The 275288-nt window shown below is 42.9% G+C and overlaps 33 protein-coding genes and 3 long non-coding RNA genes across 58 annotated transcripts; 19 read left to right on the forward strand and 17 right to left on the reverse strand.

Annotated features, from left to right (window-relative positions):
* The first annotated feature begins 4686 nt into the window (after positions 1-4686).
* On the forward strand, positions 4687-7624 carry LOC4324708 (uncharacterized). The gene is made up of 4 exons (XM_015794040.3): positions 4687-5322; positions 5429-5624; positions 7023-7154; positions 7242-7624. Exons 1-4 carry the CDS (start codon positions 5000-5002, stop codon positions 7362-7364), a joined length of 774 nt encoding a protein of 257 aa, XP_015649526.1. The 5' UTR covers positions 4687-4999; the 3' UTR covers positions 7365-7624.
* Positions 7393-9601, reverse strand: LOC4324709 (beta-glucuronosyltransferase GlcAT14A). The gene is made up of 3 exons (XM_015793933.3): positions 8882-9601; positions 8607-8783; positions 7393-8531 (listed from the first exon to the last, which is right to left on the reverse strand). The coding sequence occupies exons 1-3, from the start codon at positions 9459-9461 to the stop codon at positions 8029-8031; spliced, it is 1260 nt and encodes a 419-aa protein (XP_015649419.1). The 5' UTR covers positions 9462-9601; the 3' UTR covers positions 7393-8028.
* Positions 9602-12012: 2411 nt separating this feature from the next.
* On the forward strand, positions 12013-19041 carry LOC4324710 (casein kinase 1-like protein HD16). Of its 2 annotated transcripts, none has more exons than XM_015765632.3 (17): positions 12013-12171; positions 12771-13239; positions 14323-14448; positions 14538-14611; positions 15005-15074; positions 15149-15204; positions 15297-15368; positions 15445-15539; positions 15721-15787; positions 15870-15999; positions 16196-16411; positions 16522-16652; positions 17105-17279; positions 17353-17443; positions 17714-17871; positions 18120-18308; positions 18449-19041. In XM_015765632.3, the coding sequence occupies exons 2-17, from the start codon at positions 12853-12855 to the stop codon at positions 18506-18508; spliced, it is 2097 nt and encodes a 698-aa protein (XP_015621118.1). In that variant the 5' UTR covers positions 12013-12171; positions 12771-12852; the 3' UTR covers positions 18509-19041. The 2 variants fall into 2 exon arrangements, with proteins under 2 accessions (XP_015621118.1, XP_015621116.1); XM_015765630.3 differs by having other exon boundaries at positions 12818-13239.
* A 1207-nt stretch (positions 19042-20248) lies between these two features.
* On the forward strand, positions 20249-43372 carry LOC4324711 (uncharacterized). Of its 2 annotated transcripts, XM_015765311.3 has the most exons (44): positions 20249-20593; positions 22256-22441; positions 22748-22837; positions 23450-23523; positions 23603-23758; positions 24210-24321; positions 24474-24529; positions 24887-24941; positions 25026-25082; positions 25757-25858; positions 26528-26608; positions 26817-26869; positions 28306-28375; positions 29601-29664; positions 30400-30548; positions 30625-30749; positions 30835-30892; positions 31072-31169; positions 31824-31908; positions 31993-32058; positions 32127-32186; positions 32469-32555; positions 32665-32839; positions 33378-33421; positions 33506-33637; positions 33712-33840; positions 33920-33972; positions 34045-34093; positions 35301-35359; positions 36172-36320; positions 36399-36553; positions 36780-36908; positions 36993-37078; positions 37281-37396; positions 37490-37602; positions 38396-38519; positions 38601-38719; positions 39350-39551; positions 39647-39818; positions 40913-41237; positions 41408-41547; positions 41999-42120; positions 42230-42431; positions 42957-43372. In XM_015765311.3, exons 1-44 carry the CDS (start codon positions 20489-20491, stop codon positions 43033-43035), a joined length of 4863 nt encoding a protein of 1620 aa, XP_015620797.1. In that variant the 5' UTR covers positions 20249-20488; the 3' UTR covers positions 43036-43372. The 2 variants fall into 2 exon arrangements, with proteins under 2 accessions (XP_015620797.1, XP_015620807.3); XM_015765321.3 differs by lacking the exons at positions 20249-20593; positions 22256-22441; positions 22748-22837; positions 23450-23523; positions 23603-23758 and adding an exon at positions 23853-23882.
* A 5514-nt stretch (positions 43373-48886) lies between these two features.
* Positions 48887-52928, forward strand: LOC4324712 (signal recognition particle subunit SRP54 2). Its single transcript, XM_015766016.2, has 9 exons — positions 48887-49330; positions 49412-49511; positions 50517-50670; positions 50750-50900; positions 50986-51134; positions 51618-51718; positions 51791-51948; positions 52089-52203; positions 52273-52928. Exons 1-9 carry the CDS (start codon positions 49100-49102, stop codon positions 52602-52604), a joined length of 1491 nt encoding a protein of 496 aa, XP_015621502.1. The 5' UTR covers positions 48887-49099; the 3' UTR covers positions 52605-52928.
* Positions 52929-52988: 60 nt separating this feature from the next.
* LOC4324713 (homocysteine S-methyltransferase 4) lies at positions 52989-54800 on the reverse strand. Its single transcript, XM_015766017.2, has 5 exons — positions 54394-54800; positions 54248-54304; positions 53933-54153; positions 53525-53849; positions 52989-53411 (listed from the first exon to the last, which is right to left on the reverse strand). Exons 1-5 carry the CDS (start codon positions 54574-54576, stop codon positions 53211-53213), a joined length of 987 nt encoding a protein of 328 aa, XP_015621503.1. The 5' UTR covers positions 54577-54800; the 3' UTR covers positions 52989-53210.
* A 1993-nt stretch (positions 54801-56793) lies between these two features.
* On the reverse strand, positions 56794-63691 carry LOC4324714 (uncharacterized). 3 transcript variants are annotated; one of them, XR_010738868.1, is made up of 20 exons: positions 63211-63691; positions 62907-63086; positions 62585-62823; positions 62393-62465; positions 62229-62285; positions 61861-61940; positions 61708-61770; positions 61219-61306; positions 60778-60881; positions 60589-60691; positions 59944-60017; positions 59748-59812; positions 58790-58950; positions 58611-58678; positions 58479-58539; positions 58299-58336; positions 57894-57962; positions 57418-57733; positions 57191-57299; positions 56794-57048 (listed from the first exon to the last, which is right to left on the reverse strand). XR_010738868.1 is itself a non-coding variant. In XM_066306859.1 (19 exons), exons 1-19 carry the CDS (start codon positions 63499-63501, stop codon positions 57270-57272), a joined length of 2160 nt encoding a protein of 719 aa, XP_066162956.1. In that variant the 5' UTR covers positions 63502-63691; the 3' UTR covers positions 56794-57269. The 3 variants fall into 3 exon arrangements, 2 of the variants coding, with proteins under 2 accessions (XP_066162956.1, XP_015636622.1); XM_066306859.1 differs by having other exon boundaries at positions 56794-57299; XM_015781136.3 differs by lacking the exons at positions 60589-60691; positions 60778-60881 and having other exon boundaries at positions 56794-57299.
* A 2133-nt stretch (positions 63692-65824) lies between these two features.
* Positions 65825-72001, forward strand: LOC4324715 (uncharacterized). Its single transcript, XM_015762670.3, has 18 exons — positions 65825-66240; positions 66779-67012; positions 67141-67204; positions 67311-67440; positions 67544-67685; positions 67867-68124; positions 68229-68313; positions 68670-68772; positions 69342-69467; positions 69537-69650; positions 69830-69948; positions 70054-70141; positions 70215-70307; positions 70386-70475; positions 70583-70702; positions 70843-70934; positions 71370-71424; positions 71719-72001. Exons 1-18 carry the CDS (start codon positions 66039-66041, stop codon positions 71746-71748), a joined length of 2145 nt encoding a protein of 714 aa, XP_015618156.1. The 5' UTR covers positions 65825-66038; the 3' UTR covers positions 71749-72001.
* A 364-nt stretch (positions 72002-72365) lies between these two features.
* On the reverse strand, positions 72366-77726 carry LOC4324716 (lysine-specific demethylase JMJ31). 4 transcript variants are annotated; one of them, XM_015762690.3, is made up of 16 exons: positions 77554-77726; positions 77342-77419; positions 77133-77219; positions 76872-77039; positions 76720-76788; positions 76477-76603; positions 76043-76115; positions 75815-75931; positions 75306-75425; positions 74789-74807; positions 74423-74486; positions 73847-74157; positions 73445-73560; positions 73267-73360; positions 72855-72907; positions 72366-72746 (listed from the first exon to the last, which is right to left on the reverse strand). In XM_015762690.3, exons 1-16 carry the CDS (start codon positions 77692-77694, stop codon positions 72551-72553), a joined length of 1833 nt encoding a protein of 610 aa, XP_015618176.1. In that variant the 5' UTR covers positions 77695-77726; the 3' UTR covers positions 72366-72550. The 4 variants fall into 4 exon arrangements, with proteins under 4 accessions (XP_015618176.1, XP_015618169.1, XP_025877206.1 ...); XM_015762683.3 differs by having other exon boundaries at positions 74423-74501; XM_026021421.2 differs by lacking the exon at positions 77133-77219 and having other exon boundaries at positions 74423-74501.
* A 1740-nt stretch (positions 77727-79466) lies between these two features.
* On the reverse strand, positions 79467-82605 carry LOC136351928 (uncharacterized). Its single transcript, XR_010735221.1, has 2 exons — positions 82225-82605; positions 79467-79797 (listed from the first exon to the last, which is right to left on the reverse strand). It is a non-coding gene; the product is annotated as an uncharacterized lncRNA (long non-coding RNA).
* A 2083-nt stretch (positions 82606-84688) lies between these two features.
* LOC136355004 (uncharacterized) lies at positions 84689-85620 on the reverse strand. The gene is made up of 3 exons (XR_010738982.1): positions 85446-85620; positions 85260-85319; positions 84689-85010 (listed from the first exon to the last, which is right to left on the reverse strand). It is a non-coding gene; the product is annotated as an uncharacterized lncRNA (long non-coding RNA).
* Positions 85621-88661: 3041 nt separating this feature from the next.
* LOC4327148 (uncharacterized) lies at positions 88662-94697 on the reverse strand. Its single transcript, XR_001544542.3, has 4 exons — positions 94157-94697; positions 93241-93390; positions 89489-89571; positions 88662-89250 (listed from the first exon to the last, which is right to left on the reverse strand). It is a non-coding gene; the product is annotated as an uncharacterized lncRNA (long non-coding RNA).
* On the forward strand, positions 89877-93088 carry LOC107276664 (uncharacterized). Of its 2 annotated transcripts, XM_015775169.3 has the most exons (5): positions 89877-90007; positions 90110-90179; positions 90261-90338; positions 90442-90651; positions 90987-93088. In XM_015775169.3, the coding sequence occupies exons 2-5, from the start codon at positions 90137-90139 to the stop codon at positions 92861-92863; spliced, it is 2208 nt and encodes a 735-aa protein (XP_015630655.1). In that variant the 5' UTR covers positions 89877-90007; positions 90110-90136; the 3' UTR covers positions 92864-93088. The 2 variants fall into 2 exon arrangements, with proteins under 2 accessions (XP_015630655.1, XP_066160487.1); XM_066304390.1 differs by lacking the exon at positions 89877-90007 and having other exon boundaries at positions 90086-90179.
* A 710-nt stretch (positions 94698-95407) lies between the features above and the next one.
* On the forward strand, positions 95408-104956 carry LOC4327149 (alpha-mannosidase I MNS4). Of its 2 annotated transcripts, none has more exons than XM_015763855.3 (17): positions 95408-95616; positions 96286-96405; positions 96501-96593; positions 97316-97402; positions 97947-98037; positions 99183-99238; positions 99672-99744; positions 100192-100301; positions 100727-100777; positions 101318-101361; positions 101637-101718; positions 101799-101912; positions 102134-102213; positions 102868-103003; positions 103329-103399; positions 103482-103716; positions 104128-104956. In XM_015763855.3, exons 1-17 carry the CDS (start codon positions 95440-95442, stop codon positions 104515-104517), a joined length of 2010 nt encoding a protein of 669 aa, XP_015619341.1. In that variant the 5' UTR covers positions 95408-95439; the 3' UTR covers positions 104518-104956. The 2 variants fall into 2 exon arrangements, with proteins under 2 accessions (XP_015619341.1, NP_001393231.1); NM_001406302.1 differs by having other exon boundaries at positions 95411-95616; positions 101273-101361; positions 104128-104918.
* Positions 104891-105669, reverse strand: LOC4327150 (photosystem II reaction center W protein, chloroplastic-like). The gene is made up of 2 exons (NM_001406303.1): positions 105523-105669; positions 104891-105413 (listed from the first exon to the last, which is right to left on the reverse strand). Exons 1-2 carry the CDS (start codon positions 105587-105589, stop codon positions 105106-105108), a joined length of 375 nt encoding a protein of 124 aa, NP_001393232.1. The 5' UTR covers positions 105590-105669; the 3' UTR covers positions 104891-105105.
* Positions 105670-111130: 5461 nt separating this feature from the next.
* On the forward strand, positions 111131-113114 carry LOC9269465 (transcription factor BHLH148-like). Its single transcript, XM_015779571.3, has 3 exons — positions 111131-111641; positions 111746-112030; positions 112874-113114. The coding sequence occupies exons 1-3, from the start codon at positions 111156-111158 to the stop codon at positions 113024-113026; spliced, it is 924 nt and encodes a 307-aa protein (XP_015635057.1). The 5' UTR covers positions 111131-111155; the 3' UTR covers positions 113027-113114.
* Positions 113115-119081: 5967 nt separating this feature from the next.
* LOC112938323 (uncharacterized) lies at positions 119082-120903 on the forward strand. Its single transcript, XM_026024429.2, has 2 exons — positions 119082-119403; positions 119956-120903. The coding sequence occupies exons 1-2, from the start codon at positions 119082-119084 to the stop codon at positions 120684-120686; spliced, it is 1053 nt and encodes a 350-aa protein (XP_025880214.2). The 3' UTR covers positions 120687-120903.
* A 7661-nt stretch (positions 120904-128564) lies between these two features.
* On the forward strand, positions 128565-129993 carry LOC112936915 (uncharacterized). Its single transcript, XM_066306969.1, is given in 3 exon segments — positions 128565-128914; positions 128917-128943; positions 129094-129993. Coding segments are annotated over 3 exon segments (1020 nt in total). The 5' UTR covers positions 128565-128622; the 3' UTR covers positions 129795-129993.
* Positions 129994-131736: 1743 nt separating this feature from the next.
* Positions 131737-136206, forward strand: LOC4327151 (F-box/FBD/LRR-repeat protein At1g13570). Of its 4 annotated transcripts, XM_015768802.3 has the most exons (7): positions 131737-132070; positions 132596-132820; positions 134546-134661; positions 134742-134851; positions 135125-135355; positions 135451-135603; positions 135686-136206. In XM_015768802.3, exons 3-7 carry the CDS (start codon positions 134586-134588, stop codon positions 135953-135955), a joined length of 840 nt encoding a protein of 279 aa, XP_015624288.1. In that variant the 5' UTR covers positions 131737-132070; positions 132596-132820; positions 134546-134585; the 3' UTR covers positions 135956-136206. The 4 variants fall into 4 exon arrangements, with proteins under 4 accessions (XP_015624288.1, XP_066160495.1, XP_066160493.1 ...); XM_066304398.1 differs by having other exon boundaries at positions 132596-134661; XM_066304396.1 differs by having other exon boundaries at positions 132596-132654; positions 134546-134851.
* A 97-nt stretch (positions 136207-136303) lies between these two features.
* On the forward strand, positions 136304-137975 carry LOC136351936 (uncharacterized). The gene has a single exon (XM_066304401.1). The coding sequence runs from the start codon at positions 136419-136421 to the stop codon at positions 137682-137684; it is 1266 nt and encodes a 421-aa protein (XP_066160498.1). The 5' UTR covers positions 136304-136418; the 3' UTR covers positions 137685-137975.
* A 3355-nt stretch (positions 137976-141330) lies between these two features.
* On the forward strand, positions 141331-142960 carry LOC107278757 (uncharacterized). The gene has a single exon (XM_066306945.1). It carries the CDS (start codon positions 141394-141396, stop codon positions 142684-142686), a length of 1293 nt encoding a protein of 430 aa, XP_066163042.1. The 5' UTR covers positions 141331-141393; the 3' UTR covers positions 142687-142960.
* Positions 142961-143910: 950 nt separating this feature from the next.
* Positions 143911-154383, reverse strand: LOC4327153 (calmodulin calcium-dependent NAD kinase). Its single transcript, XM_015788095.3, has 8 exons — positions 153919-154383; positions 146196-146419; positions 146037-146095; positions 145662-145892; positions 145436-145565; positions 145027-145337; positions 144790-144931; positions 143911-144690 (listed from the first exon to the last, which is right to left on the reverse strand). Exons 1-8 carry the CDS (start codon positions 154103-154105, stop codon positions 144445-144447), a joined length of 1530 nt encoding a protein of 509 aa, XP_015643581.1. The 5' UTR covers positions 154106-154383; the 3' UTR covers positions 143911-144444.
* Positions 154384-155502: 1119 nt separating this feature from the next.
* LOC4327159 (uncharacterized) lies at positions 155503-161060 on the reverse strand. 4 transcript variants are annotated; one of them, XM_066304410.1, is made up of 7 exons: positions 160787-161060; positions 159668-160015; positions 159156-159290; positions 157174-159088; positions 156412-156527; positions 156204-156295; positions 155503-156051 (listed from the first exon to the last, which is right to left on the reverse strand). In XM_066304410.1, the coding sequence occupies exons 2-7, from the start codon at positions 159987-159989 to the stop codon at positions 155944-155946; spliced, it is 2688 nt and encodes an 895-aa protein (XP_066160507.1). In that variant the 5' UTR covers positions 159990-160015; positions 160787-161060; the 3' UTR covers positions 155503-155943. The 4 variants fall into 4 exon arrangements, with proteins under 4 accessions (XP_066160507.1, XP_015620358.1, XP_066160504.1 ...); XM_015764872.3 differs by having other exon boundaries at positions 159668-160021; XM_066304407.1 differs by having other exon boundaries at positions 159668-160049.
* A 3926-nt stretch (positions 161061-164986) lies between these two features.
* On the forward strand, positions 164987-169649 carry LOC4327160 (myosin-binding protein 1). Its single transcript, XM_015794804.2, has 6 exons — positions 164987-165349; positions 166228-167268; positions 167354-167521; positions 167608-167694; positions 167784-167948; positions 168023-169649. The coding sequence occupies exons 2-6, from the start codon at positions 166314-166316 to the stop codon at positions 169336-169338; spliced, it is 2691 nt and encodes an 896-aa protein (XP_015650290.1). The 5' UTR covers positions 164987-165349; positions 166228-166313; the 3' UTR covers positions 169339-169649.
* A 289-nt stretch (positions 169650-169938) lies between these two features.
* Positions 169939-180706, reverse strand: LOC4327886 (TNF receptor-associated factor homolog 1b). Of its 4 annotated transcripts, none has more exons than XM_026021459.2 (15): positions 180656-180706; positions 180455-180565; positions 178997-179227; positions 177438-177549; positions 177185-177273; positions 177040-177108; positions 176838-176967; positions 176150-176308; positions 175653-176022; positions 174543-174652; positions 173492-173642; positions 173199-173402; positions 172979-173106; positions 172715-172901; positions 169939-171960 (listed from the first exon to the last, which is right to left on the reverse strand). In XM_026021459.2, the coding sequence occupies exons 2-15, from the start codon at positions 180498-180500 to the stop codon at positions 170113-170115; spliced, it is 3834 nt and encodes a 1277-aa protein (XP_025877244.1). In that variant the 5' UTR covers positions 180501-180565; positions 180656-180706; the 3' UTR covers positions 169939-170112. The 4 variants fall into 4 exon arrangements, with proteins under 4 accessions (XP_025877244.1, XP_025877240.1, XP_015650277.1 ...); XM_026021455.2 differs by having other exon boundaries at positions 177438-177558; XM_015794791.3 differs by lacking the exons at positions 180455-180565; positions 180656-180706 and adding an exon at positions 179832-180094.
* Positions 180707-184964: 4258 nt separating this feature from the next.
* LOC4327887 (cytokinin dehydrogenase 5-like) lies at positions 184965-189146 on the reverse strand. 2 transcript variants are annotated; one of them, NM_001401734.1, is made up of 5 exons: positions 188403-189124; positions 188126-188253; positions 186890-187159; positions 186138-186403; positions 184965-185406 (listed from the first exon to the last, which is right to left on the reverse strand). In NM_001401734.1, the coding sequence occupies exons 1-5, from the start codon at positions 189010-189012 to the stop codon at positions 185076-185078; spliced, it is 1605 nt and encodes a 534-aa protein (NP_001388663.1). In that variant the 5' UTR covers positions 189013-189124; the 3' UTR covers positions 184965-185075. The 2 variants fall into 2 exon arrangements, with proteins under 2 accessions (NP_001388663.1, XP_015625931.1); XM_015770445.3 differs by lacking the exon at positions 184965-185406 and adding an exon at positions 185504-186062 and having other exon boundaries at positions 188403-189146.
* An 18306-nt stretch (positions 189147-207452) lies between these two features.
* Positions 207453-211199, reverse strand: LOC4327888 (jacalin-related lectin 3). The gene is made up of 7 exons (XM_015766163.3): positions 210929-211199; positions 210187-210402; positions 209419-209871; positions 209067-209309; positions 208590-208931; positions 208237-208452; positions 207453-208033 (listed from the first exon to the last, which is right to left on the reverse strand). Exons 1-7 carry the CDS (start codon positions 210929-210931, stop codon positions 207722-207724), a joined length of 1785 nt encoding a protein of 594 aa, XP_015621649.1. The 5' UTR covers positions 210932-211199; the 3' UTR covers positions 207453-207721.
* Positions 211200-211699: 500 nt separating this feature from the next.
* LOC4327889 (uncharacterized) lies at positions 211700-215980 on the reverse strand. Of its 4 annotated transcripts, none has more exons than XM_015766165.3 (8): positions 215804-215980; positions 215409-215549; positions 214484-214625; positions 213443-213590; positions 213292-213367; positions 212511-212622; positions 212316-212407; positions 211700-212052 (listed from the first exon to the last, which is right to left on the reverse strand). In XM_015766165.3, the coding sequence occupies exons 2-8, from the start codon at positions 215490-215492 to the stop codon at positions 212035-212037; spliced, it is 672 nt and encodes a 223-aa protein (XP_015621651.1). In that variant the 5' UTR covers positions 215493-215549; positions 215804-215980; the 3' UTR covers positions 211700-212034. The 4 variants fall into 4 exon arrangements, with proteins under 4 accessions (XP_015621651.1, XP_015621650.1, XP_066160514.1 ...); XM_015766164.3 differs by having other exon boundaries at positions 211700-212079; XM_066304417.1 differs by lacking the exon at positions 215409-215549.
* Positions 215981-226790: 10810 nt separating this feature from the next.
* Positions 226791-228498, forward strand: LOC107281096 (cysteine-rich repeat secretory protein 38). Its single transcript, XM_015783934.3, has one exon. The coding sequence runs from the start codon at positions 227394-227396 to the stop codon at positions 228363-228365; it is 972 nt and encodes a 323-aa protein (XP_015639420.1). The 5' UTR covers positions 226791-227393; the 3' UTR covers positions 228366-228498.
* Positions 228499-231143: 2645 nt separating this feature from the next.
* LOC4327891 (uncharacterized) lies at positions 231144-234670 on the forward strand. Its single transcript, XM_015765982.3, has 2 exons — positions 231144-233001; positions 233132-234670. The coding sequence occupies exon 2, from the start codon at positions 233566-233568 to the stop codon at positions 234463-234465; it is 900 nt and encodes a 299-aa protein (XP_015621468.1). The 5' UTR covers positions 231144-233001; positions 233132-233565; the 3' UTR covers positions 234466-234670.
* A 358-nt stretch (positions 234671-235028) lies between these two features.
* On the reverse strand, positions 235029-239051 carry LOC4327892 (uncharacterized). The gene is made up of 12 exons (XM_015765981.3): positions 238733-239051; positions 238515-238618; positions 238225-238291; positions 237949-238093; positions 237691-237828; positions 237099-237238; positions 236889-236936; positions 236507-236617; positions 236246-236424; positions 236050-236171; positions 235556-235632; positions 235029-235469 (listed from the first exon to the last, which is right to left on the reverse strand). Exons 1-12 carry the CDS (start codon positions 238934-238936, stop codon positions 235368-235370), a joined length of 1437 nt encoding a protein of 478 aa, XP_015621467.1. The 5' UTR covers positions 238937-239051; the 3' UTR covers positions 235029-235367.
* A 115-nt stretch (positions 239052-239166) lies between these two features.
* LOC4327893 (uncharacterized) lies at positions 239167-244401 on the forward strand. The gene is made up of 14 exons (XM_015765979.3): positions 239167-239421; positions 239669-239763; positions 239861-239923; positions 240016-240143; positions 240232-240504; positions 240655-240836; positions 242345-242391; positions 242715-242777; positions 242884-243015; positions 243089-243213; positions 243294-243566; positions 243675-243808; positions 243929-244015; positions 244123-244401. The coding sequence occupies exons 1-14, from the start codon at positions 239375-239377 to the stop codon at positions 244235-244237; spliced, it is 1764 nt and encodes a 587-aa protein (XP_015621465.1). The 5' UTR covers positions 239167-239374; the 3' UTR covers positions 244238-244401.
* A 448-nt stretch (positions 244402-244849) lies between these two features.
* LOC4327894 (purple acid phosphatase 2) lies at positions 244850-248940 on the reverse strand. The gene is made up of 8 exons (XM_015765420.3): positions 248638-248940; positions 247152-247352; positions 246966-247077; positions 246639-246865; positions 246375-246513; positions 245910-246130; positions 245468-245589; positions 244850-245367 (listed from the first exon to the last, which is right to left on the reverse strand). The coding sequence occupies exons 1-8, from the start codon at positions 248812-248814 to the stop codon at positions 245169-245171; spliced, it is 1398 nt and encodes a 465-aa protein (XP_015620906.1). The 5' UTR covers positions 248815-248940; the 3' UTR covers positions 244850-245168.
* Positions 248941-251935: 2995 nt separating this feature from the next.
* Positions 251936-254644, reverse strand: LOC4327895 (uncharacterized). The gene is made up of 4 exons (XM_015765421.3): positions 254291-254644; positions 254106-254216; positions 253077-253145; positions 251936-252329 (listed from the first exon to the last, which is right to left on the reverse strand). Exons 1-4 carry the CDS (start codon positions 254546-254548, stop codon positions 252279-252281), a joined length of 489 nt encoding a protein of 162 aa, XP_015620907.1. The 5' UTR covers positions 254549-254644; the 3' UTR covers positions 251936-252278.
* Positions 254645-257500: 2856 nt separating this feature from the next.
* On the forward strand, positions 257501-260046 carry LOC4327896 (uncharacterized). The gene is made up of 2 exons (XM_015761747.2): positions 257501-258905; positions 259664-260046. Exons 1-2 carry the CDS (start codon positions 257531-257533, stop codon positions 259702-259704), a joined length of 1416 nt encoding a protein of 471 aa, XP_015617233.1. The 5' UTR covers positions 257501-257530; the 3' UTR covers positions 259705-260046.
* Positions 260047-265750: 5704 nt separating this feature from the next.
* On the forward strand, positions 265751-274741 carry LOC4327897 (conserved oligomeric Golgi complex subunit 1). Its single transcript, XM_015764444.3, has 6 exons — positions 265751-268039; positions 268628-268822; positions 269506-269810; positions 269951-270136; positions 270424-270601; positions 273992-274741. The coding sequence occupies exons 1-6, from the start codon at positions 265838-265840 to the stop codon at positions 274133-274135; spliced, it is 3210 nt and encodes a 1069-aa protein (XP_015619930.2). The 5' UTR covers positions 265751-265837; the 3' UTR covers positions 274136-274741.
* Positions 274742-275288: the final 547 nt, after the last annotated feature.

The following is a 275288-nucleotide window of genomic DNA, read 5'->3' on the forward strand; positions in this document are numbered from 1 at the left end:
GCGACGCAGGGTGATGGCGCGCGGACGGGGCTTGAGGCGCCGCCGCTGGGGAGGAGGGCGGGCGCGCGCGTCCAGCCGTGGAGCGCGAGGAAGGCGAGGAGCACGGCGGAGACGTTGAGTGTGGGGATGATCCCCGTGGTGAGCAGCACCGCCACCATGCCCCGCGCCGCCACCTGCTCGTGCCACGGCGGCGGTGGCGGCACCTGTGCCTGCACGCGCTCGGCTCCGACAGAGGAGGCAAGCACGGCGGCAGATGAGGCGAGAGTGGTGGCAGAGGAGGCGAGGCGGCGCGGGGTGACGGCGCGCGGATGGGGCTCGAGGTGACGACGGCGACGGGCGACGGACCGTCGCGCTCGCCTCGCCTTCCCGCGCTCGCTTCCTCCGCCATTGCCGAGAGGAGAGAGAGTGAGAGAGAGAGATAGGAGAGAGAGTGTGTGTGACATGTGGGTCCCACTTTTTTTTATAAATAAAATGCTGACCGGACTGCCATGTGTACGCCACATAGTCTAAAACCACCGTGGATTGGGTCGAGGGGGGTAATTTGTCCGGTTTGCATAGTTGGGGGTGAAGAATGTCTGGTTTTGTGGTTCAGGGGGTAATTCGGACGACCGCGATAGTTCGGGGGGAGGTAATTCGTACTTTTTCCTTTCGGAAATGCTGGCTACCGGGCGACCGGCGGGGGTGGAGCAGATCGGGCACTCCCCTGCGCGCCCCGCCCCCCACGCGCGTGATGCAGGCACCTGGCCCCACCACATTCTCTGCCCCCCATACCATGTGTCTCCACCAAGGTAATAAATAGCGTTCGTAGCGCCCGCTATAGCAGTAGCGGAGCTCTACCGCTACCGCTACAAGGTAGCGGACTGCATAGAGCGTATTGGAACTTAGCGGCCGCTATAGCGCTCCACGACCGCTATAGCAGCTTGCTATAGCGCTTCGCGACCGCTATAACAACCCGCTATTGACTTTGTTAGATCGCTATAATGCTCAAACGGAGCGTTTCACGCATGGATAGAATAATTTAGCATTGTTTGTCTTCTTTATCTAATATATCTATATGTTATTTCATAAATTTTATGTTATGAAATGTAGCAGTAATTAAACAGTCTAATTTTAAATTTTAAGTGAAACTTTATGTTAATATTGATATACAATCTAAATTTATGGTTATTTTTCTTAATTTCGCTATTGGAACTTAGCGTCCGCAATAGCGCCCGCTATCCGCAATCTGCTGCCAGACACTAATCCGCTATAAACACACTATATGCTATTTATTACCTTGGTCCGCACCATATACTCCATTGCAACAAATCACCCACATATTTTAGAAACCCTCTATTAAGGGTCGTTTCATTTTTTATCCACCAAAAATATTTCACCTAGTGTACTCACAATGTTTCACTATGTATAGATCTAATGTTGTAGTGAACGAAACATTCTTTTGCAATAAATCACCCACATATTTTGGAAACCCTGTATTAAGGGAATTCGTTTCATTTTTTGTTACACCTAATGTACTCACAGTGTTTCACTATGTATAGATCTAATGTTGCAGTGAACTGAAACATTCTTTCGCTTTTTGCTGAAACATTGTTTTTATATAAGATGAAACAATACCCGATTTAAACGATTGAAACATTTTCAATCTACTTAGTGAAACAATTCCGATATACTTGGTGGAACATTGTGCAACATTTTAAAAAAAAATCAATAATAAGCTAAAAAAATTTCGTCGGAATATATCCATGTGTGGTCTTGTTTTAAAGATTTAATTGCAACGAATTTAATGGTGCAATCGAATTATGATTTGGATAAATAATTTAAGAGAAAAATTAATTTAAAGTAGTTTTGCACGTATGAGTGGCGCTGACGTCATGCTGACGTCAGCGCCCGATTTTTGCAGATTTGGATCGGGTGACCGATCCCTAGTCACATCTTCTGTATTATTTTCCAATGTAGGAAAGATATATAGAACGTCGTACCATTTGAGGAACGAGATAGTTCATGACATCGATATGGAACCTAAATATCATACTTAGTACTTATAGATACCAATACCAGAGGTCATCTGATACTAACCGGGTACCAAACCAATACTTATATGTATGAGGTCTCGCACCATAGGTATCAAGTTGACACACCGTGTCAAGTATGATGCATGTGGTTACTAGCTTTGATACATTAAGATCCACATGTAAGTGACGGGTCACGACCCAATCCCAGCATCCACGAGCAAAAATCTCTACTATCGCACTATAGATTGAAAATGTAGAGCAACGGAAACTCATTAAACTCTATCGAGGGATGACGGAAGGGTGAGTTGTTCAAGTGCTCCCCTCAAGGATGTTTGACCAAATCCACCAAATCGATAGCTAAGAGTGGTGGTGGTGGTGGTGATATAAGGGAGGCAGGGAGTGGCGATGTGGCCAGTTGGAATTATAGGACAAAATGGTCAAACACATGTAACAACAACATAGAAGGAGGGAGGAGCTGAAAAGAGGAAGCGACGGCGACGATGCGTGGTTGTGCATGCCCTCCCTAGCCGTGCATGTGAGCAGGTGGCTAGAGTGTCCGCTGCTTTGCTCCTTTGTACGTGGGAGCTTGGATGTGTGGAGATGGGGGATATGATTCATTTAAGTAAGCCATTCGGAGAGCATTGCGTGAGCTAGTTGCTATCTTCTCCGGAATATGTTTATATATATTTCACAAAACAACAACATAATGTGTAATAAATTGAAATAAACCATCGCACTTAAATTTCAACCAAACCCGAAGTCGGATCGAGCTCTTCCTTTAACTGTAGTATCACCTTCCTGCTTTCTTATTTCTTCCGTTGTGGAGGAGGATTTTGATGTTTTATCCATGTTATCCAGAGTTTTATCAAACCACTTTTACGTCATTCAAAGTTGATCTGTTGATGATGGATAGTAACAGAGAGTATGATCAAAGAAAAAAAAATCTGAAGCTTAATTTACTAGTAGCTTTCTTTCTTGGTTTTTTAGCTTTATTCTTTTTCAATATTCGGTTATAAGGCTGCCTTAAAGTACATCCATTTATATATCCATGTGTGGATTTGGGAAATTTAACTATTTGCCACTTTTATGAAAGATAACTCTCCAAATACCATTTTTATGATTGCCTTTATACATTTGCCATAGGAGAGAGACAAGTCCATAATTCTTTGCCACTTTGGATGACGTGGAGCACCAGCTCGCATGCCAGCATGGAAGGCAGTGGTGAATTGTTTGTTTTGCCTCTGTGGGCTCCACATGTCAGCCCATTCTCTCTCCTCACTCCATCTCTCTATTTTCAAGTTTCATCCATCGTACTAAGGGCCATTTATACCCATCATCTTAAAAAAATTATATACAAACCAAACAAAAGTCACTTAAACTTTTGCTGTAGGGCCGTTTTATTCCATGACATTTCATAGTATCCAAACAAGTTCCAACTATTGTTATGCAACTTTTCATTGGAAAAAAATCACAAGGAGATGTCATACTATCCTTGCATGAATATTCACCTGTTTTTCTTTTATGACTACATTAAGCCACTTGAGTTACAAACTTTCGATACTTGTTTGACAGTACGATACAATTTTATTTTAGCTAATTGCGTCGGAAAATATGGATACGTTGTAAGTTGTAACATGGTGTGGTGTGTCAGTATAATTGGGGTTGGAGTACAGGTGGGATGAGGAGGGGGAAAGGGGGGTTTCCCATGGCTTAGAGGGATGGCAGTAGGCGAAAGGCTAGTGGTGGATGGTGGGCACGGGCGGACGATGAGGGGATTCATCGGTGCCGTTGACACCTTCTAGCCAGCCGGCGAGGCCGGACGGTGGCGTGGTGGGGAGGCAGTTGAGGCTTTGTGTTTACATAAAATCGGTGTGCGAGTGGGACAAAAAAAGGGACATAGAAAACATGGATTTAAATATGTTGCATGTATCTCAAAGCAATTCAATAGTCCAAGATTTTTAAGATGTATGGAGTGTTTTTGTTCAAAAGCCATATAGGCAGTTCCATTTCGTTTCAGTAGTCAACTGTATAAAAAGGATTTATTTACTGTAACACGGTGTAGTCTGCTACTAGTGTGTTTAGGAGGTTTGCATCAAACGATTCCATGAGTTCTCAGGTTAGGCTGTCTTCGGAACTCCAAGTTCTCAATCCCTCTCCCTCGTTTTCTGCACGCACGCTTTTCAAACTGCTAAACGGTGCCTTTTTTCAAAAGTTACTATACGAAAGTTGCTTAAAAAATTCAAATTAATTTATTTCTAAAAAATAATAGCTAATACTTAATTAATCACGCGCTAATGAATCGCTATGTTTTTCATGTAGAGAGATGTGTTTCTAACCCCAGTAACCGAACACAGCCTTAGTTTTTATTGGTTAACGGCCACCTCTAAAAAACAAAAACTTTGTCGATCACTACGAAAACTAATCTGATCTGTATAGAAACCCATACAAAATCTCAGTAAAATTCATGCTGCCTTCTGGAGTCGATTCACTAATCCGTCCCTTTTGAATAGTAGCAAAAGGGAAGTCAAAACTCAGGAACAAGACGTGTCAGATTAGTCGAGGCTGTTCCTTCCTGTTGAGCAGTTGAGCCCACGCCCACGCCCACGCCCACGCCCACGCCACGCGTCCCAGTCTCCCTGCATGTGATACTCGTGACGCGGTCGCCAATCGCATTGAGAGTCCGAGTCGTCCTCTTCCTGGTCGCGCTAGATCGTAGGCGGCATCCCGCCCCGCCAGCGCACCACGCACCCCGCGGCCCGCGCTCGTCGCGCCCCTGCCCCCATACCGTCCGCTCCCTTCCGCGACCGAAGCTTCATTCCCCCACGCCTCTTCCCTCCCCGGCACCGACCGATCCCCCAAGAACCTTGTCCCCCCCGCGCGGACGACGCCGCCGCCGGCCCGAATCTAGGGTTTTCACCGGCGGCGGGGCGGAGAGAAGAAGGGGAACGGCGGGGGGGGGGGGGGGGGGGGGGCGGGCGGCCGACGCGATGCTGCCGGGCGCGAGGTCGCTGGTGGTGCTGCGGAGGAGGGCGGGGCTGGCCCTCCTGCGGCGCGGCTGCGGGGAGGGCGGCACGTGCGGGAAGGGGGAGGCGCCCGCCAATGCCAGGCGCGCGGCGGCCACGCTGGCCGGGCTCGGCGGCCGCGGGCCGCTCGGGCGGTGGGCCGATCCGACGGGTCCCCCGCGCGGGGAGGCGGAGAGGGCGGGCGGGGTGTGGCGCGCGGGCACGCAGACGAGGTCCTTCCTTGGATGCGGCGACGGGGATGAGGGGAGCGTGCTCTCCAAGGTCTACGAGGAGAGGCGCGTCATGGGGTACGGTGGATTGGACCGATTGTTTTGCAGCTCATAATTTTACCTTCTCTGATTGTTTGGAAACGGAAATTATTGGTGCTGATTGTTGGTGCGTTGGTGGGTGCAGGTACTCGCCGGAGCAGATGTTCGCTGTTGTCGCGGCAGTAGACCTCTATGAGGATTTTGTGCCGTGGTGTCAGAGGTCTAGGATTATCAGGCGACACGAGAATGGCTCGTTTGATGCTGAACTCGAAATTGGATTCAAGTTCCTTGTCGAGAGTTATGTTTCTCATGTGGAGATGGAGAAGCCAAAATATATCAAGGTGAGAACTTCATCATGGTACTATCACCATACTTTATTGGTTAGTACATAACATACCATGGAACACAAGCATATCTAGAATAACTAAATGGTTCTGAAAGCGACAAATTAATTGTTGAAGCCGCATTAGTTAAGTTTTGTCACATGGGTCACCTTAGTCATGCGTTTTTCTTTTGTGTTGTAATTCCTTAGCACATTGCTTCACAACTATCTGCTAAAGGTTTACTTCTTCTAGGATTACTTGTAGTCTATCCAAACATGTAAAAATTCTGTCGTCGAGGACGTGCCTTTCATTTTTCTTTCTTCAATGCGGCTATGTGGGCCAAATTTCTTGAAACAGTCAGATATGATGTTACTTGTGCCGACTAGTAGTGAACACATTGAATTGCTTGCAATGTTGGCTATAACTTAGAATATCTGAAATACGAAGTAACAGTTGCATTAGTTAATTCGAGAAGATATAGTACATCATTTGGCTGTATCAACCCGGACAAAAGTAATGTTTCTATTTATTTTGCCTGCTTTCTGAATGAATATTGGTTTTGGTTTTAGCGCTAACATGAACTGCAGTTGTCAATGGCAAATTGGCAAAGTAGTTTTTTTCTGAGATCATCCTTAAACCATACATCAAATTATATATACTGTAAAACCGTCATCATGCTGCTGACTGATGGAGTAGCTTCACCTATCCCTTTTTAATAAGGCATGCAACAAAATTTTCTTGTGATGTAGGAAGGCTGATGCGATTATTGCTGCATGAAACCTGGAAACTTTCTAACACTTTGACTTGGGAGTAGTCAAGTTAGATTTGTTACGATAACTTTTTCTTGAATAGAAGATTTGATGCATAGGTGGGAGTTTGTGTGTGTGTGTGTGTGTGTGTATGCACAGATGATTTCTGTTAACCAGTTCTCAATCTCAGTTCTTTGGAGCAACTTGGATTTGCTGCTCATGATAAAATGCACCCTGTTTTGGCTAAGATAACTGTTGAACAGATGCTGTGCTAACTCATGCTCCAGGTTCTAATGATTGAATATCACTGCAGATCTTGATATAAACTTCTTCTATTTAACTGGGATGCTCTATTTTATTTAACTAAGATAGTTGTTGAACAGACGCCGTGCTAACTTTAGTATTTAGATGATTGCTTGAAGATTGTGTTCATTATTTCGTGAGAAATGTACTTATGTTGCAACTATTTATAAGTGCCATAAATCTTTAAAATCTGTTGCCCCTTCTGAGTAAAACTTCTGTTGCATATTTTTGTTTTATTTGTACCGAACAAGTGGGGAAATGGCGTATAATTCACTGTGACCATTCACTTCCTACTTTTACCCTTTTTTTCCATGTTAGAACAGATGCGTTGTTTTACTTCTGACTGGTATTTACTCGATTGCAGACGACAGCATCTGAAAGTGGACTTTTTGATCATTTGATAAATGTTTGGGAGTTCAAGCCTGGTCCTGTTCCTGGAACATGTGACCTTTACTTCTTGGTTGATTTTAAGTTTCAGTCGCCACTATATCGTCAGGTAAAATCATCCGTTACGATCGTGCACATGAAGCGCATTCATTTAACTGTGATTTATCAGTCCTTAGTCTGAAGCTTTTCATTTCAGGTTGCTTCCATGTTCTTCAAGGAAGTTGTTTCCCGGTTAGTGAGCTCACTTAGTGATCGTTGTTATAGAATTTATGGGCCTCCCATTCCTGTGCTGGAAAATACTTATGGGCAAGGAAGATAGACAAAAGATAATCCAATTTTGAAGTATGTTCGCTCCATGAATATCTGAGTGAGGAAATCTTAATATACATTGCCTTTGCCTTCGATTCTGATGTCATTATACCCATAGGGTACCATTAGGCAAGAGGATTTTGAACTAAATCAGCCAGAATTTTCACTTCTTGGCTATTTCTCAGGTGTTTTTTTTTTCCATGTACCACTAAACGATTCCCATGTGTAACAACAAATGGCTCCCTAATACACGATTGTTTACCTAGCCAATGAAGTGTCTTTGTTTTAAATGTATGGCATTATAAATTTCTACATGGTTTTCGTCTCCATTCTAACTTCTGCTGACAGACACACTACGGCCATCGAGTGTTGCAATCTCTCCAAATGGCGGCCTGCCAAGTTGAGCACAGCCGCGATTTGTATTCTTGTATAAGTCTCGAACACTTTGCCACACATTTTTTGTCCAATGCAATATGCGTTGGATCCATGGTACATTCGTACATGTGAATAATAAAGTATGACGCAACCACCGGGCTGCTGGCCTGAAGAGGCATTTTAGGGGCACTTGGCCTGCACTAGTTGTTCTTTGAGCAGTGAAACATCAAACTGTTCCTCTGCCGCTCATCTGTCATCTCATTGCTCGTTTTCTCTGAACTGTTGGACCCGTCACACGGTCAGGCCCCAACGAGGTCAACCACCAAGGTCGCCAGCTTCCGTCCCTTGGCGCCGTGCCTGACCACGTCAATGTCGCCTCCGACCGAGCACTCGTTGTCTGTGCCCTCCTCACCGTCGGCCACGCACCACTCGCCCGGCGTGACGCCATCGAGCGGACGCCGCAGCACCTCCTCGTCTATCCTCTGCAGCAGCGCGTCGTCGTCGTCGCCGAACGCCCCGGCGAAGGCCGCCCCGCTGCCGACCATCGCGTCGTACCGCGACGCCTGCTGCCCATCCGCGCCCTGCGACGTCGGCGCGCCGCCGTCCTGCGCCACCGTGTGCCGGAGGTTGTGGTTGACGGTGCTGTTCCGGAACTGGGCGGAGTTGGCCATGACCGTCTGGAAGTAGAACTCCATGGGGCTCAGGGAGTTGCTGAAGTACAGGAGCAGCGTCCTTGGGAGGTTGTCCGGCGCCACCACGCAGTACTCGACGAAGTCCCGGCTCAAGATCGGCCTTGGCGAGCCTGTGCATGTTTCGCATCAATTTGTTAGTGAATGACCCGTGCGAGAAATGACGTGGACTCCTACCGGAAGCCTACCTCTGAAGAGCTCGAACGCGTCAGGCTTTGCTCGTTGCCCCGACGAGAACGATATCTCGGCGTTGGTGCTCTGCAGGAGGTTCTGGTCGACGACGACCGCCTCGGCGCCGCCGGAATCCATCCTGTGGTCGATGAAGCTGAGCCCCCTCCGCACGGAGGAGAAGGCGTAGAGAAGGTCTGCACAAACACGATCGCCAGTTCGCCACATCAGCATTTCATCGCTTGTCATCGGTGGCATCGAAGGCAAACAACCAACGGGACGACGTCGAGCTTACCGTCCGGCGTGACGAGTGGGTAGTCCGACGCGCCAAGCGTGACGAGCCAGTCCCACTCGGCGCCGACCCTCAGCAGGACAGCGGCGCCGCGGAGCACGGCGGCGACGGCGGACGGACCGCGGCCGTCGACGGGGTCGCCCTTGCCGACGACGTGCACGTTCCCGTACTCGAGGAACGCCCGCTCCGACCGGGCATACCCCGCCAGCCTCGCCCGCTCGTACGCGCCCGCGCCGGCGTCCAGGTGCAGCAGGTACCGGTTCCTCGGGTGGTACACGGCCTTGAGCAGCCGCGTCATCCGCACGCTGTCCCCGTGCCCGCCGGAGATGTAGTACGCCAGCACCGGCGGGTACCCGGGCCCCCGCCTCGGCACGGCCGCCGCCGCCTCGACAACATCGTCGTACTCGTACGCCGGCGCGCCGAGGAAGAAGGAGCTCGACGCGTAGCCGATGATCAGCAGGCTAGTCGTGACGACGGCCAGCGACGCGAGCGCGGCCGACGGCGAGCACGTCTGCAGGAGCCAAGAACCGTGCGGCATTGTGCACCACGTCGGGATCCTCAGCCGCGCGCCGGAGAGATGCATGAGCCGGCGCGTACACTACAAGTTATAGTCAACTCCTCAAGAGATCGATCACACAAGCTGCCTGGCAGATGGAACTAACCGGGAATCACATTAGTTCGTGGGGGAGCAGACATAAGCCCTGACGCAATGATGAACGGGATCGGAGTACCAAACATCGATTTACACCAATATAAAACGTGTAGGACAGAATTAGTAGGATACCAACCAGCGGAGATTTTTTGTTTTGTTTTTGTTGTCGGGATGCTACGGCCTACGCGCGAGACGTGCATATGGAGGCCGTGGATCGGTGGATGGAACTGTGCGGCAGACGTGGTTCCAAGGAGGGGAATCCAGCAAATCGGGTGAGGAAATGATAGAAAAAAAAGGAGCAGAGTATATGGAAGCAACCGGCGTGCTGCGAAGCTGACGAACATTGGAATCGTTGTGCACTTGTGCTTGTGCAGATGGATCGACGCTGACGCTGCTAATTTCTGTCGCCCACCGGCCGGCTGCCGCGCGCATACGCGATGAACTGTCCAAATCAGAGTTCGCTGCGTAGTCGCATCGCATCTCGCATCAGTCAAACTAGTTAGTTTCCAGGCTTCTGCTAGTAGAGCTAGCACACATCTCCTGAGATCTCCCCGCTGAGGCGGCAGTGTGTGTACTACCCTTTATCAAAACTACAATTTTGAACTAAACTGAAACAAAGTGAGGTATCTAATCTTGGACGCGCATGAAACTTGGCTAGTTTTACCTTTCCCTCTATCGAACACAATCCAGGGCATTTGGTATTGGACGAGAAAAGGCTAGACAAAGGCTAAGCATTAGACCGAAACCATGCATTGCATTGCACAGGCATCATCATCCTGTTCATTCGTGCCGACCAAAAGATCCATCTCATCCTTCGGAAAATGGAAAAGGATCCTTGGGGCTTGGGCTTCGGCCACTGGGCCGACCACGCAAACCCAACACATACTTGCTCACTGGCCAGGCTTGTGTTGGACCACAGCTGCGTAAGCCCAATTCGTCGTGACTTGCTGCTGCCATCTGGCTGGGCCGCTTGCAGTGCTAGCGCGCCGCGTGTTTGCAGTTGGGCTAGAGTTTGGATTCGAAACGTCTTTTGCGTTTTGCCGTTTGCCCCTCTACTCTCCCCTTCTCTCAAGAGCCACAGCGTAATGACACATTTCCCTTTTCTTTTTTTTTCTTTTCTTCTTGTTCTATATTTTTTCCTCATTTTCCTTTTCTTTTCGTGCGATACACCTGGCTCTGTACCTGACCCGCACCAAACGACGAAATACAGTAGCTTGGAGGAAAAAAAATGCAGCCCTTGCGTATTCCTTTTCTGTCATATATGGACTTCATGAACATGGTGTGATGCCACCGGATGAGTAATCTCAACTGAACATACGTGGAGTTCTTGTACGCTCGTTTATTTATTCTGTATTTTTGCGAGAAATTTATTGTATATTTCTTAATTTATTTACTGAATGAAGCAAACCATGCGTATGATACTACGCTGCACATGCTCCACGATGAAAACAACCGAACTGAAAAGATAAGCATACGTGATGTGTCAGGATTAAAAAAAAAACTTGAGCATGCGTGTGCGATTAGTTTGGGGGCAAATAGATGTTAAGCATTGCCGTATTTTTCCTCGCGCTTTTACAGGGGGAAGTTTAGACCTAAATAACAGTCTCGTATTAACTTCACAAGTCATGATCCCGCCGTAGATTTCTTGCTCATATACAAGCCGAAAATCATTAATACATTGACTAATATAGCACTATAGCATCCCCATAACAACGGTAATATTTTCGATCTGAGGAGTAAATAACTTTATCTGTACTCCATCTCGGTAAAAACACACAAGAAGAAGAACACTTGAGTTCAAGAGAAAAATACTACTGCTCCCTCCGTCCCACAATATAAGACGTCCCACAATATAAGGGATTTTGAGGTTTTACTTACAACTTTTGACCACTCGTCTTATTCAATTTTTTTTTCAAATATAAAAAACGAAAAGTTATGTTTAAAATACTGTAGATAATAAAGTAAGTTACAAATAAAATAAATAATAATTTTAAATTTTTTTAAATAAGACGAGTGGTCAAACGTTAAAAGCAAAAACTCAAAATTTCTTATATTATACGACGGAGGGAGTATAAAAGAACAATACTTCTATAAATTTTGTATTTGGATCCCAGATAGAGAAAAAAAAGCAGCAGCAAATACGTCGAGTCACGACGCCCCCAGTACAGAGAGACACACCTCTCCAAAAACGAAAAAAAGAAATAGAGACACTCCCGGAAGGAAAAATCTTACTACTGATGAGTAGACGGCGGGCCCACCGAGCAATCCCACGTTATCCATCACCCCACCGGGGAAGCCCAAGCGCATCGTGACCCTTGAATCCAGCGAGCCGAGCCCCGGTTGCGGGCAGCGAGCTCCCCTCCTCCCCACTCCGTCTCCGTGGCTCCGTGCCTTCCAAAGCGTGGGAGGAGGAGAAAGGAAACGGAAAATTATTCACAACGGGAAGCCTTCAAAAAGCCAAGCCCTTCCTCGCCCATTTTCCAGACAGCGTCTCTCGGTTCGGGCCTCAGCGGGCGGTGTGTGTGTGTGCGCCTCCGCGAGACCAGACACCAACCTCTCTCTCTCTCTCTCTCCCATCCTTCCCCTCCTCCTCCTCCGCCTCGCCGCCGCCGCCACACGCCGCACGGTCTCTCTCCCCGAGGTAACTAGCCTTGCACGCCTGGACTTCTTCCCCTCTCCTCCTTCCCGTCGTCGTCCTCCCTCTATCCGGAGGGTCTCTCGGGGGACGCCGCGTTCGTGGGCTGGGCTGTCTCCATGTCGGTGGCGGCGGCGGCGTGGGGGGACGCGGGCGATCGTCGGCGCGGGGCCCGATCTTAGAGTCCGTCGCGTCCGATCGCGCGGCGATCGTTCCGGCGCGCGCCGATCTCCCCGTTTCGGCGGCGGAAATTCGGGGTTGCTGCTCGTGTTTCATCGGTTGGTGTTGGTTCGGGCTACGGTTTTCCTGGGACGATCGGGGGGGCGCCGATGATTTGGCGAGATGTATGCGTTCGTTAAGCCCGATTTTTGATCGGTTTTGGTTGGGAAAATCAGTGTCGGGGAGATCGGGATAGGATTTGGGGCGGACGGGTTGTGGAAACCACTGTTGGCAAATCTGATGGCACAGTCTGCCGTGATTTTTTTTTTGGCTGGAGATGTGATATGGTTAGGAGTTGATGGGTCTGCTATTAGATGTGAAATCATCAGTTGGTTTACTCAACCTTATCAGTGTTAGTTTATTCTAATCCACATGTTTTTGAGCAGTATAAATGCAGGATTAATCCGTGGTGTTGTGACTTTTTGGGTGGTAGATTCGTGGGCGGCAGGAAGTGCATGGGGAGAAAGGATGCCAGAGTTGCGTAGTGGAGTCCGGCAAGCTCGGTTGAAGGCAAAGAAGGTTGAGGACCTTGCAGCACAGGACCCAGCTGAGAACTTGGTAGTGGTGGCACCGACGGTGGCAGGAAGACGTGGTAGAGGAAGGGGTGGGAGGGGTGGAGGTAGAGCAACAGGAAGAGGAAGGGCAGGAGGAAGAGGGCGAGGTGTTCCGGTGATTGATTTGGACCCGGACCAACCTTGTGAGGTTCTTCCAGGAGCTGCTATTGGCGGAGTCGCTGCTGGAGGCCCCCATCATATCGAGGAACTTGCTAATAAGGTTGTGAAGATGGATGGTGGGAGTGCTGAGAAGATTGGTGGAGGCGAAGATGATGGGAATGCATCTCCAGTTCCGGATAAGGTATATTCTTCATATTGAGCTCTTACTAATTTATTATGCATGTTATCACTTGCATGCATTTCTCCTGTTATTCTGATTGCAGACATGCACTGTTAGGGTTTCGGAGATGACGACAAATTAGTAGATTTTGGCCTGGTACCACAAGTGTACCGTTATATCATATTACGATATTATGTCGTTATGTGCATGGTTCAGGTGGACCAAGCTTTTTTCTTTACGTAGATATTGGTAACGCCTTTTGGAACTTATTAAATGCATAAAATAATTGACCTGATAACAAGCATAACAGCACCTTCCTTACTCTACCATTTTTGTTTTTGGCATTGTTTGTAGGGCAAGGCAGGTGCCCCTATTTATGTTCTATTCAGAAATGTTTCCACTTTTTTCTATGGATGCTTCCTTGTCAATGATGCTAGCTTGAAGTTTTTGATAGTACATAGCCGTAGAATGGGATGGTTGACCTCACCGAATTCATGAGGGCATCTCCTTATCTGTTACCGTGCGAATGCCAGTGCACATGGCTGCTCTGCATCCCTCAACTTAGGCTTACTGTTTGCTTATATCATGGAAGCTGTTCTTTTACAACATAGTTGATCTAAGACCTAATATAGTTGTCCCCAAATCTAGTTTGGATGCCACTGTGGAGTTTGTGCAATAGCTTGGCGTCATTAGGTTCTTCAAACTTATAGACATGGATCTGTGCATGGCAAATAACTTTGACCTTTTGATACAAAATCAACTTTAGGTTCCATGAACATCATCTAGTCTTCGAGTGCTCTAAATCTGGAGTCTTAGGAGGTCACTTTCTTGCCTAGCAATAAACCACTCCATAAATTGCATCGGTTATAACTAATCCTTTTTCATTGCAAATATTCATCTCTATCTCAAATGGCAGGCATTTCTGAGAGTCACGCTCTGCTTGAAAGGAGTGCAAAAAAAATGTTAGTGCATGATAGGATACTTGAATCTGTCATGACTTTTACTAGAATACGGTTTGTTTGAGTGTCATCTGGCACAATATTGTTTTACACTATGATGAGTTGGAGATTTGGTTACCTAGTAAAGTCGATGAATCATTTGCAGGTTCAAGTAGGCCATTCTCCGCAATACAAGGTAGAGCGGAAGTTGGGGAAAGGTGGTTTTGGACAGGTTTATGTTGGCAGAAGGGTTTCTGGTGGAACTGATCGCACTGGAGCTGATGCTATCGAGGTCTAACCCCATCCTTTTTCCTTTTCTTTTAAAAAGTTTCTGCTATAATATCACATGGTGGTGATAATAGATGGATTCTCATATTGCAGGTAGCTTTGAAATTCGAGCACCGCAACAGTAAGGGTTGCAATTATGGCCCTCCATATGAGTGGCAAGTTTATAGGTAATTGCACTATAATAAGTTGAGTATTACAATCTTAGAGATAGGATCTCAGAGACTCGGACATAATAAAAGTTATTGTGCAATATCTTGATTCTTGCCTGAAAATGTTGTTTCTATTTTGCATATTACAAGGACTATTTATCTCTTGGATCCAAGAATTTGTTATTAGTTGCATGAAGTTTTGCACATTAACCTGAACTAGCAAACATTTAATGCTTAGTATGTTACAGCAATGTTTTCTGCTGATTATAATTGTAGACTAGCTTATTTCCTCTATCTTTGAACATTTAGTTATTTGGAGTTATCTGTTGAAGGGTACCGTAGTACTGTAGTGCCACTACTTACTACTTCGAGAACCAACCTTACTATTTGTGCGTTTTGCATGTGTTTCAGTGCTCTGAATGGATGTTATGGTATACCCTGGGTTCACTACAAAGGCCGGCAGGGGGACTATTATGTTCTGGTCAGTCGTATAAGCATTTTCTAATTGTTTGAGATTCTTTTCTTAACAACTGCTAAAATTTGTAACCTTTTCAGGTAATGGACATACTAGGACCTAGTCTTTGGGATGTTTGGAATTCTGTTGGGCAGACGTAAGATTGTTGTGGCCTGATTGCTTTTTTGTCCCCTCAGTAATATTTGTTGTTAAAGACAGCAACTAAGTGATAACCAATGTTTCATGCAGGATGACCCCAAGTATGGTTGCTTGCATCGCTGTAGAGGCAATTTCTATCCTTGAGAAACTTCATGCAAAGGGGTAAGCAGGCCTTTTGAATTTTCTATTAGCCTCTGGATTTCACTGTTCATGTTTTATTTTTGGAACATTTTACCAGGTTCGTTCATGGAGATGTTAAACCAGAAAATTTTCTACTTGGCCAACCTGGATCACCTGATGAGAAGAAACTTTTTTTGATTGATCTTGGCTTAGGTATGCAATGGAAACCTTATGTGATTGATACTGGTTGCAAAAATTGAGCACATAACCCATCTCAATAAGATTTAACATTCCCTAATCAGAATTGCGGATGTTCTTTTGTAATGCTGTTTGTACCTAATATCATTGTAAAATGTGAGTTCACAAGTGCTCATGCTACCATTTACAATTTCAGCATCTAAATGGAAGGAAACGCCAAATGGACAGCATGTTGATTATGATCAAAGGCCAGACATATTTAGGTTAATTTTTATCTGATGACTTTTTTTGGTTATATTTTTTGCAACTTTCCTCCATATTTATCATCTGCCTTCTTTTGGACAGGGGTACAATAAGATATGCTAGTGTCCATGCCCATTTAGGCCGTACTGGTAGCAGAAGGGATGATCTGGAATCATTAGCATATACATTAATATTTCTTCTCAGAGGAAGGTTACCTTGGCAAGGCTACCAGGTTTCCATTCTTTCTCTGGACATTTGGTTATACCTGATGTACTATGTGTTATGTTCATTTGCATATTGAGTGAAGGTTTTTGGTTCTTCCTTTTGTTTGTTTCCAATAGATTCAGTGATAACGATAGTTTATCTGTGATATGTTCTTTCTTGCTCACTGATTTTGTATATAACTTGATCTGTCATGTTTATTGCAGGGTGAGAACAAGAGTTTTCTTGTTTGCAAGAAGAAAATGGCTACCTCTCCAGACCTTTTGTGCTGTTTCTGTCCCCCTCCTTTTAAACTTTTCCTGGAGAGCGTGACAAACATGAGATTTGATGAAGAACCAAACTACGCAAAGCTTATTTCCCTTTTTGATGAATTGATTGAGCCCCAGCATTTGAGGCCTATTAGAATCGATGGTGCTCTAAAGGTTATTTTACATCAGAAATTTTTTTTCTTCATATTACAGTATCAGCTAGTCAATCCACCCAATTTTAATATAATTCACATGATTTGACATTGAATGGTTTCTATATGCAGGCTGGACAAAAACGTGGAAGGTTGCTTGTAAATCTTGAAGAAGATGAACAACCAAAGAAGAAAGTTCGACTTGGAAGCCCAGCAAATCAGTGGATATCAGTCTATAATGCTAGGAGACCCATGAAACAAAGGTAACAAACTTTGACCTTTGCATGCTTGTTGTAATCTTCATTTTCACAGTGAGCTCAACTATATGACCGTATTTTGTGATGTATGACGTGAAGTTTGATCCACAAATAGTCTGAAGTCACGTGCGATTCATAGTTGTACTCAACTCCTTGGTGCGGTGCTTATGCCGTGATAATTTTTTGTCGTCCATGTCAAGGTTTAGTATATGCCAGTCAGCCAGTCTACAACTTGACCTCATTTAATTTATTCAAAGCAATGCTTTATGTATCTAATTTGCCAACAGACCATTACTGCTTTGGTATTTTGAACTGGGAACTGCAGCTAAGCATGCTATATTGTTATTAACAGTTTCTTAGTCAAAAATCAAAAGAATATACAACTTGGGTCACTGTGTGGCTTGAGCTTCAAAATACCTTTTCAATAACGTCCTTGTTTCCCTTTTTTTTATCAACAGATACCATTACAATGTAGCAGATGCCAGACTTCATCAACACATAGAGAAGGGAAATGATGATGGATTGTTCATTAGCTCAGTGGCATCTTCAGCCAATCTTTGGGCCCTTATTATGGACGCGGGAACTGGGTTCACATCCCAAGTTTATGAACTCTCACCAATATTTCTTCATAAGGTACTCTTACTCTTGAGCAAAGATTCCCTCTTTTCTCTGGAGCGTTCTGAGTTGCCTATTCTTGTACTTTTAGGATTGGATTATGGAGCAATGGGAGAATAATTACTACATCAGTGCCATAGCGGGTGCAACAAATGGAAGTTCCTTGGTGGTCATGTCAAAAGGTTTGTCTCAGCTGTTCTTTTGTTGGAGGTCTCTCATGTTACTACCATTGTTATTCTTCATAAAGGACCATCTATGTTTAGAAACTTGGCCTGTTTCTCTTTCCATTCACTTCGCAGGTGTCTCAATTTTTTTTTGGGAAGATGGTTGATATGTCCTGATGTAGTGATGTGTATATATTGACTTGCATGTTCCACACACTTAGTGTTTCTTTTGTTTATGTATTATGACATGAATGGGGTTAGTCTGACATGGTGATTTACTCTTTCCAGGAACTCCTTACACTCAACAGTCTTACAAAGTTAGTGAATCGTTTCCCTTCAAATGGATCAACAAGAAATGGAAAGAAGGATTTCATGTTACATCAATGACCACTGCAGGAAGCCGCTGGGGTGTAGTTATGTCAAGGAATTCTGGATTTTCTGAACAGGTATTTGTGGTTATTGGTGTAATATTTTTTTTTCCTGGTGTGCAAATCAGTTGCAATCTAAGCGATGGTATTTCAATTTTTTTTTTGGCATGTGAAAAAGGGTACAAAACTCTTTAGTTGTCAGAAAATAACTTGTTTTCAGATGAAATGAGTTGTCGTATTGATGGAAACCAGTCTTTTTGAACCTGACAGGGATTCTTACATCATATATCAAGTTGATTATACTTCATCTCTCTCATGTACTGCAGGTAGTAGAATTGGATTTTTTATATCCTAGTGAAGGTATCCACCGGCGTTGGGAGAATGGCTATAGAATAACTTCTACAGCAGCCACTGGTGACCAAGCTGCTTTTATATTGAGTATACCCAAGAGAAAATTGATGGACGAGACACAAGAAACTCTTAGAACATCTGCTTTTCCAAGCAACCATGTGAAGGTACGAATACATGACTAATTCCTGTGTACATTGTTTTTCTTCACAGTTCTCTCTAACCAGACCATTCAACTTACATTTCTTGTTCAAGCGTCAACTCGATCACTACTCTAACCTTGTCCCATACTGTTGTCTTTTTGTAGGAGAAATGGGCCAAGAATCTTTACATTGCTTCGATATGCTATGGCCGGACAGTATCTTGAGGCATACCCTGCACACCAACTCGGGCTTAGCATATTCGCAACTGAGTTGATGTCGGGAAAACCAGCAATCTAGTTGCTGCTCTCTGTTACTCTGTATGTGTAGGTAACATTGGCTAGGTAAACCTTACATCATGGCCAGAGTTAGGGGCGCGAGAGGAAGCAGGGAGGAAGGTGGATGGACAGCTAATAAGCTGATGAGGATGTCATCCGGCTGGTGGTCTGGTGGAGGTGGCAGAAGCGGATGCCGTCAACATATTTTGCATCAAGATGTGCTTTGCTGCAGTCCTTGCTGCGGTGCACAGCACGGATGACCCTTATAGCCTCTTTGGAGGCCTATAATCTGAGAGCCCGTTGTGTATAGCTCTTATCGTGTCCTGCGTTTTGTCTGGTGGAAGCGAAATTACCATGTTTCCAGAACTCCGGAATTGTCTCTAAATTATTGTGTGAGAATGGGTGTACTGATAAATCGGTGTATCGATTCCATTATTCGATGGTCTCATTGCATTAATGCAATAATGTTGCATTACTGATCATCTTTTTACATCTTGTGCACAGCGATATTCATGAAGTACCACTTGAGAGAGCGGCATCCATGAAAAGTCACTCCCAGAGGGTGATTATCACGATACTCCCTATTGTCACGATGCTCCTCAGAGGGCCGTTGGTCCTACAATTTGATGTCAAGTTTGACATTCCTTTTGCACATTCGAGTTTATCACCTGCCTTGCCTCGCTCAATATTCATTATCGTCTGCTTTGCGTCGCTAGCACTTAGAAATTGACCAAAATGCCCTCGTTGCTTTGTCCCTTTTTTCTATTTCTTAGGACGGAGGAAATAGGTGAATAAATGAAGGGTATCATCTTTTCGCTTATGCTTATCAGCTAGAATTTGAATTTTCAATTTTAAATTTGGAGTTGGTTTTGGGTTTTTTCATTAAAGTTTATTTTTCAGTCTTTACTTTTAGATCGCTAAGAACACGTATATAAAAGTTTTATTCACAAATTATATCCCGTGTGTAAATATGATGTTTGGCTTATTCTACGAATAAGCGAAGCAATGAAGCTGGAACTAGACTATATTCTGACTATCTAAGCGGTTCAAAAGCTATCTGAGCGGTCCGAAAGCAAAGGTTAAAAGAAACATAAAGCAATAAAAATACCCCTGAAATTAACAGAAAGCAATAAAAAATACCTCTGAAATTAACTACAAAATTAAGTAAATGGTACGTAGTCGAAGCGGTATATTTTGGGATAGAAAATGGTGTTTTTTTTTAAAAAAAAACTTATTATTACTCCCTTGACTATTAAATTGAAACATATGAGATCACTTGAAAGCTAATGAGTCATGGTGAATATACAACTGCCTCGATCTACAAGACACAATTTATAGGACACACAAAAAAAACTACAACATGCTGACTTAGAAGCCTTGGGCCTCATATAAGGTGCAAATCCTTCGCTTGGCTAGTACACAAAACTCAACATGTAAGCATATAATAATAATTTATTTCATTCTAAAACTAAACATATAAATACTAAATTATCATTCACAAATCATTTTCATAATATTTCAATCCAAATTATTTTATCATTTCTATAATATTTAACATATATCCCGTAACAAAGCGCATGGCATCATCTAGTACTTTAGGAAAAAAAAAAACTCCTTTCATCTGGAATTCTTTTTGCAGAAAAACGCGTGAACGTAGGATTAAGATCGGACGGTTCCGCATCTCGTCCCGGCAGAACAGAACACACTAACGCCGGCGGCAACTAACATCCCCACTGCGCGCATCGGAGGAACTCGTCGTCGTCGTCTCCATCTCTCCCTCCTCAGATCTCACCACTCCCTACCGATCCCCTCTCCCCCCCGGTTCTCCTCCCCTCCGCGATCCCCGCGGTCGAGATAGGCCCAAAACCCTAACCCCCCGCCCTCCTGGGTCGGCGCCCCCCGCCGCGCCTGAGGAGTGAGGACGCGGAGATGGCCTTCATGGCGGCGCTGGAGGCCGATCTGCGCGCGCTCTCCGCCGAGGCTCGCCGCCGCCACCCCTCCGTCAAGGACGCCGCCGAGCACGCCATACTCAAGGTATTGCTCCCATCGCCCGTGCCTCGTGGGTACTGGAGATCTCACTGCCGCCTCCCATTTAGTTGTTTTTTTGCTCGCTCGTTCGTCTCGGATCCAATTTAGCCAGGGGAGTTCTCTCCAATGGTTTCCGAAGTGTGGGCTCCAGCTCCAGCTCCGGTTTGGTTATTCAGTTCAAATACGCAGTGAGGTAGTGGCGTAGGAGTATGATTCCCACCTGATATTTTTGGTGATCGTAAGCAGGATAACTAAGTTTTAGCCATTTCTAATTGAACTAATTCTAAGAAATTTCAACTGTAACTGTGGTCTGCCAACTAACTTAGCTTAATCACTAGGGTTAGTGAAAATGTAGCCAATGGTTCGAGTGCAGGATTTCCATATGCTACTAGTAGTGGTTAATGATTATACAGACTAACCTAACCGGTCTGAATGCCAACCAATGCTTATATGGTTGCTGGTAGGGACTAGGGGAAACCCATTCCTTACCTGTAAAACCTAGTAAATCCTCTTTTATAATGCTAAATTTAGACTGCAGAGAATGCTTTTAATGGAGTTTAAGGAATTATTGGGTTGCCATGTTGATTTCAATCAGAGATTTTTCATTTATTTTTTTTATTTGTTCGTTTCTTATTTGAGGAACTCATGGGCTCATGCTCGAGCCAGGTGCAATGCACTTGCTTAGAATGCTTCTGTAAGAAGCCTAAGGTATCACCAGTTGTAGTATGAACTTTAAAGAGCTGGAGGAACTTAATGGGTTTTGTTCATCCATTATAGGAGATCTGGAGAAACTTTATAACTTTTTATTCTCCATGTAAGAGTTTGTACAAACTTTTGTTTTTTTAATTCAATAAGGGCTGGGCTTTGAATACAACATTGCCATTATAGAACTCTTGACAGGTTCTTTCAGTGGAGACCTCTCTTGTATTCAAGTTTCAACGCAAGGGACATACTAGAAGTAGCTTATTTGTGAAAGGAGCCATAAATCCACAGTAGACCAGAACCAGAATCTGAGCAAGAGAATGGGGTCTATCGAAATTAGTAGTGGAACACAAATATACGATGATACAATCTAACCTGATTCTGCTCAGAAGATAAGCTTTGAAGTTTGAAATACCAAGTTGGAAAATTGAAAACCTATTCTTAATATTTGATGGAATAACATCTGATAAACCAATCAAAATGACCTTTGACCTAACTACACAAGCAAGATTGTTTTCATGTATTTTCTAGAAATTGAGGTGTGAACTTGAGTGGTATGCGCTGATGTGTTTATTGCCTCTCTTCCACTTTGTTTTTCTTTTCTCAAACGTTTGAGATACTTTAAATGCTAATATGATTGACCTGACCAGATGACTGATTGTATTCTGAGATCATTTATCTTCTTTACCAACTGTATACCTGTTATTTGCAAGATAATGATTAAGCATGTCCTTCCGCCTATCTGAAGCTAATCTGTTGACGTTCTTAAATCTTTGGTATCAACAAATCTCCTCCATAACTCAAGTGAAGCCAATAATTTTGTGTTGCAATTTAGATGATGCATAGTGAACAAAAGTTCTGTAATTTCTTATGTTAGACCACAAAGTACCTTTTAACTTGTTTCCTTCTTTTAACCGTCATGCTACTTGTTTCCTAACTTGTATTTGAATTCTTTTTGGCATGCAGCTCCGTTCTCTATCTAGTCCGATGGAAATAGCTCAAAATGAGGATATATTGCGGATGTTTCTGGTGGCATGCAGTGTTAAATCAGTGAAGCTGAGTGTAATAGGACTATCCTGTTTGCAAAAGCTTATATCTCATGATGCTGTAGCTTCTTCTGCATTGAAGGATATACTGACTACTTTGAAGGATGTGAGTTTTGATCGCTTCTGTATCCATATACCTCTCACTATTTTCATTTGTTCTTTATTTGGTCTTAATAGATGTATAAACTGAATCACATATTTTGTGTCATCTAGTTATCCTGATGACCTGATGAGTCTGATAGTGTTTTTCTTTTTGAAAAAAAAAACAAACGTATGTTTAGAAAACATGATTAATTACTAAGTCCTTTTGTTTTTGCATTAGGATATTTTGTTGTTTTATTCTTGAAACAAATTCTGTACAATATTAGCTGATGATTTCTCAATCCTGTTTTTTGTTTCATTTTCCTTGCAGCATGCAGAGATGACAGATGAGATTGTTCAACTTAAGACTTTGCAAACAATTTTGATTATTTTTCAGTCGCACCTACAACCTGAAAGCGAGGTAGCAATGCCAATGGTTGCCATCAGTTTAATTGGTTGATTTGTATAATAGATGCAAATGTTTTGTTATTTTCTGGTGTAGTTGCCTTTAGATCAGTCTGAAGCTTCCCCTGTTATAAAGAAAGCACCAAGATTACTGGCCATTATCAAACAACTTGTTACCGCTGTTAGCATTTTCAAAAATCATTTTCATGTCTTTCTAATTTGGCTTATGTGTATGAATATCTTCTTTCCACGCAATAAGGAAATCACTTCCCTTATTTTATTTTGGAGCAGTCTGTTTGGATTTGGGGGTTATGACATGTTAATGTGTGAAACATAATGCATTCTTGTTCAACATATTCTGGTTGACTCTAGAATGTGTTTCTATAATGATAAAAAGAGTAACTCAAGTTGCAGTATTAATTTTTGAAGTCTTCTGAGGAAGTTAACATGACTAAAATTTTCTATTCCTTGGGACTGTTTAGAACCTTCCCTCTTGTTTTGCATAGTTCATGCAAAACCTAAATAATATGTGCAGTATCATTTTATCTCTAATGCCTTTCCAGGATCATAGGAATGTAACCATGAATAGGTAGGCCTATTTATCAATATATTGTTTATATCTCTTCAGGTGAACATGTCTCAAGCATTTGACATATGCCTTCACCTACTTGAAAGCAACCGTTCTTCTGACAGTGTCCGCAAGTAAGTTCCTTCGCTTACCATTAACTCAGCTATTCTGACTTCTTTTATTGTGCTCTCCTAACACACATATTGTCCTTAGCACGGCAGCAGCTACATTTAGACAAGCAGTGGCATTAGTCTTTGATAATGTTGTTCATGCCGAATCACTTCCCTCCAGTAAAGCTTCTTCAGCAAGACTCAGTTCACGCGCTAGCTCTGTTGCTGATAATGTCACTCGTAGCTTCAGCCACACACTGTAAGACTGTCTATTTTATCTTACATTATACTTAACGCCATGCAGGAATGCTATTTGGACATTTGAAATCTGTTGTTCATGATATGCCCTTTTTTCCTTGGGAGGCTTTGACAACAATGGCACCGTATGTATTATAGTATAATATAATCAGCTTCACAATAAAGCTCGATTCTTTTTTTGCCATCGTGCCTATTAATGAGCACACACTTGCATTGCTGAATCAACAGTTCTCTTATTTGTACTGTGTTTAGTATATCACTCATGTTCATGTGCTTTATTTGGATGATATGGCAACCACACAATGCTTGTATTTCCATTCCACAAGCATAGACACATGACAACTAAATGTATCACTGATGCAACACATATATGCCATTTTTCACTCTGTGGATTTTTTCATTTCTTTTGCTTGTTAAATTTGTATTTAGCTTACACTAGCACTGCATGACAGGTCATTAGGGAGGAACTCTGTGGAGCCTACCGTGAGGGAAAAACTGAGCAATGTTGGCAAGCTTGGTCTCCGTTTACTTGAAGACCTGACAGCTCTTGCTGCAGGTGGATCTGTATGTGCGAACAATTCCTGATTGCACTTATTTATTCTTGCCACATGATTTTTTGAGACTTGCCGCATAATTTTTTGGAGTATCTGCCAATTTTTATTACGGAATTTCTACACCTTATTTTCTGATTAAGCTATTGTTGTTATTTTCTGTAGGCTACGTGGCTTCGTGTTTATTCATTGCATAGGACATTTGCCCTTGACATTCTTGAGTAAGTTTTCTCCACAGTTAAATGTCTGAATGTTTTTTTGTATTTTTTCAAGGCAATTATAATTTTGTAGTTATCTTGACCCAATCTTACCTTTTTTATTTCAAATTAAGTTCTATGTTAACAAGATGTTTCAATTGAACCATTGTTATCGGATGTTAGTGAAGCTCATGATCTGATAACACTGATTTGGAGTGTTGGGTTCTGTCAGGAGTTTTAGAAAATAATGTGAAGGACATTATACAACTGAAATTGAAAAAAACTAATTTCAACATTTGTGTATTCACCTAGAAACTAAACTTTATAGTGCAACTTGTATATAGAGCAAGCTAGAACTCATCTAGACATATTTTGTGCCAGGTTTGTGCTATCAACATATGTTTCTGTATTCCGGGCATTGTTACCTTACCAGCAGGTTAGTTCCTATGTTTCTTTTATTATGTCTAATATTTGTGCAAATGTTGATTTGTAACTTACGATGCCATTAAAAACCTGCCAGGTCTTGCGGCATCAGATATGCTCGCTTCTTATGACTTCACTCCGTACAAATGTGGAAGTAAGTACATCAAAATCAGGAGTTAGTTTTTAAAATTGTGTAACGTGCTCAAGTACATTTGCAAAATTGTTGCGTTACCACAGTGGCAAACGTCATTGGCAGCAGAACAAACTTCTGACTTACAACATTACTAGTATAGAAGTTTAACACCAGTTCAGATGCCACACCACTTATATGAGGGAGGCAAATTGGATTCCATCTAAAGGAACAAGTCAGTCAACATTTCCCTGGCCTATTGAAGTGTTTGCACTTTGCACAGCCTATATAGTTGTACTTTCCTGAACAAGCAACCCTCTTTGCCAGCTTGGATTTTTGAAATTCCTTCCTAATTGGGTAAAGGCCTAAGAGATGCAAAATGTGCCTACCCTTCCATTTCTGTTGAATTTCTCAGCATGAATGCGAGGATCTCCAAACTGGCAGTTTTAATGCCAGTTCTTGAGGTTGTTAATGCATTTCACACCATTAACAGCATGGATCTTTTGGTCTCATCAATCCTTATATTCCCTCAGATAGTTAGAATCCTAAGCAATGCGACAAACTTCTTTCGATGTGCCTGTTCCTAATCCATTTGCTGGGAACGGGAAAACTCTTGGCTATCTGACCTTCTTGATTACATGCCCTCTTCTTGTTATTAACATCGTGAATGTGTTTTTTTTTTCCTGGTTTATCTTCAGCTTGAAGGTGAAGCAGGGGAACCTGCCTTCCGTCGTTTAGTCCTACGTTTGGTAGCTCATGTCATCAGACTGTACAGCTCTTCACTTGTTACTGAAAGCGAGGTACCACTCTGACCATACTCACATCCATGCAAGCACTTCTGATGGACTTGTTATCCACTAAATAGCTCCAGGGTGTGATTTATTGAAGAATTATGCACTTTTTTAGAATTTTTTTAAGCTCCAATTACTGCCGTTCCTGTGCTTTTTATATATGAAGCAAAAAGTTCCTCTTCTTTCTCCAAAGAAATGTAGGTTTTTAGTAGAAGTTGACTGTGTTCATTGTAGCTAGAAGTTATGGAAGCATAGGACTAGCTACCTTTGTTTCAATATGCTTGGGAATGTATCATGCAAGAATGTACTAACTAGGAGAAGGAGAACTAACAATCTTGATATTGAAGTGCATCAAGTTGAGTTGGATTTAAACAGATTTAAACACCAAAAGACAAACATCTTTTGGGATTATCCACTTGTACTCAAAACTCCACTAGTCAATCCACTTTATGCTACTGCCAGAAATCAACCTGAATTTGCACAATAGATATTGATGTGATGTCTATGTCAGAGCTCTCATTCTGCTAGGATAGTTCCTGCCAAATATGTTCCACAATATGCTTAAACTTGAAATCACGTGTTGAAAGATTAGTTGAACTTTTATGTTCCCCCCCTTTATTCTAAACCATTCTCAAGTTATGCCATCCTACCTGACTACCAAGCTGCCTCTCTTGACAGGTTTTCCTTAATATGCTCGTAAAGGTTACTCGTCTGGACTTACCATTATGGCATCAGATACTCGTTCTTGAAATTCTAAGGGTAGGTATTCCTTGTCTACAAAAGACATTAATGCCCATGGGTTTTATGCTTTCTTGGCTTCTGAAGTCAGCTGGATTCATAAGAAAATCCCTCATTTTCCCTTATTTTTTCTGATTTGAAATATATTCTTTTGAAACACTGTATCATTTAAATATGATGCTTGTGGGGTGATCTTTTCTCATATGCCCTCCTGGTGTTTTCTTATCAGGGTTTTTGTATAGAAGCCCACACACTGCGATTGCTATTTCAAACATTTGACATGTACGTATTAAATCCTCTTGAAATTCTATTGAGATTAAGTTTATGCTTTCTCTGTTGTGGGTAATTTTTTGATTCATTTGTTTATCTTAAGGTTTGTGCTTGTGGGTCACTGTGTCCTCTGGCCTTGTTAAATAGAAATTTGTACGTTTACTTCTTTTCAAAATCAATATGCACAGTTTTACGATCTGATTCATTGTTTATACTCCCTCCGTTCCAAAATATAAGGCACAACCACCCTTAACCCAAAGACCAAGAAATAATTAATATCTCATAGTTGTCATGAATCACCTCAATTAATACAATACATGCAACCAATAAAATTAAAGATCTTGTGAGAATAGGATTTAAAATAAAAATAATTTAGGGGAGAGAATGTGCTAATTAATTACATGCATGCATGCATGCCTTATATTATGAAACCACTTTAAAAAGTAGTTGTGCCCTATATTTTGGAATGGAGGGAGTATTTTGCAATAATCTGTCCGTCTTAAATTGTAATGATTTCATAGCTGAACTAATTTTCCCATGTAGGTTCCTCATATTGTTATGATCCAGTTGTTTAATTCTAGTACAGAAATGTTTAGTGTTACTTGTTAGGGTTTTGTTGGAGCAGCTCCTCAGTGATGAATGATGCCATTTCTAGCATGTAACCAGCATGTTGCCCCGTGTACCATCTGTAAACTCTGACATAGTTTGTTCTATCATTGTACTATTTTTTTTGTCAACCTCTGTTAACTAGTGATTTAGTTGCATCACCATTATGGCTTTTGCAAATAAACTATTTATGGACTTAATGTGTAGGAACTTAACCTGTTAGATCCTTTAGCATCTTTTTTAGTTACAGATGGACCTCATGGAATTTTTCAATCAAGTTATAGGGTTATATGGTTCCGATGATGTCAAGAGTACATCTAGAGGCAAAATAAGTAGATGTAATTAATCCTGTAAAAGATATCATGAACAGTAAATTGAATTACATGTATGTTATAAATAATCAACAGAGAACATGATCAGTCAACTCTCATATTAGAAATGTACCTTTTGAAGATTAGATAAGGTTATTATGACTCATGATTGATATGAGTGGTATTTAGCTGCACGCTTTCTTGGGGTCATCATTTACCTAGCAGGGTATTTTGGTTTTCAAAATTATGATATAGGAGTTGTTTATATGTTATATAAATATATTTGAGAGCAAGAAACCTATCAGTAGGATTAACATTTTCATTTTCACATTATATGGAATAGGCATTGCTTTTAACACCGAAAATGAATTTTGTTACTAGGCCAGACATATCCCTTTTTAGCTCTTTGCTGTACAAGTTACTGCAAGTGTGCTTTGCATTTCTGGGCATACAAGTTACTGCAATGCTTCGTGGGAAATACTCAGCTGATGTTTTTTTTTTTTCATTTTTCATTTTCTGCTAATCCTACAGGAATCCTACAAATACTAATGTGGTGGAGAATATAGTCAGAGCACTTGCTTTGGTGGTAGCCACTATTCAGGTAATACTGGTTTGCTTGCTAGAAGACAATCTCGCCGTGGTTCATTAGCGTTGTGCATTTACTATAATTCTCAACCTTTTCCTTTCCGTGTTGTTGTTTTACCATTTATATTTGACACTATTTTCCATTTTCCTTTTGGTTTTTAGTTCATTTCATTATTTGTTTGATTTATTGGCTCTTTATTTGTTTTTACGCAAAGTGAATATCATATCTGTTTTTTAAGGTCCTAGACTTATTCAATGGTTAGGTGTGGTAATTTAGAAATTCTATCTCCAGAGCATAACCCTTTCCGAATTTGTGCTTTGTGTATAATTACTGATTTTGGATTATCTTGGCTTGTTTTTGCACTTAAATCAAATATTTGATAATGGACTCAGCTCCTGCTATTTATTATCTGCACATAGTTGCATAGCCAGGCCGAGGATTGTTCAAAATGGTGTTGTAACTACTGTTCTATCATTTGCATAAGTCATTATTCTTTCAGTGAATTGCAATTCTCTGCAGTTCATCAGCCTAGTCCTAACCATCCACCATATATTTGAGCCAGCTCTGTCAAGCAATATCTAGTTGGGAACTCCCTATCTATCCCATTAAAAAAAATACAGACAATCACCAATCCTGCATAGCTGTATGCAATACCGAGCCATCTGAGGTAGATTAATGCATCCATTAGATCCATAAGTGGCCTTTTCAAAGTTCACTTGGTACCTCATTTATATTCCTTCGTTGGAATTACACTTAAATAAGTAGTGTACTTCACTTTGATTTCAGCAATAACGCTCACTCTTTTCATGCATATATACCTCTGGACTCTTAATTAAGATTTCCTTGTCTTGTTTCAATTGGGCTCTTTTTTGTTCGGTAGCATGGGATTTACCCTTTTAATTCCTTGGAATTCTGGCCTATAGATCTCCTTGTTTGGGAAAAAAAAAGCAATTGTTAGCTCTATGTTCACTCTCCATAGCACCTTATGCAAAATTTGTTCTGTCATTTACAACATCTTTTTCCAAAGTCATACTTGTAAGTGTTCTCATGCTTTGGCTGATGTAGCTTCATCTTCATTTTTCTTTCTAATGCCATAGTAATTAATATTTAAAAATGCTAAGGTTCTGTCAAGCGATGAAAATGTTTTTTTATGTTGATGGATACCATCTTCTAAACCATATTTATCTCTACATTGAGCATATGGCCTATCCTTTTAACTTAGCACATTTTTGTATTACAGGCTTCAGACTTAAGTGAGGAGACTCTAGCAGCTGTTGCTGGAATGTTCAGCAGTAAAGCTAAAGGTACCATCTACAGTTCCTAAAGTCATTCCAGAATTTTCTTCTTCTGATGTTTTTATTTATTTGTCCCAAATACTAAATAAATACAGATAAAGCAAATGAAGTAAATGGATGAGTGCCAACCTCAGCCAAATTTGCCCCAATAGTACAAACACAGCACTAAGGCCTCTAGTACTAGTCGCTAAGCGTAGTTATTGACTTATCGTGACCACTTTCAGTTTAATCAGGAAAAAAAGCTTACCAGATCCTGGGCAGATTTCGTGTCCACATATTCAAGACACTTTGTACTGGCATAAAACCAGTCAGATTGTCCAGTTCTGAGCCGAACCAAGATTTAAAACTAGGTTTATTGAGCCTATAAAATACATTAGTTGTTGCAAGATCCAGAGTTCCAACCAATGAACCAACAGATTCATAGGACAGATCGCACACCCTGCTTTCACAGCCAGGAAAGAGTTCATATGATATGTTGCTACTACGATTTGTTGTTAGTAAAGGTTGGATGAATCAATATCAGTCTGACCCTCCTGATTCCAAACTTCCAATAATTCTTATGGATAGTTGTACTTCATGACCATCCATGATATGGAAAATGTTTCTAATAATTTGCATGTCAAGAAAGTTTCATGACTATCATCGGTTAATAATTCTATTGTGTTTTCCCAAATTGGTGTCTCTGTAATATCATCAATAATCAGTTGAGGTTTCTTATGGCATATGTTAGCATTGTACATGCAGGGATTGAGTGGAGCATGGATAACGATGCATCAAACGCTGCTGTTCTGGTGGCTAGTGAAGCACATACCATAACTCTGGCTCTTGAAGGCCTCTTAGGTGTAGTTTTCACTATTGCCACTTTGACTGATGAGGCTTTAGATGTCGGCGAGGTAAAAAGATAATTCTGAAGAGTATATGAACTCACAACTGTAATAATGCTAATAATTTGTTTATTTTTCCTTTTAGCTTGAATCGCCAAAATGTGAATTGGGTAGTACAGAATGCTGTGGACAATTGGCTCTACTTTGTGCGGCTATGGTCAACTCATCATGGCTAACCATCCTTGACTCTCTTTCACTTATTTTGATGAGGTCAATCTTCAAAACTACCTTTCCTATTATTGTAAGTTATGTGCCTTTTCCTTATGCTTTTACTCATGGAGAATCCAATTGACAGGTCGCAGGGAGAGGCTATAATATTAGAAATACTTAAAGGGTACCAGGCATTCACTCAGGTTGTTATATGATTACATAGGATGCACCACTATGCTTAAATAGAGAATATCCCGTGATATGGATTTCATGGGCTGCTATTTTTTTTGTTGCATTTCTGTTTTTACCCCTTTTCTTATTCTCTAAAGTGTTTCTTTCTAGATAATTATGTTGATTAACTTCTCTTGATAAATTCTTTCAGGCCTGTGGAGTTCTCCGTGCTATAGAACCCTTAAACTCTTTTCTAGCATCACTTTGCAAGTTTACCATCAATAACCCAAATGAAGGGGAGAAGAGAAGGTATGCCACTAGGCACTAGCATCATGTTTATTAGCATATTGCTGAGCACACAATTTGTTAGAAAGCAGCGTTTCCCTTGACGATTCTCCCCTAAGTTCCTCTTGGATTCTCACGAAACGATATGCATCTCTTTGTAATATGATTCATCAGAAATACTTACATAAGCTAACCTTGTGATTTTGGCCATGATATATGTTCATTTTATGGATTCCATCCTAAATAAATTGCCTATGTTTATTCTGGCGTCCATTACTCATCCTTAAGTTGTTAGGAGAGCATTAAAATGGTTCGGCAACTGTAGCTTTATTAAAGACAGCCTTTTTCCTCTTCTTTTTTCCCCAGTTTAGAAATCAAGAATTTGTTAAGAGGATATAAGTGGCAGAAGTAATTTTTTTTTATTAGCTTTGGCACATAACAATAACATGAATGGATACTACAACTAGCTTCTCAGTTTACATTTTTCTTTAAAATGAATTTTGGAATGCAAGGATTACGATTTATTATTAGCTCAATTTCTCACGTGACATTCTTTACAGTTACTGCTTCAGCTGTCCACCAAACTGAAAAAAAGACGTTCTTATTCCTTTCCATTCACAGGATTTGAGTATATTTTCCCTGCCTTATCTCTTATTATCCTTTTATACTTATTCTTAGCATTGTACTCTCTCCTGGATCAAAGAAGGTAGAGATGTTAGTGGATCAGCGTGATAGTATCATTCTAACACCGAAAAATGTGCAGGTAACAAGTGTGTAACATTTACAGTCATGTGATGCTCTGTGGTTCTTTAATGTGTATTTATAGTTTGGTTAAATTTGAACCCAGGCCCTGAGGACACTTTTCAATGTGGCACATCGGTTACACAATGTGCTTGGTCCTTCCTGGGTTTTGGTAAGTGGAGAGATTTATTAAATTCATCACTTTAAATGCTATTGTCTCTGACTCTTCTAATTTTATAGGTCTTGGAGACTCTTGCAGCACTTGATAGAGCTATCCATTCACCACATGCTTCAACCCAGGTTCACTGATTATAGTCTTTGTCCTCAATACTATATCTGTGAAAGTGTGAAAGACGTTGTGTTATAAAATAAATTGTCAAACACTTATGTGAACGTTGTATAATTCATCAGTAGTATAACAAAAGCCATCATAGTTCTCCCTCTCAATCTAGTTACTCTGTTGAATTGACATGTGGAATATTTTGTGGTGAAAGTTCTCGAGGAGTAGGCCCCCTTTGTCAAGTTGACCTATCATTAGCACTCTTAACATTTTTTAGTTGATGAATCCAATTTCTCTTGCAGGAAGTGTCTGCTTCTGTTTCAAGACTCTCAAGAGATACATCTGGACAGTACAGTGACTTCCATATTCTCTCATCTTTAAATTCTCAGGTCAGGAGGCAAACACGATCCTTTTTTTTATGTGTGATTTTTTGGGTTTATGTTTTCTATTCTCCAACTCTATATGCTAAATGGTATCATCGTTCTTTGCTGGAGGAAGTTATTTGAAAGTTCAGCCTTGATGAACATAGCTGCAGTGAAGTCACTTTTGTCTGCGTTGCATCAACTGTCAAGTCAGCACATATCAGGAAATTCTCAATTATCGGGACAACAAATTGGGAGTGTTACATTTTCAGTGGAGCGCATGACGTCAATACTTGTCAATAATCTGCACCGTGCGTGTTATCTTTGCTTGGACACCATATTTTTTTTTTCCGATAAGCAATATATTTCAATGATGTATTGAAATTTGTTCAAGTATAAGTATCAGGAAAAATATTTTTATGCTAATAACTATACTCTGGAATATATGTGCTAAATGTTTGTTGATTTAGTTTGCCATAATTCCACATTTCCAATGACAAATGGACTTTGTGATTAGTGCCATTACTTTGAGCCATGTACTTGCAGGATTCAAACCAGCTCAGTTTTGTGCCGATATATCACATGAACATGTTAATCCTATATCAGATGATGAGTGCACATTACATGAAAGGATGAATTATTGCACAACCATTTATAGTGCATGTCATAATTCATGTGCAAAAATGAACGATGGATTCTGGGAGGATTAGGGCTAAACAATGTAGTCAGCTTTATCTAAGTCCTAAGTGTGTATAATTCAATTTCTTAGCAGATAAATGTTTTTATGCAATAGTATCTTTTCTTTTGAGGCTTTGTTGCCTGGTATTAATACATTTCAGCCTTTTACAGGAGTTGAACCAATTTGGGACCAAATTGCTGCTCATCATCTTGAGGTAAAGTTGCATCTTTCTAGATTAACTGTTAGTGCTGATGTCTTATTTAATGCCTTGACGATCTTAGTGATGTCAATACCACAGCTTGCCAATTGCTCCAACGCACAACTACGGAATATGGCGCTGGAATCTTTAGATCATTCAATCTGTTCTGTAGTGGGTTCTGAAAAATTTCAGGGCATCAGTTCAGCTCCTCATCATTTTCAAGAGGAAAAAGTAAGGGCTTAATAAACAGGCCTTATTCTCTTTATTTGATTTCTCACTGACCTCTTTGTTTCTGTGCTTACTAGTTGCTCAAAGAAAGCGAAACTGTATCATTTGAGTATGCTGTTTTATCTCCATTGGTGATCCTCTATTCCTCCAACAAGAATATTGATGTTCAAATGGGTGCACTTAAAATACTACTGCATGTTCTTGAGGTACCTTTTCTGCTTTGAAATTATCTTCCTGGGTATATCAGATAATAAAGTTCTTAATATTATGGTTTAACTGTTTCAGAGACATGGAGAAAAACTGTCCTATAGCTGGCCTAGCATTCTTCATATGTTGAGGTGTTCATGCATGATACAGTTTTTTTTTAATTCTTTTTGTCTATTTACTTACTTAAATCAATCTTTTGCCAGGGCTGTTACTGACGCATCAGAAAAAGATCTTATCTCCTTGGGTTTTCAGGTAAAACTATAAACTTCATAGTGCTATGTTCAGCGTGATATGAGCCCTGCATATTTACCTTTAGAGTAAATTTCACAAAACTGTAACTTTTAGAGCATATTGCCCATGCGCTACAACGGGATTTTAATTAAAAAGACAATTATTATTAACCTGTTATTACCATCATTTTTCTGCATATATAATCTCTTAATTTCTACATATATTTGTTGCTGACATGTGCACCCTCTGGCCCCACACTATTATTTTTCCTTCCAACAAAAAGTAGAGAGTTGGTGTTGGGGGTGGTTGACATGTGGGCCCTCTTTCTTTCAAAAAATTGTGGGGTTGCTGGTGGGGGTTGTGGCAGATTCACCACTCACCACCACCACTACTCCCTTTTAAAGGAGTATAGATTTCACAAAACTGTAACTATGTTGTCGAAACTATTACTTTGCTACAACGTTAGTTAGACATTTCGTAAACCACAATAATAGCTAACTATTTTATCAACAAACTAACTTTATCTACTAGATGAGTTTGACATGCGGGTCCAATTGCAACAATGCGTGTATTACATGTGTCTGACAGGTAGGCCCAAGATATCAGGTTATAAGACGTTTTGACTTTGGTCAAAGTCAAACTACTTTAAGTTTGACTAAGTTTGTAGAAAAAAGTAGTAACATTTTTAACCCAAGACAAATTTATTATGAAAATATATTCAATTATTGATTTGATGAAACTAATTTAGTATTACAAATATTACTATATTTGTCTATAAACTTAGTCAAACTTGAATCAATTTGACTTTGACCAAAGTCAAAACTCTTATAACCTGAAACGGAGGGAGTGCTAGATTGCCGTGTGGACTGTGGAGTAACTTTTTTTTAATGGAAAAAAATCATTAGCTAATGTCGCAGTTTTTTAAATACCAGCTAAAGTTGTAGGAAACTGATAGTTTAAGATAATAATTGTAGTTTTGCGAAATTTACTCCTACTTAAGCGTGGAAGCATGACCTACATTTCGCCTCGAAAACATAGAAGGAATAAAGAAGCGTGTTCTGTGGGATGACAATAAATAATGCGGGCTAACTGTTTTATAATGCCAACTGAAATGCTGTAGGAAATACCCCACACCCTAAGTACATACAAGTCATTTTCTCTTGACATTTTCAAAAGTTTTGCACTTGATGTTCACATGTCATTTTCTCATTACATTTTGATTTTGCAGAGTATACGTGTGATAATGAATGAAGGATTGGCAACCATTCCTGTGCAATGCCTTGATGAGTAAGGCTCTGAATTCACTATTTCTGTTATTTTTTTCTATCAGTAAAAACCGTGTCGAATGGGAGAGGCTCTTTTCCTCCTATTTTCAACGTGGAAAAGAACTGTGAATAGAATGGTCATGGTTGTCGGCAAATTCTGTGGTAACATGACAGTACGTACAGACAGCAGCAATTCAAAAGTTTCGTGTATTTCATTACAGAGAAACGATCTTTTTGCAAAAAAAAAGAGACAATGGTGCGTATTTTGTCAAGAAATTTTAGTACTTTTGAGGGATTCGATCACCATGGCTCTTGCATTTTTTTTCTTGCCTTAATGATGCGTGACTTGTCACCATGCATGAAGATGGCATGTCTGGTTTTCAAAGCAAAGTTCCTACAAATGTAAAACGCATTAAAATAAAAGGAACTACAACTGCGTAGCTTTAGTGTTTGCCTCCTTTCAATATTATTAAAAAGGGCTTAGATATAAGTGTGGTTAATTCGAAACTGAAATCTCATGGTAGCTGACTGGGCACCAAAGGGCTTAAGGCAATCTCAGTGACATACGGCCCAGACCCATCTTGCATTGAGACAATGAAGATTTCACAAATATTCAGTAACATGTAAGGAATCATTCATATATACAAACTACAAATACAGTAATCCTCAATTGTTATCTGGTGTATTGAGTACTTGCAAAGTAGATGATAGTTGATTTATGAAGAAGGAAACTGATTTTGCCCATGGAGCTGAACATGCATGGCTACAGTTCATGAATTATTTGCTTATTATGTTGCAGTCTTCTCTTATGCTTTCTCTTGTAAATGCGTGCAGATGCATTTTGGTAACCGGAGCTTATGGCACCCAGAAAACTGACATAAACATAAGTTTAACAGCAGTTGGCCTTTTGTGGACTGCTACTGACTTTGTTGTGAAGGGATTAATAAGCAAATCTGCTGAGAAAGCAAATGGCATGGATGAAGGTGCATGATTGATTTCAACAATACTACTATCCTCTTGTTTAATGGATAGTTAATCTGTTGTTCTGTTTTGCCTTGCAGAAGCTGAGTCTGGTGGAACAGTGAAAGAGGAAGCGCTATCTTCCAGTGAGAAAGACATCAAACAAAGTCCTCTAAAAAGTGTGGTTGATTATAATAAACTTTTCTTCTCAGTGTTTTCTGTGCTTCAAAAACTGGGCGCGGATGATCGTCCTGAGGTACTCTTTTTGAGCACGCTATTTGTTCTGTGCATAAACACCTATGATTTGTGGAATATATTCTGAGTAGCAGTTTTGTGCTTCCCATTATTACTGTCGTGCTGCATTATTTGTAGTTTGCTATTCATCATGTGTATTTGAATATCATCAATTTTGCAAAAGTTTGCAATATTGCTCATGAGTGGATAATAGTGTGCATTCACAAGTTTGTGTTGTACGTTTCAAGGTTCGGAACTCTGCAGTCCGGACTCTCTTTCAGACACTCAGCACCCATGGGCAAAAACTTTCGAAAACCATGTGGGAGGATTGTCTCTGGATATATGTTTTCCCTATGTTAGAGCGTGTTTCTCACTTGGTAAGTAGTTTAGCAATTGGTTAACACATTTTATGTTCAACCTAAATTTTATGTGATTATAGTGTGGTTAAATCTTTGTTTTAGGCATCTACTTCGTCTAGAGATGAGTGGCAAGGAAAGGAACTTGGAACTCGAGCAGGGAAAGCTGTTCATATGCTTATCCACCACAGGTATTCAAATTTGTACTTTATTTATTAATGAAAAAAAGACCTACTGCTGTTAGGCTTCATAATCTGCTTTTGGAGAAGCTTAATTTAATTATTTCTGGGTCTCACACTACTCTCACTAGATAGTAGAGCTTTTGATTACACTATATTACTTCATCAGGGAATACACTTTGTTCTGATGGACCCCCCCCTTTCTTATTTCCAGTCGAAATACAGCACAAAAACAATGGGATGAAACTATCGTTCTTGTACTAGGTGGCATAGCACGACTTTTGCGTTCCTTTTTCCCTTTCCTCCAGCAATTGAGCAAATTTTCTTCTGGTAAGTGTTCATTGTACTGTCCATTATCCATTTTTCTCGGATTGGATATAAATTATATAAATTACCAGTTGGATTGTATCTTAAAATTTTCAGGTTGGGTGCTTTTGCTTGATTTTGTCAAAAATGGTATCCTAAATGGTAGCAAGGAGGTCGCTCTTGCAGCTATAAATTGTTTGCAGACGTTTGTTGGCTCAAACTGTTCAAAGGTTCTCTCTCTCTCACCCCACCCCCCAATGCACACACAGCCACAGTATATTATGAATAATTACCGGTTTCACAAGCTAAGAATGTTACTGACTGTTATAGTTAATTTTAAGTGAAACTGTCAAAAAAAATTTGAAAAGCCACTCAAGCTTGGCTCGCTTTAGGTTTATCTGGAACTCAAAACTACCCGAACTTGAGCCCGTGTGAACGTCTAGCTCTTTAACGAACCAAGGTCAAGCTATTCGGTGAAATATTGAGTGTGTCTTTGGTAGTTTAATGGATGAGCTTGGAACTTCCCTTGAAAACCAAATAGCCAAAGCCCATGTGCACACTCTAAGGCCCAAGTAGGCCAACGCCATGCACTCACAATGTTTTTGTCGAGTTCTCACTTGGCTGTTGGTTGTGTGGGGTTCTTTTGTTTTGCTGTTTTTGCCTTCTCCTTTATAAATATTTTTTTCTTCCTTAATGAAATGAAATGCAGCTCTCCTGCGTTTTCGAGAAAAAAAAATTCATCTGTTGACTGTTTGGACTAATGATGGCATTTTTGTGCTTTCTGCTATAACCCTGAGAGAGTGGGGGTGGGGGACTGAAGAGTATACTTTATCTTTGAAAAACCTCCTTCCTGTCAAAACTAAAAACTTCATTAGTGCCACTGGCTGAAATAGCATGTGTTGGACCTGTCACTTATTCCTGGCATTATTTTCACAAATTAGAGAAAAGAACCGTGAGTTCTTATTTCAGTTATTATTTTCACAGAACTGGCCATGAATATATGTTCCATGTATACTTTTTCAGGGCAATCTAGAATCCTCCTATGTCAAATCTGTTCTTGATATTTATGAACTTGTTCTTCAAACTTCGCCAAATTATAAGAATGACTCTGCTGATAAAGTGAAGCAAGAGGTTCTTCGTGGTCTTGGTAATATATGCTAGTTTTTAGAACTTTCAATGTACTGGCAAACTGAAACTACTAATCATGTTAGTGATCTTCTCCATGCAGGAGATCTCTATGTTCAAGCACAATCTCTGTTTAATGATGAAATGTATCTAAGGCTCATGGCCGTTATGCATCTGATGATTAAGAGTTCCATGAATCCTACAGATTACGATAATGAATTGGTATGCCTGTGAAGGGACATTCTCATCAATTGCATTTTGCTACACCATGGAGTATAAGCAACACTTTTTCTTTTTGCTATGCAAAGTATTTGGCTATTTTACATTAGCCAGACATCCTAGTAAATGCACCTTGTGCCATGGTTGTTCTTACATGAGGGTAGAATATGAGAATTAGCTGCCTGGTTGGCACCTACTGGTCTATGGTCCTGGGATTGACACCTAAGATTGTTTTTGAGTAATCCTGAATATTTTTGGTTCTATTGGCTACTTTACAAAAAAACAAACCAGGGTCAACAATGGCTTAGTGAAGAATACTAATCCCAATTTTAATATTGCATATATAGTTTACATCAGATCAACCAACCATCCACATGAACTTATTTGTAGCATATGTAATTCTGTACAAAAAAAAATATTGTACAATTTAAACATACATGTTTATGTAGATCCATCCACAAAAGTCCTTCTGAAGTAAAGGGGATGGATTTAGATACACTATCAGAACCACCGAATCCTTTTGAAGAAGTCATGGGATTTCTCAACAACCTTGGGGATTTATTATAATAAAACTGTTTTGTGCTATTTGTCATGTCTTAGCCAGTTCTTTTATTCATCTTTTTAAATTTTCAGGGTAGTATCCCTGCTCTGCAACGAGGTATCTTGGAAATTATTCCTATGCTACGTCCAACAACTATGTTATCTTCAATGTGGTCACCTCTCCTCCTCGAACTACTGTGCTACCTTAATAGCCATGATACTCCCCTGCAGAAACAGGGTAAAGAGATGCATGAACAGAAATCTGATGCAGCAAATGGTGCAACACATGGTTTTCGTAAGACTGCATCATACCTGATATCCAACTTTTCATAATATAATGAAATACAATATCTTCTTGATTTACTCTCTGTGATTTTATTATGGTTACAGTTGAACGGAGTCATCTCAATAACAGCAGCACAAAAATGGATAATGCAGTGGGCTGTGGCTGGGGTATTATGTTCATAGAAAAGCTTGTGCCGATTGTTGTCAACCTATTTCTGGAGGCTCCACAGAATGAAAGGTTTAATTCCTCTCCGGAAGTTATTCGATGTCTTGGAAGGTATTTTCTTTGCATAATTCAGTTTGCTGTTACTAACAAAGCTTTGACTAAAAAAGTTCTGCTGCCCTTATTTGTGAACCATTGCAGTTACATTGCCCCAATTTTGCAAACGGAAGCATTTTTGTAGTTCTATAATTTTGTAGTAACAAAACATGATAGTTGAGGAAGGCTCAGGCATCTTCCTTTAATTTCGAGCCTCATTCTTAATAATATCTGATATGAGAGCCCCTCCTCTCATATCCAGCGTTTTAATTTTTTAGTTTTAGGACCAGTGAGCAAGAATGTATAATTATTCATACATGGAAGGAGTGTAGCTGTATTGGTATTGATAGTGATAGGAAATTGATAGCTGGATGTTAGAAGAGAATATTAGTGCGAACTCATGTTTGGGTGTAAACATGCAAACCCCCCAGATGAATCGCAAAGGTGGTCTTGAGAAGGTAGGATCCCTCAAAATGTATTTCACAACATCTCAGGGGGGTTAGTTCTAATCATCCAACTTGACTCTCAATGGTTTATTGAATCTAAACATAGGCTTGCACTTGCTACATAATCTTTTTATTTCCGTTCTGTGTCTGACGAATTCAGTTGTGACACCTGCTTTGATGTATTTGAACCTGTGCATATAAGGTCCCAATTATGTATTGCCTCCGTAGATTTTTATTGGGCATGCTTATTTGGAAAAAGTCTTCAAGGTCACACTTCGCCATGTATAAAACCAATACCTTAAGATACTAAAGACGAATCTATTAGTAATAATTTTTATACACAATGTATCTGAAATTTGGCTAACTGTTGGTCAATTTCTACAAGGTTTGACTTTTAAAAAAATCGAAATGCACTTTATAAAAATCTACAGAGGGAGTATCTAATACTAGCAAGAAACATTTACTGGTAAACAGATATGATGCAAACGCAAGGATATCTTTTCTTGCAAAGAATATTCTATGCTAATATGCATGCTGCAGAATTCAATAAGTTTTTCATTCTGATTATAATTTTCTGAAAGCTTGGTTGATATCTTATTGTTAAAAGGCAAATATAAATTTTTTTATGGTCTTTTTGAATACTTACCCTCAAAGCTGGTAATACAGGTGCATGAACACAAGGAGAGACAATCCAAAGGGTACACTTTGGAGAGTTTCTGCTGAATGCTTCAATCGTGTTTTGGTAGATGAAGTGACACATGACAGCGCTGATTGTAAAAGCGGCATGAGTTCATATAAATTTTCTAGAGCTCGTTTCTGGAAGGAGGTTGCAGATGTGTATGAAACCTTTCTTGTTGGATCTTGTGGACGTGTGCTGTCGTCAGATGTTCCTTCGGTTGACTCTGTTACTGCTGATGAGACTCTTGAGATGGCTGTACTCACTGTTTTTGGAGACAACGTTCTGAAATTGCAGAAGGATGCTCCTGTTGAGGTTAGTTCTCAAACCATACATACTCCTCCTTTATAACATTTGCTTACTTCTCTCCTGCATAAGAATTGCTAGTTGGTTGAGTTGTAATAATCGTTATTTTCCTAACCTTGTTAATGCTCAATTGTGTCCATCTATCTAGAGGCCAAATCTTTACTTTGATCACTTTTCAGGTATTACAAAGACTTGTGAACTGCCTTGATCACTGTGCATCACGAACAGGATCCTTGCCTCTTCAAACCGTTGGCCTTGTACCTTTGCACTGCAGCAGATTTTCACTGAGCTGCTTGCAGATGATGTTTTCTTTATGCTGGTACTACCACACTGCAGTTTCTCTGATTCGTTTTCTCCACAAGGTGTCAAACTTGGTTTGGGTGGAATTTTGGGCCAATTAACTGTTAAACTATGGGCAAATTTGTTTTTTACTCATATTTTGTTTGAATATTTATTGCAACTTTTTCAGCAAATAGTATTTAATACTTACCAAATCTGACAAAAATAGCCCCAAAAGACAAACGTGATAACCAGTGCTGCATTGCACCTGCTCCTCACTGTGAAAACCAGATCCGTCAGTGTTCAAAAGCATTTGCAGATTATCTTAAAAATAATTGGAAACATTGCCCATGTTTGAGAATTCACACATTACATGATAACATAGGATAGTCCATAGACCCACAAGACTAGCAACTCATCAGAACGTTAACCTCCGCTACACTCTGCATACATTTAGAACTGAATAGTATAGCTTGTTTCAATGATTGCAGTTGTACATCGGGGACAAGCTTATGTGCTACAGTATCAGAAACCAGCAAAGTATCGATCTCAGTTCTTACGAAGCGGTGTGAGATTATACTGGGTCAGTTTTTAGCTGATGAAAATGATCTAGGTAAATGGATAATGATATAATTTTGAACTTCCTTATATATAATATGTAAACCTGCTTCATTTTCTGGTTTCCTTTCAACATGGTAATTGATATTTCAAATATGCTGCAGGAGAAGGACCATTGCCTAGTGTAAGGATTGATGAGACAATTTGTGTTCTACAAGAACTCGCTAGACTAATAATAAACATGGAAACAGCTAATGCCCTCAGCATGCCATTATATCTAAAAGAAGCTTTAGAGAAGAATGAGTCCCATGGACGGGCTCATTTATTGGCTTTGCTACCAACCTTTTCTGAGCTTGTTGTCTCAAGGTAAGAAAAAGGTTTTGTATCCCCACAGTTCTTAAGTGCGCATGCAATTTTACAGTACAACTCTGTGTCATAGCCGACAGCTTTATGTGCTGGCAATGCATGTTTATGTTTGCTGAGTAAGCCATTTGTGTTTTTCTTTTCCATTCAACATTAGGATGGTGTTAACATGGAAGCCAAAAATTGGATTGTCCTTTTCAGTTTACACTTTGCATTGAAATTTGAACAAGACAAGAATAACCTATGGAAATGGCTTCAGGTTTATTCTGTCTGTTATAGTATACACGACACAGCAAAATATAAATATTAACAGATGGACATGCCCTGAAGCTCTATAGAGAAAAATAAGTATCGGTGTTAGGGATTTGACAATCTGGGTATAGTTCCCAACTTTTTTTTTTTTGCTGCACGGCTAAAGCAGTTGGTGGTGTTTTTTTTTTTCTTAAAAATTGGCTTCAGTTTATTATAGTACCAACTTTTTATTGCTAATGAAGTTATACTGAAGTTCTATATATCCCAATGCATCAGAGAAGCTAGGGTACGGGAGCTTGTACAGGTTCTGCTCAGACTCATTGCCTCGGAACTAGGACTGCAACGTCTAACGTAACGATGAGTGGTGTAATCCTCCCTTATATTATTTTTATTGCATAGAATTATAGAGTTTTGCTGGTAAATTTTCCCTTTTTGCTTCTACATTGCGACGGGCAATTTTGTGCTTACGAGAAAGGTTGTATATGTAACATTTTGTTGGGAAATATGGTGGTTCGTTTTAGTCAGCAGGTAGATAGCTTCTTTTTTGTTATATTTTGACGTAGATCACTCCTGTAAATTATGCCAATTCCTTGTACTCTGTATCTGAATTGAGTTTGTAATTTTAACACACATGGTGCGCATGAGGTGCAAGCATGCGGGCAGCTGGAAATTCGATGTATATTTTGTTCGTATGTGTCATCTACGTTCCCATAATCTCAAAAATACATTATTAGCTCCTTACTCTTGATTTGTCGTTCATTACTGGTCCCTACTTAAATCTGTCATTTGTGTGCTTAGACGCTCGGATTTTCCGTTGTTAAATCTGTCTCTAATCTCTACTAAATTGTTTTGACGTGATTCTTCTTCTCTTAACGATGACTACCTTGAGCACTGATCTTCCTCGTCCTTCAATCGTTTGAGCACTTCAACTGTAAATCAAAGAGGGTCTCTTGTGAGCTGAGCTGAGTTGGGTTCTTTTTTAAACACAGTATAAACGGAGACGATTATAAGGTGCTCGCACTTACCTCTATGTGAGAACCCGTGTCTAAGTCTAGAACTTGAACATATGTGTGTTGGATCTATCATAAGAAATTTAATCAAGAGTTACACTCACTTTGCTAAGTTAATTCATTTGAATTTGAGCTGAGCGAATATATCGTCTATTTGGAGCATATAGGGATCGATTTATGAGAAGGAAGAAATAAAGGGATTCGTTTTCTTATGCTAATGTATGATGAAACGAAAATTATTTTATATAATATGATAGAATGGTATGGGAATTATGTTTGGATAATTGGATCTATCGTCGTAAATGAAAATTTTAGAGTAAAAAGACCACCTAAACCGTACTCCTAGCTAGCTTCTTACGAATACGTCCAAATGATAATCAGCCTAACCGAGCTGACCCTTGACGATCCATCGCTATCCACTTAATGGATGATTGCGGCCACCTTCAGAAGTCCATCACTGCCTTCACGCCCTACTCCTTTTCCCCTCTGGAACCTCTCTGGTAGTCCTAAATTGAACCAATAGATAGGGTGCCCTATTGTAATTTACTAATTTGGTTTGGTTGGACAAACCGTTTGTGTGAATAAAGAAAGAAAAAGGAGTGCCCAGCTTTTACTATGTGACTGGAATTTTCGAGTACTTCAGTCATTTTTTTCCTCCTGAATGACAATCTAATACTCACTCCCTCCCATTTTAAATACAACCATAAGTTTACGTGCTTAACTTTAATCGTCCATCTAATTTAATTTTTTTTATAATTAGTATTTTTGTTGTTATGAGATGATAAAACATGAATAATACTTTGCTTGTGACTTACTCCTTCCGTTTCACATCTATATGAATGTGGGCAATGCTAGAAAGTCTTATAATGTGAAACAGAGGAAGTATGTTTTTATTTTTTTTCAAATAAGACAAATAATCAAAATTAGGCGCGGAAAACTATGGCTGCACTTATAATAGAGCAGAGGGAGTAGTTCTTATCACTCCCTTTATTACTTATTTAAACAAAGTCTCTCTTTTTTAAAATTGTTGATGTCGAGGGAAGTCCCTCGATAGCGGGAGGTCGTGAGACCCCCCCCCCCTTTCGTGAGTTCGACCGGAGGAAGGAGCTCGCCTCTTAGAGATCACGTATCCGCCCCTAGGGCTACTAGTTAGCTTGCACACAATCGAATTATACATGTTCGGGCCGCTGAGAAGCGTAATACCCTACTCCTGTGTTTGGGATTATGGTTGAGTGTTACAAGGGTTCCTCAACTCCGGAGAGCACTCTCGCTCTTCTTCTCCTAGAGTTCAAGCCTACTGAGAGTCGTCCCCTCTTTTGGTGGACAAGGTCCTCCTTTTATATCTCAAGGGGATACCACATGCACCGTCTCTACCTACTTTTCTTTCGGATGGGGACCCACCCTATCCTGACCGGGCTCGACCCGTGCCTTCGCCCGGAAGCTAAGCCATAGCTTGCCCTTGAGTGGGGCCAGCGCCGTCCCTCGCCTGACACGGGGGACAGCCCTGTCATTCCCCCATTAATGGGTGAAGACTTGTGGCGGCCGCCGTCCGAATGACCCTCCGATGGGACGGGTCATACCTACCTCCACTCCGCCGGAAGCAGACGCGACGTGGGAGCACGGTTGTCGGTCTAGTCAGACGTGACCGGTGTCAGGTCGGTCACAGACCGGTCATTCTTGACTATGGCGCGTCAGATTAGCACGCCGCACGTCTGCCTCACTGCATTAAATACGACAGGGGGCAGTTGGGGCGTTGCGCGCATTAATGGAAGCTCAGCCTGGGCCCCCTCCTCGCTCGCTCCTCCCGCCAAATGGCGGCTGGGCGAGGGCCTCGGGGCGAAGCGGTGCAAGGGCCCGAGGGGCATGACGTGGCACCACAAGGCCCCGACCCCCCCTCCCGGCCGCTCCAGCGGTTCGCGGGCTGCGGGGGCAGGACTAGGCTGTAGGGACACGCGGCAAGATAGGAAGGTAGATTCCCCACACTTCGCATACCCTCGGACCCATATCTCCGACAGTTGAATAATAATTATTTTCTAACACAAACATGAAATGAACATGCAATTCATGAAATTACATGATTCAAACTTAGATAAATTCAGCGCAAAACTATATATAATAACAAAACTACAGTTAATTGCATAGCATCGCATATTTGGGTTGGCAATGTGCAAATTTAGGTAACTAAAGAGTTACAAACTTTTAGTCGTATGAAATCTAGCAAAACCAAAGGAAAAAGGATCTATACATTCGTAGAACATGATGACTGCCAAACTGGTTCCTGATTGAAGGTGGGCATTTTCTGGGACCACCTATACAACGCGTGATAGAAAATCTCATCCCATAGCTTGTATTTTTTATTCTAAGATTCATGCATTCTCTAAACTTGAACTCTATTTCACCTCCTCATGTTCCCACGACTACGCCACCAGTCCCTATCAATTGATTGAGTTCGCTTCCTCCGCCCAATCCCCCGCGGTCAAGCCTCGCCAATGTCGAAAAGGAGCCAACCGTGCCGGGAAGGCCCGCATACCTTCCCCTCCCCCCTTCCTCCTCATCCCTTCTCAACTCTCCTCCTCCTCCTCCTCCTCCTCCTCCTCCTCCTGAAGCTAGTGGTGGCGCCCCCGTGCTACCTTCTTCCTTGTCTTCGGAGGCTCCCCGCCGCCGGAGGCGCCACGGTCTCCCTCGCTTGTTAACCAATCACTTTGCTTTGCCTCCATCGCCTGCTGTCGACCCCGCGGCTTCGGTGTCGTCGCCGCATCGTTCCCCGTCCGTTCTACTGCCCTTCACTGCATTGTCGCCTCCCATAACCATCCTTCTAAGGTGGCAAACTCCTCCTCCACCCTTCCACCTTGACCCCAACTTGAGACATAATTCGTCAGGTTGCTGCCATCTTGCCTGAGTTGGTGGAGAAGAAGTGTAGCGCGAAACGCAGCACGGATCTAAAGGTGGTGGATTTGATTGAAATCCACCCGAAATTTCTGCCTTTTTTCGGACGGTGTGAACCTTTTTGGTTCGAACGATGTAGCCTTTTTTCAACTATGCAATATTTCGTACAAATATGAGGATTGTATTTTTGGCAAAATAGCGTAACATGTGCCAAAACACACTAAAAAACAGAGAAAACCATAATCCGACAAAATGTACTCCATCTGGGTTGATAATACTTGTTATTTTGGACAAGAGCATGGTCTCCAAAAAAATAACTTTGATTATTATTTTCCATTATAATATGTGTAAAAGTGTTAACAAATATATGATTTTATTAAAGTACGTTTTAGAACTAATCTATACATGTAGTGACCATATTTGAAAGACAAATATTTTAAAAATGATTCATAATCAAAGATTCTAAAGTTTGACCTAACCCTTGTCTAAAACGACAAGTATTATCAGCAAAGGGAGTAGTATGCTTATGATGTAATGGCTTGTCTCGGTTCAATTATGCATTACAATTAGATTTGGTCTTTATATCAGAGTCAATAGGTGATATTTTGATACTCCTTTCATATTAGTCCGGCCAATCTAAGTTTGAGACATTTATCTCACGAGCTAATGGTCCAATCTGTACAAAACCACATGAATTTTGAGATATGGTACATAAACCAAAGTATTATGATCATAAAGTTTCACAAGACCACACTATTAATCATTTTAACTGTGATGTTGTCGGAGGGTGAACTCCACTAGCGGGGGACAGTGAGGCCCCCCTTTGTTGGTTCGGCCGGGGGCAGCGGGTGAGATTCGAGGACTCGGTGAGAAAGGCAGTCTAGAGGGGGTCGAACCCCCCGAGAACGATGAGACAAAAGGAGTTTATATAGGTTCGAGCCGCTGAAAAGCGTAATACCCTACTCCTGTGCTTAGCTGATTGTGTGAGAAATTACAATATCTCCTTATTGGAGTAGAAGGTGTTGATGATGATGGGCAGAGGACTGCTCTAAAAAAAAGGGCTCATCCTCTCCCTAGGTAGGCTTGGACCTCCTTTTATATCTTAAGGGGTTACCACATGGGTCTACCTAGCCTATCTATGGAGGATAATCTCATTAAATGCATGTCTCATTGCTTGCCTTGGAAGTCTCTTGCACGCCTTGCCATGGCGTGGGGCCCGTCAAATTTATCTGGCTGACACGGGGGACACGCATGTCATTCGATATTTAATGAGTGAAGACTTTTGGATCCTCACTTGCGTCGGGAAACGTAAACCCTATCCTAACCGGGTTAGGCAAACCGTCTTCGGCTGTGATGAGAGGCTAAGCAACCTCTCATCATCGTGACGTGACAGGGGATGTCAGATGGCACACCGCCTGACATGCAACCAGTGCGCAGGCGCACTACCTTGGCTACATCGGTCATTCGACCGGTCACAATCCGGCTAGGCGCACCACGTGCCGCATTTAATGCAGCGTGGAGCGCTCGGTCACACTGCCTTAAATGCGGTTAGGTGGGCGCTGCCCTACACACGCGGCACTATGTGAAGGGGGTCGGAGGAGCCCGACCCCCAGACTTGGAGGGGGCGGCCGTCGCCCTGCCTCGGGCCCGACCCCCCTCGAGGAGAGGGCCACGTGGCTACCGGGGGCAGCCTCCTCCCTATGGTTCTGATACCCCCGGAACCATATCACTAACAGATGTACCACTGTTTTATAAATTCTAAAATGAGTAAAGTCCATCACCGGTCCCTAAACTTGTACCGCTATGTCATCCCGGTCCCTAAACTCGCAAATCGACCGTTCAGGTCCTCAAACTTGTTCGACTGTGTCATCCCGGTCCCTAAACTTGCAGATCACTCGTTTAGGTCCTCCAACTTGTTCGGTTGTGTCACCCCGGTCTCTAAACTTGTTTAGTTGGATGATCTAAACGAGTGATCTGCAAGTTTAGGGACCGGTGATGGATTTTACTCTTCTAAAATCATTGCTTAAATTTATGAATTTGTTATCAATCACATAAATATTACATCTGTTTTTAAATTTTTTATCTATAAGTATATCAGAATGGTTAACGGTGTGGTTTTGTAAAACTTTAGGATGATAATACCTGAGATTATGCGTCGCGTGCTAAAATTAATGTGGTTTTGCGTAATTTGCATTATATATAATATGTAGTGTTTTATGAAAATTATTATTATTCTTTTGAAAAAAAGAATAGTGTTACACACACGCGTACTCCGTGCCTTCCCGTCGGAGGAATCCCCGGTATTCAACCGAGTCGCCCCCCATCTGAGGATTACCACCACCTCCACGGCTCCACCTCCGCGGCGGCGTAATCCATCCAACTCGCAATAGATATACAGTCCCCCCAATCGACGGAACCCTAATTCTCTCCCGCACGCGCGTCGGCGATCCGAGGGGAAGTAGGGTTTGGAGGAGGAGGAGGGGAGACCACCGGAGGTAGGCGAATCCCCCAAGGCCGGGCAAGATGGTGCTCGCGCAGCTCGGCGGGAGCATCTCCCGCGCGCTGGCGCAGATGAGCAACGCCACCGTGATCGACGAGAAGGTGCTCAGCGACTGCCTCAACGAGATCTCGCGCGCGCTCCTGCAGTCCGACGTCCAGTTCAAGATGGTCCGCGATATGCAGTCCAACATCAAGCGCATCGTCAACCTCGAGACGCTCGCCGCCGGGACCAACAAGCGGCGCATCATCCAGCAGGTGAGCCCCCCTGCCCCCTTCGCATCGGTGTAATTTGCGGGTAATTTGCAGCATCTTGTTGACTGATGGTTTGATGGTTAGGCCGTCTTCACGGAGCTCTGCAACATGTTGGATCCCGGGAAGCCTTCCTTCACTCCCAAGAAGGGGAAACCTTGCGTGGTCATGTTCGTTGGTTTGCAAGGTCAGTCTAGCTGCTGCTGAGTTATGCCCCAATTAATTACTTCTGCTGCTTTCTCTTTTATGATAATTTCGGTTTATTACATCTGTACAAGGTAAGAATGTAGAAAGTAGAATTGTCCTATCTATCACGACTTTTTATTAGACACTTTCTGAATCACCATGATCTTAGCTGAATTTGAGAACTTTGCCTCAGCGAATGATTCTGAAAGGGAACTTGATAAATTAGTTCAAACAGAAGGATGTGATAGTATTAACTATTAAGTGGTTTCTCTTCTGATTTTATTGCCAGGCAGAATAAATAAAAATGAATTGGTCACACAAGTATGGTTATCCTAACCATTCATGTGCATGGTCCAGTTAATGGCTAGTGTTAGCATGACTGTTGCAAGGATGCTGCAAGTTTTGTTTTTCTTATTTTAGTTTCATGTTCTTCTGTTTAGTCAAAAAGCAGAGCAGCTGAATAAATCATGCACGTATCGAGTAGTTTGTCCAACAGCTTTATTTATTGGAGTACTTTAGTTTTCCTTTTTAAGAACCGTGGGTTCCTATTGTGGTCTTGTAGTTAGGCTTATCATGTGTGACATGGTTTATCTGTTGGATCATCCCATTCAGAAGCAATGAATCATCTAAGTATTTTATATTATTAAGTAATCCTAAATTGGGTCTTGCACGAAGACATTCATCTAGTTTTTTTCCTTATCTGGGCTTGTGTATGATGCATCATGAACAGATATACTCTATCACTTTTTTACTCTTTTTTTTTTGCAATTGGACACTATAACCAGAATTTTTTATGGCTTCCCGATGGATGGATCTGTTGCAAATATGTGCAAAATTGCAAGTTTTGTCATTCTTGTCAAACTACCTGGCTTAGCAATGAACCCTGTTGTTTGCTTTAGCCACAAAGACCAATGTTCTGTTCTGTTTGGCTTTTATCTTCTGCTTTTTAGATTCATTAATAGAATTGCAATATTCCATTCCCATGACAAGCACCGTGTCCATGCAGGTTCTGGTAAAACTACTACTTGTACCAAATATGCATATTATCATCAGCGCAAGGGATTTAAGCCAGCACTTGTTTGTGCTGATACATTTAGGGCTGGTGCTTTTGATCAGTTAAAACAGAATGCAACAAAGGCCAAGATTCCTTTTTACGGAAGGTGCTATATTTTGTCTACCTTTAACTTTTGTTTAACCTTATGTATTCTTTTTTCCCCCCTAATGGGTGTCTTGTTGCAGCTACATGGAGTCTGATCCAGTGAAAATTGCTGTTGAGGGTGTGGAGAGGTTCAAGAAAGAAAACTGTGATCTCATCATTGTAGATACGAGTGGAAGGCACAAACAAGAAGCAGCCCTTTTTGAAGAAATGCGCCAAGTTTCAGAAGCGACGGTAATATAGTCAAAATTTTGAAGTACTTCGAGAAACACCCTGATTATAGTGAAAAACTAAAACACATTTTTGTGCTTCTCTGCAGAAACCAGATCTGGTAATATTTGTGATGGACAGTAGTATCGGTCAGGCTGCATTTGATCAGGCACAAGCATTTAAGCAAAGTGTTTCTGTTGGTGCTGTGATTGTCACTAAAATGGATGGCCATGCGAAAGGAGGTGGCGCACTTAGCGCGTTAGTATTCTCTTCTTTCCCTTGCGATAGCATATTTGTTCTATTCTCTTTCCCACTTCATGAGTACTGTTTCCATATAATCTGAAAGAGATCTTGTGTGAACTTTGGGTCATATTTAAAACAAGAACTCTTATAGAGCCCTGTTTTATTCTAGATAACCATATAGTGTCAAGTCAACCATGAAGTTTAGTTCAGTTAATGCAAATTTTATTTTAAGTACCTGAGCTTGGTGAAATCATGATATTGTGGCATTTAGATGTGGTATCCGCAAAACAGTTTCATCATATTGTATGTGCTTCAGGATAGCATACTTTAAAAGTTCAAAGTGCAGAGATCCTGTGTGCACGACACTTTCTCTGTTCATGTAGTCATTTCCTTTTGTGAAAAATGCCTTATTTAGGGTTGATACTGTGAATGAATACCTATTAACATTTCAGAATCTGTTAATGACTTATCATATCTGACACCCTTGTTTCTTTACAGGGTTGCAGCAACAAAAAGTCCAGTGATATTTATTGGAACAGGAGAACACATCGATGAGTTTGAAGTTTTTGATGTGAAACCATTTGTCAGTCGTCTTTTAGGTCAGTGAAAATACTACGTGTCCCATGTTGCTGAGTGTTTCTTATGGTTAACCTTTGTAGTGTAATTGACAGGCATGGGAGACTGGTCGGGGTTTATGGACAAGATTCATGAAGTAGTACCCACTGATCAACAACCTGAGCTTTTGCAGAAGCTGTCTGAAGGAACCTTCACTCTGAGACTTATGTATGAGCAGTTCCAGAACATCTTGAAAATGGGTCCTATTGGCCAGGTTAGCAACATCTTTTACTTGCGGTGAAATGAAACGTACAGCTCATGATGTCTGTTTACTTGTTTAATTGACATGCCCAGGGTTCATTTCTTTTAAGATTATCACAGCACGCTTTTAAATCTGGATTGGTGTGTTTGCAGGTTTTCTCAATGTTGCCTGGATTTAGTTCTGAATTGATGCCAAAGGGACATGAGAAGGAAAGCCAAGCTAAGATTAAACGGTACATGACGATGATGGATTCCATGACAGATGGAGGTGAGTGTGTGGTTGATGATTTCCCCCTGTATACTTATTTATTATGCTGATGTCAAAATTTTATCTCAGAGCTTGACAGCACAAATCCTAAATTGATGACTGAATCGCGTATTCTTCGGATTGCTCGGGGATCTGGCCGACCTGTCAGAGATGTTGTCGACATGCTCGAAGAGTACAAGCGGCTTGCTAAAATCTGGAGCAAGATGAAAGGGCTCAAGATACCAAAGAAAGGAGAAATGAGTGCACTGTCCCGCAACATGAACGTTCAGCACATGAGCAAAGTTCTCCCGCCGCAGATGCTGAAGCAGATAGGCGGCATGGGTGGCCTGCAATCTTTGATGAAACAAATGGGCTCAAAAGAAATGGGTGGCATGTTTGGAGGCATGGGTGGTGATAAGTAAACAGATCCTGATTGCATTTGACAAATCGTCAGAGATATGGCTGTAGACAGATTGTTCACCAGGGTGCTAAATGAGAGTTTTGAAGATGATACTGACTGCTGCAATTATGTTACCAGATGAGGATACACATGCACCCCGATGTAAAATTTGTTTATCATAGGCAAATCGTAGCTCCCCAAAGTTCTTACCGAGATTTTATTTATAGAATCTGTTTGGGAAGAATTACCGAATCCGCGTTTTGTTTTGTTTCCTGCGTGCTACTCAGACGTGTAAGCACCCTAAATAAAATCAACGAAGTTTTGGGCCTCTTTTTAGCTGATTCAATGATTCGTGATTCAAGTCCAAGCCAATAGGATCAGTAGCCATAGACAAGCCCATTAGAGATGAAACATTGAGGCGGATCAATTTATTTTTCGTTACAAGATGTGAAAGATTGTGTTCCTCCTGGACCGAGAAGGCGAGAAGGTGTTGAAAATCGAATAAACTGCACGAACCGAACCATTTTATTTCCATTTTCCATTGATTGGAAGCATGGATACACACACAAAACTGCGCGCTCAACCAGACAACCACGAGACTCGATGATCGACGACAAGGCAGGAACAACTAGAGCACGGCCACTGCAGGGAAATCGTCGCGATCGCCGTCACCACCCACGGCGTCATCCGATTCACGCAGCGCCCACGAGATGGCCCTCACCGTGGCCGGGCTCGTCCTGCAGCAACCCCCGACGAGGGCGGCGCCCGCCTGCCTCCACTTGCCGACGCACGACACGAAGTCCGTCTCCGACGCGCCGCCCTCCGACTCCTGCACCATTGCATTTGCATCACGTAACGCGTGTATCGTACGACCAATCGATCGAAAGAACACGTACAGTACAAACCAAAACAAGAAGTACAAAATCAACGGTGTGCACTGACCACCCATTCTTTGGTCTCGGCCACGTAGGTCTCCCCGCTGTTGGGGTACACGACGACCGGCTTGCTCGTCACCTTCCTGATGGAGAGGATCAGGCCGTGCACCAGCCTGGGGGCGGTGCAGTTCACCCCGACGGCGCCGACCCTCGCGCAGGCGTCGGCCACGGCGGCGCACTCCGTGATGGGGTCGCCGCTCGCCTGCGCCTCCAGCTTGTTCGGGATCGTCTCGAACGCGATGAGATCGGGCCCCGCGTCGGCGAGCACCTGCAGCCTCCTCCGGTGGAAGCTCTTGAGCGTCTCCTTGGTCACCGATATGCCGTAGTCGCCGCTGCACACAGCACACGTAATCGAACTAAACAACTATATGTATATAGCCAGGGATCAACGACTGATCGATCGGGGCGTGCGTACGTGTACTCGGAGCCGTCGGCGAGATAGGCGCCGTAGCTGCCGATGGAGGCGGCCACGAGCACGGGCCGGCGCGGCGAGGAGCGGTGGTTGGCGTACGGGCCCTTGGACCAGCCCTCGGCGAAGATGGCGCGCGCCTCCTGCGCGATGTGGACGCTCCGACGAAGCAGCGCCTCGCTCCGCTCACGCGACAGGCCTCTCGCCTGGAACCCCTGTATCGTCGCCTGCATGCGAAAATGAGACCGTATATACGACACCGAGATTATAGCCGACGTTAGACGCCATATACTATTACTATATCAACAGCTTGTCAAACACCTGGTAAGACGCCGAGGTTATGATGTTGGCGCCGGCGTCGAGGTAGTCCAAATGCACCTGCAGCGCTTAATTGCACGAAGCCGTCAGAACAACTCGGAGTTATGTTATGGAGAAAGTGAAGGACCACGCATCGTGTGTTGGGTGACCTTGCGGATGAGGTGAGGGGCGGAGACGAGGCAGCTGGCGCTCCAGAGCTCGTCATGCAGGTCCGCGCCGTGCGCCTCCAGCTCCGTGGCCAGCCCGCCGTCCACCACCGCGCACCCTCCCGCTTCCCGCACGAACCGCCGCAGCGCGCCCGCCGCGCCGTCCACGTCGCCCCCGCGACCCATTTCGCGGTTCCTCGATCACAACAGCAATCGCACCGCACGTACGTGGACCAGTCGGCCTACATACACCGTCACGGCGTCACCGATCGATCGACCGCCAAACCGACTGACGGAGCAGAGAGGGGGGATAATTAATGGAGGGATCTCTGGGCGCGTTCTTGTTCATATATACACAACACTAGCAAAATGCCCAACCTTTATTATGGGCAGAAGAAAAAGAAATCATCATATGTTGCACTCGCTCGACTCCACCAGTAGCGGCCCTACACCTCGATCGCCCGCGCCTTGGTAATCCCGACGCCGCCGGAAACGCGCGGCGGGCATGCGTGAAGCGTGAAGCGTGATGCGTGGTGGCACCGCAGCACGGCACGTACGCGGGCACGGCAGCAGCACGCGACGTCGTCGCGACCCCCGTAGCCCGTAGCGTCAGGTGCTCGAAGTTGAACGGGAGTAGACTCGGGGGCTGTATGGGAGAGAGGGACTGGCTTAAAAAAAAAAATCCCAGTCCCTCTCTCCCAAACACCCTATCAGTAGAGAGGCACCAGCTTCCAGAGCACGCGTGACGCGCCGCATCAACGAGGCGCGAGGGCCTCCGACCCTCCGTGATAGGCCAAACAAAAACTTTCTTATAAAAAAAAAGCAACCTAAGGCCTGTTCGTTTAATAAAAAAAATGAAAAGATTTGAGGAAGAATAATTTTATATCATAATACATGTGGAATATATCCTCTCTAAATTTCTCCTAATCATTTTATCGAAGGAATTAATCGAACAAGGTCTAAAAGGTTCCAATATTAAACTAGCCCTTCAACCTTGATTATTTTTTCTTTTTAAGGTATAGGGGACATGATCATTCGTTGTTATCTGAACCCGCTTTCCACAAGATGACAAGATACATTCAGACTTAAGCGGAGAGCTTGCACGATATTATAGTATTTGATTCAGAGAAACATTTTAAGCAAAATCATCATCACGGTTTCAATTTCGTAAAATTTTAATCACATCTATGAATACACGAATTATAATGATATTTATCTAAATAACTATGGATCAAACTAACCCATTTTTCCCCCTCCGGGTTGAATCGCTTTGAGGCAAGGAACAGGTAATAGCTAGAAAAGCGGAGAGGACGGGTCGATACGTTTAGCGTTGTGGCACAGTTAGTACGTGCTGGCTCGCGGTTCGAAACAAAAATGCAGGAGCTCGATTCTAATCAGAGCAAGTATAATAGTGAACTATAAGCCTACTGTAAACTTACGTGGAGGAGAGGTAACAAAAAAATCAAAAGGTTGGCTCTTATACAAGAGCTAACTTAGCACAATATCCAAGATAAATACATTAAATGTGTAAGTGATAGATAGAGAGAGGAGAAGAAAATTGTAGCCAATCTTATAGCTAATCTATTATATATATTGGTTTTAAGATGAGCTAATAGTAGGAAATGAACTATACTATTATCCTTGCTCTCTGGTATTGGAATCCCGGTGATAACCGCTCTAGAGCAATCAGCCTGTATAAGGTGTAACGAGCATGAATAGTTCAAATCTAAATTTAAAGCCGCAGCTGTATATTTTCTGTAAAATCATGATTTGTACTTGAGAAGAGAGAAAAAATAGGGGAAAGTGGCAATATTCAATGGACAAGAGAGAAAATCGAACAAAATGAACAACCCGCTCATCACCACACCTCTAGGCCGCTTCGTTCTCTCCGTTCTAGAGTTAGAGTTAGATACAACAGATATCTTGCCTACATAAATTTCGAAAAAAAAAAGAACATAAAAGGTTAGATTAGATTTAGGTTGTGTTTGATTTCTAGTTATACTTTATCATCATTTGCCAACAAATATTGCACATAAGTTGAGACGAACGAATTCTTGGTCACATCTTAGCAAGCTTAAGGCTGTGTTAGGGAGGCACCTGACACGGAAAACAAAGCACGCGATTATAGTTTAGATTAATTAAGTATTAGCTAAAAAACTTGAAATGGATTAATATGGTTTTTTTAAAGCAACTTTCATATAAAAAACTTTTGTAAAAAATGCACTGTTTAGCAGTTTGAAAAACGTGCGTGCGGAAAACGAGAGAAGTGAGTTGGAAAATGGGAGAAAAAAACGCAGCCTAAGGAAATCTTATTACACTTTTTTTAATCAATGGTGTGTGGAACCTAGTTTATTAGAAGAGAATCTTGTTAAAATTGTGGCTACAGCTAAACAGCTGCCAGTATAATTGAAGTTGACAAACCTTATGCATGTCAAACTGCGATAAAGCGGAGTAGTTGATAACCAAACATTAGTACATATCACTAGTTCACTACAGGCAATTCCCAGTACGTGACTGTAGTAATATGCACGAGCGGTTACATGGACAAATCGGTAATATGTAATTCTGGTGTTACACACCAGATGAGCTAAGCATGTTTACGAGTCACGACGCTTCAGTGGCCTTTCCTTCTCTCTCTTTCTTTTTTGAAGGATCAGACTTAGATTTTTCTCCCATTGCAGTACAAGAGTGACATTGCAAGCACAAAGAAACAGCGGATTACTAACTCCCCCCAAAAAATAGCATTACGATTAAGGACTAGACAAAAACTAATCAGTAAAATGAGAGAATATTTACTCACGTAACATAACATGCATGCTAAACATCCATGTCCTTTAGATCAGAGATTAGTTTCATAAATAATGCAAATGGCCGAAGGTTCAGATGTTTAATGTTTTCTGATGAGCAACCTGTGTGCAGCCAAAAAGATAAAAATATATTAACGACACAGAAAACAGATGAAATTTGCTCATAACTAAGTTTTAGTTTGGAAAAATCAAAGAAATGATCAGAGAATTGGAGAAATACCGAAGTTGAAGTCTTCATCAACTCCCTAATAGCCATTGTAGCATAAGATGATGCTGGTAGAGTAAATGCTAATTTTATGGCCAGTTTCTCCAACATATCCGAGCTGCCAATAGATTTGGCTTCTGCTACTACTAGGCTAGCTCCATTTATTGATTCAGAGGCATCCAATGAAGCTTCCAGCCCAGAATCATGTGATGTACAGCTGGAAATCCCATCTGATAGTAGTTCATTTACTTCTAATGGCTTCGTTTTAGACAAAACATCTAAATCCGTTTCTACTAAAGGTATTTTCTCATCTGTATAAGTGATGAGATCCCTACATAAAACAACAAATTAAATGAATATCAGCAGATATCCAACAACCGTACACAGAGGTGCATGGAATTTATTTGTCTAAAATTTACTTTACTGTACAACAAATAAATTGGAACCTAAAAAGGTGAACAGCATGGCATGAAACACTTGGTTGCACTTACCATTCAAAATCAATAGGTCGCTGGATCACCCGACGATAACCTCCTTTCATCCTTGTAATAGAGAAGTCCCTTAGAAACACAATAGTCAGTAACTTGGTATGCATGATTTCAAATTAAAAGAAGCTATCAGTATATAAGTCTTAAGACCCTATGTATGATCCATGATTCACAAGAACTTGTCTAGAGGTGTACAAACATAACAGTGTGCGATGGAGGAAAAAAAAGAGAAGTTATAAGACTAGTGAATAAGGCCCAAGACATGTTTGCATGGGCAAATGCTGTATTTAAATCTTCGTTTTTCTTGGGATGCACGTGAATTAGCTGCTATATACAAGAACCATGCATGACTTTAAAGTACGCTCCGGAAAGCAACATACATATAAGCAGAGTAGCAGATTAACTTACTCGACACCATGGACACTCTCTCTTAGATTAATGCCATCCTGAGTAGTGAAAACAGATCGGACATTAACATCATTACTCATTACAGAAGAAGCCATTGCATGATTCAATAAAATATCCCTTCATTTTTCATGCCACAGTAAACCTGAGTTAACCATAGAATTCATGTTAAAATATATTTACCTTCATAGCTATTTCATGATAAATTCCAGCAACTTCGTTCCCAGGAAACAATGTTTCTGAACTGCAAATGCAAAATGGTAAGCATAACACTTGAATTAGACAAGCATAAAACATAAAATAAGCGCTCATCACCCAGGCAAAGGGAGGACTACATCCTCAAATGTGTACAGGGACTTTGATAAATCTTCAGAATCCGCTATCTACAAGACAAATGAACGATAGTAATTCCATAAAAAGCAGTAGTGCAGACGTCTCACAGTTTTTATATGTAAGTATGCTTTAAGCCTTTAAGTTAATTTTCTATAGCAAACCTTGACAGACTGGATCATTTCTTCTGGAAGCGTTTCACAACATGCGTTCATTTCAGATGACATAGTTTGACCGTCATCTTCTGAAGTAGCCTTTAAAGCTCCTTGTTCAAAAGGGGCTTCCTTTTTGTAAACCAAGTCACCTTCTACAACTCGTGAAATACCTGCGACGTTTACCATTGGAACACAGAGGCAAAAGAAGAGCAAATACTAGTCCTTTAAAAGCCAAAACTTAGTTCCAAACAAGTATAGCATAACAAAATGCATATAATTGATCAACGGAATGCACTAGCAGCAAGTTTTAGTGCAAAAATGCACAAAGCTCATAAATAGATGGTTCATTTCTCTTAAAACAGAACATTTCAAGAAACACGTTCAGTCATTGCAAAACTACATGTGTAAGATAATGAATTAAAAGAGATGATACGCCAAAATTATGCAAGATGGTATAACAAGTGCAAAATTTGAAGACAACAAGTAGTGGTCAAAAAGTGGATACCAATCAAATATTTAGTCCAATCAACTTTCCGAACAGAGCTAGTGACAGTATGAACATAAAATTTACCCTCATAGAGTTCAAAACCAAGGCAGGGGAGACCCAGAAGGCTTGAAAACCAAGACCAACCTGGTCTGGCTACCATGGACCCAAGGCTGCCCTTGACAAATTGGTTAACTAGTAGTCACATGACCAACCAGAAGTCATGTCTCTCTGTCCCACAAGTTTAGTCAATGCTAATGTGTAGCGATGTATAGTACCGGATAAATGCATTAATTGGAAGAAACCCCATACGGATGCAATGATTAGAGTCTAAGGAATATACTGCGCTGTCTTATCTGATGAGCATATCCATTGCAGGTACCATCGATAAAGCAAATAATAAAAAATTATTTAGAAAAGAACAATCACTCCTAGTCTGAAACTGCCATCCCTAATTCCCTATTGAGCAAAAGGTATACTGACCATACTTTTGAACTCTCATACTTGCAGCATGGTTCCATAAGTAACTCTGGTAACTATGCACATACCTGAATAGAATAATCAGAACAACTTAATATGTAGAATTGTATAGCCTAAATTTGTCGTAAATAAGGAAAATTACATTAATTTCAGGTGTTGGAATCTCTAGACAAAATTTCAGATATTGAACATAACATACATCAGTCTCAGTGTTCTAGGTATAGCCATTAGTGCTTGTAGATAGTTGCCAGGGTACTTCTTCAAGCGCTGAAGCTAAAAATAAAACAAAACATAAGTTTAAGGGTTATGCATCAATGTACTTTAAATCTGATTGACAATAAGAAATGTTAAATGAGATGATAAAAGGGAGGATAGCTACCTTCATGATAAATTAGTTAATATATTTGGAGCGAGAAAAGTGAAAGCTCAAAATCAACATACAAATTCATTACTGTAGCGATGCCTTCTTTATAATATCTTTCAGCATAAGCTGGTAACTTTTTTCTATTATGTAGGTAATTATCATGCATCATCTACTAAAATTCACATTCTGGAGCATATAATAAATATGATTAAACTGTGATGCCACATAACTTGTATGTTCCTCAAAACATCATAAGTACATCTTGTATCTAATGTATAACACATCCAGACTCCAAGAGCACTGGCACCAATCAGATCCTCCCAGGCACCTCAACTCGATTTCTGGTTTCACCAAAAACTTGATGGAAGATTGGAAAGGTGTGGCACAGATATCTAGTAAATACGCTAGGGGGGGAAATGGCAGTGACAATGTTAAAAAATTACATCGACAGCAAAAAGTAAAAGAAAAAAATATACTTACGATAGCCCTCTCTGTTATGAGATATCGAGGGAAGTTCCTAAGTGCCGTGCCAATGTCACCATATTCCTTAAAATGCTCCCTCACTTTATTTATGTTATCACATTGTTTTCCGCAAAGTTAAGTCGAACAAATTCACACATTTAAACATATATTATCTGGTAAACATATTAGAAAAAGAAAACAAGGATATCTCCTTCCCTTGGACCAAGAATCAATTGAACAGCATTTCTCCACTCTCCTCTAAGCAAAGCAACACCAACTTGGTGATTCGGCACTGAACCACTACCAAAGCGCTAAGCACACAAACGAAGATTTTTTTACTAGCCATAACACAACAAAAAATAGTTTGAACCACAGGAAAGTGAACAGGGCAATGTTGACCTTTTCACACCACACTTGGTTTGCATTTGCTGAGATAACACTGTATGTTCCAAAAGAGCAGGGGCTTTTGACACCCTCTTTTTTCTTTTAGAGCAATAGTTGCAACAGGTTCGGTGCGTTCCAGCAAATGACCACGATTTCATATAGCCTATCAGCATGGTATTTATTTATTGTGTCTCAGCAAATGCAAAACAAGTGCAGTATCCAGGAGCCTGCTTTAGAAAAGAGAGAAGAGTTGAATTATTGTACTTGTAGACCATAATAATTGATAAATCCATTTGTTATTAATCCATCAAGAGCAGCCTTAATCACATCTTCAGACTCTGTAACAACACTCCTGGCAGATAATAAAAATGGAAAAAGTATGAATTATCAATTTCCTCTGTAGTTGAAGAATAAAGAAAGAAGAACAAAAGCATGCCAGGTCATTCCTATAATTTGTATAATCGTCAAATAGTAGAAACATTGCATTATGTCAGAGGCGGAGCTAGGATTTTGCCATGACCCAGCCATAATAGAAGGGTTAGTACTTAGTACTAAGTAAGGCTGCGGCGCTATCACTACATGGGCTATGAACTGGCAAAATTCCCATTCTCTGGGTTTGATTCCACCCTTGCGTCTGTGTGTCACAGCCCTTTTTCAGCATACATTTTTCAGAATGCAAAAAAGTTCACCAAAAATATTTCTGCTATACTACCATTATAATAGAATGCCACCAGTAACAGGGAGAACATGCACCTCAAGGTAATTGTAAATCGGTTCCCCATCAGTTGACCAAGAGCAAGACCTTCCTTCACATAACTAGAACAGGTTAAATAAATTACTGAGGCAGTCAATTGCTTTTAGTCAATGACATTACATTGATGCTGAAAGAGGGATGCACTTTCTTACCTGAAGTCTCCAACTTTAATGCCAATGAGCTTACTGTTAAGAGCAACCAACCTACTAGCTTGCACCTTGAAAACCGTGACCTGATCAGAAGTTAGAGAACCAGAAAAATCATGACTGCAAGAAATGTTGAAAACATAGCCCTTTCTGTTTATTTTCAAACCATAGCACCCATTCTTCCTTGAGATGACAACAGCCAATACCAACAACCTCTCTTAATTTCTTTCCATATAAATCATTACCTCATGTTCTTTATATAACAAGTTTGTTATTTTAAATATCACCCAGATTGCCCATCAAACCCATGAAAAGAAAGTCAGAAAGTCATTATATGCATGAGCTTCACAGCATAAATTACTACACAAGGATACCTGTTGAGTTGTAACAGCGCGTTTATCCTTTGTTCCTGCAAACCCGAATGATCGAGGCTGTGGGAAGTTTAGTCACCAATCAATTAGCAAACAGCTGAATGAATTTATAAACTAAAAACAGGACACCCTGCAAATACTTCAATGAAACAGCAAACAACATGCACCTGAAGCCCTAGCATCTTGCCTATCTTTCCTAGTGCCTCTTGGGTGTCCTTGTTCTCCTTGTAAAGATGAAACCTGGTATGTGAATTACATACTGTAAGTCAACGGTGCAGTGCTTTGCATTCTTACACGAACAGAATAAAGATGATCGGGCACAATAGTAGTTAGGCATGAAACTGAACAGATGACATAACCTTATGAACTTCCCTAGATGGTCAGGCCAGATTATAGATCCTCTACTATCAAATGGCTTGTCATCTCTCCAGCCCGAACTTCCCGTGCCTTTCCTATTCCTCCCCCTCCCATCAACATCCCTCCGTTCGCGTCGCCCCGGCTTCAACCTCACCCTGATGCACCTCTGGATTCCATCGCTGTGCTCAACTGTATCTGTAAGCAAGGCCTCGAAGTTCCTCTTGAAGAAATCATGAACTTCCTAACAAAAAGTAGGACCAATGACTACAAGCTTCCAGCTTCTCATTCATTACAAAACAACAACAGTTAGAGAAGATAGCACACCGAGCGATGAGTCTTGTCGGCATCAGCAGAGAGAATGATCGGTGAGACATCGCTGTCGCCTCCCTCTGAAACCCTCTCCAGAAACCCCCTCAATGCCTCACAGTCCGCGTCGCCGCAGAGCAGCCGGAACGATTCCAGCGCCTGTGCTTCGTCCATGCCGCCTTCCTTCGCATCTACACACTGCAAATCCACAAACAGCGCTAGGCTAAATTAACCGGTGTCACGAGCTTCACAGCTCCCAAATCCAGAGCAGGAGAGCTGTAATGGCAAAGCAGAGCAGAAACAGGAGCCCGAGAGGAGGGACCTCGCCGTCGGGGAGGTCGAAGGAGGTGAGGCGGACGAGGGAGCCGTCGAGGGCGACCTCGTGGACGACGAAGTCGGAGTAGCGCTGCTTGAGGGCGCCGCGGAAGCCCGGGAGGGCGGAGGCGAAGAGGGAGATGCCGACGTCGGGCTCGGACAGTGGGGCGCGGCGCGCGGCGGGCGGCGGGGCTACGGTGCGGTGGCTGGCGACGCGGCGGGGAGCGAGGCGAGAGGAGGGGGGTTTTGGGTAGGCGAGAGGGGATAAGAGAGGGCTTAGGAGATGGCGGCCTCGCATTCGGGCGGCGCACGGTGAGACAATGGCCGACGGCCGCCGGGTGGATGGTAGGGGCCCGGACGCGCGGCGGCGACGGTGGCGGTGGCGGCGGCGGCGTCGTTCGCCGGGGAGGGGAAGGCGCCGGTGGCGGCAAAATCTTCTCCGGCGCGCGCCGTTCGACGGTGGTGTGTGAAGGTGCGTGCGTGAGGACGGTGGCTCGGAGGCGGAGGTGGGTCGGTTTGAGATTGACGGCCTCGATTGAATTCACCGGCAGCCTCTGCCTCCTGGGCCTGGATAGGCTAAACTACTGGGCCGCAATATCACTTTACTTTAGATTAACGTCCCGTTCGTTTCTTATGAAACACAAGTGGGAAAAAATTTAGGTAGTCGTGGCACGCTTTTTAAAATGCTAAACGATATGTTTCATGGAAAAATTTTCTATATAAAAGTTATTCTAAAATATCAGATTAATTTATTTTTTAAGTTTGTAATAATTAAAACCCAATTAGTCACACGTTATTATTACCTCGTTTTACGTAAATCACTTAATCTTAATCTTCATCTTCATTTTTATCTTTATCTCTTGTAGATTCCAATACCACCTAAAGAACGATGCCACGGTTGCACTATTGCAATGTTTGGACAGGTCAATAGGTGATACTCCGTAGATACTTCAACCATGCTACATATATTGGAAACAACTCGTAAGACACAAAATGGACAAATAAGTCATTTAGGAAAACATGTACTAGGAAAGTTTGTTTGCAAACAATATAGAAAATCGTGCATGAACTGATGTGATTTTTCCATGAATTTGCATATGCGACAGTTAAATCACATATGCAAATAGAGTACTTTCCTAACAACTTTACAAAATAAGGGCGGATATAGAATATATATACCTTTAAAAAAAAGCCAATTTGTCAACAGATGACTGCATAGAGCCAAAAAAGGACAAAACATATTTCATGCCACCATCAACATGAAAGATCGAATATGAAAATGATATAGATGTCACATAGGACGGATGGTGAACAAAAGTTCATAGTTGTTGAAGTGGACTATTCATACAACAAATAAATTTTGTTTATAGGTTTATTTTTTAAAATGTACCATAGGCCCTTCCAAATGATATTCATGTAATGGAACTGTGCGAAACTCGTTGCAAAATAAAAATTTTTTGTTTGCATTTATATTATATTGTATTATTGTAAAGTAATTAACAACGCAATGTCTTCATTTTAGACAAATTTTACTACATGACATCATTACTTTGTGAAATTAGCTATATAACATCATAGAAGTCAGATTTCGAGGTAGACACTCTTAAAAGTTTGATATTTATAGTGCTATATATTTTCACCGATATTAACTTTATTCAATTTTACCCATTTAATTTTAGTTTATTTTTCCAAAATCAACGAAAGAGTATAAAACTGACACCGCTACAAAGATAGAAAAATGCTCGAGAGATAATGGTTTTATTTTTTTTCACCAATGCCAACTTTATTCAGTTTTTACTTTTTGTTTCCTGCAAAAATCACATTTTTTTCCATTTCGATACACTTACTCAATTAAAATGAAAGAAAACAAAAGCGCCTAACAACGCCGAGGAAGTCAAACCCAAATGCTGATACACGGCCAAAAAAAACCGGTGGGGAGCTCCCAAGCAGAGACAATCAAGTGCGACACGGCCGAAACGACACCCATCATCAGCCTCGCCCCCTGACTTGGCCCTGTTTAGATGGGACTAAAACTTTTAAGTCCCTATCACATCGGATGTTTGAAAATTAATTATAAATATTAAACGTAGACTATTAATAAAACCCATCCATAATCTTGGACTAATTTGCGAGACGAATCTAATGAGCCTAATTAATCCATGATTAGCCTATGTGATGCTACAGTAAACATTCTCTAATTATAGATTAATTAGGCTTAAAAAATTTGTCTCGTGAATTAGCTTTTATTTATGTAATTAGTTTTGTAAGTAGTCTATATTTAATACTCTAAATTAGTGTCTAAAGACACGGACTAAAGTTAAGTCTCTGGATCTAAACACCACCAATCGCGAGTCGCCCACCCCACCCCGTCTCCCCCCTCCCCGAATGCTCCTCCACCAAACCACCACCTCCTCCACCGACGGCACGGCAGGCGACCCAGCAACAACAACGACACCACCGCATTCCCCCAGCGAAAAGACCACACCACCCCTCCTCCCCAGCCCGCGCCCAGGAAGAACCTCGGGGGTAGATTCGTCATTGCACGAAAACCCCACAATCCAAACCCACAGCGCCAAGTCCCCCAACCGGTTAGTCGCGCTCGCACCCGCTCCCCCGAACTCATCCATCCTCTTCCTCCTTCCGCCCGAAGTCTCCACGCTCCCGTGTCCCATTTAAAACCTTCTTCTTCTTCTTCGCTTCCTTCGTCTCGACTCCAGTTGGGGAGGCATTCTTTTCTTTTTCTTTTTTTTTCACTCTCGCGTCCAATCCCTGAATCCGCTGGCCCGCGTCGAAACCTAGGGGCGCGGTGGCGGTATAGCCGACGTTCAGATCCAAATGGGGGCGGCGCCGTCGACGCCGAGGCTGGGCGCGGTGGCGGGGGCCGCGGCGTCGCCTGGGGCGGCGGAGCAGATGTTCGCGGCGCTGGTCGGCGGGAAGGCGTACCCGATCTCCTCCGAGTTCTGGAGGCAGCTGCTCGAGCTGCCCCTCACGCAGCAGTGGCCGCGGGACCGCGTCCTGCAGGCGTGTCACGCGTTCGGTGAGTTGTTGCCCCCCTCCGCCCCGGCTCGAGATCCGCGCTGCCCTAAGCGGTTGCTCTGATCGCGCGTCGGTTTCTTCTTCTCTTTCTTTTTTTTCTTTTCTTTTTTTTTGGCTCTTGGTTAGTGGCGGTTTTTTTTTTTGCCCCCTCTCTGCGGGCTTTGATCCGAGGGGCAATGTGAATCACGTGGTTTCTGTGCGCGCGCGGGTGTGGGTTTAAGACTTTAATGCGGTGCTTCGAGGCGATATGGCTAGATTCACATGGTTTTCACGGCATTTTTCCTGTGTTGGTGTAGTCGGGAGGATTTGGATAATTGATTTATGTGGATTGCGAGCTGCATTTGTGGTTGCTCACCTGTGATATATGACTTTGCTGACATGGCTGTAGTCAACAATATGAACTGTCGTGTTAGTAAAATTCTTTTTTAAGTTCAGCTTACTGTAATATCAAGACATAGGTGGTAAATTGTTACTTGTAGTATCATGTTTTGATTTGTAATCGTCTCGTGCTTACTAGCCTGTGCTATGTGTTTATGCAGCCCAGAACAACTACCACACAAAGCATCTCGCAAAGATTTTGATCCATTTGGTTTGGTGCTTGCAAGAGTGCATGGCAGAGTCTTCTCACGCGGCGTATAGGAAGGCTATCAATGCTGCATATATATCATCCATATTTCTCAAATTCATTATTGAAAATGCAAAGACTGATAATTGGCAAGAGCTAAGTCTTGAAATTGACAAGGATGAGAAGGGGCTGGAAAATTTTCCTTCTGGTAATTGATTATCTAAACGCACTAGTTCTTGCATGCCTGATATATTCCAAAACACTGTGAATACCCTAAATCAGTTTTTAATTACTGTGATATATCGATTGATTTGTCATGGTTTCCTGATCTCTCAGAACAAAGCGTGGAATATTTTCTGATGAGAGGTGTTCTGAACTACATTGGTAGTGTAGATGTAAGGTAGATCAATCGATGACTTCCATATTTCTTTTTTGTGTATGTGTTTTGCAATGATATATTAATATTTTGCCATTTGCATCTCACTGTTTTTATCCTTTATATGAAGTCTGGAGTCATGCTACCTGCACCATGAACTTCTAAACTTGATGCTAGTACTTATGTCAACTCAATTGTGTTCTGGACCATCTCCTGAACCAAAAGATGTGCATCCTTTCATTGATGCGGCTATGCTTCAGGTAAAACTGATAGCTGCTTGTGCATTATGTTTGCTGGTCTTTTTGCGGACCCTTTTTATGTCTAAATTTGGAATGCGCATCCTTGCCACATATTCTTCTGCAGGACAGTTCCATAGTGTCCTCGGTAGTTCAAAAGTTGCTGCTAAATTTTGTAAAACGACCACGGATTCCTTTAAACAGTTCACACCCTGCTTTCTCTGATGATGGTGGACCTGGTGTTTTGCAGCGAGTTGGTTCAGTTGCTGGTAATGTGGATACTCTCTCCCATCATTTTCCTTCTAACAATTGGTCCATGCCTATTTTTTTCATACCTAACCTTACACAAGTGTGGCAAAGTTAGGCAAATATTGTATGACACATGGACCATAGAACTAGAGGATGTTTGAATTATGGAAAATCTTTAACTTTACTTATTTGTTACTGCAGCAAACTTTGTACTACTGCCATATTATACTTTCAACTACCTTGTGAGCTCAAACGCTGAAGGCGCATCAAGTCAATTGGCAGACAACAGTTTACTTGTTCTGCTTATTCTGATCCACTACCGGAAGTGCATTACGATGAGCGAATCCTTTCCAAGCAGTAATGTCTACACAAGCGATTTAAATACCAATGTCAAGGATGCACCGGCTTTTCATGATAATCCATATTACAAGGCCTTAAGCAATGCCAAAGACAGTCAATGTAAGATGCTCCTGTCATTTGCAAGGAATTAACTGCACCTGTCGTACAAAGAAACTGCAGTACTCGTATAGATCACTAACAAACATAAATGAACTATGCTGCAGATGATCGTGCTGATGTTGAAGGAAATGCTCAAAATGGGCTAGTTGTCAGGTTGTCTTTTGCATCGCTATTTGACGCTCTTGGCACGTAAGTAACACACTTCATCATGCTGAGCGGTATGATCATACTGTTACTTGTTAGATGTATAGAAGTTTGCCAAGTGTGATTCTAATTAAAACAATGAAATTCTCTCTCTCTTTCTCTCCTTGCAAACAAAAATGTACTGATGATTTGTGTATTATGAAAAGAGTTTAACAGTTCTCTCCAGATGGAATTATGTTTGAGGGCTTGATGTTTAAGAAATAAGAATGCACTTCTGTTGATGGAAACCAACATTCTGCTCTTAACTTTTCACATATTTGTGGGGGGTCATTATTTAGAATAGGATATTTCATTATTAACGAAGATCAATCATAATGTCCATCTATTCGCTATCCATGCAGATGCTTAAAAGATGAGAGCTCGGTTCTACTGCTCTATTCTTTGGTCCATGGGAACTGTGACTTTCAGGAATATGTTCTGGTTCGAACAGACCTGGATACTTTGGTATGTTAGCTTAATAACAATATTTCTGAACCATATTTATTGGAGCACGAGGGCATTCAATACATATCTGGACATATTTGTTTTGGGTTCATAAAACTGCTCCAATTTTAAGTTCTGTTTCTTTCCAATGTGATGAATAGATGGTATTGGTATTTAATGTCTGAAACATTGCAATTTGGGGACTAGATTCCATATTGAAATACACAACAGAACATGAAATTGCTGGAAAAAATAATAGTCACTTGGGAACTTCCATTGTGTTATATAGCTTCGAACTATGAATGGCTTACATTTGCTAAAAGTTATTACGTATATTGACTTGCTGAAATTGCTGTCTTGCTAAATATTAGAACGTTTTTCGCTAAGCTGTTGAAATCCTTATACAACCAGGCAGCTTATAATTGTCTTGTTCAAAATTCCACAATTTCATCATCAAGCTGCAACTCACGAAATTTGAATTCATCCCCAAATGTACTAATATGTAAAAATGTTTTTTATGGACTTGAGCATACCCAAATCCACATTTAACTCAGCCTCTTACTAATTTATTTTGTAAATTTTGTGAACAGCTGATGCCTATCTTGGAAATGCTCTACAATGCATCAAGAAAGACCTCCAATCAGATATACATGCTATTGATAGTTCTTCTTATACTCAGTCAAGATTCAACCTTCAATGCTAGTGTACACAAATTGGTAAGCAAGTTGATTTACTATATATTTATATTATTCAAAAAGTGTTAATGCTTTTATGTATTATTCTAGGTGCTTCCGAGCGTCCCTTGGTACCATGAGCGCCTTATGCATCAAACTTCTTTGGGATCTTTGATGGTTGTTATACTAATCCGAACCATCAAATACAACCTCTCCAAACTGCGAGTACGTATCAGATTTTTTTGTTGTTTTGTACAGGAAAGTCGAAGCACTTTGTACTTGATCTTACCTTTTGTGAAGTTCTTTTTTTCATCTTCTTGCTATCCAATGGTACAGCCTATACAGTGTACCATGTGCTAACACTAGACATGGTTCTTGTTTACTGACAAGCTTATCTACTATAGGATGTCTACCTTCATACAAACTGCCTTGCAATTCTAGCAAATATGGCCCCTCATGTGCATAGGCTGAGTGCATATGCATCTCAAAGGCTGGTTAGCCTCTTTGACATGCTCTCTCGCAAGTATGCTCGCTCAATCTTTCTCCCAGTTTATTTACCTTGAATCTTTTGTTACATAAGTGACACCTAAAGTTACCTTATCTTCTGCTTTTATGCAACATTCTTCAGGTATACCAAATTAGCCGAGTTAAAAAATGACAAAGCTATCAAAGTTATATCTGATCAGATTGAAGCAGACAACATCTCAGATGATACGGTACTCAACAGTTTGTGCACAATGGCCTTTTTTTAACCCCTTTTTTTCACTAAACAGCGGTTTACTTTTGCAGTCCACAGAACTTCACATCTATACCGACTTCTTAAGAATTGTTCTAGAAATCATCAATGCAATTCTTACATATGCATTGCCTAGAAATCCTGAGGTATGTGCTGACTAGCAATTATATTTACTCTGTACCTCATAGGGAGAATACTACTGCTTCTAATATGTGTATCAACAGGTCGTGTATGCTATCTTGCATCGACAAGAGGTATTTCAGCCATTCAAAAACCATCCCCGCTTCAATGAATTGCTTGAGAATATTTACACAGTATGTGTTATTGCTTTTCTTACATGAACTTGCCAAAGTACAAATACAGAATAATCAACTAAGGTTTCCTTTCCACAATCTCACCATGTTATGAATTTGTCTGGAAGGTGTTGGATTTCTTCAATAGTCGAATGGACATGCAGCAGTTAGATGGAGAATGGTCTGTAGATAAGGTTCTTGAGGTTATTAACAAAAACTGCCGTTCATGGCGTGGAGAAGGAATGAAGGTGATGCTTATAATACTTAGAAACTGCTGCTTTAAATGGCAGTTCTTTGATGATTGCACATTTTCTTGTTCTTTGAGCACTTGAAAATATTCTGGTGTCCGGATTGATTGGCTTGACAATATATAATGATCTGTTTTCAGATGTTTACCCAGTTACGGTTTACATATGAGCAAGAAAGTCATCCTGAGGAGTTTTTTATCCCATATGCATGGCGCGTTGTCCTATCACGAGGGTAATGTTTTCCTGTTCTCTCTTAGGCTTGTCATGTATAAAAGAAAATGAGAATAATAAAACAGTTTGGTCTTAGGTATGCAGCGAGCGATGACTAAAAAATGCCTAAACTGTTCTTGATCCAATGTCTTGGTTTTGATTATGGCATCTTACCTTGCAAGGTTGTCAACTTGTCATAAGTTTTCACATGTTCTATGAAATTTCCTTATTTAGGCCAAAATTAACCCAACAGTCAGACAGGGTGGTTGAAATTTCTCCAGCTCTTTATGGCCAGCTAGATTTGTTTTATCTTTATCACTTGTTTTTTTTTTCTCATTTCTAGAAATGTATGTCTTAGTTCGTGGCAGGGTTCTATGTACCATGCAATCCTTTTATTTTGATGTCGTAAACTCCAAATCCCCACTGATTTGTCCTAACCCTGTCGCTGCATTACCAGATTCTCTTTCAATCCTGGTGCAATAAATCTGTTCCCTGTGGAGATTCATGTTGATGTAAGTTACTCTCTGGCCTCACTTTTTATAAGACTCTCACTTGCTTTCCTCACTTCCTTTTTTTTAAAAAAAGAATCAGATCAGGTTGGTATGTATATGCTTAAACCTGGAATAAAGCATGCACACCGTAGCATTGCATGAGTTAATAGAATAGATTTCGCACCTGAAATGATACAAATCCTTTGGATTCAGTTTCTCCTTAGGAATTGCCAGTGGTATCATCATTTTACTTACATTCATTTATTGTTGCATTTGTAATGACATTTTCTTCTTCCAAAATGAATTCCCCTCCAGGATGAACCATCCGGTGAACAAAAGGTCTAAGAATAATCTTGAATGTTGAGTTCTGACTACAGCAGGATGACATGTTCCATCCACCGAGGCAAATAGATATTGTACATAGGAGGCATATACCAGACGATCGACATGTATTCTTATTCATTTGTGTATATTTCCGTTTCCTCATAATGTAATACCAGAGGTCAGCGGGAGGAGAGAGCGGTATTTAGGTGGCAGAGAACTATGTAGGGTACAACGAACAATTCTTTCATAAGTTAATCTTTGTATTTTTTTTTCATCTCTTATCACCTCTGACGCGGGAAGGCCACTCTGGTGTTTTAACATGTCTACCGTACCGTCGGTCGGTTTTCCTGTGAGAGGCCTGAACCGTTCTCTTGAATGTTGCCTCAGTTCGAAGATAACCTGCTACTCCGTCGGTGTTTCAACAAGCATGCTGGAAGGGCAGAAAAAGGAAAGCGTGCGAGAAGAGTTTATAGACCAAGGAACCGACGGTTTCATTAATCGGAAGCTATTCCATTTTATTCACTTTCTGGCTTCCAGAAACAAGTACTGGTAAAAGAAAAAAATGTTTCATGTGTCTGAAAAGTAGTCAGGTACCTTCATTTTGATGAAATATCAAAAGTTGAAATGTACTACGGTGATTGGAAGGCATTACAACTTTACAAGTGCACTGTTACTAATCGTTGGTATTTGTTTGATTGGAAGGTATTACAAGTACGCTGTTAAATCGTTTGTATTTGTTTGAATGGAAGGTGGAGTACCTCTTACCTTCCAAACGGTGAAACATTTCCAAAAAGAAAAGGTGAACCCGCCACCCGAGCGAAGATCACTGCTTTTTAGTACTACTGTAAGTACCTCCATTTTGGAACGGAGAGACCAACTCCGTCCCAAAATATAGCTTTTGGCTGGGTAGTACCGTTATAAGTTCAAAGAACCAAGGAATTGCCTGAAAAATAACATCATTCCGAGGGGAAGTTTGCTCACTGACCCTTTGTAAGCACCACGAGGCCCGCCAATGTAACCTTGAACCAAAACCACGGCACAAAATTTTCTGGTTAAGACAAACCCTAGGATTTACATGCTTCCCACATGCTACATGATCCATGAATTGGCATGTACAAGTGCATTACTTTGGTCGGTCAGCATGCACCCCAATATATTGGCGCAGCACACTCTGGAATACCTGCATATAAAGCATGATAAGTTGGTGCTAACAAAAAAGAAAACTGAAAATTTTTATCTACAGCTTGCTAATATCAAATTAGAAGATATTTCTGTATCAGGTATTTAGCAGAACTTTGATTTAGAGATGATATTTTTTATCTAAAGCTAGCAAATATCAAATTAGAAGATACTATTTCTGTATCAGGTATTTAGCAGAACACCGGTGAGTTCCTGGTAGGCTAAAAATGTGGGTGAATGATATTTTTTACAAGTTGGCTCCCTGTTAAAATATCATCGGTTATTTTCACCATTCTATTTTGGTTCAAGAGCACTGCATTGATGATAATCTATTGAAATGATTCTAGGAAACAGAAGCACCTGAAAGGAAAACATTTCTTTTCCATTAAGAAGTGCATCCATCGCAGCATACTGGTCATCAAACACGCTGTAGAATGTCTTGTAAAACTCACTCCTGTATCATTCATGCCATTCAACAGTTTAGAAGCACCAACATGTGTGCATTAAGAAATTACTGGAGAGTGTACAAAATACTAACTGTTGCTCTTTTGTCGCTTGTTGGTCCATCTCGTCAAACTTCCTTGTCAGTATCTCTGCTCCTATTGGTCCAAGCATGTTGAGGACAAGAGCTTCTAGAGTCCTTGGGAAAGTACGCTGAAAAGCAAGGATGTTTAAGAGAACAAAGTTTGATAACAACAAAATTCATGTTTATTTGTTTGAATAGTTCAGATGCTGAACAAACTATAAACCATTATTGTATGAATGATGATGTTCCATGCACGTTGACAAGGTTTGCATAAAACATAGGAAACGATAACTTCTTTGCTCATATAATTCTAATGTCAAAGAGGAGGGCTAGAATGTACAAAGATAGATGAAAGAAAAGAAAATGATATGGTATCAGTATCAGCAGATAAAATTTTTAGCTCACAATACATACCGCCATGGCAAGCAGCATACTCTGCAATTCAAGCGGTTTGAGTGGTAAAATTATTTTTGCAATAGGATCTTTCTCCAAGAGAGATGAATCATCTGCAGCAATCTTCTTACTTCCATTGCTTTGCTTGCAATATGCATCCTGAGATGTAGGTTCTGTTATTTCGTTTTGGCTAACCATTTCAGCACTGTTGTGAACCAGTGAGATGAGTTCATAAAGTGCTTGGAGGGTGGACGGTTCCAGAGTTTGCAGTGGTGAATCTTTTTTGTCAGATGAATCAGAATTAACCTGCTTCTGCTTCAATTGCTCAGGACCTGTTAAATGATCAACAGAAGTTTATATCTGTGTGAAAATCACAACAGAATTGTAAAAAAATATAAAGGTAAATTGAAGGATGTAAATCATTGTTTTCTTCCTAAATAACAACAGAGAGGAATATATCACTTTACATTATACTTAACATTGTAGCAGTATAGCACTCAGCTGCTTTTAGAACTTTGGGAAGCACTACGACAGCAAGTGTGCTGAACTTAATTGAAATAAATATAGGAGGAAAGCTCGAGTTGAAAAAATATTGACCTCCTGATTCTTCATCTGTAGGCTGACAAACAGTTGTACCTTTTGAACAAGAAACAGAATTCTCCTGCACCATTTTGTTCTGCCTCATGAGAGGAACAAAGTTACCACCCAAAATATCCATCCAATGAAATGTGAAAGATGTTTAAAAGTAGAAATAAAGAATCAAGAATACAAGAAATATTGGAAAGTGCAAGCATCTAATACTGCACGCAAAAGATGACAATCATCTCTAGTCAAAACAGTCAGATGCTGCCAAGGATAGAAATTGATCAGATGGCTATTTGAAACCAGTGGCATAAACAAAATTTAAAATAAAGAAAAAAAGATCTTGTACCAATGCACAAATAGAGGGGCAATGGGGCGTACCATCTCCTTATCCACCAATCTTTACTACGAATCATGTTTAGATGCAGACACCCGCAAGATGCCAAAACAACAGGAAACCAGTTAGAGTAGGATTAAAAACAGGTCAAGTGAAAAAACATCCACACTAAAGGCTAGACATTTGGAAATGAATGAATCTCTATATCCTTCAGTTGAACAACCACATATCCTGTTATTATTTTAAAAGGTGGCAGCTGGCACAGAGTAAGGGATAGCAGTTGTCTAGACTATGGTAACATCAGCCAAATATTCTTTTTGTCAAAGAGCAATTTAGTTAAATCCTTCTAATGTAGAGTCGTATTAATTGTAATGTCAAATATGCTTGTGTCACATTGTGACTACCTATTTAGTACATACGCGTTACATGCCAATGACTAGGATTGGTAAAATGAAAGGCTTATACAGTATATTTCTACACCAAATCATATATAGACGTTTCACTGATGGAAGTGCAGTGCATATTGAAGAAAACAAATATAACTGAAGAAAATACTAACACCTGCTCAGGATTCGTCGCAGATAGTAGGCATCCATATGTTCTAACATTTCATTCATTATTCTTGACTTCCACCAAAAGTTAATTGCTATTGTCAAATCATCACTGTCAACTTGATGATACCTGTTAAATAAACCCTTAAAGTGTTAGCCATATTAATTTTCCTACTGTTTGGTTTTCGAGATGACAGTTGATAGAAGAAAAAAATTTAAGAAACAAAGCAAGCCACGTGACCATATATCATCTATTACATTATTCAGAATTTTAGGAGAGAAGGTACATTGAACTGGAACACAGCTTTCCATATTTATGGCAATTCAGATTGGTGATATGAAAGCCTAGCAAATTTTAGTTCATAAAGAAAAAATAGAGACAGCTTGCTATATTTTGTAGCATCAATAAATGTATTTCAATATAAGATGCTGAGAATCCATGATGAACTGTTACCAAATGATAATTGGAAAAGAAAAAGTTCAGCAACAAAATAGCCCAAGAATAAAACAAAGACGTACCATCCTTCTGGTATGAAAAGAGCATCACCACAATTTAGAATGACTCTCTCAGAGTATTCCTTCATGTATCTTGCTCTTGTGTACCTTGAATAATCTGGTTCCTCGATGCTGACAGAACTGCCAAATATTTTGAGATCAGAGTAAGGCATCTCAGAACTGATAAATTTCAATTAGTCCAAGACAACTGGATAAATTGAAACAGTTCCTGTGTGGAAAGGCTTTTTTTACCTATGGTTGGAGGCCTCCCCATACACAGGCATCGGGTACAGATATGGGGATGATGAGGGAGGCCACAAAGTTACTGTATGAAATGTTCAAGAGAATGAAGCAATTACTGCATGTATTCCACTAGAAATTTGTCATGGGTTTTACACACAATTTACATTTCAAATAGCTAGAAGGATAGAAACCCTTTATGAGAAGAGAAGATTTTGGAATAAAATTTGAAAAGAAGCAACAGCAATCTGAAAACAGAAGTGCATTTGCAATTGCAGTAGAAGGACATTTAAGTTCCTATGTTCTACTAAATACACCGGCCAACAAATAATTTGGAAGATTTGAGAAAACAAAGAATTTGGAAGAATCATACGTGTCACCACTAATAGCCAAAAAGAACATAAAACTGCAGCAAACCTAAAACACTAACACAAACACAAACACACCTTTTTTGCAACCAGCCACCACACAAAGGAGATTATGATGGGGATCATAATGGGTACTTGATCTCAAGTGAGCTCTATTCATCCAAATGTTTATTGATGAAAATGGTTTTCCTCTCAAAAATGTTGGCTGTAAAATAAAAGATGAACAAACAAACAAACAAAAGTAAAGAACAACTCCTTTATAGAACTTCATATAGTCATGAATGGAGAAATTTTGGCTAAGATAACACAGTTATGTCAGACCTCCTGAATGTCCTCTTTCAAAACTTCCAGTGAACATCTCTCTTTGTTCTCAGTGTTCAGAATTGATACCTGCTTACAACAGAACTCATTCCCGGGTAAACAAAAAGTGTGCACTATTAAATTGTAACTGTTGTGAAGAAAGGTGATCTCACTTGTGCTAAATAGACTTGGTCACAACTCTCTAAGCTGCTCGAGCACCCCTCCTCTGAAGAAGCGGGCTCCTTGAGGATTTCTTGAGCTTTGGGTGAGTCACTGGAGGCATTCGGACACCTCAGGTAAGATTTGCACGAGTTCATGAATTTGGAGAATGGAACAAGCACCTGGAATCGAGGAGCAAGATAAGCAGCGTTAGCGCCTCGCGCAAAATGGTGAAAGTTACAACTCCCAAGCAGATTCAGAGTAAAAAAACCCGCCCTCTCATGGCTTCTAAGATCCCCATAGAACACATGCCCTGTGCTCGACATCATAGCTTCCACATCAACATCAGGTCCAACCTTTTCCTGAAGTAAATACTGTATCGGAGATTGCACAACGCAAAGTAGAATGGTACGGAAACAAGATATCTTTCCCACTGTCTCCTCATGTGAGCTAGATAGAGATAGAAGGAGGGATCGATCCAAACCCGCAAATAGTCAAGGCCGCCACGGCGAGGATCCCACCGAGAGGAGGCCGTCCAATCCTTCACCACGCCACGAAACACCTGACGGGGAGAACATAGCACGGGGTTGTATCAACAACTGATGGAAGCAGAAAGGGGAGGAGCGGTAAAAGGGAAGGGAAGGGAAGTGGGGAGCTTCGAGAGGATTCGGGGCGTGGAGAGGCTAGGCTCTCTACCGCGGGGGCGTTCCTGGGCTCGACGGCGGCCGCGAACTCGTCGGCAGAAGGCGGCGACGCGAACCGCGCGGCGCGGAGGCCGGCGTCCAGCCGCGCGCCCACGAACTCGCCGCCGCCGGCGTCGTCGTCCTCCGCTCGCATCGCTTCGCCGTCTCCCAGCACGAAGCAGCACTAGGCTTGCCTTGCAGTAGTCTAGTGGACTACTAGTCTTCCACTGGGCCTATTTGGGCCTGGAACTGAATATCAGAGCCCATCGTCTGAGCTCTGGTTCAAACGAGGACATTTTAAAAAAAAAAACTTTTGAGTAAGAGTGAGACTACATATTGATTCGATGTACTCTCTCCGTTAAAAAAAAGAAAAAGCCAACTTAATAATATTAGAACGCTACATAGCACAACGAATCTGGATATGCTCGAAAATATTGTATTGGTGATGTTTTTCTTTTCTGTTATGTACTCCCTCCGTGTTTCATATTATATAAGACTTTCTAGCGCAGCTATATTAATATAGATGTTAATGAATCTAAACATATATATATATATATGTCTAAATTCATTAACATCTATATTAATGTGGGCAATGCTAGAAAGTCTTATAATATGAAAGGAGGTGACTAGGGATCGGTCGCCCGATCGGAAACTTCAAAAATCGGGCGCTGACGTTACGTGTAAAACAACTTTAAACTGATTTTTCTCTTAATTTACTTATCCAAATCATGATCCGATTGCACCATTAAATTCGTTACAATTAAATCTTCAAAACAAGACCACACATGGATATATTCCGACAAAAAAAATTTAGCTTATTATTGTATTATTTTTAAATTGTTGCATGATGTTCCATCAGATATATCGGAATTATTTCACTAAGTAGATCGAAAATGTTTCACTCGTTTAAATCGGGTGTTGTTTCATCTTATATAAAAACAACGGTTCAGCAAATAGTGAAAGAATGTTTCAATTCATTGCAACATTAGATCTATACATAGTGAAACATTGTGAGTACACTAGGTGAAATATTTTTCGGTGGAACAAAAAATAAACCAAATTCCCTTAATAGGGGGTTTCTAAAATATGTGGGTTTTTTTGTTGCAATGGAATGTTTCGTTCACTGCAACATTAGATCTATACATATTTTTTTTATTAGAGAAGGGTATTTTTTTGGTATTTTTTTACCCGGCCTCTACATCCGGTTTAGATCTATACATAGTTTTTTTTATTAGAGAAGGGTATTTTTTACCCGGCCTGGCCTCTACATCCAACCGGATATATACGGCCATATCGAAATAGGGAACTTAGCCCCGCAAACAACCCAATCTGAAATTCGCTTCTATGGAGATTTGAACTCAGGAGCTTGGGGTACTACTCAGGTCACTGTAACCATTAGGCTGCATGCCCTTTCGTGAAACATTGTGAGTACAGTAGGTGAAACATTTTTTGTGAAAAAAATAAACCAAATTCTCTTAATAGAGAGTTTCCAAAATATATGGTTTTTGGTTGCAATAGAGTTGTTTGTGTGTGGACACGTGGTGGGCTAGGGGGAGTGCAGGCATACACGCGCGGGGGAGGGGGGGTAGTGTCCGATTTTTCCTCCCCCGCCCGGTCGCCCGAGGATAATCATTATCCGATATGAAACGGAGGAAGTGCTTTTAATTTCCGCAAAAATTTAGAAGAAACGTAGAGGGTGTTTTACTCACTACTAAACGCTTTCATCAAGAAATCAGAGACGGCACATACTGGCCGGCCGGCATGGACACCAAAGGAGGTGTGAGCCATGAGATGGCGCGTGCAACTGTGCAAGCACACAGCTTTTCTGAGAGAAAAAAGGGGTCTCGACGAAAGCATACATGCGCGGCGGCGCGCGTGCCGTACGTTTTCAGCGGCAGCGCAGGAAAAGCTCGAGCAAAAGCCAGCTGCCGAATGCCAATCAAATTGAATCAGGCCAGTGTCAGGACAAGCATGCATATCGATCTACCAGCCCCAAGAGGCCAAGACACCAGGAAGGACACAAGGTCCACACTGCACGCCTTCGACCAACCCGGCAATGATGCACGACGCGACGAGAGGCTCCGCACTGCACGCGACGAGGCTCCGACCTACGCAGCACGACGTCGCGTCTCTCTCCCCAGGCCGCCCGCCCTCGATCAGCCATAGTACGAGTATCCAGTTTGGGCTTCAAGTTTTTTCTGAGGAACCGTGCGAGAGTACAGACGTTGGCTTAGAATCTTCGACACATGCGTGTGTACTGTGAGAGCAGCAAACAACCGTGAAAACTCGATGATAATATATATATGCACATTACGTACATCTTCTCGTATATATGATAAAAGTTATAGTGGGCACCACACATATACTATATGAGCAAGCTTGCTAGTCCACATGTTCTTCAAAAATAAAGCTAACATGTTAGATTATTTTCCTTTCCTTATACATACAACTATACAAGTGTGTCCACAACCACAAGAAATTTATAGCTGTACTTATACATGCCTTATAATATAATATATATTATTTTATATTTTTCACTCTCCAATCTAAAAATTGAACACATATAAGGCTATAACAAAGTGTCGTATAGCTTTTTCATATAAAATAAGGACGTGTTTGGTAAGACTCCAGTTACATAATAGAGCTTAGTATATGTAAATATATATAATATCTAGTTTGTAGCTGTGATGTTGACTCCTAGTGACGAAGCCAGCCAGTAGTTGGACAAGGGGAGACTACTCCAGACAAAGCTTATCCAGCAATATCGATAACAATCAATGAAAAAGAGATTAATAATTATACATCTAACTTTTCAATGCTTTGGTTTGGATTTAATTGTAATGTAGAGACGTGCAATGAAACTCCCTTTCTTACAGTATTGCCTCATGTCTATGTTTATATGTTATTCTCTTCAAAGATGCTGACGAATATCAATATTTTTTTTCCTAGCTTGTTTGCAAAACTACAATGGTTTCTCGCACAATTTATTTTGTGAAGGATAGGCTAACTAACTAATTTGTACCATACTAGTTTTCATGATACGTACTTATTATGGTAGCTAGATGATCTCCATACAACCAAATTAAACATTAACTGTACACTTACAGTACTACTGCATATTATTGCATATAATTAATTAAATGCCAATATATAAGTGCGTATGTAGCCATCATCATATAACTAGTGGTGGTTTGATTGGCAACTTTATATACCGTAAGAATGATTTCTTCAGGATATTTAGGATGGCTGGTTAAATATGTGTAATCAAGCTTACATAAATTGGAGAAATTTGAAGGTAGTTAAACACAGGCGCCGTATTAGTTCATCATTGCATCACTTTCTAATTGTCATCGTATGTTTTGTATCATAATTCCTCAAGCTCATGAACATGCATGCATGTATAGATGATCTATATAGAAGCTATGCATGTATGGGAAGCTAGCTATATAGCTAGCATCGATCTATATATACAACTTAAGGCCAGGCCAAACAAAAGTTAGTTCAAATTACTGGGCAAATATTACGAATAATGCAAGGGAGACCAATGATGTTTAGAAGTATTTCGATCTTAGATAATATAAAATTTTCCACAGCATCTTCTGTAACATATTTCTTTCTTAGAAAACGATTTGCACACAGCTAGCATATATATATATATGCATTTTCGTTCAAGTACTACCTTAGAAAAAAATAATAGAGTTTCCTTTTAAAGCTTTACATTTTAACTTACTAGAAAAAATGCATGTGCGTTGTAACGGGTGAAGACTATTATAGTTTTATTATTATTATTGTTATACGGTTTAGTTAGGGTGAAAATCATTATGGGAATTTGTTTGGATATTTATTTTAGAAAATCATAAGTTGTTATTAGGAGTCCGACTCTTATCTCAAGTAAGCATGCGAGTTTTTTTTAAAAAAATAATTTCTTATATGACTCCTTTTAAATTTTTAAAAGCGTCCTAAGTTAGCATGTAAGTTTTCTTTTAAAAATATTTCTTATAGGATATATTTTGTATTTCCAAAAACGAACGAACTTAAACACAGATCTGTATTTCCAAAAGCGAATGAACTTAAAAACCGACTCAAATACGAATAACCTACCAAAGTACCGGCAAAAAATCTTCAATTTTCATAATAGTAGAGATCTATCCGGACGTTGAACGAAAACCGCAATCTTATATATATATATATATATATATATATATATATATATATATATATATATATATATATATATATATATATATATATATATATATATATATATATATATATATATATATATATATATATATATATATATATCGATCTGCTAGCTCTAACTAGTAAAAATCTCAAAATTAAAACTAACTAGTAAAAAATTGAGCATGTTAATTAGACTGCATATTGAGAATCTGTATATGTAGTTTCAGAACCGGCCAATCGATCGATTATGTCTGGAAACAAAATAAGGAAAAAAAACAGAGAAGAGACATATATCTATATATCGACTCATCGTTTGAACAAAAGAAATACGCGTACTCAGAAGAAATTACGGAAAATCAAGAAGAAATGTAGATTCCCCCCCTATCCTAGCTGCAGCAATTAAGAAAAATACACGCACGTGCACTAATTAAATCGAGTTTGAGGCGGTGATAGCAAATTACAGACCGGCCAGAGATAAACCATATATATGCATGCATACCTCGGTTGATCGATCAATATGCATATGACTCCTGTGCAGATTACAACAGTCAATATATATGCATAAGTACGATCTGTCTAGATCTCAATCTCCACGGGTTTTTGCATGCAAGATCGATCAGACAGCTGATCTGTCTGGATCTACTCTATATATTGCGTTTTTTCTGTCTAATCTTCAGATAAGGTCTAGAAATGAATATCTAGTAATATATGATAGAAAGAAATTCACAGTGTAGTGCATCGATTAGCAGATGAAACTGCGCAGCACGATCTGAATCTTAGGAACCCAATATTTCCATCAACTTATTCAGATAAAAAAAGAGATCGCAAAAGATCAGATCATGCTGGCAGCTTCAGCTGCTTAAGGTGCACACATCACAAAGCTAAATGGAGAGGTGAAGAGTGAAGAGAGGGGCTAGGGCATGTAAGCTTATTTATAGAGCAGAAGCTATAGCAAGAAAGCATATAGCTAGCGAGAGAAATTATATTACAGTTCGTTTGAAACGGGAGGAGCTAAAATTTTGCAGGATTTAAAATGTGCTAAAGCGAGAGCTAAGGTGTGGTCCTATATGAGCTGAGCATGCAGAGGAATATCATTGAAAAAACCGGTGCTTGTCTTTGCATGCGTTTGCTTATGCTAATATGCTACCAAAGCTAGCTAGATTGTGCAATAGTATATATATCTGCACCAGGACACCTTTTGTGCTAGGATTAGCCGGGGTGTGCAAATGCAGGGCACAAGGCCGGGGCGAGCAAGTTGGGCTAGCTAGCTGATGACCTATATATGCGCGGCTAAGTAAAGGGACCATATATATGCATGCGATGCAATATATTGCAATGCACCCATGTGAGTCAGTTACTCGATCTTGTAGTCTTGTGAGCACGATGCGCTGCTTATGATGGATGACACATCAGGAAGATCATGACTAACAACTGGCACATATCTTCTTTTTTGTTGACATTCAGAGTCGTTGTAGAGAGAGGTAGGACCGAAATTCTGTTGATTCAGTGAAAGTTCTGCCATGTTGGTCCATCAGAGAAAATTCAACCTGGACGGTCTAGCTTGCTGGACGTACAAACTGAGATCATCAGAATGTCAGTTTTTTTAGATTTGGTTGGTTTTTTTAACTGCATGCACGACAGAATTCTCTACCGCCTCTTGTTTGATTAATTAGGGCCAGACTTGAGCACATGTTTTAACTGCACATATAGGTTCAGATACTGCAAAGGAGTACAATCGGAATTTTGAGATTTTTCCTCCCTGACAATAATTGACCACATATAAGTAGCTCTTCCGTACGTAAGTCCTATACGTCGTCGTCTTCGTCAGTTCGTCCTAGCTAGCAGAAATAGTTAGCTTCAAGGATGCATGCGCCGGCGCGGCAGTACGCCGATCAACCGTGATCCCGGCCGGCGGGGCTTGCACCCGGTGTATCGGTGTATCGATCGCGATCGATCGATCGATCAACCGCGAGCTCTCTCGTCCGGTTGATTACAGCTAGCGAGCGCGTGGAGCCATCTGTCAGCTCATGATCACGTGGCAACATGTACAAATCGAGAGACCGTAACGAGATAGTACTACTCTAACTAGCTAGCTTATTACTCTCTCACTTTAAATAACTGACATACAAATCTCACCGCTTGTAAACCCACACCTTAGAGAGCTAAGTACATGAGAGGTTGGCCGCATATAGTTAGAGCAGCTGGTAACAATACTGTACAGTTTAATTTTTCTCGGATCGAGAAAGAGAGAGTTTTGCTCTTGCCTGTCTCACGAACTATATATTGTCAGATTATTGACTTTTTTTTTCTCGAGAGGAAAGTAAGTTCCACATTAGTACTAGCCAAGCCAAGGGGTACGTACAGATCGAACGGCTGGGTAGCCGGGACCAGAAATTAACAAACCAAACCCCAATGGGGGTGGCAAACTGGTCTGGTCCATGGATCGACGCGATCGATGTGGTCCGATCAGCTTCGCATGCGCGCCGTTTGGCCCGGTTTTTCCTTCCTTCGGAAATTGGCCGTGCTCCTGGACCACCACGTGTGACGCCGCCGGTGCATGCCACGATATTGCATAATCGTATAGCGGGGCTAGCGGCACGCACGCCGGTACGGTGAATTGGGGCACTGGAAAGCAACGTGGTTATACGCTTTTGTCATCCGTATCCCCAAAGCTTGGTATGGCGTGAGGTCAAACAAACGACGAGGGACCAAGCTAGTAGCAAAGCGTGCGTTAGCAGATCGGCACATGCGTATCGTTGTGCTCCGTATATCATCGATCAGGATGCACTTGGGCTGCTAAAATTAATGGCAAAAGAAAACTAGGGACCAACAGATAATACAGTATGTGTAGGGAGGGCTGGTTGAATAAATTATCCGCAGTGTGATTGAATCGTAACAATGCTGAGCTAAAATGTGAGCGTCGTGATATTGAGGCTAAAATGTGAGCACCGGTAGAGTTATGGTAAAACAAAGCTTGTGTATACTACCTCTGTCCACAAAAAAACTAACCTACTACGGGATTTGATATATCTTACTACAAATAAGTTATATCCAAATTCGTAGTATTAGAATGTGTCACATATTATTTGTTTTTTATGGGATAGACTGAGTAGATGGAAAGAGTGACTGTTGTGCTACCTGAGACAACACTCATGAGAGCCTGTTTGGTTGGTGCCCTCACCTTCGTGCCTGAGAAATTTGTAAGCCTGAGTGTCATTCAAGTTTGTAATGTAGGTTGCCTGGTCAGGCAGCCTGAGCTTGTGCTTGTTTGGTTATCACTTGTGCCTGAGAAAAAAATTCAATTAGATGTTTGATTATTATGCCGCTAAGTCAAGTATTAATATCCGACACAAATTTTTGCATTTAATTGCATCTGACCTACAACCAAATTCATCTAGCGCAACAGATCCCTACACAAATCAATCATAAAGCAAAGAAAGGAAAAAATAATCTAAAAACAAGGGGAACAAACAAGGGAAAAAGGAAAAAAAGAAAGCAAAGATTGCACCCAGATTGCAAAGTCGATCTGCTTACTCAACCACGGGCGGAAGAAATCCTTGCCTGGCGACACGATGCCTCCGCACGGCGGCGGTGCTGCTTTGCGTAGACACCAGGATCAACAAGGAAATCATCAAGAAGAGAAAAAAGAGAGAAGAACATGAGCAAAGAGATCCCTAGATCCATGTCGCATCCATCAGAATAGAATTGCAAAATCCATACATCTATCATAGAAGAGCATCTGCATGTGAAGCATGACGCAACACTCCGGAGGGGTCTTCGTGTGGTTGCGATGGCTTCGCGCGACGGCAACGGAGGCGGCCTCGGCGGCTTCATGTGGAGTTATCACGGCGGGGATGAGGGGATTATGGTGCTAATGTGCAGCGCGCTGCTGCGCCTGGAGCCCAGGCGACCGATTTTGGTCGCCTGGCTCAGGCTAATTATGCGCCTGAGTTACATCAGGCCAGGTGAGGTGGAAGGAGCCTCAGGGTAGCAACCAAACACTCACAAATTAGTCTTAGGCATGTCTCCGGCCATGCAACTTGCTGTCAGTTCTTCCTGATGCACTACCGTTCTTCTTAAATCATTGGCACTTATTGGGATGGTAACTTCGTTCACAAAATAAGATAGACAAAGAAAATGAATGAGTTTCCCTCCCTAGCCCTTAACTGAAAATATATTCGAAAATAGATGGATAACATGATAAGAAATCACACTGCTAATTTTGGTTTAGAAAGTTTTTTTAGGCTGTGTTCGAAGTTACAAGTCGAGAACTCATCCTCTTAGCATGAAAAACAGAACGGCTCATTGTCATATGATTAATTAAGTTTTAGCTAATAAAAACTTAAAAAATGGATTAATATGATTTTTTAAAGTAATTTTTTATAGATTTTTTTTAAAAAACACCGTTTAATAGTTCGGGAAACGTGCGTGCGGAAAACAAGATAGTACAACTATATAAGTTGGGAAAAGGTAGGGAAGAACACATCCTTAGGGTGTGTTATTTTCTCCCTTTTTCCAACTTCTACTCACTCGTTTTTTACTCGTTTTTTACAGACATGCTTTCCGAACGGCTAAACGGTATGTTTTTTTTAAAAAAAATATTGCAAAGTTGATTTAAAATTCATATTATTATTTTTTTATTTTTAGCTAATAATTAATTAATCATGCGTTAACCTGTCGCTTTATTTTACGTGTCCAGAGAGAAGAGTGCCCAACCCCACAAAAGAACATAGCCTTACCCTCTTTATTTGGAGCCGCCCTTATATAGGTTGAATGGCATATATGTAAGGAAGTAACAATGACACCCTTATAAAGATGACTAACGTCCAGGGACAAATTAGTACAAAACTACTCCCTCTTTCCTATAAAGGGTAGTCATGAGTTTTCGTGTCCAACTTTGATCGTTCGTCTTATTTTAATATTTTTTCATGATTAGTATTTTTATTGCTCTTAGATGATAAAAACATGAATATTGCTTTATGCGTGATTTATATTTTTAATTTTTTTTATAGGATGGATGGAGTGTTCTATTTAGGGACCATAAAACTTAGCTGTTATTTCTCACAAGGTCACAGTGATAAGCTGTAATATGGTATATTCTCTCATATATTCCTTTGGTGACATCAATTTCTCTTACTCTTCAATTGTCTTTCTAGCCTTCAACTCCTCGGCGCCTGATTCGAATTCTCTTGTGGAGTGATGGGATATTTTCAAGCCTTCTAGTGTTCGAATGGGCTTTGAATCGGACAGTGGGTGTCGCAATTGCTTGCACTCCTGTATTCATTCGAATTGTACAAAAGGTTGCTAGTAGACTCAAGGTCTCGATAGATTTGGAGGTGCTGGGTCCTTGCTCTGGCAACATGAAGATTGAAGAGGGTGTTTGGTGGAGCTCTAAATCTCAATTTCTCGTATAGAGAAGATGAAGCTGAAAAAAACATCAATAAGTACTTCAAGAAAAAAAAATAAAGAGTGAGCAATCGGCCTAGAGTGAAACGGAACCAAACATCAAATTATTCTAAAAAATAAGAAGTAGAGCAGGAAGGGGCGGATCCAGAACAAAATAATAATAGGGGCTAAATAAACTAGGAGAGCCTTCAGCCCCCATATCTTATGGATCTATGCAAATAATTTTTAGTGGGGGCTTTGGGGGGGGGGGGGTCTCCATGGTCCCAGTGGCAGTAGTGTGGTCTCAACATAAAAACAACTTTACATACGAATTACCCGTAACCCTGCTCTACTCTCACTCTCTTCGTGTTATTTTTTAAGCTAAACTCTAGTCAAACACTCTCCTAGATAGATTCAAATCCATGGTATGGAGAGGATACTCCAAAACTGCAAGTCTAGAGTAGCAAATTATGGATTTCAAACCCTGCCAAATACCCCCTTAATGTCCTATGTTTTGCATGACAAAAGATTTTGATAAAGTTGCTTACGCTTTTGGAATAATTAACTATTTGCCACTCTTACAAGTGGTAATTAAGGATTTGTGTGATATCGTGGCCCAATTAGGATGAGACTTGTGTGGCTCGTGAGAGCTGTGTGCGCATGTTTTGTATCACGTTGCTAGTTTAGCAAGAAGGGAACCAACTTATAAAGCCTCTTCCCTCCAATCATGCCACTTCTGGGTTAACCCTTTTACATGAAGCGAGGATGAAACTGTGAGTGAGGTGGTATGTGTAAGTGGGTCCGCCCGTCGGATGGGCTAGCTACGTGCTTCTGGAGGAAGGGCTATTACAAATGGTATCAGAGGACTCTCGTGGTTGCGCATATGGGTCAGTGTGAGGGCATATGGCGCATGACGCATGTGTGCTCTATGTGAGGCACATGGCATGGCATATGACGCCGACACTGGACGTACAGATGTGCGCTAAGAGGGGGTGTGTTCTTGGACATTTGCTATATGCCTGTGTGGCTATGTGGGTGAGTTAGACCGACGGAGACGTCGGGTTCTTTAGGGGGGGGGGGAGGGGGGTATGTGACATCCTGGCTCAGGATGATGCTTAGTTTAGCAAGGAGGGAATCAACTTATAAAATCTCTTCCCTTCAAACATGCCACTTCTGGGTTAACCCTTTTACACGAAGTGAAGATGAAACTATAAGAGGGGTGGTATGTGTAAGTGGGCCCACCCGTTGGATAGGCTGGCTACGTGGTTCTGGAGGGAGGGCTGTTACAGTTCGCCACTAGGCCCATATGTTATAGACACCGAGTGGCAAATCCTTAATTGTCACATCTTAAAAGTTAAAAGTGGCAAAAGATTAAATGCCCCATCTATCGGCATTGCCAATTTTATGGTGCGGTTAATTTGCACAGTAAAACAAACAGGACCATAGTATAATGGCGGTGCCAATTTATTCCGCAAATATTGGTCGATTAGCAGACCATATATAGCCCTGCTGTTGGGACTGACTGCAAAACAGGTGTCCCAGAGCTGCAACTAACTCAAAGCAGTAGATGAGATGACCACCTCACCAGCTAATCAATTCATAAGAAAATTTTAAAATCCTAGTCATACCATACCAAGCTATTTTTACTTGGAGCTGGATGAGCAAAGGTTACAGCAAGGAGCACTAAGGTCAGAATTTACAACCAGTCAACAACTGCATGAAAGAATTAGAGCTGTTCATAGCAATCATACACAGATTTTCTAAGGAAAAAAGTGTTAGGTGGAGAACCACTTCCACCCTGTGCTAAGGGAGCAGCACAAGAAGGCCCCTGTGGAAGTCAGGGTGGCAGCAGAAAGAGGAGGACGTGTAGGCCATGATTACACCAAAAACTTAACAGCACCAAAGCTTCATGTCCCCCTCCAACTCAACTGGATCCAATCTTTTAGAGCCAAAGAAACCTTGAGATGGTGCTTTAGAAAGAAGACCCTGAGACAGGGAGCATGACTCAGGACGAATCAGATGGGTCTGTTGGCATACTTAAACCATGGAACTTGCGCCGAAAGCTTGATTGGTTGAAAGAAATGCAGCTCTGGGTCATCACATCTTTTTTGAGTGAAAACAGGAGGCCCCTGATGTGGCACTGTACAAAGTAGACAAATAAGAGAAACGATGTGCAACAAATACTCTACATATCTAGCCATGACAGATAAGCATTAACACCACTATGATTCCTATGGAAGTTCAGGGAAAAAGTTTAATTGAACTTCATCTTCTAGCAAAGAAAGGACATGAGGGCTGCACGATCACATTTTGAAAGAAGGTATAGGATTTCTATTATCCAATTTGGTGAAATTATTATGAGAACTCATCGACATTACCTACAGAAAGCAAGTGAACTCATGTTTCCGCATAATGGTCCATGTTCATGTCTCTAGCTGATTAAATCCAGTGCTTCCATTTCCTATGAATGTCACAAGAACAGATTGGCGTAACTGTGAGATCATACAATAGATCACTGCAAGCGATTAGATAAATTTTATCCCTGTGTCAGTTAAAAAGCATAAAGCCACCATGCTAAATCATGCACCCAATATGAACAAGCCTTTATGTTTTTGAACAAAAAAAGGTTCAGCTTTCCTACTATAATGCACTAAACTGTACTCTGAACAAATTTAGTCATTGATGAAAGATATAATTCAAAGATTGTTGGGCCATCTAATCAGATCTCTGACTTTAGTTTCCTCAACTTTTCTTATGATAGAGAGGAAATGGTGACCCACAAAACTTGTTTTCCCTAATGTGCTCCCTGCAGTACAAATACTAGGAGGCTCACAGGGGAATTGTGCTGTCCTATTGCACTCTCTTTAGCTAAACTTGAAGTGTCTGCCACCATCATGGTATGTAGTGCTCACTTGTGCTTCCCTTATGTTTTAATAGCCTCTGTTCCAGAATGAGCTTGGTCTGTCTAACGGACTGTTTTGATTGCTCTTACATCTTAGTACTTCAGAGCTTGAGCTGAAAGTGTGATGGGTAATGAGATGGGCAACAACAATGTCACCGGTCAACAAGGTATGCACTATGTTAAATTTTATCTTCTATCTAGACATGACTTGAAATATAGGACTAATTAGCTTCTTTTGCTATGATCAGTATCAGAAGAGACAGCTCAGGGTTTCGACAGAACCATTGAGCATTTGGATGGCCCACCTAGCCTAAACAGCACAAATGGTGAGAAGCGTATTAATCTAATAAGACTCATAAAAATATTTTGGAGATGATGAATCACCACTGGGAATCTTTTATCACTAATCTTAATCTGTATTTATTTTAGACAAGGGAAAGGATGGCACCAAGGATCTAGACAAGTCAAAGCTCTTAAAGGACCCTGTCATAACAAATGGTGGAAATGAGCAGATGGTCTCAATTAAAGGGGATTCATTCAATAAGAACAAAGATTTAGATGATAAGAACAGGGGTTCACTTCAGGATCACTCATTAACACAAGATAATGATCAGAGTTGCCATTTACCATCAACTCAAGGTTAGTTCAGTCATCAGAATCGGTTTTTTAGCTAGCTTGTTTTATTATTTTTGTGTCATCCTATACTCAATTAGCATAGCTGTTTATAAGCATGATTTATTTTGAGAACATCAGAAATACTGTTTGTAGTATGAGATAGAAAGAAGGGCATGTAGTTGCTTTCAGTAAGAGTGTGGTATATATGGGAACATAGTTGCTACCCCTTACCAAAACAATGTCGCATTTTACAATCTATTTTACTAAAATAGATTAGTAGAGACATGTAAGCTGTGCTCTGTATTTTTGGCTGTTTTTTTATAGCATTATTGTAACAAAATAAAAAAAATATGGCACAGATGATGAACCATTGAGCAACAAGGAAATTGAAAGAGTCACAAATTTGCCAGAAACAACTGCCTCTGTCAGCATCACAATTGAAGATACGACAAGCAACAAGGACAGTTCAACATTAGTTGAAAAAATCAAACTTGTACACAAGACAACTGAGAGATCTGAAGAAATTAACATAGGTAATTCCCAATCATTGTTAAAGGAAAATATGGAAGGGCCACTAGAAGATGAGGAATCAGGGATGCGTGATGATCTAATTGGAGAAGATAAAGCTGAAAAACTAGATCAAGGACAGACTGCGGTGTCAATAATAGAGAATCTATTGATGCCAATGCAAGGAGGATCTACATCATCAACAGAAACAATTACCACTGATTATCTTGATGCTGATGATTCTGATATAAAGGAGGTTGTCATAGAAAATGAGCCTACAGGTAAAAGAAATTCATTGTATGTTCGACCCGCAGATGATACCAACCTGAAGACATTTAAGAATGACAGAGCCCGTATACCAGATGAGAAGGAAGATATTAGTGAAATAAGCCAAAGAGCAACAGTAGAAACTGGGATTGGAAGCTGCGAAGTAATAGATGAAGGCAAGAAGACCCATGGATTGAAAGACCAGAACAAAGATACATGTGGTGCTCTTGATATTGGTGAAGTTGTTTCAAAGTTCCAGTCATCTCTAACAGATACAAGTGCAACAGATGCCATAGAACTGGAGAAACATGAACTAAATAAGAGGGGGGATGATGTAGCAGGAGAGATATCTGATTCTCTAACTAGAACAGAGGAGCATAATGCTATTGAAAGAACACACACAGATCAAGAACGAGATGCCAAAGATGCTGCAGTGAAGGATCCAGCAGATAATTCTGATGAAGAGAAGAAGTCTGACTGCACCCATGATATAGTCAGTCTTGTTGAAGTCAACGGAAAAAAATTTACAGGCTTAGATTCATTTCTGTCCTATCAGCTTTCTACTGTGAATGAAGAAAAGGTGCAGACAGAAGTAAGAGAAGGATTATTTAGACCATCATCTCCTCTTCAATTGATAGAAGATTTTCACAAGAGAGATCTAAAAGTTGATAGTCCGCATAATAATGAAGAGACCATCATCTCCACATATGAAGTAGAGACTACAGATATACACGATACTCTGGCTGTCTCACAATTTGACAGGCCTCAACAGATGCTGCTTGAAGAACCTGAGGTTGTGAAATTTGAGAATGGCAGCATTCTTAGTTGCATGCAGTTAGTGGAAAAAAGTTCAAAGACAGACACATTCTTTCCTCATGGCTCAAAACAGGAGAAAGATAGCGCATCCACTACAGCAATAGGTTTAACTTCTGAATCCAATCTGGAGAAAGTCATGGTGAAGGTAGACTTTCCTGCTGAATCCAACCAAAAGAAAATCATTGCGGATACTGATAAGGCTAGTCAGGAAGGATATCTGCTACAGATACCAGCTTCAAGGAGAGATGCCAGTGAAGAGACTCCCTTGCTTAAGATGGTGGAAAATACGAGTTCTTTCAGCTTCTCTAATGAACAGCATAGCAAAGTAGTTGAGTGCATCCCCATGACTAGCATCTCCATGATGCAAGTTAAAGATGATGGTGACGAAGAATATGAAAAGAGTCCACTGCTGAGCCCCAGGGAACAGGAAGGAGAGAACTTCATGGTACCTAACCATTCTGTAAGAAACAAGAAACCACTTCAAAGCTTAACGACAGGGGAAAGTGTTTGTATGCAGTCTTCATTGAAGGAACAGGAAGTTCCAAACAACAGTACCATGGTTAGTTCCCCTAGAAGCACAAGAAAGCAGAAGCCAAGATCTTCCATTTTTGCCAGTTGCATGTGTTGTGCCACAGCTACAAACTGAGATATGCCTCAATATGTTTTCCTGTTATTGTCAGTTATTTATCTCATTGATTATTTTGTCATAAATATTCAATGTTTGAGTGGTTTACTGAAGAGTGATTTGCAGTTGTTGGGAATTTTTCAGAGATTCCACAACTAGTATCTGCTTGGAAGTTTGTACAATTATATTTGATACAAAGTGTATCCAATATCAATTAGAAGAATGAATGCCTTGTATTCTGTATCAGCTTTCATGAGACCAGTGCTCCAAAGGGTTGTCAAGTTACATACATAGAATTTTTATAGTGCAATAATTTTGACATTTCATGTTTCCTCAATAGTTGTTCTATAACCATAGCAAGGATGCATATTAACAGATGAGGAGACAATGATATTTACCCTCGCCTAGGAGCACCCCTAGCCCCTCTTGGGGACCTTGAGTCATATTTGGTGTTTCTAAGCTAGTTTGCTTCAGATACATTCTTTCTCTCCTATTGTTCCTTCTGCATTTTCCCTGGCTTGGTAAAACTCCTTTTGTTATTCTTCAATCTACAAAGAAAAGCAGAGCTCCTGTTATTTTCTCAAAATATAAAACTTTTACAATAAATTGATTCTTCAGCAATAAGTAAAAGAAGTACTCCACCTAAGATAACAGAGGTATTCATTTGATCATATTTCATAGAAAATCTGGAAGGTATAAAATAAATTAGCAAGAGTATATGTAAGTATTGTTTTGTCACCACCTATAAATATTTTAACACCTTGTAGGTCACACCAAAAAAACATTCTCTATACAACTGGAAATGGCTGGAATTTCTTTCCCCCCGTCATTGCAAAAGATGAAGTTAAATATCAATGCATCAAATGATCCAATTATTAGGCAAAAACAGCCATGTATATGTAACATCATGAACTGATAAAACATAAGGCAGATGCGCACAGATCAAGCAAGAATACTGCACACAATTTCAGCTGGAACACTAGTTGCTCTGCTCCTGGAACTACTGGTCTCTTGCAAGAAGTTAAACTGAACCACAATATTGGTGCAGCCGCCAGATACGAAATCACAATGTCAATAATTATAATTTCTTGGAAATTAAGGCATTATTAAACTGAATCATCAACTGAGCCACTTGACAGTATTTTTCAATATTGCGACATTAAGCATCTCGAATCTTCATTGGAGTTACTGAAGTTATTGTGCTCATAGAGAATTTCAACTCAGATCCAAATTGAAGAATTTCAGGTGCTCAACGCCAAGAAAACAACAAAGTGAATACCAAAAAAATAAAACCAACAGCCCAAATCCACACACCTTGCCTACTCCAGATCGTGGTCGTACGAGGCAATTAGCCGTTCTAGCCGCAAAAATTCCCGATGAATTGAAGATTTCATTGCTGCCTAGGCCGCAGGAGCTTGTTGCCGTAATTAATTCACTCGTCGTGCTGGTGCGGATAGAGACCAGGGATGACGACGGTTGCAATTCCGGCAACGACGGCGGTGGTGCCACCTATGCACATAATCCCTAGGAAGAGAGCGGAGGCTGTGCGGATTGAGGCCGGATTGGCGGCGGCAGCGCGCAGCAGGAGCAAGGCCGGCCCGGCGGTGGCGGATCGAGGCCGCCCCCGAGGTGCCGGTAGCGAAGCAGAGAGAGATACGTGGCGCGGGGGAGGGAGACAGTCGCAGAGGCGCAGCTGCTCCATGGCAATGCAGATCAGAGCGAGGCCGCTGCGGTGGTGACGACGGCGGCCGCGGTGAGCGGAGCAAGGTCGTGGCAGCGGCGGTGGTGCCGCGGCGGCCGGAGCGCCGAGCGGAGACGACGGCGAGGCAGAGCAGGCCGAGACCGGCTTATTCCTGGTCATTTGGGCCGGAAACGGGAGTAAATTTTAATGTGGGCAAAATAAGTCTAATATGCATCCCTCATATCTTGTTCATTATCGAATCACATTCTCACTGCAAAACCGGGTATAATGCCTCCCCATCTTAAAAAATGGTGCAAATTAACTCCTTTCAGTGGTGTGGGAAGCAGTCATATTTTAAAACAGGTGCAAATCGACTCCTTTGATAGTTTGAGAAGCAGCCATCTTTAAAAAGGGGTGCAAATCGACTCCTTCTATGATTTGGGAAGCGGGCTAGTGGTTTTAGAGTATGGGGGAGCCAGTGAGGCATTATACCCAGGTTCACGGTTGAGCAATGCAATTCAATATGGGAGAGCCAGTGAAGCATTATACCCAGGTTCACGGTTGAGCAATGCAATTCAATATGAGGAAGCCGGTGAGGCATTATACCTAGGTTCACGGTTGAGCAATGCAATTCAATAATTACATTGTGAAACGGAGGAAGTAGGAGGTGAAGGCAAAATAGACTTACTGCTTTCAAAGTGCTACGCCCTACAAAAACAATGTTTCAAGCCCAGTCCGTACAAAAAGGTCATGGGCCTACCTTATTCCGGTATTAGGCCGTCGGCCCATTCTCCACGAATCGTGTCTGCATCTTGGAAGTCCAAAAATTACCCAATATCCGCAGTACGATTCTACCAATCTACCGAAGGCGTACAGCGTTGCGTGCTGCGTGCTCTGTATCATTATTACCATCCCGATGCCCACCTCGGGCCCGGACGCGATGCAGCCGGCGCTGCGACGGCGGCGGCGGCGCCAAGGCTTCCTCCTCCCCTTCGCCTGCCTCTCCGCCGCCCTCATCGCCGCTGCCCTGCTCCCCGGCGCCGCTTTCGCCGATGGCGTCACGCCCTCCGAGGCCCGCCGGCTCCGCGACGAGGTAGTGCCCGCGCTCCTCAGATCCGCCCGCTCCTAGCTCCAGTTTGTTGTAAGCTAGTTTCGTGATCCTGAGCTGCGGCGGAGGCGTTGTCTAGTTCGGATGTTGCGTGTTGGTGCTAATTTGCTGGTGCATAACTCTTCACGAACCGATTTGGGCTGGTTTTGCAATCGGGCGGCGGCGGACTCGGCGATTCGACCGGTTTAGTTAGTATGCTTAGTTAATTATCACATTTCCGGTTTTGATCATACTCAATTATTCATCGTTACACGGTTACTCCAGGAACGATTAGCTATATACGCCAGGCATTCCGACTGTTAGTAGTTCCCACTGGTGACTTTGCTGAAAGCTTTTGACTAAAGTTCAGTGCTAGGTTGATTTTGAATGTGTGTCACAACGAGATATGCTGTATTATAGGATTTTTTTAGCACAAAACTTACCACACTTGAATTTTTGGATTTTGTACAACCGAGCCAAATTGACTGGTATAGTAGTTATATTAGGTTGCTGTAACAGAGGTAATGCTTGTGGTTCTAAGTTTTTTTTTTCCTCTAATTGATGGTGAGATGCCAAACCTCATTAAGAGATATCTTCCACTTCAACAAGACGCCATCTTGTTTACAATTAACATGTGCAGAATCTAGTATTCATATGGAAATGTCTTTTATGTAGGTCAAAGATATGTTCTATCATGCATTTGATGGGTACATGCAACATGCTTTTCCACTTGATGAATTGCGGCCTTTAAGTTGCCAAGGAGAAGATTCACTTGGTGGCTATGCACTTACTCTTGTAAGCAATTAAAAAACTGCTTCCTCATGCACATTTCCTATCAGTTTTTGCCTTCATGTATTATCATGATTTGTGAATGCTTATTCATTAAACAGATAGACTCTTTGGATACCTTGGCTTTACTAGGGGATAAGGAGAGATTTGATGCTGCCGTGGAGTGGGTTGGTAAGAATGTCCGCTTTGATATTGTAAGTAAACAATTTACAATTTTTTTCACTAATTGCATAGATTAATTAATACACACCATGGTGACACCATAACTAATTAACCATTCAACCATTATTGACATATGATAAATATACAGTACTTTTTTGCTTGTATTTCAGTCTGTCCTATAGATTGAAGCACTTTATAATTTAGGATTAGCGTATTACGTGAATATTGAAGCAGATAATATGCCATGTTGGGTGGTTTCAACTGACGTGCCATATTCATTGATTCAGAATGAAGAAACATTATGCTTGACAGTTTAGAGAGATTCTTATTTGTACCATAGTCCAATAGATCAGTCTTGAAGATTGGTTATGTTGCAAGGCTTTCAATATTGCCTTTCTCAGATTAATTTATTATATGGTGCTTCTTACAGTATGACTCACAATCTATTATGGTTGGTGATAGGGATCTCAATGCATTAAGGAATAAATGTTAGTCCTGTTGCTTTTTTTTGGTCTAATAACTTTTCACTGTATGTTTTTTTAACATTCCTTTCGAAATACCAGTTTTGCATTTGAAATGAACATAATCTTCTAGCACCAAGTATGTTATATGTGTTCTGTAGATACATCTATATATTTGATCTTTCTATTTCTTCTTAGCCTACTTATTTTACTTGTGCGAAGATTGACGTGTTCGCTTACAACTTACATTCATGATTCTGTTTCTTAATCATGTTTCCTCGCTGTATATGCAGAATAAAACTGTCTCTGTTTTTGAAACCAACATACGCATTCTTGGGGGTCTGCTATCAGCTCACCTGATTGCCAGTGATTATGCAACTGTATGTTTGTCTGGTCCTTTTTTTTGCCAGTGTTTACCACTTCTCTTGTTGATTTTCCTGATGATCTTTGCTAAATTTCTGTTAATCTTAAACACAAACTTTTTAAGTAGAACTTGAAAAATTGTATGCAAACCAAATATACTAAAGTGGGACATGAAAATCTGATTGGAGCAAAGGAATACCTGTGCTGTAACACGAAACCACTTCTGAAAGACCATATTGATAACGTGCAAGCTTATTGACACCATGACTGTTGTGATGTTAATGGAGGTGTGGCATGGTAGAAAGGTGCCTTTCTGCCTGTTCAACATATTGACCATAATAGGTTCTTTTCAGAATACGGCTGGTTAGAATAATTCTTTAATATGGCACATACGATTAGTTATATCTTAAATATGATCATGCTGATGTATTCAGTTATAACCTACATTCATAAGAAAGTGCACAATAAGAAGATGTCTCAATCTTCCTAACCTTCTATGTTACTTTCTCAAGATTTACTCAATGAAGTGTTCCGATATTTATTTTAGCTTCTTGTTGACAGGGAATGAGAATTCAATCTTATGATGATCAGTTGCTTCATTTAGCGGCTGACTTAGCTCAAAGATTGCTACCTGCATTTGACACTCCAACAGGTTTACTACGTTGTCTATTAGTTACTTTGTGGACTCACACATGTTTCTTTGAAACAATGGAATATCTTAATATGTTATGTATCATATCAGAAATTTGATCCCCCAATCACCACCGTTCTCAACCCCCAGCCCACCAAAACACACATCGAACCAAACTCTTCTTTTTCAGCCAAAGCTGTTTGTGTAACAAACTTTTCCATGGTTTGGGATTATAACTGGACTACTGAACATAATGACAAAAATATCATGTTCCATCGCAGTAAATACACCCTCACATACAAGCTAAAACAGATATCCATTAATCATATCTTACTATATAGTTGCAACCCACTAAATCCTAAAGCTCAACATACAAAGATGCCACATCATTCTCAACTAACAATTATTACATCTTAAACATCATGCAAGCATGCTATATTATCTATAATTCTATATTTATTAAATTTTAGAGCTTTAAAATGCAAGAATGTTAAATCATCCCATATAATTCACATAATATTTAAATATATCTCTCCATCATTTTTTATAATATCTACTATATACATATGTAGTTCATCCTCACTTAGTTAATGCTATTTCGCTCTTCTCTCATTAAGCCATATCACATCAATTGTTTTTAGCCCTTAGATGATTAATCTATGGTCCAAATTATCTTTATCTTTTTTTTTTCTCTTTAAGTCATATCACCTCAATTATTTTTAGCCATTAGATGATTAATCTATGGTCCAAATTAACTCCCTCCTTTTCTTCTCTCATAAAGTCACATCACCTTATCATCATTCTATATACTATTTAAATTACTATAAACCATATCAACTTATGTAAGCTTATGTCGTCTAGCTATCTTACACATTATCTCTACTTATTTGATGTAAACATTATTTCTACTTATTGCTATCATATTAAACTCCTGCAGCAACACGCGGGGTTTTACCTAGTATATGCACATATGCATGTACACTAGAGCGCATGCACGTTGCACGCTTAATAAAATATGCCGACATTTGAGCATTTCTTTTCGATGGAAAGTATCCCATGAGTTATTCAAATGGCAAAGGAGTAATAGAAGAGTTTTTTCATCCTTTTAGCATCATGATATGTTCTTTCCTTCCTGTTCTGCTTAACATGTGCAGTTCTCGTTGCAGGTATTCCATTTGGATCAGTAAATTTATTGTATGGAGTCGATGAAAATGAAAGCAAGGCAAGCTTATTTTGTCCTACGTTTTGTTGTTTATAGAGCTTGCAATCAGGAACAGGCCCAGAGTTTGGACTCATGTTAATTATGGTCGATATGGAGATTAGCATAATTCCAAATTCCAAGTGTTTACGCTGTTGCTTAAGTAACTTTGGAATGATTTAACTTGAAATATTCTACTGCTTTTGTAACCACATAAATAATATACGAGAGGCACACGCGCGTGCGCACACACACACACATTTATCAGACTTCTCAATTTTCTTCTGTTCATTTAGAACTTAAATACCAAGTACTATCCCATCAACCATGTCTAATTTCCCATGTTTATGCTTGGTTCATCAGTACAAGCGTTGAAAGTAGAAAATTGTACCTGGCTATTAGATGGACATAAACATTCCTGAGATTAATTACTGACACAGCATTTTAGTAATAACAGATAACTTCAACAGCTGGTGGTGGCACTTTGACACTGGAATTTGGTGTCCTGAGTCGTTTGACTAATGATAGCGGTTAGTATTGACAATATATTATATTGTTGAAGATCTCTATATCATGTATTCTACATTATTACACAACTACAATAGCTACCATGTGCTAGAAAGGTGCCCCTACTTTTTTTGGTAGTTTATGTTTTAAAATCTCATATATTTTTTATGGAATTGAAATATTATAGTTGAATAGTCTGAAAGTATCCTTACTGGTACTTAACAAGTCCTTTAAGGTGCTGAGTCGTGATGTCAACATCTGTGTCCATTCGTTGTGTGTTAGATGTTCAGAACAAATTTATGCATATCTTTGACCATGAACTTCCCTAGTCCCCATAGAGATCATGTTTATTATTATTGTTCTATTGTCTCATGCTTCATTAGTTTTGGTTGTTTATCCTCTGAACACTAATTTAGTTCTTATCGCCAGTCTGTTATTCTTTGTTAAACTCACTGATTGTCACGATGCAGTTTATGAACGAGTTACAAAAAACTCTGTGCGTGGAATATGGGCACGCAGGTCGAAACTTGACCTTGTTGGTGCCCATATAAATGTATTTACTGGTGAATGGACACAGAAGGTATTAACTTTCATTATCTCAGTGATAGTTTTGAAACTAGATGTTATATCGCTTGCGTTGTGTTGCTGATATGCAAACGTCTTGTTGTAGAATGAACTACCTCGTGTCATATGTGTAGGCATGCAACATACTGTTAGGGATATTTTTTTCTTCTCGGCAGAGCGACCTAATAGTTTTGTTTATTAATTGATATATGACTGATAGGTTCAGTTGACTGGATACATAGTCATTTTGCCATGTACCAAAGAAGCTCCCTTTTGCTTCTTGAGTGACTATGCTTACAATTTACTAATATAATTGTCACTATATGGTTGGTACATAAACAAGCAAAATGTGCTTTCAAATTTTATGCGATGTTTAGTTTATGAGATTATTGATCAATTATCATCATGAAGTATTTTCAGTGGAATTATCCCTAATTGCAGGATGCAGGAATTGGCACAAGCATTGACTCATTCTATGAGTATCTTCTAAAGGTAAGGAATCCACTGTATTATAGCATTGCATATTTCAGACCTTGTATATTTCAGAACTGTTACATACATGTACTATAATAAACAGGTTTTTTTTTGTCTATATACCCATATCTTTTAAAGGTCATGAAAAAAATGAACTGTTTAGCTGTCTCCTCACCTTCGTTTCACCAATCCAGTATCATCATCGACCAAATAAGAGAGTTCATCTCCCTACCCCCTCTCAATATAGTGCATGCGCTATAGCAGTGTTGTATTCCATTGCATAATGTGTATAACTAGCTAGTCAGGGATTGTATTGAAAGCTATTAGCTATTGTTAGTTGTTTACTGTTAATATAATAAAATGAGCATCCACAATTGACTTTTCAAATTATGCTTCTATTTTCCTATAGCATGCACAAAACTTGGGTCATCAACTACCTGGTTATCTCATCATTTCCCTTTTTTTGTGTGTTTTAAATGTATTTTAACAGTTTTGTGTGTCAACACTCAACAGGCGTATTTATTATTTGGAGATGAAGAATATTTGTATATATTTCAGGAGGCTTACAAGGCTGCCATGCATTATCTCCATCATGATCCCTGGTAAAAATATCCTGTTAATGCAGTGTTGAATGAATTACAGGTGACCTGTGATTGTTTGAGGATATTTAGCTAGTACTCAGTGAATAAACTAATGGATTAAATCTGTCTGTATTTATGCCTTCGATATGAAACCTTAAGAGGCATAAGTACATATTTTCAATCATGTTTTTAGCTGTGGGTGATGATTGCATAGTTTAATTGTACATGTTACACTAGAGGTTCTTCAGCTGCTTTCTTGTCAAGTTTCAAATAAAAACCTACAATTTTAATTCCAGGTATGTGGAGGTAAATATGAATTCTGGTGCTACTGTTTGGCCACTATTCAACAGTCTCCAGGCATTCTGGCCAGGACTTCAGGTTTGGATTACTCGTATATCAGAGATAAAAAAAAATGATGCACACATTCTAGATGATTTCTTATTCTGCTTAGATTTAAGGTGTTAGCTGGAGATGTTGATCCTGCCATTCGAACTCATGCTGCCTTCTTCAGTGTATGGAAAAAATATGGCTTCACCCCAGAAGGGTTTAATCTTGCTACATCCACTGTTCAGGTAGTTAACTTTTTACTAAAAAAACTTTGGGTAGGATCATTATAAGCAGTGAGCCTCATATGGAATCATTCTTTTTCAAGAGATTTGAAACAGAACGATGAACCGTTGAGCTTTTGGTTGAAGAGTTGATTATAAAGTTTGGGGCACCAAAATGTTGAAGCACAAAGTACGTGCCACTTATTTATACTATCATTAACCCCACCATTTGGTATATTTCACAGAATGGACAAAGGAGCTACCCGCTGCGGCCTGAATTGATTGAAAGCACATATTGGCTGTTCAAGGCTACTAGAGATTATAGGTGTGTCTTTATCTACAAGGTGAAAATAGAAGTTATTCTTTTTTAATAATGCTCTTAGGTTTTTAAATGCAATTTCCCCAATGGTGAAAAGAAACGAGATTTGAGCGAGGTTCAATATGTGGCCATGCAGGGGACGTTTGGATCTCGAGCAATGCTGAATTTAGCCTAGCCCGGCAAGGTTTAGTGTTTGGTAGAAGATAAAAAAAAACCTAGCTTTTGATGGCAATCAAGCCCATAACTACCTGAAAAAACTTGCCTGATGAGGAGAGCCGAATCGGCTCCCCCCCCCCTCCCTGCCCGACGAACGCAGTGCGCGTAGTAGATCTCGTGTAACTACCCATTTGACTCAGTAAAAGCTAGCTAACCAAATGAGAGGTCTTGCTTATATCGGTTATAGCCCAAAGGAGCTAGATAAATCTAGCCTGGCTAGGTAAAGTAAGCGAAGGATCCAAACGCACCCGTATTGTTTCCTTATGGCATGCTGATATGGACAAAAGTATCAATGGTTTGACCGGATTATTAGTTACAAACACAAACAGTAACTTAAAGTTGTCATGAATAAATGTATATGCTTTTTAACTGACTCTACTAAGCTTTTGTGCCCTCTTTAATACTTTTGTGCCCTGGATTTAATGTTTTAGCTTTAATATGCAGGTACCTTGATGTTGGAAGGGATATATTAGCAAGCCTTCAATATGGTGCTAAATGTCCATGTGGTTACTGCCATATTTCAGATGTAGAAACCCACCAGCAGGATGACCACATGGAGAGTTTTTTCCTTGCAGAAACAGTGAGTTTATTTTCTAATATAATGTGGTTACATCCATGATTTCTCTCATGAACCAGCTTTACAGATATAGCCAGAAACTTAGGAGTAACTTTGTAACATGCGACATTAACTAGCATTCCTTGGCATAATTACTAGTATACTAGCATTAAATATTTACGCACTTATTTTGGAAGGTATTTAGCATCAGCAAACACAAGGGAACTGAAACTTGCAAATATATTTAGATCTTTGCCTAAATAACCAGCAATGCAACAATTTACTGCATATTTTCGTTGAGCTATTCTCTATTGTTGGTTAAATCTAATTAATTATTAGCGCATTCCAGGTCAAATATCTCTGGCTTCTTTTTGATTTAGCTGCAGGCCCTGATAATATTGTTGAAAATGGGCCATATAAGTAAGTACGACGCCGTAGATTCAATAAGTTCAATTGTTTATTCAGACGCATCCTTCCTGCTTACTGTAAATCAACTTTGCAGATACATATTTAGTACAGAAGGTCATCTGTTGCCTGCTACTCCTCAGATAACCTTGTTAGATGAGCATTGCTTGTATGCTGGAGCATTCTGCAATGGTACTGCAGGCCATGGATATGGTACCGGTGATAGTTCTAATAAGCATCAAAATGCAAACTCTGTTCCGTTCGATGATAGTCGAACACCTTCCGATCAATCTTTATCCAATATTTTGTCTACGACAAGAGGGTACATCAAGGTATTGTCTGTTGCATATCTGATTTGCGGTTTTTTTTACACTGCATTTATAGGCATTATTGAAAGAAAAATGGAATCATATGGATTGCATTGTCCAAGTGATGCATCAGATGAAACATATAGGTTGGAGATGTTAACATCAAATTGTCAACAAACCTTTCGTTGCTGCACAGAATTGATAAGATTTGCAATGCAACATGAACTATAAGTAGTTGGAGTACCGCGCTAGCTAGCTGATATACTTGGAAGGCCTAATTTTTCGGGCATTATTTGAAATGCTTGGCTTGCTAAGAGGATCTTCTATGAATGTTACCACATTGATCATCGTGTAATACATAGGCAAAAGTTAGATGATGTATCCATTTTTAGTAGCTTAGTCTTTTTTTCTAACCACAATGTTTTTTTGGGTTAGGGAGTTTGTCCAGGATTAACTCATGCCCAGAAACTTGGCATATCATACTCTGCCGAGGAGGATAACTCAATACAGCAGAATTCTGGAAGTAGTGAGAATCTTGATGAATCACACGTGATCAAATCCAGTGTCCAAGCTCAATCAAGTTCTGTTATATTGATATCGCATCCAGTCGCAAGCCAAACTGAGGAGCCTACGTCGGGCAGAAGTCAGTACAATGCAAACATTGTGGCAACTGCTGAGTCTGTAGGGACTGATACTGCCGGCGCCTCATCCCACCCCGAGGATCTTGTTAAGGAAACTGAGAGCGTCTCTGAACAGAAAGAAATCAATGACAAAGAGATCGCTTCTCAGGGTAGTCAACCGACCGAAGGAAGATACCTGACCTAATGTAGGAACGAAAACTTTCACTTAAACTGGATACCATCATTTCAGGGCTTACCATATTACAAGTCTGCACGTCAGGTTACAAAACAACAAGTGTTGATACAAGGCCCATAGATCAGTACCTCCTGACCACAGTTGAATTATAGTGAAAATGAAAAATCTCGCAATGGGACTACCCTTGAGTGGATCTGTGGTCTCGATACACAACATTTGGATTTACCACAAGGCATCAGCTGTGTTCTTTCTGACAAATTTAGAACGAGCATTCCTTGATTCATTCTGTTTGTAACTTTGTACTGGTCCGATAGATTCTTCTGATCAAATAGCGGCTGTATAGTATTGTACACTAGAGCAATCAACAAACTGAATGTCCAAATGACTCATACATGGGCCAGATTCCATCCAAAACTGAGTTCTGCAAATTTATCTTGTTAAGTTGCCAGATGCGTGCACAATCCCCCATGGAGAAAGTACTTTATCTGATGCTAAAACATCTCTCAGAATAGGAACAGTTTAGATACAACACAGCCATGTACGTTCTCCTCAAATTACACCGTTCACAACCACCATGTTTACATGTATAGAGGCTCTCTAGAGCGAGAGGCCGCCGGACTCCTCGTCCTCCTCGAGGTCGGAGGTGTAGATGGTGTAGAGCGACCAGATGAGGCCGAACACCCCGAGCAGGATCCACCCCAGCAGGTTGTTGCTCAGCCCGAGGCTGAGCCCGGTGCCCTCCGTCGACATCCTCTCGTCGACGAGCGCCATCGCGGGCGCCGCCGTCGCCGCCATCGCCAGTAGCGACGCGCCGGCTCCCTTGACGGCCGCCGCCGGTGTCGCCGCCTCCTTGGAGTAGTTGCACCTCACCCTCTCGCTCCTCCTCGCCCTCATCTGCGGCAGCCCTGCACACATACAGAACACGCTCATCACCATGCTCAGACACAACGACGTACGACGACGACCAGTGCAAAATGGATCATGCATGGCATGGAATTACTGAAGTTGCCATACCAAGTGGCCCGGCGAGGACGGCGCGGGCAACGACGGAGGTCGCCGCGGCGGCGCTGACGGTGGCCATGGCGGTTGCCTTGCCTCGATCTCTCGCTGGCTGCTTTGCCGCTGCTGGGGAGTGGTGTGTAACGCGCGTGTGTGTGGCTCGCGTCGGTGGCGTTTCCCTTTTAAGGCGATATATGTCAAAATTATCCGCGAGATCGATCTGGCGTGGCCACGAATCGCCTGGCGCCACCGGGATTGGGTGAGGCGCGGGAGTGGCTATCCTTGCGAGCATGGCCTATCCGGTCGTGGCCAACCCGCAGTCGCCACATGGACATGCTGATGCCACGCCGGAAACGAATGAGTGGACGTCTGCGCAGCGGATTCAGTTGGGCCAAGTAGTGTAGCGGGCTAAACCAGAATTTTTTTTCTCTAGCGCAGATATACTACGAATTAAGGCCAATTATTCACTCTTGCTCTTTCTTTTCTCTGCCGTCCAGTTGTTTGCATGAGCTAAATGTCCGTGCTTTAAAGTATAAGTTACTCCATATGCTACTCCCTCCATCTCAAAATATAACAACTTTTAGCTCTTAGGATTCGTCTCAAAATATAACAACTTCTCCACCAACATTCTCTTCATAACCAATCACAACCCTCCACTGTTCACTTTTACCACCTACTTCTACTACTCATTCAACCACAACCCTCCACTACTAACTTCTACCTACTTTTTTAATAATCGTGTCCAACTCTAAAACTTCTTATATTTTGAGACGGAGGGAGTAATATTGTTTAAAATAAATTTATGAGAAAATCAAAGAAATGTCATTAACAAACGTCTAATTCCAAGAAATGTCATCGACAAGTACAAGTTCTATAAAATGCCATCGTACAGACGATTTTGTCCCAGAAATATCATTGTCGCTAGGGTTACATCCATCCCGCACCGCCAAATACACTATCCATCCTATAGCACTTAACTGGGAATCGCTAACGGAACTCTAACAGCGATGACATTTTTGGGACAAAGTCGCTTGTACGATGGCATCTCATGGAACTCACACTTGTTGATAACATTTCTTGGAATTGAATGCTTATCAATGGCATTTCATAGATTTTTCTCTAAATTTATTGTGATGTTTTTTAGAACAAATTGTCCCTATATATGTATTGGATAATAAACTTGTATTTTAAACATGAAATAAGATATAACCAACATATAGAATATAAATATTTTTAATATTAATTGAAGTACATGAAGTAGTACTTGGTAAAGAGTCGGTGAGGGTGTGCCAGATACAATACCACCATATTATTTTTCTAGCAGAGTATAATTAATAGGAGTAGCATCTATGTAACGTGTAGTTGTGCACTGCTCTTTTTTTTTCGAACGTGTAGTTGTGCACTGTGATTCCACCGGTTCGAATCTTATTCTTTGCTAGTATGTATTGTAGTATATGAGAACTACCTTTTTTTTTTTTGGAAACAGAACTGTTAACAATAAAAATTAGTAAAATACGAAAGGGTAAATATAGATCCAAAGCGTATTTGGAAGAGCTAAAATGGTTTCAAAACGGTGCAGTGCATCGACTGGGAACCGTATCGGCCGATACAGAATCAAGCGTCGATACATACTGGTTTTGAGTTCATGTCAAGCTCGGGTTAAGAATTCAAAATTATTGCCATACAAGGATGGAGTCCAAAATACAGCAATTGTATCTATTAATTGGGGTAAGAGTTGGTTTTCCTTTTTATATTTTAGAAATCTATGTTAGAGTCCACAATGGGCTAGTGTGTTTATTTCTATAAAGTTTGAGTCGTGTCCGATATGGACAAGTTTTATACTACGGGTATAAATATATGCCCAAGATATTGTAAGAAAAACAACAACAGTTCAATAATAATCTCGGTGCACCGCCACACTTTTTAAATTTTCAACTTTCTCGACAAGTTCTTGCTTCGAGTTAGGGCATCGGTTTCAATCTTCTAGCAAGAGGTATGGCTTGTTAAGTTTTAGATGTTCTAATCTATCCTATAAAACTGCTGACTATCAAATATCATGGCTAATCTAACTCAATGGTTCAACTTACCTATATCAGCCGAGCCCTTTTATAGGGTTTTGTTAGCATCGGCTAAATTGTTTTTGTCGGTTTAGATTAGCTGAGGTATCACCACCATGAAAATCAGTTAAAATCTTAGTTGTTTAGACTTTATGCTTCTCTTTTATACTTAGTGTTGCATCAGTTAAATTTGATCTACTAAGTCGTGCTTAGAATCATAAAAACTAACTTGTTTCTTGATTGCCAATAGATGTATAATCGAAGTTTCAGCCGATCTTACATGATATGACTGTTTTGCTATGTTTAATTACTTTAATCATGCTTTTCATATCGTATCTGCTCTTTATATGAGTATATCACTTTATTTAAATATAACAAGCTTTCTCTGGATATATTTACCTAGATTGATGTACTTTTGTAAGGATTTATTGGAGTAATAGCTAATACGGTATCTTTTTAACCTAAGTATTGTGTGCAGCTATGATATAAACACATGTAATCTCCAATCTATTAAATCCAATTTATGAGCAATCCATACTGCTCGATTAGGTTCGATCTATACCGTTTGCTCACAATTCAGAGAAAGATCAGATTAGGGATTATTTGTTTGATTGCATCTACAGCCGATGGAGCATGTTTAGGGTTTGTTTTTTCTTGATTATCTCATACCTAATAGCCGATTTGGTCAGATCGCATCAGCTAGGTCGGTACGATACGTCATCGGCCTATCGATCGATCGGCTATCGTGTTCTAACTTCATTTTATTATTTATCCTTGTTGGTTGCAGAATCAAACCAACTATCACGTATGCCCTGAACCCGAAAACGAGATTTGGATCTGCACTGGAGCTAAGCAGAACTCCCAAACCGCCGTGTTTTCAAAATACTCATACACATATACATATACATACACACCTCTTGTTGCATATACATACACATACACACACCTTTTACCTTTAGATGAACACACGCGCACACACGAACGTCGCCTAGTGCTGAAATATAAAAGGTAGGTGTAAATGCAAGTAGGGGGATCAGAATTAGACTATGATCACTACTGGAGACCATCTTTGTCGGATCGGCCAAAATCCACAATGGTCTCGATTCTTTAAAAACAGGGACTAAAAATTATCTTTAGCCCCGGCTGAAAAGCCCATAACTATTTTATGATTTTAGTCCCGGTTGGTAACGATCATTTTTACTCTCGGTTGCAAAAGTGTCTGCCCCCTACTTTTTATTCCCGGTTGGAAACACCAACCAGGACAAAAAATTGGCGCATAGTATATAATCCGTCGGACTTATCCTCTACCAATCACACCTCTTCCCTTATCCTCCTCCTCTCTTTCCTTATCCCCTCCCTTTCCTCCCTCTTTTCCTCTGCCTTATCCTCTCAAGCGAGCGAGCAGGCGGGCGCGCGAGGGAGCTAGCGAGGTGCGGCGGGCGGTAGCCTGCACGGCGCCGGCCGGCCGGCGCGGAGGGCCGTGCAGCAGGCGGCGGCCGGCGGCCTACGCCTCTGCTGGATCTGAGATTTTTTTTTTAGATTTTGTAATTCATTGCATGGATTTGATTTGTGATTCATCTATGATGTATTTGATTTGTGTGCAGTGAATATGTGATGTATTTGTGATAATTTTTAATCCCGGTTATTTCACCCGGGAGTAAAGAACGTGGTGCCGGTTATATAACCGGAACTACAGGGGGTTACCAACCGAGAGTAAAGCATCTTTCTCCAGCAGTGGACCTAATTAAGCCAGCCCATTATAACTTAGAGTTGTGAGCATCATCAGTTTCATGGTGGAAAAATGGCCTCGTAGTGAAAATTGAACCTCAGGCCTCGAGCGTACGTTTCTAGAACAATTTCAAGCTGGCAGATTGCATCAACATCAAGCAGAAGCAGATCGACCATCCACACGTGGGAAAGGGGAGTGCACATGGAACACGTGACGGTTTCAAATGTCCATTAGACGGCCACTGTATTTACTATCTCCATGGTACTAAAATATAAGGTACTTTTTTTTAAGTGGAAAGACTTCCTAATAAATTAATGGACTCAGCTAAATCTGGTTACCAGACTATCAATGTCTTCCAGCATGCCATCCCAAGAGAGATTGGTTTATTGAGAGCACTTACATCCTAATTAACGCGTTGTCAGAGTGTGTGGCACATAATTGCATGAACGGAGACGATACACGATTGAGAAATGAGAAAAGCTACTCATAATCTTCGGAGTTCATATATGACACCACCCATTAGCAAGAGATTAAAAAACAAGTCTAATGTAAAATACTTTGGATGGACGGGACACGTACATACTACTATTCCTCCAAAATCCTTATCTCAAACCCACAGCAGCATAAACTCCGCTCGTTTTTGACCAATCGCTACCGCCTACCATTATCTAACCTGATTAACCATCCCAATTAATATCGAGTTATCTAATCAATTCCTATACTACTACCTAGCGCTCGACGACAAGGTCTCACATGCCGCGCACGCGTCTACTCAAGCTCAACACACCAACCACTTGGCGATAATACTAGTATAATAGTTCCACGTGACGCGACTTACATCAGCAAAAGCACACGTGACACGTTACACGTACTGAGAAAATTAACCGAGTCAGTTTTCTTCCCGTGGACTCTAAAGCCGCGGTTTAATTAAGTGTAAAACGATTCTAAGCTTGGGACATCCTCTCAAATAAATTAATATGTGATATAACACTTTACAATCATATAGGTTTAAATTTAAATTCAATAAGTTATAACAAAGAAAACAAATTTAGTTTTAACTAACTAAAGTTTAATTTATTGTTTTTTCTGCAACATGTAGAGATCAAGTTTTAACTTGAGAAAGTAGTGTCATGATTTAAACAATTATATAAAAATTACATAAAATTTGATAAGGTAGACTATGATAATATAAGACAATGTATAAACATGCAAGTCTAAATTCGATCGACATGAAAAAACAAAAATAACAAATTTTATCTGCGCTGCACGGGTACTATTCACTGTCTGATTTTTATTATTTTTGTTTCTCCAGATGTAGATCAAATTTAGTCTTGTATGTTTGTGTATAGACTTATATCATTCCAATCGTTGTTACTAATATTTTTTAATATTTTATTTAATTATTTAAGTCACATGCAAATGATGGATGTCATGGTATTTAGGTGTAGAAAATCCTTATCCGTTTTAACTTACACATTTGTAGAGTAACGTACATAGAAATAAGCTATCTCATTAGCCTCTTTAAAGTTTTTCTACAACTGACTATATTTATAAATTTAAACGACATAAAAAGAACACGACCAAAAAGAGTTTAAATTTTAAAATGATTTTATAAGTGGTTAACCCACCCGGCCATCCTCTGCGGTGGGGCCCAGGGCGTGCCTTCAACGTGGCCGCGTCGCTTACCGGTCAAACTAGCCGTGCGCGCGTAACGACCGGTCGTCGTGCTGCGCGGCTGGCGCGCTTCGTGTGTGTCGTACTCGATCGTACTACGTAGTAAAGCACGGTAGCAGCGCCGTAGGTTGTATATATATAAGCGCAGAGACGCGTGGGAGCTGGCGCCACGGCATGCATGCACAGCCATGGAGAACGACGACGACGTGGAGCATCCCTTCTACTACTTCGTCCACGACGACGCGGCCGCCGGCGTCGACGACCACGAGGAGTTGCTGGCAAGCCTCGGCTTCCTCCTCCCTCCTCCTCCTCCGCCGCCGCCGCCACCGCAGCCTGATCAGGGAAGGAGCGCCTTCGCGGCGTACCAGAGTACCGCGGCGATGGCGTCGTCGTCGTCGTCGTCGGAGTCTCTGAGCCGGCGGTACCACTCCTCTGCGTCGAACGTCCACCGGAGAATGCACAGGTTCCTCAGGAGCATCTATGACGACGCCGGGGACGACGCGGGGGCAACCGCGGAAATGCAGCCGGCGGAGGGCGAGCAGCAGCAGGCGGCGCCGAGCGGCGGCAGCGCGCGGTTCCGGCACATCATGCGGGAGCGGCTGCGTCGGGAGCGCCTCAGCCAGGGCTACGCCGACCTCCAAGCCATCCTCCCAACCGGCGCATCATCATCAAAAGTACTCGTAAAATCACTCATCAGGAACTACATGAGCGTGCGTTCTTTTCAATTGTTCGATCGTCCTGCTCGGCTCATCATTTTTCGCCGCCATTTGTACCTCAGGGTGGCAAGAACACCATCGTCGCCGCGGCGGCAAACTACATCCGGGAGCTGGAGGGGAGGAAGGGGTGGCTCTGCGCGCAGAACGAGTTGCTGGAGCGGACGACGCCGAAGCCCGGCGCCGGCATGGTGGTGAAGGTGCGCGCCGAGAGTGAGCTCGGCTCGACGGTGGACGTGTTCGAGGCGGTGCTCCGGCGGCTCAAGGCCATGGACGAGCTGCAGGTGACGGCGATCCAGTCGTGGTTCGGCGCCGGCGGGATGTGGATGGACGTCGCGGTGGAGTCCAAGGTACATTACAAATGTCGCGCACAATGAGAAAACAAGTTCATGTGCTTCTGATTTGTTAATATTAATCAACATCAACTGTGTGCCATTGATTGATGGTTGAAAAGTTCAAAAAAATAACAAGTTAGTGTCGTAAAAACATATGTTTAGTATGTGCTACTTGGTGATCATGTGTAAAGAAAAAATGAACTGTGGTAGTTGACTTGAATGCATGACTTCATAGCGAGTCATGTAAACGAGTGACAGTTTTATATATGTGGACCAGATTAAACTTATAAACTCATTGATTTTGTCGCTACTGCAAAAGTCGAGTATAAAGTATAAACCCCACATTTCGTGTGGCTAGATAACTTAATGTAAAGCTGAACTTGTTTGTTTATTTACGACTAGTAGTGTCAATTGGATCAACTTGATCTCATTGCTTTCATTAAAAAAACAGTATGCAACAACAAATGACATGCATGAATTAATCAATGCACAAGATATTAAAAGTAGGAGGAATATATCAGGCGCTGAAAATTCTTCCCTGGCCAGAATAAGTTTGCCAGATGTTTCACATTCCAGCTTAATTTTAGCACATTTTAGGAGGATTGACAATACTGGCATTGATCTCCATCAACCATGCATGCATCTATTGTCTCAGTTATGCAGATGAGAATTAATTTTGTGTGGTTTAACAACAAGTACTACATCCCAAAATAATAAATTATGTATACGAATCTGAATATATAACAAAATTTGATTTATTTTAGGAGAAGGAGGATTAATTATATATTATTGTTTTTCTTGATTTTCCTTATACTACTTACTAATTAAATTTTCCATTTAATTTTCTCGTACGCAAAGATATCTTCGCGAGAGGTGGACAAAGCAATAACAAATGCCTTGAAGGAACTTCAGGAGATCGAATACTCCGAATACTCCTGCTTGCAAGATCCAATGAGAAGTGGGACGAGCTTTAGTTGTCAAGTTGAAAGTGGTGTACTACTAATGAGTTGATTACTGTTCGGTGTTCTAATTAAGTACTGCCGATGTTCTTTACAAGTAAGCAAAGTAATGAATAAATGGAAAAGGTATTTTAAACTCTTGTGGGGATGTCCTTGTTTGTTTAAATACTATCAAAATAATTATTTAGGACTCTAAAAAAATTAAGAATATTTATACCATATGAATAAACTACTTTAAAAAATCAAGTCTAAACTCAACCCACACATTGAGTCAAAAGAGAAAAAATCAGACATGAATAGTATTGGTACTATTTAGTTTGAATTTCTTTTTTTTTTCTCAAAATGTATAGATCGAATTTGATATGATTTTTGGTGGAGTGGTATAGGTGTTAGTGTACTCTACCTTACCAAATTTTATTATAATTTTCACAACCATTTATATTATTTTTAAAAAAAGGTTATATGAGGGAACATCACCTCTTGAGGCATATATTAGAATCCTCTCCCGAAATAAATGATGATGCATCTCCCGAAAGTCATTGTACATCACGCACATCCTACTTTCTTAATGTCATTTTAAATAATTATAGTAAAAAATAAAAATAATTTACAAGCATTGATTATGGTTCTTTGCTTTAGAAGCAAGTGAGGTCAACTTGATTTACACGTGGAGAGAAAAATAATAATTCATAGCAATGAATTATTCCTTCGTACGTATATGCAATAAGGCATTGTTTAGCTCAAAAAATTTTAGTCAAAAACGTCACATCAAATGTTTGGACACATGCATGGGACATTAAATATGGGAAAAAAAACTAATTGCACAGTTTGCATGTAAATTGCGAGACAAATCTTGAGCCTAATTATACCATGATTTGACAATGTGATGCTACCGTAAATATTTACTAATGACGGATTAATTAGGCTTAATAAATTCGTCTCGTAGTTTATAGGTGAAATTTGTAATTTGTTTGTTATTAGTCTACATTTAATACTTTAAATGTGTGTCCGTATACTTAAAAACTTTACACCTAAAGAACTAAACACACCATAAAGAAGCAGCCTCACATGTTTATCAAGTGGAATACGAGTAGTATGACACCATAAAACTGTAATTGTAATATTAGGTGATGACTGCGACATACCATAAAGAAGCACCCAAAGTACTAACATTTTTATACTTCAAGGCCTGCATTGACCAGTGGAGTAGTGTGAAGGATGTTCTCACATTGTGAGTAGATATAAATTTGTTTCTCCTCTTGTCAACCTGATGTGAAATCCGATGCCCGCGTTGTACAACTTCGATCGAGGTTCCAACGGTCGAACCCAGTAGCCTGCACCTGTCACAAACTCACAATCTTTAAAGAAAATCGTCGCATTTGCGTTATGTGCGTGACACGCTTCTAACCGTTCTTCGTTTTAGAGACGTGCCGCGTGTACGTACGCCCCACCTCGCTGGAAACTGCTGAGAGAGACCAGACGAGTCAAACGAGGTCGCAGCAGTAGAATTGTCAAATTAATCTTCCTTCAGCTATCGGTTGCGTCTACATCAGCAAATGATTCTCCAATCGCGAGCCGTCACGCGATCTGTACTACGGAGTATAGTGCCTTTCAGCTCGATCGCCCCCCTACTTCCAGGTAGCGCACAAAATGTCGTGGTCGCGCGCTCGGTTTCATGCTTGATCATCGTGACGCGCAGCTGGTTACCAGCAGAAGGCCCGGCAAGGCGGCAACTGCGTAGAACCCCTGCGCCCACGCCCACGCCCACGCCCACGCCCAGCTGGTGTCCCGGTCTTGCCTGCCTGCCTGTAGAAATCACGGGGGATCATCCCTCTGCATCAGCGCGCGCGAGCGACGGAATCACGGAAATGATCGATCAGCCAATAATCAACCAGGCCTCGGCACGGCCACGCGCCGTGTTCGCACCGGCCATCACACGCGCGCGGTCACGGCCGCAAAATTAAAGGAAGTCAGCGATTTGGGGCGTTTTTGCGGGGAGTACGTGCGTGCTCTCGATTAGCGGGAGGCGCGCGGCATGTCGACGCGCACGTACGTACGTACGTATACGCACGCCGGTACACGGTGGGTTCGAGCAATGGACCGACCGACACATGTCATGTACGTGCAGACGGTGCAGCGGTTGATCGCGTAAGGCCGATTGCTGCTGTGTGTTCGTTTGCCGTCCTGTTCGCAATGTGTTGTACCTTTCTTCTCTCTTCTCATCAGTTTCTTCTCATCAGTTTACTGTGCAAGGGGGTGTTTAGATGAAGGGTGTAAATCAGGCAGACCTCGGCACGAGGCCACGAGTCGACTCCGAATCGACCCCGCGGGCCCGCACGCGCTCCAACGGCGTACATGACTCGTATACGTGGCGGCGCCCCCTAGCTTCTTCCTGTCCGATGCACACGGCGCGCGGGGTCACACCCGCAGGGGAGAGTGGGGAGGGGGGAGGTCAGGGACGAGATGCCGCACGTCGACGTACGCACGCACGCACGCCAGGAGAGCAATGGACCGCTGGACGCCATGTCATATCACATATGTCACCTGACATACGTGCAGTGGTTGATCGGGAAACACAGTTGCTTGTGTGTTTTCGTCGCCGTGCTGTTCGCTACGTGTTGTACAGGAATGAACACGACTGTGTGAACTGTGAAATGAATTGCTCGTCAAATTATTATTGTTGTGTATTATCTTTTTAGATAATGGAATATAATATTTTGACATTTGCTTAAAAGAGTTAAAGCTAATTATTACAATCTAGCACTCTAAAAAAAGTGTAGTCCAAATAAAATAAACACAGCAACCATAAAAAAACCAAACCAATACAAGGAAAACACAATTATTTAAGATTGTTTGTCAATCTCCAGCATAGTTAGCAAAAAGTTACATAACCGTCGTTTCAAGCTTACGACACGCAACTTTCAGATGCTCTTCATCTGCTTCACACTTTTGTAATTGTGCCCAAAACCAAAGCCAATGTGTTGCTCTGAAAATTATCTGCTTATAAGAAATAGATGGTGATTTGTCAAAAACCATATCATTCCTACTCAACCACAGAGCTCAACATATGACAGATGCTCCTACAAGTATCAGTTTACTCATTTTCTTGTCAACCCCCATTAGCCAAGCATCAAACATATGAGATATGTTAGTAAGAAGGTTAAAACAAAATGAGAACTGAACTGCTCTTCATATAAACTTTGCATAATGACAGTCCATAAAAAGATGTTGAATAGTCTCATTTTTCATACAAACATCTTAAACTACTATTCCAATTCCGTCTTGCCAAATTGTCCTTAGTTAACACAACATCTTTAAGCAAGTACCACATAAAGATCTTAATCTTAATCTTAAGTGGCATCTTAAGCTTCCAAATACACTTATTCCTCTCGATGTAACCATTATTAATTAAAGCTAGATACATTGACCTAACAGAAAACCGACCATTCTGATGATAATTCCATCTAAAACAGTTAGAAGAATGGTTCAACTGGATATGCACATTAGAAGCACACAATTCATGCCCATATGCAAGGTTCTGCCCAACTAAGGCTCTCCTAAATGAAACATTAAGCGGAACAGCTCCCATGACATTAGCAATAGAAGAGGTTTTCCTTCGGACAATAGCATATAGAGATGAATATTTATCCTTAAAGGCCAAATTTCCTAGCCATTTATCTTCCCAAAATCTTACTTGCTCCCCATTATTCACATTTCAGGAAACCATATTTAAGAAATCACTTTTGACCTTCATGAGACCTGACCAAAAATGAGAGTCGCCTTATTTCCTATCAACTTGCATTATAGACTTATTATAAAGATACTTCCTCTTCAATAATTCTTGCCAAACACCTTCTTCATTTATTAATTTATAAACAACCACTTACTCAAAACACATTTATTTTGAATTTCCAGATTGTGAATCCCTAATCCTCCCTGGTCTTTGGGTTGGCAAATGATATCCCATCTAATGAGTTTGTACTTTTTCTTATGATCATTCCCTTGCCAAAAGAAACGTGATCTATAATAATCAAATTTTTGAAGAACACCTTTCGGTATCTTAAAAAAGAATATCGTAAACATGGCTAAACTTAAAAGAACATAATTAAAATTTCTTATTAAATAAATAAATTCATTACTTATAAAGAATAATATAATACTTTTACGTAACTATATAACTATTTAGCAACACACAATTACACAGAGAAAAAAAAGCTATTTTCTCGTCTGTCTTTTTTCCAACCAAAAGCTATTATACCTCGTTTTGATTTAGATAGTTCTTTCTAAATTTAGAATGGGCTTCATACTTGGAGTTGTTTTAGCTCTTCTTGTACAGTCATCATACGCCTAGTCTAGGTACAATCTAGGAATAAGTCCACTTAACTCTCTTAACTATTGGCCGAATCCGATTTGTATCCCTAAACCACAATACTGGATATCTCAACCCCCAAATTATCAAAACCGTTGCAATTTTACTCCTTTGTGCTGACGTGGCATTCACGTGGCACCCTAGTCATCAAATATTTTTTTAAAAAAGGTGGGGCCCACCTATCATCAAATCACCCTCTATGTACTAATCTCTCTCTCCTTCCCTCTCTGCCTATCTTCTTCTAGGCTCGATAGTAGCAGGGCGCCAGGATGACGATGGGAAGCGGCAGCGGCGGGACGACAAGTAGGGCTCTCCTCTCTCTCCCACCCTGGCCCCTTTCGCCCTAGCGTTTGTCGCGGAGTGGTTGGTCGAGCGGGGATGCAGAGCGGCGGTGGAGAATACGGTGGGGCTGCTTTTGGTGGCTCTTGCAGTTCGATCCAGCGGCGGCCCTTCCTCTCCCCACCGTCGCGGCGACGCCATGGACGAGCTCGATTGCGGTGAGCACCAACTCAACGGCACCACCAGTGTGGAGATCCACCTTGAGGATGGCCCTCGAGTATGTGCTTGTACTGCGTTGGCATCAGCTCTGAGATTGCCAGCGCTCCACCCACTGCCCTTGCACCCTGCCCAAGTGCCAATCGAGGTTGGTGGCGTGGAAGGTGGCGATGGCGGTAAGGTTGAAGCTGGCGCCGTTGAGGACGTCACAAAGGAAGTTAAAGGCGAAGAGGAGCACGAAGAGGTGGCAAACGGTGACAAAGAGAGCGTAGTGGATCCCTTCCTAGATGTTGAGGTAGGAGGTGACTACCGCTATTGAGGCCCGCAGTGTCGACACGCATAGCACCCACAGGAACGTCACTACTGTTTCTGTTGCCTCTGCCCACACCACCACTGCCACCGCTTCTTGCTCTGCTGCTTGTTGGGGAAAAGATAGAGAAGGAGAAGAGGGATGAAAAGTGGGTCCCACTTTTTATATATTTTTCCTAGTCACTTACATGTGGGCTTCACCTGTATTTTTGTGACTGGGCTGACACGTCAACATAGTGGACTAAGTCAATATGCCATGTCAGCAAAAATACACTCTAAAACTATTGAGGGAGTCAAATTGTATGGGTTTTAATAGTTTGAGGGGGGGGTGTCTAGATATCTGATATTACGGTTGGGGGACACGAATCAGATTGGAGCTATATTTGAGGGAGTCAAAATGAACTTAGATCCAATAATCTAATAGGCCCAACCGAATGGGCCGCTACAAACCCATCGAGAACAAGTGAACAATGGGCTCAAGTGCCAAGCGAACTTTCCTTATCTTTCTTGCGGCACAAGCCCATCATGAACAATATGTTCAAGTGGGCCAAACGAGCCATCCGCCATCCTCCCTTGCTTGAAGTATACTCCCTCTGTCCAATAATATTAAAACCTAGGACTGGATGGTACGTTTCATGGTACAACGAATCTAGATAGATGTGAATTTGGACAGATGCATGTTCAGATTTATTGTACTATGAAACATCTCATTCAATCTTAGGTTGTAATATTATGGGACGGAGGGAGCAGTGCTCCTCCCCATCCTCTCTTCCTTGCAGTATTAACACCCTCCCCTTCCGTTCCGTGGCTTCCAGAAGCAAAAAAAAAAGGGAATCAAACTTGTAACAGACACCGTCGCGTGAGCATCTCGTGCCATTCGCCACCCAGTCGCCAACCTCCCCTTCCCTTCCCCTCCCCTCCCCTCCCGTCTCCCATGGCTGCCTCTCCGCCATGGGCGAACCTCATCGGCGCCCTCGTGCGCGAGATCGCCACCCGCCTCCCGTGCAAGTTCGATCGCGTGCACTTCGCCGCCGTCTGCCGATCATGGCGCGAGTCCCTCGAGCAGCTCGCTCCCCTGCCCCGGTCTCCCGCTCTGCCGTTTCTCATCCTACCGCTCGCTGAGGGGCCTGCCGTCTCCTGCATCCTGAGCGACTACGCCACCCACCCAGCCGTCGTCCCGGATTGGGTGCGGTACGCTCGCTACATCGGCGCGTACGACGATGGCTGGGTCTTCCTCTCCACTGCTCCACCTCAAGGTCCCCAACACCACCTCCTCCTCGATACCTACCAATTCGATCGTCACATCAACCTCCCCGACGCGTTCATCGTGTTGGTGCTAAATATTTCCTAAGCAGGGGATCAGAGAAGAGGAGCAGAGAAGCTTGTGCTAGTTTTAACTGGTTTCTTTACTTGCTTGCTTGAGGGCTGAACAGTACACTTGCTTGTACGTTGGGCAGCACACCATCATCAGTCTATACACATGCACTGGCTTTCTATTTATAGGCTTGATAAACCGACATGTAGGAAGCTTCAGGACCTAGCTAGAGACTTGTAGTACTACTACATTGTCAAACTTCACTGGTACTAGTACTACTGTAAAATCACATCATGCATGTCTACACACTACACTGTTCTAGAAAATTTACAGAGCAAGGACTTCAACCTTGACTTTAGTTTCACGAGTAGTAGAGAGGGTTAGAGAGTAGGCTGGTATGTTCTAGAAATAAATTAACTCCAACACATCGAGCACCACACCGGAGCGCTGTTGCCGTTGTCCATCGTCGCCGCCGCCCTCTCATTCTATCCAGACGTCGACGGACGATGCGTCTTCGCCGGAATCATCAACGTCGGTCCCGTCCCACAAGGCCGGCCAATGATTGCGTTCTGGCGCATCTTCGATCCGGTGGTCCCTGGCTTGTTCAGCGGCCCACTGAACCCGCGCAGGGAATGGGATGCGGTGGACGTCGTGCACCACCATGGAGCCTTCCATTTCCTCACCCAAGGGGAGCACATCATTGTGGCCAAACCGGAGTTCCACTATTGGTGTCCGGTCCCGGCTATGCCTCAAGTCGACTGGGAGTTTCGCTGCTTCCCATCGAACAGGCGCGGCTACAACCAGCAGCACGTCAAGGCGCGCTACCTAGTGAAGTCCCGCGAAGACCTGCTCATGGTCGTGAGGTGCTCCCCTCATCCTGGACAGCCGACGTCGGCGTTCAAGGTGTTCCGGATGGTGCCAAGCCAGCGGGCTCGGTGTCGGCAGTACATTTGGCAGAGGGTGCCCTCACTGGGTGGCCGGATGCTGTTCGTCGGGCGTGGCTGCTCTAGATCCTACGAGGCGGATCACTACCCCGCCGGCATCGCGGGCGGCATCTACTTCTTCGATGATGGGTTCATCCAGGACCCGGTGATGCTGCAGCAACCGCAGTACAGCTGCAGCGACTGCGGGAAATGGACGGAATCACCTGGCCCCATGGTGGAGCGCTGCTTCCCGGCACAAGGCGCATCGAACTACTCCCCCCAAGGTTGGCGTCTCCCTTGAGAGTTGAGACGGAGAAGACGGCAAGGTTCGGAAACATTGCTCTATCAAAAGAGGAAGTTATTTTGTGATCTTAGCTAACATGTGCTTCCTCTGCATTGTGTTCGTTTCCCCCTCTTGCTGTGTGTGGTATTGTAGTGCTGAGATAATATCAATCCAAGTTACACCATTTGATACCTTTCTGTTTCCCTTTGGATGATTCGAGACTTGAAGTAGTTTATTGATCCCTGTGTTGCAACTGATATATAATGTGGGGATTGATGTGCATGACTGTGCGCTTACATTTTGTTTGATGGAAGCATACCTTTATTGATAGATCGATGGGGCCGTATGTTTGCCTTGCGTTTCGTGGATTATCTTCATGGAACTTGATGTTTGGTTATTCAATTTCTGTCGGGGCTTCCTGATAATTTCCCGAAGAAAGTTTGAACGTTGAGGTTCTGTGCTGAATGCAGCCTACGAATTGTCTGAATGTTGATTTATTTCTATTATTTTCCATGAATTTGCACTTCTTGTTTTTTTTTTCTTACCAAGTTTGGTTATGCCGCTCTAAATTTCCTATGCAGAGCTCTCAATTTTGCAGAAATTGCAGGTTATTTTCTTTCTTTGGTGACTGCAGATTCCTCTGATTCTTTATGGTTAACAGGTTACTTGCTAATATGATACTTTACTTTCTTCTATCTTGGGATTCGGTTGATGGCACCACAAATTTGTCTTAACTAGTGCAAGCCACATGCATCACTCCACACAGTCCATTTTTATTGTTCAGATGAAATAAAGAGCAGTTTGGTCTGAGAAACTTATGGCCTGAAATGTAACTGAACAGTGTCTTAGTAATTCTTGCTCTGTTCTTATCTTATAACTGAACGATGTCTTGGCATCCCTTCCTTCTTTCTTTCTTTCTTTCTTTCATTCATTATTTCAGTACTGCAACTGAGCATGGAACTTAGCGTTAATTTGTTGCACTCCTATGATGGATGGATGCTAAAATAAAATGATTTTCACAGGGTTCAGTGATCACACAATAACTTGTTTTCCCTGTCTTGCTGTCGTTCACGGCTGTTGCAGACTTGCAGTTGGTGTTGATTAAATAATAAATCGGAGGTTTTTCATTATGTGCCTTAAAAAAAATATAAATATAAAATATTACTACTCATCATAGTTATAATTTGCATTGAGGTAGGAAAAAGATTGATGCTTCCGCTACCGTCTCCCCCCACCTGCGTCCACGGCTTCACGGCAAACCTAAAAACTACCGTAGCACAAAAAGATTGAGCGTCTGAGATTTATCCACGACACTTTAAGTAAAATTTTTACTCCTAAGATTTAAGAGAGAATTCCTTATATGTCACTGAAAATTGATTTGATCCCTTATATGCCACTGAAAATTGGCTCTTCCCTTATATGTCATTAGCTTAAATTTGCGCACCCTCTCATGCCACTACCGTCAGTTGACTGTGTGTTGACCGTTAAGTCTAAAATAAAAAATACATATTTGCCCTTCTGAGTTGTTAGGCATGTCCTATACCCAGAAGGGCAAATACGTCTTTTTTTACTTTGGATTTAACGGTCAACACACAGTCAACTGATGGGAGTGGCATGAGAGGGTGCGCAAATTTAAACCAATGGCATATAAGGGAAGAGCCGATTTTCAATGGTATATAAGGGATTATCTCAAGATTTAATCAGGAGTAAATTTTTATTTTGGTATGACATAGACAAATCTCATATGTTTATTTTCCGATCCTATAGTAATTTCAGTAATTTCTATGTTTATATTATATATATGGTTTGCACCATATATTTTTCCCAGCAATACAATGGATCACATAGCTCTATTTAGTTCCCAAGGTGACAATTTGGCATATATATTCAGCTAGCTGAGCATAGCATTGCAAATCACAAAGAGAAACACACAACCGGCTAGAATAGTGTCACCGAAAGCACTAGAAACATGGTAGTACTACTAAGTTGCTAACATATAGGCAACCATTCTACCCCCCAGACAGACATTATATTATTTCTACCACTCAAGCACCATGATTCCATCAAGCTAGCTAGCGATGGTTACTACTACTACCTCCTCCGTCCCAAAATAAGTGTAACCATAGATATTCGTGTCCAGTATTTTAACCATTCGTATTTGAAAATTTTATGAAAAAAATTAAAAATATTAGTCACACATAAATACTATTCATGTATTATCATATAACAACAATAAAAATACTAATTATAATTGTTTTTCAAATAAGACGAACGATCAAACGTTGAACATGAACAGTGCTAAAACTGCACTTATTTTGGGACGGAGGGAGCACAAATTAAAGTGACTGACACGATCATTCTAGTGCTGCTCCGAAGGCGAAGGCTAACAGCTTGCAAGTCCCATCACAGGTGTTTGACGTCCGAGGCGCCGGCGAAGAAGTCATGTCGAAACGCAGGACGCAGTCGTCGCTCACCACGATGCCGACGCCCTCTCCCTGCTCCTCCCGACGTGCCTCCCGGAAGCATCTCGGCATCTCTCGCGCCGCGCCCTCCAGGCACTGCACGCAGTCCGCCGGCGCGACGCCCGCGGCGCACTGCGCCACCACGCGCCCCGCCAGCCCCGTCGTCGTGGCTGCTCCGACGTCGATCGCCTGCGTCGCCGTCGTCGCCAGCATCCGCGCCGCCACGCCGTTGCTCATGTCGAGGAACGTCGCGTACAGGTTGTCGCTGAACGGCAGGACGTCTCCGGTGACGAGCCACCGGTGGAACTCCCCCCGCTGGGCGACGTCGTCATGTTGGTGTCGGCGGCGAGGTAGCAGTAGCACCCGTCGAGCCAGGCGCCGGCGCGGCGGCTGGCGGCGCCGCAGCCTGCGACGACGTCCGCGACTGCGGCGGCGAGGCTCTCGCGGTACTGCGCCGGCGCAGAGTCGCCGAGGCAGACGCTGAGAGCGAGCGCGCGGTCGTCGCCGTCGCCGGCCTGCGTGGAGGCGAACCTCGTCGCAGCGGCCTGGGCGGGGAGGTCGGTGGGCAGCACGAGGATGTTCTCGCGGAACGCCGTGCCGTTCTGTGGGAAGTACCTGGCTCCGGTGGCCGTCGACGTCACGCCGGCGAGGAAAACGACGACGAGGAGGCAGGAAAGCTTGGTGAGCGCCATGAGCGATGGATTGCACGACACCAAGGTGTGTTCTGTGGCAATGGCGGAGGAGGGAGCTAGCTAGGTCGCCAGGGCGCTGGAGACGAATTGCATGCCGTAGCTCGAAGCTATACCGCTCTTTATGTAGGCGATCGAGTGAGCTCAAATGCCACCACACTGTGCAGCTATAACCGCGGACACGCGCACGCTCCACTACTCGAAATGGCACGGGAGGTTAGCACGCGTCATTGCAGTAGCTGCAAGTAAGCACTGTGAATGGCCAACGGGTAATTGCGGCGAAAAGCTCCGCCGAATTCGCTAATCAAGAGGGCGTCACTCCGAACTTACTCAGCCGAAAGTTGTTTCCCTAGCTAGTTCACCCGTTGCTCGAATTGGCTGGACTTCTCTCCCTTTACTCGCTTATTAAGCGCTATGCTCTTCTATTTTCGTGAGCTTACGGTCTTAAGCGTTGTCATTCCTGGCAGGTCTGTTCGGCACGAAACTCCGGTGCAATTAAGTCCTACGGACTATGGTGTGTGCTACCAGTTTAGTAACCATTTCTCATGGGTTCATGAGTTGGGTCGCTGGAGCTTGGCTGGCACAAAACACGTTGCGAGATTATTGCCATGAGGAGTAAGTCAGTAAGGCTGTGTTCTTTCCTATGATTCTCAACCCATCTTTTTCATTTTTTGCGTGCACAATTTTTAAACTGTTAAACGGTATATGTTTTACAAAAAGTTTATATAGTAAAGTTGTTTTAAAAAATCATATTAATTTATTTTTCAAGTTTTATAGACTAATACTTAATTAATTATATGTTAATCTATCATTCCGTTTTCTGTGGGTAGGGAAGGGGTTCTTAATTAACCCCTAAAAAAAACACAGCCTAAGATGGACTGACATGTAATTTGCAGTAAGTAATGTACATTTTTTTTCCTTTTCTTCCACCTCTTGCTATGTACATAAACTTCTTTTATTAATATAACACCAATCATCATGTTTGGCCATTCAAAAACCTTTTCCCATGGGTCATTAACTACTGCACCTTCACGTACCAAGCATTGCTAGCCATGGCTAGGGATGAAACGGTTGGAAAACAACATCAGCCGTTTAAATAATCATATATTTCTTGAAAACGGGAACGATAACGATGAGGCTGAAAAAAAATATCAAAAATATTGGAAACTTAAGGCTGTGTTCTTTCCTGGCTGATTGTGAGTGAGTTTGTTTCGATTTCCGCGCGCACGCTTCCTAAACTACTAAACGGTGTGAGTTAGCCGCAGGCTATTTCATAACGTATAGTTGTGAATTGTGAGATTTTCTTTTAGTTTCACAGTGTATGGTGGCGCACCGGCAGTCCGGCACATCCCCGCCTTGCCCCGATACCACGACTGGCCCTCAAAAGCCTTATCTTTTCACTTATACTTATACTTATCAGCCAAAACTTAAATTTTCTATCTTAGATTTAAAGTTAATTTTGAGGGGTTTTTTTATCGAAATTTATTTTTTAGTCTTTACTTTTAGATCGGTAAAAACACGTATATAAAAGTTTTATTCACAAATTCTTTTTTTTTTCAAATATGCCCGCGTCGCGGTCACGGTCGCGTAGTCGCGCGCGCGCGCGGCGAACGCGTGTGCGTCGTGCGGGGTGATTCTGTTCACCGCCCCATGGGCCGCACAAAGGGGTCCAATCTTTCACCCTGCAGAATGGGTTGGCGGTGGACGCTCGTAACGCTAGCGGCTAGCTGGGCATAGCATTTTGCAAACAAAACACACATGATAAGCTACTGTTATCCTAACACATAATCCCTACTACATATGACGATTTATTTCTACTACTCGATCGAGCACCATGACTCGATGAAAGCTTTATATTGGTTCAGGTCCTCGATGTGAGGTAATACCCTAATCCAGTTGTCTCGATGTGAGGTAATACCCTAATCCAGTTGTCTCGATGTGAGGTAATACCCAAATCCAGTTGTCTCGATGATCCAACTGTCTTGATGTGAGGTAATACCCAAATCCAGTTGTCTCGATGATCCAACTGTCTTGATGTGAGGTAATACCCTAATCCAGTTGTATGTGTATCGGATCTATGTCCGGTATGGAGTGGAGATGATGTATGCCTAGGTTGTGGAGATAATCCGACCTCCCCCTCTCGGGACCCCTGCCCCCTCTTATATAGGATGAGGGGGGTTACAAGTAAAGTATCTAGTTGATTGTAACTAGATCTCCCTATTCTATCTATAAAGATATGTATGATCCCCCAGATTTATATCTTATTCTGGAAATTTCTCTTTCTTTATTTACAAGTATGCCGCATGTGCCTACGGCTCTTTGCCCACCCTATGTCGTACGGCCCAAAGGCCTCTCCTTGGGTACCCGGTGTGTACCGTGTATCCCACAGTTATATTACTACAAATTGTCTTCAATTCACTCGATTCGAACGTGATTACTATTACTACGGGGGTGTATAAATCCAGGGGTGTAAAGTTTTGGCATGTCACATCGGAAATTATATAGGGTATCGTATGGGGTGTTCGGGCACTAATAAAAAACTAATTACAAAATCTGTTAGTAAACCGCGAGACGAATTTATTAAACCTAATTAATCTGTCATTAGCAAATATTTACTGTAACACCACATTGTCCAATCATAAAGCAATTAGGTTTAAAAAGATTCGTCTAGCAAATTAGTCGCAATCTATTCAATTAGTTATTTTTTAACCTATATTTAATACTCCATGTGACAGGGTGTTCAAACATTATAGGGTGTAAAGTTTTGTGATGGGATAATTGCTAGCGCTGCTGCTCCAACGGCACCGAGGACAAACGGACGGAGAGCTCCACCAAGGCTTGCCGCCGGAGATAGGCCAGGTGCATGGTGAACTGGAGCACGCAGTCGTCGCTCAGCACGACGGCGACGCTCTCTCCCAGCCCTCGTGTGTTCCAGCAGCATCTCGGCATCGCTCGCGCCGAGTCCTGCAGGCACTGCACGCAGTCCGCCGGCGCGCGGCCCGCCGCGCACTGCGCCAGCACGCGACCCGCCAGCCCCGTGTTGGCGCCGTCGTCGAACTCCTGCGTCGCCGCTAGCAGCACAATGAGTAGCTACTGCCTGGTGTTCCGGTCTTGCCTGCCTGTAGAAATAATGGCATATGAGCGACAGCATCAGCGCGAGCACGAGCGACGGAAATCAGCCAGAGCCAGGCCTCGGCACGGCGGCAAGCTGTGTCAGCACGTAGTCGTAGGGATACGACTGGCGCTCGCGGCCCCGACTCCATCGCCGCGCGCCCTTCCTACCCGGCTAGCTCCCTGCTCGTCCCACGGGCGTACTTGCCTGCCTGCCTGGTGCCGGTACCCCCTAGCCTCCTGTCCGGCGCACCGCGCACGCGCGACGGCCGCAACAGGGGAGTCAGGGTCTCAGGGATTCGGCGAGTTTTGCTGTGAGTGCTCTCAAATATTAGCGAGATGCCATGCCACACGTCGACGTACGTACGCACGCCGGTAGAGCAATGGGCCGATGGACGCCATGTCACCTAACGTACGTGCAGTGGTTTGGTCTGGAAAAGCCGTTGCTTGCGTGTTTTTGTCGCCGTGCTGTTCGCGAGGTGGGACGAGTTGTATATATGTAAACGAACACGATTACGCGAGACCGAGAAATATATTGTTCATCAAATTATTCTCGTGGATTATCTAGTTTATTGTTGTGATGAACTCATCATTAACTTTTTAATATACATTTGATCATTTGTTTTTATTTAAAATTTGTGGAGAACTACTAATTGTGTAGAGCGCAATCATAAAAGAATACAAATCATTGTACTTAAAGAATATTTAACGATAAATCAGATAAAAAATAATTATTAACTATATAAAAGTTTTTAAATAAGAATGATTAAAAATATCTTAAAATGCCAATGCCGCATATATTATAATCCGGCGAGAGTATTAATTAGTACGTAGAAAGAACTGCATTAAGAATGCAGCTTTTCTTATTAAATAAATAAATCCAGTAGTTACAAAGCAATATATTACTACCTCCCAAAACATATCAACTTTTAGTTATAAATATAGACACACATTAGTTTAGATTCATAACTATAAATGTTTATATTTTGGGACATAGGAAATGCTTTATGTAGTACTTTCTCTGGATTGATAATACTTGTTTTTTATAAGGGCACGATCAAGCAACTTTAACCACTATTTTCTATTATAATATACATACAAATATGAACAAATATATAATTTTATTGAAGTATTTTTTTAAGACTAATATGCACATATGGTCTTCATATTTATAAGAGAAATATTTTTAAATGATTCATAGTCAAATATTTTATAGTTTGACTTCACCATTGTTCAAAACGATAAAATTACACAAATAAAAAACAAATCTAACTTTTCCAAAAAAAAAAACTCGTTTTGATTTGGATATACTCTGTGTTTAGAATCGGCTTCATATTTGGGTTGTTTTACCTTCATGTCCATTTATCATGTTTAATCAAATCAGGCCATGAAATGGTCCGCAACAAGCCCATCAGGAACGAACAATGTGCTCAGGTGCCAAGCGAGCCTTCCTCCTCTTTCTTGGGGCACAAGCCCATCCTGATCAACATGCTCGAGTGGGCCAAACGAGCCATCCCCCAATCCCCCCATCTCTCTTCCTTGCAGTATAAGAAGCCCTCCCTCCTCCTCCTTCCGTTCCGTGGCTTCCAGAAGCAAAAGGGAATCAAACTTGTAACAGACACCGCAGCGGTGAGCGTCCCGTGCAATTTGCCACCAAGTCCACCCCAACCTCCCCTTCCCCTCCCGTCTCCCATGGCTGCCTCTCCGCCATGGGCGAACCTCGTCAGCGCCGTCGTGGGCGAGATCGCCAACCACCTCCCGTGCGAGTTCGACCGCGTGCACTTCGCCGCCGTCTGCCGATCATGGCGCGCGTCCCTCGAGCAGCAAGCGCCCGTGCCCCTGCCTCCCGCTCTTCCGGTTCTCATCCTACCGCTTGCTGAGCGGCCTGCCGTCTCCTTCGTCCTGAGCAACTGCGCCATCCACCCCGCCGTCCTCCCGGAGTGGCCGCACGACGCACGCTACATCGGCGCGTACGACGATGGCTGGTCATCCTCTCCATTGCTCCACCTCGAGGTCCTCGAGAGCACCGCCTCCTCGACACCTAAGACTCCCGCCCTCACATCGACCTCCCCACCGAGTTCATCGCGCAGCAGGACGGAGCGCCCGGGCAGGAATGGCAGTTGCCGTTCTCCATCGTCGCCGCCACCCTCTCGTCCCAACCAGACGTCGACGGATGCGTCTTCGCCGGCATCATCAGCGTTGACCCCGTCCCCCGGGGCCAGCGGACGATTGGGTTCTGGCGCGCCTCCGATCGGGTGATCCCTCACTTGTTCCAGACACATAATCCACCATGGGATGTGGAGGACGTCGTGTTCTACGATGGAGCCTTCCATTTCCTCACCCAAGGGGAGCACATCATCGTGGCAGGTCCGGACTTCCATGGTGGGGATCCGGTCGACTGGGAGATGCGCGCCTTCGAACACATTGGGCGAGAATACGATCAGTACGTCGAGGCGCGCTACCTCGTGGAGTCCCGCGAAGACCTGCTCATGGTGGTGAGGTGCTCCCCTTATCCTGGACAGCCGACGTCGGAGTTCAGGGTGTTCCGGATGGCGCAAGCCGGGCCGGACGACGTGTTCCCGTATCAGCACTACGTCTGGCTGGAGCTGCCCTCGCTGGAAGGCCGGATGCTGTTCGTCGGGCGCGGCTGCTCCAGATCCTACGACGCGGATCAGTACCCTGGCTTCGAGGGCGGCGTCTACTTCTTCGATGATGACATCCAGGATCCGGCGATGCTGCCGCTGGGCGTCGCGACGCTATTCTCCTTCAACGACTGTGAGAAATGGACGAGAACACCTGCCTCCATGGTGGAGCGCTGCTTCCCGGCGATAGGCTACACCCCCCAAGGTTGGTGTCTCCCTTGAGAGTTGAGTCGGCGGACCACACAGCAAGGTTTGGCCGTTTCGTTTGGGAACATTGGTCGATCAGCAGGTCAAGTTAGTTTATGATCTTAGCTAACGTGTGCTTCCTCTGCATTGTGTTTGTTTCCCCCTCTTTGCTGTTTTGGTGAGTGTGATGGTATTGTAGTGCTGAGATATTAGCTGTTAATTAGCAGAAGGCAGAACTCCTGTTCTAGTACAAATCTCTTGCTGATATGATCAATGTGTACCTCGATCCAAGTGCATCGTTTGCTACATTTCTGTTTCCATTTTGGATGATTCAAGACTTGGAAATAGTTGATACTTGATAACCCGTCATATCTATCCTTGTGTTGCCACTGATATTCAGTGTGGAGATGTGCTTATGACTGTGTGCTTACATTTTGCTTAGACGGGAGCACACCTTTACTGATAGACAGATGGCGGTGTATTTCTTTCTTTGCGTTAAGTGGATTATATTTTCATGGAATTCGATGTTTGGTTATGCAATTCTATCAGTATATAAAGGGGTTTCTGAGAAGTTCCTGAAGAAAGTCTGAACATTGAGGTTCTGTGCTGAATGCAGCCTTCAAATTGTCTGAATGTTGATTTATTTTATATTCTTTGCCATTAATTGCCCACATTTTTTTTACCAAGTTTTGGTTATACCATTCTAAACTTCCTATGCAGAACTCAATTCTGCAGAAATTGCAGATTGTTTTCTCTATTTGGTGCCTGCAGATTCTTCTGATTTTTTACTGTTAGCAGGTTACCTGCTAATATCCTGATCATGTTCATTTTGCTGGCAGTACCATATTTTTTTCTGAATTAGTGCAAGCAACATGCATCACCCCCACACAGTTAATATCCTGAATAGACCATTGTAAGTTGGAACTGAACATTGTCTTAGCACTTCTTCTTTTATTTTTTTTAAAGAATCAGCACGAGATTGTGCTATTTCATTGGATATAGAGGTAAAAAAAATACAGCCCCTATGGATAAAAGGGAAACTGTACACAAAAACAAAGAGGCTATTGCTACGAAGGGAGGAATTCTCCAAGCCGCCTTGCACCTGCCATGATCCAGGTTCTTGTCTCTTCCTTTATTTTCGCCATAAGATTGGGAGCCGTTGTTTCCTTGTGCTTGAAGATCCGTTGATTCATTTCCTTCCAAATTTCCCACACAATGAGTAGGGTCAAGGATCACAGTTCTTTCTTGGGCACTTCCTTTTTGTTGTTTAGCATGTCCCACCACTCTTGAACGCTTTGGCATGGGTCCCAATGGTTCAGATCCAATTGCTGATAGGCAACTCAGCTGGCCGTTAGCCTCCAAATACTCATGGTGTATCTACAAGAGGCGACCAGGTGACATACCGTCTCGTTCGTCTCCCGACATAAGGGGCACAATCCATTGTTTTGCCATTCTCTTGCAGTTAGCCGGTCGGATGTCCAAACTCTATTTGTATCATAAGCCACGCATAAAATTTGCATTTCGCAGGTGACCAAGATTTCCAAATCAAGGAATTGTAGTTGGTGCCGACATTTCCTAGCAATTGTGTGTCTTAGCACTTCTTGCTCTGTTGTTATATGTTATAACTGAACAACGCCTTAGCATATCTTTATTTCTTTCAGTATTGCAACTGAGCATTGAGCTAGCATTAATTTGTTGCAATCCTATGATGGATGGATGCTAAAATAAACTGATTTTCACAGGGTTCAGAGATCATATAATAACTTGTTTTCCATGTCTTGTTGTCGTGCGCGGCTGTAGCGGAGGCGTATCCTCTACCTTGTGGCTGGTAAACAAAACGAAGGGGAGGGTATTTGGTTAATTGTGAAACGTAAAAGTGACAAATAGTTAAATTTCCCAAGACTGGTCTAGTAATCGTACTGTAGTCTGAATTGAGTTCCAAACCAAATCAAATACAGAGAGGGCTAACAGTTCCTATGCTCATCAAATCGGCATCCTCCGATTAGACTATCGTGCCATCAACACTGCTCGGCGGCGTTACCTCACCGTCGCCGCGCGCCTCCCTCCATCCCACCTCGTCACGGGCACGGCTCCCCCTCATCTCCTCCCCGCGCACCCCCAACCCGATTGCCCGCGTGCTATCCCGCCGCGAGGCGCACTTGAAGAAGGGAAGGCTGCAGATAGATAAAGGTGGAAGAGGAGCAGTGATATGAAGAAGGAAGAAGCGTCGTCTACTCCTACCATGGGGTTGCAGCGGCTCTTGTCCATCCAGCGTAACCAGCAGCGGCGTCGCCGGAAAATCCTTGCCCGGAGTAAGCCTCCTCTCCTCTCCTCTTACCAACTCCTCTTAGCACCCTCTCTTCTGTTACGTGCATATGTTCCGGAAATCATCTTCTTGTGTTCTACTAGTATTTTTAACCTCATATATGCAGCTCTTTCTTTAAAGAAAAAAATAATTTTGTTTTGCTAACTAGGCGCTTATTATCTAAAAAAAAAAACTAGACGCTTGTTCACAGTAGAGCTGTAGAGGTAATTAGCTAGTGTCGTTGCTTCCCCCTGTTGAACCAAAATTTTCTCTTTCACATGAGTAAGCAATGAGAAATTTCATGTGGGAACAAATACGTTGATTCCTTGAACAAAAAAGAGAGATTGGGAGGAGATTCAAGATGTCATTGCCTTTGCTGAGTTCGTTTCTTTTTTTTTTTCCTTTCATCTATTCATGTCTGGGGTTCATGTTCAGATATAGAGGCCGAATTCTTATCCATTATCTTAAGAAAATATATTCATGTCTGGGATTGGGCTGTCATAACCATGGTTGTTACCTTGTTGGGTTGCAGATGAATCGGCTGCTTCAGCGAATAAACAAAAGGGTTGCTCAATCCCAGACCTTCCAGAGGTATGCCACATAAATTTTGAAGATGGGGGGCTTATGTTGCAAGCACATTTTCACCATAATGGCCTTTAACAAACAAGTTCTTTGGACTATGCTAGCTAAATAATATCTGTAAGCAGGGAACGGATCTCCAATTGCTAAAGGCTACAGCCCCTACGCTCCTAACTTGGTAGCTTTCCTGTCTGCCATGAGTCTTAGGTCACATGTTATCTTGATGAGTAGACTCCCAAGAGTTATCTTAATTTCTCTTAAATTAGCAGAGGCCTGTTCTTCTTTTTCATGTGACTATTATTGTGCACTAGACCCACTGTTGTGCAGATACTTTCACCAGAACTCTAAATGTGCAACTTAGTCTCTTCCACATAAACATGCCATGCTACCCCATACACTGCTCACCTATTAAGGTTGCCTCCTCGAATTATCAGATGGATATGCATTTCATTCCATGACATTGCTCTTCCTACCGTCTAGAGCTTGAGTGCATATTTTTTTTTCGCCAGGCAGCTTGAGTGTGTATTCACTAATAATGAAGCATATGACTGTTGAGTAATACGGTTTCCCCTAAATGTGTAATAAAGATATATAATTTTACTGTTAAGCAAACTCTTAATATAAGATTTCCCACCTTGTGAGCTGTCCATCTCACAAATTCTGGAGATATGCGACTGGTATTACCAACCTTTGCAGAGAACAGTTACAGTAGCAGCTTCACTGGAATCTTTAATCCTCCGGATTAAAAACAGTAATATACTCCAGTGTTTATTCTTAAGCATATTGAGATCTCAATCACCCTTACCCCATAGATACATATTAAGCATGTCTTTACACCAAGAGTTTGTTAAATCATCATCAGCCCCCTATGTACTGGTGCACTTTTATAACATTGAACATTGTCTTTAGCTTCCCAAGAAGGTAAACTTATGAGATGGTTGTGTTTTAGATTGGCCAATGGCCAGAAGGCCTGGCAAGCATCATTAAGTCCTATTTCCCCTCAAAAGTCTAGCAACTGTAACTTGTGATCTCCAAATACAAGCAGGTATGCCAAGTATTAGCACACCTAACCATGTCAGGTATGTGTGTTCATTCCAGAAGAATCGGAAAAAAAAAGTCCACTGTTGGTAGATTAACATAAGCGGGATGCTTTTGTCATACCCTGGTGAAAATGTTGTGCTGTCACCAATTTCCTGGGGACATTGATTGACATTTTCATTTTCTATAAAAAAAATGGAAAGGAGAACTGATCAATATTGTCACTGGCTTCACAATTCACTATGGGGCATTGATTTTACCATATTGCTATGATGCTATCTGATGGGTTGAATAGCGAATTTCATGATGTGTATGGTCCTTTCTGATCTATTATCTCTTTCATGTATTTAATGAGGTTTATGTCTATCTTACTCTGTAACTGTCAAAACTCAAAACTGCTAGTTTCTATTTATTGGGCTCCAGTTTGGTTAGGCTCTCAGGTGTACTACCCTATGCAGAAATTGCATTTTTTTTCTGTTGCACAATAAAACATCATCTCCGTGCATTTTTGTTTGACACAATTGCACAGCAACTAATATAGTTGTCTACTCAGTGCTCTAATGCCAATTGAGTATATTTCATAGTAGTTAATCACTGCTACCCACCAGTAACTGTCTTTTCTTTCAGAGAATCACTGATAAGTGATAACACTGTTAGTGATAAACTTTTCTATGCAAGGCTCAATTTACCTACGAAGGTTACATTCCACTGCACTATGTACCTAAGCAAGGCAGCGCACCTTGCATGCATCATGTGGAGAGCTAGTACTCCATGTCGTCGCACTGTTCTTCTTTATCTGGTTTAAGTAACCATTTGGCTTTACAATCCCAAATTTGAACCTCTCTTCCTATGTTTGTCCATGCAGGATATCTGGCGTCATATACATTCCCTAATGCCAATGCGTGATGCTGCTCGCACTGCTTGCCTGTCTCATTCCTTTCTATGTTCCTGGAGGTGCTATCCCAACCTCACCTTCAATAAGTATGTGTTTAGACCCAAAGCATTTACGTATGGAGGGGATATCAGCCACAGAATTGACTCTATTCTGGGAAACCACTCAGGCATTGGTGTGAAGACATTGAAGCTTGAATTATCTGGTACCGCATATCACAATCTTGACAATTGGCTTCAAGTTGCTGTTACACCAGGCATTGAAGAACTCACCCTTATGGTATGTAGACTGGAGATAACGTACAACTTTCCCTGCGCACTTTTATCTGATGGGGTTCGGAACTCAATCCGGTATCTTGAACTTGGCTTTTGTATCTTCCGTCCCGCAACTGAACTTGGCCCCTTCAGAAGACTAACAAAGTTGCATCTGCAATACGTGCGTATTACAGGGGATGAGTTAGAGTGCCTTCTTTCAAACTCTCTTGCTTTAGAGCAGTTGGCACTCATTCACTGCGATCATATAATTTGCCTAAGGATACCTTGTGTGCTGCAGCGGTTCAGCTGCCTGAGGGTTCATGGATGCGTGAGGCTGAAATTGATAGAGAGCAAAGTTCCAAATCTCTCCACTTTAGACCTTAGCGGAAAGGCGGAACTGTTGCTTGGGGAAACATTGCAAATGAAGAACTTAAGCATGCGCCATCCAAATGTTGTCTGTTATGCTCGTTCTGAGCTTCCATCCAGTATGCCAAATATTGATACTCTTGCCTTAAGCTCCTATGATGAGGTATACTCTAAAACTTTGTGTTGTCGATTAGCAATGTATGTGTATCACATGGCTTTTGAATAATTGATCTGAGACGTGGCATATTGGTTGCGCAGGTGGTTAATACACCAATGCTGCCTACCAAATTCCTCTACCTCAAGCACCTGACCATTTGTTTGAGCTCCGGAACCTTTTCGCCGTCCTATGACTATTTTTCTCTGGTTTCTTTCCTTGATGCGTCTCCTTCCTTGGAGACTTTGAACTTGGATGTAAAGCTCTGTTCATCCTATCCTGCAAAGTTATCTGGTCACTGTGTCAGGTCAATTGACTATACTTTGTTTTCATCTTCAGGTAACAAATGATCCTATGAAGCATGAATCAATTCTAGGACATTCCTCAAAGTCACATTTGAGGCAGATGGCTGAAGACCACCATTGCCACCTCAAGAATGTGGAGATCACAGGGTTTAGCTCTGCTAAGAGCTTGGTTGAGCTAACTTGTTATATCCTCAAGAACTCGGTGTCGCTCGAGTGTCTTACTTTGGACACCCTGTATCCGTATGATTTTAGGTGTTCTGACGAAAGATTTGAACGGTGCAGAACCATGCGCATAGTATTTTGAGGGAAGCCCGTACAGCGCTTGTGGCTATCGGAAGATACATCGAGGATAAAGTTCCCGCTAGAGTTAAGTTGACCGTTGTGGAGCCCTGTAGTCAATGCCATAAGTTGTCATAATCACTCGCATAAACGTAGGATGTTCTTAACTTCGGATGAGCCATATGTTTCTTGAATTATTATTGGATTAGTTATAGGAATCGAGCAAATGTATAATCGTTGTAATTTGATTTGAGATGAAAAATGGTCTTTGTTTTTTGAATTATCGGCAATATGGGCCCACACGAGCCCTAGTGGGTGGGCCCAGACGGCCCTACCTTCCCCGTCCCATTTCCTTGCAGTATAAAAAGTACTCCACTCCGTAAGACGCAGCTCCCTCCTTCCGAAGCTTCCAGAAGCCAAGAGGAATCAAACCAGCACAAGGGTCTTCTTCTCAACCTCCCCTCCTCTCCCCTCCCCCACCGTCTCTCATGGCCGATTTCCCGCCATGGGCGGACCTCGCCGACGCCGTCGTGCGCGAGATCGCCAACCGCCTCCCCTGCGTGTACGACCGCGTGCACCTCGCCGGCGTCTGCCGACCATGGCGCGAGTCCCTCGAGCGGCTCCCGCCCCTGCACCCGCCTCCCAAGCTGCCGTATCTCATCCTGCCGCTCGCCGAGCAGCCGGCCTTCTCCTGCGTCCTGAGCGGCGGCGCCACCCACCCCTTCTTCGTCCCGGAGCGGATTCGCCACGCTTGCTACTTCGGCTCGTACGACGGCGGCTGGGCCTTCCTCTCCACTCTTCATCCTCAAGCTAATCGAGTGTACTTCCTCGCCAATCTGGCCGGCACCTCGGGCACCTTCAATCTCCCCAACAGGATCCAGTTGGAACGCGAAGCGCTTGAATTGGCGCCTGAGGAGAAGCCGCTGCTGCATCGGTTGGTCATCTACACCGCCACCCTCTCGTCGGACCCATTTATGGATGGATGCGTGGTCGCCGGACTCATCAACGATCAAGCTCCCATACCCGGCTACCGCCGCCAGAAGATTGCGTTCTGGCAAATTGAAGATAGGGTGGTCGTCGGCTACTTCTACATGGGTGAAGCGTGCTGGGATGCGGTGGACGTCGTGCGCCACAATGGAGCCTTCCATTTCCTCACCAAGGGGGAGGACATCATCGTGGGCAATCCGGTCTTCGCTGAAGCGGGTGCGCCGCCCCAAGTGCAATGGGAGTATCGCTGCTTCTCGTCGCAGGGGCGCGGCTACGACGGGCAGCACGTCGTGGCGCGCTACCTCGTGGAGTCCAGCGGAGAACTGCTCATGGTCGTGAGGTGCTCTCCTCGTCCTGGAGAGTTCACGTCAGCGTTCAAGGTGTTCCGAATGGCACAACCCGAGGAAGACGACGACGCACCCTCACTGGATGGCCGGACGATGCTGTTCGTCGGGCGTCCCTGCTCCAGATCTGACGGCGATGTGGTTCGGTACATCTGGAGGGAGCTGCCCTCGCTGGAAGGCCGGATGCTGTTCGTCGGGCGCGGCTGCTCCAGATCCTACGACGCGGATCAGTACCCTGGCTTCGAGGGCGGCATCTACTTCTTCGATCATCGGATCGCCGGGCAGCTCGGCGACGCGCCGGCGCAGTACCCCTGCAGCGACTGCGGGAAATGGACGGGAAAACCTGCACTCCAGGTGGACCGCTTCTTCCCGGAGCAAGACCCATCGAACTACACCTCTCAAGTTTGGTTGCTCAACGGGTAAGCTAGTTTTTGATCTGTCTAACAGGTGCTTCGTCTGCATTGTCTTTGTTTCTTTTTGCTGAGTTTGGAAGTTTGGATGGTATTGTAGTGCTGAGATTGTAGTTTCTGATCAGTCTCCAACTGTTAGAAGAAGCAGAACACCTTTTTCTAGTAGAAATCTCTTTGCTATTGCAGCTATGATCAATACACCGTTTGATAATTTCTGCTTCCCACTTAATTGCATGATTCAATCATTAGTATATTCCTGTTGCAACTGATTTTCAGTGCGGACATGTGCGTATGGTTGTGCTTATATTTTCTTTGTGAAGTGCACATCGTTTTGACTGATAGATGGTGTTGTACCTTTGCCTTGCACGAATTGGATTTCTATGGATTCTGATATTTGGTTATGTAGCTCTGTCAGGGCTTTTCTTGAAAAGCCACTGAATGAAGTATGAATATCGAGGTTATAAACTGAATGAAGAACCCAGAATGGTTGGATCTTGATTTATTTTGTATTCTTTACCATGATGGATTTATCAAATTTCAGTCAAGCTTTGTTATGCCTCTCTGGTGCCTGCAGATTCTGCTGGCTTAGTCAAATTTCCTATTGACAAATCAATTCTGCAGAATTGCAGGCTATATTTTTCCTCTTTGGAACCTGCTGATTCTTTATGGTTAGCAGGTTACCTGATATGTAATACACAAGACACCTCTCAAAAAGTTGTCATACACAGACGCAATGCTTGCTAATTAAGTTGGCATGGTATCTTACCCTCATCTGTTTTAGGGCTCATGTTTAACCTGTTCATTTTGTTGGTATCGTATTTTAGTCCGAGGTAAGTAGTAGCTAAACATTCTCATGAACCATGATGCCGGAATAATTTCTCATCTGAACTGTGCGTGCAACATGCATCAGGTCACAGTCCATTTTTGTTGTTCAGATTGAAATAGCGAGCAATTTTGTTTGAGGCCCTTATGGCATTCTGAATAGACCTTGTAACTGAATATTGTTGAAATTATAAGCACATAATGATTTAATTTATTCCATAAATAAATCATGATATTGCAGATGTAAACTAGCATAAATGCATTATAGGATCTACACGTGTAAACTAAGCAGTAAAACATGAACAGATCAAATATGCGCAACATGTCGAACACGTACCGAGGTTACGGAAAGACCGGTTGCTCAGCAGGAACTACTCGTGGTTGCGGGCGTCGACGAAGGCGCGCAGCACGCGAGCGGAGAGGAAGATGGGCCGTCGCGGACGAACAGAGAGCAGTCGCGCAAAGCGCTTCCCAAAAACCTTATTGCCGCCGCACAGCATGCGAGCGGAGAGGAAGACGAGCAGTCACGGACGAACATGGGGTAGTTGCGCAAAGCGCTTCCCAAAAACCTTATTGCCGCCTCGTAGCACGCGAGCGGAGAGGAAGACGAGCCGTCGCGGACGAGCAGGGAGTAGTCGCGCAAAGCGCTTCCCAAAAACCTTATTGCCGCCTTTCCCGGTGCAGGACGAACAGGGAGCAGTCGCGCAAAGTGTTTCCTAAAAACCTGGTGCAAAGTGCTTCCCAAAAACCTAGTGCAGGACGTCGAAGGTAGAGGTTCCGGAGAGGATGGAGTAGTGTACGAGCGACGGCGTGAAGGCGGTGGCTCGGTTTATATAGAGATAGGTCGCCCTGCAAAAGGAGGCTAGCATCGTCGCCCTGGTTTATGTGTGTTGCGTGAAGGCGATGGCTCGGTTTATATAGAGATAGGTCGCCCCGCAAAAGGAGGCTACATCGGTTTATATAGAGATAGGTCGCCCCGCAAAAGGAGGCTACATCGTCGTGCATGATCAGGGCGCCCTGGTTTATGTGTGTTGCGTGAAGGCGTTGGCTCAGTTTATATAGAGATAGGTCTCCCTGCAAAAGGAGGCTGGCATCGTCGTGCACACGCGTGTTTCCTCTCTTCTTTCCACCACACATGATTCAAGTGGCTAGGAGGGCATCCTCCCTTTTAAGGAGGTCCTCCTCTCCTAGAATAAGTAAGGTGGTACTAAACTCCCCATACATGCTATCCTATGAGTTGGGCTTTTGTGATTACTCAAAGAATTAATCTTTGAGTGGGCTAAAGCCCATCTATTAATTCCAACAAATATTGTCTTAGCATTTCTTGCTCTGTTCTTGTCTTACCACTTCTTTCTTTCTTTTGATTTTGCAACCGAACATTGAGTTAGCATTTGTTGCATTCCTCTAAAGGATGTTAAACGAAACTGATTTTGACAGAGACCGACACTCCTTTGCGTGTTCTCCATAACATTTGGATGCAGAATTACAGTGATTCTTAAGGACCTTCTTATTACTCCTTTACTGTTTCTCTTAAAAAATACCCCTGTTACTATAGTGCAGTTCTAGAATATGTGGATCATATAGACATTACTCAAAGAAAATGTGGCGACGTCCCGTGCTCCACTCCTCCATCGTGCATCGCAGTTGCGTCTAGGGGTGCGGCGTGTGGCATTGGAAAATTTTCAAGAGCTACTCGATGTGACACAGGCAGGCAAGGCCATCTACGATGGTGAGTGAACACTGCTGCCAGCTAGTTTTGGGTTGTTTAGGCCATCGAGTTGGGCCAGGAAAGCAGGGAGGCGGCAAGCAGGCCCAAGCAGTGAAGAAGATGAACTGAATACATCATTTTTTTTTCATTTTCTTCACACACATATACATAGTACATACTATATTTTTTTTTCTTAAAAAAGATCTTGGGTATTCAGCTTGAATTGAAGTAGGCCCGCCCCTACCCCTCACGGCAGCCTGATGACCAGAGAGGCAGAGACTGCCTATTCGATAAGTTATTGGAATCGAGAAAATGTGTAATATGCATTTTTTTAATTAGATATCGCTAAATTTCTGTCGCCACATTTTGGTTCGATTTCAGTCGGATAGTCCGAATTGCAGGATGCGCTTTGCATGCGTCGTGGGTGACTCACATCCGTATATCACGGCCGGCATGGACAGAGATATCCCTCGCTCCTCTCTTCTGATTTGTCTCTTCCCTTATTTATGTTATTTGTTAATTAATCAGTATTAGTAATTCTCCTATTTAAGTTGTAAATACACTAAAATTATATACGCAATTTATAAACCTACATATAATTATGAGACTTACATTAGAATTACACATGTAATTTAGGTACAGTACATGCTGTGAAAAATATGACGACATAGTCTCTTTTAATTTGATTCGAGATGAAAATGAATGGGTTTGTTAAGTTTCTTGAATTATGGGCAGTACGGGCCCACACGAGCCCTAGTGGGTGGGTCCAGACAGCCCTAGCTTCCCCGGCCCATTTCATTGCAGTATAAAAAGTAATTTAGGGCTGGTTTGGTTTGAGGTCTAAATTAGGCTTATCAATATTTGACAATTTTAATAGTGTTTAGTGTCTATTTGGTTTGAAGCCAAATTTGACATGCCTAAAAAAATAGGTCATTTCAATAGTGAACTTAGGCTATTTTGGCTTCAATCCAAACACAACTTTACCTTACCAAAATTTGACACTGACAAAATTTAGTAAGACCTATTTAGGCAACAAACCAAACCAACCCTTAATCCACTCCGAAGACAGACACAGCTCCCTCCTCCCGAAGCTACAAGAGGAATCAAACCTTCCCATCCCTCTGGTCTTCTTCTTCTCCACCCCAGTCCGCAACCTCCCCTCCTCTTCCCTCCCCCACCGTCTCCGTCTCTCATGGCCGACTTCCCGCCATGGGCGGACCTCACCGACGCCGTCGTGCGCGAGATCGCCAACCGCCTCCCCTGCGTGTACAACCGCGTGCACCTCGCCGGCGTCTGCCGACCATGGCGCGAGCACCTCGAGCGGCTCCCGCCCCTGCTCCCGCCCCCCAAGCTGCCGTATCTCATCCTGCCGCTCGCCGAGCAGCTGGCCTTCTCCTGCGTCCTGAGCGACTGCGCCACCCACCCCTTCTTCGTCCCGGAGTGGATTCGCCACGCTTGCTACTTCGGCTCGTACGACGGCGGCTGGGCCTTCGTCTCCACTGCTCATCCTCGAGCTCAGGGTTATCGAGATTATTTCCTCACCAATCTCCACCAAACCCCGAATACCTTCGTTCTCCCCGTCTGGATCCAGTTGGACCGCGAAGAGCCTGTATTGCGGCCTAGGCAGAAGCGGCTGCGCCCGCGCGACCCGCTGTTCATCAACGCCGCCACCCTCTCGTCGGACCCATTTATGGATGGATGCGTGGTCGCCGGATTCGTCAACAATTGTGCTCCCGTACCGGGCCACCACCGGCAGAAGATTGCGTTCTGGCGAATTGACGATAAGGTGGTCATCGGCTGCTTCTTCATGGAGGACGCGTGCTGGGATGCGGTGGACGTCGTGCGCCACAATGGAGCCTTCCATTTCCTCACCAACGGGCAGCACATCGTCGTGGGCAATCCGGGCTTCGATGACGAAGCGAACGCGCCGCCTCAAGTGCAATGGGAGTATCGCTGCTTCTCGTCGCAGGGGCGCGGCTACGACGGGCAGCACGTCGTGGCGCGCTACCTCGTGGAGTCCAGCGGAGAGCTGCTCATGGTCGTGAGGTGCTCTCCTCGTCCCGGAGAGTCCACGTCGGCGTTCAAGGTGTTCCGGATGGCACAGCCCGAGGAAGACGACGACGGCGACGGCGACGCGCCCTTACTGGATGGCCGGACGATGCTGTTCGTCGGGGATCCCTGCTCCAGATCCGACGGCGACGTGGTTCGATACATCTGGAGGGAGCTGCCCTCGCTGGAGGGCAGGATGCTGTTCGTCGGGCGCGGCTGCTCCAGATCGTACAACACGGATCAGTACCCCGGCTTCGAGGGCGGCGTCTACTTCTTCGATCATCGGATTCCCGGGCAGGGCGGCGGCGCACCGGCGCTTTACCCCTGCAGAGACTGCGGGAAATGGACGGGAAAACCTGCACTCCAGGTGGAGCTCTGCTTCCCGGAGCAAGACCCATCGAACTACTCCTCTCAAGTTTGGTTGCTCAACGGGTAAGCTTGTTTGTGATCCCCGACGTGTGCTTCGTCTCCATTGTCTTTGTTTCTTTTTGCTGAGTTTGGAAGTTTGGATAGTATTGTAGTGCTGAGCTTGTAGTTTCTGATTAGTCTCCAACCATTAGCAGAAGCAGAACACCTTTTTCTAGTATAAATCTCTTGGCTATTGCAGCTATGATCAATGTGTACTACAATTGCAGTGCACCGTTTGCTAATGTGTGTTTCCCACTTAATTGGATGATTCAGTCATTAGTATATCTATATCCTGTGCTGCAACTGATATTCAGTGTGGACATGTGCATATGGTTGTGCACTTGTGCTTATATTTTCTTTGACGAGTGCACAACGTTTTAATTGATAGATGATTGTGCACATTTGCCTTGAACGAATTGGAATTTTATGGTTTCTGATATTTGGTTATGTAGCTCTGTCAGGGCTTCTCTGGTTCTCTTGAAAAGTTACTGAATGAAGCGTGAACATTGAGGTTCTAAACTGAATGCAGAACCCAAAATGGTTGAATCTTGATTTCTTTTGTATTCTTTACCATGATGGATTGATTAAATTTTCGGTCAAGCTTGGTTATCCCTCTCTGAACTTCCTATTGAAAACTCAACTCTGCAGAATTCAGAATTGCATGTTGTCTTTTTGCTCTTTGGTACCTGCAGATTCTGTTGATTCTTTATGGTTAAGAGGTTACCTGGTAGTGCAATGCACAAGACATGATGCTTGCTAAGTTGGGCATAGTATATTACGTTCATGATTAATTCATTTTGTTGGTATCATATTTTCGTCTGAGGTAAGTAAGTATGTAAACATTCTGAACTGTGCTTGCAACATGCATCAGGTCACAGTCCATTTTTGTATTTCAGGTGAAATAGAGAGCAATTTTGTTTGAGGCCCTTAAGACTCGCATTCTGAATAGGCCGTTGTAACTGAACATTTTCTTACCATTTCTTGCTTTCTTTTGGTTTTGCAACCGAACATTGAGTTAGCATTTGTCGCATTCCTCTTAAGGATGTCAAAAGAAACTGGTTTTCACAGAGATCAACACTACTTTGCGTGCTCTCCAAAAACATTGGATGCAGAATTACAAGCCAAGGGAACCTGGCTAGTTCCAGAAAAGATCAGTGAAAACCTCCAGTGGACAATCCATAAATTTCTAAAGGACCTTCTTATTACTCCTTTACTGTTTCTCTTAAAAAATACCCCTTTTACTATAGTGCAGTTCTAGAATATGTGAATCATATAGACAATTACTCAAAGAAAACGTGTGAGATACAGTATGATGTCAATGTTTGACCAAAGTAAAAAAAATCCTGCATTTCAATCCTCACAAAAATAAAATAAAAAAAATCATGCATTTCAAATAGCGAAACAGGGCCGAAATGCTGTTGCTGCTACCTTCTTTTCTCTTGCAGCGCTGTACTCGGGCCCCTTTTCAGGCCTAATACGTTTCTAACCTCTTCAAGGAAGATGGCCCTAAGCGTCGAGGGCTGCCTGTGTAAGATGGCCCCATCAGCGCATCAGCACGTGACAGATGTCACGATTCCCGAAAAGTCCATCGCCGACGGATGGCATCGGTCGACTAGTCAACGTCGATACCATCATCAAACAGTAGAGTTGGTGTACGGAAAAACAAAGAGATCACCCCTACCTACTACGTCACCACGACACGTATAGTACGATCGTGTCGTGAGCGAACGTGAACGAACGAACCAACAAATCTGCATCGGTACATAGCCTCTTGCTGCTGTGCAGCCTACGGCGACGGGAAGCAGGCCTCGCTATCGAGGATGGCCTCCCTGAGCTCCCGCTGTATCGCGGCCCTGGCCGGCGACGACACCAGATCCTCCCACACCGACCCGGCGCCGTCCGTCGGGTGGCCGTCCGGGTACAGCTCGTGCACGCCGTTGGCCTCCTCGTTGATCCTGCTCACCCTGTCCAGCAGCCCGATCTCCTCCACGTCCACCAGCAGCCTGCTCCCCACGTCCTTCCACCCGATCAACTGCACGCGCACATATATACGCACGCGTACAACGTCTCAAACACACAGCACGGTATCATCACACGGGGAATCGATCGGTGAACGGGTTAGGAATAATACCTTCGCGCCGGCGATGGTGTTGGTGCTGTAGAGGCTGGCGCTGTCGACGAGGTCGCAGTACTTGCGGAACGAGCCGGCGAACCGCTTGTGCGACTTGAGCTGCGAGCTCACCCGCACGGCTCGCCCCGATATGATGGCTCGCCTAACGCACGGGTAGATCGATCGATCGATCGTGTCGTGTCAGCTAGGCTCGATCAGGCGCGTGAACACGTTAATTGTAGTTGGTTGGTTAATTACCTGATCCCCCTGACGACGGCGAGGTAGGCGTCGCAGATGATGCCGACGAGCTCGATTCGGTAGGGCCTCCTCCCGCTGGGCACGGGGGCGCCCTCGACGGGCTCCCAGTACTGCTCGGTGGCGTTGCCGTCGGCGGCGACCTTGTAGCCCACGCCCATCCGGTACCGCTGCCGGTGCACGGACCGCGCCATGGCGATCGTCTGCAGCACGAACGGCTCCCACGACAGCGTGCCGTCCATGATCACGTCCCGCCCCTCGTTCAGCGCCGTCACCAGCAGCGACGCCGCCGCGTCGATCGACGACTGGTGCACCTGCGCACGCGACACCGTACGTGTCAGACACATCCAGACCCACACAGACCGATCCGGCTGACGATTGAGCAGGTTCAGGGCAAGCGTGGTACGTATACCAGCTCGGCTGTCTGCAGCATGTCGTTGTGGTGGCCGCGCGAGCTGATGGCCTGGTAGATGACGTCCGACTCCTTGAACGCGTCCGCCTCCACCACCACGGCGTGCGCCGCCGCGCCGGACCAGAACAACCTGCATTTTGCACGTACGCCACGGTGGTGGTCAGCTCAATCGCCGCGTCACGCGTGCCTGCTCGAGTCCGTGATCGAAGTGGACGAACGGACTGACCCCTTCATGATCTGCTTGAGCACGGTGCTCTTGCCGGCGCCCATGCCACCGCCCATCAGGAGCAGGACCGGGCTGCGGTCGCGGTGAGCCGCCGGGACCATCACGTCGGCGTCGGCGTCGCGCAGCTGGCCGTCGTTGCAGGTGACCCCGATGACCTTCAGTTCCTCCACCAGCGTGGAGAACAGCCTCGTCACCTTCAGCTTCCTTGACACCCTCTCAAACCTCATCTTTCTTTTTGTCCAAAAAAGGAAGAAACAAAACAATTAAGAACCAGATTTCATTCTTTCTTGATCATAATTGTACCAAAATCAATAGAATCAATCCTGGTTAATTCTTACAAAAAATATTCCAGATTAATAAAGCATGATTATTTACCTAGTGGCTTCTAACACCATGGTTTTGAGCTTTCTTCTAGGCTGCTCTGCTGTTAGAACCTAAGAAATTAAGTGGCTCCAACATTTCAGTGTTTAGAGTATCTCAAGGACTAACAGTTGATTGGTAATGCAGAACACGGGATGAGTAAATCTTTCCTACCTGTGTGATTACTTCAGTGGCAAATTTCCAATGGAAGGAGAAGTAGCCGAGTATACATTTGTCTAGCTCCTCAATCAACAGCACGAGAAGAGCGTCCGAGTTTATTTTGTTATGGAAGAACGCGAGTAGGTTTTGTTCATAACCCTCAGTCTTCTTCAGATAACCGTAAGCTAGTGCACAAAGGTGGGGGCACTCGCTCACATCCTCAATCCCTATCTGCTTAGCTGAAAAAAAATATATCATTTGATTGATATTTAGGATAATGAACAACTAGCAGATTATGCCGTGCAAATTTACACGGACTAGACAGCATCTCCAGCAGAGCCCCTAAACTAATTAAACCCCTAAATAGTTTTTGGGGTGAAAGGAGAAAAATTGAGATCCAGCAGGACGGCAGGACCGCTATTAAAGCCCCTAAAATAGAAAGGCACCGAAATCTCTGTCCATAGCCCTCAATCCTAGAGGCTCTACACCCAACCCCATCTCTTTTTCTTTTTGGTGCGTGTGAAAATTCCCTAGCGCGCGCTTCTCCCGTTGTTCTCGCGCTCTCACTGTGTTGCTACCCTCTTTTCTTTTGTCGTGCCGCCGGCTATTATCTGATCACCATCTTGCTAGGATAGTCCAACGTTGCCCTGTCCGATGTCGTTCGTCAACCTACGTGATCTCCACACTGACACGTCGCAGGTCGTTGACCTCATGCGTAGCAACTCTAGCAATGTCTCGCGCTAGTAGTCGGTTGTCCGGATTGAACCATTCATGTTTGTAGTATATGTTATTTTAAAAAAATCATATAATTCTTGTGAACTTGCATACGTGTGTGATTGTGAAAATTGAATTTTATTATGCATTTTGCAATGTTGAAAATTTTGAATTTAAATTTGAATTATGGTATTCAAAATTATAAATTTGAATACGGTTGAATTCTACGTGTTTGAATTATTCTGGTGTTAAACTAGACATAAATATAATGTGCGTACTAAAACACACACACACAGAGATGGAGCCTAAGAAATGGGGTTTGTAGCTGAAGATGGGGGCAACCCCCATTAGACCTTTAGAGGCTTTACAATAGGGGGCTAGGGGCTGTTGCTGGAAATGCTAATTGGACTTATTGTACAACACTATTTAACTTTTGATTCCATAAATATAATTATATTTAATCTATCTTGTCAACTCTTAACTTTTAATTCTATAAATTTAATTGCAATTTATATACAGTCGAAACGTGGCTACGAACCACGGTGTCGGGGGTTCGAATCCCTCATCGCCCACAGCCTTCCAAAGGGTTCACATTCTTTGGCTCTACCTATCTATTATAGAGTAAATAGCTCTTTTCACAATAAGAGTTATCCATACAGTGACAGCGTTTAATTATGAAAGTTGGCCTTTCGTGGTTCAAAAACGCGGAATCTCGTCTCAATCATCATTTGTCAGGACTTTTCGGGGGTAAGTTCTTTGGCTTGGACAGGACCCCAGTAGTCCTAGCCGTAAACGATGGATACTAGGTGTTGTGCGACTCGACCCGTGCAGTGTTGTAGCTAACGCGTTAAGTATCTCGCTTGGGGAGTACGTTCGCAAGAATGAAACGGCTCATTCTTCAACAGGCACGCGGTCAGAGATCACTTTCCCCTCCCACTGCTTGGGAGCTCAGCACTGTTTCACGTTCTATTTCACTACCCCCTAGGGGTTCTTTTCAAAATCTGTACGATTTTACCAATCTAAATTGAGCAGGTTTCCATGAAGAAGATCTTGTTCAACATGTTCTATTCGATACTGGTAGGAGAAGAACCCGACTCGGTATTCTTAAAAAAAGCTCCTCGGTGGAGGAGTAGAAGCGTTGGTCCCCTTCGGTCAAGTGCTTGTGCGTGCTCTTACCTACCGTAGGACCTCGTCCAAAGATACTTTTAAGGCCGACCACTACATAGGAGCGATAGGAAGCCAAGCCGTCAAAAGGAAAGGCGAGCAGCCCTTATTGCAATAGCAAACGCTGTGTACCTATTTTGGGGCTTTACTCTTTCATGATGGAACGAGGAGCTTGAGTTGATTTGCGGCAGTAGCGGCAAGCACCGAAGAAGTTCTACTTTCCCTTCGACATCTTGTAAGTCACTGCCTCCTTACCCAGCGAGTGAATGAACGAGCCAATAAACTGCCGTAAGGAGGGGATGCCTAAGGCTAGGCTTGGGACTGGAGTGAAGTCGTAACAAGGTAGCCATACTGGAAGGTGCGGCTAGATCACCTCCTTTTCAGGGAGAGCTAATGCTTATGCTTATTGGGTATTTTGGTTTGACTTACATGTTTGTGAAGCGATATATCGCATATTTATATCTTGTTAAATATTTTCAAATCTTTTATAATGGATGGATAGATATGAACAGCAAGGTGAATTAGCTTTGACAAAAACACTGATGTAATCGAACACCTGAACACATACAGTTGAAAACTTGTCACGCCCCGAACTAGTACCGACCGAAACTAGCCCGTGACGCTCCAAATTAACCTGTTAATCGATACCAGTCCCAGGAAACAGTGCTGGTATCACAGGAAGACATAATATCACAGCAACAGAGGTCTCTTTATTATAGAGTAGGAGTACAATCAAGTCAGGCTGTGGACAGATCCCGAGCTCACAACTGCATTACAAAAGGGAAGCGGAAGCCAGGACTTGGACCAAACAACACAGGCGCGACTTGGGAACTAGGCCGAAACCCTAAAACTCATCGTAGCCGGCTTGCTCCTGGAAGAACTTCTCGTCAGCGGGATCCGCTTCATCTTCTTCAGCAACTGGGGGGGAGATTATTTATATAGAGCAAGTGTGAGTACGGGAGTACTCAGCAAGCCATGGGAAATAAGTGTTTAATGCAGGCTTCAAGGAAAGGCTGTTGTTTTTGCAATTGATTTTATTTGAACTCTTTTCTGAAAGCAACTAAGTGAGTGCTTCTCAAACAACATGGATGAGACAGTGCGTCTCGTCCGGTCGGAGTATGTGCAAATGTATCAGTCTTTAGAATTGATCAAGATTGGCACCCGGCCAACAACTTTCAAACGGCCACCCGGGCCAACAACTTTCAAATGGCCACCCGGGCCTAGCTGATCCCATCAGCTGCAGATTTTTTAAACATCGAACCCCTTTCCACAACAGCAATTTCACAAGTAGTAGTCAAACAAAACTACACTAGGAATCACCTCACATCCGCCCATGACCGTGGGCACGGCTGTTCGAACAGTTTGTTAACCTCTGCAGAGGGGGTACACTTTACCCACACGACATTACTAACCCGGATCACCCAGCCCGTGTGGATCAGCCACGTCGGGAGACCTCCAAGCTTTCATGACAAGGCATTTTCAAAGCCGACACAGGTTTACCATATGCCGACGAGAGGGGTCCCAGACCAACAACAGATTAGGTCCCAGACCATACTGTGCCAGGAAACCCAGGGGTCCTCCCCGACACCACCCCGGCGAATCCACATGTCTCTCGGCATCAAGGCTCCCCTGATAAGCTAGTTACTCAGCCAGGGGTGTCCCATTCCACCCATGTGGTCGTACTTGTCTTATGTTTGGATGAAATTCCAAGGAAACGGTCCTTAAGTGCAAGAGCGGGAAACCGTACACCCGGTACGTTCCCCGGTCCGCGGTTTTGGAAAATTCATTTAGTTCGCAAGCACCGACCCAGGTGTCGGGTTTTCCAAGTCTTTTGTAAAACCCAAGTTTTACCCAAGAAGTTTTTCAGATTTTAAGTTTGAAGGCGATCGTCGATACTCGTGCAGAGTGCACGATTTTCGAGGCGCAACTGGGTGGTTACAAGGGAACATGGTATAACAATTAACAAAGGAAGGATCAAATGCAACAAACTAGGTAGGTCCGACAATCTGCCTTGCAGACGGGACAAACAGATTAAGTGCGATCCTATCAATGCATAATATTTTTCAAGCAACATGATTAAATTCAAATATAGGCTCGAAATGTTCAAAGGTGGCTTGCCTTGCTCGAGATCTTGAGCTTGATCCTCGAAATCCTCGCACTGCGGGTCTTCGGGCTCCGAAACTACGCGCAGAACGGGACAACTCAACAAACGGCGAAAATAAAGCCCTATTAATGACCTCTAAGCATGCCATTAGATAGATCTTAAGATTTGAGGGATTTTGGAAGTTGAACGGAGTCAAACGGATTTACGGTTGGGAAGATATTGAATTTCTAATATTATTGGATTTTTGGTCTACAGGAAAAGGATTTAATTAAATCCTTTTTGAAAAAGAAAAGAAAAGAAAAGAAAAGAGGGAGGGAAATTACACTTCCCTCGGACGGCTAGGGCGCGGCCCGAGAGAAAAGGGGCGGCTCGGCCGAGCTAAATGGGCCGGCCGGCCCAAGGCGGCCCAAGGCACGCGCGCGCGGGAGGGGAGGAGAGAGAGAGCCGGTGGACCGGGCTCACCTCGCGTGGTCCCGAGTGGGACCCGCTTGTCAGCGGCTCGGCTCACCGTGCGGAGGGAGCACGCGGCGCGGCGCTAGGATGGGGGAGAGACGCGGTGCACGCGCGCGGTTCGCGGAGGACGCGGATGCGGCGGGCCCACGCGCAGCCTCACGGCTCGCGGTGGACCGCGCGCATGGGGAGGGAGCGGCTAACCGGGGTCGACTCGACCCGGTTTTGGCCGAGCTGGCGCCGACGTGGCGCCTACGTGGCTGCCACGCGGGCCGGCGGGAGGTAGACGACGACGCCGGCCGAAACGGACGGCGGACGACAGCGGCGAGCGGCGGAGCGAACCACGGCGATACAGGCGAAAGCGAGCACACCGGGTGGTTGCACAGGACGAGGGGAGACGAGCCAACTGCTCGGATTCGCCGGAGGATGCCCGACGGCGGCGAATTGCGGCGGCGGCAACCGGCGGCGGGAGAAGGGGGAAACGGCGACGAGGTCACGAGGGGCCGATTCCCGGCGGCGAGAGCATCTACGCGGCTACGGGAATCCGATGCTAGCGTTGGATTGGGCGGAGCTGCGCCGAGCGAGGCCGGCGACGAGCGGCGCTTCCGAGCTCGGGCGGCGACGGCGGCGAGCACACGGCGAGCGGCGGCAACGGTCGGGGCGGCGCCGGCTAGCTACGGGGAGGCTACTCGTGCTACTACCCGAGTCTAAGGGGAGGAGATGGAGCGAGGAGGGAGAACGGGGAGATGCACTACCGTGCGGGCGGGCGCAGTGACGAGAGGCCGACGGCGCGGGAGTAATCTCTCCGGCCTCGGGCCGGGGAAGAGGAAGGAGTGGGCGCGCTCGGAGTCCCCTTCCGCGTCCTTGCTCGTGCCGGCTCCTCCGACACGCGCAACGACGAACGGCGACGGCGAACAGAGCACGGGAGGCGGCGGCAATGGCGTGGAGGCGAATGGGAGAGGAAAGGAAAGGGGGAAGCTTGGGTTTATAGGATGGTAATGTCGGTTTGGGAACCGACTTAGGGCGGTCAAAGGAGAGGGCTAGCGTTCGGCGGTCGCGGCCAAAGCGGCGACAGGGAGGAGGGAGGAGGATGACGCCGGCGGGAGGAAAAAGGGGAAAAGAGGGAGAGAAAAGGGGGCTTGTCCCCTTGCCTCTTCGGGAAAAGGAGGAGGGAGCGGGGACGACGCGGCAGAGGGAGGAGGAGCTCTGCCTCCGTCCCTTGGCAGCTTGCGCGCGGAGTGGCGGGGGCCGGGCGATGACGACGGCGATGACGGCGGGGCGGTTTGGAGCGGGGCGACGACACGGGCGGCAGGCGCGGGCAGACGCGGCAGAGGCTGACGGCGGCGGCGACCAGGCGGTCGGCCACCAGGTGCGGCGGGGCAGCGGGGCCGGGCGGCGCAGACGGCGCAGGCGCGGCAGGGCAGCGGCCACGCGGGCGCGCGCACGCGAGGCAGGAGGGCTCGGCTCGGCGCGGCTCACGCGCACGCGCGCGCGACGGGCGGGCAGAGCGGAGAAGAGGGAGAGAGAGAGAGAGAGAGAGAGAGAGAGACCCGGGGAGGGAGGGGGAGATGGGCCGAGAGAGATTCGGCCCATCGAACCCGGGGAGGCAAAATAGACTTTTGCGGAGGAATTGATTTGGGAAGGATTTGGATTCGGGATTGAACTCGGCGATAGATCGGGGATTTGAGATCTGAGATGGCACGGACACTAGACAACAAGCAAAGAAACAGATTTCGCAAATAGAGTTTTTAAGAGATAGTTTTCCCGCTAGGCGCCACGACGGAACGGGCGCTACAAAACTGTACGATATACTATTACAGATGATCGTAAAAAATGGCTATTGCATTTGGGGAATGCCCCGGATCGGTCGCTCGGGGGAGGGAGAAATATCGGGCGCTCCCTCCTCCACGACGCGCGCTCTCTGTCCCTGAGCCTCACCACGTCTCTGCTCTCACCTGCCACTTATTTGCAACATATACTCCATTGTAACAAATTAATTATCCACATATTTTAGAAACCCTCTATTAAGGGAATTTGGTTTATTTTTTTTTCCAAAAAAATGTTTCATCTAGTGCACTCACAATGTTTCACTATATATAGATCTAATGTTGCAGTGAACTGAAATACTCTATTGCAACAAATCACCTACATATTTTGGAAACCCTCTATTATGGGAATTCGTTTCATTTTTTGTTCCATAAAAAATGTTTCACCTAGTGTACTCACAATGTTTCACTATGCATAGATCTAACGTTATAGTGAACTGAAACATTCTTTCGCTATTTGCTGAAACATTGTTTTTATATAAGGTGAAACAACACCCGATTTAAACGAGTGAAACATTTTCGATCTACTTAGTGAAACAATTCCGATATACCTGATGGAACATCGTGCAACATTTAAAAATAATTCAATAATAAGCTATTTTTTCGTCGGAATATATCCATGTGTGGTCTTGTTTTGAAATTTTAATTGTAATGAATTTAATAGTGCGATCGGATCATAATTTGGGTAAGTAATTTAAGAGAAAAATCAATTTAAAGTGGTTTTGCAAGGATACGTGACGCTGATGTCATGCTGAAATCAGCTCCCGATTTTAAAAACCCTCCATCAGGCGCCCGAGCCGGAGTCATTTCTATTGCATTTGTGAAGTGTTGAGAATAAAATGTTTTGGTCCATGTGAACTTTTTACACTACAGCTAGCTTAACCAAAATGTTCAGATGCAAAACTCTGTGCATCGAATCCGATACAGAGGATGCGTCCATGGACTGGCTCCAAAGTCGCTTTACCTGCATTCAAGTTTCCCCCTTTTTTTTTCCACTAGCTTTGCTTCTTTGCCTCATGTGTTAGAGCAGGTACAATAGCAGGCTATAAGTCAACTATAAACATATTTTAAAGAGATAAAAAAAGAGAGAGAAAAACAGCAGGCTATAGATATGTAGCCAGCTGCAGCACGGCTTCAAGACGTAATGTGTGTATGACAAGTGAGATCGGGTATTAATAGTATAGTAAGCGCTATTGTATGAATTGACTATTGTATTTTCTATATATGATTTGGAGATAGTAATGAGTTATGCTATTAAACTTGCTCTTACGAATGTAAAACTGATCCCAATGAAAATCATTATAAGAATCGGACTATCGGAGCACACGTCTCATGGAATTTAAGAATTCAGAAACGACGCGACGCGCTAGCTGGCTAACAACGTGAGAAGAGCAACGTACGTTTAAGGTTTGGCTTCAAACAAAAACAAAGTAACGTAAATTAATTAGGTGATCGATGGAGAGAAACCGTACGTACGTACCAACGTAGTGCGAGAACCGCTCGATCTCGTGCACGCGGCCGGCGCCGTACACCGCCAGCCTCGGCACGGCCGCCGTCACGTCGCCGCCGTCCCTCTTCTCTTCTACGACGTCGTCCTTCTCCGTCGGCCGGCTGATCGTCAGCCGGTCGCGAGAGGAGGAGGAGGACGACGATGCAGCTGGCCGCATGCTGGCTCAGAACACAGGCGCCCATGCATGCATCGGCCGATGATCGATCCGTCCGTCGCGCGCCAAGCTAGGGCGTCGCGCGTCGACGAAGATGCAGGTTAGTTTGAGGCCAGGAGGGTGGAGCAGGGGAGGGAGATCCAAAAGTGTGCGGTGGTGGAGGGAGCTAAGGTAGGGACCGGTGCGGGAGGGGGATACGCATCGTGCATGCATGCGCGAGCCGCGCGTGCGGGAAAGAAGCGAGGCAAAAGGTAAAGATCGCCGCGTCGCGTCGCAGCAGCACGTACGCAGCGCTGCATCGCGTCAGGTTTCGATGGTTTTTCTCGAGCTGAGACGGACACGGGCAGACGACTAATCTGCCGTTTTATGCGTTACGCGCGCGGCTCTGATGCCAAAGCGCAAGCGGCCGCGCTCGCCGTTCGACGGTATCGGGCGTGATCTCCGCCTCTCAAGGGTGAGGCCCCGTCATCGTGGAGACACTTCTCGAGCTATTAAGGGACAGTTCAGATTAATGTCATTTTTTTAAGTAAAGTGGCTAAAAAAATATTTACATTTAGGGTCCCTTTGAATCACAAGAATAGAAAAACAGAGGAATAGAAAATACGTAGGATTTTGACAGGAATATAAGTGTAAAACAGATGATTAGAAAATACAGGAAAAACACAAGAATGACCGTTTAATTGGACCACAGAAAAAACACAGTAATCGGATGAAAGAGATAGACTCAAATGAATTTTTCCAAGAGTTTGAACCTCTTGCTAACTTTTCTCCAAAATCTCTATAGGATTACTTATTACATAGGAATTTTAGAGGATAGAATAGGATTCAATCAATTATTTCAAAAGCTTCCATAGAAATATTTTCCATAGGATTAAAATCCTCCAAATCTCGTATACTTTTCCTACAAATCAAAAGGGCCCTTAGATTGATACCAAACTTTGATAAATACATATAAAATCCTGTCAAAATTTTGGTAATATTAACACAGTTTAGTAAGGCTTATTTTGGCTAAAATCTAAACAGCTCCTAAATTGGATAATGTAATCCGTTTTTTAAAGAAAATTTTCTTTATCAAACATTTATTAATTTTTTTTTAAAAAATACTAGTATTATACTTTCTAAACTTACTTTCACCCGTCAATCTATCATCCATGAGTCCGAATATATTATTTCCCAACTTCTATTTATTTGTTTTTCACACTTATGCTTCCCGAACTGATAAACTGTATTTTTAAAAAAATATATATATATGGAAAGATTGCTTCAGAAAATTGTATTACTCTATTTTAAAAGTTATGATACTTAAATAATTCATACTAACATGAGTTGCGTCGTTTTACGTCCATTTACGTCCATAGGATGAGTTCCAACCATAGGTGCCCAGCCCAACACAGCATAGATTGGCAGCCAGCATAACTTTTTTTATTCTTTCAGGAAGTATTTATATTCAGCAGCAGCAGTAGTACAAATTGTACGATTGCACTGCACTGTGACTGTTAGTAGCTTCCTATTTACAGCAGATAGGATGAGCAATAAGTAGTTAACAACTCGTGCAACTGCTCATCCGATCGTAAAAATCAAATCGTCAAATCGTGTACTTAAAATACAATACAAGCTGCTTACGCCACGGCACGAAACGGCAGCCTGATTTCTCTCTCAATATACCATCAACCGTGGGGATAGCAATCCCAGCAGTACAGTGCAGAACTTAATTAGCCTGACCGGTAGTGATGATGCTTGCATCGCTGGCGTTTTCAGACCAGAGGCAAGCAAGAGAAAAACCTCTGTAATTGATGTTGGCATCTGTCATCTGGAGCTGGGGCGTCTGTGCCTTTTCCGTTTCAAAAACGAAGCAGCTCTCTTTCTCGTAGCTTCGTATTGAGTTCTTCTTGCGAAGGCAGTTTCCAGCCACTCTTCATGGCAGCTGACCACCATGCCTTCAGCTCATCCTAGAAAAGATGAGATTCACTTATCTTAGACTTTGAATTATAAACAATAAAATTCCCTCCAAGAAAAAAAAAGATTTGACTTGGAATTTTTTTTATTGTTGTTCCGTGGTCCATAACAACTTGGACAACAGTACTATCTTTTGATACATTACCTGGTGGAAGTCATGGTTGGATACAAAGCGAGAATCTACTTGGCAAGTTGAATTCCTGATGGTCACAGAAAGGCGATTCTTATCCAGTACTCCTGTAAGAGAAGGCATATCACTTCCTTTTCCTTTTATCTAATTGTTTTTTCTTTTTTAAAAAAGAAAGGAACACATTATTCTGCAACATATTATGCACAATTGTTTAGTCATTTACCATTTATCCTGGCAACATGATATCCAGTGCCACCCAATGCTTCCTCCCATTTACCAAATCGTAGACGCAAGAAAAAGCCATCTAAGGTGGTGTGCATAACTGGTGACCTCATCCATCTGTCAAGAAATAGTAGTACAAACACATGAATTAAATATCAGGTTCTCAGGATTTTCCCTAACTTGGAGATCACTTACATAGAGAGGGATACCCCTATGTATATTAATTTGATCAATGAACAGAAGTCCAGAACACACTGATATTAGTATTAAACTAGAGAAAATACCTACTAATACTACAGACACTGTTTCAATAATATTTCTCAAAGCTATTTTAATTTTAAGGCACCTTTGGCTTCCTAGGGGAATGTAAGGCATATGTATCATTTTTTACAACTCATTATTCATTTTCTCATTAGCAATGGTCACTTTAAATAGATGTATCATATTCTACTTTATAGTAGCCGAGACACATGTCGTTTTTCATAGAAGGTAACTTTTTTATGTGCTCAGTAGCTCGGTGACTTTTCCCAGTCACCCCTATGAAGTACTTGATAACTGAAAAACAGCAGACTACCATATGAAGCTATATGAGAATTACTGTTGCCCAATGAAATATTCCTTAATGTGATTCTTTCGATGTTCCCTTCTTTAAATGTAGAAAATGTTATGGAATCTCCAAACCCAAGCATTCATGATTTAGATAGAAGGTAGAAATGATTAAGTACCAGAATTCAAAGATGATACGTAAAATCCTTTAGAGTACCTTATTATATCGGAGCGAGACAAACGGAGCCTCTGCAAGGCTCCAAAAACTACACTTGCTTCGTCATAAACATCATTGGGCACAATACCATAAGGTACCATTTGTTTGTTATCTGGCTGATTCTCCATGGAATTTGGTGCTCCTTCTTTATTTTGTAGTCTCTTCCGATCAATTTCTTCAATATATGTGTTTGTTTCTAAATTACATTTAGGGGGTACCACCTTTCCATCAGAGCTCCCTTCACAATTCTGATTTTCATGCTTAGACAAAACCTTTTCTCCTAATTCTTTGTCATTCCCAGGAGATAATTGTTCCTTACCTTTGTCACCTGTCCATAAAACTATTCTTCCTTCTCCACCAGAAGACTTGTGAGTTTTTTGTCCAGATTCTTGCTCATCATGACTATTGTAACTAACAACAAAAGAACTTGTTTTGTGATTACGCCCTTTGGGTGTTCCATGGTCACATGTAATGGCCACATGTACTGCTGATGTATTTGCATGTCTAAGCGCATCCAATCTTTTAGCAAAAATTGATGCCATTGTTTCTGATGGTTTATTTTCGTCTTGAGGCGCCGCACATTTGCTACTTGTAGTTTCATTGTCACTTCCTTTGCTAGTAAAGTATTGTGAATTGTTTAATTCCTTCTCCACATTAAAATCCTGCGGTGATGAACTATCACCTAAACCTTTTGGGTTAGCAGAACAAAAATCAGTTTCTTCATCACAGCGCGTTGTGTCCATCACTTTCATGGGTGTTTTTGGCAAAAGTCTACTTACCCATAAGCTTTCTGAGAAATCATCTTTATGTCCCGATGCAGCATTTGAAGAGCTTCCATGGAACCCATTCTGATTTCTTTCTGCTCTTAAAGGGAAAATTCCCATTTGATTTTGAAATGCCCCTCTGTCACCATAAGAATCCATTTGAATTCTGCCCGCAGCTAAAGTCTCAGTAGCCACATTAAGAGTTTCTCTGCCCATGCTAACTGGTTTGCTACTCTTGAAACCCAGTGTTAGCCTGTTGGCGGTGTAACTGCTTTCTGACTGGTGACAGGTATTTCTTGAAGTTATCATAACATTCTGACTATAAAGAGATTGAAAAAGAGAATTGAAGCCAACGGATTGCAGCGGAACACCACAGTTGTTTTGAAGTGGCACAGGGTTTGTTGGAAATTCCTCTCCTGTAGCTGCTGAAAACTTCTGATTAAGTGGAACAGCAGTAGTTTCATCAAACACCTTTACTCCATTAGTGAGAGTTGACATCCAGTTAAAGAAAGAGCTATCATTTTTGTGGAATAATCCTGAACAAGAACTCTCATTATCTTCCCTTCTACATCTTTTATTTCCAGACGTCATCTCAGCTGCAGAAAATTGACCATGCTTCCGCTTCGGAGCTTTTGTACTTGGGCAGCTCTCTATACTCTCATTGCTGTCATCACCTTCATTTGTGTTGCTAACACAATTACTCATATCATAGATAAGCTTTTCTTTCCCCTTCTCGAGCTTTCTAGGATTACAACCGGATGTCGACTCATGTCTTGCTAAAGGATTAACACCAGATGCTAACTCACATCTAGCAACAGGATTCACAGCAGACACGGACTCACATCTAGCAACAATAAGCCCATCCTTATGCTTTTCCTGCATAGCCTGATCTTGGCTACTGTCATTTCTATTACCTAGCATACTTGTCAATTTGCCAGGCATGTTTTCTGTATTACCAATGCTCCCAAAGGCCGAAGTTGAATGTATATTGTCTGCATTCTTTGGCAAAACAGAGTCCTTCTGACTAATTGCTTTTACTAATCGAGCACGCCAAGCATTAGCTGCCCAAGATCTTTCATCATGGACAGTAGTTGCACAGAAAGCCTGTTTTTCAGCAATAATAGGCATGACCTCTTTTCTGGAAGCTGAACCTGTAAAATGCTACGGTAAGGTCTCCACTGTCAGGAATTGAAAAGAGCATGGTTCTTAATTGATTACCTAGACTGTGGGAAGTATCGTTGCAGTATCTTGTGGGACAGCTACCCACTTCGTCCTCTTTCTCCAGCTTATCCACACAGAAGTTGTCAGACGTTTCTTTCCCTTCATTCATCACATCCATCCCACCACAGTATTCTACAGGTATTAAGCCAGGCATTAAGTGAGGAAATGGCCATCCAATGAAAGAAATGGAAAACCCATAAGATTTTTATTCTATTTGGATAATAGGTAACAGATGCCCATAGCAAACAATCAGTAGAGATGCTTTACAATTTGTGCTGATTATGCTAATTTCAGCAGTCTCCACTTTTCTTGAAAAGTTAATTCAGCAGTTTCCTTCTCTCTTTTTTTTTTCAAAAATTTAATTCAGTACTCTTGTTAGATTTGTCCTGAAAAAGTTGTGCTGCTAAGACGAACAACAACTGATAAATGCAGATCCTTAGGCCAATAAAATCAAAGCATCAACAAACTGCCTTTGAACTACTCAAAACCTTCATGTCTTTTAAACTTACTTGAATCTTGCCCATGTGATCTTATAGAAGTAGATTGTTGAGCATCAGTGTTTCTTATTCTACTTGGGCTAGACATGAATACTCTCGCTGAACTGTCACTGCGAGTTCGTAACTGGGATGGCATCTTTTCTGCGTCTTCTACTGTAGCATCTATGATATGACCACTCTCCCCAGCACCACTCTGTTGAGGTGAAGATATTACTATGCTCAAGGTATCTGCATTCCAATGAAGAGAAGTTTTCCTTGTACTTAAGCTGGACGCTGCAATTTTAATGCTCAAACCCTCATCCGGAGACCACACCAGCTCAGAGACAGATCTCATGCCGAATATTATGACTGCATTTACACCTGCACCTGAATGCCACCATATGCCTTCAGTAGACTATAAGATAAGAGGATTTTTTTTTTAGCTAAAAGATAATAGGATTATTTGCAGGACATATGGCATGAGTCTGTTTTTCTTTTACACTGGAGCATATCAAATAGGACCCTTTGAAAAGATTAACAGATAAACAAAAAGAAAATTTTCTGTTCATATCATAGCATACATGCAAGGTAGAAAGTAATTATAAATTAGAGTTCCCCTACAAATGACAAAAGTACATATTTTTCTTATACTGCTGTATAATAACAACGCAGTTGGGCATCCATCTAACTGATAAGAGTCATAGTCAAGAGTCAAGACTAGTCTATTATAAGTTCTTTTCCACTCATATGCAAGAATCGAACTATCCTAATAAATGAACTAGTAGATGCAAAAACTCCAATCTTGTTGTGTCTTTTTGTCCAAAAAAGCAGATATTCCCAGCTTCTTGATACCTTTCGGTCTTAGCTAGACCCAAACGAATCCGTGGATGGATCAGACGACCAAGATAAAGAGTAAAAAAATGCATCTACGCTCAATTTGCAATTTTTCGTTCTTTCAAAAAATTTGCAATTTTTCACCTTCTAAAAAAAAGCCTGTAATCTTTCTACGTGATATGTAAAAATAAAATAAAATAAAAACTAAAGCTCTACAGAAAAAGCAGATTAAACAGCACAAAGAAACCATCTACAAGAAAAGACGACGTAGTATAATAGATTTCTACTCAATCATCAATCTGTGATGCAGCAGCCCACCTCGGGGAGTAGCGCATCACCACCATCTCATTTCACAGCTTTTCTCCCATCACCGGATCCCCCGCGCGCTCCTCCTCCGTCCTCGATCGGATCACCACCAAACCGGCGCAACAAGGATCACCAAACCGGCGCAAGAAGAAGAAGAAGCCACCATGCACGAGCTAGCAACGGGAGGAAGGAGGCCAAGGAGAGGATCGGAGAGGAAGGAGAAGATCGCATCTGGCGGCGGCCAAGCGAACCAAGCAAGCAGAAGCAGCGTCGCTCGCAGCAATGCGGGGAAGGGAAGGGAATGTGAAGCTAGCTAGGCTTGCATGCGAGCCCCCCGGCCGCGGAACGCGAGGCGGTGGTTGAGCCACGTAGAGGCCGCCTGGGACACAAGCTCGGAGGCCGCTACCCTCTTTCTTTCGGTTTTTTTTTTTTTGGGTCCGCCTCCTTCCGCCTTCCGCGCTGCATTTTACTAGTACTACGGATGCCGCGGAGGCGGCCGCGACGACGACGACGAGGGCGACGGCGACACGTGTGTATGATTGCGCGGGGATCCGACGGCCCGCGCGGCGTCGGCGACGGGGGTAACGACGGCCGCCCGATGCGGCTCCCGGGGGGGAGCTGTCCATGGTAGGGTAGAGAGACAGGGATGTGGGTGACAATGAGCTGGTCTGCTGGTTTTTTTCCCCCATTTTGGCCATTCCGATGCTGATTGTCTTGTCCCTGGATTTGAATTTCCATGTTCTGGATTTGGGATTTATCGTCACATACCTCGTGGACGCCATGTCATTCACACATATTATCTAGTGAAAGCACATAAAAATTATAAATAGAGATAGCGACCATCACTGTTGTCATAGTAGACAGTGGTACCTAAAATAAGAGGTTAGAATATACCACGGTCACGATAAGACCATTCACGGTGTCGTGTGCTGTCGTTTGGCCCGGGCGGTCCACGTATGCGAACGGTGGAAAATCGCCGCCACGTTTCTCGTTGGGCCCACAAGACACAAGCGCGCGTGACCAAAGTTAGGCACCCGTGCTTTGGCTGGATTGAGAATCGGTGGCATGGGGATAGGAGGTTGAGGTGCACTGGGAAGGCCGTGGCTTCGCCGCGCCGTTCCTCCCGGCGCGATTTCCCCCTCGATCCCCAAATTGCCCTCCTGGTCGTCCTCGCGTACGCGTGATACTCGCTCTCCGTGCTCGCCCTTCCCTCCCGCGCGAGCGCCGCTCTCTTTTTCGCCTCCCACGCTCTTCGCCTCTCCTCGCTCGCCGTGGAAGTAGGGCAAAACCGACGCCGGGAGCTGCAGCAGGCATAGCTGCGGAGGTCGTCGTCACTGTGGATCGACACCGGGAGCAAGAGCTGGCACAGCCGTGGCTGTCGTCGGCGAGGTGGCGTGGGAGGAGGCGAGGAAGGCGATGCGTCACGGGAGGGGAATGCGATGCAATGTGAGGAGTCGTGGCTCTGGAGACGACGAGTCAAAGGGATAGATGCGATGAGTTTGAGGCTACAAGACTACGAGGTGGGCTGGGTCACGCTCACTGTCGGTTGAGTAGCCTCCATGATTGTCTCCGGATTTTATGTGTCCAGATTAAAGTCACATTGCATTGTGAACCTTGTAGCTTTTGAAGTTCCTAGTCTATTTGGCAGCTCAGGTATAACAGATTAAGGACGCATTGCTAATGCCCTAAGCACCTAACACCTTTACAAACGATGTAATAGCCATTGATTTAATTAAAGCTTGAAATATTAATGTTGAAGTTTGACTCGCTAACTCTTATTTGAATATTTGTATAACTAAATTCACCACGTTTCATGCATATATGCATGTGTTACAAGGTTTATGGTACCGTCGGTAACCGCGCGGTTACCGTGGTTACCGGACTTACCGCGGGTACGATAATAGAAAAACCATGGTAACCTTCTTAAATTTAAATAAGTTTAAAAATAATTTGAACTTTTGATAAATTTTGCACGGTTTCGTACAGTTTTCCACAGTTACCGCGGTTACCGCGCGGTAACCCCGGCCTCGGTGGTTTGGGAAACCATGATGTGTGCTAGAATATTTAATTGTATGAAGCATCAGGTGATATTTTTCCATATCAACAATTATCATGCTTACATGAGTCTATGCGTATACTAAACTTGGAACTCTAAGGAACTTTTTTATTTTTCTGAACCATTTAAATTTTTAACTTTATTAATAAATTCTCCCAAAACTTGTTTTCGAATATGAACATTTTGACCACGTCAACCGTGACAAAAAAAGACCATGTCGAACTGACTGGTGTGCCAGTGTTTTATTTGGCCGACCACGCCAGTCTGCCAAAAGTGAGTATTGTTTCGTCACACCAGTCTAGCGGGGGGTATGACAATTTTATTTTGCCACACAAGGCGATGTGACGTGATCAAAATGTTTAGAGTTTAAAATTTAGTTAGGAAAAGTTTATTCGTAAAATTACAATTTTAAAAGGTTTGAAAAATAATGAAAGTTCATAATATATTAACTAGAAAGGTTTGGTTGCTCATTAGGTGCTACTATCGAGAGCCAACTGCCTAACACCCTCCACTTGCAACCAATCGCAGGGAAATGCACCATGCATATACATCACCTGAGCGGCAACAATACGCGTCCCACGCTCACAATAAAACCTTCACCAACCGATGCCGATGGATATCAAATGTCATCAACGGGTATCAGCCTTATATATACTGATATATATCAACTAGTACTAATATATATTAGTTCATACTGATAGAATACCATATCCAGTATCCAACAAGTATTATACTGTTTGAAACAGGACACTGTACGATAGAAAACGGCCTAAACTAATTTGCAAAAAAAGGTAATATGAGCTGATTTACTATTTGATTAACTCCATAGTCTGCGAGCAACGACCGGCAGCACAACAATCTACATCATTGTTGACTACATCCGGAGGTACGTTGAGACCAGTACAGTCAAACCATATTAACACGCGATTCACTCTTCGGAGCACATGAAATTCGTGCGATTCAATTAAAAAAATTGCACCAAACAATTAAAAATACACATAACCTTAAACTCGTGCGATGTTATCTTTTCGCTTATGTTTATAAAGATAATCCATTCTATGCCATTGACAAAGCATGGATTCAACAATATACCATTGACAAAGCTCAGTTCTATAATATACCATCGAATAACTACTTTTCTTCCTTACATACCATCGCCGGCGGTCAACAGTTAGTCAAATTCCGTTAAGAGCAAGAAAATATCTGTTTTACCCCTAGGGTACGATGCATCCTCATCGATTTCACTGATCATGATCCACTATTTATTCTCATTGATGAAAAATAGAAATTGCTTGTCTTTTTATCATCCAAGATTTTTTACCGCGATATGGCATTATGCAAAATCTCAATTTTATGCTAGGGGTAAAATGGTCATTTTTCATCTTTTAACGGCGGTTGACTAACGGTTGACTAACGTCGATTGCATATAAGGAAGAAAATGAGTCATTCGATGGTATATTGTAGAACTGAGTTTTGTCAGTGGCATACTGTAGACCCGCGCTTTGTCGATGGCATAAAATGGATTGACTCTTATACTTATCAGCCGAAATTTAAAATTTCATTGATTTAAGGTTTTTCCATCGTAGTTTATTTTTTAGCATTTGCTTTTAGATCGTTAAAACACGTATTTAAAAGTTTTATTTACAAATTATTACTCCCTCCGTCCCCTAATATAAGGGATTTTGACATTTTGCTTGCACTGTTTGACAATTCGTCTTATTCAAAAAATTTGTGCAAATATAAAAAACGAAAAGTTGTGCTAAAAGTACTTTGGATAATAAAATAAGTCAAAAAAATAATAATTCTAATTTTTTTAATAAGACGAATGGTTAAACAGTGTAAGCAAAATATTAAAATCTCTTATATTGACATAGTAAGTATTCCTTTACAAATATATTGTTTAGCTTATTTCTCAAATAAACAAAATGATGGAGTAGTAGTCATCACATCTCCCGTGAATAGGGTGTGTTTAGTTTGGTTGAAATTGAAACGATGTAATGGAAAAGTTGAAAGTTTGTGTGTGTAGGAAAGTTTTAATGTGATAGAAAAGTTAGAAGTTTGAAGAAAAAGTTTATAACTAAACAAGGGCTAAACAAATTTCGTGTTCCAAAATACAAATGTTGTACAGTATTACGAGGAGACGAGAAGGAAGAGCCAGCCAACCATACTACCTTTCGGCTGGCTGACCGGGGTGGCGTCGCTGTCCCGGGCCGGCCCGCGTAGCCGACTTTCGGTTGAGCCGCCCGCCGGCCCCGCCCCGGCGAGGCGTCGCACCCCCGCCGCCGCCGCCGCCCCCACTCCACTTGCTTCCTCTCTTTGTCTCCCTTCCCTTCGTTTTTGGCTCGTTCCGGCGGGTGGGAATAATATAGCTCAGGCGTGGCGAGTTTGGTCGGCGCATGCCAACCTTTTCCGTCTCCTCTCTCTCTCTTTTTGCCCTCTGCTCCTGCCTGCCTGGCTGCCGCGATCGCAGATCGGGATCTCGGCTCAGCGCGCTGCGGCGACCCCGCTGCAGCTTGCAGGTATGTATGTTCTTGCTGGATGATCCTCGGAACATTCTTCTTCTTCCCTTGCTTTCTTTAGCTTTCGTTTCTAGGTTTGCTTCTGTAGTTGGTGAGCTCGGGTTCTAGGTTGCTTCTGTAGTTTGGAGAGCTCGGGAGCACACCCGGTGGATGGTGTGATTTTGCTGAGTTTTCTGTTCTTACATGGGAGAGGCTAGTCAATTATAGGGGAATCCGCTGTGCAGGCTATAGTAGTGCTAGGTTGCTTAGCTTTATGCTTATTGTTCTCTTTGTTTGATCGGATTTTGTTCTGTTGCTGGGTGGTTTCTGGAAGAGTTTAGTCTGTTTTGGTGTTAAAATTTTTTCAAGCTTTCAAAGAGGTTCTTTTCTTTCTCCCCTTACAAAAGAGACAGTTTGAGCTGTTCTTTCATCATCGGAGTTTGTGGGATTCAAAAGAAAGCTCTTCTGTGCAGCATCACTGTTCTTAATGCTTCTTGAAATTGTCCTGTAACAATTACTACTTGGACTGATGCTTCCAACATTCTCTTGGTCCTGGGTCTATTGATCACCATTATGGCTGCTGCTAGAGCTGGACGCTTTTGATTTTCTGTTTTCTAGTGGTTTTCCAACCTGGTGTTCGGTTTTCCTGTCTTTTCTCCAGCTAAGCTCGCCTTTAGTTCACCAAAATCAAGCATATCCGCTACAATGACACCGCCATCATTACTTTACCGTTCTATCAGTGCTCAATAATGAGATAAAAGGCCGTCCTAATCCCACCAAACTTTGATGTTTACAGCTTTTGATGAGTAGTTGCTATGTTATTCAGAACAGCATATCATTACTCATTAGTAGGATCAATTATACACTTCACTCATTAAGTTTGTTTTTGATTCCTTCAGAAATTCTGGTTCAACACCAGCCACCTTTCACCAATCTAAAGAACTTGAGTACAGCAATTGTGAAGAATTGAGCATACTGTTCAAAGATGGGTACAAGGATGCCAACCTTACGGAGATTGTCAGCCACACTGTCATCGGTGTTGCTCGAGTGGATCTTGATGCTGCTGCTGTTCATCGATGCGGTTTATTGCTTCTTGGTCACCAGATTTGCCCGCCTCTGCAGATTACCGGCACCGTGCCCTTTCTGCTCAAGGCTAGACCATGTCCTGGGTAATGAGAAACCATGCTTCTACAGGGAATTGATCTGCAAAACTCACAAGTCAGAGATCTCATCTTTGGCCTTCTGCCGTCTACATCAGAAACTTGCAGGTGCCCAAAGTATGTGTGAGAGATGCAGTGACTCACTTGTAGAAAACAATGATGACCGCACCGATGAGCCAACAATGGCTGCCACTCTACCTGATAGTAATCAAGGATTATATTCCCATGATACAAGAATTTGCTCATGTTGTGCACAGCATTATACACAACAGAGACCGACAATGTTTTCTCGAATGATCACAGAACTAGAACCTGCTGAGGCTGTTTGCTCACCAAAGATTTGCACAGATTATTCCATACTTCATCAAGTGGATAAATCTTTGGATAAAGATATTTGTCACCAGAGTGATCACTCCATCCATGAACGATACAGTGTGCTGCAGATGACATCTGGCTCCGAGGATGAGGCTCCCTGTGCTGATGATGGCAAAATTTCACACCATCATAAAACCAATTGTATGGAGGAAGATTTGAATGAAGATGCCACTGCCGAGAAATTTGCTGCTTCTTCCACTGAGTTGGTCAGGCCATTAGAAATGAATGTTCCGATGGAAACCGATGTTGGTGACTCATATGATATATCCTTGCCATATGTTCTTGTAGATGATCATCCTGATAGTATAATTGGTGAGGGCCAAATGGAAGCAGAAGATGCTTCATTAGAAAAACAGACATGCCAGCATGATCCCCTAGCTGTCAAAGAAGAGTCAGGTTTGACAGGTAACTGTTAGTTCCCCAAACTGGGATGACTCCTACTGAACTTCTTTTTCAGTTTGAAAGATTAATAGCATAGATAATCATGCAGATGTCAATGTTTCCCAAGTTCCAGTTGCATCAAGTGTCGAGTCACCTCAGAATCTTGGGTACAACGAGGCATGTCATGGAGCGAGTGAAAGCACCATTGATCCATGTTCATCACAGTCCACAACACTAGAACAAAACATTGCTGTTTCAGAGCACAACAGCACAATAGGTATATCTTAATCATAGTTTAACAATAAACTGAATGGTATTTTCTTCCTGTTCGTCTAACCCCCCATCACAATAAAAAAATGTCAGATGATCTGGAAGGTCACAGGTCAGAAATTACTGTTACATCAAGTAGAGAGTTTCACCAGAAAAGTGCATTGGTTGATGATGATCCAGGTAAGGCTGTACCTCAGGACTGACTATTTCTCAAGAATCAAGATATATGTCTGAAAGGTTTCTTTATTCCGACCTGTTTTCCCTTTCAGTTAATTTTAGAGATGACCATGTTTCACAAGTTAATTCTAGTTCTGAAGCTGTTGATGAAGCTGAAGATTATGCTAAGGAGGCTGAACAGACTTGTGATATGGTAACACATGAAGCGGCACTCAAAGATCCTTCCAATACAAATTCCAAAGATCCTACAGCAAAAGGTTAGTTGATTTCTACCTTCCCTCAAGCAACAGTATTTCAAAAACTGGTCCTTACATTTAACCCTTTTGGTTAGGTTTTGTGGAAGAAGCTCCTATATCACCACAGGCTATTAGACCAAACAGTGAGGTATTTCAGGGTCTCAATGTCATCGAGGAACATCCGCAAACAAGCGCGACTATTGGTGAAAGGAGACCATCTCTAAGCACTCAGATTAGCATGAATGAAGCCTACAAGCTTGCCATTGGTGCCAAGAGTAGCTTGCCATCCCCCACCTTGACTGATGTGATTCTTGGAAAGGATTCCTCTTCTAGTGTAAATGAAGAATTGAGGTTACTGCTGTCACAGCTCTCGGCTTCCAGAGGACTCGAGGCTCCATGGGTCGACCCAGGCCCTAGCCCACGTGCGTATGGGCGTGGTGATGATTTGATAGTGCAGAACATCACGAACAGAATTTCAATTGAGAGAAATGCATCTGGTTTGGAGTCACTGGAGGGTAGCACTGTAAGTGAGATGGAAGGTGAAAGTGCCACTGAACGGTTGAGACGACAGATTGATCTTGACCGAAAATCTATACACCTCCTCTGCAAGGAACTGGAAGAAGAAAGGAACGCTTCAGCGATTGCTGCAAGTCAAGCTTTGGCTATGATTACCAGATTGCAGGATGACAAGGCTGCCATGCAGATGGAAGCTTTACATTACCAGCGGATGATGGAAGAACAAGCAGAGTATGATAGTGATGCGCTTGCTAAAGCTAACGAGCTACTTGCTCAGAGGGAACAACAAATAGAGGAATTGGAAGCTGAGCTCGAAAACTACAGGATGCAGTTTGCAGGTGGACCAACAGAGAAACAATCCAATCAGGTCTCCTTTAATGAAGAAAACATTGCCGAAACTTTGCTTGATGAAACTGGTCTTGAAGCTCCTGCAATTACCACACCAAGTGGTATAAATTCATTAGTGAGCTTTGAAGAGGAGAGGGCATATATAGTTGATTGCTTGACGAAGCTGGAGCAGAAGCTTCAATCCTACTCCAACAACAGTACTAACATTCACTTGTCAAATTCAGATGTCATAGAGGATTACCTTTCCAACAAAATGCACGTTGTAGATGATGGCTCACTGCAATGCCAAGAAAGCTCAAGAGAGGCCCAGGAGCCCGTTTTCTTAGCTAAAGAAGCTCATTCTTCAACAGTGAGTCGGAAGACTGATCTTAGCACGCTTCAAGAAGAAATCTCAAACTTGAACAAAAGATTGAAGACGCTAGAAGGAGACCGCAACTTTATTGAACATAGCATAAACTCACTCAGGAATGGCAAAGAAGGTGTGATGTTTATTCAGGAAATCGCTAGCAACCTAAGAGAACTGCGAGCAATTGCTGGTAGTAAATAACACGCACAACTTCTTTTTAGTTTTTTACACAACTTATTTGTATAGCAGATACCCATCCATCTTGTAAATTGTATACTTGGCAATCTGTTCTAGTTTGAGGGAAATTGCATAGAAAAAGCTTGTATTAAACACAAGGCAGACATAATTGTAAGCTGTGCATGTTTTTCATTTTTTTGAGCTTTGGGTTTGCTCATAATTTTTTTAATTGTATTACTCCAAGACAGATTTGTTCATCTTAATAGCAGCAAAGGAGTCATGTGGGTATATAATCTGAAGTTGAAATAGACTTCGATGGTACCTTCAGTTTTGAATTGCTTCTCCAGGTTGCTGCATACTTGCATTATTTGGACCCTGGAACATCTCAGCTCCGTTACCTTGGCATCCAACTATCCGACCTGCCACTGCAAAATCACAACACTTCTTTCGTTTCCGAGCCCATTACAGCATTTTTTAGGCTTGTAAGAGAAAACCACAAACACGTATATGCAAAATCTGGAACTTTCCAACCCGATGAAGTAGTCATAGAACTCTTCTGGACTGACTTGTTAAAATTCCGTTTTATACTCCAACCAAAAAAGAAATAAAGAAGAACCATAAAACTATGAAAGCAGCCGACAGAAAATTTAACGGACACTGGAATGCTTTACACAATGTATTATTTCTTTGCCCCTTTAAAATTAAAAGTTACAACCTGGTGGCCATGGCGACGCTTACATCTGCCACCATGGTCTGTGACAACTTATAGCAGGATTTATTATCAATTGTGTACAGGCATCACCATTGCCCGTTGGCATGGCGATACAGATGTTCTCCATTCACCCTCCCACTCCCTAAATTGGTGTAGTTCCCCATTTGCTGTGAAAATCCATTTGGGTTAACTCCAAGGTTCACTGCTGGATTTGAGAAGTTATGTAGCCAAGGTTTTGAAGTAATCGAGTCCATCCTTCCATTGGAATAAGCATCCAATGTGGAATTTTGCCCTTCTCTTAACCTATAAAGAGCATTCAGCCTGTCATAAGCCATCGGGTAGCCCTCGTCATAGTAATGATCGGCCAAGTTTAACCGGCCAGAACTACTTATGGAAGTCACTTCAGAGTCTACTAAGTTTCCTCTGGAAGAATACGGCAAGCCCAATGTATGATATCCGTGGAGGGTAGGCTCTGCCATACTCCCACTGCTTTGTTCCTCCTCAAGCAAGTCATTGATGATATCAAGGTGTGGAAATTCTTCTCCAACTGGCCCTGGCAATTGGTATGAGACAAGGTTTGTTGGAATCTCCCTCTGGAACTGCCTATATTGAAGCCCCCCAAATTCGCCTTGTTCCCCTGTTCCACTGCATCCTGCTTGCTGATAAGAATTGTCCCTCCAAGATTGAGTATGTGCATCACCCTTGGTCATTTGATGGTAAGGAGAATCATCTTTCCACATGTATTTGTTAGCATTACTATCACCTTTCCATGGGTTCCAGTTATCAATTGCTTCGGACTTTCCTTGCCCAAACATGAAGCCCTGTTTACCTGGTAATTGGCCATTCCTTCCGACCGGAGGTACCATGGCAGATGCTGCTGATGCATACGATGATAGTGGCTGTGAAAGTGCGACGTTTTGGCCAAAAGAAGTTGAATGATCAAGACTTGCTGATGCTGTATCAAGATTACTCTTACCAATGATGGCATTTCGGTAGGTCTGTGCTGTATAACTTGGAACAGAAGGGGATGGTTCATTCCTCGATCGTCCAGCCAGGGTCATTGAGCGGGAAAGCATTGGGGGAACTTGAACTGCTGGCGTAGGTGGTAAAGTTGATCTTGGTACCTGGAACAGAGGAGCACTTGAAGGCCTCGATATTGCAGGAGTTTGGGAAACAGACAGGACTGCAGCCTTTTTGGGAAGAATAGCTTCTCGGGCTTCTGAATTAGACATGGAAGACATTTGCTTTGATACAGGGTCAAGTGACGTAACCTTGTCAACCAGAGGTGCAGGTTGTTTTGGTGTCGGGATGGTTTTAGCAACCTTTCCAACTTGTGGAGCAAGTGATTTTGGGGGCACCAGAATAGCTTTAGCGACTTTCTCACCCTGTGTAGCAGGTGATTTTGAGGGAGTCGGAACAGCTATAGAGACCTTATCAACCTGTGGAGCAGGTGATTTGGTGGGAGCAGCAATAGCTTTAGAGACCCTATCAACCTGTGGTGCCGGTGATCTAGACGGTGCTTGAATAGCGTGACCAACAAGCAGCATGCCTGAAGGAAGGGTAACAGTTTTAACAACTTGCGGTGGATTTGAGGTGATTGGAGTATCAATTTGTGGAGTTGAACATGATACATGATCTTCACACAAAACTGGCTCATCTTTACTCAGGGTGGAAGCAACAGTAGGCACAGGCTCAGTGCTTAGGATGGTGGTTGGTGTTACTGGAGTGACTTCTTTACTGGCACCAAACTTTGAAGGTGATGCATTAATATCAGCATCAGAGATAGTTACTGAAGATTGATCTGGGCTCTTCAGAACCTCTGGAGTCTCTTCTAAAGAATTGGATGAGAGTGATGAGGATGAACCAGTTGCTGACTCAGCTGCTGCCTTCTTTTCCAAATGAGCCTGGAGTAGTTTCCTGCCCTCAATTTCCTTCTGTTAACAAACATAAATAGAAATAGATACATCAATCTTCAGCAGTACAAAAACAATTGCACAAGATAACTGACAATTGAAGTGTTACTATGAAATGACTATAAAATACTAAATAAAATTCCAATTCAGGAAGTGAATTCACCAAAGCATATTTTGTCAGGAACATATCCATGCAATGCATCAGTATGATGTAAATAACACAATGAATTTGTTTATGGATCTGTTGTATCTTGTGATCTCCTGTGTTCTGTACTTGCATTTTCTAGCTTGTTGTGTATTTGTGTGTGCATTTGTGATGCTGAAGTAATATTAGTCCTAACACCAAAAAGAATGCAAAGTTATGTTTTCATTTGGAATGCTATCTAGCAGTATTCCATTACTGTGCTTATCATCCTTACAGTAAAAACAGGGAGAAGGTGCAGTTAATCGGCAAATGGTACAGAAGAGTTTTACAAGTCTAGCCATATTGTTAGCATAATAAAATGGCTCTGGTGTTTGATCCTATGATTTAGTCTAGTAAAAGTTCAAACTCCTTGCAAACCATATTGTTAATTGTTGCTAAATCTATCATCAGAATAGCTAACCTATTTCATTGCCAACATAAACAAGCAAATTCAAAGCACTACTAGACAACAAAACTGAGTCCATGAAACCAATGGTGACGGTGATATGCTTTAAGATGACAATTTCATAACATAAATGAACAAGGCAATAGTGGAAATATAGCTCAATATTTTATAAAGAATAACTTAACCTCATGTAAACGTTGCCCAAGTTTCCGAAGCCTATCTTTCAAGGTAAGTAGAACAGTCTCTTGATCAAGCTTTGGAGCTGGGCCACAGCCAGATGTATTCCTGTCTGAGCTAGTCGTGCTTGATGGAAGATCATCCACATCCTCGGTAATGTTCATATTGCTTGTGCTCCTGCTGCGAGCTTTCCCTCTGTGCATAAATTCAATTAAGACAAATTCTAGTTGCCAAGAGAAGTAATGCAAAATTAAGACAGAATGCTAACCAACCTGTTGCGTGATATCTGATCTTTACTTTCTAACAAGTTATTTATTTTGCCTTGCGCATTGTTCATAGTAGCAGACTCAGATGAACATGACAATGACTTATTCTCCATAGTAGAATGTTTCTTCTGAATCTGAACATTTTTCATCTCAACATCAACATCATTCATCCTATTAACAGGCTTTGAAATATTATTGACTGTGTCAGTTTGGAACTTTGACATACCTCAATTGACCCATCTAAATTGTCTGAAACATCTGAGGCACCTTCTTCAGAGGTATCTACTTTCATGGATATTTGTCCTGCCTGTTTAGAGTCTTCCCTGTCATGAATTGTGTTTTCATCTTGACTTCTTTCTGGAAAATTTGAATCACATTTTTCTTCTCTATCTTTGTCTTTAACCTTACGATTGTTCTTCTTCTGCTTTGCCTGAAAATGATAATCGATCATTATGAGTAAAACAAAATCCAATCTAACATAAAATAAATGAAGATGACATGACCATGTTAAAAATTAACCTGTTTTTTCTTTGCACGTTTATCCTTTTCAGTGGTACTGCCACGCTTCCCCTTCATCTCATTTTCAAGTAGCCAGGCTTCTTCCTCTTCGCGAATAAGCTCCTCTTGCCTCTTCAAAGCAACAGCTTCTTGATAGGCAACCTCAATCCCACTAATGTGAAAACAAAATGTAAGAGGCAATGCAAAAGGATGAAAAGGTTATCTTGTGCTAATCTAAGAGATAATGGACTATGCCAGTATATTTCTAAGAGAACTTGAGGATGAGCTCCAGTTTTGTGTTACAGAACTGTTTGTTTGGTTTTATGGAACTTTAAGGGAGATACTGCAATGCAAAACACCAGGAGGCTTCATGGAAAAGCTTCGTGCTAACTCAGTAATAATAGAACTCAAAAGGTACACTCTTCAATGTAAAACAGAAATGAGATATATGGTGGACACGTACTACGGGGTATGGGCAAGTCTAACATAGGTACCCATGTCAGGCAAGGCAAGAAAAGTTCAGTTGGGTGGGAGCTGTGCAACAGGGTTCAAGTTAGAGGCATGAATTAGTAATCCTCATGACCTAGACATTTGCATTGGCAAAGAGCGAGGATACGAATAAAGATAGGTTAAGTATTGCCACATTAATAAAGGTTAAGGGCATGCATATGAGGATGCCATATGTCCTTAATGAATTTAAGAAAGAAAAGAACTGAGCCTCTATCTCTTCCGGTTTCTGTTCCAATCACTTTATTTACTCTCCACCTAGACCCATTAACATTCTTCTGCCACCACCAGACCTGTGTGATGCTGGCAGCCTCAGCATACTAACTCGGAAACTGACCACACAAAATCATTAAACCACTTCACAATTACACATTGATACAAGCCAAAAAAAAAAGTTGAATGTGACCACATGAGTCATCTGGTTGATCAAGCACTAAACAAAATATGGTACTAAGAAAATCACATAAAAGGACAACATAGGACAAATGGTTTTACAAATTTATGATATGTACCCAGAAAACCAATCATGTGGAGGTAACAAGATGATTGAACTGAAATATATTACCTGAATATATGGGATAGTGCAAATGTTTCAATTATCTTCTGACCAAGTTCAGTTAGGCGCCTTTCTTCACGTTCAATCGAAACTTTGTTAACTTCTCCAGAACTGCCATCCTAGAAAGATGAGAATGACAAAAACTGAGCAGTGAGATAAATAGCTATACTGCATTCAAGTAATACAAATGCTTACAATCTTCACATATCAAGACCACAAAATGGGAAAGTAAATGAAATTCACTCTCATTCTACTACTACTCAAGTCTCATCACAAAGAAGCCTTGTTTTGATTCTCAGTCTCCAAGGTACAACTTTGACCACCAGAGAAATTTACTTCTAGAAATTCTATTCATCCAACTTGAATATTTAAGATAGAAATATTCTCCTAACTAAAGTACAGAAAGATGCCAAACTGGAATTTTGAAGGTAAAACCACTGTTTGAAGCTTTACATGACCAATCAAATTGAAATGTCATAAGAAGAGCTAGTAATGAAAATGAATCGCTACAGTTTGGTGATTGTTTTAACCACATTTATTCATTGAAATCAGAAGGTTCAAGAAAACAAACTCCGAAAAAAAGAATCATTCTTGCTTAACAACAAACTATGGAGAAAGCATGAAAGAGGATGCAAAATTAAAATATTAAATAGGTCCAACTGGACCAGCTGGAGGAGAAGATCCTGGCAGCCGTGCAATCACTGAGATCCGGTGTGGGATGACTTCCTGATGCCCCGGCTCTTTTTGCTTTGTTTTTAATGTTCGGGCCTGCGTGCCATCTCTGTTTCAGCTTCTAAAGCTGTTGTAAGGCAAACTACTTCCCCTGCGTTGCGCTGCTTTTGAACTGGGTAACCCCCAGCGTTGTAAAACCCTTTGGCTTTCAATATAAGCTGGGCCATTGGCCTTCTGTCTAAAAATAGGTCAAATAATGGTGGAAACTGGGAAGACAAGGAAATAAGTTTGACATAGGATGCAAACTAAAGAGATTTGAACTAAACTAAATTAATTCCATATCAGTGAAACAAGAAATACTAACATTCATTTTGGGGGCCAGAAACTCAATATTATTAACTGTATAGTCCAGAAACTGAATGAATAAATCATATGAAAAATACCTACCTTAGTGCGGCTCTGGGAACATTTGTCATCCTTTGGAGACACAGGCTGACAAGGCAAGGGTTCTAAAGCTGCCCTCTCAAGCAAAGCTATGACATCACCAGCCAAAACAAACATGTCCACATCAACATGGACCATAGGCACTGGCAGCTCTACAAAATCCACTGAGTCTATTATGCCTTTCTTGCTCTTGCTCTTGCTCTGGCACTCGAGCGCCTTCAACCCCGTATACAGAGAGTCCATAACTAACGTTGAAGTTACTTCTTTCTCCACAAAGAAATGTTTCACTATTATTTTCAGTATGACATCACTCTTCTCTGTCGACATGCGATGCCTTGTGCTTTGGTCAATTGCAAGCCAGAAGGCACGGAAACTGCAGTACAAACAAAGATATGCATGTGTTAGTATTAACTTTTTTAAAAACACACACACGCGAGCGCGCACAGATACTTAATCATTATGAAAGGATAACAGGATGTTGATAACTTTAATTGTATAACCTGGACCATCTCATTTTGTCCTCAATGAGCTTGCAAAGTTTACTTCTGCGCTCTTCAACAAAGCGTCGGTAAATTTGCTCTATATTGGTCATATAGACACGGAGTAATTCTCGTCGATAAGGGCGATCGAGGCAACGAAATGGGCGATCCACTTTCTCCCTCCAGTATTGAAAAGCAGAAGAGAACAGTTACTGAATGTCCAGCAATCAATTTATAAGTATATAACCAAATTTCTGAGCACACCATAGTTGAGCATTGACAAATTAAACATAGAAGCTAGGACTTAAATAATTAGAGAAAATAGAGGCATTAACAAAGAGAGATCTTTGAATAAATCGCAGTATAACATGTTGCAACATGCAATAAAAACAAAAGAAAGGTTTATACAGCTCACAACAGGGTACAGTTAAGATTTCAATAAGTCGAAACTGCACATGAAGAGTAAAACTTGAATTATGGAGAGCATAAATGCCCCCAACAAAATCATCTTAGCACAAAAGCATCGTAGGAACAATTAAATGAAGTGATCTTTCGTGTTTCAGGGACATAGGAAAAACATATCTAAAAGCATATCTGTGGAATGCTTTACATATAAGGCCATAGATATGCAATTTATTTCAATCATATAGAACTGCAAACAAATTTTACTCTTTTAGGTGCTAATCCTGAAAATTGGTAAACTGCCTACCTGATAACTTGAACTTGAGCAATGATTTCAAGAACATCATCAACAAGGAAACCATCTTGGATTTTTGACAACTCCATAAATTTTTTCCATCCCCAGTCATGTTCTTTCTTCCAGAATTTGTGCAGGGTGTCTGCAAACTTACTTAGTTAAACTCTGAAACAGAGTGTTTAATTCAAACAATAAGAATCACAGATTGCCTCACCTGAATATTTAACTTTCTTTGGATCAAGATTACCCACAGCTATAGTAAACTGTGCGAAATGGCTCCATCCTGAAATGTGTTAAGGGTGTGATTAAATACTGTGAGGAACACATAAGATAGTTTAGCCAACATAATAACAGCAAACCTGGGAGAAGTTTGTCATGATTAGCAACACATAGAAATAATGACAAGTGATTGGAGACATCACATCCTTGAGGGTAAACTAGAATGTACCTGCACAAATAACAATTAGTGATGAGTGATTTGTCAGTCAATGGAATAGAGAATCTAAGCAGAATGCATTACAAACTGAGCTACTAAGCAATTTAGAGTTTCCAGCTCCGAAAAGAGAATTGCTGTGACCAAATTTTCTAGTAAGTTACCATCAGGAATCCTACCATTTGTAACCACCAGCTTCAAATGGTTCGCTTTTCATTTCTCTTTTTTTCTCCTTTGAAAAGTTTTCAATTCTCCAAGTATATCGCCCAAATAAATCTGAAGGTCTAGGCCCTGAGGTAACTGACAGAGATTAGCCAAATGAAATGTAGCTGCAATTATTCAATTACAATAAAGAAAGAAACATCGCTAAAGAAAAAAAAAACAGGTTAATTTGAAGATGGAACTATAATTACTATTGTGTCAAGAACTGTAACTGACAAGAAGTTCGCAGGTTTATCACTTCTGTCAAACAAAAATGTTGGTAAATACTAGTAACATATATTAGTAGCCATAGACAGCAGCATGTGTACTCCAAAACTCTTTTTATGCCCTAAACTCAGTTCAACTTTACAAAGACCAAGAATAGAATGGATAACAGCATTCTTCGTGGATAAATAATTCATATGTACAACGGCAAATAATACTTTTGGAGATAAGTTTTTAGGAAGCTTCGTTAACTTAATGACATGGTGATATATTGACATGGATAGGAATGCACGGCATATGATGATGACATAAAAATATGTCAACTGTAACATAATGTATTTGGGATGCAAGCAAGAAACACATGTTTTCAGGCAACTGTTTCTGGATACAAGCAGAAATATGGTGATTAGCGAATAACCAAAAAGTGAATTAGCTAAAAAGACACAATTAACCCTTCTAGGCTTCTGAACTGTCAACCCAGCTAAACAGATACTAATCAAGCTAAACAGTATCTTAGGTTAACTACGTCTGCTGCCAAACACAAGAAATGAGTTAAGTTAACCTAGTTATTTAACCCAGAGTGAAACATAGGGCTTAAAGGTAGAGATAAGTACAGGTGGCCAAAAGTGCAATATTCAGAAGGGCAACTGCATTGCACTGGCACGTTGAATGTGTTATGTGTACAAGAGGAAGAAACAATAGGAGTAAACAAACTAATGATACTTTTGAGTATGACTAGAAAAAATAGTTCTTTCAGGTCTTCATAGCAAATTTAAGCATGTAATCTCTGTCCATACTAAGGCCCTGTTTCTTTCAGCTTAAGATTATTATAATCTAGATTATTGAGTCAGATTAATATAAGCTAGATTGTTATAATCTGTAGTAGAATGGAGCCTAGATTATTGGGTTTGCAAGTCTAAAGAGGGAGTGGGGTGGCATGGTGGGTAATTTTTCACCCAATAATCTGGAAAAAGCTCACCTAAATGAGCTTAACAGATTATAATAAGCTACTTCAATAAGTTGTTTGTTTCTTTCTGCTTACTCCCAATAATCTGGATTATAATAATCCCAAGCTGAAAGAAACAGGGCCTAATGCGCGTCCCTCAAGATTACAGTTTCCAGCACTGGCCTGCCAGACACATATTTCAACATAATATTATCTTCCTAAGGAACTAATCATAACTCTTAGTTGAGAAATGGCTGTTTGTTTTTCCCATAAATAGGCTATAAAAATTTCAAACTCTAGCGCTATCATTTTGAATTATTACGGTAATTATCATCACAGTGAACAAAAGTAGTGTTATTTGCATACCAGGATCGTCATCTTCACCATCAGAGTCCCAAAAGGGAGGGGCCGTGGAAGGGCTCCCATTCTCGACATGCTCGCAGGACCGACAATCAGACACAGAAGAAGTGGATACACCTTGATTATTGGTCTCTATCAATCCACTTGCCCCTAACCCATTAGTTCTAATAAAATCTTCAACTGTCATATCATGCTCCATCAAATAATCGTAGAACCGTACAGAGCCTGACTTCGGATCTGTGTACAGAAACAAGGAAATATGTGCTAAATTCAACATGCTTACTTTACTGTCTCAAAATGGCAGTCTAATCAAACATGTGCTAAGCGCCTAAGCCTTCAAAACTCATGCCAAGCCGATTCCAGGGTAACTAACCCAACCACAGAAATCCAGAAATATCACTATATCAGCATGTGTACTTTACAGTATCAAAATGGCAGGCTAGTCAAACCTGTGCTAAGCCCTCAAAACTCAAGCCAAACCGGCTTCAGAATAACTATAATCCACCCACAGAAATCCATGATCACTGCACACAAGTACCATCCATATAAAACCAAAAGCCCTTCGTTACGAAGCGCGGGCAACCGAATTTCACTGGAAATATATACGGAACGCAAAGCTACAAGCAGGCGGGAGAAACTCAGGTACGCCTCCCCTCGAGACAACGTTGAATTCCTTTCGCGACTCCAAAAAATCCCCAACAGCCAAACCAAACAGGCCGGCGCATCTAACCCTCAAACCCTAGTCCCCCGCCGCAACCATATCTCATCAGCGCCCGCGGCGCCACGCGCGCGCGCCTCCCCGATCCCGTGTCGGCCGGGAGGAAAGGGCCTAGCGTCTCACCTGCGTCGGCAGCCGGTACGCCGGACGCGGATGGCGAGCAGAGAGAGCCGCCGCGTCGGCGGCGGCTGCGGCTGCTGCAGACTCTACTGCGGCGGCGGCGGCGGCGGCGGCGGCGGCGAGACGAAAAGGGAGGAGAGAGAAAAAAAAAGGGGGGGGATGGGTAATATTTTGGATTGGGGAATTTATATTTTCGGCGAGTGGGGCGGAGACGAGGTTGCGCCTTGCGCCGATGTGTTTCTCTTTCTTCCCCGCACGGTCCGTCCGATCCATCACTGTAGGGCTGTAGCCCTTTCTGACGCCGAGATGCGCACCCGTGCGGCGGGCCGCGTATGGAAGTGAGAGCGGTGGGTGGACTGAGCTACAGGGACGGCCGACCGGGGCGCGCCGCAAATAGGCCAAAAAAAAAAAAACGGTGATCTCAATGGTGGGGAGGGCCGTGCAAAAAGGAAGTTTTCACCGTACGCCATGGAAGACCTCAAAACTATATGTATCCAAAGTTTTGAAATCATATATCTAGATCTACTAGTAGGAAGAAGAAAGAAAGAAATAGAGAGGAACATGCTGCGTGGATCTCGTCTGGTGTATAAGTCATTGTTCTGGTGTATAAGTCATTGTTTTGATACCATATAATCTCCCGTTTGCTCTGCGCGGAGCGTCGCCAGCGCGCATGGGTGGCGCGCCTAGCCGACACTATCGGAGATGATTCGAGGTCGCGAAAAAACCTACAATGGTGTCTGTGGTTTCAAGGGTTAAGGATTTGAAAAGGAAATATTCAACCATAATGGTGATAGAAGAGAAAAAAATAGAGTACTAGTAGAAAATACCGTATGTGGAACTCGATCTCCGCCTATGGTGAAGGTAGGGAATACTCAAGCAGGTAGACGAAGGGGGGCGTGGAGGTGAAATATAAGAAGAGGGGGACGTGGGAGATGGCGTAAAGTAGATTAGTACGGTTTCACATGTACCTTGTTTTTATGACGCGGTATAAACATAAAAAGAATAAAATCAAAAGTTGATTTTGCGGAGATAATATTGATGACGTGTAGAGAGGCTACATCATGTGAATACGTTCCAATATCCATTTTTGGATATTTATTAGTCGATCAAGTATGATGCGTCACACGATATTCGAGATCATCTAACATGTATAGATAACTTGGCAGTTCTTTTGTTTTTCATGTGAATCATACCGGCACTAAAAAATGCTCTCAGGAGGTTATTTCAGTTTTTTAGAACCATTTGAAAACCATTGATTGCTGGTGGAATTTGGCTAAATTTTATCAAAAAATTAAATTTTAGTTTGATTAAAAAATGTCATGTTTACATAATGGTTTGCTATCTCAAGTCGGACCGAAATGTCTAGTTTTCACAAAAGAAAAATAAAGAAGTTTATATGTTGATATTGTAAACCTTGTTTTGGCAGATCTGACGACGAGAATTGTACCAGTAGACAGTCCCATAGCTCAAAGCAAAGTGATTTGTGGGTGATCTATTATTGTTCTATCAGTTCAGTTGCGGAACCCCATCCCCCTCCCTCTACGAAGAGTCCCGACTGTCTCCACTATTCATCATAACTCTTGTGTGGTTGGCTTTAGCCAACACCCAGCGGCAAACCTATGGGTTCAGCCACCGAGGTGCTTAGAGGGTTTCCCGTCGAGAATCCAAGATTAAGATGATCATTGAGCCTTTTAAAGGTGATTGGATATATATGTGTATGTCTCTGTGTTTTAGCCTTTTAAAAACTAATTTTATAAATAGGCTTCGGGCAAAAAAGCATCTAGAAGTAAATCATTTTTCTTGACGCTAATGACACCGGTGCCAACACTCTGAAAGTTTTTTTTACCCGTTCACTTGCCTTATTAGTCTATCTGTACTTCATGATCATAAATAGTTTTGTAATAAAGCATGACGGATTTTTTTCTACCAGTAGACAGTCCCATAGCTCAAAGCAAAGTGATTTGTGGGTGATCTATTATTGTTCTATCAGTTCAGTTGCAGAACCCCATCCCCCTCCCTCTACGAAGAGCCCCGACTGTCTCCACTATTCATCACAACTCTTGTGGTTGGCTTTAGCCAACACCCAGTGGCCAACCTATGGGTTCAGTCACCGAGGTGCTTAGAGGATTTCCCATCGAGAATCCAAGATCAAGATGATCATTGAGGAATGATCCTTTTAAAGGTGATTGGATATATATGTGTATGTCTCTGTATTTTAGCCTTTTAAAAACTAATTTTATAAATAGGCTTGGAAAAAAAAGCATCTAGAAGTAAATCATTTTTCTTGAAGCTAATGACACCGGTGCCAACACTCTAAAAGTTTTTTTTTTACCCGTTCACTTGCCTTGTTAGTCTATCTGTACTTTATGATCATAAATAGTTTTATAATAAAGCATGACGGATTTTTGTTTCAAGTTTGGTTGCTGAAAAACGTACGGACAAACCATGAACTAACTTGCTATTTTGCTCCACATGGGTTTGTCTCGAAGCAACCAGGAATTGATCAACTTCGGTGGTTTGCCAAGAACATGAAACCTGGGGATAAGGATTTTTTTCGACTTTGCTAATGCTGGTCGTCTGGATTAGGAACAGAACAGGTATTGCTACTGCTTTTATTCCTAAGCTTCTAATACTTCTGCTCATACGGATACGGCCATATACATACATAGGAGTAGATTCGATTTGACGTCTCAAGCAGTAGATGCTGTTCGAGGTACTACAGTAAATGAATTCTGAGTTTCTCACGCGGACTGCTGCACATGTTGTTTGATACTACTTAACACAACCGCAAAGGGCGTGAGTTCGAGGACGAATCCTGGGGGCAACTTCATGGACCTTATATTAATAGTCCGATTTTCTTTTTGTCTGCAATTCAATTTGCTTGAACGAAGCAACATATTACTTCATGAGAACAAAAGATTCTAGCGACTGCAAAACATGGCCTTTTTCACTTGCCTACGTGAAAAACGATTTTTCATGTCTGCGACAGACTAATCTAATCAGAAATAGGAGTATGGGACATCAATTTTTCAATCTTAAGATGGAGTAGACAGGCCAAGGCCCATGAGAGACCTTTTTTGAAGGCCCAATCATTCCCGTGTGTTGGGCCACGAGTTCCGTGAACCCTTGTAAACCTGAAGAAGTTCTTATGCCGAACAAGATTGCCGTTAGTATTTCCTCGTACCAAAATACTCCCTCCGTTTTAGGTTATGTTTTTATTTTGGTCAAAGTCAAACTGTTTCAAGTTTAATCAGGTTTATAGAAAAAAAATATCAATTTTTTTACCTAAGATAAATTTAGTATAAAAATATATTTAATTATTAATTTAATAAAACTAATTTGGTAATGTAAATATTACTATATTTATTTATAAACCTAGTCAAACTTGAAGCGGTTTGATTTTGATAAAAGTCAAAACATCTTATAACCTGAAATGGAGGAAGTATTTATCATTCTAGCTAGTTAAATATAGATAAAAGTTTTTTTTTTAAAAAACTATAGTAACCCTTATTTAACGATGTATGGTTAAGAGTATATAGTGATAATTGTAATAGGGAGAAATTTAAATGGAGGGTGATGGAGTACTACTTTAGAGTGATAAATATTTTAACACAAAGTTTAATCGTAGAAAAATAATTACTTTAGAACGGAACTGGTATTATTCTACTGATCTGGTTAATGGCGCCAACCATTCGAGTCCAGCATCCAGATTTTCCGGAGCCACGCCAATCAATCACAGCAATCACATTCACAGGCACCAATCAAATTATCAGACAATCAGGCTCAGGGCATCAAGCCACAGTGCAGTAGCATCACCGTACAATCTCACACCCCGAATTCAGTGGTGGAGGCGTGGAGCTGAAAGATTTTTTTTTAGCTCGAGCAAACTTCAATATTTTCTATAGAAATTTTATCATCAATTTACTCATCAATACTAAATTTAATTGGAGTTTTTGCCGATGAGACCGGGCAGCCACCGCCTGCATCCCTGGTGAAAGAGGGATCGATCCTGCCATATCGCAGCTCTGTTCATGGTGCAGAGAAGACAAACATTTTCTTTTCGGCACGTCAGGCATGGGAACGACGCTTTCGTCCTTGCTCGACTCCTCGCGACGTCTCTTGGTAGAGCCAAAAATGCCAAACAGCCAGCCACTCGCGTAGTCGCGTTCGCGTACGGGGGACCGGACGGACGGGTGGAGCAACACGGGTGCCATGTCAAAGGCGAGAGACTTCGCCGCGTGGGCGCATCAACGGAAAAGAGCCGGTGAACCTGGCCGCGTTCCCGCCGCTGCATGCCGCCGAAGCCGTCCCTTCCCTTGCCGGCGCCTGTTGCGGTCTCGCTGCTTTTTTCGTCTTTACGCATCGTCTCCGCACGCACCAAAGCTGGGCAAATTTGCTGCTCGGCAGCGGGCGGGCCATCCCGTTGATCCGCCCGGGAACCCGGCGTTTCTGTTCTGTTCGGCTCCGCGCGGCGCGCGTCGCCACTCGCCTGATTTTCAGTTCATTGAAGTCTTCGGTCTTGTGTAATGCTAAAGTGGACATGCTCCGTGCCTTCGTGACGTTGCACTGCCTGACGGGTCGATGAGCAGCTTAAGTGCATGAACGGAAGAACGGAATTTGCAGCCACGGAAGTAGGATCTTTTGCAGTGTGGAGTTGGGTAGTATAGTACCTTGGTACTGTCAATAGTTTGAGTACTAGTTGTAGTACAATTCGACCTTTGATGCTGTTTAGGAGTAGTGCAACAACCTAGAATACTACTGTATATGTGAGGCCCCAACGGAGACAGGAGTTACAGTAGGCATTGCTGGTATGGTATTGGTCAATGGACCGACGGGCCAAAACACGTGTATCAGGTAACCATCCTTTCTTTCCCTTTCGAACTTGACTTTCACCCACGATACAACTCGCCAAGGAGCCAGATTCTGTCACTAATCTGTTCCTAGTCCATGCGGAACAGGGCCTGAACCTGTTGATGGATCAGTGATTGAGATATCTCGTCCTTGGGTAACTACGACGCTTCGAAGAGGAACTGGAGGCAGACGCCGACTTTTACCGGCAAAAAAACATTGCACACATTTTGCATGAAACTGATACATCCCTCTGTACAGAATTGTCTACACATCAGATTTTTTTTTATGGGGCGAGGAATCTACACATCAGATTAAGACTAACTAATCACCTGTTATGATTCTTACTAATTACATGCGCCTAGCTAGCCATCATCTTGTTCGTCGATCGTCTTCGTTTCAGGACTCCGCCAAGAGCGGCGGCGAGTCGAAGATTCCCTGGCCGGTGGCGAGCATGGCCCGCGGGTCGAACTCGGCCTTGAGCCGCGCGAACCGAGCCCACCTCGCTCCGAAATGGGCCTCCCACTCGCGCTGCGCCTTGTGGTTGGGCAGGTACTGCTTGGCCCCGATGCCGGCCTCGTCGCAGAACTCGAGGATCTCCCGGTTCTGCCGCTCCAGCGCCTCCAGGCTCTGCGCCGGGTCGGTCGAGCCCGGCACCGCCGACCGCAGGAACGCCACCAGGTAGAACACGTCCTCCTCCGGCGTCACCACCGAGCTCCTCGGGTCCCACCTGCAACGTACGCAAATCAAGTTCTCTTTAGTATTTAAATCCACCGAGAAAAAAAAAGAGAGAGGAAAGATTGGAGCAGAGTAGGAAAAGCAACAACAGTTAGCAGCAAGATCTGTGCTGATTCTGATCGACACGTCCTTTCAGGTTAAGTACTAATGTGAAAGCGACAACACATATGTGCAATCTGGCCACTAGCGAAGCTTAACAACTGGTGCCGTGGAAAGGCGATTGGGAACGGGAGCGGCGCGCGCCCTGGTTAGAATAACCGGTCGGCGCAAGGCGGTGAAGGTGACTGATGATGCGCCCGCCCCCCGTCTGTTCTGTTCTGTTCCTAGCATTGGCATGGCGCCACCACGCAGCGATTAGAATAGGGCCCTGTCGCCCTAGTGCGCGGTATGTCCGCGGCCAATTCCAGTCACCGGAGATGCGGCGGCTGCGTTTCGGAATTAAAGTATGGCGGCAGCACGATCCATCCTGTGCAATCTGCTGCCCATCTGGAGGTATATTTGTTTATCCCGCGCCAATCATGGGACGCTCTCTCTCGCGCGCGCGCGGGCGCGCACGCCGCAGCCCATCGGCCACCTGCCCGCGCCCTCCCGTGTTGCGCCGCATGTGAGAGGACGGCCGCGCTTCATGTGACGCTGCGGGCGCGAGTGCTACTGGATTACTGTTACGACAGGTAGATTGGCTGGATATAGTATATGGGGGCATGAGTGTGGCGAGCTGCTTACTTGTGCCTGTTCATGGGGTAGATGAGGATGGGGCCACCGGCGGTGCGGCTGCCGAGGACGCCGCGGAAGACGCCGCGGTCGAAGTCGGCGATGCGGGACGCCGGCACGAAGAGGTTGAGCCACGGGTGCGGGACCTCCCACATGCCCTTGCCGCGGAGCTTCAGCTCCGCCTTGTGCACGCGGTCTAGGAAGTCCACGTACGGCAGGTCCGTCGTGAACACCGTGCCCGGGATGAAATTCAGCTCGCCCAGCAGCGCCTCCACGTCCTGGAAAAAAAAATCGAAACTAATTATTTAAACTCCTAGTTTAGAATGATCTACTTCGTCTTTCTTTTTCATCACTTGCGTATAGTACTATACTAGTGGTAATAGCTAGTACTGCGTAATTAATTGATTAATTAAGTGGTCGATAAAATAGTGCATGTTTTGTCAGTGGGACTAAGATCTAGACAGCTACTAGTACGTTTGCAAGATCCACCGATCCACTGTGCTCAGCATGTGGGTGCAATCATACAATCATCAAGGGCTTGGATTACACTAGAGAGCTTGACTAAACCGCCCATAACTAACTAAAAACATGGCCCAATGATTGACTAGGTGCCCTGCCATTAGAGTACTAAACTACTCCAGTAGGAATAATTAAGAAATTTCGTCATAAACAAATGGGCGGTCAGGGGGGGAGGCAGAGAATTATTGGTGAATCAGGAAAGACGGCGCCGGCCGCGCGATCGCGCCGGCACGACGGACACGCACCTGGTCGACGGTTACGGCGGTGGAGTCGTCGTAATTCTTGGTGACCTCCAGGCAGTAGAGAACCCCGGAGTGGTGCTTGAGCGAGCTGAGCTTGACCGGGTTCTGCGGCGAGAAGAAGGACGACCTCCAGTTGTTGATTAGGCCCTCGGCGGCGACGACGAAGCCCTCCACGTAGTCGAACCGCCGGCCGCCGTGCTGCAGGGAGATGAGCCGCTCCTGGTCCGCGGTGAACTCGGTGAAGTTGGAGTAGAGCGCCCGGATCCAGCGAACCTGGCAATGCAGGTCAGAACGACAAATTAATAAATTATTATTACCCACGGGCCGTACCGATCATATGGACACAGCTTAATCAGCGTTAGATCACACACGCTTAGTTAGCATGGATTAGTTAGCTAATTGAGCTGCATATGACAACAAAATCTTGTGAGTGATCGCACGATCAGCTAACCAAACGCTTCTATATAGAGTATATTTATAAGCAGACCACCAATTGGTCAGCACAAACTATTCGGTCGATCCATCGGGTCGGCCCCAAATTCCCAACCAACCTGGTCCACTACCTGACCCGACGCGCACACAAAAAAAAAAATCCCATCTCCAGACGCTTTTTCTCGGAGACCGTAGACCTCAACAGCGACCCAACATAAAGTTAACACTACCCCCTGCTCGGTCGCTGGTCGATCGATCCTGTCCTACGTGTCAGCTCCCAACGGTGACTTTCCTTTGCGACGGCCACAATTGGCAACACGTTTCAATTGGGTGCCCCGTGCCCCTTTGTGGGGTTTCGATCGACATGTGGTGAAATTGCGGTACTTAACAAAAAGATCCCCCGAGAGGCCATCAGCCAGCCCAGCAGCGCGCATCAATCGCTCGCTTTCCCTCGCGCGGCGTGGCGCGCCCGGCCGCCACTTGCATGGCTGCTCGCTGATGCCTCAGTTCCCTATTGGGCCATTAGTTGGAAAGCGAGGGCGGTGACGCAAAAGAACGGGGTCGTCGTCACGTCGTGCTCCGTGCCAAGCCCTGGAGGGAGAGTGAGATGACGCCGAGAAAAGGGAAAGTCGCACGGGGAGCGAACGGGTAGATTAGCGGCGCCATCATATCGCTCGCTCGATCAGCTCAACGGAAGGAGGAGAAGAGTGAGGTGATCCGATGATGTGTGTGACTGTGTCGCGCGTGCGTACGTACGCAGCCAGTGGTGGGTGTGACGGCTGGGCTGGGTGGGATTTCGGGGTGTACCCTGTGAGGAGCAGGCTCGAGGGCGATGCGCGCGCGCGTGATGATCCCGAGCTGGCCGAGCCCGCCGAGCGCGCCGAAGAAGAGGTCCGGGTTGTTGGACTCCGAGCAGGTCACCACCTCTCCTTTCCCTGTAAAAGAATCGCGGTGACGGACACGCGTCAGAAACTTACGAGGGATAACTGTCGTGTGTGCTTGCATGGCGGAAGGTTGGTTGGGGCGAGGAGGTGGGGAAGAAGAAGTTTGAGGAGATGCTGTACAGGTTTTGTCTGGTGCTCACCGGTAACGACGTCGAGCTCGTAGACGTTGCTGATCTGGGGCCCGTGGTGGAAAGCTTGCCCACTTATACCGGCGTTGGAGAGGGTGCCGCCCACGGAAAGGTAGAGGTAGTCCGTCCACGAGCGCGGCGCGAGCCCGCCGTGCGCCAGCGTCCAGTTGAGCACGTCGATCCACAGCTCGCCGCCCCACACGTCGATGTAGTGCCCGCCGAGCGCCGGCGAGTACACCGGCAACGTCCTCTCCGCCGCCTCCGCGCGCCACCCGTGACTCATGTCCACGACCACCCCGCCGGCCGCCTGGGCCTGCCCGCTGATGGAATGGCCGTGCCCCCGCGCCGAGACGCGGATGCCGCTGGCCGACCCGTACGCCGCCTTCACCAGCGCGGCGACGTCGCCGGCCCCGCGCGGGTGGAACACGGCCAGCGGCTCGGCGCTGGTGAGCCGCCCAAAGTCAAGGGACGCCTCCATCACATCAGACGGCTCCACGCTGAGCCGCCCACCGCCGACGCCGCCCAGCTGCATCGCCGCCTCGTCGGCCGGCGCCACCGGCAGCCCGACAGTCGAGATGAGGCAGTAGATCAAGAACACCATGAACACCAAGCACCACGCCATTGCAAACCGTGTTTCTTTGCGTGCACTATGACGACAAGGAGGAGGAGGAGAGATGGCGATGTATTTGCTCGCGAGTGACGAGCACGAGGAGAAGAGATGATGGTGAGGTGAGTGTTGGTGGCGAGGCGAGGGGGGCGGTATTTATAGGCGAGAGGCGGGGAGAGAGAGGCGGTGGTGGAGTGACGAACTGACAAAGTGGGAAAGGGGGGGAGACCGAGGAGGATAGGAGAGAGAAAAAGCTGAGTGACGCAGGAGCACAACACGGCCGCCCCCCCTGAATAAACAACTCCCGTGACGCGCCACGACTCATGCACATCTCGCGCGGTCGCGCCTGACTCGCCCGCCCCAGCATATGATGGCCGGTGCAGAATTCGGAATTACAGCTAAGCCAGGCAGGCAGCTAGCCACGCCCAACTAGATCCGTACTCCAATCGCAAAAGAAAAAAGGGAAACAAATCGGGGATCGAGTGATCGGCCTGAATTTATATCATACTGAACCAACGACAAGAGGTTCAGAGATAACAAGATCTCACTTCTCCTCTTGCATTCTGGCTGGGTTAGTTCACTTTGATCGATATGATCCAAATTGGCAAATGGGATCTAAGGCGACGTATGTACGCCGCCCGGCCGGCTCCCCGTCCTGGTGCTGCCATGTGCGATGAACTTTCTAGATGAGTTCTTTAGGCGTGTTAACTCGAGGGAAGGCCCAAATGTACGTACTATAATCCAATCTTAGAGTCGCTAACTAGCTTTTTTAGGGAGATGAGATCAGGTAGTTAACCAAAAGAAATCCAGATCCTCTCCCGTTTCCGTATCTTGACCAACCTTTCGTTAGAGCATGCAGATGGGGAGAATCTACAGCAGCATCGAGCTTTACCCCGAATCCGCTCGCTTTCTGCGGGATCAGGAAGGCATTTTACCAAAGTACGAGCTGCACCAAATCTTCAGCTAAAAAGGAGAAAGATGTGCAACTAGCAGTGTGCTAGTAGTAATAACAGCAGCTGATGGTCAACATCTCGGTTTCAGTGTGTCAACAAAAGGCATGGCTGCGGCTGGATGGCCTTGCAGGCTTGCGCACACACATGCTCCGTATATCTCATACTAGGCTGCTTGCGTGGATGGCTAGCTAGCTCCAACCGTAGCTCGCTAGGCGCCACCTAACGGCAAGAACAACGGGAGAGAGATCAATGCAAACAGCAAACCGTCGCTTGTGTCCATCCACATCCTCGATTGCACAGGATCGCGGCAGGATACGCTGCGTCCGCGCCTTTTCGCCTTTTTTTCCGAACACTCTCCCATCCGACGACGACCCCTGCGGCGCTGCACCGCACGCCACGCCCACCAGAATTCGGCCATTGGTTTCGGCCGGGCGAGGGGCGCGCGCTGGGGAATCGGAGCGGAGGACATGGTATTTTCTCACATGTACGTGCTCGCGCGCACGTGAGGGACAAGACATGGTTGGCGGGTGGGGATACGAGCGACTTGTGAGAGTTGTTACATGATGCGACGCGGGGCCGCCCGGGTCGATCCGGCCGGCCAGGCCAGCAGAGACCATTTCCAGACTCCAGTTAATGCACGCGCGCGAATTAACTCACGGTAGAGAGTGCGTAGTGCGTACACGTGCTTGGTCGTGCGAGCTAGGTTAAATCTAGCTCTCTATATAGGTATAGGTATAAAAGGTGATCCGGATATGATCGCATCCTGCAGTCGGGCGTATTAGCTCTGAGATATCCGTGGCTTAGAGATTCTAGCCGTTGCAGCTTATTTTTAAAATTAATTATGTGTATTTAGTGTAATTGTAGAATTTAGAATACAAAGCTTAAAATCCATGTCCTTTTAAACTAATTCTCACCGCTACTCAGAATCTCGAGCTTCACCAAATAAGGATCAAACGCCAACATTCAAGTAATATGATGTAAGGGTAAGCATGTGGCTCAATCGTTGGCTGAGATATAAGATAGTTGAGTGTTCATAAAAGCAAAAAAAAAAATTGAGTGTTCATCAAGAAGAAATAAATCGAGACAGTACTAGTCACACTATAGAGGGCTTGATTGGATATATATATATATATATATATATATATATATATATATATATATATATATATATATATATATATATATATATATATATATATATATATATATATATATATATATATATATATATATATATATATATATATATATATATATATATATATATATATATATATATATATATATATATATATATATATATATATATATATATATATATATACATACATGGTGTGTGAACTGAGTGAGTGGTCCATTTCTCAATTGATCGCGAGCATGTTGTGGATTTGCAACTTGATACGGGTGCACCAATCATGTACCAAACGTACATGGAAAGAACCAGCTAGCCATGCGCGAGCTATAAGTTGTTATACTGTTGATCGATCCAAGACATTGAGTTAGCTATAGGGACCAATGCAAGGAGGTCATGATCGATTATCAACTTGTGTTGTACGCACGTATATATACGTACAGTACCTGTGATATGTTGCGTGGTCTGAACGTACAGCACAAAGTGTACTGTTTGTAGTACCGATTTCCACTTCAAAATTCAAGTGACGACATACCTTTTAATTTCCCAGCCTCATCTCAAAATACGTAAAGCATTTCTGCGGCTTTAGTTTTGCTTGCACGCTCTGCCGTAATCAATCAGCCCACACTGATGTTTCAAGCTCACCGAAATGTTTTTTTTCATGTTGCATTTCTTTTACTTCAGCTTTAGTATATAGTACTCCCTCCGTATTTTAATGTATGACGCCGTTAACTTTTTAACTAACGTTTGACCATTCGTTTTATTTAAATTTTTTTATGCAAATATGAAAATATTTACGTTATGCTTAAAGAACATTTAATGATGAATCAAGTCACAATAAAATAAATGATAATTACATAATTTTTGAATAAGACGAATGGTCAAACGTTAGATAAAAAGTCGACGGCGTCATACATTAAAATATGGAGGGAGTATAATATAACGTTCATAAAAAGATTTCATGGCACCAGGTAATATGTTTTACTTAGTTTATCTGGATTGTTTTAAACAAATTGATGCTGGTCAAATGTATTATTTTTTGCATGATGATTCATATCAAAATATGCCAATTAATAAAAGAATTAATACACCTTAACGGCCAGTCTGGTCAATTGCGTTATATAACAGAAAAAACACTATTTCTACTGCTATACTTACGTGCATTTCTTTTGCGCTTTTGTGAAAAAATAAAGAATACACCTTTGAAACAGAATAAAATTTTAACCCACCTACGACGTATAGTTAGGCCTCCTTTGATTCAAAGGAAATTCATAGGAATTTTAGAGGATTTTATTCCTATAGGATTTTTTTTCCTACAAAGCCCTTTAAATCAAAGGAATAAACCCTATGGAATCCTATGAAATTCCTATGGAATGCCTCTTCCCATACAAGTTTTGGAGGAATTTTAACAAGAGATAGAACCTCATGGAAGAAATCATTTGAGTCTATCTCTCCTCAAATTCCTGTGTTTTTCCTGTGGTCCAATCAAACGGTCATTCCTATGTTTTTCCTGTGTTTTGCAATCCGCTGTTTTACACTTACATTCCTGTCAGAATCCTATGTTTTTCCTAATCCTCCGTTTTTTCATTCCTGTGATTCAAAGGGGCCCTTAGATTACGACCCATCCATAACACACAAAACATTTCTTAAATTATCCTATAAATCAGAAACATTACCGGCCCATATATTGCTTTATGGAGGCACATTTTTCTTTTCTCTCCTCTTCTCACCACTCTTTCTAATCAATCCTTAGTTTAGTGCGTCCGAGCTTTCAGAAGTGTGAGATATGCATGCATTCCTGTCATCCCAATACAAAACGATGCTATCGTCCTAACTAAAGCGACTCCACGGATAGTGGATGTGGATAGATGGGAGGAGGGAAGAATTGGGAGGTACAATAAATGTCGGATCGTTGTTTACACAATAAATGCACACAATGAATTGGGAGCATAAAAGTAAAAGATAATAGCACATGCAGTTTTGAGTTTTCAGATGGTATATTCTGAAACAAAAAAAAATCGAGTAATGTAGGAGAAACCAAATAAGGAGTGATACACAACTTTCAAATTTTAGTACTACAGTCATCCAGTTTCGTAATTCTTGATGTTTTAAACTAGACAGAGGTCAAACAATTAAAACTTTAATTGCTAATAGTTTTTGGATTGAAGAGACTACTAGAACATGATATGTAATACATATGTTAGTCTTAAAAATATTTTAAATAATTACTTACTTTTTATATGCACAATAAAAAAATTATAGTCAAAGAATATATTTTGAAGTCCATATCGTTATCTAATTAAAAGGTCAGAACCGTATGGATTAAAGTAAAAAAAAAATCTACCATTAGTCTTTGTCTCTTTGAACGCGTGTGTTGAGATGTGTGTGCATCTTCTATGTAATAAAAAGGATAAATAATGCTTTTATTTTTTTTCTTCAAACGGAAAAAAAATAGATTAAAGACTAAAAATCAAGTCAATAGCAACCAAAAACCGGCCTCGCAAGTCGCAAGAGCATAAGAGCAGGTACAATAGCAGGCTATAAGCCAGCTATAATCACATATCGAGAAGAAAAGAGAAGAGAGAGAAGAAATCGGGCTACAGATTTGAAGTCGGCTGCAACACGAACTCTAATACATTATGAGTGTATGAGAGGTAAGACTAGGTATTAATAATGTGTATATTTTTATAGATAACTATTATATGAATGGGCTATTAAATTGGCTATATATGATTTAGAGCCAACAGTTGGCTATACTATTGAACTTGCTCAAATGCAGCATTAATTGCAGTGTTCCGGCAAATCGACCGATCGATCGCATTCCATTCCTTCTGGTAATGGCAGTACGTACGTTGCGAGCTATAGGACCATCTACTGGACCATCCAGCAGCAAACGGACATTCCCATGCATATGCTTACCTAAGTCGTCGATCTGGAGTCGACCTAAGATTATTCCCTTCCGATCCAGCATGCAGCAGCCTATAGCTAGCCGATCGGCCACCCGGCACCGCGCGCGCGCCCGGCGCGGCGCCAGTGGTCCGTGTGCCTATGCCTTGCTAGAGTCGTAGGCTCTCGTAGCTAATCAACGACCGTGCATGTTTCGCGTGGCCGCCGGCGCTCGATCGCTATCGATCGATATCGCGAGAGATCCCCCTGCCCGATTCGGTCCCACGGATCGAATTGCTCGCACGTTTGTCGATCGGTCGGGTCTCTCGCGTGCGTGCCTGCTGGGCGTTGCATGCGCCCATGCGACGTCGCCACCTCGGCACCTAGCTCGCGCGCCCGCCCGTGCCGATCGGTCGAGTCCTGTGTGTTCCGCGGCGCTGCTTAATTTGGCCGCGCGTTAAAGCGCGCCGTCCCGAGTGCGTTGCTAGCTCCCGGCCGGCCCTCACCTGTGTAGCACGCGATGCATGCATGCCGGTCAGCCCGTCACGTACGCCAGGCGTCAACTTCTGCATTTATAAGACGAGGGCGATCGAGGGGCACCGGGCACGTACTGTGCACAGCGTTAGGATGTAATAACGTGAAGGCGATGGCGTGTCGGTACGTCTTCATCCACCTTGATTTGATCCCTTCACGTAGTACTCCACTATATACTCGATATATTCGTGTCGCTAGTAACCGTGGCACGCAAACATTTTTAGTCGATGTTAAAAGACGTTGATTGATCGATGCGTAGTTCTGGACGGCTCACCGGCCGTTGAGTGATTAAAATCCTTCTCCTCAATTATACTGTGATGCTACGTAGTAGTATATATATCACCTATCATTCTTCTTTTTTTTAATATAAGGATATCATCATTGTTACCAGACTGTCAATTGTCATCATCTGTCCACTGTGCGATCCTTTCCTAATGACACGGAGGAGGTCCCGTCTCTGCTCGTCGTAAGTGCCGCTCCATCGCTCCGATTGGAGAGATCGTCACGCCGAGCAATCAATGCTGCACGTACCGCCCATCACATCTTTGATCACTAACAACGATGATGTCTAGGAGATCGATCGATCGATCAAAGGAGATGCACCTGGTGGAACCGCCCCGGCCGGCCGCTGGCTCAGGCCGAGGATCCGGCGTGTCTCGGTCCGGCATGCACAGTTGTCGCCGGCGGAGTGGGACAACGAAAGGGAACCGGCCGGTCCATCGACCGATCGAGCCCAGCAGCTAGCGGTACGTACGATTCCGCGGCGCGGCCAATGGATAGGCGCGTGCACAGGCCGGCACCTCGCGCGTTGGACCGATCGATCGATCAATCCGATTAGTTTGGTACACATGGTCGGTACTGGCACATAAATGCACATCGCTGCAACAACCTTGTGCCAGAATTAAAAGCTAGCACAACCTACGTTCTAGTGGGAAAAAACGGAACATGTTGAGAGCAAAAACCTACTCATGTGTTGTTGCGTAGTCGTAGTGGTACGTGGTATACAGATCGATCGACACGAGCATGTGTTGATGGTGGTTTCATGCACGCACGGACGGGCGATCGAGCGAGAGCCGGACTGCAGGCCGTGAGATATACGGAGATAAAATACGTGACGCGACACGGTTTGTCCCGGCCCGCACGGGGAGGAGAGGACGCGCCGATCGAGATGATCTCTTGCGGGATGGATCTGCCAAAGTGCGTCACGCGAGAACGCCGCGCGCGTACAGACAACGTAGCCGATCGATCCTGCGCGCAGGCGTTTCAAACAGTCAAATTCCGGGGATATGATGAGGCGAGCACTAATTTTGGCTCATCCTCATTAACTCGCGCCGAGATAGCATCGCATCACATCTCGATCGTGTCACCCGGCATTGCACATGCAAGCGAACCAACGATGTCCTGCATGATCAGCACGTAGCTAGCGAGAACATCTCTTCTGATGTCACCGTACGGCCGTGTCTGGTTTTTGGTTTTGTTGGGTTCTTGCTCCACACCGTTACCTTAATTATTGGCACCTCACGATGATTATTTTGATCCGACTATATACGTGTTTGTAGCCTTGTAGGTGATTTTTTACCTTTTATTCTGGGAAATTGATATATACTAATTTGCACGTGTCTGTCATGTTAATCGCGAGCTAGCGTACACCGATCCAAATTAGGATTTCCGTTTCACTGTCAGCGTGTGCCTGTCTGTCAAGGTGGTACGTGCCCACGCCCATATGATTTCGTTCTTAAAGAAAAGTCCAATCCCAATTAGTACAAATTTAAATTAAACATCTACATAAAGAAAACTACCGGAGGATGTGTGGAATATATAGGAATACGACCACACAAGTACTTAAGGTTTGACAACGACCTTTTTGCTGAGAGGAATATTTTGAAACGAGATAGTTTCATGGTGTAAGATGTGGGTATATATAGCTAGAATGAACGCTTACGAGTGCATTACGTACTGTGACATATTCATGCATATATACTACGCACACACGCATACATGAACAGACGCACGTACGGGCACACGATCCTTATGCACGCACGCATAAGATTTCCTTGCGCAACTGCAACCATATCCGGGGCATTAAGCCGGGCCGCCGGGGAGTAGTACTGTTTATCTGCTTTGGTTGCTACGTTCGGTCCTCTTCATAGAATCACAGGGCCCACATCTTAGAATTAAAACTAAAAATATACTATGCATTCAATTTTTTTTCATGAATATTCGGGATGCAAATTTTTTTGTGTAAATATACTGTCGATCTCGCACAACCGTTGCGCGAAACCGAGGTGGGTATGACGTCATGGGCGGTATCGCGCCGCGAAGGCAAGAGAGCGCGCGGTTTCGCGCAATGGAAGAGCGAGACCGTTCGGTCTCGCGGAATCAAACAGCGAAATTGTCCACCGGCTCCATTTAATTAGTGCTTAATTACTTAATTAGCAATTAACTAATGATAATTAGCAACTAATTATCCTAATTAGTGCTTAATTAATAATTCGCTAATCAAGATAATTAGTCGCTAATTGAATCAGCGTGGCACCAGTCTCGCTCAGTGCTTGCGCGAGACCGTTCTGTCTCGCTATACCATTCCGCGAGACCGCGTGGTCTCGCGCTGTTGTCCCACGATACCGTGCGGTCTCGCGCCTTCGCCGCGCGATACCGTCCACGATGTCATTCCCACGTCATTCTCGCGCAATGGTTATGCGAGATCAACAGTATATTTACGCAAAATTTTTTACATCCCGAATATTTATAAGAAAAAAAATGAATAAACAGTGTATTTTCAAATTTAATTCTATACCCACACACATTTGTTTATTTTTTTAATATATAACGCGTTGACTATCATTTATTTTGTTGTGGCTTGTTTTTTAATATATGACTTCGGTTTTTTTATATGGTCTAATCTGGTTTTCGCAGGTGGTAAAACGATCCGCACACACCAAATGGTCTACGGAACTCGCTATTTTTGTAACGCGAAAGTACGATTTTCGCGTGTGGGTGCTTATGTCGTCTGCACGTAAAAATAGAAATCCGAAAAAAAGAAACTAGAAATCACGAAAACATAACCCTAGAAACCGCCGCCCTCCTCGTCGTCGCCGTCGTTGGTCGAAGCCGGCTAGGGGCAGCCGGGTCTGCCCGCTCCTGTTGCTGGAGCTAGAGCCAGAGCCGAATCTGCCATTCCAGTGCCTCCCCAATGTCGATCCACCACCGTTGCATGGGGGGAGGGTGGCCGCCGTCGAATCCACGCCATCGCGCCCCTCCTCCTCCCTCCCCTGTTGCCCGAACCCTCCACCAACGTCGGGATGGAGGAGAAGGGAGAGGAGGAGGGGGGGAGGAGGAAGCCCTCACCATCATCGTTGCCCGCCGCCGCCGGATGGGGAGAGAGAGCGGGAGAGGAGAGGAGTGGAGTGGGGGTGAGGGGGGGGAGAGAATGAGAGAGTGAAGAATAAAAAAAGGAGTGGGAAACTTCTAGGGGTATTTTTTGCAATCGGGTGAGATAAGAGTCCCGCATGTGAAAATACCCTTATTTTCATGTGCGGATATTTTAAGTGGTCTGTTCGAAAAAAATATTTTTCATACGAATATCTTAAGGAGCTGTATGGAAAAATGAGGGTCGATTTTTACATACACGAACACTTATGATCCGTCCGTAAACTATTGGGGTGCCCATTCAAAAAAGTCATTTTTAGTAGGGGCCGTTGATTATCATTTATTTTATTGTGACTTAATTAATCATCAAAATTTTTAATTATAACTTAGTTTTCTATATTTAATTTTTAATAAGATGAATAGTTAAATGTTTGTTAAAATATCAATGGTGCTATATATGAAAAACGAGGTAAAAAATATATATATATATGTGTGTGTATGTATGTATGTGTGGGGTTCCTGCACGACGATGTTAACGATTAACTGTACCAATTAGTAAAAGAGTATTTGGAAACGACTAGTCGATCTGATCAGCCAAATCTATCAACACAGGATGTGAGGACGATCACCCCGCCACCAGCAATATGTCGTAAGAAAACACGATGATCATTCCGTGCATTAATTCCTCGCAGTAGCACAGTAGAAAAATTGACAGATTAGTCAGAGATGATTGTAGAGAATAATAGCACAAACTAATCTTATTGGCGTACGCAACAATTACAGATAATGTTTACACAGCTGCATGCAGAAAGATACTCAAATGAACGCCATAGCCATAGGAGTTCAAGTGTGTACATGTCGGCAAGAAATGTTGCTAACACTGCACCACACCCTAGCTAGCTGTACTAGTATAGAAAATAAATTAATATACGTACTACTTGCTACTAGCATATAGTACTCCAGTCACTTTCATCGAGATTTTGGAAATTATACGCCATGAAAAATGAGATTTGGTTATCCAGTTCATTGCGTGACCTAACGCGCCGTGATGCAGCAGCGCTAGCTTTGCCCTCGGAGTTGCATAATTGTACCGACCATATACGTGTATTCTTATGCGAAAACTAAAGATATACGGAGTTGCTAGAAATATGGCGCCATATGTTACAGTTGATTTTTTTTCAGTCACTTACACAGTAGTTACACCTCATTTATACCCCACATACATATGTAATTAGTATGTAATTTTTGAATTTTCATATATAATTTTAATACTTACATATGTAATTTTGAGACTTACATTGTAAATACACTAAAATTACATATGTAATTTAGGGACTTACAATATAAATACATGCCGACTATTTTTTGATGAAAAATATGGCGCCATAAATATAGCTACACCTAAGATATATTGTACTCTTTCCGTTTTTATAATATATTCCATCCGTCCAAAAAAATTCAACTTCGTACTACGACGTGACACATCCTATATGTTCAGATTTGTTGTATTAAAATGTGTCACATCTTAATACTATGTTGCTTTTTATGGGACGGAGGGAGTGCGACATTGTTTATTTTTAAAATATGTTTGACTATTATTTTATTAAAAAAATATGATTATTATTTTTTTTAAGAATTACACAGTACAATGCAGACACTCACAACGCACGTACACTCACTACTACGAACGTACGCACGTAAACATTAAAATGTTCTTTAAACATAAAATATAATTATTATTTATTTTATTCTTACTTAATTTATCATTGAAATGTTCTTTAAACATTACCTATATTTGTATATATTTGTAAAAATTTAAATAAGACGAATGATAAAACATATATAAAAGTCAATGATGTTATATATTGCTTGTAAAAATAGATATGCTACAATATGGAGTTTACTATATGGTTGAACATATGTGAAGGTATACACTCTCGCAAGTACGACGCACGTTCGTCGGTCGTACACGTGCAGCTGTGCGCAAATCCAGTAGCACGGATTGGTCGGCCTATGTTGATATTTACTTTATTAATTAAAAACTGGAGATTCTAGCTGCAGCCTGCAGGCCGGTTTGCACTTGCGCAAACTAATAATGGCTGGATTGAAAATCTAATTAACAACTCGAAACATAATTAATGCCACGAAATCTCTACAAGATTATAGAGCAGAGGGTGCTACCCTGGAACTGAGATAGCTAGACAGATACTGAGATCCCATCCTCCGCCGTCCGGCCGGCCAAGTCACGTGATGCCAGCTCTGGGTCTGGGGGTCGGTAATTTTAGAAATTGAGCAGACCATCCAAGAAGCAAATGCAAAGAACGTCGTTTTGTATATTGACTTCCTCTGCCTCATACTGCTACTCCTTTCGTGACGCTATTAACTTTTTTAAATATTTTTTACCGTTCATCTTATTTATAATTTAAATAATTATTAATTTTTTTATTATTTGATTTATTGTTAAATATATTTTTATGTATATATACAGTTTTACATATTTCACAAAAGTTTTTAAATAAAACGAACGATTAAATATATTTAAAAAAGTCAACAGCGTCAAATATTTAGGAATAAATGTAGTAGATAGAAGGCTGTTGACTTTTGAACATTCTTCATATTTAAAAATCGTTCATGCTACAACGCGCTTTTATCATTCATCATATTTATATTTAGTGTATCAGATTTGCTTAATATATTTTGATAGAAAATCAGAGAAAACATCTTTCAAATTTTTAGCTGTCAGGTGTACTTTAAGCCGATTCGTGCACGGAGGTGAGGAAAAAAAAACATGCGCGCGCTGGATCCTGTGACTTCGCCTTCACACTGAGTTTTGTTTGCATAACACTGAGTTTTGTATGATTGGATATAAGTTAATTACAATGTTATTATACTATAATCATATTATATCTATATTCAATAGATTTTAAGGGAGATTCTCTATGAAAAGTGGTATAGTTAATCACTGAAAATATAAGTTATGGTTAAATCACCTTTAATAGTAAAAAGATAACAGAAAAATAAATGAAAGCACTATATATTTTTTTAATAAGATGAATGATTTTTATGTTAAAAGGTTATTAACTGACTATACCTACGAAGAGGATTTTCTTCTGGTAAATCTCAAAATGTGTTATATATCTTATTTCAAAGCTAACGATCTTTACTCGCATCTAGCTAGACTTAAATATATCAAGGGAAAAAACTTAATTAGAGGAATATTGTTATGTTAAATCTCAAAATGTATTCTTTTTGCTAGCTATGCTGTTATTCAATCAAGTCATTTTAACTTCATCTCACCTAGCGAAATGTCTCTAGAAATTTTCATTAAAAATAAAAAAAAACATGTTAATCCTAGAGTGATCAATTTATTGGTAGATACATATATGACTGGATTGCTTAGTTAGTACTCTCTCCATTTTTAATAGATAACGCCGATGATTTTTTAATAAATATTTGACCATTCAATTTATTCAAAAGTTTATGCAAATGTATAAAATATAAATCATGCTTAAAGTATCTTGAATGATAAAACAACTCACAACAAAATAAATTATAATTACTCCTACATATTTTTTTGAAATAAAATGAATGGTTAAACGCGTGATAAAAATCAACGACGTCATCTATTACTTAAAAAATGGATGTATGACTTACTTTTTTTCAATAAAAAAGTTACTTATGATTGAACCAAAATATCTTTCATTCTAAAACGAAGGGAGTGTGCACCACTCCAACTAGGAACAAGATTGTACTACTACATCACGGGGGTGTTTAGATCTAAGGGTGTAAAGTTTTAGCGTGTTACATCGAGTATTATATAGGGTATCGCATAGGGTATTTAGGCACTAATAAAAAAACTAATTACAGAATCCGTTAGTAAACAGCGAGACGGATTTATTAAGTCTAATTAATCCATCATTAGTAAATTTTTATAGAGCACCACATTGTCAAATCATAGAGCAATTAAGTTTAAAAGATTCGTGTCGTAAATTAGTTGCAATCTATATAATTAGTTATTTTTTAGTCTATATTTAATACTTCATACATGTGTTTAAACGTTCGATGCGACATGACGTAGAACTTTTGTGTGGGAACTAAACATGACTTCGTGCCCCCGTTACTCCAAGCTAGCTAGTCTAGCTAGCGTGTCTATTTTATTTATTTATTTAGTATTTAATATTATATATCTGTGCGTTATCCTTAGGATCGATATGATGTTCTGCCAAATAGTATGCCTTTTTCGACAGTTGTTATGCCAAATATTATATATTTAATTAATTAATCTGTATTAAGTCACATGCTTGTAACACATGGTAATTAATTAGTCTTAACCAAGTAGTACGTTCCAATCAACTGGACCGCTACAAATTAAACAAACAGCTACAATCCAAGTTCAGATTAACCTGACTGAGATCGTCTCCATACATGTCAGAAATCACGCGTGCATATCTCTGGTCAAAAGCGCCACTAATATTATCTGGCCAGAACACGGCCAAACTATATACGATCCCCACTTAAAACAAAAGCACGCACACACACACGCAGAATCTCTCTTAAGGCTAACTGACACTAATGAATCATGGGAAGAATGTGGTTTAACTTAATTTAATTAGGGATTAGTCGATGTCAAGAGAGACTAGGTCGTCGCCGCGAGTCCACTCACGGCCTCATCAGTCAAAAGTCCACGCGTCGTCGTCGCGCCCCCTCGCGCTGCACGTGGCTAGTCTAAGCTGCTGCTCGTTGACCATCGGTCAACGGTCCTGGAGACATTGAAAGGGAGGCGCCAACAGTAGGCACCTTTGTTTGCCTTCCCTGCCGCCATGCATGCATCACACTGCCAAACCACCCATTTCTCAATCTCTCTCGCACACAAATTATACATCAGAATTATATTAGAGTTGGATCTTTTTTATACAACTCTAGTGCATATACCATATATAGTAGCTCTCCCAGTTTTTTAACGTCTTAAACAATGACAACGATCTTCAAAATATATCTTTATCTTTTACTATATGATTCTATTATAATATATAAAAAACAAGTAAATATTTAATTTTTTAAAATACATTTTAGGACTAATAATCTATGCATAACATTGTATTGTCTTTAAACTGTAAGTTTTAAAAGTTACTAGTAGTTAAAATTTTAATTGTTAGACATTAACTTCGTCAAATGCATTAAGAATTACTCGTTGGCAATGATGGAGGAGTACGAAATAAGGCTGAATTCTTTTTGGCAACTCAAAACATCAACTTATTACTCGTTTTTCGTTAGCACGTTTCCTGGATTTGCTAAACGGTGTGTTGTGCAAAATTTTCTATACAGAAGTTTTCTTTTTCTAAAAAAGAAAAATCAAATGAATATATTTTCAGGTTTGTAATAGGAAATTGATGTACGTACGATTTTTTTCTTACGATCTTAGTACGATAACGGGCACGAGCACACGGCGCATACGCACGTGGCAGTCAAGAGCACTTATGGGCTAGGAGAGAAACGTTTCATCGTATAAACATCTAAAAAAAATCGTACGTATAGCAGTTGCTCCGCCACAACACTTCTTCCAACGCAGCCTAATCACATCCATGCGTACACTAGTACGTGGTACTTGTCGATTTGTACCACAGCTAGAAGTACTGCATGCATGCTTTCGTTTGGCACGTTAGTACGTCGTACTGAGCTATTACCCGAGAACCAAAAAGATCGATATGGTACTAGGCTACTAGCATTGTAGCTGCTGACAGTGGATGCATTGCATTGTACCGATCGATATGTATCCGTGATCTGTTGCGATCTATCCATCTGTCCGGTGATGCATGCATGGTGGCACCCCAGGGCCATCTATCCATCCATGCAGGCCACTAGCGGCGGCAAGCATTGTGCATTTGTGCAAAGAACCAAATCCCCAAAAGGGCTTCTCCCTCCAAGATCTGGCCCTAGCTCCCCCCCTACTCCATCATCTACACCCAGCATTGCACGTTGAGCAACAAAGCTACAGCTAGCTAGTGCCTTCTCCATCCTGTTTGCCTCCTCTCTCTCCTTTGCCTTTGCAAAGATCGATCGATCGATCTCATCTGATCAGCTCGATCTGCATGCACTCGCACGTATATACTTGCGAGGTATAGGAGAGATTACAGAAGATGTAGTGGATAGAGAGACAGTGGGTGGTGTGGTCTCTCCCTGCAGCATATGGCCATTGCCATGCAGATGAGATGGAGATGGATCGATATATCACCAGTCGATGCGTGTAGTACGTGTATCATGTGTGTCAGCCAACGCATATGTACTACTACGACATGCGCATGTGCGAGCCAGCCGGCGACCGGCCGTTGGTTGTTGGTCCCTATAGCTTTGATCCTTTCTCTTTTTGATCGATCGATCTCAAAAGGCACAGGATTTGGTCCATCCAGCAACTGAAATGAACTGATCGATCGATGATGACCATATATGCTCGCGATCGAGAGGCATGAATTGATGAGTCGATCGATGGATGGCCGACCCAGTTGGAGAGAGATCGAGATCGGGACTGGATACGAGAGAGCCATATCAGCTAGCGGCAGCAGAGAGATATAGCTAAGCTGCGAGAGGCTCAAGATGAAGCCTTATCCGTCAGAGAGTTGGAGTAAGATCGTATCACAGGCAGTACAGTTTCAGATAGGGATCGATCGAGCTGCAGGATATATCTCTATCCATCTTGCCGGTGCGTGCGTGGAAAGCCCTGCACAGGGATGTGGGTGTCTGGGAATTTGGCTAGTGCTGTGCTGCATGTGTGCATTGAGGAGCTTTGCTTTCAACAAGATCACCAGGAGATAGAGAACTGTACATCATGCTGGAAGCATTTAAGATACGTAGTATATAGTTATATTCCTTTGTTTCATTGATTTTTGGTATGACGTTTGGTTATTCATCATATCAAAAATTAAAATACATGTATTATTTATTTTGTTGTGACTTGTTTTTTATTAAAAAAATTAAACATTACTTGTACTTTTTTAGTATTTACATTTTTTTGAATAAAACGAGTGATCAAACGTTGTGCCAAAAGTCAATGGTGTTATCTGTTGAGAGATGGAGGCATTAATTGACAAGTACTACTCTTCACAAAGTTATTATTCCATGTAAAAGTAATGCATATAATACATGTGAAAATCAGGTCACCGAGAGAAGTAGTGGCTGTTGAATATATTATCCGCTGGACAATTTTGCAATTTAGGGATACCTGACTGCTACTACTGCTTACAAAGTTATTATTCCATGATTCCATCGCATATAATTCAGGTGGAAATAAGGTCACCGAGAGGAGTAGTGGCTGTTAAATATATTATATCCGCTGGACAAACTTGCAATTTAGTGTAGCTACCACTTTGCTCTTTTTTCTTTGAGGTTTTCTCAATTGTTTTTTATTTCAAAAGTAGCAACAACTTGGAGTTTCTGCTTGGATGGTTAAAAAACACATGCTAAAAAAATTATCCGATCGATACCGGGGGCTCATCCTGAACCGGGAGAGAGAATGAACAAATCCCCCCAACATGCCATGCTATTGTCATGGACGCAGCATGAGAAAAAAGGCCCAAAAGTGTGGCCTTCCCGGCAATAGGCAAGTAGGCTCGCGCGTAGTTTAAAATCCAGTGGCCACGAGTCATTCGAGCCCCGTCTTTCGCGAGTCCCAAGGAAGATTTTCGCAACAGCGGAGATCTCGTTCCAGAAGCGGCTCGCTTTAAGGTGGCAGTGGCAGCTCCCCCCCGCCCGACGCGACATGCGAAATTTCAGTGCTCGATCGGATAGTTGTTGGCGCCAAGCTAATTAGAAGAACCGGCCTTAAATCATCTATAGTCATATAGTCAATTTAGTAGTTAATTCATTCAATAGCTATCTATAAACATATACTCCCTCCGTCCTATAAAAAACCAATATAATACCGGATGTTACATATCATAATACTACAAATCTAGACATACATATGTCTAGATTCGTAGTAACATGTTATATCCGATTCTAGACTCTGTTTTTTATAGGACGGAGGGAATACTACACAATTAATATTTTGTCCCACCTGTAATATACAAATGCATGTTGGAGTTTGTGTTGCAGCTATCTACAAATCTATATCCTGCTGCTCTTTTCTATCCTCTCTAATCTTCTCGAAATGTGTTTATAGCTGGTTTATAGTCTGCTATTGTACCTGTTGTAAGATAGGCGAGGTAGAGGAAGAAATCCCTGTAATTCTATTCCAACTTGGCGTAATAAGTTCTCAAAAAAAGAAAACTTGGCGTAATACTACTAGTTCTAGACGAAATGCGCCACTAGTGGCTGGATGGCTACTCTACTCCATCACCGGTCTTCAGATTTGCCGACCAAACTCCCAGCTAGGGGATTGACTTTGCCTTCCACCGCTGCATCCATCCATCCATCGATCCATCCGGGTCGGTGAGATTCTCCATGACCGTGAGCCTCCCTATCACATAATATTACCAATTATCAAATGCGCCACTGTATCATTTCTCTAAGTCTCGTGGACAAATAATAAGGATCTGAAACCCTGAGGACTCTGAAAATTACAGCACATTGTTTATGACGGCGGGAAAGCATGCATTGCCTGGAGGATGAACATGGACGGGTTCTTTTCTCAGCCCTACGATTCCTTTGCTTCCTCTCCTAAGATGACCACGTCCAGAGGGGAGTTCAAAACTGTCCAGAGCGAATGCATCCGACAGGTTCGTGTGGCCCTGCGAAACTGCAATTCCTTTTGCTGCTCTGAATTCTTCCTACTTTGGCCAGAAAAAAAAGAGGGCGGCGATTTGGACGGACAGAATCACAGAATCTTATCTCTCTCCATGGATGTTCGTCGCAGCTAGCTGAGCTAGCCAGCGAGGTTTTTCATCAGGACAAATCATGGCACCGGCTAAATCACCGTCATTTCATTAGTTAAACACACCGGCACACACACGATCGTTCGTGCGTAGTGTCTGATCTATGGTGGAATATAAGTAAATCCTGCTGTGTACTACCATATTTTGGCAAGGTTCATCCAATCCTTTCAGACTTGACAGAATTTCAGTCCAGCAATTTGCGTGGCAGTACTACTAGTATAGAGTGTCCACTAGGCTCGAATTGTCCTTTGGTTGCTACTAGTGAACATGCCACTTGCCCTGTTCCTCACCCACTTCACCATCATCCGGTTCTCTGAATCTCTCTGCAAACCTGTGTCACACAGCTAGAGTCCAAATTAGCATTGATACTCTACTCCCTCTGCATTGCTCTCTCCACCAGGTTGGGCTCAAGAACATGGCATGTTTAGTGTTTACCAGCAGCAAGCACAAATGCAGCAATTTTAATCCTGAAAGCACATCAAACGTCATGCTTCATGCATGCATTGCCGCCTTTGATGTCACCAGTGAAAGAAAGAATAACGCCAGGATGTCCTCATCCCATAGCGACTCCACCTCGGAAACCAGCTGGGCAAACGTAAGACGACTGAACCCGAAACATGACAACGAAATCGTGATCAGATCACTACCTCTTTTGGTGATCTTTGACACGACAGAAAGTTTAGTCTGATCGGTAGGCCTATCACTTCTCTGAAAGAAAAAAAAACAACTCCATTGCTGGAGAGAATCAAATCTCCAAACCGGACAAATAAATCACATACATTCTGATGTTTTTTGTTTCATATGGAAGATGATCAAATCATTCCAGGCCTCTGAATCTAGGAAATGCACACGGATAATAATTTTAAGTTCACACAATAAATCACACGCCACTCTTCAAATCTGAAAGTGTTTGGACTTTGGACTTCACATCAAAAGCATATGCTTCAAACACAAAGTTAAGAACACAATTCTGCAGAGCTCAATCAAAACAGGTACTTGGAGATGTAGTACTTATTAGAGCTGGGAGCTGCAGTTCTGTTCCTGTCACCCAGCCAGTGCTGCATGTGCACGCCAATGGCGTCCAGGTACAGGCCGCTCCGGCCATGGAACCCGACCACCTTCCCTTCCGTCGTCGCCGAGCTGAAGTAGGTCCCGACCTCCTCGCCGAACGGCCCGTACTTCCCCCGGTTGCTGACGAGAGTGATCGACCTCAGCACTCTGGGCCCTTCATCCTGGCAGGTGTTGTAGTAGCCGTATATGCAGTTCAGGACCTCGTGTGGGTAGTCCAGCTTGATCTGCACCGGCATTTTGGTGAACAGTTGATTAATTAGCATCATACAAATCTCATCTGAAGTCTTTAAGCTTTGGTTACATGAGACTGGTTGATGCTTGCAGTGCAGACAATTTCATCTGCTTTGCCACATTGTCTCGGATCATTATGAAACAGCTTGAATTTTGTTACTGAAAATAGGTGAGCAAGTTGAGTAATCAAACTCACTCTGTGTGTTATCTGGCCACCGTTGCCGTGCCTTGTGGACCAGATGGATTGGCCACTCCTGTCGTACTCAATCTGCACAGAACCGATGAAATCGGCTCTCATGATGTAGATTTGCTTCACTCCTGTGTAGACACCATCGTCCCATGGCTTGCCTCCCTCGCCACCCCAAGGCCCTGGCCCTACTGGTATTGGTTCTTTCACCACACCATATGTAACCTACACACTCACAAAAAAAAAGAAAACACTTTTTTTCATTGGTCATAATAGTTTCACTATCAGCAACACAGAAAAAGATGTTCTGAAAATCTACTAATACTTCTTGCAATTTAGCATTTGGGACATGGTACACTTACCTCATCTCCTATTTCCCTCTGTGCTACTGCAAGCATATCGGCGTGCCGAGACGGGCTCGTTTCGGTCAATGCTCTGTCAGCTCTCTGTGACAACACCTTGCCTTCAAGGACATGGACTCCAATGCTGTCGATGTACCACCCATCCCTGCCATGGAATCCTACTATCCTACCTTCGGTCAGGCAGCTGGAGAAGAACGTGCCAGTCTCATCCCCGAAAGGACCATGGCTCTTCTTCGTCGTGTGGAATGTCAGAGACTTGATCACCGTTGATCCCATGATCATCGTCGAACTGAAGTAACCAGTTATGTGAGTTAAGATCTCTGATGGAAAATCGAATACTACCTGTCAAACAAAATCTCCATACCATCAGGACTAGTACTAGTAGCAGTACATCACAAGTTTGAAACTGAAAATTCAGAAGCTGAAGTGCAGTTTCAGAGTAATTTTTCAGAAGCTGAAATTCAGAAATTGCATCACCTTCTCAGCCCTTGCTGCCCCACTGGATCCACGCTTATCACCCCATATAGCCTGCCCATTTCGATCATAGAGGACCTTCATCGTCGATATACCCAATCCTCGCTTTAAATTGATCTGTCGAACACCAGTGTATATACCGTCGTCGAATATGGTGCCGCCATTTCCACCCCAGGGACCAAATCTCACCGGAGTGCTTATTGTCATGGTCCCATTATCCGAGTAGAAACTAGGCAGTGACACCATCTGTACATTACAGCAAAATTCCACGTACTAATAAATCCCCTTTCAGCTACAATATATGTAAAGGACTCTGAACCAAGTAATCACTGTAGAGTTTCTGAATTTATCCTACCTTGTTCCAGAGAGTAGCATCCTGTGATTGGTTAGGATACTGTTCCTTGGGATTGTTGCTAGTCAGGACACTGTAGCTGTCACCTCTGTCTCTGACGGCAAGAACCATGTCATACCCAGCATTGCTATCTGCGTACCTGTTGCCATTCTTGTCATGAGGTCTCGTGATGCTCCTGAGAGCTGAAGGAGCATTGGACGACGGAGTGGCGTTCTTCTCCTTCTTGAAATGGCAGCCGATTGAGTCGAGAAACCACCCGGATTTGCCATGGAAGCCGATGACCTTACCGGTGACCGCCACTGGGAGCGAGAAGGGCGTCCCTTCCTCGGAGCCGAAAGGCCCGTACTTGGAGAGGTTGCTCCTGAATGTTAGTGATCTTACGACGATGCAGCCTCCCAATGATCCGTAGTAGCCACTGACAGAGGTGAGGATTTCTTGAGGGTAGTCGAGTTTCACCTGTTAGAAACAGCACCACTTCCTCAGTCTGAAACTCAAACGCCTGCAGCCTAACGTTCTTGTCAGAGTATGTGATTTCTTCAGAAAAAGTAGCAAGACGTTCATGTCTTCTGTTTGCAGAAAACAGTTGCAGCAATGAATTTCTAGCTTAATCTATTTAGCAAATTAGCACAACTATGACATGTCCGTTCAAGAATGTTACTTTTAAGTTTTAAGTAGCATACTTGTGCAGATGGAATAAAATTGTGATGACATTGGCACATCTGAGTACTTAAATTCTCAGGTCAGGGACTTGGGGACAAAATTCAGACAAACCTGATCAGTTTTGGTGCCTCCATCACCTCCATGCTTCTCTGACCAGACTGACTTTCCTTTCAGGTCATACTCGATCTTGATGGAATCAATGGCTGCACCATGAGTAATCACGACCTGCCTCACCGTGGAGTGCACGCCGTCGTCCCAAAGGGTTCCTCCCAACCCTCCCCACGGCCCAACGAGTATCGGGTTCTTCCCGTTGAATCCTTTAAAGCTCTATTGGACATGAACAGATCATTATATTTGTGTTAGGTTCATGATACATCATGAAGTAATCCACCATCTATTAGCACTTAAATCAATATAATTGGTAGTATTACTCTTCTTGACTAACAGGATTTCTGTTATCCTTGCATATCTATGAGTTAAGCCTCTTGGTCCTAACAAAATTCTACCGACCAACAAAAGCTAAGCTTGGTTCAGTTTCTACCTTTTGCAGGATAGATATTTGATGTCAGTATGTCATTTTGATCTTATAACCAAGCAAGCTACTGAAATTCTGAAAGTGTAACCTGGAAACTGAAAGTTTACTTCAAAGATATAATAAACTAGCAGGACAAACTACGAACAAGTTTCATGAAGACACTAAACATACTCCCATATAAATGTTCGTTTCCCAGAGAACTCTACATCAAAGAACCATCTTTTTTATTTCCATTCCTTCTTTTTGCCAGCACGCACGCAATCATTCATACATGCAGATAAATACACACAAGTTAATGAACAAACAGGGAGAAATTACCATGTTCCGTTGGCCAAACAAAATCAACTGACGGAGAGAATTGACTAATTAAGCTTTTTTCACAGCTGGTGCCAAGTGATGAGCTTACTATTACGACAAGAAGCACTCACCTGCCTATTTATAGTGGAACCGGTAAAACGAGGGCCAGAAAAAAAAAAGAGCAAGCATCGTCAAAATTCACAGAGCAGCTGGCAGCCACTGCAGCGTAAACGGCTCAAGAAACTTGAAAGCTACTACTGGGGAAGAACTGGATTCGCTTACCTATAGGTCTTCTGCAATTTGCGTATAGGTCTTCTACGATTTGCCCGGTTTGATTCACGGGACGGAAAGAAGCTTTTTTTTTTTTTTGTTGCCCTCCGCTCGCTCTCATCTTTCGTGATTCCCGGCGTTCACGATGGAAAACTAAAGTTGGCACCCGTGTTTTCCTTTTCTGATTATATGAGGATTTCGAGAATTCTCTTCCCATTGTATTGTCACTTTCTTGTCTGCTTTCCTTCATCTTTTGGGTTGAATCGATCAGTTGATGTCGTGAAATGGACGGCATGAAAAACATCAATATTTTGTAGAAACCAGCATCAGGCATCAGGCATAGCATCAAGTGCACATTCTAAGAAATTTTTGAGAATTCTCCTCCCATGGTCTTGTCACTTGCTCTGCTTTCCTTTTATCTTTGGTTGAATGGAACAGTCGATATGGTGAAATGGACGCCATAAAACACACCAATAGTTTGTAGAGACCAAGCATCAGGCATAGTAATAAGTGCACTGCAGATTGGTTCAAACTGACGATATCTCTGCACGAACATACAGAATAGCTCAAGGTTCTGATATGTACAACTTTCGATGGCGTCAACGGGTAAAGGGGAAATGGGGAACTGTAAATGAGGAAACAACAGTTATACAACATTCCTCTTTCGATGCAGATGATATTGTTGGTACACCACTGATGATATCGTTTAATCCAGAAGGCGGTTCTCTGAATAATATGTGCATGAGCATCCCGTCGCTTGCTTTCACGCAACTGTTTTACACATTCTGAAGGGAACTCTGGTGGCCATAGGACTGGAGCCCTGGAGGTGATCTTTCTAACGATTGATTGGTTGCACCTTACTTGTTCAGAAAGGCCTTCAAAGAAAATGGCGGGTAAGAATCCTGCTCCAAGAGTTGAAATGTCATGTATGCATCATGATGTTAAAGCACACCAATAGTTAAATAGAAGTTTAAGTGGACTGTAGTAACTTATGATTATGGAAAAACATGCACCCCAATAAAAGAAATAGCAATAATTAAGATAGATAAGAACAAAAAAAAAGATGTTCAACAAGATACGATGCAGCCGTACAGAATCATGATTGATCGTGAGATGAAGAAAAAGATAGAGATGTTACCTTGCCAACTTCCTGCTGTAGGTATTGTCTAACCACAGTTGCTTGCTGTATCACTCTCTCCAATGATGAATATGCTGGTCGATTAGCATGTGCTGTCATTGATCATGAGACAAAGATCACAATCGTGTCATCAGCGGATGAGACCACAGCAAATAGTATCTTAGAACATACCAAGAACAATATCTTAGAACATACCAAGAACAGCCCGATTCAAGCTATCTGCAACATTCTGCCTGTACTCTGGGCTTAGTAGATGAAACATAGGTGACTTCTCAGGCTCTTCATAAGCTAGGAGGGCCATAAAGTCCTATACATATAAAACAAAAGTTAACTTTTCATAGTATTCCAAGCATAGCATTACAAAGCAGCCAATCATAAGTTCAATACACAAAAAGTATGTCACCATATGTTCCATATTTATTTTGTTAAGCGGCACCTCTACTTCAAACGTTTTCACCATATTTTGCATTTAATAAATATAATACCCAATGGCCGGCGTTGATAATGATGGACTACCTAGCATCGGTACTTGGATAGGACAGTATAGCACCAGCAATTACTAAACAAATGCAATACAAAAACCGCGCTGCCATTTAAATCTGATGTATTTAATAAAGATAACAAAATACATGATAGCCCAGAAAACAGGCTGACATAACTTTGATGACAAATCAGATCTACAAGGCGGCAACATAGGGCAAATGAAGGTGTGCCAGGTACCAATACTGTTTTGCAAGTAGCTAAGTACTTGAATAGAAATCTATATCTCATGCATAGTGATAAACTAGATTCACCATACTGAAAGTTTTTTCAAGACCAATATTTTTGTTTTGCCTCTTTTGTATGGGTAACAAATGGTAGTGAAGTTCTTTAACATCATTGCCAGTTCTCTAAATTGATGGCCTGACAAGAAGACAGAATTTGCATGACCTGAAAACTGTCTAATATAAGCATATGTAGGTTTAGGAAAAGTTACCTCTAGTTTCTCAACGTACTTGGGCACTTTCCCAAATGGCGTCAACTTTTTCTGACCAAACTCAAGAGCTTCTGTGCTGTCAGTCAAAACATCCAGATTAATCCAAAATACATGGCACAGTTATTTTTTTTCCAAAAATAAAGCTACTTACCATTTTCTAGAACGAACTAACTCAATGAAGTGAAGACTTAAAAGATCAAAATGCAAATCCATATCATTCTCTAGCAAGTTAGGTGCCAACTCTTCTGTCAGGTCTATAGCCTTCAGGGCATTGCCTTCCAACACAAAACTAAAAATCGCTGAAAGAAACCAAAACAAAAGCGTTAGATGCAAGTGCATGCGACTAGACAAATGGAATGCAGATGCATTTTTTAATACTGGCACAGTGTACATGTTCATGATAGATTAGATACAATCCATATTATCTGCTTTAACCACCAACTATTTCAAATGAAGTTACAAATTCCATCCAAGATAACAGAGCATCGGAAATTTCCAGAAACCCCATAATTATTAATTTATTATTTCTAAGGGCTATATTTAATCCTAAATCCATGTTGCACAAGAAAGTTAGGTATCCTTGTATGAGGAGTATAGAGGTAACAGCACAGTAAAGAGTCATACCATGAAATAAACCCTATATTAATGGCATGCTATTAGAAAAAAACCTATCTTACACTTTGTACGGAAAAGGTACTAAAGAATAATATAGCTATACACAATTCTATTACTTCATAACATGTGTAACTTATGTAGTAAGTGTTCAATAAAACTTGCATTTGCAATTATGTGCAACAGAGATCACATCCAACAAGTTCAGTAATGATTGACAACAAACAAGTAAACAAAAACTGCATCTATACTGAACTGAAATGACTCCATGTCCCACTAGCTAAATTATGCTGCAATTCCATTGATGGGTTGATTTTACAAAGATTATTTCAGCTAATGAACGGTGTCGTTAGCACAGCCTTTTTGTCCCTAAAACAAGTGAGCTGAGAGCACATCTTTTATTAGCATGAAACTTGAAAGGGAAGCTGCTAAGGATTGTGTAGACAAACAAAAACATGAGCATTCATAAAAAGATACAAATGAACTAACATAACAATATAAAGTGCTTATGCAGCAATTTTACAAGTGTTGAACATCCAAAGAAAGATACAAGATTCAGTGTTGATATGTGAATAAATACCTTTACGCTTATCTACATCTACAGTGTAATCAACAGGCAGTTCCAAACCAGTGCTGGATAAGAATGTCTCAGCAGTCTCCTTAAAACAGTTGTGCATAAGATAAGACAACACTATGTTGCGGACATCGTTATCACTCACGGACTGGAAAAAATGAAAATTTAGTGTCAATAGCAGTATATACCTTCAATAAATACGAAGGTAAACATAGACATCCAGTGTTAGCCGAAATTTAGAACAAGAAAACTTTCAAGCCTCGACAAATGACAGTTATAAGTAGGTTCTGTTTATGGAAAATATCAGCAGTGATATTATTATATACTTGCTTAATGAACACAGCTACATTTATGATCTATGCAAACAAAAAAATATGGCATATTCATGCAACTAGCATTGTCAATAATGATTTGATGCTAATCGAGCGATGATAAATGCAGAAGTATCTATGAGCAGATAGCACAGACCAGCATCTGATTTTAGGGCAACAACAGAAAAGACTTCAACACCACGTTTTCGCTAGCTTTGGTGTCACATCAATTTGTGGAAAAATATCAGGCATACCCCTTTTACCTAGATTTTACCAAATGGGCACTACTGTCTAAAATGCTCCAGTATCCCAAGGTCTTATTCAACAAATACATGACAGAGAAACATGTGCACTGTTGGTTCAAACTTTACACTCAGCACAACCTGTTCAACAAGGATTTCCCCCTGGAGTATTGCCGAAGAGAATGATACGTTAAGCTGTGGTTGCTGGCATGGCATGGCATGCCGCCTAAGTCATAACCAGTAGAATGCCAATTCATTCTGCTGGATTCCAGCGCTCATGCCAATTAATTCCGCCCGATTTCAGTAAAATCCTATCTTTTTCTGCACTAGAAGCCACACATAATGAAGAAAGTTCCTGATTTGACCACTTCAACCTACCTCATCGTGGAAGTACCGATTTTTTTGCACTGCAAGCACCTTATCAACAAATTCCCGATCTTTCTTCACCAAAAGCCCTAGCATGAGCACCCCCAAACAACCAAACTAACCATCGCATCCTCCCCACTAAACGGATCCAACCTACACAAGAAAGCCGAATTCGCACCCAGACGGAGAAAAGATCAAGCAGGGGCACATAATGGCAGCGCTCGAAGCAAACAAGATTCGCTAAAGCACCTACTTTGCCCCCCTCCTCCAGCAACAGCAGAGATGGGTTCCTAGAAAACCTACCTACTAACCAACAAGGAATACTTAAAGCAATCGAGTTGCGAGAGGTAATCAAAGATGAGGTGGGGAGGAAGGGCGCAGGGTGCGTAGGTAGAATGAGAGCTTACGACGTTCTCGTAGAGGCGGGGATCCAGGTCCATCATGGCGGGAGAGGCGGAGATCCGCGGCGGATGCGAGGTAAAGGGGGGACGCGGGCAGCAGGAGGAGGAGGGGAGAGAGGCTGCCGTGCCGCCGCGCTGCCTGCCTGCCGCTGGGGAGGCCGAAGATTCCCAAAAGGGGATTTTAACGAATTTGCTAAACTACACTATTTAAGTTACACGAGTGCATTATTTTTCTCTCCTTCTGTCTTGGGAGAGTCTCTTCAGGTTATTAACGACTTTTCTTTCGACGACTTGAAAAAAAAAAGAGATTTGGAGTTTAAGAAAAAAAAACCACACACCTCTTGCCACTATCCTATTCTCTCTTTCTAACAACTTAAGACGGGCCAACAGAAAATAATACTACGACCAAAGAAATAAGTCCATTTAATAATCTCATGAATTTTATTTGTTTAAAACATACTCCACCTTTTTTTACTTTATAGAAGACTATCCAACCCAAAAACTTTTAATTTATATCCCTTCATCTAAATCGGAATGATTTCCACTTACGTGAAACTAATCTTACAGTCTAGCAAAGTTTTTTAAGAAAATGACAAGCCGACAAATCAGGACTATCTTATATACTCCCCATTTACCAGCTAACTTACTTATTGACTATATCAGCCGACGGTAAGGGCAGTTCTTTAAACTCCAGTGCCTCATGCTTCATAGACTCCGCATAGGTGAGATTGAGTTCTAATAACGTGTTAAGCTCCTTCGTCGAGTTTCATGGTTCTAATCATTGTCTTATCATTGCAGATAAGCTCCAGATCCACTATGTCTTCTTGTTGAGCTTCTATCGTTAAGCTCCATATGAACTCTCTACATCCTCGAACTCCATCACCTCCTCCTCCACAAGCTCGCAGAGGTGAGCTCGCAAGCTCAAGCATCTCCTACATCGAGCTTTATATCCCCGAGCTCATTCATTGTTCGTTGTCGTCTCATGAGCTTAATTATCCACCCCCACATTCACGAGGTAGGCACCCCACCTAACCTCCATGTACTAGATTCTCCACCGACCTTCAACTCTACCATTGTCTTTGTGACAAGCCCCGAGCTCCACCGCAGCCATGGCTCTCCCCATCGAAGTCCAAGAGTACAGTAGTAGCTTGAGAGCTCGAGACACGTTGGATATGTTTAGTGTTAATATATGTAAAAATAATTAAAAAAGAAAATTGTTGGCCACTGTATAGCGTGGAGCATTGTAAATGCTGTTAGAGCAAGTTTAATAATAGAGCCAAGTATGAGCTTATAGCTTATATTAGGTTAACATATATAGTAGATCAGCCATAAGGTTATCTCTATTTTTCTCCTCCTCTCTCTATCTCTCACCTTTGCATTTAATGTATTTATCTTGAAGTATGTGAATGGCTAGCTCTTGTATAAGAGTCAACCCTCTTTATTTTTTAAATTATCTTTCTTCCATATAAATTTATAGTCGGTTTACAGCCTACTATTAAACTTGCTCTTAATCGTCTTCACGGCTGCATGAGCGTGTGAGGCCGTGCTAGCACCGGCGCCAGATTAGTCGCCCACTTTTCTCTCCCTTCTCAATTTTTTCCCATCCATATAAGAATAAGATGATATGTCGTATTTTGGAGCATGCATGCTGAATCAGTTTATTGTATCCGCTCTAAGTAATTTTCATGGTGTGATTCGTGCACAGGGGCGGATCCAGCATGGGGGCAGTGGTGTCTCGAGCCTCACTACAGGTGTGAAGACTATGAGAACCTCCACGAAGACCCCACTAAATTTTTTTACCATACGTAGATGGGTTGGTGGACTATAACTTTATATAGTTTGCTCAGATCATACTGCTATTTTTTTCTGGATCCGCTGTTGTTCGTGCAGTAGGTGCGGGCATGTGTCCACCAAGTCGGACATGTTCTGCTTCGGGCCTTCGGGGTCATTGTGCTCATGCGAAGACCGATGCCGCCAACCCCCATCACGGTCCAAAATTGCTGAGCTACGTAAGCACACGCCTGACAAAAATCAAGCAGCACCAGTAGATACTAGTACCCTGTAGATGAAACACGCCTCACTACACGCTGTTACAAACTGCACACCTATAGATGGCCATATGGCCCGCAGCCCGACTGCCCGGCCCAAGCACGGCCCGGCCCGTCAGTGTTCGTGCCCGTGCCGGCCTGGCCCGACAGCCGGGCCATGCCTAGGCTCCCGCAGCAGCACGCTGGGCCGGCACGGCACGATGGGCCGGCACGGCACGATGGGCCGACACGGCCCAGGCCTGTATAACGGTAGGCACGGCCCGACGAGGCCCATCGGGAGCCGCCGCCGCGTGCCCACGCCTCATATATAAAGGCCACCGCGTCCTCTCGCCTCCGCCAGTCCGCCTCCCTCACAACCCTAACCCTAACCCTAGCCGCCTCCGCCGATCCACGCACGCCTCCGCCTCCGCCTCCGCCTTGACCGCTCCGCCTCCGCTTCCGCCTCCGTCGATCCACGCCTCCACCTCCACGCGACCACGCCTCCATCTCTCCATCCCTCTCCGTCGCCGTCTCTGATGAACGCCTTGCCGGATCTACCACCGAGGGTCGCTGCCTCGCCGGATCCGTGACCTTGTCTCATCTCCGCCTCTCCAGTCTTTGGATCGTTGGCCGTGCTCTCGATTTCCTCTTTCTTTTTCATTTTTTTTGCCACTATCGCCCGCTCACCGTTTCTCCGTGAGCTCTTTGTCACATCACTCCCCAAACCCAGTCTCTGCTATCTTCTTCTCGTAGATCCGTCGATCTCTATCATCAACGGCAACTCCGGTGCTCCGGATGCGCAGGTACACCGTACACACCTATCTCTGCTCTTCTCTCCTCTCTTGGTTTTCTACTTCTCTCCGGTCCCTAACTGCTCTCTTCTCTCATTCTGTGTGTCTTGCAGGTCGCTGAGCGGTAGCCGCCGTTGAGGAACCGGAGTGCCGACGATGGACGATCCATCCTCTTGCAACCACGAGTTGAGGTTGATGGGGATGCGGGGTGATGACGAAGATGACTTGGAGGAGGAACATGTGCAGGTGTTCGGAATCACTTCGTCACCTCCTCACTTCGATGGGTCGCAGCCGGAGACGGAGCCGGACGTGGACGGTACCGGTGGCGGTGACGGTGATGGTGGCTCAGGCGCGTTGTCCGGCACCGACTCCAGTGCTACCAACAAGCGGCCAAGATCATCCAAGGTATGGGATGACTTCGAAGAACACTTTGAATCACGCAATGGCGCGAAGGTTCGCATTTCTGCTAAATGCAATCACTGCAAAAAAAACTTTGTCTGCTCATTCATCTGGTGGCACTGGTCATTTGCTTAGGCATCTCAAGTCATGCAAACCTAGAACTGCTAGTAATTTGTCACAGTCTATGCTTAAGCTCAATGCTGATGGTACTGTTCGTCCATGGGAATATGATCCTGATTATGCTAGAACTGAGTTGGTTAAATTGATTGCTGTAGAGGATCTACCACTGAATTTTGGTCAATCTCCTACTTTTGAGGAGTACATTCAGAATGTTCATAACCCTAGATTCCAAGCTGTCTCTAGGCAAACTATTAGTAGAGATGTTTTTAAGTACTTTGACAAGAGTCGTGCTATGCTTATTGAGAGGTTCAAGTCTGTTAACTCTGTTGCTTTGACATCTGATATATGGTCTGGTAATGCTAAGGAGGATTATTTAAGTGTTGTTGCTCATTTTGTTAATTCTGATTGGCAATTAGAGAAAAGGATTTTGGGTTTGGTGCTGATTGATGTGAAGCACACTGCTGAGAATATTACTGAACGTGTGCTTTCTGTTGTTGAAGAATATGGTTTGACTGATAAGGTTTTTTCTATTACTCTAGACAATGCCTCTTCTAATACTAAGGCAATGGATTTTCTAAAACCTAAGTTGTCTGCATATGTTGGTGATTTATATTTGCATCAGCGCTGTGCATGTCATATAATCAACTTGATTGTTAAGGCTGGTCTAGAAGTTTTCAAACCCATGCTTCAAGATTTTAGAACAGCCATCTCATTTGTGAATGCATCTAATCAGCGCATTGCTTTATACAAAAACTGGTGTATTGCTAAGGGTGTTCGACCTCGTAAGTTTGGTTTGGACATGGATGTTAGATGGAATGCAACTTATCTAATGCTCAAGCATCTCTTCCCACATAAGGAGCTTTTTTCATTGTTTATTGAAACTCATTATCCTAGGGAAAATGGTAGACTATTGCTTACTGATTTGCACTGGACAATTGTTGAAACTGTGCTTTTATTCCTTGAACAATTTTATGATTCAACTGTTATTTTGTCTGGTGTTTATTATCCAACATCTCCATTAATTATGCATCACATTCTTGAGATTGCTGGACATCTTAACACTTATGAGAATGATAATAACTTTAGAAATGTTGTTGTTCCCATGAAAAGTAAGTTCTTGGCATACTGGTCTGAGATTCCATTTCTGTATTCATTTGCTTTTATCTTGGATCCTAGGGCTAAGATCAGAGGTTTTAGCAATGTTCTACAAATTATGTCACAAATTTTGACCTCTGATTACTCTACTTATTTAACTGAGGTTAGGGCTGCATTGTCTGACATTTTCTCTTAGTATGAAAGTAAGTTTGGTGCTGTGAGATTGCAAAGAATAACCCCAGGTTGTACTGCTGGTAAGAAAAAGATAGCCTGGGGAAAGATTTTTGGTGCCAGTGATGCACTTGGACATGGTGCTGGTGCCAGTCCAGGTTCTGGACTTGGTGCTGGACTTGGTGCTAGTGCCAGTCCAGGTTCTGGACTTGGTGCTGGTCCATTTTCCAGGAGAACTTCTGCTACTGCTTTGATTCAGGCTGTTTCTTCTAATGCTAACTTGAATGCCTCTGAGTTGTCTGCCTATCTTGATAGTGACACTGTCAACCAATTCGACGATGACTTCAATATCCTAAACTGGTGGCATGAGCACAAACACACATATCCTGTTCTGTCCATATTAGCTAGAGATGTCTTGACTGTTCCTGTTTCTACTATATCGTCGGAGTCTGCTTTTAGCTTAACTGGCAGGATCATCGAGGAGCGACGACGACGTCTAGGTCCTAACATGGTGCAAGCTTTGGCATTGATCAAGGACTGGGTGCAGGCAGACAAGAAGTTGCAGCACACTGCTGAGAATGTAGAGCTTATAAAATCGTTTGAGAATTTATGTCTTGATGATGTAACCAGTGGCAGTGCCACTGGAACTGGATGATTGTACTGGACTTGGACTTTAATGTGATAATTAGATGAAAGCTGTGGGATGCACTCTTTTTCCTTTCTAGGGTTTTCTCACGAGGTGTGAGTTTTTACCTAGAAAGGTTTTTAATGAGGCAACCATTGCACTACACAGCTACTATTATTTTTGAAAGTGTTTGTGACTGATCACTTGAGTTTGAACTGTGATTTGTGAACTGTTAGACTTAGTATTTGAAAGTGTTTTGTGATTGTGGATTTGTGACTTGAGTTGTGAACTGTGAGACTTAGAAGTTGAGTTAGTGAATTGAATTGTCATACTGCACATACTATATAACTTGTGAATTGTGATATTGTAATCTGAGACTTGTGATATTGTGATCTGTTAACTTGTGAATTGGATGGTTTTGTGCTGATTTTTGTGATGGACATGGCATTTTCGATATGTATGTGCAAAACTGAAGTGAACAAGTGGCAGTTAGTGTTTGGCGTGCCTGGGCTGGCCCGGGCACGGTGGGCTCAGCGTGCCGTCGGGCCGACACGACCCGGCACGACTGCTGTCGGGCCGTGCCTGGGCCTGAGGTTCAGCCCGTGGGCAGGCACGGCATGGCACGAAGTGCCAGGCGTGCCGTGCCGGCCCGATCGCCTCGGGCCGTGCCTAGGCCGGGCCTGGGCCGGGCCGTGCCGGGTGGGCCATATGGCCATCTATATGCACACCCTTTCTCCCCTCCCGTGCCTGAAGGCACGGGTATGTGACAAATGAGGTGCCGGATCGGTATAGCGGAGGCGGTACGTCGGCGACGCGGCGTCGCTGGGCAGGGAGTAGCCTCGTGCCGAGATGCTCAGCTGCGTGCAGAAGAAATTTAACCGGGGCTCCGGCCCGACGCGTCGGCCGCGCGGCGCTGATGCTGGACGACACAGCCACTCCACGTCCACATCGTCGCGGCATGCAGGTTATCCCTCGATCCCGGCCGGCGTACTGCTCCTGCTATCGTAAGTGAGACCACGCTCGGTGGACGACGCCTCCGTTCTGGCGGTGATATCACTACAACGATCGACGGCCGTCACCCGCGCGAGGAGGGCAGCCGCCAGCTGTGTCAGCGAACGGCGTGACGATCTCAGAGCTTGAGCCCGGGTAGTTAGGGCCTGTTTAGCACAGCTCCAGCTCCAGCTCCACCCCTCCTGGAGCTGGAGCTCAACCAAACAGTTTCAGCTCCATCAAAATTGGGAGTGGAGTTGGGTGGAGCTCTCTCACAAAATGTACTAGAGTTGTGGAGCTGGGTTTAAGCAGCTCCACAACTCCACTCCAGACTCAACTCTTGGAGCTAAATTTAGAAGTTGGAGCTGTATCAAACAGGACCTTAGAATCATAGTACGCGTTAGTGTTGCTCGTACATAGGGGTTATGTAGGATCAAGGAGGCCGACTAGAGGGGGGGTGAATAGGCGGTTTTAAAACTTAATGGCACTTAAACAAAACTAACCTAAGTTGCTAGGCAAGGTAAGGTGCAAGGTTAACTAAGCAACTAAGTTAAGTTTTGTAAACCTAGGTGATATAGGCTCAAATATGTCTCTATGAATGTAAATAGCACAAATGTAAATGCAACAAATAAATGAGACAATAGACAAGGAATTTTTCACTGAGGTTCGGAAACTCGCCGGTTTCCTAATCCCTGTTGAGGCGAGCCCAACTCCACCGCTCAACCACGAAGCCACCGCACGCCTCCTTTGTCAAGGGGTGGGCAAGGCGGGAGCTGGCCCACGGAGAGGACTACCCAAGCCTCGATCACTCGGGGTAGTTCTTCCTTCACTCCGAAGGTGGTGAACTCCAAACAACTCACAAACGGCGCCGGGCCTCCTCCACAATCTCCTCGGAGAGGTCACCGGGCAACACCTACACAAGCCGTCTAGGAGGCGGCAACCTCCAAGAGTAACAAGTCTAGGATGCTTGCCGAGGATGATCAAGTGCCACACTAGCTATAACAATGAAGCAATGCACTTGGATTGGCTTAACTCACTCTCTAACACCTCACTAGAAAAACTAAGTGCACAAGGGTGTGAGAGCTCTTGCAAGGGTTCAAGATAATGCAATGGAGTGCCAAAACTTTACCCTTGCTGCTGGGGAGTGGGTATATATATACCCCCAACCACCAAAACTAGCCGTTGGAACCGAAATCCCCAACTCTGTGCTCTGTCGGTCAGACCGCTGTTGTGAGGCTGGTCAGACCGGACTACTTTGTAACGGCTAGAAAACTAGCCGTTACAGGGCAATCATTGAGCCTACTCAACCTGGTCGGTCTGACCACAGTGTAGTGGCCGGTCAGACCGTCCACGGCTCGGTCAGACCGCCGTCGGCTCGGTCTGACTGGTTGCGGCTCTGGCGGCTCTGTATCGCCACCAAAAACCAGACCTGTGGGGCCGGTCAGACCGGCCTAAGGCCCACGGTCATACCGCAATTCACTTTTCAGCTCAACCGACCGTTAGTAAAACGACGATATCTCTTGACTCGGGTCTCGGAATTTGGCGTTCTTGGACTTTATGGAAAGCTTATTCAAAGGGCTATCCAACCCATGAACAATCCATCCAAGAAACACAAATTTTCTCAGGGAGAAAGGGCTCACACTCCAAAGGATACTCCACCGGACATAACCACATGAGGCTACCCAAACCTATAGGATTTGCCCACATATCTCTTTGTTTAGGACTTGAGAAAACTCACCACACTTGGCTAGACAAGCCCACCAAATACACCTACATGCATATGAACTAATAAGGCACAAGATCATCCACAAGCTCGCTTCATAGACCCCTCTTGATAGTACGGCGCCTATCTAGCAAATCCGGTCTACACCAAACATCAAGACCGGGAAAAGGCTAAGAAAACATTCTTAGCTACATTATACCTTTGCCTTGCAAAATCCATCTTGGGGTCAAGCTTGAGTCGAGATCAACACTTGTGACCATTTGATTCAACCATGTTTATACCAAGGTATTTACCATCATTTGTCAAGACTTTCTTCTCATTACAAGCTTGATTTCATTCTTACCAACATGGCGATGTCCTTGGCTTGGTGACCATTAACCCATGGTGTCATCCATCAGCCTCATCATAGTGGGACCTATTCCTTTTCACATCTCAAAGGAGAACATTAGTCTCAACAAATCGGTTGTCATCCTTCACTTGATGACCAACCGGTTGCATATGAAAGATATGGATATGTTTCTTGAGTATTCATTAACATCACAAGTGTCATATACTCGTATGCAACCTTAAGTGCAAAGATCCGATATAAATAATAGGTGAATAACATGGATCTAGAACATGCACAATAAATGTATAGGATTTGCCCCCCCTAAATATATGCATACAAATAAATATACAAGAGATGCAAGTGTATGCATAATTAGAGAATGACCAATGGGGGTTTATCCTATACACATAGAGAAGGCATATGTAGTAAAGATGTAGACCAACATAAAACATATACATTCATGATCTCCATGTTCTTAATGTAAATGAGACTAAATAAGATACGACTCGAGTAAACATTAGTCTCACACTTATATAACAATAACATGGAAATCATATATATGAACCTATCAAAAAGTAGGAGATAAGAAGTGGTACATATCGTTTTATCTCCATGCATTTCATCCTTATCATGATTAAGGTCCATCACTAAAGAATGCATATCTACCACATCTCATCATCGGGAAATAACCTAGTTAACAACTTATGAAAAAGAGAGGTTAATCCCATAAACATCGGTTTATCATCTATCATCAAAGCAACAATTACACAAATTGTTTAATCCAAGATCTTTCAATCTTTTCTCTTTTTGGTGATAGATAATAACCCGATATAAACAATATAGAGAGATGGGATGAAAGATGATTTCAAATCAAGGTAGAGATCTTATAATAAACAAAATATATAATAAGCTCCCCCTCAAGATGTGCATACATATGGATATAAAGGAATACATATGCACATAATCAATCAAGATTAATGACGGAGCTCACACTATATTTTGGATCCACAAGAGAGACCAAGTTAGAATATGTGAAGTTTAATACATACCTCTCATCATTTTTATTTTCATATCTAAACGAGACTAGTTAAAGAGAAGCTCATAAAAACGTTAGTCTCATATTATTAGATTTGTCATTAATCACCAAAACTAAATTAAGACACTTGAACTTACAGGTGATGAATAGTAAGGTCCGAAATGAATTTTGTTGTTTGGGGTGGACCGGCCTATGTTGTTTGGAGAGAATGCCAATTCGAGCATCTCAGCTCAGGCGAGTGAAGAGAGAAGGCCAGTTCGAGAAAGGGGCGGTGGCAGCTTCGTCGTCTTTGCATGGCGAACTTGGGATAACACCTTCCCCTTCCGGTGCCATTTCGAGCAGTGGTGCAACGTGTGCAGCCGCGCAAGCCGGTTTCCTAAAAATGTAGAAAATACTGAAAAAAAAGGCTAAAAAAATGGGGAAATTTTCTAAAAATTTTGGTCCATTTCCTATAAATTTGATAACTTCACATTGGCATACACACAATATGCTATACAAATTCATAGAAGGCAATAATTTAGAACACATATGACATTTCACGCACAATTCAATATGCATCTTGACATCCTTCACCAACCGTTGCCCAAATAGAATGCCCACCATCTAAATTAAAGCCCATTAGTACAACTTTAGAGTTCAGCACAGAACACCTCCTTAGTTTTTTTTAACATTTTTTTAACAAGGATGACATATTTGGAATTCAGCATTTTTCTAAAAAAAATTATATGCCAATAGGTTCTACCTATACCATACTATTTATAGTATTTTTTCTAAATATTTTCACTTTTTTTAATCCAAATTTGAATTTGGAAGAAACCCATCGATTTAGAGGAGAACTATTGCCGAGTCACGTAGAAACGTTGGTTTTTAGCAAAATCCAATCGAATTCATTGGTTTTGTAAACCCTGATGCGGAGCAGCTAGTTGGCACCGTTGGGCTAGCAATAGAAGTCGTCTTCGCCCTTCTTGTACACATGAGAGTTGCAACTAGACGACACAATACAAGCCTAACAACAGTCTTTTCTTTCAGTTTATGCCAACGCGTATAATGAAATACCTAAATGATAGGGTTGAAAGTTATAAAATTTGTGCTGGAAGTTTTAAATCTTGGGTAGAGTTTTTTGTTTTTTCAATAAAAGTTAAATTTTTAGTTGGGCATTTCAGAATTTGAAAGTTTTTCAGATCCGGGTAGATGTTTTTTAATTTTTAGTTGAAAATTTCAAAATTTGAGTTAAATGTTTTAAATTTGGGAATAGTTTTTTTAAGCTTTCAATGCAGAGCGCTTAAAGTTTCTTATTGTGATTTGGGTTTTGCAAATTTGAGTATAAAATTTTGAAGAAAAAAACGGATTTTCAAATTTTGAATTTCTATTTAAAATTTGAATCTCTAATCGCCTTGTTCTTTGGATGGTTTCGATTCGATCGAGAGGCGTGGCTTCAGCGATATTGCCTCTCAACAGGCAAGTTTTCCTTTTGCCACTGACATGTGCAACGCAAGCTATTGCTAGCAATACTCGGAACGGGAAAAGCGCCAATAATGGCCCATGAAGAAATGGTAACTCTGCTAAGCCACCAGAGGATGGACTTGCGTCGAAGTTTCGTGCCGAGCGGATCAGATCAACCAGGAATGGCACCTCTCTGCTATACCTAGCATAAACATAAGCTCACCAAAATACAAGCGAGTAAGGGGAGAGAGGGCCAATTCGAGCAACGGGTGGTGACCGGCCGCGTCGTCGTCTGCAGCGAGCTAGGGATCAGTAGAACGTAACGCGCCCCCTCCTGATTCTCGAATCGGCGTGAGCCTTTCGCGGCAATTGCCGGTTGCCATTCGCACGCTGTGCTCGCTTGCAGCTGGTGCAATGGCGCGTGCTACCCCCATCCCTCAGGTGCCATTTCGGGTAGTAGCGCAACGGCTCTGTCGACCACTGCTCACACTGGTAGGCTGTGTTTAGGCTGTGTGTTTAGTTCCTTCAAAAGTTGAAAGTTTGGGTTGAAGTTAGTATGATGTGATTGAAAAGTTATGTGTATGATATGTTGATGTGATGGAAAAAGTTGAAAGTTTGAATCTAAACACAGCCTTAGTTCCAAAGTTTTTTTTCCAAACTTTCAACTTTCTATCACATCAAACCTTTCATACACAGACAACTTTAAAGTCACATCATCTCTAATTTTAACCAAATTTTAAACTTTGGGCTGAACTAAATACAGCCGTAGTCTGCTCCCGCCTCCTTGACTCCTTCGATCCGCCCATTGCCATAGAACACACCTTTTGGTGTCGTGCCATCCATCGCTCATGGCGCTCAGAAAGCTTTCCTCCCTCCTCCTCGTCGCCCAGCTCCTCCTCGTCGTCGTCGGCGGCGCGAGCGCCATTGTAGCCCGCGGTACTCAGCTCTACACGACCGGCTACTTCCCTCAGATCGACTGCTCCCCGGCACCGATGGCGACGTCCACTGGCAGCAACGGCACCGCGTTCCGCGCCAACCTCCTCACGCTGCTCGCCAGCCTCCCCGACCAGGCCGCGCCGACGGGTTTCGCCTCCATGCAGGCCGGCGCCGGCGGACGGGCGCCTGGCGGCGACGACGACGACCGCGCGTTCGCTCGCGGCTCCTGCCTCGGCGACTCCACGCCGTCGCAGTGCCGCGACTGCCTCGCTGCCGCCGTCATCGACGTCGCCGAAGGCTGCGGCGCGGACACCCGCCGCGCCGGCGCGTGGCTCAGCGGGTGCTACCTCGCCTACGCCGACACCGACGCGACCTCGCCCCGCGAGAGCGCGTTCCACCGGTGGTTCTTCGACGGCGACATCCTGCCGTTCAGCGACAACCTGGACCCGACGTTCCTCGACCTGGCCAACGGCGCCGTGTCGGCGCTCGCCGCCGCCGCCGCGAACCGGTCGGGGTCGGGGCGGACGATGCTGGCGGCGACGCAGGAGTTCGACGACGGCGCCAACACGGGGCTGGCGGGGAGCGTGCTGGCGCAGTGCGCGGCGGGCCGCGCGCCGGCGGACTGCGTGCAGTGCCTGCAGGACTCGGCGCGAGCGATGCCGAGATGCTGCTGGAACGCATGGGGGCTGGGAGAGAGCGTCGCTGTCGCGCTGAGCTACGACTGCGTGCTCCAAGTTCACCATGCACCTGGCCTCTCCGGCGGCAAGCCTTGGTGGAGGAGCTCTCCGTCCGTTTGCCCTCGCCGTTGGAGCAGCAGCGCTAGCAATAATCATGTAGTAGTAGTAGTCGTCATGTTCGAATCGAGTGAAGACAATTTGCAGTAATATAACCACCTGTAGATAAGCTTTCATGGAGTCATGGTGCTCGATCGAGTAGTAGAAATAAATGGTCATATGTAGTACTAGGGATTATGTGTTAGGATAACAGTAGCTTATCATGTGTGTTTTGTTTGCAAAATGCTATGCCCAGCTAGCCGCTAGCGTTACGAGCGTCCACCGCCAACCCATTCTGCAGGGTGAAAGATTGGACCCCTTTGTGCGGCCCATGGGGCGGTGAACAGAATCACCCCGCACGACGCACACGCGTTCGCCGCGCGCGCGCGACTACGCGACCGTGACCGCGACGCGGGCATATTTGCAAAAAAAAAAAATTGTGAATAAAACTTTTATATACATGTTTTTACCGATCTAAAAGCAAAGACTGAAAAATAAATTTCGATAAAAAAACCCCTCAAAATTAAATTTAAATCTAAGATAGAAAATTTAAGTTTTAGCTGATAAGTATAAGCATAAGTGAAAAGATAAGGCTTTTGAGGGCCAGTCGTGGTATCGGGGCAAGGCCGGGATGTGCCGGACTGCCGGTGCGCCACCATACACTGTGAAACTAAAAGAAAATCTCACAATTCACAACTATACGTTATGAAATAGCCTGCGGCTAACTCGGATGCGTAGGAAGCAATGGTGACCAGTTTGCCTTTGCCATCACAGGAGTGAAAACAATAACTAAAAATAGAAATGGTAAAAATAAAAAAACGATTTTATTGTTCTACCAACCGTTTCTTTAATTTACCAAAGTCTCATGAAAAATGCTACATTTATAATACGGTAATCACCGTATTTTTAAATATCTCAATATTTATCGTCCATGTATCTATGTGACCCGTGACCCGTAGTTTTGAGACCCATAAATATTTATCAAATTTCTAATTTGAGTACAAGGCTAGAGGAGAGACAATATTATATAGTCATGTTAAGTTAAACATCGAGTTTAATGTTTTCGATATTCATTACTGGTTTCCGATCGATATTGACATGGTTTTGTTCATGTAGTCACGTTTTCAGTATTTTTGATATCATTTTGTTTTCAGCCTCATCGTTATCGGTTCGTTTCCGAGAAATATATGATTACTTAAACGGCTGATGCATGTTGTTTTCCAATCGTTTCATCCCTAGACATGGCGTTGCAAGCTATTAATTGCTAGCAATGCTTGGTACGGGAAGGTGCAGTAGTTAATGACCCATGGGAAAAGGTTTTTGGAATGGCCTGCTTGGCGTTATATTAATAAAAGGAGTTTATGCACATAGCAAGAGGTAGAACAAAAAGGAAAAAAAATGTATATTACTGACAGCAAACATGCTTACACGTTAGTCCATCTTACTCCCCATGACAACAATCTTGCAACGTGTTTTGCGCCGGCCAAGTTTCAACAACCCCAACTCATTGACCCATGAGAAATTGTTAAACTGGTAGCACACACCATAGTCCATAGGACTTTTCTTTTTGAACGAATCGACGAGCGCCAATTTTATTGAATAGAGAAGGAGAATTTTACAAAGCGAAAGAAAAAAAGGAAAGGAGTTAGGACCTTTGGTCCGAGTTAACTAAAAGAAAGCCAGCTATTAAGACTTCTCGCTCCTGCTAAGGCCCAAGTTTTGACCTCTTCCTTGATCTTGGCTAAAAGAGAGGTAGCTGAAAGCTCCTTCTGTTGGAAGGTTCTGCGATTCCTTTTGTTCCATATCTCCCAGGCGACCAACAACATCAAAGTGCGGAGTATCTTCTTAGGTGTCTCTTGCATGTTTGCGGTAGCCTCCCACCAATCTAGCACCGTTGAAGTTTGCCGCCATTGGCTAGGATTTAGTTGCCGCCATAGGACTTAATTGCACCGGAGTTTCGTGCCGAACAGACCTGCCAGGAATGACAACGCTTAAGACCGTAAGCTCACGAAAATAGAAGAGCATAGCGCTTAATAAGCGAGTAAAGGGAGAGAAGTCCAGCCAATTCGAGCAACGGGTGAACTAGCTAGGGAAACAACTTTCGGCTGAGTAAGTTCGGAGTGACGCCCTCTTGATTAGCGAATTCGGCGGAGCTTTTCGCCGCAATTACCCGTTGGCCATTCACAGTGCTTACTTGCAGCTACTGCAATGACGCGTGCTAACCTCCCGTGCCATTTCGAGTTGTGGCGCGTGCGTGTCCAGCCGAGGGTTTAATTTTTCGGTTTAGTGTTTTGACTTGGTGGTGGTCGAAATACCGAAATTTTCAAAATTCTGAAATTTTGATCCGAAATCATATGAATTTTTGAATAAAATTTGGTTAAATTTGAACAAAATATTACCAAATTTATGAAAAAAATGAAAAAAAATTCAGCCGAAATATTATTGTATCGTGGTCTGATAGAACCGAAATTTCGAGCTGAAATTATGAACCCTGGTCCAACCGCGCAGAGAGGCAGCGGCTATAGCTAAGGGCAATAGCAGTGCAAGCTATGGGGCCCATATCCCTAGTCCAAAGTCACAACTCAAAGACACTCACCCCACAGTGAAAGCACCCATATATGTGTGGCTTAATTGGATAGAGAGAGAGAGGTGAAGCCGTGAAGGAAACGAAGCGATACCCTACAGGAGGACACAGGACGCGACCCCAAATTTATTTTCCTCACCTACCCCTCACCCTTAGCAGGACTCAGCTTGGGTGACATTGCGAAGGCAAGTCACAGCGTGACATTGGGAAGATCTGGACCATCCAAAATAAATCCAACGGAGATGGCGCTTGGGCCCGCCTGCAGGTCGAAATTATTCCCCAATCCATCCATCCCGACGGGAGACGGCTCCCCCAGCCCCAATCCATCCATTGAACGCGTGGAGCAGTGCGCTCGTTCGGCCGCCGCCACGAGCCAACTGGGAGCACGCGCCGCCGCCGTTACTGGAGCGCCGGGCTCGCCGCGAGTGGGGAGGGGACGGGGTGACCACCGCGCGAGGCGCCCGACGCTCGCCTCACCCGCGTCCGGCCGTCGCCGGGAGCCAGCTGGGAGGCTCGTCGCCGCCGTGACTGGAAAGGCGCCAGACCGCCGGGCTCACCGTGAGTGGGGAGGGGACTAGGCGATCTCCGCGCTAGGCCGGGGCCAGGCCCTGCCGTGCCGCCACGGCCGGAGGAGCGTGGAGGCGGCCCGCGGCCAGCTGCCGGTCCAGACGTCGCGCTGGTGGGCCCAGCTCGGCGCGTGGAGGAGACGAGCCTAATGGCTTCATGAAGTACCTGAGACAAGCCCTGGTGCAGTGGTGCGCCCAGCTCAGCGCGTGAATGTGTGTTGATTGGGTTTTTTTTTCTCCTTTTTCAAGTTACTGTGTTGTCCTGTGTGCTATCCTCTGCTCTTCTCAGTTGAGGACCTAAAAATCCTGAATAGTTCAGAGTTTCAGCATTGATCACCTCCATACAAAAGAATTTCACATTTATGATAGCTGTGCCATTCCAGAGCCTGACTGATGCAAATGTTAGAATTAGCCGGCAAAAACTTGGCAAGTAACAATAGAAGTTGTCATCTGTAGGATTAGCAAGACAGCAGCCAATGACTGGTAGCAGCGCAGCCTCCTCCAGGATGTCCCCTCCTCCACGCGCCGGGCTCAGGCTGGGCGGCCGGCCGTCTACACCACCGCGCCGTCAGGCCCAGCGGCCGTCCGCCTCCACGCGCTCGGCAGGGCAGTGCCTCGGCGGCCTCCACAGGTCGCGGCAGGGCAGGGAGTTGGCCTCGCGCGGCGGCTGGCCCGGTTCAGTCCGCACTCGCGGCGAGCACGGAGGCCTGCGCAGGCACGACGGCGGCGAGCCTCCCAGTTGATTCGTGCTCACAGCGATGGCCGGACGCGGGCGGGCGAGGCGAAACGACGATGCGAGCGCGCGGGAAGGATCGGGGGCGGGCGCCGTCTCCCGCGCTGGATAGGGGCTGGATGGGCAGCGAAATTTCGACCTGCAGGCGGGTCCAAGCGCCATGTCCGTTGGATTTGTTTCGGATGGTCCAGATCTTCCCAATGTCACGCTGTGACTTGCCTTTACAATGTCACCCAAGCTGAGTCCCCCTCAGCACGTCTCCTCCTTCGCCTCGCCTTCTCCTCCCTCTCCTCCCTCGCGGCGGACGCCGGGGACACCGCCGCCGTGCGCCTCGCCTCGCCATCGACCGCGCCGCCCGCTCCGCCCGCGCTGCCTACGCCGCTCGCTCCTCCTCCCGCTCGGACTCAGGAGCTGTGGGGGCGGCTGTAGTGGACGGCGCGCCGCCGACGGTGGGAGCGGCGGGAGTGGACGAGACGCCGGGGACACCGCCGCCGTGCGCCTCGCCTCGCCGTCGACCGCGCCGCCCGCTCCGCCCGCTCCTCCTCTCGCTCGGACTCGGGAGCGGTGGGGGCGGCTGTAGTGGACGGCGCGACGCCGACGGTGGGAGCAGCGGGAGTGGACAAGACGGCGCCGACGGGCGGCCGGCGGCAGGAGCGGACGGCTTCTACACCTCTGCGGCGCAGGAGGCCGTCGTCGCCATGGAGGTCGTCGTGGCGACAGCGGCGGCGGTGGATCTGTCCGCCGCCCCTCCCCTCTCCCTCCCCCACTCCCTTGCTTCGATCGCTTCTGCCTCCGGCGACACGTATGTCCATCTATCTCGCCGCCGCCGCCATTTTTGTTTCTTGGGAGCTCGCCGGTGACGTGGTATGTGTGTTGGTGGTGTGTTCAGATTTGTTGATTTATGTTTGATTTTTGTTTCCTTGCCCTCGATTTGTGTTCTTTGATTTGTTTCATTGTTCTGATTTGGTTTTGATTTTGATTTGGGTTGATGCAGCTGGAAGTGTGCTAGGCGCCTCCCTGCTCGTCGGACACCCCGGTGGCAACTGCGGCGCCGTCCGACGAGATGGCGAGGCCGCCCTGGATTTTGCTGTGGTGGGAGTGGATTTGGAGGGCGTATCGGGGATTTCGCCCTTGGATTTCGCCACGAGGGCACGCGTGGGCGAAGCCACAACGCTCACAGCGCGCGCGCCTCCAGTCTTCTCCTCTGCTCGCGGCATCGTTTTGACGAAGTCCTGCGTCGCTCAACATGGAGATGAGGTTCCAACTTGAGACGCGGGTTCGAGCGCCACGGCAGCAAAAATCCAATGTGTCGCCCCATAGCACCGGTCCAGGGTGGAGCGCTGTGAAAGGCCTAATAGCTGCACAGTGTGGTGGCATTGAGCTCACTCGATCGCCTTCATAAAGAGCGGTGTAGCTTCGAGCTACGGCATGCAGTTCGTATCCGGCCTGGCGACCTTGGTGTCGTGCAATCCATCGCTCATGGCGCTCACCAAGCTTTCTTGCCTCCTTCTCGTCTGCGTGACGTCGACGGCCACCGGAGCCAGGTACTTCCCACAGATCGACTGTTCGCCGGCGCCGACGTCCAACAGCAGCAACGGCACGGCGTTCCGCGCGAACCTCCTCGCGCTGCCCACCGACGACCTCCCCGCCCAGGCCGCCGCGACGAGGTTCGCCTCCACGCAGGCCGGCGGCGGCGACCGCGCGCTCGCTCTCAGCGTCTGCCTCGGCGACTCTACGCCGGCGCTGTACCGCGAGAGCCTCGCCGCCGCCGTCGCGGACGTCGTCGCGGGCTGCGGCGCCCGCGCCGGCGCCTGGCTCGACGGGTGCTACCGCAGCTACCTCGCCGCCTACGCCGCCGACACCAACACGACGATGTCGCCCAGCCCAGCGGGGGGCGAGTTCCACCGGTGGGTCGTCACCGGAGACGTCCTGCCGTTCAGCGACAACCTGTACGCGACGTTCCTCGACATGAGCAACGGCGTGGCGGCGCGGATGCTGGCGATCGACGTCGGAGCAGCCACGACGAGGACGGGGCTGGCCGGGCGCGTGGTGGCGCAGTGCGCCGCGGGCGTCGCGCCGGCGGACTGCGTGCAGTGCCTGGAGGGCGCGGCGCGAGAGATACCGAGATGCTTCCGGGAGGCACGTCGGGAGGAGCAGGGAGAGGGCGTCGGCGTCGTGGTGAGCGACGACTGCGTCCTGCGTTTCGACATGACTTCTTCGCCAGCGCCTCGGACGTCAGACACCTGTGATGGGACTTGCAAGCTGTTAGCCCTCGCCTTCGGAGTAGCACTAGGAATAATCCTGTCATTCACGTTCAATTTGCAGTAACCATCGCTATAGCAGCTTGATGGAGTCATGGTGCTTGGAGTGGTAGAAATAATGTCTGTCTGGGGGGGTAGAATGGTTGCCTGATGTTAGCAACTTAGTAGTACCATGTTTCTAGTGCTTTCAGTGACACTATTCTAGCCGGTTGTGTGCTTCTTTGTGATTTGCAATGCTATGCTCAGCTAGCTGAATATATGCCATATTGTCACCTCGGGAACTAGATAGAGCTATGTGTTCCATTGCATTGCTGGGGAAAATATATGGCGCAAACCACGTATGTAATGTAAACACTTAGAAATTACTGTAGGAACGAAAAGTAAACATATGAGATTTGTCCATGTCATCCCCGAATTTTACTTACAGTGTCGATAAATCTCAGACGCTCATTCTTTTTATACTACAGTGGTTTTTAGGTTTGCAATACATGGTTTCCCGCATTGCCGCTGTAAAACACATACAGCTGAGAAAGGCAGAAAAAGTTCTTTGGCAGATCTTCGGTCAACCGGTAAAACGCCAATTCTCAAGACAGGAAGTCTAATACAAAAGTCAGTAATGGCTCATTCGTAGACGGAAAAAACGAAGGATTATAACAAACACAAACCTTCTTCACCTTACAGAATCTGACCCAGGGTGCAACTACTCCATTTAAACTCATGAAATTTAGTTTACAAAAAGAGAATTATACTGTACCTCCTACCCCTTTAGTATTGAACAAAAATATATGTAAGATGTACCTGAAGAACCGCTGTACACTCTATGGAGAACTATACTTTTGTAGAAATACAATTGAAGGCTGATTCATCTTCTGTGTCTTACAAACAATATATGATGGGAGGTACAACATGCGCCAAAAATGCCTTCATTATACAAGCAACTTTCGTTTTGTGGAATCCGCTCTAATTAGTTTATGCCCGCTTCCATACAATAACTGTACCATCTGAATCAGATGAGGCAAGCAAATTTTCCCCATGACTCCAGGCCACTCCAATTACTGGAGAACCATGTCCCTTCACGAATGAAAATAGTTTCATCGGTACCTTTGCCATGGAACCAAAGTTTAAGATTCCAAAAATAGAAGAAGCACTGAACATACCTGAAGTTTATTTACACACGAGTTCTTTGGCCGTGTCAAATCGTAGAAGTAAACATTTGCATCCTCACTGCCCGTGACTTTACATTCAGGAGGAAAAAGGAATCAGATTTAAACAAAAACCCAGCTATGCATTACAAAGAACAGAACATAGGGTACAAAATGGTCCACCTATTTGCCAAAGCCAGTCATCATACATTGTCTCACTAAGTTCAATTAAAATTGTAAAATAATTAATTAACAAAATTTGTAATGATAACTTGTGTCAAGTGTCATTGTCGGCTTGCTACTTCATTGAACTAAAAGACAAGTTTACAAAGGATAATGCTAACACAACATGTGAGGGCAGGCAATACACAAAATTTGCAGTAGCAATTGAGTGCTGGCTGACATGAACAGTATCAGAAATGAGAGTTTGGATTATCAACAGCTTTAAGATTGAGGTAACCAACAAGCAACAACTGAAAAGGAAAAAAAAAGGTTTTATTTTTACTCACCAATGAATTCTCCTTTTTCGAGGGAAAGGAGTGGACAGAAAGAAGCACGGATGCTCTGCACCGGTGACGCCAATTTTAGGGAGCATATTAGGGTCAAGTATCCCTTGGAATCTGTTGCAATGCTGAAATGACCAACAACACAAATAGTTACAAAAAAGTAGAGTTAACAGCATAACATACAGTAATGATCACGCACCTGAAGAAAAACAAGTTTCCATTTTGAACACAAGAAAGGAGGACTGGGCAACGTGCCACCAGAGAGAAGGTGCGGTATTGGATGGTTGTAACAGGAGATTTGCTTTTATTGCTCTTGTTCTTATGAGTTCTAGATAATGAACCCGTGTGTGAATTCACACTAACAGTATATATGCAACCCTACACATTTCAATTACCAATTGAAAATTATGAACATCGTATATTCATTTTAGCAGTAAAAACAAACCAAATCAATGGATACCTGAGCGTCCCCAGCAAAAATAAGTTGTCCAGTGTGATCAACATCCAAAGCTGTAACCGCATCATCAAAGGTAAGCTTGCTGACTATTCTCCCAGTGCTAAAATTAATGGCCTATAATAGATAGAGATATGGATCACAACCATCGACATTAAAAGGTACAAGCAAAAGAATGTAAAGGGGAAATGGTAGTCATTAGGTGATATATTTTCTAATTTAATCAGAAGAAAATCATCTTTAGTGAATAAATAACCAGAATAAGAATAACACATTCATTTTTCCATTACTATCACAAAACAGAACATTCAAGGGAAGGCGCAGATTAATCAGCAGGCAAAATATTGGAGTATATGAATTGCTGGGAGCAAAAGGTCAGGAATCGTACATTGATTTCCCTGTTTGCATTGCCAACTAACAGTAAATTATTATTCACCTGCAAAAAAAAAAAGAAGAAAGAAAACCCAGTAAACATATGATAAAGTAGACCATCCATCCTGGTTACTACACAAATAATTTTTATGAATGCGAAGTGCAAATAAGATTGGTGCCAACAAGCGAATGGGATAAGTATGCATTCTGCAAAGGCGGGACTTACAGGATGAAAGCAGATACATAGCTGGGAAGAAACCCCATATACAACCCTGATACAAGTGCCTTTTGAGATCTCCCATACTCTCATAGTTTTATCCATGGAGCACGAAGCTATGTACTGGTTATTAGATGAAAAATCAAAATCTGTAATGCAGTTAGAATTCGAAGCTCACTAAATACTAAACATTGAAATAATAGATAAGTACAACTCAATTATTCTGTTTTAATTAGCATCCATCCAAATCCATAAATTATTCATGCAACTTTTTTGTGGCTATAACAAACAAAAACTACATGTGCAGCAATTGTAAATGCTCAGCACTAGGAGATACTATTGATGTTACAAACAGCATGATAGGCATTTAAAATATTGGGAAGTCACAATTAACTGAACTATCATTCTATATTATTAAGATAAGCATCGAATAAGATCCCAGTAACATTGAGGGTACATTGCAATGCTGATTTTTGCACTTAGCTTCATATGCAATTTGATCATCCCTAGTAACACCCTTGTACTAGAAGCTAAGCACTTTTCCTGAGCCACGTAGGTACATAAATAAAACCATATAAACAAGTAATGATTGTACTCTAACCTGTAATATCTTTAGAATGCCCTATTAATTTTTGAAGAACAGTTGGTGGGTCAGAAACCTGGCAGACTGTTAAACTGCCATCAGAAGCACCATATGTAAGTAGATCTGAACTTGCACGACCAAATTTCAATATTGTAACTGCCGGGAGTAAAATCAAACTTTCGTTAATATATTATCCAGATCACTAAAACAACAATAATTTATTACCGTCAGAGATGAAATTTTGAAATTGTGCACCATGACTATAAGGCAACAAACCTGATGCTTTGCAGTCGTCAAAGATGCAATGCATTCCAACAAATGAGTATGCAGGCTCGGCAAATCTGACATGACGCTCAGGATCACTCTGCTTTGAGCTGATACTAAGATTGCGGAGCAATGGTCCGCTGTTCCTTCTCAAGTCCTGCAGCAAACAAGTACATGACAATTCACAACAAGTTGTGATCACTCCACAAAGGTATCCGCACAAATGTAATGGTGTATCAACGATAATTTACAATGTGGCTAATGCAGCAAACAATAAAAGATACCAACCTTGCTAGAACTCCAGCTATCCGCCTCGGAGAATGCAGCATAGGCAGGAGAAGGAGCCCACCTTCCACTGGTAAATTGCAATATCCACAGTGTTAGAATTCACCTCCAAAATCATACTACATATTCAAATGATTAATCTTAAGAGAAAACTAGTGGATGAGCATAAGAAAAGCTCAGAGACACACAAAGGTAGCGAGCCTGGCTACATTTTTTTTGTTCTCGTTTCGTTAGGTAAGGGCAGGGCGACGAGGTGCGGAAGAAAAAAAAAACGAAACAAAATCAAGACGCACCTGTTGCTGGACGTGCTGGCGCAGCTGGAGGCGGCGCCACCGTCGATGCGGCGGAGGAGGAAGTTGCGGTAGGCGACGTAGCCCTTCCCGTTGCACCGCCACTCCTGCATCACCACCCACCCACCCAATCCAACCCAATTCATTCATTCCCCATGGCCAAAAAAAAAACACTACGCGCGCCAATGAGGGATCTGAGAAGAACGAGAGGAAGGGCGTACCATACGGTGTTGGAGCGCCGAGGGGGGCTTGCGGCGGAGGAGGAGGCGGCGGAGGGCGGCGTAGTCGTCGTCGGGGCGGGAGGAGGAGGAGGAGGGTGTCGGGGGCTGGAGCACGCAGCTGAGGAAGTCCGGGTCCGTCGGCCGGGATGGGGCGGGCGGGCACGCCGCCGCGGAGGCGGTGGAGCCGCCGGCCGTTGCCTCCATTTTTGCCCCGCCGCCGCCGCGCGCGCGCGCCCGCCGGCGAGAGGATCGGAAGATGTGGCGGCCGCGCGAGCCGCTTCGGATCTCGGGCGTACGGGAGAATTAGTTGGCAAAAGTCACCGTTTCTTTCTCTTTTTTTTCCCTTTTTCTTTTCCCCGTGACGACTTGTGTCCGGTTCTCGTCCTGAGTCTCCTGACGTCTTCATAAAAGGCCCATCTTCTGATGATCCCCCCGACACTTCGTAAAAGGCCCATTGGGCTTCTTCACTGAACCCTAGATAAAAATTCCCTAGCCTCTTCCAACTCTGTCATCTCGTGGCGGCTGGCGAGCGGCGACGGACGGCTCGACGGCTCGACGGCGCGGGAGGCCGGCAGTCTGCGCCGCAGGCCTAGGCAGAAGGGGAAGCCAAGGAGCTAAGGAGCAAGGCAACAAAACAAGAAAATGGTTAGAAAGAGAGAGGCAGAGGAAGGTCTTGGCATCACGAAGAGGTGATATATTTGTTCGATGGTTTAGAATTCCAGAGCATTGCAAATTTAAAAATGTACAAATTTGTGATTGTGTAATTGATGCTAACTCTTTGCATGGAGATAATGTTTCATGAGGCACACTTTTTTTTTTTCGTCCTCCGCAACTGCTTAAAGGCACATATAGGGCTATGAAACTGTGATGGTTTTACAACGGTTTTTACTGGTTATTGACCCACATTTGGCATTTTTTTTATTGTTTCTGTGTCAGTGTTGGAAAGATGCTGACATTGAAAAGGGGTCTTGATGATATCACCATAAGCCCAAGTACGAGTAAAAGATCTTGCAATGGAGAGGAGATATCTGGTTTGCTCTCTCTGTGTGTGTGCGCGCACACGCGTGTGTGTTCATGTTTCTTGTAGCTCTATTTGAGTACTCAGTTGTGCTATGTTTGTTTAATTAGGTGAACTCATTGAAGAGGTCCCATCCAATTTTAGTAATGTCGTATCACTTGCTTTATCTGATGGTGATTACGTTGTTATACTCTTCTTGGTTTGCCAAATATATATTTATTAACGTTGCTAGGTATAAATGATCTAAGTTACTCTTCTTGTGTAGGACACTCTGTGTTGTTTGCATGCTCAGGCATAACTATAGAACACAAGCGTAACTTCACAAGGTTTTTGACTTCAGCAAGTTTGGTTAAAGCTTTCAATGATAAAACAAAAGACCGTGATAACTTAAAGGTGGTGTTGCTAACCATCCTTTACTATTTTTTGCTGTTTACATAAGATATAATTGCGATCATTCGATAACATCGCAGTATAATTATAGATCGAAGTGCGCTGTGAAGGCAATTTTGTCGTAGGGTGTTTGGATGAATATGATTTAGATCACGAAATTGCTTTTGTCAAAGTCATGACCTTCCTTAATGTTCACGAGGTGCTTCCCAATCACGTGATGAAATATCTGTCCGGGAGTAAGGTAGTAGCTGTAGGACGTGATATCTCTGGCAAATTAATCACCACAGATGGGATGCTAATTAGCGATTCAAATGGATCTGAAGATGCTGAAGAGTTTATGTTGTCCACATGTAAAATCTCTGAGGTATACTTTAAACAGAAGTTCTTCGATCTATCTCTATTACTAAATGCACTTGTAGGCATCATTTGTATGCAACCCGTGTTCTGTATAACTCTATTTTGTTGATTAGTTCCTATGTAACCCTTGTTGCCTGCCATTTTGTTTACATGCTAGGGTTGGGAAGGTGGGGCACTGTTTGATTCTGATGGGAACCTTATTGGCATGAACCTTTTATTTCTTGTGGGAAGATCCCTTTTCCTGCCGATCAGTATAATTATTGAACGGTTGGAGTATTTTCGGACATCCTACCGAAGGAGGAAATTTTTTGCATTGGCAACAAAATTGAAGGCAATCAGGTATGCTTTATACATTTTCCGAAAAAAAAAATCTATTTTGAACTTTTCAACCACTTATAAGGCATGTAGGTATTGAATAATAACAACTTGATTCTTTGCTACCTCTACCAAGATATTAGGGTTACACTAGTTGTCCTATTAGCATGTTTCACGGTTTCTCTATAGCAAACTAGATTTGCAATTGTGACTATGAATTCATTCTTATATTTCTTGAATCAATTGTTGAAGGCAATATATTTTTCTAATTAAAAGGCATTTTGTTCATATTAGAACTAGCATGATGGCGCGCGCAGATTGCGCGGCTAGCATCCTTATATTTTTTTCTCACATAATAGCATATATATTTTACATTTCATTATTAAAATATATTAAAATTATAATATAATTTTATTTTAAATTGTGTACTAACTTGACCAAACTAACCAATGTGTAATATTCATATTGTATTCTATATACGCAATAGTTATTAATTATTTGTTTAATTCTAAACTTTAGTTATTTTGTATTTTTATATGATCATGACTCTTCTTTCAATATTCTTTTATTTTTTTTAATTCTAAATTTTTCATTATTTATAAATCTTACACCTATATATACTTTAAACCCTTCTTTCAATATTTTTTATTTTTAAATTCCGAATTTCTGATATTTATTATTATATGTCTACATGGAATCTAAACTCGTCTTTCAATATTCCTTTTTTTTAATCCGAATTTTAGTTATTTCTAAATTGTATTCCCATATGGACTCTATAATATTCTTCCAATATTTCTTTTTTTAAAATTTTGGATTTTAATTATTTATAAATTGAATTTCTATATGGACTCTAAACTCAACTTTTAATTTATTATTTTTATTCTGAATTTCAATTAGTTCTAAATTACTATGTGGACTCTAGACTATTCTTGTAATATTCCTTATTTTTAAAAATTTTGAATTTTTATTGTTTCTAAATTGTATATCTATATGGATTCTACACTTTTCTTTCAATATTCCTTATTTTCTAATTTCAAATTTTAATTATAAATATTTCTATATGGACAGAATCTCTGCTTTTAATTTTCTTATTTTTAATTCCGAAATTCAATTAGTTCTAAATTGTATACCAGGATGGACTCTAGTCTTCTCTTCCTATATTCGTTATTTTTAATTCCGAATTTCAGCTATTTTAAATTGTATTCCTTTGTGGACTCCGTTTTTTTCTTTTTCTCCGATTAATATGAGAATTTCTAGGCTATTAGAGCGAACGTGGAGCCTTCGTTTTCTATTCCTTTAATAAGTTAATAGATAGACGTGCACATTAAAAAAGATTGTGTTGTTTCGTGGCACTGAGGTTCTGTATAAACATCCTTTCAATTATCTTTTGTTTTATTAAAATAATCATATCCATTGTACTCAGGTCATATTTATTCCTACATTTTGTGTAAATGCAGATGTTGCATATTGATGCACTGGTTTTGATCCATTTTTTCCTTTGGAGAAGTACTCATGTTGATGCTCTTTCGCAGGGTTGGAGGAAGACTCTCAATTGAGATGCCTAAGTCCCTTCTAGAAGGTGAGCACAAAGCCACCCCCAAATATTTCTCTTGTATGCAATTCATCATCATTTTTTATTTTATCCTCACAAGTGCAAATTTAGCTCTCATTTGATATTCACAATACATACTATATGCTATAGTGTCTTGCAGTTGCACTATCCTAGTTTTAGTGCTAATCAGTTAGTCTTAGATTATGCTCATGGGCATGCAAACTGAGCCATTCTAATATGAGTTGTTGCCCAAGTTCTCATTATATAATCTAACATTTGATTATTATGTGCATAATTTTACGTGAATGTCATTCATCCATATGCCAATGCTAACTTTACCTTTGTTGCAGATGTTTGTGATGAGGATCAATTTGAGTGTCTAGACTCCATGGGTTATCCCATGCCATCAATAAGTATGGCCAACGGTGAATCGGTGCTTGTAAATTAATCTGCAGATCTTTCCTACATAATATGAGCACAACATTAGCTACCCTCTGATGGTTGTGTATCTATAACCAGATGGCATGGTTTTGGTCAACACTTTTGAAGAGACTTTTGGCGACTTGTATGATGAAGGTGTCTGGAGTGAGCTCAGCAAAAATGTTTCTTCAAGAATATCTCGAAATGTTGTCTCGCTTGCTTCATTCAATGGTAAGTTTACATTTGCTATTCACTTTCATATTTGTATTTGTTTCACTAATAATCAAAATTACGGTATATGCAGGAGAAACAAGATATTTTGCATGCACAGGTTTTTTTATTGAATGGAACGGATGTACATCTATTCTGACTTCAGCGAGCTTAGTTAGAAAATCTGGCGATCGTAGCAAGATTGTTGAAAATTTGAGGGTAGCTAACGTTGTGCTCATATTATTCTGTGATCCTTGTTCTTCTAAGGTACTTCTTAAGTCTTACTTTGTCATTTGCAGATTGAAGTGTTGCTTCCAAACAAAAAACGTACAGAAGGGACACTAGAGCACTGTAATTTACATTACAATGTTGCTATTGTCAGTGTGAAGGATTTCCGTGCTCTTTGCCCTGCAAATCTTCATCATGAGCAGGAAAGTGTATGTGAGGATGTATTAGCTGTGGGGCGCTGCTTCGAATCAGACATATTAATGGCTGCAAGTGGTCATTTGGTTGGCTGGTCAGGCACACTTGATTGCAGAATGCTTCGGTACGCCAATTTTAAAATCACCAAGGTATGGGAGGAGACTTTTTGTTGCCTACTTTTACATGGTGGAAGTAAATAGTTGCATGTAGTCTCATTTGTTGGTACTATGATTAACTTGTCCATGTAACCTGGTTAGGCTGGGATTGGAGGGCCTCTTATTGATTTTGATGGGAGATATGTTGGTATCAACTTCTTTGATGACATAGTAGGAACCCCATTCCTATCATGCACCGTTATCCTCCACGTTCTGTCACGTTTTGATGAAGAAAGGTACTCCTAGAATTTGTGTTCGTATGTGCATGTGTTTGTGCGCTCGTCTTGATGAATCTGGTTCGGTACTTCAGTCCGAAGCACAAATGTGTTAAAACTATCCATTGGTGTGCTTGGCAGGACTATCAATAAAGTTGGCAATGGTGACACTTCATCTGGTGTGCTTGATTGGACTATGACTGGAGATCGTAGTGTTCGGCCAAATAGGTATTCTGGTGCACCTCATATCGCAGTTAAATTACAATGTTTTGCATTTGGTTGTTGATTTGTTTGTTGATAGCATTATTGTACCCTATACATTTTTTTTATAACAGCTGGCCCGTGCCCAAGCCATTTTGGTGTCATCCGGACGATCTGCCCCGTAATGAAACCCGGACTCGCCACAAATACGGATACTACAATGGACAGAAGTTCAAGTACATGTGTTAGGGCTTAGTTCTGTTTCGTTGAAAATTTGCTACTTAACCTGTACAAGAAGTCATATGCTTGGTTCTGCCATTTTGAATTGCTATGTTTATGTCTTGGCAAGGGAATCTGACGACTTGTGCTTGTCTTGACAATTTATATGTATGTACAAATGTTCATTTTGGTGCTGTGGACTGCTGCGTTGCTTAACTTGAGGCTATCTAATCTCTGGCCCAAACGGCAGTTACCAGAGCCTTTGCTTACTAATCTTATTAAGGTGTATTTAATCTCTCAACATTAGTGAGCTGCTGTCGACCCAGTGCTTCTCCGTACTCCCTCCGTCCTTAAAAAAAAAAACCAATCTAGATAGGGCTGGGATAGACGCCACCTACTACTGAATGTTTGCATCGTTATATTTACAATTTAGGGGATTTAGAACTAGATACAGTCATATTTAGAGTAGTATTATTCAGGGGATTTACTGATAAGTCTGAATTGATGTTATTATCAGTTTGTTGTCGACATTTGAAGTATTCGAAAAGACTGATAATAACGGATTCCTAGGATTTGGCACAAGCCACAGCTTGCCAGAAGCCCATGTTACTCCCACTCGGATTGTCAAATGCAAGTCGCAACGCCACGAAACCAATGTGTTTATTCAACATCTAGACGAGTACGAACGTACACAAGCCTATCAAGTATCAACTCGCAATTTCTCAGCTTTCTTTTCCTCTCGCTGCACGTGAGCTGCGCTTCTTCTATACACAAGCAGCACACGGCCACGAGGGAGCTGGAGCGGAGAAAGAACCACCTAGATCACGACGCCTGAACCGGAGGCGTCCGTGAGTCCGTCCTGTGTGTTCAAATCGAGCCAGTGCTTATTCACGTAGAAGAACCACAACACAAACTAGGGAGGAGGAGCAGGTGTGAGTAAACCATGTACGAACGACTCAGATCACTGGGAGTCGTCCAAAGATTCATCCGTCGGCTGCCAGTATCTGTTGGTGAACCACATGGAGTCAGCCGCCACAGCGTTGCCGTCCTGGTTGCGGTGCCACGTGTAGTACGCGTGCGTCCTGTTCTTGATGTCCAGGATGGCGTGCCCGAAGCTCGACTCCCTGAAGGCCGAGTAGCCAGGCTGCGGCGCCGTCATGCTGCATTATATTTGTTTTTTTTTCCCAGCAATTGCACATGATATCTTGTCAGCGTTCAGGAACTGAAAACGGTTGGTGGAAGCGAAAAAAGGATTCTTACTTGGTGGCCAGTCCTTCCTGGTTTCCTCCATCTCCGATGGTTATGTAGACTGGAGCAGACTGATCATGGACTGGAGTGCACTGGCCATTCACAATGTTGTACGCGACATTTGATATCCTGTGCTGCAATCAGAGAAAATAAGTCTATGTCAGCAGCTCAAGATTAAGGTACTAGTACTACTCTAAGCAGAGTATCAGTAGTAAAGCTATACATGCTCCGTACCAGTTTAAAAAAAAGTAGTAAAACCAAGCACTCCTTTGTTTAAAGAAAACGACAAGCACGTTGAACTTAATTTTACTAGATGCAAGTATATACTAATAAATATAAAGACGACAAAGAAGTGCGTGCTAAAGTTCCTAATGAAGTTGCAAGAAATTTCCATTTGATTCCCCATGCAAAGTTTTAACTATTTTTCAGGGGAAAAAAAACTGTAAGTGCTTACTGTCCGTTCATAGGCATGAACATGTCCTGCAAACACGAGGTCAACTTTGTACTTGACGAACCACGGCTCATACATAACTCTCATGCTTTCACCTTCCATGTAGTGATAGTTATAGCTGTTGTACCACGGAGCATGCAATAGCACTATCAACCATGGCGTTTCACTCCTGTTAACCTTGGGAAACTCAGCTTCAAGCCACTTGTACTGAGGAGTATACTTTCCTGGGAAAGAAACAGAAGAACTGATAAATTATCTTATTCCATCTATTAGCAATCAACAAATGGAGTATAAGTTAATAAGTTCATTGTTATGTACAGTGTGTGTTTCTGTTTGCCCAAAGCATGTAAGACTGACTACTTATTCACAATGTTGCTCATGTGGGTGTTTAATTTTACTTGTGAAGCTTGTTACTAAGTACTTTGAATACAGATGCAAAAGAAAACGCAACTAGATCATATTACATACCATATGATGAATATGATGCCAAGACAATAATATAAGCAGATGCTCTTTTGACAGAATACCAGAAAGGTGCCGTGCTACCGGAAGCCTTATAAGGTGTGGGGTACCTATAGCTGTATGGCTTGAATGGCTTCGTTTCACCCTGCAAATGTTCAACAGAATGTAAATGCTTATAACATAAGCTCCACTGATTATCTAGTACTGAACTGTATATGCATCCACTGAAGATCATTACACAAATAAAGTTAAATGGAGTACTACACTTACAAGTTCTGGGGCAAAATCTATCTCATGATTTCCAGCTGTCCAGATCCAAGGCTGGTAGGCAACATTCCTCTCTACAAATCTTGCCCATGTATCCCACCTCACATTGTCATGGTATGGGTAGTTATCTGCATAACACAGATCCCCAACGAAAAGTACTGCTTGCGCCTTTGAATTGGACTCATAATGGGCCAGCGTAATATTCGAGTCGTAGCTCTGACCAAGATCACCTGAATACAGATGTTGTTTTCAGTGATATAGATCGTTTATAGATTTGGTGAATGTGTATCCTGACATAGCAAAAATGAATTTAGGAATATTGAATACTACCTATGAGACCAAATGTATATGGAACATCTGGGCCACTTTTTGGAGGGGTTCTGAACCAAAACTTCCTCACGGTTTGTCCAATCCCAACAGCATAGTAGTATTTTGTGTCAAACTGCAACAAAGCCAATAGTCAATCTTTAATTTACAGTCCAAACACTAAAGACGACTTTTGCAAAGAACTAATACCTCCAACTTTTTTATTGTACAGTGATGAATGTATCCTGAGGTGTAGTTGTAGAACGTATACTGAGTGTGTTTTCCATCTGCAGAGAAATTAAGATTATCCTCCGAAGTCCCATAGAGCACAGTGCTTGAGCCTGGCTCAATTGTTGTCACCCATGAGATTATCATGGCAGTGCCATCATGATTTCCTTGTGTGATATGAACCTTTCAGAGAACAATATCAATAAGCATCAGAGTGGAGAATACACCAATGACCATACCCCAGCACATCTTGCATATAATTTTTTATGCTAACGGCATATTGAAAAAGGAATGGACATCAATCTCAGTAAAAGGCATCCTAATACTTAATTCAAGGGAGTAAGACTCTATAAGAGCACCCGCAATGGTAAAGTAAGGTGCTATCTATAAAACATGTACATCTCAGCAATAGACTAGATTAATAGTAAACCACTTTAATGGTATGTCTACATGGGTATCTATAGCTCTCTAATCCATTGCCTCGTTTTTCTCTATAGACTATCTTCAGGTTAGTAGATAGCTTTGCTCTCTCTCTACATTTAATTCTTCCAAGTAGAAAAATATGCTGACATGGATCTCTTGTAGAGAGCCTATAGATAACCATTGCGGGTGCCCTAAGAATAAGAAAGTTCCAAAAGACAACAAAAGGGTTCGTAAAAGGGCCCTGCAACCAATTAGTACTAGTAAATGGTCAAGCAGATAGTGTATGATAGAAGTTGGAACACTTCCCTAAAAGTTGGTGTTAACTTTAGAAATGAGTGAAGCAGAGCAAGCGGTGGTACGGAAGCAGTATTTTAATTCATGAACACACCAAGTTTGTGGACTGGGATTAAGCTAAGTGCAAAAAGCACCCCAGGTGACGACTCTGAATAAGCCAAATGCTCATCGATAGACTAATGACAGAAACCCTGTAACACAAGTAGCTAGAAACATTTATGCCACGCTAAATTCAGGTCTACCAACCAGAAACACAACAGTTTATCCGATTGAAACGATCGAATTAAACACAAACAGTGTGATTAAAGAGGAGACAATTTCTGAAGAGAGACAAGCAGTCAACTTCGGGACCATCGAAACCGAAAATTCCTTGCTTGTTTCATCAGCATGGAGACACCATGAGACAAGCATATGCAAATGGATGACCACCACTCAGCACTCAGCAGGACCAGCGCGAGTACAAAACGAACAGCAAAATACTCCGTAGTACTAGTACTAGTATATTATACAATCTACAGTAATCGAAGTGCGGCTCACGAGTGACGAATCACGAACAGATGCAGGACGCTACTATCTCAAGCATCGATCACAAAAGGAACAAGAGGAACATTTGATTCCTCCGAAGCTGCACAGATGCTGAAAACAAATCGAGGGCTTCGAAACCCGATACCCTCGGAGGAGTCTATCGAGTATCGATGCCTTCCTTCCGCGATGCAGAAAAGAACATGCAGTGCAGAGTGCAGCGGGTTACCTGCTGGGGCGCATTGCGGCCGGGCGGGGCGCGGAAGACGTCGGCGTCGAGCGGCATGTCGACGGCGGAGCCGAGCTGGCGCCGGTACTCGCTGGTCTCCCCGGCGAGGCACGCCCCCACCACCAGCATCCCCACGGCGCACGCGCACCACCACGCGGCGCCGATCCGGTCCACCATGGCTGGCACCTCCTCCTCCTCCTCTGGTCCGAGCGCTCTGCTTCCTCGATTCTCTCTTCCTCGTGAAGGTGGCGTGCTCCGAGGATGGATTGGGGTTTTGGGAATGGGATATTGGGATCGCTTGCTGGATTTGTAATACTACTACTACTACTAAATATCGTGATCGATCGATGGGTCGGTCAAAGTGGGCGCGTGGGGCGGATGGAGAGGGGACATGGAATATGCTGAGGCGAGGTGCCAAGAAATTAAAATCCCGGAGACGGGGACGGGACGGCCGGAGGCGGAGTCGCGGAGAGTTGATTAGTTCACGTTTGAACACGCATGCGTGACGAGGTGGGAGATTGGCGATTTGGCGGTGAGACGGGTTATCGGCCAAGTAGACGGGTTAGGGAGGGATGAGACGATCAGTCGATCAGACAACTGACAAGGGAGTGTTGTGGCGATCTGGATCCATCCAACATGGACTTTGTTTGGATAATCGAGTTGGAATAGTAATAACAAAAAAGGGGGGAAATAAACTATATAATATTGGTCAACTCGAACTGTTCTGCGGAATCTCTTTGGCCGAAATTAGAGTTTTGGAGTTGGTTTCGGTTTGATGATTCGCGATTAAGAAATCTGGATTTTGCGTCTGTAATGTAATCACATCATCTCTCACGAGGATTCAAATCAGTAGTGACTGCAACTTTAACAGTATCCATCATCCAACCATCGAGTACATAAGGGATGGTCTAGATTCGTTGCTTAATTTCCCCCAGCTTTTCACCTACTCTCTGATTCCAGCAGATGTGTTTTGGAGGGAAAAATCTGAGAGGGAGGTAAGAATTGGCGCCAATTCTACCATGGGAAGCATACTTTACCTCCTACTGCTGCACATCACATGAAATTAATTTGGATATTATCTTTTTTCCCTAGGGTTCTATTAATGTTGAAGATATCATCTTATCTTAAAAGTTCATTTGAAGAGGTCAATAGAACTTAGAAGGCATCGTGCTGATTTTGGAAGCAGATGATGATCTACTTTTGTATCATGAAAGCTTTTGTAACGGGGTTAATCTAGCAGTAGCATAGCTAGTTGATTTTGAAAGCTTTTGTGCCAGTGGATGCATGATACCCAATTTCAGCGAAAATAGTTAGGGTGTGTTTAGTTCGCGAAAAGAAAATTTTTGGGTGTCATATCGGACGTTTGACCAGATGTCGGAAGGAGTTTTCGGACACGAATGAAAAAACTAATTTTATAACTCACCTGGAAACCGCGAGACGGATTTATTAAGCCTAATTAATCCGTGATTAGCACATATGGGTTACTGTAGCACTTTATAGCTATCATGTACTCCATCCGGTTCCATATTATTTTACGTTTTAGATAAGGCCGAGGCCAAACTTTTATAACTTTGACCATCAATAATTTTAAAAATATTTAGTTTAAAGGACAACGTATATATATATTTGTCTTTCAAAGCACTATAATAAAAGTAAATATGCATTTATTTATTTTATATGTTATAATAGAAAAATAAGGTCAAAGATATATTTTGTATACCGTGTCATTAAAATGAAACCGGAGGGAGTACTAATTAGGCTCAAAAGATTCGTCTCACATTTTCTATGCAAATTGTGCAATTAGTTTTTTTATTTATCTATATTTAATGCTCCATACATGTTTACAAAGATTCGATGTGATGTTTTTGGAAAAAATATTTTGGGAACTAAACAAGGGCTTAAACTCTAGCTCATTTTGTCAATTATGCGTGCAAGATATTATGAAGTTCAATATAATGAAATGAAGTATGTGTCTAGTTTTCTTTAACAATATTTGGGTTTTCTTAACGTTCAAGAAAATTCAGATCAAAAGGAGAGAAATTTCAGGCAAAATCTGAACTGAAGCTGTTCTATGCTTATTCAAATAGCTAAAATGATGCATGACACAGTTAAATCTGGGCCATCCCTTGTGTGCTGGATGGCTGGATGATTGGGTATTACCAAAGTTACAGTCACTACTGTTACTGCACCTGATCCGAATCCCTCCCACGAGCTGATTCGAATATGCGATTCAGCCGGGGTGCTCTGCTTGGGTAGGAGTAGCTTACGCTACGACGCGCACGCAGTTTCCACGCTCCATCGGTGGCCCCACCCACTGACTGCCCTGCCCCTTCCTGCGCTGCAACTCTGCAAGTGGCTAGAGCCGCCACATGCATATGCGGCAGACCCCCCCCCCCCCCCCCATACGGGGTAGAACAGTAAAACAGACTCGGACGTTTCGAGCGCTTCCATCCACGACGAGGACGCAAGATTGCGGCCTTGTGGCCATTGCGGCTATGGTCCTGTGGAGTATGGGACCATGCCGCATTGACGCCGGCGTGCGCAGAAGCCACCGTTTCTTGCAAGGGATGGACCATATATCCGCATAGACAAATCGTCCAGGACTGCAATAGTGGCCAGTGGCACGCCGGCCATTACCACGCTATGCGAATGACATGCATGCGCGCGCCCGAGCTAGCTCACTGCTCTTGCTCTTGCTTGAGTTTGGACGAGCGGGGACTACTGACTGAAGCCCTCCTCCCTCCCTCCTGTACACACGCCCTCTCCGTGTTGCAATGCAAGGCCGAATCGCCGTGCGTGAAGTGTCTCGTCGCGCGTGGTGGCGGCTTCAGGCACCGGGACGGGCGAGCGGTTTTGCCGTGCGCTCCAGGAAGAGAGGAGCCTCTCTCATTGACACCGTTGTGTGGTGTGGGCGACCAGGCGTGCGGCGTGCCCATGAGTCCTTGATGGAGACTCCACTGTTTCGTTAAGCAATCGAGAATCCACGCTTGGCGGCTTGGCATCTTGCAGATGTCGCGATCCGAAATCTCGCATACGGATGATAGAGCTCCAATCGGAGGAGCGCGCTCTATCAATAGAATCCTCACGGTGACAACAGTAATCGCCAATCCGGACCAGGCAATGAACAGCACGCTTCACCATACGTGAGTACCCCGAAACACAGGTTATACAAATACAGTACTTTACGGGTTAACAAATAGTAGTATAAATGAGGGCCTGGGGCGCGCACAAGAAATTTTGATGAGAATTCACCATCAGATATTCGCATGTGGCCTGCAGCCGAGAATAACCCAATACAGAAACAAAAAGAATGGTATTTTGTATGATTTTTTTTCTTCGTTTTCCTTGCAACTCAGCATTATATTCTCAAGTCACAACCGTTACATGAATACAATAAACGCATAACACGTAGACTAACTCGGTGGAGGCAGCCCTGGATCCATACATAGTAGTACTAGCTAATCGTTACTGTGTTCTCGGCGCTATATCTTGTTCCATCAAGTGATGCGACTCAAGATAAGCAAGAATGTGGTTTCTCTCCATGGGCTCTTCAAGTTTTGTACCTTTCTGGTCCTGTAACTTCAGCAAGAGCCGTGGATACAGCATTGGCTAGTAATGGAGGGAACTAATCAGCCATGCGCCTACTTATTTGACATAGATGAGTCCATAACGCTGCATGACTTGTCCATGAACTGCACAAGGAATGTACGATATAGTAACTACACCATAAAAATCATGTCTGTTCTAAACAAACTAGGCGTGATAAGTTATCATTCTAATGGAGCAGTAGAAGGTAATTATAAACTAATGCCAATGTAGTCCTAAACAGATCTTAGGAGACAAAACCATATTTTACATTTGCATTTCGACTAGCAGATAGTTGTACAAAAATGTTATGTATCTGCTCTGGCAATTATGGTTCAGGAGACCACCATTTAGTTTGTAGGAAATGACAACAGACCACTACTGAAAGAAAGAAAGAAAGAAAGAAGTGAACATATATGTGGTGTTATTAACCATGATCACTAGAAAGCATGAAGAACGTTCTATCATGACTTTATTTGGGTCTATTGCCTTCAACCTGCCATTGAAATGTTAGGAATCCCAGGGCATACATGGGTGGACTCTTCTGGTCACAATATACAGGTCATTGGAAGCAAGTGCATGTTACCCAGCAGCACTAATGTTGAAAGTGAAAAAAGGCAACAGGCTTGGATGACTTTAAGAGTGTCTACAGGAAGTCCTACGGATAGGATAGCAAACACAACGCCTATCTTTCTCCGGGACATTGTAATTTCCAAACAGGTCTTAAGGATGGCTAAAGACTGATTAAGTATTACTAGCACACAAGGCTTGAGTTGGTTTCAAGTACTTTATACTTCAAACCAATCGTGCAGCTGCAACAGAACAACAGATGGAAAGCCTCAAGCTTGCATTACCTTTTTCATGGAATGTAGTTCCCGTCCAAATGGCTCCAGGAACTTCATCTCTATATCAAGGGGCCAAACCTACATAGAAATGACAAAAAGGATAAATTTAAGACTGAAAAATTTGGGTGTTTCACAGTTCACAATATTTCATACTAGCCATGTTAATTGGCTGGGGTTTTCATTCACTTCAGTTGACAATTTGTGATATCATTTACTATTGTAGTAATTCAATCTAGTGGTGCTGTGTCCAAATAGTGAGCATGCAAAGACCGCAACGCATACATGCACAGAAATCAATTACTGCAAGTAAATACAGAGATTGAAAAGACATGATTTATTGAAGTACTCAAACACCATAATGTGCAAGGTACATAATTTATTCTCAAGCTTTTAAGCAATTCATGATATTCTACTTAAACAAAGGAAAAAGTTTTGAGCTATATTATGCCTAGCAATGGCAAACTTTCATAATGAATACCACGAGAGCACGAAATGAATAGTACCACAGCATCAGAGTAGCCTCAAAGGCTCAACCTTAACCTAGTATCCCTTGTATTTCCTATTTTTTGACAAAAGATAAAGCTGAAACACTATTGGACAACACGAAAAATATAATACAAATCATTGCTGCGCAATTGCGTAACTGTTTAATCGACTATCCCTAATCCCATGGATAAAATTTTGTTTTCTGTAATTTGTATGACTACGAAATTGACAAAACCAACCCACTAAACCTGGCAATTAACAAGCATAGCCCAATGAATATTTAATGATCAAGAAAAGCTCAAACCAATCACAGGCACCGCGCACCGAATTACCAACCATAAAGCATAATTGAGCGAGCCTCAGGCACCAAGCACCGAATTACCAACCATAACAAAACTATCCAACCAAGATACATGATTAACCCAAAATCAGGCATACATCCCCTCACAAGTAACATCTAATAACGTTCAATTTAACTAAGGGCTATATCGATCACATGTGCGTAACGATTGGATTGCAAAAATACACTGCGATCGAGAGATCGGTTCGTACCTTGAGGCCCAGCAGCCGCAGCGGCGCCTGCTGCCCGGGCACGATGCACTCCGGCCCGGCCGCCTCCACCATAGCCTCCATGGCCAACCCCTCCCCTATCGGATCCGGATGCTGCAGAGCAAGCCCAGAATTAGAATTACCCCCTTCCCCCACCAACCAAACCGAACCGAGAAAAGGGAACGCACCTTCATGACGGCGAGGGCGTAGGCGGAATAATCGTCCTGCGCGACGCGGAGGACGGGGGCGTGGTGGATGCGCGGGACGGGGCGGATCCCCGCGGCGCCGGTCGCCGCGGCCCGCCACGGCGCGTCGTCCCCGGCGAGGTGAGGCCGCTTGGCGGCCGCGGCGGCCGGCGACACGGACGACGCCGGGGCGGTGGTCGAGGCCGCCGGCAGCGCGGCCGGGGAGGACGCGGCGGCGGTGGTGGTGGTGAGCGACGCCATCGTTCGTCGAGGATTGCTCGCCCGGAGGAGAGGATAAGGGGGTGTGGAGGAGGCAGCTCCGTTTGCGTGTTGGGCTCGCGTGTGGGGAGGCGAGACGAGGGACGGGAGGCCGCGGGGCGAGGGATCTTTTATTCGGGGGGTTTGGGTTGGGTCGGGTTGGGTCTCGCCGCGTCGGTTCGGTTCGAGTCCGAGCCGACGCGACGAGACGCGGGGCGTGCGCGCGTGGTTGGTTGGTTCTGGGAAGGGGGGAGAGAGAGAGATGGCGTGGCGCGGCGGGTGGGGTGGGGTGGGGTTCGGTGGCGTGGCGATGGGCTGTTTGGGGTGGCTGACGTGTGGGGCCGGGGGATGCGACGCACGTTTTAGTTGAAGAGTTCGAAGTTGGCTTTGCGTGTCCGAGTTAACCAATGGGATGTCAAGACGGCTATGGGACTGTTTAGTGGATGAAATAAAAATTTTTAAATGTCACATCATACGTTTGACCGGATGTTGGTAGGGGTTTCAGATACGAATGAAAAAACTAATTTCATAATTCGTCTGGAAACGCAGGATGAATCTTTCGAGCCTAATTAAACCATCATTAGCACATACGGGTTATTGTAGCAATTATGGCTAATCCTGGACTAATTAGACTCAAAAGATTCGTCTCGTGATTTACATACAAATTGAGCAATTAATTTTTCTTTTTATTTATATTTAATGCTTTATATATGTGTTAAATATTCGATGTGATGTTTTTACAAAAAGTTTATGGGAACTAAATAAGGCATATGTTTCTTAATCCAGAAAGGTGAGCCGAGGGTGGTTGAGGCTGCTTGTATTTGATCTGAAAGGGGGAAATATGGGTTTTACTAGCAGTTGTCAATTCCCGTAGAAAAGTTAAGATAGCCACTTGTTTATCTCTATTTTACGAGCTCAGACATTCTCTTTTTAGCATTTTATTATACAATGATTTAATTTGCTTGATTTCATGATTCACCGTACTATTGTCTTATTTAATTAAAAATCACGTGGACGGGTTGTATAGTGCTATTGATGAATAATAGGGTGAGGGGACACGGTGTAAATTCGGTGCTCATGTGGGGGTTTAATTTTTTTCCTCTAATAACCTTGATTTCCTATAAATTTAAAATTAATCATTTTTAATGGAAGTTGCTTTTGACTTATTAGCTTGTTTCCGGTAATTATAACAAATGGTAAAAAAAACAATGGCATGGCAAAAGATCATATTAAATTTGTTTCCACCCCCGAACATTATAAAACTATCGTAGCCTTTTGTTTTATAGGCATACCTGATGTTGAAGTTAGGAACTAATCTCTCGCGCACGCAAGAACGGAACGACTCATTAGCGTATGATTAATTAAATATTATCTATTTTTAAAAAATATTAATATATATTTTTTTAAAACAACTTTCTTGTAGGATTTTTTTTTTAAAAAAAGTATCATTTAGTAGTGTGGGATGCATACGTATGAAAAAAAATGAGGTGGGTTGGGAACCTCAAGCAAAGAACTCAGCCTATAGGACCAATGAACTTGACCTACCAAGCATTTTCTATCCTATGCATACCAACTACTATATAAACTTTTCTCAAAAAAAAAAAGAACCCTTGTATAGAAAATAGACGATATAACGGCAATTGATCTTTATTTTCTCTGACCGGGAGTAATATTCAATCACTGGAAGGTTACAGACTTGCAATCATACTATGCGGCAAACATTGCCATGCAAACTATTGGACTTGTTTAGTTAACATTGCCATATACGGGTCTTGTTTAGTTGTTTGGTAGGCCATGTTTGAAACATTTTTTTTGCGCAGATTATTGAGATGGATTGTCCACTTCATTAACATGATAAATTTATATTTTATTTAGAAATGAAACTCACAAATGGTTTAGAATAAGTGGTCTAAACAAGATAAAATATTTTTAATAAAACATATTTTTAGAAGTATAAAGCAAATAATCCATGGTAATAAAAAAAGTAAATAAGACACATGGCCATTTCATAATTTATTCCCACTTGACAAGGCCGGCATCGCTTGGTTGATTAGATCTCAAACTGCGCTCATAAGTATCACGTAGGATGAAGATCATGTCAAACACCTCCACGTAGTCGCCACGTTCAGAACCACCGGGAGAAAAATTGTACATGTTTTAATAGTTGGAAAGTCAACATATCTTATATCGTGGTTAAACGAGATGAATAAGATTCGGCTACTAGTTAGGCACTCAAAGTAAACTTATTCCTATTGTGTGAGCTATAACAATGTTGTGGTTTTAGCCCATGTGAAGACTCGAGACCACATGTAGTAGCGTCTTTGTTGTACGTGCTGTTGATGGTAACCGCACACGAGTGACGTGGAGAAAAATGTCCTTCGTGAACCCTAGACTCTTGTCCCCAAAAGTTAAATTGGATCTGATTGATTTGTTTAAGGAAACCACCGGCCCATGAAGGTCCAGCCCGGTTACCCACTAATTAGGTCCGTCACTAAATATGAAAAGCACTCATGGCTATGCCTATATATTGAGGGGAGGAGGTGCTATTGTATTGCACAAGTTAATGAATAAATAAGAAGAGTCTTACCTCTACATCTTTGTGTCTCCAATTCTGGTAGAATTATGCAATCTCTCTTAGACTAACTTGGTAGAGGAGGGGTTGCACAATAATTTAGTTCTCCTATGTCCTTGTTTAGTTGCTAATTTTTTCCTAAAAGGTCACATCAAATCTTTGGACATATGCATGGAGCATTAAATATAGATAAAAAAACTAATTGCATAGTTTGCATAGAAATCAGAATTAGTGTTAATGATGAATAGCTAAATATTATAGAAACCTATAAGTGTTAATGATGAATAAATTAGGTTTAATAAATTCGTCTCGTGGTTTTCAGATGAGTTATAAAATTAGTTTTTTTTAAGTCAAAAACCCCGTCCCACATTCGGTTCCTCCCTGCGATTGGATCTGTTATCCTTCGCTTGTCCATGGACATGGCTGCCCCGACTGTTCCCTACAGGACCACGGCTCCTCCCCTTCCAGAGTCCGACGGCCATGAAGACGGCTCATCAGGGGGCATGGTCCTCCTCGACAGGTGGTGCCTCATCGCTGACCTGCCCAACGCCAGCACCGGCGTGGGCACCACGAGCACCGGCTTGCGCATCCAGGCGACCTTCCACCCCGCCCGCCCGCCGCTTCTCTCCCGCTTCTGCGTCCACTGCCCCGGCCTCGACTTCCGCCGCGTGGTGCCTAAGATCATCGCCTCCGACGCCGATCTCGTCCTCCTCTGCGTCCCCGTCAACCCCGACAGCATCGCCAACGCACGAGGTTTGGACTACTTTGTCTACAGGCCGCGCGCCCATCGGCTAGATCTGCTCCCGAACCCGCACCCCGTGTACCTCCACGACTCTATGACTGCCCTCCTCAGCCGCCAAGACGGCGCCTGGTATGCAGTCGCCGCCCTGGGTCTTGGCCCCCCGGTGTACAAAGGCGGTGCGCCCGTTAGCTGGGATTTCTACCTCCACCTCTACAGATCCACCTCCAGTTCCAAAGGTTGGACCTCCAAGCGGTTATCGGTGACCGAGTTCATCAGAGACAAGTTTATCCCTATACCTGCCTCTGTCGACAGGCTGTACCACGAGACAGGGAAGACCATCACGGTCGGCGGCGAGGGTGGCACCGTCGCCTGGGTGGACCTCTGGCGTGGCATCTTCCTCTGCGACGTGCTCGATGAGTTCCCTGCGCTCCGGGACATCCCTCTGCCGTGCCCAGCGAGGAGCAACAGGGATCTCTTCCTGATACAATATGACCCCAGCTATTTCCGGGATGTGACCATCAGCCGAAACAGAGACTCTATCAAGTATATTGAGATGGAAATGTGGTCACCAAAAGAGCCGATGAATACCACCAGCACTCCTGTTTCTTATGTGGATTGCGTGCTCAATAACACAAGGAAATCCCAGGTAATCCGTGACGACTGGAAGGCCACAACATGGAGCATGCCAATGCCGGTGATTGGTTCTTCGTGCGAGCACTGGCACCGTGACTGTGAGGTTGGTGTTAAAGACATCACCTTGGGTGCCAGCAACCCATGTCGTTCTAACTTGAGCTTCAGCGAGATCGTGGAAATGTTCAAGGAACTTCCAATGGTAAACCCCACCATAAGCATGGATGATGATGTTGTTTTCTTGCTTTCTAGAACCAGTCCCAGTCCCATGGACAAGTTGCATTTGGTGTTTGCTATTGATGTGAGGAAGAGGACGCTGCAAGGATTAACCAAGCTTGATGTCCAGCCGCAGAACTCCGTTTGCATGGTCACCTTATGCACCAGTGAGATTTGCAGGTATCTGAGGAATATTACAGGTAACTTCTCTACACTGGCAATTCATCACCTTGTGTTTTTACATGTGACCATATGTATGAATGCAATGCTTGCCATTTTTAAGATCTAGGGAATTATTGTTTTTGTACCTTTCTTGTTTCGGTAGGGTCTAGAGCTAAATTCAGGAGGCATGCCTTGTCGCCTTGATGACAGTGTGATGCATGGAAGACTATTGATATCAGTTGTTTTGTACATTGTTGTCAAAGTTATATATCAGTTAATTAAACAAATCATGGCAATTCAATAGAAATAAGTTTGTGAATTGTGTTGAGCTGAATCTGTGTTTGTGCGCAACCCATCCTTTAAAATGACAGCAAAACTATTATGGTACTATTAGATAATTCCACAGCTTAGTTTTCTTTTATTGTGGTGGAATTCTGTCAAGTTGGTAGTGAACAGTACTTTCAAAACAAATGCTCGTTGATTGAGTGAATTGCAAGCTTGGCTCAACATTTTAGTGGCAGAAGATACGCAGCCAAGAAATTGTGTTCAGCGTGTTCTTGCCATAAGCGGCATTTTATGGTACATGATATTGGGGTTTTGCGTTTATGATAGAAAAAGTCCGTCTGGATTTTAACTTCAATAATAATATATTCGACGAAAGCAACCTGGATACTAGTAATTGTTTCTTGCTTTAAACGCCTGTCTTTCTTTGTGCTAGTTACTGACAATCATGACTTGTTCTTGTTGATTGAAAAATGCAATTATTGCTGTTTCTTGTTGATTTTCTTTGGTGCAGTCACAGGCGAAGCACTTAATGAACTGGAAATTAGCTCTTAAATTGGCCAGGACAAAGAAGCGTGTCAGATGATGCAACTTGAGCTTGTTGATTTATGAAAATTGGCCGTGTTTAGTTTCACGCCCAATTTTTTTTATACGGACACACATTTGAAATATTAAACGTAGTCTAATAATAAAACAAATTACATAATCATCCGCCTATAAAATGCGAGACGAATCTATTAAGTCTAATTAATCCGTCATTAGCAAATGTTTACTGTAGCACCACATTGTCAAATCATGGCATAATTAGGCTCAAAAGATTCGTCTCGCAATTTACATGTAAACTGTGCAATTGTTTTTTTTTTCGTCCACATTTAATGCTCTGTGCATGTGTCCAAATATTTGATGTGACGGAATTTTTGAAAGTTTAAAAGTAAGTAAGTGTTTGGTTGCAAGGATGGGATGGGATGGGATGAACCCACTTTTAGAGGTGTTTTGTTGAGAGGTGAGTGGGATGGGATGGTCCCTGGAGAGGAATATTCCTCTTAGATCCGTGACGAGATGGTCCGCCGAAATCGGCCGGACCAATCCATCCCACTTCGACGGACAGAACGGCGTCAACTCCCGCAGCCTCCCGCTCGGCTCTGCCGCGGCGCCGCCACGGCCGCTCGTCCCTCATCCGCCTGCTCCCTCCCCCAGCGCCGCTCCGTCCTCCTCCGCGCGACTGCCGCCGCTCATCCGCGACCGCCGCCGCCTCGTTCGTGTCCGACCTCCGCCTCCGCGACCGGCCGCCGCCGCTCCTTTGCACCTCGCCTCGCCTCCGGGACCGGCCGCCGCTCGTCCGCGCCTCGCCTCGCCTCCGAGACCGGCCTCCGCTCGCCCACGCCTCGCCTCGCCGCCTCGTCCGTGTCCGACCTCCGCCTCCGCAACCAACCGCCGCCGCTCGTCCGCGTTCGCCTCGTCTCCGCGACCGCCGCCGCTCGTCCACGCCCGCCGCCACCTTCGCGACCGTCGCCGCTCGTCCGCGACCCGCCTCCGCCTCTCCTCCGCTCGCGCCAACGAGCTCCTCAACTTGCGCCGACGAGCTCCTTCGTCCCCAATCTCACCAGCAGCCTGGAAGCTAGCCGCTGGGAGCAGACGGCCCTAACGTCCGTGAAAAATTGTCCATCCCATCCCACCTCAATCCCTTCTACCAAACAAAAAACTATAACCATCCCATACCACAAACCAAACACACAATTGGAACCATCCCATCCCAAAAAACTGGGATGGGTCTAGCCCATCCCACTTGGTCCCAAACCAAACACACCCTAACTAAACACGGCCATTGTGTAAAACAATTATCTGGAGGGTGTAGCTTGCAACATGCGGACATACGTACTTTATTTATGATTGAACTTGTGTGCCTATATCTCAGCTAGTAGAGCTGTTGAGTGGTCAAAGTGTTGAGGCTGCTTGTATTTGATCTGAAAGGGGAAATATGGGTTTTACTAGTACTAGTTGTCAATTCCCGCAGAAAAGTTAAGATAGGGTGTGTTTAGATCTAGGGTAAAATTTTTTGCCGTGTCACATCAGATATATGGACACACATTTGAAATATTAAACGTAGTCTAATAAAAAAACTAATTACATAATCCATCAGTAAACCAGAAGACGAATTTATTAAGCCTAATTAATCCGTCATTAGCAAATGTTTATTGTAGCACCACATTGTCAAATCATGAAACAATTAGGCTTAAAAAATTTGTCTCGCAAATTAGTCACAAACCGTGCAATTAGTTATTTTTTATCCTATATTTAATACTTCATACAGGTGTTCAAACGTTCAATGTGATGAGGTGTAAAATTTTAGGATGGGATCTAAACACCCCCATAGGCCTTGTTTAAATCAGTGTTGTGGAAAACGGTGTTAATGGCCGTTAATACGTCCGATAATACGAATACGGAGATCAGACCGTCACATCACGTCGATGCGGTCATAATTAGTCGGTAACGAACGCATAAATCCGATCATTACCGATTAAATCGTCCATCTCCGTCTAATCAACCGTATAATCGTCGGCGTGATGATGGTTGTTAGCTGTGCCCTTTACTACTACTGACTACAAGCTCTTCCGAAATTTTCACAAGGCAACAAGATGTAAAATGACAAGGAACTGACTTCCTCTAAAGTTTGAACATGGGTTCCTTGATTTTGATGATAATCACGTTATTGGAGTTTGTATTTGATGAAGCTCTTCGAGGTAACCGATACATATGTTATTTGGGACCTTGATTACGGTCATCTATGCTATGTAACATTCTCTTGATTATCATTTCAAGCATTATGAACAAAACCCATTACTACGTGAGAATTGAGATATACAGTAACAGCTATCCATTATGAACTTATTTAAATGTCATACATGGTTATTCTATTTAAGGATATATAGAAGGAATATATTTAGTTATATGCATTTGTTTATCAAAAAGGGAAAACTATTATCAACTATGTACATATATTTTCAAAACGTTATATTTCCGCCAAATTCCGATTAATCGTTTGGCGGTACCCTCTCCGTCCGATATCCGTATACCGTCTTCCACAACACTGGTTTAAATCCCACCCCAAATTTTTTCACCCTGTCATATGGAACGTTTGAACACCTGCATGAAGTATTAAATATAGGCTAAAAAATAACTAATTGCACATATTACGACTAATTTGCGAGACAAATCTTCTAAGCTTAATTGCTCCATGATTTGACAAATATGGTGCTACAGCAAACATTCGCTAATGACGGATTAATTAGGCTTAATAAATTCGTCTCATAGTTTACATGCGGATTCTATAATTTGTTTTGTTATTAGACAACGTTTGATACTTCAAATGTGTATCCGTATATCTAATGTGACATGCCAAAACTTTATACCCTGGATCTAAGCACCCCATAGTAGGGTTGAAACTGGTTCGGATAGTTTCCGTCCGCCCGGACCTTTTTTCGGATTCGGACAGTTTCGGTCGGAACTATCCGGAAATTCTCGGATTCGGAAACGAATTCGGATTTTTTTTCTCGGAAACGAAAACGAATACGGTAAGGGTACTATCCGTCGGAATCGGAAAACGGTCGGAAACTATCCGTATTTTTTTTCGGATATCCGCACACATTGAGCAAATTTTAGAAAAAATAAGTGTATATATATATATAAATAACTTTTTCATACGAAATCAGATGAAGACAAACTTTATATCAACATTGTAGAGCTCGATGAGATCTACAACTTTCTTATTGACTATTTTATTATTTGAGGTCATTTAAGGGTCTAAATATTCATTATAATATACCATATTAATTTTTACAAAATCTCAGATCTACAATTCAAACGACATCTGATGGAGATGTGTTCCATATCAAAGTTATAGAGCTCAACGGGATCTACTACTTTGTAGTTTATAACATTTGTATTTGAAAGCATTTAAAGTATAAAACAAATATTACAAGTTTCGAAGATGTGAAGTAAAATAAATAACATCTCCAATTTATAAAGGGTAAATAAGTTATATATCTAGTAAAAGGTCTTGGGGAATAGAAAATGATAATCATATTTGCATATGGATCTCTTAGAGGAATAGCCATGAAAATCGATTTTCACATACGGGTGTGAGACCGTCTACAAAATTGACGATATAAATGTTGGAGATGTTGAACTAAAATAATAAGAGATATCTCTTCCTTGATCAAGAAACTCAATTTGAGGGGTTTTTTATATACCGGTAAATATTCGTTACCGTATTCGTTCCGTCTCATATTCGCTCCGTATCTATATTCGATAATATTCGATTTCATTTCCGTATCCGAGTTTTCGATTCCGATTCTGATTCCGAAAAAAAATATGAAAACGAATATGATAAAGCTAGTTTCCGTCCGTTTCCGATCCGTTTTCATGCCTACCCCATAGTCACTTGTTTATCTCTATTTTACAAGCTCAGACATTCCCTTTTTAGCATTTTATTATACTATGATTTGATTTGCTTGATTTCATGATTCATCGTACTATTGTCTTATTTAATTAAAAATCATGTACTCCCTTTGTCCATGAAAAACCAACCTAATACTGGATGTGACATATCCTAATACAATGAATCTAGACATACCTCTGTCCAGATTCGTTGTACTAGAATATGTCATATCCAGTACTAGATTCGTTTTTTTCGAGACGAAGGGAGTAGACAGATTCTATACTGCTTTGGGATATGTATGCGTGAAAAAGAATGAGGTGAGTTAGGAACCTCAAGGAAAGAACTCAGCCTAAAGGACCAATGATATTTGACCTACCAAGCATTTCCTATCCTATGCATACCAACTGCTATATGGGTGTGTTCGGTGGTGGGTGTTGGGAACCCATCACACACACGGAAAACGGAGCGATCTATTAGTGCCTAATTATTTAAATATTAGCTTTTTTAAAAAAAATTGTATATATATGATTTTTTTAAGCAACTTTCGTATATAATATTTTTGAAAAAAAACACACCGTTTACTAATTTGAAAAGCGTGCGTGCGGAAAACGAAAGGGAGGAGTTGGGAACTCCTGTATCAAACACAGCATATAAACTTTTCTAAAAAAAAAAAGAACTACTGTATAGACAATAGACGATATAACGGCAATTGATCTTTATTTTGTCTGACCAGGAGTAATATTCGTTCAATGCAAGGTTACAGACTTGCAATCATACTATGCGGCAAACATTGCCATGCAAACTATTGGACTTGTTTAGTTAACATTGCCATATACGGGTCTTGTTTAGTTGTTTGGTGGGCCATGTTTGAAACAATTTTTTGCGCAGATTATTCAGATGGATTGTCCACTTCATTAACACGAAACATTTATATTTTATTTAGAAATGAAACTCACAAATAGATTAGAATAAGTGGTCTAAACAAATACACTATATAAAATATTTTTAATAAAGCATATTTTTATTAGAAGTATAAAGCAAATAACCTGTGATAATAAAAAAAAGTAAATAAGACACATGGCCATTTCATATTTTATCCCCACTTGACAAGGCCGGCATCGTTTGGTTGATTAGACCTCAGACTGGGCCCAATAAGAGTTTTGACCTGGGCTTAGTCAGAAGTGAATCAGGCTTTTTTCTGGTTAGGACATGCTTTGTCTATTTGTCACCCCCCATGCATGAGTCAAGGCTGTCAAGCACAACTGCCTAATGCAAGTATTGCATGGATACCATGTACTACTACTTCTTCTACCACTGAGTATGTAGATAATGATCATGCAGAGGTATCACTTAACAATGAAGGTGCTTAAGTCTTAAGTTGTCAACCAAAGTGACTTAAACTATCAACATTACAAGAATATTTCAAATAGACCTATGGACTACTATGCATCAAGCATTCACAACAGTCTAACTATGTACCTCCATCCTAAAAAATAAACAAATATAATATGGGACGTGATACATCTTGTTCTAGATTTGTTTAATTTAAGCCAAGAAAATATGGACATTTAGCAACTTTGCTAACGCCGTGTTTAGTTCCAAAATATTTCTTCAAACTTCAAACTTCTTCATCACATAAAAACTTTCATACATACATAAACTTTTAACTTTTCCGTTACATCGTTCTAATTTCAATCAAACTTCCAATTTTAACGTTAAGGGGGTGTTTGGTTGATTGCTTCACTTTGCCATGCCACACTTCAGTCATGCCACAGTTTCTAGGCGTGTGTTTGTTTTAATGCCACAATTGTGTCATGCCACACTTTCCTACCCTTAGGTCCCACATGTCATATTCAGATAACTAGAGCTAACATTGCCACACTTGTGATTAACTATTTCTTGGCCATACTTTTGCCACATGCCACAACTTACCTAAGCTTAGTTATGATAAGCTTACGCATCAACCAAACAACCCCTAAATACAACCTAAACCCACGGGCCACAACTCGCAACAATTATCTCACAAGATCACTCCCAGAACCCGGTGTACTGTTTGTCGGGTCTCTGACTTACTGGGCCCACCCTCTGACGACCCCTCGGTCCACCTGCACCCACCGCTCTCAGTCACCTCCTCTACCCAACTCAAACGAACGTGCATCTCCTAGTACACACAGTCTCCTCCCTACCTCCTCCTCAATCCCGATCGCTTCCTTCCTGGATCTCGCCGCGAGCTCCAAGGTCTAGGCGGCGATGCCTGCCGCGGCAGTCTCCGGCGGCGGCGCGGCCGACGCCGAGGAGCTGTTCCGCACGAGACGCATCCCGGAGATCCGCGCGGCGGAGGGCGCCACGCGCCGCGAGATCTCCGCCAAGGAGGAGGAGCTCCGCCAGCTCGTCGGCCGCAGCTACCGCGACCTCCTCGACTCCGCGGACTCGATACTCCTCATCAAGCAGTCCTCCGACGCCGTCTCCGGCAACCTCTCCCGCATCTCCGACTCCCTCGCGTCGCTCGCGCCGCCCCCCGAGGCTCCCCCCGCCGCATCGCCCTCCCCGTCCGGCGGGCGGGTCCGGCTCTACGCGTCGGCGGCGCGCGCCAAGTACCTCGTCGACACCCCCGAGCACATCTGGGGGCGGCTCGACGAGGGCCTGCTCCTGGAGGCCGCGGGGCGGTACGTGCGGGCGCAGGTGGTGCACGGCGTGCTCTCCCGCGACGCCGCGGCGGCCGCGCGGTTCCCGCTGCTCGCGCACCAGGCGCAGCTGGTGGAGGCGTTCCGGCCCCAGATCGCGCAGCGCGCTCGCGAGCGCCTCGCCGACCGCCGCCTCTCCGTCGCCGCCCACGCCGACGCGCTCGCGGCCGCTGCCTCAATCGACGCACCGTCGCTCACCCCGACCCAGGCACTCCAACTCTTCCTCTCCTCCCGCCGCGCCTGGATCTCCCAAGCCCTAACCACCCTTGCCTCCGATCTGACCTCCTACTCCTCCGTGCTGTGCGATGTCGCCAAGATCGTGCGTGTCACGCTGGGCCATGTCGGGCAGTTGTTTGTGCTTGCGCTCAATGATTTGCCACTGTTTTTCAAGACGGTGCTCGATTTGCCGCCCCCTTCACAGCTGTTCGGTGGCATTCCAGACCCTGTGGAAGAGACACGGTTGTGGAAAGAACACTGGGATCAACTTGAGGCCACCATGGTGCTACTTGAGCCAGATGCTGTTGCAAGGACTTGTACAGATTGGCTGAAGGGATGCTGTGATGAGATTTTTGGTGTGATTGCTGGAGGGCAAAGACTAGTTGATGCCATTGAGAGTGGGGAAGGGCTTGGATCAGTGCAAAGACTTGTGCGGGAGGCATTAGATGGGAGGGAAGGACTGGAAGGGACTCTGGAGCAATGGCTGAAGAGTGTGTTTGGATCAGAGATTGAATCACCATGGGATCAGATCCGTGGCCTCATCTTGAAGGAAGGGAAGGACATTTTTGAGGATTGGATGGAAGAAGCCTTTGTGCAACGGATGAAAGACATTGTGCACTTGGAATTCGGCAGCTTGGATGATAGTGTAAATATTAAGAAATCAATTGATGGTATTGGTGCCAATGCTGATCCAAAGGATGCCGGTGATTTCATGGTGTATTTGCGGAAAGTTTCAACTGGAGGTGGTGTCTGGTTCTCTGAGTCTAAGATCAAGAAAGGTGGAATTTTGGCACATTTGAAACCGATTGCTGATGAAAATGATTTCCACAGCTGCCTTACCTCATATTTTGGGCCAGAAGTTAGTCGCATCAGGAATGCAATTGACAGCAAATGCAAGACTATCCTTGAGGATCTGTTAAGTTTTGTGGACTCGCACAATTCTGCTCCCAGATTGAAGGAGCTGGTGCCATACCTCCAAGAGAAATGCTATAAGACCATCTCTGGGATACTGAATGGATTGGAAGCTGAGCTTGGAAAATTGTCTGCTTCCTTGAGAACCAAAAAAGGGGAGAGCAATATGCTTGCAGCATCTGTTATCGTGGAGAGATCTCTCTTCATTGGCCGCCTCATGTTTGCATTGAGATACCACTCGAGTCATGTACCCTTGATCCTAGGATCCCCAAGGCAGTGGGTAAAGGAGGCTGGTGGTGCAGCATTTATGAGATTATCGTCGCCCTCACCAAGACATTCAAGAGCATCGTTTGATACAGCGATGCCTTTTACCCCCAGGAGGCACACACAGTCAAGCCCAAGGAGTCCTGGAAGGCAATTTTCTGACAACCCCAGAAGACAAACTATTGCTGCTGCTGCTTCCCTATTTGGTGCTGATGATAGCTCCAATCCCAGACTTGATGAACTAAACAAGACCTTACAGGCACTCTGCATTGCAGCCCATGGATTGTGGATAGCATGGTTGTCCACTGAATTATCACAGCTTCTCTCATATGACCTCAACAAAGATGATTCATTGTCCTTATCAACCCCTTTACGGGTACGCTCCATGTCCCTCTTATCTTTCCAATTGTTATCTTTCCAACCCCTTTACGGGTAAAAGGCATTCTAAGTATATTTCTTACTGCTGTTTCTGATTCTGTCCATGTTATTCATACTATCAATCGGGGATGCTTTTGTTTGCTAGGTAACAAAGACATCTGCTATATACAGCAATATTAGTAACATAATGATGAAATCTGTAATAATTTTGGATCATGTTGGACATGACTGAGCAGCTAGAAGACATTTCTCTTTTATTAAGTGCCCTTATGATTTACAAAGAACTTGTTGAATAAAATCGTGGGCCTGTAGAGTTTGTTTTTGCCTATTGGAATGCCAATTTTGAAGTTATCTATTATAGGATATTCGATAGAGCTATACTTACTGGCTCACCTTTTCTAGGGTTGACCAAGCAGCTAACCCCAAGTTTTGATTCTAGTTTTTGTGCTTCGATTTTTGTCTATATTCAAATATTAAATTCTGACTATGTGTTTCAACGTTGATTTCTAGTCCTATCATGCTATTTTAATGCCAAAATAAACATGGCATGCTGATTGTCATAGACATGATATATGTGCCTTGTCAGGGATGGGAAGTCACAGTCATCAAACAAGAGGAATCCACTGAGGGCCCCTTGGAGATGCAAATAGCACTTCCATCAATGCCTTCACTGTACATTATATCCTTTCTTTATCAAGCATGTTTGGAGATTCATAAAATTGGAGGGCACATCCTGGACAAATCTATATTGCAAAACTTTGCATGGGACTTGTTACAGAAGGTAATGTTCTTTCATGACAACCTTTTCTTCTTTGAGGGGGTGACGAGAAGTAATTGTGGTGCATGTTATAGGCTAAAACATTGGCCTGGAACTTCTAGCAAAGAATGGAAGAACCAAAGAATGTTTTATCATGCTATCTGCATGAAACACAACTAGCTATAGTTCACTTTCATGTGTTTTTGCCTTTGTATAAATTTGACCATACCGTAATGATGATCAACAATAGATACTACGAGGGAACCATTTGTTTATGTTATATGTGCAATAGTTGCTATTGGCAAAATGTAATGACTGTTCTACAATTCATTACTACTATGATTGATAGTAATTATAGAGTTATAAGTTAATCAAGCTTTTCAGCTTTTGTTGTTTTTCTTATAATCAAGCATTGATTAAGCTGGGCACTATAGTCTTCAGTTTACCTGCACACGCCTACAAAAATTAATACCGTGCCCTAATAATATAATGTCATGGACCTTATTAACCTGAATGCCTCGCCCTTCCAACTGTCATCAATATTTCAATTTTGAGAACCTCCGAGGAACTAGCTGTTGTATGTGTTGCTTTATTAACAATTATCTGTTTTGTCTACCTGCATTGATGAAGATTAGGAGAAAATGTTCAGTGTATGATTTAAAAGCCAATATAATCACTGAACCTAACAGCTACTTAAATTCGTGCAGGTTATTGATATCTATGAAAGCTTTTTGGTATCAATCGAGTCTGGTAAATCTCTGGTTTCAGAAAAGGGGGTTCTGCAAATACTGCTCGATTTGCGCTTCATTGGCGATGTTCTGTCAGGAGGCAAAAGTTCTTCCACCAAAACTACTGAAACACAGAGAACACATGACTCTTCGCCAAGCGCCATTGCTAAGACTTCCTTCAGGAGAAAACAGTCACAATTGCAGGCAGATTCAGCTACCATAGAGCCTATAAACAAGCTGATCAATAAGTTCTCACAGAGATTGGATCCGATAGACTGGGCTACGTAAGCACTATCCTCTGTTTTACTTTGTTATACATATCACCACATAATTCAATAGCTGAATGCATGATCAATAGTCTTTATAGACAAAAACCCATGCTCCATATTTGTCCATGATGAAGCATTTGCTTATTTTGAAACAGGTACGAACCTTATCTGTGGGAGAATGAGAAGCAATCTTACAAGCGCTATGTTGTTCTTTTCGGCTTCTTGGTTCAACTGAATCACATGTATACTGGAACTGTGCAAAAGTTACCGACTAAATCAAATACAGATTCAAACATTATGAGGTGCTCCCAAGTCCCAAGATTCAAATACCTACCGATCAGGTAAATAATTCTTCAGACTGAGTACACATACATTTTATCGTCGTATAATGCATATTTCTGTAATTAATCCATTAAGGTCATTAGTTTTAGACAGCTATAGTGTTTAAATTCATGCTTAAAATACTTGATGAGATGATATTATTGGACAGCCATATGTGATGTTTTTTAGCCTGGTGTGAAAGTTGATTTTCAAAGAAACCTTTGTAAGTAGCGTTGGCTGGTTCTGATGAAAAATTACACTAGTTTGTAGATCTAATAGGTCTCATGTTCATATGTTTCACTTGTAGTGCCCCAGCTCTATCATCAAGAGCACACAAATCATCATTACAGTCAACATCCGATGATTCCACATCTAGAAGCCCTTGGAAATCATATTCAAATGGAGAAAGATCTACGGCATCAGAATTTGATGATAATGTTAGCCTTGGAGGTGCTGCTCCATTGCTCAAGTCATTTGTTACCCAGGTGAGTAACCTACTGCATATTTTTAGTTTACTAGTAATAGTGCACGTGCAAGGCACATTCTTGCAAGGGCATGTTCATACATACACTGAGTTCAGAAACATGGCAAGGGTATGTCCAACACTAAATTCAGATGCATTCCATATCCACGTTCAGACAATAATATGGATCTTACCTGGCAATCCAAGCCGGTTAAGTATGAACTTATATAATATGAATTCAGTATGAACTTGCAGATATCCAATCCTAACCATGAATGGTAATAGGAGTATATTGTTTACACAAATTGCAATGACCATGGTCAGACACTAAACTCAGGAAAACCTCTGCATCCTTTGGTGAATTTGTGAAGTTATAATACTTGAGCTACAAGAATCCATAACATTAATCAGCTCACAGCATTATTAAAACATTGAACATCATTTAGATGCTTGTCCAAGTTCAGATTCTGAATTCAGATACTCCTACACCACAAGGGCAAGCCAGAAACTAATGTGCCAAATGCTCAGACAATAATATAGGAAATGTTCAAACACTAATCTGGCAAATGTTCAGACATCTATGGTTCACACATATTGCAAGGACAAGTTAAGACACCATACATAACATGTATACCAGGTTTGAGATCTCCTTTGTATAAAAAAAATAGTACTTGTCATCAGCACGGCAGAAAAGCATAACATAATTTCTTTTGATTTTTGGACCACACAACATGAGATATGTTTGGCTATTTTTTGCTCCCAGGAAATTTGTACAGAAATTATAAACATTTGGCAGTCAACCAGCAACAAAACCAAAATAAAAAAATTACAATTCTAAAGGCTGTCAGGAATTATTAACTCGGTACCTTACCAATAACTCACAAGGAAAATATGCATGTTTATGTTCTGAATAGAAACAGTACATTACATTACACAGGTTTGCACATAATGCAAGACCAAATTCTATTTTCAGTAAGTTGTCAACCAAGTTCTTACGCAATGCGAGCCCAAGTTCAAGCCATGTAAAACTAAATTCAAATCAAATACAAAAGTTGTATGCCACACAACAACCGTAGAGCCTCATTTTGGTTAGAGCAACAGCAAACATGGCTAGGTAGATCTTCAGATAGCAGGCAAGATGAACTTGATACAGTAATTGGTTCAGTGGCAGACATGGTCTTTTGTTGGAGCAACAGCATAGTTGGGTATGACAGTAGTAAATTATAACAATAATTATTTTTTTAAAAAAGACATGTATTTCTGATAAGTATGATCTAGCAGAGGGAACGATCAATGTACTTATTTAGAATGCAAAGTTCATATGGTTCAGATATGGTCATTGTCACTTTTTATTACATGTAGCATATATTGCAAATCTAAATATGGTTATGTACTTGTCAGTGGAAAAATAGAACAGAGAGTTCACGCAATCTGTAAATATGTAGACATTACCAATTTACCATTACATTATTTCCAGACTGTAGTTGAAGTCTCTAAGACCATGCAAAAATCTGAGATACAATCCAATGGGCAAATCTTAGATTTTTAAAAAGGAAATTGAACAAAGCACATTATCCATGTTCAAACTATTGAATAAATCATGTGTGTGAAATCTGTACAGCAACAATTTAGACTTTTTTTATACATATAAAGGCAAATATTCTGTAGGAACTTAGCAGTAGATTATAAGGAAAATGACTTATAACCCTTTGAATTGAGATTGGGCAGAGGGAACCATCAGCATACACAAGTAAAATGTGAATTTCAGATAATTCATAAATAGTCAATAGTACTGTGGTGTGCATGTGGCAAACCAGAACATTCAGGTAGATAATTTTGGGATGTTATAGGTGTACAAACATATGGATGCCAAATATTATTATGACAGAAAAATATGCTTAAGTAATGGCGTCCTCCAAACCTGCAATTGTGATTAACTTGCTCCACTTACGTCATGTGCATCACCTTACCAATGCCATATCCAAACCTGCAATCACGATTAACTTGTTCCACTGTAGTCATGTGTGTCACATTGCCTAATTCCATCCTCCAAACCTGTGGTCGGTGCAAAGAAGGAAAAGGAACGCCTATTAGCAGCTTGTAAGAATGGCTAGGATAATCCCAGATCAATTCCAACATAAAAAAAACATGTGCTGAAATTCTAGAACATCATGGAATGCATTTTGGTCGTGTGCCCCTGGGCAGAGGTTGGGGATCTAGCACATCTTGTGCTTCAGAATAAAATACCTTCTGTATCTAAAAAAAGTTCATCTCTTTGGAGAATATATTTGTCCTTGGATCAACCCATACCAAAATTCGAAGATTTTAATTTAGACAGTTACACTGTGAGGCAAGTGAGGAGAAAATCACCAAAATACTATCAATTCACCAGTGGCTCTGCAGCTACCAGCTGGGAGCATTTAACCCTTGGTAATTAAAAGGTAAACACTCAAATTCCTAGACAAGAAAAATGGATATCCTATTCATAATCAGATCTGTTCCATTCCTTTACCCTTGCATACACTAAGTTGAGTATATCTAATAGGTTTATACTATGCAAATATATGCCTTTACCCTTGTTTGACCAGTGACCAGTAATCATAGTAAAAAATAGTAAAAACTAAAAGTAAAGAAATAATCCCGCATATATGGATGTCCTTTTTTGTTGTGCCTATGGAGTACATGAAATTAGGATATATATCAACCAAAGGTCGATCAATGTTAAATAAAAGAACAAAATCTCCTTGACCCTCCTCATAGAGAATCTTAAAGCCAAAAGCCATCTGATAAGGCCCTTGCCTATTTCTCTTCCAATATATTCATTCCATCTCCAGCATATCTGCATAAGCTTGTATAGGCAATGTACTGTCAATTATGGCAGGTTTTTAGCATGCCTAGTACCAAAATCAAATGGTGGATTGCAGTATCACATTAAATCAGAAATTCACATTTACTTTTTTTAGATTACTGAAACAAAATATAGACCTTTCATGTGGATATTTCTAAATATGGATTCTATATATTAATTCTTGATTGGCTGAACATCTTTTTTTTTTTGGCATAAGCATGGTATTGGTAGGAAGTACTCAAAAGTTTACTTCAATTTAACACAGAAAAAATAAGACTTTACTTCATTTTAACACAGAAAAAATAACTATGGACTGAATATAGGTGGTTCCATGTCTTGATTAGTATCACTTATCACTACTGCATAACATTTGTTTCAAGTCAACCAAATCCTTATCGGTTATCTAGAAGTTTGATTTTTGTTATAGTCTTTCATTGAGCAGGTGGCACTGAAAACATATATACTCTATTTGTTTCTTTATAGTCCTTCATTGAGCAGCTTTGTGATGCGTTTTTTTCCCTAATTCAGTAGCAATGCTCAGCTCCATGTTGCATCATTTATCAGGTTGGGAGCAAATTTGGGGAGAACACTTCAAGATGGGGGTCCATAATCTCTGATGGGCAGGTTGGCAAACTCAGCGACATTCTTCCTGGACCAGCAGCTGGGTTCTTCTCATCTTTCACATCTGGGGCTCGATATGATCCATAGTCACTGTTTAATCCTTGATCTTCACCCCATCCTATATGTTAATACAAATTGACATGCGTGAATGGCTAAACTGTCGAGGGACAACATGATCTGCGCCATTGGATATCTGTTGCTTACAGAAGTATGCCACAGCTGGGAACCTGGGACTGCATAACTTGGCTCGACCTACAGCGCCCCTTAACATTTTACGTGATTGATCTTCAATGGTGAAGCTCAATTGGCGACTCGCTAGTTCTGCCTATGTACACTACAGATATGGAAGTTGTCGCGATTTGGAGATTAAGGTGCAGTTTTGGTGTGCTTCATGATTGCAGTTTTACAGGGTATATAGGGGAAGCAAGTGCAACTTACTACTGATGTTAGTACGCTCTTTGTGGGGGCTCGATCAAGTTGTGGATAGGCCACATGTATTCGTGCAAAAGAATTTTGGAGTCCATTCATTCTTTTTCTTAATTTCTCTTTTTTTTTTTTGGCTCGGAGGTTTGGAAGATGTTTTAGATTTGAACAGTCCTGAACCGCAGCGATCATGGCTTTCAAAGCTTGAGGGTAAATTCACACATCTGTACACTTGAAAATATCAATAAAGCGTGTATCTTTTCCCTTAAACCACAGATGTTTAGCGTTCCATTTTCTGTGCCTGTCTACATGGTAACCCCAAACTTCTTTCTGTACATCACACGGTTACTGATTCTGTGTACTGTACCTAATTGAACTAAAAGGCAGAAGGATCATGCTAATACGGTACGTAGGACCATGAAGAAAAATGCAGTGCAGCCAGCGTCAGAAATGAAGTGTGCTCAGCATCATTGCGTTGATATGGTGGCTGAGATGTTCATGTTACAAAACCTTTTTTGAGGAGGATGAGATGTTACTCGTAATAATAAGTGCGCGATGGTCTCGCCTGACATGGGCCGTTGTCAAGGACGGCGAAGTCTTTGGATCGGAAAGAGTTTGCCCTTTACCTGGTGTGTGCGGTGATCCATGGACCATGGCACACAATGATAGCGAACCGCGAACCACTCGCCCCAACTGTTTCGAAAACGAGCGAATACCCACGTTTGAGTCACTACCGGTTAGTCGAATGTATATCGATTAATCTCCTGTTAGAATTCTCCCCAAAATTTACACCACCAAGATGCCTCTAGAGTCTAGA

The sequence above is a fragment of the Oryza sativa genome, chromosome 1 (assembly GCF_034140825.1).
Source record: "Oryza sativa Japonica Group chromosome 1, ASM3414082v1".
Classification (NCBI taxonomy): Eukaryota; Viridiplantae; Streptophyta; class Magnoliopsida; order Poales; family Poaceae; genus Oryza; species Oryza sativa.

What these genes read in the sequence shown, in the direction of transcription:
- LOC4327896 (XM_015761747.2), top strand. Translation starts at nt 257,531, where the DNA reads ATGGACATGGCTGCCCCGACTGTTCCCTACAGGACCACGGCTCCTCCC. An exon ending in GTATCTGAGGAATATTACAG is followed by an intron (nt 258,906 to 259,663) that starts GTAACTTCTCTA and finishes TCTTTGGTGCAG; the next exon opens with TCACAGGCGAAGCACTTAAT.
- LOC4327891 (XM_015765982.3), top strand. Translation starts at nt 233,566, where the DNA reads ATGCAGTTCGTATCCGGCCTGGCGACCTTGGTGTCGTGCAATCCATCG.
- LOC4327886 (XM_026021455.2), bottom strand. Translation starts at nt 180,500, where the DNA reads ATGCGCGCTGGCGACGCTCCGCGCAGAGCAAACGGGAGATTATATG. An exon ending in AACGTGCAAAGAAAAAACAG is followed by an intron (nt 173,403 to 173,491) that starts GTTAATTTTTAA and finishes TATCATTTTCAG; the next exon opens with GCAAAGCAGAAGAAGAACAA. An exon ending in ATTTAGATGGGTCAATTGAG is followed by an intron (nt 173,107 to 173,198) that starts GTATGTCAAAGT and finishes AAAAATGTTCAG; the next exon opens with ATTCAGAAGAAACATTCTAC.
- LOC4324709 (XM_015793933.3), bottom strand. Translation starts at nt 9,461, where the DNA reads ATGCATCTCTCCGGCGCGCGGCTGAGGATCCCGACGTGGTGCACAATG. An exon ending in CCCACTCGTCACGCCGGACG is followed by an intron (nt 8,784 to 8,881) that starts GTAAGCTCGACG and finishes GTGTTTGTGCAG; the next exon opens with ACCTTCTCTACGCCTTCTCC. An exon ending in CGCGTTCGAGCTCTTCAGAG is followed by an intron (nt 8,532 to 8,606) that starts GTAGGCTTCCGG and finishes AAACATGCACAG; the next exon opens with GCTCGCCAAGGCCGATCTTG.
- LOC9269465 (XM_015779571.3), top strand. Translation starts at nt 111,156, where the DNA reads ATGGAGAACGACGACGACGTGGAGCATCCCTTCTACTACTTCGTCCAC. An exon ending in CCGGCGCATCATCATCAAAA is followed by an intron (nt 111,642 to 111,745) that starts GTACTCGTAAAA and finishes TTTGTACCTCAG; the next exon opens with GGTGGCAAGAACACCATCGT. An exon ending in ACGTCGCGGTGGAGTCCAAG is followed by an intron (nt 112,031 to 112,873) that starts GTACATTACAAA and finishes TCGTACGCAAAG; the next exon opens with ATATCTTCGCGAGAGGTGGA.
- LOC4327893 (XM_015765979.3), top strand. Translation starts at nt 239,375, where the DNA reads ATGGTTAGAAAGAGAGAGGCAGAGGAAGGTCTTGGCATCACGAAGAG. An exon ending in CAATGGAGAGGAGATATCTG is followed by an intron (nt 239,764 to 239,860) that starts GTTTGCTCTCTC and finishes TTGTTTAATTAG; the next exon opens with GTGAACTCATTGAAGAGGTC. An exon ending in CGTAGTGTTCGGCCAAATAG is followed by an intron (nt 244,016 to 244,122) that starts GTATTCTGGTGC and finishes TTTTTATAACAG; the next exon opens with CTGGCCCGTGCCCAAGCCAT.
- LOC4327888 (XM_015766163.3), bottom strand. An exon ending in GGGCAGCAAGGGCTGAGAAG is followed by an intron (nt 208,932 to 209,066) that starts GTGATGCAATTT and finishes TTTGTTTGACAG; the next exon opens with GTAGTATTCGATTTTCCATC. An exon ending in AGAGGGAAATAGGAGATGAG is followed by an intron (nt 208,453 to 208,589) that starts GTAAGTGTACCA and finishes GTGAGTGTGTAG; the next exon opens with GTTACATATGGTGTGGTGAA.
- LOC4327159 (XM_066304410.1), bottom strand. Translation starts at nt 159,989, where the DNA reads ATGAGATCTGTCTCTGAGCTGGTGTGGTCTCCGGATGAGGGTTTGAGC. An exon ending in TCTCGCTCCGATATAATAAG is followed by an intron (nt 156,528 to 157,173) that starts GTACTCTAAAGG and finishes ATTTCTTGACAG; the next exon opens with ATGGATGAGGTCACCAGTTA. An exon ending in TCATGTTGCCAGGATAAATG is followed by an intron (nt 156,296 to 156,411) that starts GTAAATGACTAA and finishes CTTCTCTTACAG; the next exon opens with GAGTACTGGATAAGAATCGC.
- LOC4327149 (NM_001406302.1), top strand. Translation starts at nt 95,440, where the DNA reads ATGCCCACCTCGGGCCCGGACGCGATGCAGCCGGCGCTGCGACGGCGG. An exon ending in TCGATGAAAATGAAAGCAAG is followed by an intron (nt 99,239 to 99,671) that starts GCAAGCTTATTT and finishes TAGTAATAACAG; the next exon opens with ATAACTTCAACAGCTGGTGG. An exon ending in CTGGTGAATGGACACAGAAG is followed by an intron (nt 100,302 to 100,726) that starts GTATTAACTTTC and finishes CCCTAATTGCAG; the next exon opens with GATGCAGGAATTGGCACAAG.
- LOC107276664 (XM_015775169.3), top strand. Translation starts at nt 90,137, where the DNA reads ATGGGTAATGAGATGGGCAACAACAATGTCACCGGTCAACAAG. An exon ending in CAATGTCACCGGTCAACAAG is followed by an intron (nt 90,180 to 90,260) that starts GTATGCACTATG and finishes TGCTATGATCAG; the next exon opens with TATCAGAAGAGACAGCTCAG. An exon ending in TAGCCTAAACAGCACAAATG is followed by an intron (nt 90,339 to 90,441) that starts GTGAGAAGCGTA and finishes TATTTATTTTAG; the next exon opens with ACAAGGGAAAGGATGGCACC.
- LOC4327897 (XM_015764444.3), top strand. Translation starts at nt 265,838, where the DNA reads ATGCCTGCCGCGGCAGTCTCCGGCGGCGGCGCGGCCGACGCCGAGGAG. An exon ending in GATCCGATAGACTGGGCTAC is followed by an intron (nt 269,811 to 269,950) that starts GTAAGCACTATC and finishes ATTTTGAAACAG; the next exon opens with GTACGAACCTTATCTGTGGG. An exon ending in TTCAAATACCTACCGATCAG is followed by an intron (nt 270,137 to 270,423) that starts GTAAATAATTCT and finishes TTTCACTTGTAG; the next exon opens with TGCCCCAGCTCTATCATCAA.
- LOC4324708 (XM_015794040.3), top strand. Translation starts at nt 5,000, where the DNA reads ATGCTGCCGGGCGCGAGGTCGCTGGTGGTGCTGCGGAGGAGGGCGGGG. An exon ending in AGAAGCCAAAATATATCAAG is followed by an intron (nt 5,625 to 7,022) that starts GTGAGAACTTCA and finishes ACTCGATTGCAG; the next exon opens with ACGACAGCATCTGAAAGTGG. An exon ending in AGTCGCCACTATATCGTCAG is followed by an intron (nt 7,155 to 7,241) that starts GTAAAATCATCC and finishes TTTTCATTTCAG; the next exon opens with GTTGCTTCCATGTTCTTCAA.
- LOC107281096 (XM_015783934.3), top strand. Translation starts at nt 227,394, where the DNA reads ATGGCGCTCAGAAAGCTTTCCTCCCTCCTCCTCGTCGCCCAGCTCCTC.
- LOC4327151 (XM_015768729.3), top strand. Translation starts at nt 131,968, where the DNA reads ATGAAGAAGGAAGAAGCGTCGTCTACTCCTACCATGGGGTTGCAGCGG. An exon ending in CCGGAAAATCCTTGCCCGGA is followed by an intron (nt 132,071 to 132,595) that starts GTAAGCCTCCTC and finishes GTTGGGTTGCAG; the next exon opens with ATGAATCGGCTGCTTCAGCG. An exon ending in CCTTAAGCTCCTATGATGAG is followed by an intron (nt 135,356 to 135,450) that starts GTATACTCTAAA and finishes TTGGTTGCGCAG; the next exon opens with GTGGTTAATACACCAATGCT.
- LOC4327153 (XM_015788095.3), bottom strand. Translation starts at nt 154,105, where the DNA reads ATGCGGCCAGCTGCATCGTCGTCCTCCTCCTCCTCTCGCGACCGGCTG. An exon ending in CCACTGAAGTAATCACACAG is followed by an intron (nt 146,096 to 146,195) that starts GTAGGAAAGATT and finishes TTAATTTCTTAG; the next exon opens with GTTCTAACAGCAGAGCAGCC. An exon ending in GCCGTCGTCAGGGGGATCAG is followed by an intron (nt 144,932 to 145,026) that starts GTAATTAACCAA and finishes CCCGTGCGTTAG; the next exon opens with GCGAGCCATCATATCGGGGC.
- LOC4327894 (XM_015765420.3), bottom strand. Translation starts at nt 248,814, where the DNA reads ATGGTGGACCGGATCGGCGCCGCGTGGTGGTGCGCGTGCGCCGTGGGG. An exon ending in TTCATGCCTATGAACGGACA is followed by an intron (nt 245,590 to 245,909) that starts GTAAGCACTTAC and finishes CTCTGATTGCAG; the next exon opens with CACAGGATATCAAATGTCGC. An exon ending in CAGGAAGGACTGGCCACCAA is followed by an intron (nt 245,368 to 245,467) that starts GTAAGAATCCTT and finishes AATATAATGCAG; the next exon opens with CATGACGGCGCCGCAGCCTG.
- LOC112938323 (XM_026024429.2), top strand. Translation starts at nt 119,082, where the DNA reads ATGGCTGCCTCTCCGCCATGGGCGAACCTCATCGGCGCCCTCGTGCGC. An exon ending in CTCCACTGCTCCACCTCAAG is followed by an intron (nt 119,404 to 119,955) that starts GTCCCCAACACC and finishes CATTCTATCCAG; the next exon opens with ACGTCGACGGACGATGCGTC.
- LOC4324714 (XM_066306859.1), bottom strand. Translation starts at nt 63,501, where the DNA reads ATGCGAGGCCGCCATCTCCTAAGCCCTCTCTTATCCCCTCTCGCCTAC. An exon ending in CCGACAAGACTCATCGCTCG is followed by an intron (nt 62,824 to 62,906) that starts GTGTGCTATCTT and finishes ACTTTTTGTTAG; the next exon opens with GAAGTTCATGATTTCTTCAA. An exon ending in TCAATTATTATGGTCTACAA is followed by an intron (nt 60,882 to 61,218) that starts GTACAATAATTC and finishes TTGTGTGCTTAG; the next exon opens with CGCTTTGGTAGTGGTTCAGT.
- LOC4327150 (NM_001406303.1), bottom strand. Translation starts at nt 105,589, where the DNA reads ATGGCCACCGTCAGCGCCGCCGCGGCGACCTCCGTCGTTGCCCGCGCC. An exon ending in CGTCCTCGCCGGGCCACTTG is followed by an intron (nt 105,414 to 105,522) that starts GTATGGCAACTT and finishes GTATGTGTGCAG; the next exon opens with GGCTGCCGCAGATGAGGGCG.
- LOC4324710 (XM_015765632.3), top strand. Translation starts at nt 12,853, where the DNA reads ATGCCAGAGTTGCGTAGTGGAGTCCGGCAAGCTCGGTTGAAGGCAAAG. An exon ending in CACCAATATTTCTTCATAAG is followed by an intron (nt 17,280 to 17,352) that starts GTACTCTTACTC and finishes TTGTACTTTTAG; the next exon opens with GATTGGATTATGGAGCAATG. An exon ending in ATTCTGGATTTTCTGAACAG is followed by an intron (nt 17,872 to 18,119) that starts GTATTTGTGGTT and finishes CATGTACTGCAG; the next exon opens with GTAGTAGAATTGGATTTTTT.
- LOC4324712 (XM_015766016.2), top strand. Translation starts at nt 49,100, where the DNA reads ATGGTGCTCGCGCAGCTCGGCGGGAGCATCTCCCGCGCGCTGGCGCAG. An exon ending in GCCAAGTTTCAGAAGCGACG is followed by an intron (nt 50,901 to 50,985) that starts GTAATATAGTCA and finishes GCTTCTCTGCAG; the next exon opens with AAACCAGATCTGGTAATATT. An exon ending in ATTTGTCAGTCGTCTTTTAG is followed by an intron (nt 51,719 to 51,790) that starts GTCAGTGAAAAT and finishes TGTAATTGACAG; the next exon opens with GCATGGGAGACTGGTCGGGG.
- LOC4324716 (XM_015762683.3), bottom strand. Translation starts at nt 77,694, where the DNA reads ATGCGAGCGGAGGACGACGACGCCGGCGGCGGCGAGTTCGTGGGCGCG. An exon ending in GTATGCTGCTTGCCATGGCG is followed by an intron (nt 73,561 to 73,846) that starts GTATGTATTGTG and finishes CTTGCTTTTCAG; the next exon opens with CGTACTTTCCCAAGGACTCT. An exon ending in AAGAAATGTTTTCCTTTCAG is followed by an intron (nt 72,908 to 73,266) that starts GTGCTTCTGTTT and finishes CTTTATATGCAG; the next exon opens with GTATTCCAGAGTGTGCTGCG.
- LOC4327887 (NM_001401734.1), bottom strand. Translation starts at nt 189,012, where the DNA reads ATGGCGTGGTGCTTGGTGTTCATGGTGTTCTTGATCTACTGCCTCATC. An exon ending in CGAGCTCGACGTCGTTACCG is followed by an intron (nt 188,254 to 188,402) that starts GTGAGCACCAGA and finishes ATTCTTTTACAG; the next exon opens with GGAAAGGAGAGGTGGTGACC. An exon ending in CCGCCGTAACCGTCGACCAG is followed by an intron (nt 186,404 to 186,889) that starts GTGCGTGTCCGT and finishes TTTTTTTTCCAG; the next exon opens with GACGTGGAGGCGCTGCTGGG.
- LOC4327892 (XM_015765981.3), bottom strand. Translation starts at nt 238,936, where the DNA reads ATGGAGGCAACGGCCGGCGGCTCCACCGCCTCCGCGGCGGCGTGCCCG. An exon ending in ATAGCTGGAGTTCTAGCAAG is followed by an intron (nt 238,094 to 238,224) that starts GTTGGTATCTTT and finishes TGTTTGCTGCAG; the next exon opens with GACTTGAGAAGGAACAGCGG. An exon ending in TATGTATCTGCTTTCATCCT is followed by an intron (nt 236,937 to 237,098) that starts GTAAGTCCCGCC and finishes TTTTTTTTGCAG; the next exon opens with GTGAATAATAATTTACTGTT.
- LOC4327895 (XM_015765421.3), bottom strand. Translation starts at nt 254,548, where the DNA reads ATGGCGTCGCTCACCACCACCACCGCCGCCGCGTCCTCCCCGGCCGCG. An exon ending in TGCGGCTGCTGGGCCTCAAG is followed by an intron (nt 253,146 to 254,105) that starts GTACGAACCGAT and finishes ATTTCTATGTAG; the next exon opens with GTTTGGCCCCTTGATATAGA. An exon ending in AACTACATTCCATGAAAAAG is followed by an intron (nt 252,330 to 253,076) that starts GTAATGCAAGCT and finishes TTCCTTGTGCAG; the next exon opens with TTCATGGACAAGTCATGCAG.
- LOC4324711 (XM_015765311.3), top strand. Translation starts at nt 20,489, where the DNA reads ATGGCCTTCATGGCGGCGCTGGAGGCCGATCTGCGCGCGCTCTCCGCC. An exon ending in CCGAGCACGCCATACTCAAG is followed by an intron (nt 20,594 to 22,255) that starts GTATTGCTCCCA and finishes TTTGGCATGCAG; the next exon opens with CTCCGTTCTCTATCTAGTCC. An exon ending in TTGGTCCTTCCTGGGTTTTG is followed by an intron (nt 32,059 to 32,126) that starts GTAAGTGGAGAG and finishes CTAATTTTATAG; the next exon opens with GTCTTGGAGACTCTTGCAGC.
- LOC4324713 (XM_015766017.2), bottom strand. Translation starts at nt 54,576, where the DNA reads ATGGGTCGCGGGGGCGACGTGGACGGCGCGGCGGGCGCGCTGCGGCGG. An exon ending in CCCCTCACCTCATCCGCAAG is followed by an intron (nt 54,305 to 54,393) that starts GTCACCCAACAC and finishes TAAGCGCTGCAG; the next exon opens with GTGCATTTGGACTACCTCGA. An exon ending in CCGAGACCAAAGAATGGGTG is followed by an intron (nt 53,412 to 53,524) that starts GTCAGTGCACAC and finishes GCAATGGTGCAG; the next exon opens with GAGTCGGAGGGCGGCGCGTC.
- LOC4327160 (XM_015794804.2), top strand. Translation starts at nt 166,314, where the DNA reads ATGGGTACAAGGATGCCAACCTTACGGAGATTGTCAGCCACACTGTCA. An exon ending in AGAGCACAACAGCACAATAG is followed by an intron (nt 167,522 to 167,607) that starts GTATATCTTAAT and finishes AAAAAATGTCAG; the next exon opens with ATGATCTGGAAGGTCACAGG. An exon ending in CAAAGATCCTACAGCAAAAG is followed by an intron (nt 167,949 to 168,022) that starts GTTAGTTGATTT and finishes CCTTTTGGTTAG; the next exon opens with GTTTTGTGGAAGAAGCTCCT.
- LOC136351936 (XM_066304401.1), top strand. Translation starts at nt 136,419, where the DNA reads ATGGCCGATTTCCCGCCATGGGCGGACCTCGCCGACGCCGTCGTGCGC.
- LOC4324715 (XM_015762670.3), top strand. Translation starts at nt 66,039, where the DNA reads ATGGGGGCGGCGCCGTCGACGCCGAGGCTGGGCGCGGTGGCGGGGGCC. An exon ending in ATTGGTAGTGTAGATGTAAG is followed by an intron (nt 67,205 to 67,310) that starts GTAGATCAATCG and finishes CTTTATATGAAG; the next exon opens with TCTGGAGTCATGCTACCTGC. An exon ending in TGCTTGAGAATATTTACACA is followed by an intron (nt 70,476 to 70,582) that starts GTATGTGTTATT and finishes TTTGTCTGGAAG; the next exon opens with GTGTTGGATTTCTTCAATAG.
- LOC4327889 (XM_015766164.3), bottom strand. Translation starts at nt 215,492, where the DNA reads ATGCTAGGGCTTTTGGTGAAGAAAGATCGGGAATTTGTTGATAAGGTG. An exon ending in ATCGGTACTTCCACGATGAG is followed by an intron (nt 214,626 to 215,408) that starts GTAGGTTGAAGT and finishes CATTTTTTCCAG; the next exon opens with TCCGTGAGTGATAACGATGT. An exon ending in AGTACGTTGAGAAACTAGAG is followed by an intron (nt 212,623 to 213,291) that starts GTAACTTTTCCT and finishes TTATATGTATAG; the next exon opens with GACTTTATGGCCCTCCTAGC.
- LOC107278757 (XM_066306945.1), top strand. Translation starts at nt 141,394, where the DNA reads ATGGCCGACTTCCCGCCATGGGCGGACCTCACCGACGCCGTCGTGCGC.